The following is a 288,358-nucleotide window of genomic DNA, read 5'->3' as shown; positions in this document are numbered from 1 at the left end:
TTTTTTTTGCAGTATGCCGGCCTCTCACTGTTGTGGCCTCTCCTGTTGTGGAGCACAGGCTCTGGACTCGCAGGCTCAGCGGCCATGGCTCACGGGCCTAGCTGCTCCATGGCACGCGGGATCTTCCCGGACCGGGGCACGAACCCGTGTCCCCTGCATCAGCAGGTGGACTCTCAACCACTGCGCCACCAGGGAAGCCCTAAAACATTTCTTAAATAAACCTTTTCAGAATGCAGTTACATTGTTTATAGCTCTGCTTTCTGTGTTTGTACTCGTATACTTTCTGCTAGAAAACCACAGTGCTTTTATATTCACCACTCTTCTACATACTAAGAAACCAGGATTGTACCCTATCCTTTGGGAATAGTTGTCTTGTTCTCAACCCAGGTGAGATTTTATTGCTTTTGGTCAAAGATCACTATGAGAGTCACATCATTTATGTTATCATTTTTTAAAACCTCAGCACATTGTCCCAGTTGTGTAAATGTGGATACATATTTGATGAATTCCTACATTATTCAGAGCAAAGAAGAAAAGTCTAGGCATGATTTAATAATAGCCTCTAAGACATCCAGTCTTCGTGCTGGACCTAAGGGCTGGGCATAATCTGAATATGGGACATGGCAGGGATTGGGGGAGGAGTTTAAATTGTATCAGGGAGAATTTAAACCAGTCAAAACTAAACTCCTCTGCTTCACCACAACTCTCAACTTCCTTTTCTTTCCCAACTCCACAGCTGTACTTCACACTTCCACTCACAGGCCTATGTTAATAGGTAAGGTACAATAATGTCTTGGATTTTTTCCCCTGAGAGTCCATATTTCAGCATTCCATTTTATTGTCTAAACTATCAGAGTGTAAGTCTCAAAATATTAAAAATATAATGTTCATACAAATAGTCAATGACCATTAATGTGGATACCAAAAGAATGACAAAGTTGATTCAAAGAGAATTTGAAAAACTAAAATGTAGGAGAAAAAAAAGGAATGCTGAAATTAGAATGCTGTGTAAAATACAAAACTGATTAACAACCTTCAGGGCAATAAAACCAGGACCTTTTGTTATCTTCTCTACAGAAAAGGAAAAAAATCAAAATTATCTTGTCTTAAGTTTATAGAATTATTTAATAAATTATACAAAGTTTATTCCACTGAAGAGTCAAAAGATCTTTTAAGACCCATTAACAGTGCTCTTTGCATGATATTAAAACTTCACATAATAATCTTTTGCCTCAATTCTATCAAAGCCCTTCAGCCAAAGTCCATCAAGAATACACCTATAGTTGAACAAGTTGGGCTTCTTACTCCTTGCAGCAAGAAAGAATGCTCACTACAGGGAACTGTGAGGGTGTATCAGTAAAAGGATATGAGAAAGAACCTACTACAGGATTTAAGTTTTGATTGAGTACTTGGGATAGGGGTTCTAAGAAAGCCAGAGTTTGCCATAGATCGGGTGCTATCGGAAAGCAGTGATTGGATATCTCATTAAGTCTCACCTTCAGGGAGGGAAACTAGAACAAGAATAAAGTTATGATTTGTAAAGAAGCAGCAGACATTCATATTAGCTGGAGAGAGTATTTGGTGTTTTGTGAATGGCTCAGTGACCTTGTTTTTTTCTGTGTTTTTTAAAAAGTGGCCTTGTTTTGCCTCATTTTATCAGAGTAAAATTGATCTCATTTATCTCTGAGTAATCTTGTCTGAAGTTGAAACTCTATGAGATGAACATGGTCAAGCTGTGAATGACAAGCTACCTTATGAATGTCAGGAGCTGATTTTTTTCTTTCTCATTTCCAAATTTTGGGTAACTTTTCTCAGTACCATAAATGTATGAAGAAATTAATGGCTTGCAGGAATAAATTTAATTTAGGAAAATAAAGTAACATTCATCATACTCAGGAATTATGAAGCAAAATTCAAATCTGCTCACACTATCATCATCATCAAGAACAGTTGTATTCTCAACATCCCACCACCTCAGGGAACACCCTGTCTGGCAGCAGCAAGGAATGGTGAATGGTGATGATCAGGCTGCTAAAACTTGCTAAAATCTCCAGCCAATTGATACAACATCTAGAGCAGGCAGGACAACATGGGTCAGTGAAACACTAAATATATTTACAATGGCTCAGCCCCAGCCAGCACAATGGGAATGCCCAATGCTCAGTCTCAACACTTTTCTTTTATTGACCGTTCATGGTGGCACACTGGTGACGGTGTTAACTATTCAAACACTTCCTAAGCTCCTCCCTCCTCCTTTCCCCTAGAAGGAGCTTCCTGCACCACCTTTTGCTTTCCCAGATTATGGTATACTTTGTTTACATTTGGCTTTCTCATGATGATGTCATTAACATGAGGAGGGCAATTGGGAATAGCTTACGCACACCATAATTTTTGGCATCTTCTTTGAGACTTCCACGACATTCAGCTGGCTTTCAGTTATGTGCTCCATTTATGGCACAATTCTTATTTCATTTCTATTAGTCAGCTATTTCATGTTCTTTATCTTGTGGAGAGTTTTAAAAACTTACCCAAGATCATGCGGATAATATATAAAGAGTTAGGATTCAAGCCCATGTCTGTCTAACTGACAACTCTACCTTTTCTCTACCTTTATAGAAAATCCCACTTGATTAAAAAAATGAATGTCACTAATTTTCTCCTTTTCAAACAAGAGTTTAATAACAAACTTAAAAAAATGTTTCCATGCATGGGTGGTTAGAAAGTGTGAGACACTTTCTGAATGTGCACTGCTAACAGAAAGTAAAAATGAAGCAGAGTATCAGCTCTATCACACATTTGGCTTCCATGTAAGTGAGTTCTTTGACTCATTCCTATCTTCTCAGATATGCCAAATTTAGAGCCTCTCTTAGGCTGTGATCCTCTTGGGTATCACTTGTGTCCCTTAAATAGTAGGAGATCAAGTAAAAAACAAAGTATTGTGGGGGATCTAGGGAGGCATCTTCTAAGTCTGCATTGTGTTTAAAAATAAATAGCTTCCTTGGCCACTGAAGTGCTCTCTCCTTTGTGCAAGGAAGTGGCACACTATCTTTCCTTGAGTTGCACACTATCTTTCATACATTCCTATTGTTGCTAAATCTCAGCGTTTGAGGGACACAGTGGCTTCCATCACTTTAGTGACAATGGTGGGACCACAGGACCCCGAGGCTGAGCAGCAGTTCTGAGTACCTTGGCTCCTGTCCTTGGATCACCACTTGTCCCTGATTTTTGTTTTACCAGTGCATGGAGACAACTTCTTAGCCATTCAGCCCCAGTGTTCCAGGACAGATCCTGAAATCAAATGAGGCATGAGTGTACTTTTGTGGGACCTAGCAAAAATGCTTACTTCAAACTTGGGGTGGGAGATTATATTTTCTAAAGAAAACTACACACACACACACACACACACACACACACACACACACACACCATTCCAGATATTCTTCTTACATTGTGACATTGATACCCCTCCATTAAGAGGTAGAGTCTATACCACCCCCAATCCCATGGTGAATCTAGGCCAATCTTTGCAATTGCCTTGACTAATCAAACATGACAGAAGTGATGCTGCTTGACTTCTAAGGTTAGGTTATAAAAAGCAAGATGACTTCCACCTCTCTCTCTCTCTCTCTCTCTCTCTCTCTCTCTCTGATGCTTGCTTGCCCTTGGAGTGCAGCCACCATGTTTTGAGGAAACAGAAGCCACATAGAAAGGTCACATGTGAGTATTCCTGCTGACACAAATCACAGCTCTAGTTAGGACCCCAGTCTAGCATCTACTGCCAGACCTGTGAATGCTTGAAACTCCAGATGATTCTAGTCTTTTGCCTTCAAGTATTCCAGCCAAGTCCTCAGACATGTGAAGCAGCAGCAGGTCATCCACTTTGTGCTCTACCTGAATTACTGACATACAGAAGCCATGAGAGGAAATGAATGATTGTTATTTTAAGTTATTAGGGTATGGGGTGATTATACAGCATAGATAATAGAGATGAATTTAGCAATCAAGTCCTCTGAAAAATGTGGCAATCTTGAAACATGACCCTAGATAGATATACTTCTCCCAGCTCCTCTTTTCACTGCTTGTTCACATATGAGAGCATCTGCAGGGATTCCCATCACAGAGTTTTCTTCAGGTTAATTATAGAAGCACTAAGTGTAAAGCTGAAAAACACCACCACCCTTGTTACAACCAGACTCTCAGAAAATACACTAAATTCTATATGATTAGTGTATAAGTGTTGATTTAAATTATGCAATAATCATACCAGGTTCTTGATTCATCCTTTGTACAGTGGGAAATATGACAAAAATTAAAATTTCAATCTCTGAGGTACAAAAGTTTGATTTAAGATTTAGTAAAGTAAATTGATCTCTTTAGTCCTTTTAGAAATTTGTTTTGGTATCACCAATCTATTTTGTCCCCACAGGAGCCTAGTAAGTGGTGGGGCAGCCAGGCAGGTCTTGAGAGCATCCAAGGAATCCTCTACTCTGAATTAGGCAATTTAATACCACATAAACCCTGTGCAGTTAATTTAATTCCCATATTATATGAGGAAATCAAAGCACAGAAAAGTAGGATGGAGGCTTTTTCTAAACACATTTAAATTAAATGATCAAATACATACATATTTAGTCAAATGTAAAACAAAATACTTATTTTTAACAGTGCCCATGGCTCCAGACATCTCACTCGATGTTCATCTGCTTCAGATGTTAATAGTATCTCAAAGAGAAAAGATGTAAATTTAGAGTATAAACTTAAAACACTTGAGCTTGTGCTGAAAGAATGGGAAAAACTTTCAGAGGTAACTTCGACTATAATGCACTGACTTTTTTTTTTTTTTACATCTTTATTGGAGTATAATTGCTTTACAATGATGTATTAGTTTCTGCTTTATAACAAAGTGAATCAGTTATACATATACATATGTTCCCATATCTCTTCCCTCTTGCGTCTCCCTCCCTCCCACCCTCCCTATCCCACCCCTCTAGGTAGTCACAAAGCACCAAGCTGATCTCCCTGTGTTATGCAGCTGCTTCCCACTAGTTATCTACCTTATGTTTGGTAGTGTATATATGTCCATGCCACTCTCTCGCTTTGTCACAGCTTACCCTTCCCCCTCCCCATATTCTCAAGTCCATTCTCTAGTAGGTCTATGTCTTTATTCCTGTCTTACCCCTAGGCTCTTCATGACATTTTCCCCCTTAAATTCCATATATATGTGTTAGCATACGGTATTTGTCTTTCTCTTTCTGACTTACTTCACTCTGTATGACAGACTCTAGGTCCATCCACCTCATTACAAATAGCTCAATTTCATTTCTTTTTATGGCTGAGTAATATTCCATTGTATATATGTGCCACATCTTCTTTATCTATTCATCCGATGATGGACACTTAGGTTGTTTCCATCTCTGGGCTATTGTAAATAGAGCTGCAATGAACATTTTGGTACATGACTCTTTTTGAATTTCGGTTTTCTCAGGGTATATGCCCAGTAGTGGGATTGCTGGGTCATATGGTAGTTCTATTTGTAGTTTTTTAAGGAACCTCCATACTGTTCTCCATAGTGGCTGTACCAATTCACATTCCCACCAGCAGTGCAAGAGTGTTCCCTTTTCTCCACACCCTCTCCAGCATTTATTGTTTCTAGATGTTTTGATGATGGCCATTCTTACTGGTGTGAGACGATATCTCATTGTAGTTTTGATTTGCATTTCTCTAATGATTAATGATGTTGAGCATTCTTTCATGTGTTTGTTGGCAGTCTGTATATCTTCTTTGGAGAAATGTCTATTTAGGTCTTCTGCCTATTTTTGGATTGGGTTGTTTGTTTTTTTGTTATTGAGCTGCATGAGCTGCTTATAAATTTTGGAGATTAATCCTTTGTCAGTTGCTTCATTTGCAAATATTTTCTCCCATTCTGAGGGTTGTCTTTTGGTCTTGTTTATGGTTTCCTTTGCTGTGCAAAAGCTTTGAAGTTTTGAGAACTTGACCTTCACTACTATTGGTCCCCACCTGGTGGTAACTTGTCCAAGGTCACAAAACTAAAGCTGAGGTTCAAACCTAGGTCCACCTAACTCAAAATCCAATGCATAATCCACTCCACAGTGTGTGTGTGTGTGTGTGTGTGTGTGTATATATATATATATATATATATATATATATACTGTACAAATCCACTATGTTTCTTGGGAACAACACATCTGTAAGCATCATCACCAGGACCCTAACAACAAAAAGCATTTCAAGGTCAGTGTAGAATACTGGTGGAGAACAAGGAGTCTAAAAACAAGCTGCCTGGTTTTCAATCCCAGCTTTTCCATTTGCCTGCTGTGTGAATGTTCTGGTTATCTACTGTTGTTTAATAAACTACCCTAAAACTTTGTGATTTAAAGTAATAATTTATTATTAACTTTCATGGTTCTGTGGGTTGACTGCATTTAGCTGGGTGGTTTTTAGGGTCTCTCATGCCGTTGCAGTCAGATGTTGACTGGGGCCACATTCATCTGAAAGTTCAATTGGATTAAACATCCAAAGGGGATACTATGGCTGGTAGGTCAGCTGGGGCTGTTAACCAGAGCACATTCATTTAGGCCTCCCATTGAATCCTTTTGTTCCAAGACAGAGATTCCAACAGCAAGTGTTCCAAGAAAACTGGGTAGAATCTATAAAGCTACTTATTAACTAGCCCTGGAACTCATGTGACTTCACTTGTGCTATATGTTGTTGGTCTAAAGTGAGTCATAGTGGCCAAGAGAGATTTGAGACAACACAAGTTATGGGTCATTAGCAGATTCACCTTTGGAGGTAAGCTACCACACTAACCTTGTTCAATTCAGTTCAATTCTCTGTGCTTCATTTTCTCCATCCATAAAATGGAGGTGATAACAGTGCCTACTTGATAAGATTGTTGTGAGAATTAAATGAAGTAATACATGTAAAATGGTTAGATGATCCCCTGGCACATAACAGGTACTCAATGAAGGTTACATTGCTATTACTATTCTCTTAGGAACACCATGCTAGATACTGGGACTGTATCACTTTACACCCACGGAGCACCTTATATATCGCTTATTATACTGTTTCTAGAGACCATCACCAGGCCATGATAATTCTTGGACAGAGAATTTCACATGGGCTTCCTGGCGACTCTTCGTTGTGCTCCACATATTCATTCCCATGGACAAATGGGAATTTGTCTATGCTGACACTTGTCTTTCTGTCATTTCTATGCTGTCACTTGTTGTTAACATAGACTTTCGATGAGGATATTTCAAAGCCAACCACACTCAGGCTTTCAGGCAGGAAGATCAAGGAGCATACTCACCAATGCTCTTCGCAATTTTAAACATAGCTCCAAGGAGATCCATTAGCAATAAACTGTCTCCCACCCACTCAAGGACCCAAACTGAGAACTTCTGATCTTCTAGAGGTCAGCTTCAAAGACTCAGGGGCAAAAAGTGGCTTTGTGGTTCTCAGGAAACTTGGTCCCAAGCTTGAGAACTTTCTGTACAACAGACCAGCTGAGGTTCCTCTTGCAAAAAGAAGAAAATTTAACCCAGGCATTGCTCAGCTGAAAAGCTGCATGGTTTTGAGGAAATACCTGGCATAGCTGGCCCACAGTCATATCACCATGACAGTACAAACATTTTCCCCAGGCTCCTGCCACATGGAGTTGCAGCATGAAAGCCTAAACATAGTTTTAGGGAGATCAGACCCACAGGGCAACTTACTGCAGTCTTTTCTTCTCTCCTTCTAGTTTCTAGGTCGTCTCAGGAAGCAGCCGGACATTGCTGTTCATTCTAAATAGAGTCACCAGTTTATCCACCTCTAAGTGCTTAAAAGATCCTTAGCAAAGGTAGCCAATTTTGGTGAGTGGCACAGGCTAGCACCAGTGTGGTGAAAGTTGAGAGGTATCAGAGTGGACCCTCTGCTTCAAACTGCTTTCTCTCCATTTTCCATACTGCCTGAAATGTTACCGAATGTGCTTTATTAATTTTAGTGATTATGTCCTCTTGAAAAATAAAAATTTCCTAGATTGAATTAATTCATTATAGAATGATACTAGTCAGAACTATGATTAATATTTAGGAAAAAAACTGAGGAGGAAAAGAGCAGAGGAGAGAAGTAGGTATTTCTTCACTAATATGAGTAAAGTGCAGGAAAAGCAAGGGTAGAGCTAGGCCCAGGAGAAAACTGGAAGCAGAGACTTGACATCTATAGGACCTTCTCTAACTCTAAAATGTGTCAGCTTCTTATCTTAAACAAAATCTCTACAATTGGAGACCTGGACACTAGCAATTATAGGCTTCCATTGTTTTACCCTCAAAAATCAGAGAGGAAAGATACTGTTACCTCCCTGATACTTAAAAAAAAATATCCTAGGGAAGGATCCTGACTGTCCAGTTTAGACTAGGTTTTTATCCCTCAACCAATCACTGTGGTCAGGAAGGGGGAGTCATTAAAAAACAAAAAGTCTCATTTATCTCATGTGAGTTGTGGGTGGAGGATGAGGTAGAAAAAATGATTCAACTAAAAGGAAGAAAGTGAAATTCTCAAAAGAAGAAAGAGGTCCTGGACACACACAAAAAAATCACTAATATACACAATGGGTATTATCAGCCACCAACACTTTAAAGCAGAGGTCCCCAACCCCCAGGCCGTGGACCAGTACCAGTCCACTGCCTGTTAGGAATTCGGGCCGCACAGCAGAAGGTGAGCAGCAGCGAGCCAGCAAAGCTTCATCTGCCGCTACCCCATCGCTCCCCATCACTCGCATTACCACCTGAACCATCCCCCCACACCCTGTCTGTGGAAAAATTGTCTTCCCCGAAACTGGTCCCTGGTGCCAAAAAGGTTGGGGGCCACTGCTTTAAAGTATATTATTTTATCAAATCAATTTTAGGTGAGACTAGTGGACTGAAGGACAGGAGAGGTGGGGGGAGGATAAGGAAGAGATATAATTTTGAATCAGAATTTATATCTATTTACAACTGCATTTATAATTAACTATAATATATATGACTTTCATATAAATACTTTTGCAAATCTCTGGTCAAACTATGTGATATAACTTTTATCAAAAGTATATAATTATTGCAGTCATGGTCTCTAAGAAGACAAAAATTAGATGAGGGAGCAGCAATTGTCAGTATAAAAATGCTAGAGGTAAAGTAAGGATGGGGTGGAATGGGGTGGGATCAGCAAGGAAAAAGAGAACAAAAAAGTCAAAGTGAGAGACTTTCCAAAATAAACCTCAATGCCATCAGAGTTTTGCCTTTGACAAGCAGTTTAGATTTTTGGATCTATCAGCTTTTGCAGTTCTCATTCAGTAGCTTCAGCTTTTCTCCAGGAAAAAATCTAGACACATATTTTCATGCCTCAGATGAAATCACAACATCTATTATGTGGCTGGATTTGTAAATCTAGTGCTACCTACTTCCATTTCCAGCCTGAAAACAGTGGGCAGCTCCAAGAGTTCTCCAGTGCAAACCCATGTGCATATAAACACTGCATGCCTGACAAGCTATGTAATGAAGCATATGTATTTTCTTATTCAGCTTCTGCAGAGACGTTTCATTGAATAAGAAGAATTAGGATTGAAAAGAGTCACATTTGACTGGCCACACTTTGCCAAATGAGATTTCAAACTCTCTTTAAAATTTCTTAAAACTCTTTAATTCCCCACATGAAGTAAAATCATGTAAACTTCAATGCTTACCTCTAGAAAAAAGAGCTAAAATAATTTTACTTGCTTGATGTTACCTGTACAATAATTATGTCAAAGCAGAAGCTCCAAGTTCCATTCTGCTTTTCTTTAAATGGCAGTAATAACAGTTGTGTAGTAATAGCAGCAGGTACAGTGATCCTGAGCCCACCACAGAGGCTCTCACTCAAAGGTAGGTGGTAATACTCAGCATCCTGTCAAGAAATGAGTTTCAATATTCGAGAATTTCTCAAAATGTCTTCCAAGTTTGTAAATATCACTATGTCTAACTGGCCATTTCAAAATGTCCAGATCAACATCTACACTTTTAACTGGTTATCTCATCTCAGAAGGAAAATTTGCCCCTTCTCCTATTTACCTGTGCTTTAGACACGAGTTCTTCCATTCCGTCATCATTCCTCTCCCTGTTCCCTCATCTCCTTGAAGTCTTTTTCCCACCAATACCCTCCTTTCTTCTCCAGTGTCTCCCTTCTTCAGGCTCTTTCCTCTTACTTCCAATACACACTTATGTCTCCAACTAAACTCTCTTTGAAGAGGAAGTTGTGTTCCCTGTGCAGATTCAAGTGCTTTCTGCTCAGTAAAGCCAATGTTTGGGGTAGAGGGACAGTGGGAGAGGGAAAAGAAACAGCGAGTAAGCATAGCAGCTGTCATGTTTTGTTTAGGGCAGAATGACATTTTAATGAGTTCTCAGAACTCTATCACAAGTTACATCTTGCTCAGGACAGTGCTGGCACAGAGAAAACAATGTAAGGCATGGGATGAGAACCACAGACGTGAAGACAAAAGTAAAACCTAAGACATTGACAAGCTCCAGGTTGTAGAAATATTACTAAAATTCAATGAAATAAAAGCCTTGGTTATAAAAAAGATGATCACTGTATAACGACATACTTTCCATATTAATACCAACAGAGGTATAGGTACAAAGCAATAGTTATATGGCAAGTTAGGGAAACAGTACCACATTCCTGAGCTATCATAGCAGCGAGATTGCCCTTCACTTTTGGATGAAATTTCAAAACAAGAAATGTGTGATATTACTAAGATGTCACCTTCTTTCCATTTTCCAACAGATAAATTGAAATGGATAAATTTGTAAACTGAATTATATTTTCTCAATGAAGAGAAAGGAAAGAGTCTCTCTCTCGTTTATTATTGAACTTTTTTTTATATTATATAACAAATAACAAATATAACAAATATAAAAATATAACAAATATATATTATATAACAAATTAGTTATTTGTATTTAGTGCTTTTTAAAAAAATATTTATTTATTTATTTTCAGCTGAGTTGGGTCTTTTTTGCTGTACATGGGCTATCTCTAGCTGCAGTGAGGGGGGGCTACTCTTCATTGCGGTGTGTGGGCTCCTCATGGTGGTGGCTTCTCTTGTTGTGGAGCATGGGCTGTAGGCGTATGGGCTTCAGTAGTTGTGGCTTGTGGGCTCCTAGAGTGCAGGCTCAGTAGTTGTGGCGGCGCCTGGGTTTAGTTGCTCTGCAGCATGTGGGATCTTCCCAGGTCAGGGCTTGAACCCATGTCCCCTTCATTGGCAGCAGATTCTTAACCATTGAGCCACCAGGGCAGCTCTGTATTTAGTGCTTTAGTTTTAGTTTATCTTCTCCTAATCTCTCTTGTCAAGTGACTAATGAAACATAAACAAGAAATTAAGGAAAGAAAAGAACGACTTTCTAATTAAAATTATTTTAGAATTCAAACAATGAACGCTGTTCCTATTTTTTGTTCCTGTTATCATCCAATTTTGTCTTGTTTTTAGTGTAATAGGTTTTCTTGAAGACAGGCAAATAAAACTGATATCTGGGGGAAAAATTTTTCCTACATCATGTTTCCTAAATTCCATAAAAGTGTTTTCTCTATTTCATTCCAAAGCCTCAGGATAAAGAAAAGTCAAATTCTGCCTTAATCTTGGCATTCACTTGTGAACAAGCAGCCTGACCTAGTTCTCTCATTTAATGTCATACAGTCCTCTGAGCACCTGCAGAAAAAGGAAAACCAAACCCATTTACTAGATACCCAACATCAGACATGTGTGCAGATACATTTTAAAAAATAATCATGGACACTGATTTGCAAGAATATAACTTACTTTTCTTATATTTGGACTTTGTTTAGTTTTCAAGATCACAATTTCACTAATAGCAGAAAAACAAATCTTGTATGTTGGAAGATTTTTTAATCATATTACTTATGATTGGTCTGTTCATATTTTCTATTTCTTCCTGGTTCAGCCTTGGAAGGTTATGACTTTCTAAGAATTTGTCCGTTTCTTCCAGGTTGTCCATTTTTTGGCATAAGTTGCTTGTAGTAGTCTCTTATGATCCTTTGTATTTCTGCAGTGTCAGTTGTAACTTCTTTTTCATTTATAATTTTATTGATTTGAGTCCTCTCCCTTTTTTCTTGACAAGTCTGGCTAAAAGTATATCAGTTTTATCTTCTCAAAGAACAAGCTTTTCATTTCATTGATCTTTGCTATTGTTTTCTTCATTTCTTTCTGCTCTGATATTTATGATTTCTTTCCTTCTACTACCTTTGGGTTTTGTTTGCTCTTCTTTCTCTAGTTGCTTTAGGTGTAAGGTTAGGTTGTTTATTTGAGATTTTTCTTATTTCTTGAGGTAGGATTGTATTGCTATAAACTTCCCTGTTGGAAATGCTTTTGCTGCATCCCATAGCTTTTGGGTCATTTTGCTTTCATTGTCATTTGTTTCTAGGTATTTTTTGATTTCCTCTTTGATTTCTTCAGTGATCTCTTCGTTGTTCAGTAACATATTGTTTAGCTGCCATGTGTTTGTGTTTTTTACAGTTTTATTCCTGTAATTGATTTCTAATCTCATAGCGTTGTGGTTGGAAAAGATGCTTGATATGATTTCAATTTTCTTAAGTTTACTGAGGCATGATTTGTGACCCAAGATGTGATCTATCCTGGAGAATGTTCCATGAGCAATTGAGAAGAAAGTATTATGCTGCTTTCAGATGGAATGTCCTATAAATATCAATTAAGTCCATCTGGTCTAATGTGTCATTTAAGACTTGGGTTTCTTTATTAATTTTCTGTCTGGATGATCTGCCCTTTAGTGTAAGTGGGGTGTTAAAGTCCACACTATTGTGTTACTGTTGATTTCCCCTTTAATGGCTGTTAGAATTTGCCCTGTTTATTGAGATGTTCCTAGGTTGACTGCATGTCTATTTACAGTTGTTATGTCTTCTTCTTGGATTGATCCCTTGATCACTATGTACTGTCCTTTTTGTCTCTTGTAACAGTCTTTATTTTAAAGTCTATTTTGTCTGATATGACTATTACTACTCCAGCTTTCTTTTGATTTCCATTTGCATGGAATATCTTTTTCCATCCCCTCAATTTTAGTCTGTATGTGTCCCTAGGTCTGAAGTGGGTCTCTTGTAGACAGCATATATACAGGTCTTGTTTTTGTATTCATTCAGCCAGTCTATGCCTTTTGGTTGGAGCACTTAATCCATTTACACTTAAGATAATTATCGATATGCCTGTTCCTATTACCATTTTCTTAATTGTTAGGGTGGTTTTATTTTTGTTTTTTTTTTGGCGGTACATGGACCTCTCACTGTTGTGGCGACTCCCATTGTGGAGCACAGGCTCCGGACACGCAGGCTCTGGACACGCAGGCTCAGCAGCCATGGCTCATGGGCCCAGCCGCTCCGCAGCATGTGGGATCTTCCCAGACCGGGGCACGAACCCGTGTCCCCTGCATCGGCAGGTGGACTCTCAACCACTGCGCCACCAGGGAAGCCCCAAGGGGTTTGTTTTTGTAGGTCTTTTTCTTCTCTTGTATTTCTCGCCTAGAGAAGTTCCTTTAGCATTTGTTGTAGAGCTGGTTTGGTGGTGCTGAATTCTCTTAGATTTTTCTTGTCTGTAAAGCTTTTGATTTCTCTGTTGAATCTGAAAGAAATTCTTGTTGTGTAGAGTAATCTTGGTTGTAGGTTTTTCCCTTTCATCACTTTAAATATATCCTGCCACTCCCTTATGAACTGCAGAGTTTCTGCTGAAAAATCAGCTGTTAACCTTATGGGGATTCCCTTCTATGTTATTTGTTGCTTTTCCCTTGTTGCTTTTAACATTTTTTCTTTGTGTTTAATTTCTGTTACTGTGATTAATATGCATCTTGGTGTGTTTCTCCTTGAGTTTATCCTGTATGGACTCTTTTGTGCTTCCTGGAATTAGCTATTTCCTTTCCCTTCTTAGGGAAGTTTTTGACTATAATCTCTTCATTCTTTTTTCAGACACTTTCTCTTTCTCTTCCTCTGGGACCCCTATAATTTGGATGTTGGTGTGGTTAATGTTGTCCCAGAGGTCTCTGAGACTGTCCTCATTTCTTTTAATTCTTTTTTCTTTATTCTGCTCCATGGCAGTGATTTCTACCATTCCCTCTTCCAGCTTACGTATCCCTTCTTCTGCCTCAGTTATTCTACTATTGATTCCTTCTAGTGTATTTTTAATTTCATTTATTGTGTCGTTCACCACTGTTTGTTTGTTCTTTAGTTCTTCTAGGTCCTTGTTAATCATTTCTTGTACCTTCTTGATCTGTGCCTCCATTCTATTTCTGAGATCTTGTATCATCCCTACTATCATTACTCTGAATTCTTTTTCAGGTAGATTGGCTATTTCCTCTTCATTTATTTGGTCTTGTGGGTTTTTACCTTGCTCCTTCATCTGCAACATATTTCTCTGTCATCTCATTTTGTATATTGTGCTTGTGGTGTCCTTTTCACAGACTGCAGGGTCAGAGTTCCTCTTGTTTCTGGTGTCTTCCCCCTGGTGTATGATATTGGTCCAGGCGCTTGTGTATACTTCCTAGAGGGAAGGACTGGTGCCTGTCCACTGGTGGGTGGAGCTGAGTCTTGTCCCTCTAATGGGTAGTGCCTCATCAGGGAGTGTTTTGGGGTGTCTGTAAGCTTAGAAAGAATTTAGGCAGACTGTCTGCTGATAGGTGGGGCTGTGTTCCTGTGTTGCTGATTGTTTGGAATGAGGCGTCCAGCACTGGAACCTGCAAGCAGTTGGGTGAAGCCAGGTCTTGTTGTTGAGAGGGAGCCCTCCAGGAGAGCTCAAGCTGATTAATATTCCCTGAGGCCAGGTCAGGATTCCCACCCTGGAGATGCAGGCCCAATCCCCGGCCTAGGAACCAAGACCTCCCAAGCTGCACAGAGTGGTCAATAAAAAAAAAAAAGGAAAAGAAAGCAATCAAACAAAACCCAAGACAAGTAACAAAAATGCAAACAAACAGCAGCAACAACAACAACAAAATGGAAAAGAAAACAAGCAAACAGACAAACAAAACCCAAGATAAATGATAAAAGCAAAACCAAACAAAAAAACCCACAAAAAATATAAAGAAAACAAGAGAACCAAAGAACTCAAAAACAAACAATAAAAATGAAACTAACAAAATAAAAAAAAAACAAAACAGAAAGCAAACAAAAAAGAAAAGAAAACATAAAACAAACAAACACAATCTACAAAATAAAAAGATAAAAACAAAGAACAAAAACAAAAGAAAAAACACCATACAGCAAAAAAAAAAAAAGTAAAAATAGTAAAATAAAAAACATTAAAAATTTTTTAAAAAGAAAAGAACAGGGCTTCCCTGCTGGTGCAGTGGTTGAGAGTTCACCTGCCAATGCAGGGGACATGGTTTCGTGCCCCAGTCCAGGAGGATCCCACATGCCACGGAGCAGCTGGGCCCGTGAACCATGGGCACTGATCCTGCGCGTCCAGAGCCTGTGCTCCCAAAGGGAGAGGCCACAACTGTGAGAGGCCCACGTGCAGCAAAAAAAAAAAAAAAAAAGAAAAGAAAGAAAAAAAGAAAAGAACAAATAGAACAACAACAGAACAAAATGAAACAAACAAAAATAATAATAATATTTTCCTGGGGCCTCCACTGTCAGTGTCCTTGCCCCCACAGTGAGCCACAGCCAACCCTGTCTCCCCCGGAGGCCCTCCTATACCTCTAGGTAGGTCTCTGAACCTGCTGTGGGCACTGTAGGGGCAGCTCAGACTCTCACCTCACCCAACTCTCACATGTACTTGCCCCCAAAGTCCACAGCTGCTAAAGTTAGACTGGTCTCAGTTGTGGGAGCACTTGCTGTCTGTTCATATATTCCACAGACCCAGAGTTTGCCAAACCAATCACGGGGATTTTATCTGTGGTTTGTGCAGCTGCCCAGAGAGATTTTCTTTTCTCCTCCTTAGTCACACAGCCTCTGGGGGTCAGCTTTTTTTCTGGCCCCACCTCTGCATGTGGGTCACCCTCAGACATCTATTCCCCACCCAAGCAAGAGGGGGGCGAAAGCAGTAGCTGATTGGGTCACACTTACTTGCTCAGGCCACAGCTGGGGCAGGTGCCAAGTGCCTGCAGTGACAGAGACCAGCAGGAAGTTGCAACAGACTGGGGAGTGCTCAATCTGGTGGGAGTCCCTCCCAGTGCCTGTGGAGGCAGGGGCTGGCATGTAAGGAGAGAGTCCAGGATGGCAGCGCCACCTCTTATGCACCACTCAACAATGGTGCCTCATTTGCAAGGCAGACCACACTTCCTCTAGGAGCATTCATGGCCATGGAGCCCCTCACTCCCATCCCCTCAAGTTGTCTCTATACAGCCAACAGTGGTCTTCTCCCTGGATTTGCTCTCCTAACCTCACACTTTAGCACTCAGCCCCTACCAGCATTGGTGGCTTCGTTTCTCAGGCTGGGGTGCCCAGGGCTTATTTTGGAGGAGGCTTTGGCGTGGGCGATGCATGTGGTTCCTGCATGCTGTCAAAGGAGGCTTTGGCAGTGGCAGCACTCAGGACCCTGGAGCCTGCATAGCACTCAGGACTCCAGAGCCTGCATGGGTGGAGGTGTTGACTTGAGGGGTGGGTGAGCCTGCTCAGAAGGCTGCCCCTCTCAGTGAGCAAGGAGGCAGGAAGCCAGTGGGTGGTGAAGGGGGTTGCGATGGCGGCCCCACCCCTTGCACACCAATCACTGTGTGCCTTGCTTCTATAGTGCCCCAGGCTTCTTCTGAAAACTTTCCAGGTTGTGGAGTTCCTTCCTCCTGTCCCCTCAGGCTGTCTCTTCACAGCCAGCAGCTGTCCCCTCCCTGGGTCTGCTCTCCAAAGCCCACTTCCCAGCACCCAGCCCCCCTCTGCACCAGGAGACACACAACTCAGGCTGGGGTGCACAGGGCAGCTGCACAGACCATGCACACAGTTCTTACTTGTCCTGCCTTCCACAGACCACTTGCTCCATTTCCCTCTGATCCCATAAATGTCCCTTCCTACCCAAGCTGATTTCCCTGTTGTGAATGGGCTTTTCTGAGTGCAGGAACCTCTCCTCACCTTCAATTCCCTGCCAGCAGTGCTGGTCCCTTACCATTTTCTTGTTTCTTTTTTTTTTTCTTTCTTTTGTCCTACCCAGTTGTGTGGGGATTTTTCTTGTCCTTTTAGGTGTCTTCTACTAGTGTTCAGCAGGTGCTCTGTGAGGATAGTTCCATTTGTAGATGTATTCTTGATGTACTTGTGAGGAGAGGCAAATTCTACTTCCTCCTATTCCATTATCTTCTCTTGTAGTTCAGCATAAATGTAATTATTTCTGCTTTAAAATTCAAAATAAGCTTCTGGGTGAAATACTCAGTTAAATTTAAGATTTTCAAACTCCTCCTTAACCTTACCTTCTCTTTCCCAGGAATTGAACTAAGGACAAAGGACTTTGTATCATCCTGTCATCATGGGAGAGGTGCCTGAGGAATGACAAATTGTTTATGCTAGCTTCTGCTCAAATGGCCTTGGTTTTCAGCATCTGTTCCCACTGTACCTTCCACCCATTGTCCTCCCCTACAAACATCCCACAGGTTCCTCTGTGGCCACCTCATCCCCATTGTGCAAGTGCTCTCTCTCTGTCTCTCTTTCTCCTGGTTTACCAGACCTCTCTCAATCTTCCTCTTCACTCACACCACATGGGACCATGAGACATCATTGAGGCTCAAGGTGAAGTGAATAGTGATGATAGCTTTCTCTCTGCTAGGTCTAATTGGTCATTATTTCTACTTAACTACAGACACCTCACTTTGGGTATGGTCTACTGTGAGTCTATCTCCTCTCAGAGTTTTAGGCAGGAAATGGGACATCAGCCCTGTAATGCCCTCTAACCCCCAAGCTTATCAGGGTCTTTCTAAGGGACCCATGTCCATTACTCAGACTCTGACCCCCCTCTCAGCCTTTCTTTCTCCTCCCCTCAGTTTGTCTCTCAATTGGTCAAGGAGAAAAAGACTAGATTTTCCTCTGTCATGCATCATTTTGAATCTATTTTTTTAGCATAATCTCTACACTTTGTTTTCCTCAAGGATCTGGCTCTTGATATACAAAACCAAGTTTGGGGGATTCAAAACCATTTTCTTTCTTCATCCTCTTGTCTTTAAAATACTTTTTCACTACCAAGAATTGTGAAGCAACAATTCAGTGTTCAAATGACTTATTCTATCTTGGCTTCCACCTGCCTCACCCCTTATCCCCACATCTAGAGCAGTGGATATAGAAAACTACCAGTAGCAGCTACCAGTAGTAGCTATGGAAATGGAGGATGGAAACCTAAGATTATGTTTCTACTATGGCCAATATTTTTATATTGAAGCCCAATATTAACTTCATCAACAGAGATTTTTGAGACATGCACTCTTCCAGGCTCTGAGAGTTCCCTATACTCATGGAACTTGCACTTTCATTGAGTGAAGTAGATAACAAACAAGAAATGAATAAACAAGATAATTTCCAATTATTATAAGTTCGATGAAATAAAGAAAGAGGGTAATATGATAAAGAGTAACTGGAGGAAATGAGGAAGGTCAAGGAAGCTCACTCTAAGTAGGTGACATTTGAGCTGAGACCTGAAGGATAAAGGGAGCCCGGCATGTGAAGAGCTAGGAGAAGACCTTTCTAGGAAGAGAAAGCAGCAAGTATAAAGGCTCAGAGGTGGAAAATAGCTTGGCATGTTCAAGGAACAGAGGGGAGACCAGTGTAACTAGAACATCATGGACACAAGGGAGAGATCAGAAAAGGAAGCAGAACCAAGTCATGTGGTTTCCAGAAAGCCAGAGTTAACAGCTTGATTTTTTTCCAGATAAAATGAGAAATTATTAATCAGTTTGATCAGAGAAATTACATTTGTTTTGTTTTTTAAAAGATTCCTCTGTTTGTAAGAATGGCTTACAAGGGGAGTAAGACTGAATATGGTAGATACATTCAACATATATTTAAGAAATATCCTCAAGAAGAACTCTTCAGCTCTCTGTGAAAAAGGGTTGAAATGTCAAATTCCCAAATTATATAACTGTGTTTATGATTCCACTATTAATACCAACATTGCAAGAACTAACTCATAAGCACTCTGAACATCACACTTGGTTGATCATTAAAGGCCTTGACCAGCTGCCTAAATAAAAATCAGGACCATTGATGTTAAGATAAGCCAAGAATCTCACTGGCAAGCTCTTTATCTCTAACACTTTGTGAAACAAAGAATGCTTATTAGTTCTCATATCCAAGTTGCATGAGAATACTTGGAGCATAAGTATTGTGCAAAAATAATTTAATGGTTATGTTCCAGCTTAAATACAAATATTAAGATTTGGAGGGTAAAATTCAGATTTATTTCCCCCTTTAGAATTTGGTCACCAGATTAATCACCCATCTAGAGTTTCAGACTAAATACATGTGTTTTTTTTTCCTTTTTTTCATCACCTCTCTCCCTTTCCCCTGGTAAAAATACTATCAAATGAATATCCTCCAAACTCTGCCCAAGTCTGTTAGCTACTCTTCCCATCTCCATGAGGTATATGTGAGTAATTAACTAGGAAAGTGTTCACTTCAATATAATCCTCTCATACAAAGGGGAGTAAAAGTGTCCTGTCTGTTGAATAATAAAGATGGGAAGCTGCAGATTTCCCCTTATAATCTGTTCAAGAGTTCAAGTCAATTATAAGGATTCTAGTGCAGTAATAACTTGAATAAGAATTTTACTTAATCTTTGATCTTACATATAAGCAATTCATTAGAGCTTGGTGCAGAAAAGAGAAGAGAGATCTTTGAGAAGTTTAGTGTTTGCCATTCCTTTGCTTCTCTTCTGCAACAAAACTCAGGGTCTGTTCTTGACATTACTGTCCTCTCTTCCATACATCCTATGTAAAACATTTCATACTCTACATTACTGTTTTTATGCTGATGACTCCCAAATCTCTATCTCCAGCACTAATCACTCCATGAACTTCAGAATCATTCATCCAACTGCCTGCTAGACATAAATGGGAAGTCCCATAAACATTTCAATATCAATATAATCCAAATTGAATCTGAATTTCCCTACATATTCCCATCTCAAACTGTTACTCCTCCTATATTTCCAATTACTGTGGTACCAGTACCACAGTACTGGTACTTCTACCCTATACCTAGTCACAAATCCAGCAAACTGAGAGTGATTCTAGGACACTCCCCCCTTACACTATCCATCAATTGCAAAGTTCTGTTGATTTAACATACTACACATTCTTGAATCTGAACTCCTAACACTTACTCTGGTTGGGGTCCTCCTCAATTCTTACATGAACCAAAAAAGCAATCTTCCAGCAAGTCTCCCTACCCCTAATGTTGTTCCCTTATATCCATCCTCAACAATGTTATCTATCTAAAGTGCACACCTGACCTCTCCTGCTTTAAACCCTTCAGCAACTTCTGATTGTCTATAGGGTAAATATAGAAGCTCCTTAGCATGACACAAACCTTCCAATATCAGTTGCTCACCTACCTTTTAAATCTTATCTTTCTACCTCACCTTTTAAGTTTTAGTCTTCAAACCACTTGTTCCCTCCACAATCTATGATCCTTCAAATCTCTGTGATTTTATAAATGTCCCTTTGCTTGGAATAATTTTTCCACCTTCTTTCTCCTAACTTTTTCCACATATGATTCATCACAAGTGTCATTTCTTTCTAGGAGCTTCTCTTTAACCTCCAGTTTCTGCCAAGTGTCCCTTTCCACTCTGTAATTCTATGATACCTGCATTTACCTCTCTTACTAAATATTATACTAAAATGATCTATGTACATTCTGGGGCTTTAAGAGAGTCAATCAGTAACAACCCACTTTCTTGCACCCAAGTTAGTACCCAATTGAAAAATAAAAGAGCCATGTGGATGAAAATAAAAATATTACCTTTATTATTGAGAATGTGGCAGAGCTCTTTGAGCCAAATGAGCTGAGTTAGACTTACCCTGAATAGTCCCCAGTGGTTCTGTGCAACCACAACCTCCCCCAACCCTCATCTACATGAGGGTGTGCCTGCTCCTGAAAATTCACATGGAGGAGTCAAGAAGAATGCATACTTTCTTCAGGTAAACATTAGAATATTGCCCCAATAAAAAGGATAGAAAGGCTGAACCATCAGACTCTGCTCTTTTTCAAAGAGAAACCAGCTAGGAGTGAGAGGAGGGGGTAGGCAGGAAGCTGTGAGTGTCACTCTAGTGAGGTTTCCTCTTCACAAAACATGGAGCCAAGGAAGCAAGGTTTAATTCCAAAGATCTCATTACTTCATTAAATGGTAAGCTCCTTGAAGGCAAAGCACATCGTATTCCTCTTTGCATCACCAAAGCTGGCCTACATGAATGTTTATTGAATTTAAGTGATCCCTCAGCTGTAATCATTAAAATCAATTTTGGATAACAGTAACTGACAGAAGCACAGGAAGAGTCAAAGTAAAGACAAAAATTAGAGCAGTATCTAGGCTGGTGACAATTTTTTAAATGTCTATGATGTAATAACAGAGAGGAAAAGGCAAAATGCAATGGGAAATTAAAATTATTATTGTAGAATTATGGGCAATATTTTTAATAATATTTCTTGAACATAATAATTTTGGGGGAAAAATGTTTTAATACATAAGGCAGTTTAGAGGGAGGAATCAAGATGGTGGAGGAGTAGGATGTGGAGCTCACCTCTTCCCACAAATAGATCAAAGACACATCTATAAGTGGAGTGATTAACACAGAACATCTACTGAATGCTGGCAGAAGACCTCAGACTTCCAAAAAGGCAAGAAAACCTCCATATAACAGGGTAGGACAAAAGAAAAAAAAGAGAGAGAGAAAGAAATCAGGATGGGAGCTGCACCTCAGGGAGGGAGCTGTGACGGAAGAAAAGTTCCCTGACCCTGGGAAGTCCCCTCACTTGTGGGGAGTTCAGCCTGGATGGAGGAGGAGATTTAGGCCCTTGGAGAAGAGCACAGCAACAGGTTTGCAGAAGGAAAAATGGAGAGTGACCTGAACAGATGGTTGGTACTGCCTCCCTGCACTCCTCAGCCTGAGACACTCATCCACCAGTGCAGGAGGGGTCTGGGTGCTGAAGCTCAGGTTTAAGAAGTCAGACCCAGGGAGAGGACTGGGGTGGGCTGCATACAGACAGCCTAAAGAGGCTGGAGTGTGGCAACTAAGGGTAAACTCAGAAGAAGCCTGAGCTCATCAGAGAGGCAAGATGCCATTGCTGGGGGTGCCCAAGGAGAGGGGCGAGACCACCATAGGAGCTGCTTTTCTTGTATCCATGTTCTCAGGCAACAGGACATCAGCAACACAAGTTCAGGGGCCGGGTGCAAGCCAAGGCCATTGTGAGGTCCAGTGGTGGACATGGGCCACTGCCGTGGCTAGGGGACCCACGAGAGGGCACCAAGCACTGTCCCTGCTCTCCCAGGGGTAGTGGGCTGCCACCACCATGGGGAGACACAGGAGCATGCACCAATCACTGTCCCCACCATACCAGGAGCAGGCATGGTCTGCGAGCAAGTTGCTGCCCCAGCCCTACCATAAGCATGCACAGGCCTCCACACCTACACAACCCATATAAAGGGAATAAAGGCCAGAACATGCTGAGGAAAGAGACACCAAGCATTCAAGCTAAAAGCAGCCCCTCGATTATGGACAAGATCATGGAAAAAAGGACTTGAACTTACCTCCTCTCATGAAAATCACACAAAAATCACAACTAATTGCTGAACAACCATCAAGAAAAAGATAGGAACCTACAAAAAAAAGAGATACTTTACACCCAAAGACAAAGAAGAAGCCACAATGAGACAATAAGAGGGCCACTTTCACAATATAATCAAATCCCATACCAGCTGGGTGGGTGACCCACAAAGGGGTAAATAATTATATCGCAGAGGTTTTCCCACAGGAGTGAGAGTTCTGGGCCCCACATCAGGCTCCCCACCCTGAGGGTCTGGCATGGTGAGGAGAAACTCCCAGAGCATTTCGCTTTGAAGACCAGAGGGGCATGAATGCAGGAGCTCCACACAACTGGGGGAAACAGAGATCCACTCTTGGAGGGTGCACAAAAGATTTCATGTGCACTGGGAGCCAGCACAAAGCAGTGACTCCATAGAAGCCTGGGCTAGACCTACCTGTGGGTTTTGGAGGGTCTCCTGAGGAAGCAGAGGATAGCTGTAGCTCACTGAGGGGGCAAAGTCACTGGTGGCAGAGGCCACAGGAAATATTGATTAATGTGAATTCTTGCAGAGGCCACCATTTTGGTGCCAAGACCCAGTCCTACCCAACAGCTTACAGAATCCAGTCCTAGAACATCTCAGACCAAACAACCAGAAGGATAGAAAAAAAGCTGCACCCATCAGCAGACAGGTTGCCTAAAGTGAAACTAAGCTCACAGCCACCTCTAAACACACCCCTTGACATGGCTCAGCCTACCACAGGGACAAGACCTAGATATACCCTCCAATGGGCAGACACCAGTCCCTCCCACCAGGAAGACTACAGAATCCTCAAAACCAACTTCACCCAGCAATGGGAAGACACTGGAAGCAAGAAGAGATATGATCCAGAAGCCTGTGGAAAAGACACAATAAATACAGAAATTAGACAAAATGAGACCACAGAGAAATATGTTCCAGTTGAAGAAATACGATAAAAACCCACAAGAAAAACTAAGTGAAGTGGAAATAGGCAATTTACTGGAAAAGAATTTAGACTAATGATACTAAAAATGATCCAAGATCTTCTAAAACAAATGGAGGCACAGGCCAAGAAAAGAGAAAAAAGGTATAACAAAGAACTAGAAATACTAGAGAACAAACAAACAGAGATGCACAATACAATGATTAAAATGAAAAAATACACTAGAAGGAATCAGTAGCAGAATAAATGAAGCAGAAAAACGAATAAGTGACCTAGAAGGCAGAGTAGTGGAACTACTGCATAACAGAATAAAGCAAAACAATGAAAAGAAATGTGGACGGTACAAGGGACATCTGGGACAACATTAAACACATCAACACTTGCATTATAGGGGTCCCAGAAGGAGAAGAGAGGGAGGAAGGTCCTGAGAAAATATTTAAGACATTAGAGATAAAAAAATCTCTAACATGAGAAAGGAATCACTCACTCAAGCCCAGGAAGGGCAGAGAGGCCCATACAAGATAAACTCAAGGAGGAACATGACAAGACAAATAGTGATCAAACTGACAAAAATTAAATACAAAGAAAACAATATTAAAAGCAACAAGGGATAGGCAACAAACAAAATAAAAGGGAATTCCCATAAGGTTATCAGTGGATTTTCTGCAGAAACTCTGCAGGCAAAAAGGGAGTGGCACAATATATTTAAACTGATGAAAGAGAAAAACCTACAACCAAGAATGCTCTCTCTATACAGCAAGGCTGTTGTTCAGATTCAGTGGAGAAATCAAAAGCTTCACAGACAAGCAAACACTAAGAGAATTCAGCACCACCAGCTTTGCAACAAATGCTAGAGGAAGTTATCTAGGAGGAAAAGAAAAGGACACAACTAGAAAGAAGAAAATTATGAATGGAAAAGCTCACCAGTTAAGGCAAACACACAGTAAAGTTAGGAAATCATTTGCGCACAAACGTGATATCAAAACCAACAATCATGAGAAGAGGAGAGTACAAATGCAGGATATTGGAAATGCATTGGAAACTAAGAGACTAGCAAATATAAACAATCTTGTTTATATACACATTGCCATATCAAAACCTATGGTAACTGTAAAAGGAAAATCTACAATAGATACACACACACACACACACACACAAAAGAAAAAGAAATCCAAACACAACACTAAAATAGTCATCAAATCACAAGAGAAGAGAACAAAAGAGAAAGGGAAGAAAAAAGACTTACAAAACACAAATCCAAAACAATTAACAAAATGGCAATAAGAACATACATATCGATAATTATGTTAAATGTAAATGGATTACATGCTCCAACGAAAAGACATAGACTGGTTGAATGGATACAAAAAGAAGACCTGTATATATGCTGTCTACAAGAGCTCCAATTCAGATCTAGGGACACATACAGACTGAAAGTGAGGGGATGGAAAAAGGTATTCCATGCAAGTGGAAATCAAAAGAAACCTGGAGTTGCAGTACTCATATCAGACAAAATAGACTTTAAAATAAAGACCGTTACAAGAGACAAGGAAGGACACTACATAGTGATCAAGGGATCAATGCAAGAAGAAGATATAATAATTGAAAATATATATGCACGCAACATAGGAGCACCCCAATATATAAGGCAAACACTAACAACCATAAAAGGAAAAATCGACAGCAACACAGTAATAGTAGGGGGACTTTAATACACCTCTTCCATCAATGAACAGAAAGAAAATCCAGACAGAAAATCATCCAGACAGAAAATCAGTAACGAAACACAGGTCTTAATGACACATTAGACCAGATGAACTTAATTGATATTTATAGAGCATTCCATCCAAAAGCAGCAGAATATGCATTCTTCTCAAGTTCACATGGAACATTCTCCAGGATTGATCACATGCTGGACCACAAAACGAGCCTCAGTGAATTAGGAAAATTGAAATCATATCAAGCATCTTTTCCAACCACAGTGCTTTGAGATTTTAAATCAACTACAACAATGAAAAAAACTGTAAAAAACACAAAGACGTGGAGGTTAAAAAATATGATACTAAACAACCAATGGATGACTGAAGATATCAAAGAGGAAATCAAAAAATACCTAGAGACAAATGAAACTGAAAGCACAATGATCCAAGACCAATGGGATGCAGCAAAACATTTCTAAGAGGGAAATTTATAGCAAAATAATCTCACCTCAGGAAACAAGAAAAACTTCAAATAGACAGCCTAGTGTTACATCTAATGCAAAAAGAGAAAGAAGAACAAACAAAACTGAAAGTGAGTAGAAGGAAAGAAATCGTAAAGATCAGAGCAGAAATAATGTAGTAGAGATGAAGAAAACAATAGCAAAAATAAATGAAACTAAAACCTGGTTCTTTGAGAAGATAAACAAAATTGATAACCCTTTAGTCAGACCCATTAAGAAAAAAATGGAGAGTACTCAAATCAAAAAAATTAAAAATGAAAACAGAGAAGTTAAAAATGACACCACAGAAATACAAAGGATCATAACAGACTACTACTACTACTATGCCAATAAAACGGACAACCTAGAAGACATGGACAAATTCTTAGAAAGGTACATTCTCCAAAACCTGAACCAGGAAGAAATAGAAAATATGAACAGATGTATCACAAATAATGAAACTGAAAAACTGATTAAAAACTTGCAACAAACAAAAGTCCAGGACCAGATGCCTTCACAGGCGAATTCTATCAAACATTTAGGGAAGAGCTAACACCTCTCCTTCTGAAACTCTTCCAAACAATTGCAGAGGAAGGAGCACTCCCAAACTCATTTTATGAGGCCACCAACACCATGATACCAAAACCAGACAAAAATACCACAAAAAAGAAAATTACAGGCCAATATCCCTGATGAGCACTGATGTAGAAACACTCAACAAAATATTAGCAAACTGAATCCAACAGTACATTAAAAGGATCATACACCATGATTAAGTGGGATTTATCCTAGGGATTCAAGGATTTTTCAATATCCACAAATCAATGTGATACACCACATCAACAAACTGAAAAATAAAAACCATAGGATTGTCTCAATAGATAAACTTTTAATAAAAAATATTTTAACAAAATTCAACAGCTGTTTATGAAAAAAAAAAAAACCACTCCCCAGAAACTGGACATAGAGGGAATTCCCTGGTGGTCAAGTGGCTAAGACCCTACACTCCCAATGCAGGGAGCCTGGGTTTGATCCCTGGTCAGGGAACTAGATCCCACTGCATGCTGAAACTTAGAGTTCACATGCCACAACCAACTGTCTTGCATGTGACAATTAAAGATCTCACATGCCTCAATGAAGATCCTGCATGCTGCAACTAAATATCCCACATGCTGCAACAAAGATCCCAAACATGGCAACAAAGATCATAGCATGCCCCAACTAAGACACAGCACAGCCAAAATTAAATAAATATTATTTTAAAAAAAGGAAACGGGCACAGCAGGAACATTCCTCAACATAATAAAGGCTATAAATGACAAACCCCACAGTTAACATCATTCTCAACAGTGAAAAGCAGAAAGAATTTCCTCTAAGATCATTAACAAGACAAGGTTGTCCACTCTCGCCCCTTTTATTCAACATAGTTTTTGCAGTCCTAGCCATGGCATTCAGACAATAAAAAGAAATAGAAGACATCCAAATTGGAAAAGAAGAAGGAAAACTCACTGTTTGTAGATGACATGATACTATACATAGTAGGAAATCCTAAAGAGGCTGCCAGAAACCTACTAGAGTTCATCAATTAATTTGGTAACTTTACAAGATACAAACTAAATACACAGAAATTTATTGCATTCTCATAAACTAACAATGAAAGACCAAAAAGCTAAATTCAGGAAACAATCTCACTTACCATCACATCAAAAAGAATAAAATACCTAGAAGTAAACCTATATAAGGAGGTAAACTGTCTGTACTCTGAAAACTATAAGACACTGATGAAAGAAATGGAAGATGACACAGATGGAAAGTTATACCATTTTCTTGGATTGGAAGAATTAATATTGTCAAAATGTTATACTACCCAAGGCAATACACAGATTCAATGCAACCCCTATCAAACTACCAATGGCCTTTTTCACAGAGCTAGAACAAAATATCTTAAAATATGTATGTAGACACAAAAGACCCCAGATAGCCAATGCAATCCTGAGAAAGTAAAACAAAGCTGGAGGAAGCGGATCAATGACTTGACTATACTACAAAGTTACAGTCATCAAAACAGTATGGTTCTGGGCCAAAAAGGGAAATACAGATCAATGGAACAGGATAGAAAAGCCAGAAGTAAAGCCACACACCTATGGTCAATTAATCTATGACAAAAGAGGCAAGACTATACAATGGAGAAAAGACAGTCTCTTCAATAAATGGTGCCTGGGAAATTGGACAGCTACATTTAAAAAATGAAATTTGAACATTTTTAACACCATACACAAAACTAAACACAAAATGGATCAAAGACCTAATGTAAGACTGGATACTATATAACTCATGGAAGAAAACACAGGCAGAATACACTTTGACATAAATCACAGATCTTTTTTGCTCTACCTCCTAGTGTAATGGAAATAAAAACAAAAATAAACTAATGGGACCTAATTAATTTCAAAGCTTTTGCACAGCAAAAGAAACCATAAACAAAACAAAAGACAGCCCACAGAATGGGAGAAAATATTTCCAAACAAAAAGACCAAGAAGGGATTAATCTCCAAAATTTACAAACAGCTCATGCAGCTCAATATCAAAAAAACAAATAACCCAATCAAAAAATGGGCAGAAGACCTAAATAGACATTTCTCCAAAGAAGACATACAGATGGCCAAAAAGCACATGAAAAGCTGCTCAGCATCTCTAATTATCAGAGAAATGCAAATCAAAACTACAAGGAGACATCACCTCACACCAGTCAGAATGCCCATCATCAAAAAAATCTACAAACAATAAATGCTGGAGAAGGTGTGGAGAAAAGGGAACCCTCCTACACTGTTGGTGGGAATGTAAATTGGTACAACCACTGTGGATAACAGTATGGAGGTTCCTTAAAAAACTAAAAATAGAGCTACCATACGATCCAGCAATCCCACTCCTGGAAATATATCCAGGGAAAACCATAATTTGAAAGGATACATGCACCCCAGTGTTCATTGCAGTGCTGTTTACAATAGCCAAGACATGGAAGTAATCTAAATGTTCATCGACAAAGGAATGGATAAAGAAGATGTGGTACATATATACAATGGAATATTACTCAGCCATTAAAAAGAATGAAATAAGGCTTTGTAGCAATGTAGATGGACCTGGAGATATCATACTAAGTGAAGTAAGTCAGACAGAGAATGACAGATATCTTAGGATATCACTTATATGTGGAACCTAAAAAAAATTATACAAATGAACTTATTTACAAAACAAACAGACTCAAAGACTTAGAGAATGAACTTCTGATTACCAGGTGTGGGGGAGGGTTGAAGGAGGGGTAGATTGGGAATTAAAATTGACATGTACACATTGCTATATTTAAAATAGGTAACCAACATGGATGTACTGTGTAACACAGGGACTCTGCTCTATACTTTGTAATAACCTAAATGGGAAAGAATTTGAAAAAGAATAGATACATGTATATGTATAAGTGAATCAATTTCCTGTACACCTGAAACTAACACAACATTGTTAATCAACTATACTCCAATATAAAATAAAAAATTTAAAAATCCAGCTTTATTCATTTATAATTGATATATAAAACATACATATTTACTATATACAATTTGAGAGCTTGGACATATACATACACCTGTAAAACCATCTCCATAATCAAGGTATTAAACATATTATCAACTCCAAACTAATAGCACTGCAATGAATAATGGGGTGCATGTATTTTTTGAATTATGGTTTTCACTGGATATATGCTCAGGAGTGGGTTTGCTAGATAATATGGTAGTTCTATTTTTAGATTTTTAAGGGACTTCCATACTGTTCTCCACAGTGGCTGTACCAATTTACATTTCCACCAACAGTGTTAGAAGTTTCCCTCTTCTCCACACCCTCTCCAGCTTTTATTGTTTGTAGACTTTTTTGATGATGGCCATTTTCACCCGTGTAAGGTGACACCTCATTGTAGTTCTGATTTGTATTTCTCTGAAAATCTATGTCCTTTTGACCATCTGTACGTCTTCTTTGGAGAAATGTCTGTTTAGATTTTCTGCCATATTTTTATTCAGTTGTTTGTTTTTTGATATAGAGCTGCACTGGCTGTTTGAATATTTTGGAGATTAAGCCCTTGTCAGTCACTTTGTTTGCAAATATTTTCTCCCATTCTATGGTTTGTCCTTTTTGCTTTGTTTATGGCTTCCTTTGCTGTGTGAAAGCTTTTGAGTTTAATTAGGTCCCAGTTGTTTATTTTATTTTTTAAAATTTCTATTACTCTAGGAGGTGGATAAAGAAGATACTGCTGAGATTTATGTCAAAGAGAATTCTTCCTTTGTTTTCCTCTGTGAATTTTATAGTGTCCAGCCTTATATTTAGGTCTTTGACCCATTTTGAGTTTATTTTTGTTCCTGGTGGTAAAAGATGTTCTAATTTCATTTTTTTACATGTAGCTGTCCAGTTTTCCCAGGACCATTTATTGAAGAGTCTGTCTTTTCTCTATTGTATAATCATGCCTCCTTTGTTGTAGGTTAATTGACCATACGTGTGTGGGTTTACTTCTGGATTTCCTATCCTGTTCCATTGATCTATGTTTCTGTCTTTGCCCCAGAGCCATCTATTTTGATGTATGTTGCCTTGTAGTATAGTCTGAAGTCATGGAGCCTGATTCCTTCAACCCTGTTTTACTTTCTCAGGATGCTTTGGCTTTCTGGGGTCTTTCATGTTTACATACAAATTTTAAGATTTTTTGTTCTAGTTCTGTGAAAAAGGCCATTGGTAGTTTGATAGGAGTTGCACTTAATCTGTGTATTGCTTTGGGTAGTATAATATTTTGACAATATTAATTCTTCCAATCCAAGAACATGGCGTATCTTTCCATCTGTTTGTGTCATCTTCCATTTCTTTCATCAGTGTCTTATAGTTTTCAGAGTACACACAGTTTGCCTCCTTATATAGGTTTACTTCTAAGTATTTTATTCTTTTTGATGTGATGGTAAGTGAGATTGTATCCTGAATTCAGCTTTTTGGTCTTTCATTGTTAGTATATGGGAATGCAATAAATTTCTGTGTATTTTGTATCTTGTAAAGTTACCAAATTAATTGAGGAACTCTAGTAGGTTTCTGACAGCCTCTTTAGGATTTTCTACTATGTATAGTATCATGTCATCTACAAACAGTGAGTTTTCCTTCTTCTTTTCCAATTTGGAAGTCTTCTATTTCTTTTTATTGTCTGAATGCCATGGCTAGGACTGCAAAAACTATGTTGAATAAAAGGGGCGAGAGTGGACAACCTTGTCTTGTTAATGATCTTAGAGGAAATTCTTTCAGCTTTTCACTGTTGAGAATGATGTTAACTGTGGGATTTGTCATTAATAGCCTTTATTATGTTGAGGCATGTTCCCACTGTGTTTTCTTTTTTAAAAAATATTTATTTATTTTTGGCTGTGCTGTGTCTTAGTTGGGGCATGCAGGATCTTCATTGCCACCTTTGGAATCTTCTCTTCAGCATGTGGGATCTTTAGTTGTGGCATGCAGGATCTGCACTGAAGCATGCGGGATCTTTAGTTGTGACATGTGAACTCTAAGTTTCAGAATGCAATGGGATCTAGTTCCCTGACCAGAGATCAAACCTGGGCCCCCTGCATTGGGAGTGTAGGGTCTTAGCCACTTGACCACCAGGGAATTCCCACTATGTTCAGTTTCTGGGAATTTTTTTTTTTAATCATAAATGTGTGTTGAATTTTGCTAAAAGCTTTTTTGTTAAAAGTTTATCTATTGAGATATCCTATGGTTTTTATTCTTCAGTTTGTTGATGTGGTGTATCACATTGATTGATTTGTGGATATTGAAAACTCCTTGCATCTCTAGGATAAATCCCACTTGATCATGGTGTGTGATCCTTTTAATGTATTGTTGGATTCAGTTTGCTAATATTTTGTTGAGTATTTCTACATCAGTGCTCATCAGGGATATTGGCCTGTAATTTTCTTTTTTGTGGTATCTTTGTCTGGTTTAGGTATCATGGTGCTGGTGGCCTCATAAAATGAGTTTGGGAGTGTTCATTCCTATGCAATTGTTTGGAAGAGTTTCAGAAGAAGAGGTGTTAGCTCTTCTCTAAATGTTTGATAGAATTCGCCTGTGAAGGCATCTGGTCCTGGACTTTTGTTTGTTGGAAGTTTTATAATCAGTGTTTCAATCTCATTACTTGTAATTCATCTGTTCATATTTTCTATTTCTTCCTGGTTCAGGTTTTGGAGAATGTACCTTTCTAAGAATTTGTCCATGTCTTCTAGGTTGTCCGTTTTATTGGCATAGTAGTAGTAGTAGTCTGTTATGATCCTTCGTATTTCTGTGGTGTCATTTTTAACTTCTCCATTTTCATTTTTAATTTTTTGAGTACTCTCCATTTTTTTCTTAATGGGTCTGACTAACGGGTTATCAATTTTGTTTATCTTCTCAAAGAACCAGGTTTTAGTTTCATTTATTTTTGCTATTGTTTTCTTCATCTCGACTTCATTTATTTCTGCTCTGATCTTTACGATTTCTTTCCTTCTACTCACTTTCGGTTTTGTTTGTTCTTCTTTCTCTATTTACATTAGATATAACGTTAGGTTGTTTATTTGAGGCTTTTCTTGTTTCCTGAGGTGAGATTATTTTGCTATAAAATTCCCTCTTAGAAATGCTTTTGCTGCATCTGATACGTCTTGGATCATTGTGCTTTCAGTTTCATTTGTCTCTAGGTATTTTTTGATTTCCTCTTTGATATCTTCAGTCATCCATTGGTTGTTTAGTAACATATTTTTAGCCTCCACGTCTTTGTGTTTTTTTACAGTTTTTTTCTTGTAGTTGACTTAAAATCTTATAGCAGTGTGATCAGAAAAGGTGTTTGATATGATCTCAGTTTTCTTAATTCATTGAGGCTCATTTTGTGGTCCAGCATGTGATCAATCCTGGAAAATGTTCCACGTGAACTTGAGAAGAATTTGTGTTCTGCTGCTTTTGGATGCAATGCTCTATAAATATAAATTGAGTCCATGCGGTCTAATGTGTCATTTAAGACCTGTGTTTCCGTATTGATTTTCGGTGTGGATGATTTGTTCATTGATGGAAGGGGTGTATTAAAGTCCCCCACTATTACTGTGTTGCTGTCGATATTTCCTTTTATGGTTGTTAGTATTTGCCTTATATATTGGGGTGCTCCTATGTTGGATGCATATATATTTTCAATTATTATATCTTCTTCTTGCATTGATCCCTTGATCACTATGTAGTGTCCTTCCTTGTCTCTTGTAACGGTCTTTATTTTAAAGTCTATTTTGTCTGATATGAGTACTGCAACTCCAGGTTTCTTTTGATTTCCACTTGCATGGAATACCTTTTTCCTTCCCCTCGCTTTCAGTCTGTATGTGTCCCTAGATCTGAATTGGAGCTCTTGTAGACAGCATATATACAGGTCTTGTTTTTGTATCCATTCAGCCAGTCTATGTCTTTTGGTTGGAGCATGTAATCTATTTATATTTAACATAATTATCAATATGTATGTTCTTATTGCCATTTTGTTAATTGTTTTGGATTTGTTTTTTTAAGCCTTTTTTCTTCCCTTTCTCTTTTGTTCTCTTCTCTTGTAACTTGATGACTATTTTAGTGTTGTGTTTGGATTTCTTTTTCTTTTGTGTGTGTGTGTGTGTGTGTTTCTATTGTAGATTTTCCTTTTACAGTTACCATAGGTTTTGATACAGCAGTGTGTATGTAAACAAGATTGTTTATAGTTGCTGGTTTCTTAGTTTCCAATGCATTTCCAATATCCTGCATTTGTACTCTCCTCTTCTCATGATTGTTGGTTTTGATATCACGTTTGTGTGCAAATGATTTCCTAACTTTACTGTATGTTTGCCTTCACTGGTGAGCTTTTCCATTCATAATTTTCTTCTTTCTAGTTGTGTCCTTTTCTTTTCCTCCTAGATAACTTCCTCTAGCATTTGTTGCAAAGCTGGTGGTGCTGAATTCTCTTAGTGTTTGCTTGTCTGTGAAGCTTTTGATTTCTCCACTGAATCTGAACAACAGCCTTGCTGTATAGAGCATTCTTGGTTGTAGGTTTTTCTCTTTCATCAGTTTAAATATATTGTGCCACTCCCTTTTTGCCTGCAGAGTTTCTGCAGAAAATCCACTGATAACCTTATGGGAATTCCCTTTTATTTTGTTTGTTGCCTATCCCTTGTTGCTTTTAATATTGTTTTCTTTGTCTTTAATATTTATCAATTTGTGTCAACATGTTCCCGTTTGGGTTTACCCTGCCTGGACCTCTCTGCATTTACTGGACTTGGGTGACTGTTTCCTTTCCCATGTTAGGGAATTTTTTAGCTGTAATCTCGTTAAATATTTTCTCAAGCCTTTCTCCCTCTCTTCTCCTTCTGGGACCCTATAATGTGAATGTTGGTGTGTTTAATATTGTTCCAGAAGTCTCTTAGATTGTCCTCATTTCTTTTCATTCTGTGCTGTGGCAGTGATTTCCACCATTCCTTCTTCCAGCTCACTTATGTGATCATCTGCCTCAGTTATTCTGCCATTGATTCCTTCTAGTGTATTTTTCATTTCAGTTATTATATTGTTCATCTCGGTTTGTTTGTTCTTTAGTTCTTGTAGGTCTTTCTTAAACATTTCTTATATCTTTTTGATCTGTGCCTCCATTCTTTTTCTGGGATCTTGGGTCATCTTTACTATCAATACTCTGAATTCTTTTTCAGGTAGATTGCCTGTCTCCACTTCACTTAGTTGTTTTTCTGGAGTTTTACCTTGTTCCTTCATCTGGGTCATATTCCTCTGCTGTCTCATTTTGAACTTTCTGCAGTTGTGGTTTCTGTTCTGCAGGTTGTAGTTATTCTTGCTTCTGCTGTCTTCTCCCAGTGGATAACCTGTCTAAGAGACTAGTGTTGTTTTCCTGGTAGGAGGGACTTTTTCCTGCCCATTGGTGGGTGGAGCTGGGTCTTTTCCCTCTGTTGGGCAGGGCCGTGTCAAGGCATGTGTCTATCATATAGCTGTGTGCTCAGTACTGCTTTAGGCAACCTGTCTGCTGATGGGTGGGGTTATATTTCTTCCCTGTTGGTTCTTTGGCCTGAGGCTTCCCAGCACTGGAGCTTACAGACTGTTGGGTAGAGCCAGGTCTTGGTGACAAAATGGTGGCCTCCAGGAAGGCTCACATCAATGAGTACTACCCAGAACTACTGCCACCAGTGTCCTGGACTGTGCAGTGAACCACAGCCACCCCCTGCCTCTGCAGGAGACCCTCCAATACTAGCAGGCAGGTCTGGCCCAGTGTCTTATGAAGTCACTGCTTTTTCCCCTGTGTCCTAGTGCATAGGAGACTCTGTGTGCACCCTCCAAGAGTGGAATTTTTGTTTCCTCCAGTCCTATGGAATTCCTGTGATCAAACTTCACTGGTCCTCAAAGCCAGATTCTCTGGGGGCTCCTCTTGTTGCCATATCCCCAGGCTGAGGAACCTGACATGGGGCTCATAACTTTCACTTCTGTGGGAGAACTTCTGTGGTATAATTATCTTCCAGTTTGTGAGTCAACCACTCAAGCAGGATTTGATTTTATCATGTTTGCACCTTTCCTACCTTCTTTGTCTTTGGATGTAGGGTATCTCTTTTGATACATTCCAGTTTTGTTTTGTTTTTTTTAATCAATGATTGTTCAGTTAGTTGTGATTTCAGTGTTTCTGTAAGAAGAGGTGAGCACACGTCTTTCTCCTTTGCCATCTTAAATCTGGGTCCACTGCAGCACTATTTACAATAGCCAAGACATGGAAGCAACCTAAATATCCTTCAACAGAGGAATGGATAAAGAAGATGTGGTACATATATACAATGGAATATTACTCAGCCATAATAAAGAATGAAATAATATCATTTGCAGCAACATGGGTGGACCTAGAGGTTATCACACTAAGTGAAGTAAGTCAGACAAAGAAAGACAAATATCATATAATATCACTCATATGTGGAATCTTATTTCAAAAACTGATACAAATGAACTTACTTACAACACAGAAACAGACTCACAGATTCTGAAAACAAATATATGGTTACCAAAGGGGAAACATGGGGGGAGGGATAAATTAGGAGCTTGGGATTAATATACATACACTACTCTATATAAAATATATAACCAACAAGGACCTACTGTATAGCCCAGGGAACTCTACTCAATATTCTGTAATATATTTACCTATATGGGTAAAGAATCTGAAAAAGAATGAATATATGTATGTGCATAACTAAATCATTTTGCTGTATACCAGAAACTAACACAACATTGTAAATCAGCTATACTTTGGTAAAATTTTTAAAAATTTATAAGGCAGTTTAGTGGACATTTATTGTATTGCCTACTCATAACAGCAACACCCTCCTTTGAGGAACTGTCCCATCGCCTCTTCAACCATGTGATTTTGGTTGGAGTTGCCAGACACTGTACTTTATTCTCCTGGGCACAGGGATGGGCATTTGACCACAGCCAGACCAGACTCTTAGCTAATATGAGCAGGTGGCAAGAAGAGGACTCCCATTGGAATTTGATGTTATAGAAATGTTTAATGTGCCTTGTAAATGGTAGGAGGGCTACGTATACTTTCTGATTATAATTAAGTATAGTTGAAGACAAATCTTTCTTCAGAAAAGGAGCACCTATCTCGTTTTCCTCTCATTTCTCAATACCGTTTTCTTGCTAGCACTTATGAGAACTGCTCAGGCCCTGCAGCTTTGTGACATCTCCCTGTTTAACAGTCAGCAGGGTTCTCTGATAAACCACTACGACCAGACCCCAGTATCCTCTTTCCAATTATTTCTGGGAGTCCCAGCAGGTGTTCCTCAGTGTTCAATTAAAAGTCTAGTCAGCCAGCAAATGGCCTCTCTCACTTTTTCCCCTCCCTCATGGGTCACCCTATAGCTCAGTCACTGTTCTTAATGGCCCTTCCAAGTGGCATGTAAAAGAATGGGTGCCCCAGCTTAGAAGAATGACTCTATCAATTCTCCCTGAGGAATTGGAATTAGTTGACCATGATCACACACCTCTTGGGCTGAGAAGAGGCCAGCCCTATTCTTGCCTCATAGCTAGAGTTCAGCTCTTCTGTGTCATAGCCAAATGATACTTGTTTATGCCCAATTAGAAATGTGAAAGATTCTTTAGTCGAGTGAAGTGATTATTCCTTACTAAGCAGTGATGCAGAAAGTGAATTAACACAAATTGCTTCCATTTGTGTTTGTTTTCTTTCATTTGTTTCTCCAAAAATGGGGTGGAAATAAAGAGAAAGTTCAAATTTTCTGAATTGTACTATTTAGGAAAACTGACTATTATCATCTTGGCTCCTTTAGTGGATATGCAAACATGGCATGGTATTCTTTGGCAAAGTGAAAGATAATGCTTCTTTTTTTACACAATTCTTAGTGAAAATAACTTTCACTTTTCCCTCTTAATCTCAGTTTTCCTGGGTCTCAGCATTAATATACATATATGAGGCTGGGCCAGGTCATAAGCACCAGAATGAACCCAAGATCACCCACTGTCAAAAAAAGGAAACTCTGTTGCTGTGTGTCAGACTCAGCTTTTTTGAGCCTGTCATAACTAGGTATGTCCACTCCCTGTAGTGGACATAATTAGATCCTCTGAAAACCCTACAAAATAGAGTAGGGTTTAGAGTAAAGCACCTAAACTCATCAGGCTTTCTACCAAGGTGGTAGAGTCCAAAGTGCTCAAATATACTATACATAACTCTTCTTTATCAGTTCTGTTCAAAATAACTTTCTGTGATTTTGGAAATGGTTAACATCTGCATTGTTCGATATGGTAACCACTAGCCACATGATGTAACTGTACATGTGTAATGTGATTAGTGGTACTGAAGAATTGAATTTTCAATTTTATTTGATTTTAATTAATTTTAATTTAAATAGCCACATACAGTGAATAACTACCAGTGAACAGGAGACTTCCATAGGAAAAGAGATTCCTTTAAAGTGAACAAAGATTCCAAAATAGGTAACTAGAAATGAGTGAAAAATTTTAAATTAATGCTGTTCAGCTTTTCCTTCAAAATGCCCCTCATAAGTAAACAGTAATAATATGAATTTATTACTCTGGGACATCCAGGTATATGAGGAAAATGCTTTTCATAACCCAAGCATACGATCTAGTCCCCTTTAGGTACATATATTCCATCTTGGGAAACAGGCGATTAAATGATTGTCCAAAGGTCTTAGCAAGATGGAGCACAAGGAAATAGTTTTTCTGACCCCAACCAGCACTCGTCTCCTTAGCCCAGGCGAAGCTCACTACTTCCCTTTGCATATGAAAGTGAGTAGGGGTAACTTGAGTGCCAAATCCCATTCAAAATTGGGAAAATCCTCAAGGTGCTGCCATGGTGAGTTTTGTGTCCCTGTTATTAACAAAAGAGGTTAAAAGATAAACACACAGGTAAAGACAAAGGAGGGCCATTCCCAGACAGCAGTGTGAATTAGCTTGTTTTCTGTGGGACACAGGAATCCTCTCTGAACACTTTATTTTCTGTTTTTTTTCAGTGACCCTTTTCATCAAGGCACCCTGGGCTGCCATGCTACTGGGTATATCTGGTTAACGTGAATGAACTTACCTTATAATCTTTATTCACAATAAGGTGTAAGTGCAAATTAGCTCTTGCCTAGAGTATATACATTTTAAAAGAGTTTCCTGCTGAGGCGGCTGAGTGTAACTATACAACCAAACAGGAATTTCAGAATGCTCTGGGAGTAAAAAACAGAGGATCCACCTTGTCTGAAGGGCTTGAGACAGCCTCCTTGTGATTGTCACAGTGAAGGTGAAGCCTGAAGATTAGGCAGGATTTGAAAAGGCAAAGATGGGAAAAAAAAACATTCCAGGGCAAAGGAATAATAATAGCATGTAGGAAGAACAAAAGTTAACAGAGAGAGTGTGTGAGTTGTTAAAATTCTGTACAGTAAGATTGTTAAGAGAAAGGAAGTTTGGTGCAAGAGAAGGCCACATATGTAAGTAAAGAAATAATTGATTTGCAGAATGTTCTGGTGTACAACTTCTCAGGCTATTCAGGCTGGTTCTGTACTCAATTCAATATGTTTGGGAGATTATATGTATCTTTGCTCTGGAAAACGTCCCCATTCATTCATTGGAACCGTAATCCCCTTGGCAGATAACAGGTCTCTTCTCCACCTCTTTCATGTAAGTAGTAATTCATCTCCAGAATGCCTCTTCTGTATGTATCTGTACTTGTTCGCTTCTATACTTTAAAAATCTGGAACAACCTCAAAATGAGTTGCCTTTTGAAACCACTAAAGAATTCCATTCAGAGGTAGACAATTCAGGGTTAGGATGTCTGTCCTGGATCAGATTGTTCCAGCAGAATTAAATAGAAGACATTACTCACATTTTGCAGGCATTCCAATAAGCCAAAAAAAAAAAAAAAAGATTCTGCATCCTACAGCCTGAAAACTAATGCAATAAGCCCCTGACTATAATATTTCCCCTGACACCTATGAATGGGTTCTAATTGTAGGAAAGAGATTCTGTTCTCCCTGGACTTATATACATAAAACACTCCAGAAAAACTCTCTCTAGGCCTCTACAGATGTGAGATTGCTAGAGGTCTGCCCTCGATTATTAGGGAGGAAGCTTCCTCTTTTCTCCTGTGGAAGTCAGCATTTCCCAGAAATATGGAGTGACTTGGCAGAGGTCATAAAAATAACCCAGACAAACAACTCCATTTTCTACTTTGTGGACACTGTTTAAACCAGAAGGCCAATCACTGTGGTGGCTGCTTGGTCACAGAGGGATTATGAGTAATTTTTATTTTTTTCAATACTTTTAAGAATTTTTTTAAACAAGCAATTATTATTTTTATAGATCTCCCCCCCCTCCAAAAAAAAGCCACATTTAAAAACAGTGACTCTGTAAGACTAGAAAGACCTCTGCTGGCTAATTTTATACCTGGGGATGGAGCTTATCTTATCTTCACCCTCCTTTGATAACAATAATTAGCTTCATTAAGATTCTGAGAAATAGCTAGTATTTCTAAATCACTTTGCAGGTGATGAAATTCAGAGAGGATAAATAACTTTCCCAAGGTCACATGTTAGTAGCAGAGTAAGGAGTCAAACTCACGCACTTCTGATTTCAAAATCTATACTTTTACTATTAAGATACACCACCAGCATTTGCTGTGTTCAAAAATCAGGACTGAGTCAGCAAGGCTGAAGGCTAACACTAAATTCCATATATAATTTTTGTAATGCTTTCAGCTGTAAATAACTCAACTAGCTCAAGCAATAGAGAATTTTATTGACTCATATGACTGGAAGACCAAAAACAGAATGGGTTTAGACACTTTATTTGGAGCTCTGACTTGATTTCTGGTCCTTCTCTTACTTTGGCCCTTCTCCATATGTCACATTTTTTTCTTATCTGGCTTCCTTCAAGATCATAAATCAGGGAAATCTTTAAAAGCTATCACAGAGGCCTCTGGTTTTCATATGGTGCCTTAAATTGGTAATTAATTGACCTGAGGTTATTGATTTCTCTCCTTGATGTATAATGGTGCTGAGCAACAATCAACCAAATCTACAGATGGTTCTATAAAATAGAAACATGTATATAAAAATGTAGTATATGATAAAGGTGGAACTTCAAATAATGGTGATAATTCTGAATTATGTAGTTAATAGTGTTGGGACATCTATGAAGCAATGCAGTATGAGTCCTACCTCACACCATATCAAAGTAAATTCCAGATGTAATTAAATGTAAGAAAAAAAAAAGCAAACTTCCATAGAAATAAGAATAGATGAATATTTAAATAATTTTAAAGAAGTCCTCCTATTTCATAAAAGGAAAAAACAAAATAAAAAATATCTTAAAATTTTATTGGTCAATTATATATCACTAAAGCTGAAGAAAAGATTGAGAGTTTTAACTAATTTTTAAATTTTTCAATAGTTACTTTAAAAAAACTCCCATATATAAAGTTAAAAACCAAAGGGCAATTTGTAACAGATATGACATGCAAGTATAATACGTGTGTGTCAATGTGTGTGTACATTTGTGTGTGTTTGTGTAATACATAAATCCTTATCAGAACATAAATACCTTTAGAAATCAATTAGAAAAAAATACATCAGTATAAATATGGTAAGTGGGTAAATCACAAAAGGAAAATTTTAAGTGGCCAAAAAAAATATGACAATCTATAAAACCTCATGGTTTTAAATAAATTCAAATAAAAATGTTACTATTTACTTATAAAATTGGAGAAATGTTTTAAAGTAATTATTTCCATTCCTTACATGGAAATTTAAAACAACCTAAATGCTTAATAATAGAATGTTTCCCAGATATAGTTGTACATTCCTAAAAATGGAATACTGTTTCATTCATTAAAATTTTTTATGATTCAAAATAATAGAGAACGTGTTCATGCTGTATCATGTGAAAGAAGAGTTTTCAAAAACATATTGAGAGTATCACTCTATGTTTAAAAAGAATCATGTGTTTGTGCACAGAGAAAAGGCCTAAAGGTCATGTTAACAATGTTTTCAGTGGGAAGTGGATTAATTTGATGACTTAAATTTTTTGCTTTCTGTTTATCTATATCGAATAAATGTCCTATAATGAGCATGAATTACTTCAAAATAAGATTTACAGTTACCATTTATTTTAAAGGTACAATTTTCCAAATTCCCCTTAATTAATCAAGGTATTCAACCCCACTTGTGATAAAGTTTGGGGGAGGAACAGGGAAAACTTCAGATTAGATAGGTGAACTCATAACAGCTCATTGGTGAGACTGGGTATGGACTTCTGAAGTCCTGGGAGGTAGGCCTTGACTTCCTTCACCTCCCTGCCCTAACACTCCATTCTCACTGCACCGCAGGCTAGGCCTCACCTTGTTTGGACAGTGACCTCTATGCTTGCTGGAGCTAACATCAACATGACTCCCACTCACAGCCTCTTTACCAGAACATTAACCCTATATTAAAACATCATACTGTATTTTTTGGTGCAAACTGCGTCCCTGGTGATGACAGGTTTATTCCATTTGAAGGCAAAGGTTCTGTAAACTTCAGTTAGGACTAAACATAATTCTACCAAAAGGCTTTATAATACTTAGGCAGGAATATAAATCATTCAAACTCAATATTATAGAAGTTTTACAGATTTCTTTCTTCTCTGAATGACAAAGCTTATGAAATAAATGACAGTAATCTGCAAAGCTTTATTCCTCTTTGACTAATAGATTGGTCAGTTTATTCCCCATGTGCCTTCAGGCATATATGCCATGCACTCTGCCTTTCAAGTGTTAATGATGCCTTATATTTTCCTTTAGAATTATGATGTGATTAGTCAAGACATTTTTCAGCAAGGCATCACATAGGGCCAGTTAAGGGAGACTGCTTTCTGGAAAGGCAAAGAGAAGTCCCTTGTCATTCCAGAGGCACAGGATTCCATGGAGGAAAGCAAGCTACAGAGAATACAGGACACCATGGCAGAGCCCTAAGCCTACTTCCTGAACATTAGGTCACCAGGAATTCACACAGTGGTCAGACTATTCCTCATGATGCTGATGATATGGTGTTTGTGTATATTGGGCTTTCTGCCAACAGACAAGCTCAAGAAGTGGGTAGTCTGGCCCTATCTAGTCTAGCTCCTTGGTTTATAGCCAAGTGACCAAGAATGAAATCACTGAATCATTTAAGAGATTGGTATAAGACTATTAAATGTAGCGTTGGAAAGTAATACCTTTTTTTTCTCTTTCTTTCTCTTGTACTTATTTGACAAACCATTAGCCATGCATTCACTTAAATGCTGAAGAGCTAGAATAAGGAAAGCAATGTGAGGAAGCCAATCAGAGCATGAAGTTGGTTCATCAACATGTATGACCAACCAACATCCCAAAGATCCTCAAAAGCAATTGTCAAACTTCATAATAGCTTACCTTTATATATTTATATATATACATATCTAAATTTATATTTATCTATATTACCTTATATTTTCCAAGTTTTAAAAGAAGAAAAAAACCCTGAGAAATTAAATGACTTGTCTGGTCAGCAGCAGAGGCAAGCCGGGAAGTTAAGCAGGGTTTTTTCTAGTCCACATTCATCAGTGATTAAGGGAGATACCGTTAAGTGTACTGTCTTTTGAGAAACACATCTATGGAAAATAACAAAATGTAAGTCTTCAGACTCATGGTTTATAATTTTGAATGAGTACCAACTATATGCAAGGTGTTGTACTAAGTGCTTTAAGGTTTACAAATATAAGTAGGATGTAATCCCATCTCTCTAGGAGAGAATTACCTGACAGGAGAGATATATACATTAATAATTCTAATAAAAGGTAGATGGTAGCATCACAACAAAAGTACAGAGTTTAAAAGATATATTTGAGGGCTTCCCTGGCGGCACAGTGATTAAGAATCTGCCTGCCAATGCCGGGGACATGGGTTCAAGCCCTGGTCCGGGAAGATCCCACATGCCACGGAGCAACTAAACCCGTGCACCACAACTACTGAGTCTGTGCTGTAGAGCCCACAAGCCAAAAATACTGAGCGTGCATGCCACAACTACTGCAGCCTGTGTGCTTAGAGCCCATGCTCCACAACAATAGAAGCCACCGCAATGAGAAACCCATGCACCACAATGAAGAGTAGCCCCCACTCGCCACAACTAGAGAAAGCCCGTGTGCAACAATTAAGACCCAACGCAGCCAAAAATTTTTTAAAAATTAAAAGAAAAAAGATATATTTGAAGTGACCTCTGAAAACTGAGTAAGATTTGGACAGACAGAGAAAGAGGGGAAAGTCTTTCCAGGTGGAACAAAAAGGAGCCAAGAGGCAGGAGTAGAAAAGTTCAGGACATGTTTGGGAGAATATCCAGTTTGACTGGAGGTCAGTGTACTCTTCTAAACACCTTAGACCCAAAGCATAAATTCTCTTTAGGAGGTCCCCCAGGTTGTAGATAAGAGCCTTGGAGTTGCAGTTGGGTTCTAATACTGGCCAGGTCACTTTCTAGAGGCAAGCCCTGATGACATTGGGCCAGTAGCTTCACCATTTTCAGTCTTTGTTTACTCGTTGGTATACAGGTACAATAACACTAACCTTGTGGGGTATTTTGAATATTCATTTAGTTAATCCACAAATATATATTGTGTTTACTGGGCCAGCACTGGTCTGTGTACTACAGATAATGCAGTGAGCCAATTAGAGTGGTCCTTGCTTTGATAGAGTTCCGTCTAATAGGAGAACCAGATATTAAACAAATGAGAGTTATTCATTCTTCATTTATCAGCTTAGAAGGCCTTTCTCCCCAATCTAAATTAGATCTCCTCCCCACTTATTTTCTCTCATAGCTCTATATACTTTTCCTTCAGGATACTTGTCCTCATTTTAAACTGTTAGTTTATTTCACTTATAGCTAGATGAAAAGTGGGTGAAGAAAGTCTCAAGCAGAGCATGTTCCAGCAGCATGTGTGATGCCCTTCAGGTAGGAAAGAGTTTAGACCTTTTGAGGAATTAAAAACTCAGTGTGGATAGAGCACACAAGGAGGAGAAGGGAGAGAGATTCAAGACATGGTCAGGAAAAAAGGCATGGGTCAGATCATGCAGGATCTCCCGGGCCAAGATTAAGAACTTACTACTTTACTTTCATTGCTATGGGAAGCCATTCATGGTTTTAGGCATGTTAAAAATCTGCAGTGAATGAGTGGAGAGGACACTGCAGTTTCCTCCTTAGCAGTTATTCTGTTTCCCCAAAAGTAAAGGTGAGACTGGCTCATACCCAGTCACACTTATTTGTTCATGACCCAAGTTGGTAAGTCAGAGTGAATTCTAGGAATTTGTTTTAGCAATTACAGGAAAGAGAAATTCCCTCTTGCCTGAAGAAGCAGGTAGCCCTAGGGATTGCTGCCAGACATTTTGCCATCAAAAGAGAAGGCTGTGTGAGGATGAAAGCAGCCTACGCAGGAGGTCCAAGGTGAAGGGTTGGCATGGCAGAGAGATGGAGCGGCAGTCCTGTTCCCACTGAAGCCTACACTGCTTATGGACTCACTGGGTGCCCGAGCCAATAAATTCAATTCATGATTTAAAATAAACAAATAAAAAGAACTTCAGGGCCAAAATGATGACCTTAAATGCAGAGCTGTTTAACACAGAACTAGGAAAATAGACATCTAACCAGGTGACCAAGAAAAGTGATTAAACCTCAGGCATAATCCATAGTGGAGTCACAGGGCCTCTTGAAGCCTAAAAATGGAAGATAATCTGGAATCAAAGCCCATGTTATTAACTTCAGATCCTCATGAATCTTCATGCTAATGTTCCAAGCCTAACATAATTCAGCTCTTCTTCAAAAATTGCTTTTCTCACTTCCAACTGGCTTTCTTGTCCTCAATCCTGTATAGATATTTTATATATATATAACTTTTACTTATTTGCAACTTTGGCTTACTTACTCATGGGCCATCATGACTATCAGATCAGCCTCTATCTTGTTTCTCATCAGCTTCAGATTCCACTATTATTTGCCTGATTATCCCCATATGTTCCCATTTGACTTACAGAGAGTGAGAATCCAACCAGCCCAGCTCCTTCCTCTTTGAGCACAGCTCGCCACACCAGACCACCTCACAGACCTGTGGGTTGACAGCCCTTGGGTCATATGTGATCAGAGAGAAGTATCCCTTGGTTGACCTGTTTTCCTGAGAGGCATATGACTGATCTCTCTATACACTAGGGCTGGTAGGGAGAAAAAGGTAAATACCTTGGAATCTTAGCAAAATGTTACTTTTACTACTATAAGAAAAGTTATTCATTTTTAATAGATGAGAATGCTATTGGACTCTGGTGTCCTTGAAAAGACTTTCTCTGAATCAAGAAATAATCATTTATTTCAGTGGGAAACAAAGTGAACCATGCAAATGAAAATCGTGAATTACTCATTTGGAAACTAATTGGAGAAAACAAAGTCTGCAACTAAATGTGCATCTGCTTAAAAGTGGAGTGACTGTGATAGAGCCAAATGTGTTTTCTTTCTTTTAACATTTCTCTTCAGGCTTTTTAAGTAGATGAAACATAACTATAAATCCAAGAACAGATTCCTTATTGCTACTAGGGCCCAATGGAAATAAGGCATCTAAGCTTCTTAAAGAAAATTTAAGAGATCCCTGGAATTGTGCTGCTATAGATGCTTATTTGTGAGTCTGGCATCTGTGTTGTATTATTCTCTCTAAATTGATTTATATAAAATGATCTCCATGCCTTTAAAGGAAAAATGTATCATCATTCAAGCAACATAAGAAACCTTATCTCCAAGCATCATTCTATATAAAACATTGTGTCTACCTTATCCAATAGCCTTCTATTCTCTTCCTCCTTTGACCCCTCCTTTCCTCAGCAGTGAAGTAAACTGTCAAGACACTGTCTATGGAGAGGGCAGACAGCAGAAGCAGGAAGAACAACAATCCTGCGGCCTGTGGAACAAAAACCACATTCAGGGAAAGATAGAAAAAATGAAAATGCAGAGGACTAGGTACAAGATGAAGGAACAAAATCCCAGAAAAACAACTAAATGAGGTGGAGATTGGCAACCTTCCAGAAAAAGAATTCAGAATAATGATAGTGAAGATGATCCAGGACCTAAGAAGAAGAATGGAAGTAAAAATCAAGAAGATGCAAGAAATGTTTTAAAAAGACCTAGAAGAATTAAAGAACAAACAAAGATGAACAATAAAATAACTGAAATGAAAACTACACTAGAAGGAAGCAATAGCAGAATAGCTGAGGCAGAAGAATGGATAACTGACCTTGAAGACAGAATAGTGGAAATAACTGCTACAGGACAGAATAAAGAAAAAAAAGAAATGAAGACAGCCTAAGAGACCTCTGGGACAACATTAAACACACCAACATTTGCATTTTAGGGGTCCCAGAAGGAGAAGAGAGAGAAAGGTCCTGAGAAAATATTTAAAGAGATTATAGTTGAAAACTTTTTAACATGGGAAAGGAAATAGCCACCCAAGTCCAGGAAACACAGAGAGTCCCAGGCAGACTGAACCCCAGGAGAAACACGCCAAGACACATAGTAATCAAATTGACAAAAATTAAAGACAAAGAAAAATTATCAAAAACAAGAAGGGGAAAATGACAAATAACATACAAGGGAACTCCCATAAGGATAACAGCTGATTTCTCAGCAGAAAATCTACAAGCCAGAAGGGAATGGCAGGATATATTTAAAGTGATGAAAGGGAAGAACCTACAACCAAGATTACTCTACCTGGCAAGTATCCCATTCAGATTCGATGGAGAAATCAAAAGCTTTACAAACAAGTAAGAGCTAAGAGAATTCAGCACCAGCAAACCAGCTCTACAACAAATGCTAAAGGAACTTCTCTGAGTGGGAAACACAAGAGAAGAAAAGGAAAAAAAAACCCCAAACAATTAAGAAAATGGTCATAGGAACATACATACCAATAATTATCTTAAATGTGAATGGATTAAAGGCTCCAACCAAAAGACACAGGCTGGCTGAATGAATACAAAAACAAGACCTGTATATATGCTGTCTACAACAGACTCACTTCAGACCTAGAAACGCATACAGACTGAAAGTGAGGGCATGGAAAAAGATATTCCATGCAAATGGAAATCAAAAGAAACCTGGAGTAGCAATACTCATATCAGATAAAATAGACTTTAACATAAAGAATGTTACAAGAGGCAAGGAAGGACATTACATAATGATCAAGGGATCAATCCAAGAAGAATATATAACAATTATAAATATATATGCGCACAACATAGGAGCACATCAATACATAAGGCAAATGTTAACGGTTATAAAAGAGGAAATCAACAGTAACACAATAATAGTGGGGGATTTTAACACCTCACTTACACCAATGGACTGATCATCCAGACAGAAAATTAATAAGGAAACAAAAGCTTTAAAGCACCCAGTAGACCAGATAGATTTAATTGATATTTATAGGACATTCCATCCGAAAACAGCAGCTTACACTTTCTTCTCAAGTGCTCACAGAACATTCTCCAGGATAGGTCACATCTTGGGTCACAAGTCAAGCCACAGTAAATTTAAGAAAATTGAAATCATATCAAGCATATTTTCTGACCACAACACTATGCAATTAGACATAAATTACAGGGGAAAAAACATACTAACAAATGGAGACTAAATGATATGCTACTAAATAACCAAGAGTTTACTGATGAAATCAAAGAGGAAAACAAAAAATACCTAGAGACAAATGACACTGAAAACACGATGATCCAAAACCTATGGGATGCAGATAAAGCAGTTCTAAGAGGGAAGTTTATAGCAGTACAACCCTACCTCAACAAACAAGAAAAAGCTCAAATAAACAATCTACCCTTACACCTAAAGGAACTAGAGAAAGAAGAACAAACAAAACCCAAAGTTAGTAGAAGGAAAGAAATCATAAAGATCAGAGCAGAAATAAATGAAATAGAAACAAAGAAAACAGTAACAAAGAACTAAAACTAAAAATTGGTTCTTTGAGAAGATAAACAAAATTGATAAAACTTCAGCCAGACTCACCATGAAAAAGAGGGAGAGGACTCAAATCAATAAAATTACAAATGAAAAAGGAGAAGTAACAATTGACACTGTGGAAATACAAAGGATCATGAAAGATTACCACAAGCAACTCTATGTGAATAAAATGGACAACCTGGAAGAAATGGACAAATTCTTAGAAAAGCACAACCTTCTAAGACTGAACCAGAAAGGAATAGAAAATCTGAACAGACCAATCACAAGTACTGAAATTGAAAGAGTGATTAAAAATTTTCCAACAAAAAAAGTCCAGGACCATATGCCTTCACAGGTGAATTCTATCAAATATTTAGAGAAGAGCTAACAGCCATCCTTCTCAAACTCTTCTTAAAAATTGCAGAGGAAGGGACACTCCCAAACTCATTCTACAAGGCCACCATCACCCTAATACCAATATCACACAAAGATACTACAGAAAAAGAAAATTACAGACGAATATCACTGATGAATATAGATGCAAAAATCCTCAACAAAATACTGGCAAACAGAATCCAGCAACACTTTAAAAGGATCATATACCATGATCAAGTGGGGTTTATCCCAGGGGTGCAAGTATTCTTGAATATACGCAAATCAATCAATGTGATACACCATATTAACACATTGAAGAATAAAAACCATATGATCATCTCAATGGATGCAGAAAAAAACTTTTGACAAAATTCAACACCATTTATGATAAAAAGTCTTCAGAAAGTGGGTATAGAGGGAACCTACCTCAACATAATAAAGGCCATATATGACAAACCGACAGCCAACATCATTCTCAATGGTGAAAACTTGAAAGCATTTCCTCTAAGATAAGGACCAAGACAAGGATGTCCATTCTCACCACTATTATTCAACATAGTTTTAGAAGTCCTAGCCATGGCAATCAGAGAAGAAAAAGAAAGAAAATGAATACAAATTGGAAAAGAAGAAGTAAAACTGTCACTGTTTGCAAATGACATGATACTGTACATAGAGAATCCTAAAGATGCCACTAGAAAACTAGTAGAGCTAATCAATGAATTTAGTAAAGTTTTAGGAGACAAAATTAATGCACAGAAATCACTTGCATTCCTGTACACTAACAACAAAAGATCAGAAAGAGAAATTAAGGAAACAATCCCATTCACCATTGCAACAAAAGGAATAAAATACCTAGGAATAAACCTACCTAAGGAGATAAAAACCTGTACTCAGAAAACTATAAGACACTGATGAAAGAAATCAAAGATGACACAAACAGATGGAGAGATATACCATATTCTTGGATTGGAAGAATCAATATTGTGAAAATGACTACACTACCCAAAGCAATCCACAAATTCTATGCAATCCCTATCAAATTACCAATGGCATTTTTTACAGAGTTAGAACAAAATATTTTAAAATTTGTATGGAGGAAAAAAAGACCCTGAATAACCAAAGCAATCTTGAGGGAAAAAACGGAGCTGGAGGAATCAGACTCCCTGACTTCAGACTATACTACAAAGCTACAGTGATCAATACAATATGATACTGGCACAAAAACAGAAACATATATCAAAGGAACAGGATAGAAAGCCCAGAGATAAACCCACACACATATGGTCAACTAATGTATGACTAAGGAGGCAAAAATATACAATGGAGAAAAGACAGCCCCTTCAATAAATGGTGCTGGGAAAACTGGACAGCTACATGTAAAAGAATGAAATTAGAACACTCCCTAACACTATACACAAAAATAAACTCCAAGTGGATTAAAGACCTAAATGTAAGACTGGATACTATAAAATTCATAGAGGAAAATATAGGAAGAACATTCTTTGACATAAATCACAGAAAGACCTTTTTTGACCACCTCCTAGATTAATGGAAATAAAAAAAAAATAAACAAATGAGACCTAATGAAACTTCAAAGCTTTTGCAAAGCAAACTATAAACAAGACAAAAAGACAGCCCTCAGAATGGGAGAAAATACTTGCAAACGAATCAACAGAAAAAGGATCAATTTCCAAAATATATAAACAGCTAATGCAGCTCAATATTAAAAAAATCAAACAACCCAGTCAATAAAAGGCAGAAGACCTAAATAGACATTTCTCCAAGAAGACATACAAATGGTCATGAAGCATGTGAAAAGCTGCTCAACATCACTAATTATTAGAGAAATGCAAATCAAAACTACAATGAGGTATCACCTCACACCAGTGAGAATGGGCATTATCAGAAAATCTACAAACAACAAATGCTGGAGAGGGAGTGGAGAAAAGGGAACCCTCTTACACTGTTGTGGGAGTGTAAATTTATACAGCCACTATGGAGAACAGTATGGAGGTGCCTTACAAACCTAAAAATAGAATTACCATATTGCCGAGCAATCCCACTACTGGACATATGCCCAGAGAAAATCATAATTCAAAAAGACATATGCACCCCAATGTTCATTGCAGCACTATTTACAATCGCCAGGTCATGGAAGCAACCTAAATGCCCTTCGACAGACAAATGATAAAGAAGATGTGGTACATATATACAATGGAATATTACTCAGCCATAAAAAGGAACGAATTTGGGTCATTTGTAGAGAGGTGGATGGACCTAGAGACTGTCATACAGAGTGAAGTAAGTCAGAAAGAGAAAAACAAATGTCCTATATTAACGCATATAAGTGGAATCTAGAAAAATGGTACAGACGAACCGGTTTGCAAGGCAGAAATAGAGACACAGATGTAGAAAACAAATGTATGGACACCAAGGAGGAAAGTGGGGGAGTGGTGAGTGGTGGTGGGATGAATTGGGAGATTGAGACTGACATATATACACTAATATGTATAAAATATATAACTAATAAGAACCTGCTGCATAAAAAAAAAAGACCCTATCTATGGGCTGCTACTTGCTCCTCTTGACTTGCTACCCAATCACACTTCTAAATAGCAAACTTTAGGGGTAGATATGACAGATTTGGGACGCCTGAGCCTGGGTCTCCTCAGAGAGACAACCAAGAGATTAGGATCTAGTCCCACGTATGGCACATTCATTTTATTTTTTTGCCTGAGGATCAGTCACATTCTAGGAACTGATTCATGCCATCCAATTTCACAAGACACTGCCACGAGGGTCAATATAATTTGACAGAAAGCAAACTTTATTGGTGACAGACATACCCATGTCTACTGTGCAGGACATAGTCCTCCCTCCACCGTGTCACCTCACATCCAGTTGTCAAATTACCTGGGAAACTGACTTGTCAGTAGGAGATTCGTGGCAAGCATACTATCCCAAACAAAGGAACCTGGGTGATGTTCTGAGTCTTTAAATATTTATTTATTTATTTGGTTGCACTGGGTCTTAGTTGCAGTAAGCAGGCTCCTTAGTTGTGGCTCTCTGGCTTCTCAGTTGTGACACATGGGCTCCTTAGTTGTGGCATGCAAACTCTTACTTGTGGCATGCATGTGGGATCTAGTTCCCTGGCCAAGGATCAAACCCAGGTCCCCTGCATTGGAAGTGCAGAGTCTTAACCACTGCACCACCAGGGAAGTCCCAATGTTCTGAGTCTTAGCCCTAATCCACTAGGTGGTGCAGCTTTAATGTGACTATAAATTCACATCTGCCAGATACAGTGTCTCTGTGCCTCTGACAATGACAGATTAGTAATCACAAATTTTTCTCTAACATTTACCTTTTCAATGTTCCTTAACAGTTGCCAAAGACTTATTACAACATACCCTCAAGATACACATGTCACTATTTCCAAAATGACAGCCTGTTTTTCATTAATTACATTCTAGATTGAAGACTTTTTTTTTTTTTATGTCCCTTATGTCCCTGGCTGGGAGAAAAGAAGCTCCCTAATCTTATCAGGAACACTCATCCAAATCGTTTTCTCCTGAAAAGATTTCCACAGATGGGCAATCTCACTCATTTGTGATGCTTTATTAATTCTAGTTTCAAAAATTGCCATTTCTTTTGTCCCCAAATAGTTGGAATGGACATGATTCTGAATCTGCAACTCAGTTCAAGTGTCTCAAGTGCACATATTCTTCTGAACACTGAAGGTGGATGCAAAAATAGCAAGTTCTTGCCTTCAATAAATGTATACTCTGGAGGTACAAAACAGCCCCAAAACCAAAGATAATTATCCAAATACCATGTAACATGGCACGTTAAAGGAGTGATACAGAGAGGGACTACTTTGAGAGTTCAGGGGAGACTTAAAGGGTTTGGCATTGTTAGTCCCTATAGTGGGTTGAATAGTGCCACCCCCCCAACCCCCTCCCAAGATATACCCATGCCCTGACCTCTAGAACTTGTGAAAATGACCTTATTTGGGAAAAGAGTCTTTGCAGATATAATTAAGTTTAGGATCTTGAGATGAGATCATCCTGGATTACCCAGGTGGTCCCTAAATCAAATGACAAGAGTCCTTATAAGAGACAAAGAATTGAGAAGAGAAGAAGGCAAGTTGAAGACAGAGGCAGAGATTGGATTGATGTAGCCACAAGCCAAGGACCACCTGGAGCTACCAGAAGCTGAAAAAGAAAAAGAAAGATTCTCTCCTAGAACTTTTAGAGTGAGTGTGGCCCTTCCTACAACTTGATTTCGGACTTCTGGCCTCCAGAACCATGGGAGAATAAATGTCTAGTATTTAAGCCACCAAGTTTGCAGTAATTTGTTACAGCAGCTAAGGAAACTAAAACTAATACAGTCTATTTGTCTGGAACACTCCATTCCCCTAGCTCTTTAGGTTTCAGCTTTAATATAACTTCCTCAGAGAAGCATTCTCTAATGCCTAGCCTCGCCTCAAAGCTAATTTTGGTCCCTTTTTTATATTTTTATAGCCAGCTCCTGTACTTTTCCTTCCTAATACTTATTATAACACATAGTTACTCAATTTATTGAGATATTTATGTTGGTTTCTGTCTAAAAATTCGCTATAATATTCCTCAGAAAAAACTGGGCCTTGTTCTGCTTTGTTTCCTTAAAGCCTGAACCATTGAGGAGATTATATGGAGACACAGAGCAAGAAGGGAAGCAGCAGCTAGGAGAGGAGTGACTCCTCAGTAATGGGGAGAGAGATGTGGCACACACTCTACTATCTGTCAGCACCCAAGGAGGCAGTGAAACCTCTGAGGGAACTACTGGACCTCAGGCCCTGGGGTTTCCATCTTCACAAAGATTCTCAGCCCTAAGCACAGAGTGTCATACCTTAAGGGACCATGTGGGACAGTGGTTCATCAGCAAGATCCAGTGCAATCAGTTGGCCAACTACTACGATGACCCTTCTTAATGTTCGATGCCCCAAGAGTAAATGTAACTTCTGGCGGAGTACAGAGGGAAGTATGAGGAGGGCAGGCAAGAATTTCTGTTGCTTCTGGCCAATGTATTCTAGTGCAAAATTATGTTAAAACGGAATTTTCCTGTTTTAAATCAGTTATGGCCGATGTTACAAAGTTATGAACAAAAGATATTAAATACCCACACATTCCAGAGAGAAGCACAAATGTTTGCAAAACTTATTAAGATGACCCCTAAATCCAGTCCAGCAAAACTTACCCCACCACCCAGGAGGGGCTTTTAATAGAACTAGAGATTAATATGAAGATATCTTTAGAAGGGAAGTAGTCTGAGTGCTATGGTACAACACCACGTCCTTGTGAAGGGATTGAGGGCTTCAGGGAATCAATAAGATGCTGACATGTTTCTTCTGGAGTTTGGAGGAAGTAGGGACATAAGCTATTCTAAATGTGAGAAGCTGGCTGGAGCAACCTATGGTGACAAAGCAAAGAACAAGGGCGGCTTCAGGAACAGCCTGTGCTTCCAGAATTCAGCAGTACCTCCCCAGATGTAGATCTTCCAGAAAATAGGTGGGTCTTGGTCATTTTGAAAAAAATCCTAGCCCAGAAGACCATCTTGGTGGGCTGAGAGACTCCCAAAAAGATTCTGCATGGGGTAGACTGCAGAAATTCAAAGGGGGCAGTACCTGTATTGGAGAGCTATGGAAAAAAGAGCTCCTAGTAATGGGGTTCTCTGAAGATCCCCCAGACCTATCTTATCAGAAAAAGATCAGCTTTGGAACACCTGACACCCCCAGAGGGACCAATACCAGGTCACAAATAAGGGTTTTGTTTTGTTTTCTTTGCTATTTTTCTCTCTGTTCTCTCCTGCTCCAACTGTGGTGGAGCCAGAGGCAACTTAGCAAATCAAGCAGGGGGAGGACATAATTAAAGCATCATCACTATCTCCTTTCCACTGAGGGTTTACCAGTCTGGGCAGGCTTAGCTTACAGTGGGGAGTGGGAAGAAACTATGATTTAGATGAGAGGCTGAAGGTTATAGATTACACTGGCCTGAACTTTTAATATCTGAAAAATGGAATCATTCATTAACACCTGAAAACAACTTCATAAAGCTATGGGGTTTACTCAAGACTTCATCCATAAGTAAAGAAAGCTGCAATAAATCTTGGTTAAAGGCAGTAGTGTGAAAGAATAAAGCTGCTTTCTTCATATAAGTTTCTCAGTTCAACTCAAACAAAAACCAGTATAGTTCCATGGGCTTCTCCCCCACAGTGATGTCAGGTTTGAGCCTTGCACAGCTGTAGTGGGACTCATGCTTGGGTTCATAGGTGACCCTCACTGCCATAGCCCAAGGACAAGCTAGGCCCAGTAACAATGAACACTGTGACAGGGTCAGAGTGACCCTAATTGCAGTACCAATAATTGGAGTCATTGTCTTTCATCCTCAGAACTAACGCATTTTCTTCAGCCACTCCAAATTCTATAAGACCCTTCTTACAGCCACCTCCTAAGACAAGATGACCAACTCCTTCTAAGCATACAGAACTGAAGGACACTCTCAATGTGGTCTAGTTGGCTTAAATTTGCATAAGTAAGTTGAGGCAGCCAACTGACACTTCCTTTTTCAAGTGACTTGTAGTCGCCACCCTGGGCATTTGAAGGACCTTTTTCAATAAGCACCCTGTATGATTTCTGCCTTAATAGGCTACCTATTATGGTTCCTTTAAGCAAAAGAAAATAATATTGTTTTTAATTGAAGGATGACAGATTGAATAAATAAGAAGAGACAGCCTAATAAAGAAAAGAGATGGGATCTAGACAGGTTAGGGGAGGAGAGGGAGAAGGAAAGGTATCACATCATAGTTTTCAACCCCAGCTCCATCTGCCTAACTTTAGTTCCCCCAAATTCATAATTTTTGAAACTGTTAACTTTTTCCTATACTGAAATTAGATGGGCAGACAAACTTTACTGGCTGTAACCCAACTGCAGCCATGTTTTCCCCCATGTCTTTGCTGAATGTGCTTAAGTGTCCTGGCTCTATACTATTTCTACACTAGAGGAAATATAATAGTTCTGTGCTACAGGAATGTGTTGCTTCATTACAGCTTTCCCAGGTTCATTAAATAAAATTAGCTTTGAATGAAGTTACATTAAAAAGCACTCACATTAAATATCAACTGCTAATGAGTATCCTTTTAAGACTGTCCCCTGAAAAACAGAGCTTGTCACCCATTAGCAATTGTTTTAAAAATGAGCTAGGGAAGAGTGGCTTTCCACTGAGAAACAGAGTGCCTTCCTATGGAGATGGATGCCAAATGGCGCAACAAGTTTATTGAGGAGTCTCAATTGTTGGAATAAAAAAAACCTTTTTTCGTAACACGTAGCACCCAATGAAACTATGTCAAACCCATTTTTCCTCTTCACTAGGTTCCATAACATTTTAGTCACTTTTGGTTTTCAAAAATGTCTTAGTTGAGACATTTCAAAAATATCTAGGAATCATCCCTATTCATTTTTTCCTTTTAATCTTTTTACTGTGTAAATATGTAATATGTACACATCTTTTAATGTGGGAGAGATTAGCTTATTCTGCATATGTATTTTGTGTACTTTTAAAACTGTAATATTAATACTAATATTATTATATTATTTCCAATGTCTTTAAAGACTACTTATAACTATTTTATGAATCATAATTTATTTACTCCCCTATTGCAGAATGAAGATTTTTGTGTTGTTATATTCATTCATTTTATTTTTTAGGTTCCACATATAAATGATAACATACAGTATTTGTATTTGTCTTTCTCCATCTGACTTGTTTCACTAAGTATAATACCCTCCAGGTCCATTCATGTTGTTGCAAATGGCAAAATTTCATTCTTCTTAATGGCTGAGTGGCATTCCATTGTGTATGTTTATACCACATCTTCTTTATCCATTCATCTGTTGATGGACACTTAGGTTGCTTCCATATCTTGGCTACTGTAAATAATGCTGCTATGAACATTGGGGTGCATATATCTTTTCGAATTAGTGTTTTCTTCGGACGTATACCCAAGAATGGAATGGCTGAATCATGTGTAGTTCAATTTTTAGTTTTTTGAGGAAACTCCATACCGTTTTCCATAGTGGCTGCATCAATTTACATTCCTACCAACAGTGTACAAGGGTTCCCTTTTCTCCACGTCATCACCAACATTTGTTATTTGTGGTCTTTTTGCTCATAGCCATTCTGAAGGTGTGAGGTGATATCCTATGGTGGTTTTAGTTTTGATTTACATTTCCCTGATGACTGGTGATGTTGAGCATCTTTTCATATGCCTGTTGGCCATCTTCATTTCCTCTTTGGAAATATGTCTATTCAGTTGTTCTCTCCATTTTAAAATTGGCTTTTTTTGATATTGAGTTGTTTATATTTTTTGGATATTACCCAAATATCATTTGCAAATATTTTCTCCCATTCTGTAGGTTGTCGTTTTGCCAGTGGTTTCCATTGTTGTGCCAAGGCTTTTAATTAGGTTCCATTTGTTTATTTTTGCTTTTGTTTCCTTTCCCTTAGGAGACAGATTAAAAAAAAATATTGCTACAATTTATGTTAAAGAGTGTTCTGCCTATGTCTTCTAGTTATTTTATGGTTTCTGGTCTTTAATCCATTTTGAATTTATGGTGCAAGAAAATGTTCTAATTTCATTGCTCCTTTTCATATCTTGAATAGACTATATTGCAAATGCCTATAAATTAATCTCCCTTTTCTTATGTCAGGTCCTTCTAAGGCATATTCTACATGAGTGCCAAAGTGGTCTTTCTAAATAACGAATGTGCTAATATCTGTACCCTACCTTAAAATCTTTAATGATCCCCATTACCCACAGACAAAGTCCTAAATTGTGAGTATAGATGTCCCTTTATGCCCTGACTCCTTCCCACCTCACCGGTATCAGTTCTTGGATCTCCTCCATTCTCACCCTGCATTACAGCCATTCTAAAATCTTTGTCTTCTCCATTTGCTATATGACAACTTGGCGAATTTGCACTAGGTTTTCTCTGTTTGGAGTGTTCTCCCTTATTTTAATCCCATTTACTCTTCTAGGCTCAGTTCCCACTCTTCTTCCCTGTTACAGGGTTGCTGATCTTCCTCCTGCCCCCACCTACTGATTTTGGATGCACACAGCAGTGAGCAGTAGCTTGCAGTGAGCAGCAGCTGGAAGCGAGATCTTAGTTCCCTGAACAGGAATTGAACCCTGGTCACCTGGGTAAAACCAGGAGTCCTAACTGCTAGACCATGAAGGCCAGCAGCTAGAGCCTAAATCCCCAGTCATTGCCTGCCTTGACAAGAAAATTCTGATGAGGAGGTGGAAGGTAAAGAGAAAAGTAAAGCATTTATTGGAAAAGCAGAGTACATGGGAAAGACAAACAGGCAAACTCAGCAAGAGTCATGAGAGTCATGCCTTTGGGAAGTTTAAATCATTTATAAGGGGGCAGTTTTCTGGGCCTTTGTCTTCCCTCTCGCCAATTGTCTTGCTTTGCCCCCCTGGCTAATTTGTCTCAGGGCCTTCCCTTAGGTGCGAATGCACCCCTCAGCCAAGATGGATTTCAGTGCACAGGTGTCTGGGGTAGGTGGGGAATGGCAAGACTCATTATGGCCTGGTGTCCCCTGCCTTTTGACCCCTGAAGAGAATTTCTGCGCATGTGTAGTGTCTCCGTTGCCCTAAGGAGGGGAAATATGTAACTTCTTGATCCTTTACTCAAACAGGGTTTAGCCCCTCTCTGTCCCTGCCAGGACTGTTATTTTAAAGTGTCTTCAGGAGACAAAGCCTGGCTATCTACCCTGTGTCTGTTGTTATTTCTATTTTAAAGAGCAAACAGGAGGCTGATTGGAAATGCCTAACCTGGAGCCCACCGATCTCCTGTCTCAGGAAATGCAAACAGGAGGCTAGTTTTAAGTGTCCGGCCTGAAGCCCACCTTTTTCCTGCCCCAAGAAATGTAAACAGGAGGCCAGTTGTGAATGCCTAACCTGGAGCCCACCTATCTCCTGCCTCACTACCTCAAGTAGTTTAATTTCCTTTACAGTACCTGTGCAAACTTCTGTTCTAACACATCACTCTATATTGTAGTTGTTATCTGAGCTCTTCTGAGGATAGGAATCACGTCTTGCCTGTCATTGTAGTATAACCCTATCACAGCAAGGTTTCAGTAATTCCTGGATCTGGCCCACACATTTGCTTCAAATTCTCTAGCATTTACCTCGTTTCTTTGTTATTTCAACGTACTGTTTCCCACCTAGATTCTCCCTCTCTGCTTAGACTTCTTGGATCAACAACCCAATTGGATGGTCTACCCAGATTTGACAGAGGTTGACCAAGGTGGCAGCCTGTGAATTTCTCTATTCAGCTCCATTCTCTGAGAGACAGTAGTGTCACCTGGCCCCAAGTTCATGGGTACCCCAAGTTCCTCAGGGTACTGGGAAGCCCAGACCCAGTACCCTGAGCACCCAGCTGTCAGAGATAGGAGACAAAGAAGGGAGAGGGAGAGGCTGGGAAAACTGTATTGTTATTATCTCATTATCTCATCTTCTAATAGCAATGTTTTAGAAAATAACTATGTATTAAGATAGCAGGTACTCTGTTGACAGGCATCATTGTACTGCTGAAAGGATAGAAAGCCATTGAGTGAACTGGAATAGCTGTAGAGAAAGAATAGCAAGGTAGAGTTTAAGGAAAAATAAAAAGTGAACAACATTGTTCTCATCCTGCGTTCCTGTGTTGTCTATTGTGATGCAATTAGACAGATGGGGATGTCTGAAGTCACATCAATCTGTCATCTATAATTCAGTTTTGCTAGGTTGTTGCTGAAAGAGAAGCAGCTAATTAAAATGCCAGAGTGTTGTTTATTCTTAGCTTTGAAAGACAAAGAATGCTGTTATAGCAATGTGTAGACTATTTTGTTTAATGTGAAAGTCAAAAGACCAAAGATTTAGACAGCTAATCAGGAAATGTAATGGAATAAATTATAAGAACACACTCATTGCATGCTTCCAGTCAACTTAAGGTTCAATAGAAACATACTAAAAATGCTGAAATAAAGTATGTAAATTAACAATCTCAATGTGTGTCATTGTTAAGAAAACAACATGGGAGATTCTCTAGACTTTTCCCTTAATAATACTATAGAATTAAGCATAAGTCATGTTTGTCATGAACTCAGAATTTATTAAAGGAACTTATTATAACATTTATACCTAGATTACAGTCCTTGTCTGGATTACAACTTTGAAGGCTGTTATAAAATTTCTGAATACCTTACTAGCTGCCTGCATCAGAGAAATGGTGGTGATTATTTTCACTCTCAGATCAGAAGATCCTGAGATAATACATGTTCCCTTCAGATTCCAGTTTGAGACCTGTTAACAGGAGTCACTTTTCTGTCTTCCAGTATTAAACACTATACTTGTTCCTTCCAGCTGGGCCCACAGCTCCAATTCTATTTAGCAGTCTCTAGAGTCAGAAATATATGGATGTCCGCAGTGTTAGTCTTGCATGTTATCAGCATGTGATAACTGTGCAAAGTGTGAACTGCTCAGCTCTGAGGGATGCGGTCTCTGTCTCTTAGGCTAGGAGGTGTGTCCCCTGGAGATGGGCAATGTGCTAGCCTTGGCATGCTTTGAGTTGCATATCCTCTCCATGCCTCAGTTCTTTCATGTGCAGAATAGGGACATTAAACAGAGGCATTTAGAATATCTACCTTAGTATTGTGAAATGTTTAGTATAGGACATGGACACATACAGAGTGCTCACTAAATGTTAACAACTATGATGATGACAAAGGCTCATTTTTCAGTAGGATTAGTCTCAAACCTGGCTTTCTAAGAAAAAACACCATTGCAGCTTTTGTATGTCTGCCAGCCATCTTAGTATTTATGTACCTAGAGTACAGATATTTAAACCAGTTGTGTTGGAAACTTCCTTTGTCATATAGTCATGTTAATAAACCTTAATAGCAATGAGGAGCAATGAAATTAGAACATTTTCTCACACCGTATACAAAAATAAACTCCTCATTGCTCCTGAGGCTCCTGGGAGAAATTTCCCTTTCTTTTCTTTGTTCGCACAGCTCCTGGGGTTCAGCTTTGGATTTGGCCCCGCCCCTGCATGTAGGTCGCCTGAGGGCATCTGTTCTTTGCTCAGACAGGACGGGGTTAAAGGAGCAGCTGATTAGGGGGCTCTGGCTCACTCAGGCCAGGGGGAGGGAGGGGTACGGAATGCGGGCGAGCCTGTGGCTGCAGAGGCCGGCGTGACGTTGCACCAGCCGGAGGCGCGCCGTGTGTTCTCCCGGGGAAGTTGTTCCTGGATCACGGGACCCTAGCAGTGGCGGGCTGCACAGGCTCCTGGGACGGGAGGTATGGATAGTGACCTGTGCTTACACACAGGCTTCTTGGTGGCTGCAACAGCAGCCTTTGCGTTTCATGCCCGTCTCTGCTGTCTGCGCTGATAGCCGTGGCTCGTGCCCATCTCTGGAGCTCGTTTAGCGGTGCTCTGAATCCCCTCTCCTCGCACACCCCAAAACAATGGTCTCTTGCCTCTTTGGCAGGTCCAGACTTTTTCCCGCACTCCCTCCCGGCTAGCTGTGGCGCACTAGCCCCCTTCAGGCTGTGTTCACGCAGCCAACCCCAGTCCTATCCCTGGGATCTGACCTCCGAAGCTGGAGCCTCAGCTCACAGCCCCCATTCGCCCAAGCCTCTCAGGCTGGTGAGTGCTGGTCGGCACCGATCCTCTGTGCGGGAATCTCTCCGCTTTGCCCTCCACACCCCTGTGGCTGCACTCTCCTCCGTGGCTCTGAAGCTTCCCCCTCCGCCCCCCTCAGTCTCCGCCAGCGAAGGGGCTTCCTAGTATGTGGAAAACTTTCCTCCTTCACAGCTCCGTTTCTTGCCTTTTGGCATTCAGTAGGTGTTCTGTAGGAGTTGTTCCACATGTAGATGTATTTCTGATGTATTTGTGGAGAGTAAGGTGATCTCCGCGTCTTACTCCTCCACCATCTTGAAGTCTCTCCTGCGTATCTTTTCTGATATATTTAGTTTATTTTTTAGATTATACATATAAGTGACATCATACAGTATTTGTCTTTCTCTGACTTATTTCACTAAGCACAATACCCTCTAAATACATTCATGTTGTTGCAAATGGCAAAATTTCATTCTTTTTTTAAGGCTGAGTAGTATTCCATTGCATATATATACATCTTCTTTACCCATTCATCTGTTGATGGACACTTAGGTTGCTTCCATATCTTGGCTACTGTAAATAATGCTGCTACGAATATTGGGGTGCATGTATCTTTTTAAATTAATGTTTTCATTTTCATCAGATATATACCCAGGAGTGGAAATGCTGGGTCATATGGTAGTTCTATTTTTAGTTTCTTGAGGATCCTCCATACTGTTTTCCATAGTGGCTGCACCAATTTACATTCCTACCAACAGTGTATAAAAGTACTCTTTTCTCCACATCCTTGCCAAAATTTGTTATGTTCTTTTTGGTGATAGCCATTCTGACAGGTGTTAGGTGATGTCATTGTGCTTTTGGTGTTGATTTGCATTTCTCTGATGATCAGGGATGCTGAGCATCTTTTCACATGTCTGTTGGCCATCTATGTGTCTTTTTTGAGAAAATGTCTATTCAGGTCTTCTGCCCATTTTTAAACTGGATTGTTTGTTTTTCTAAATATTGAGTTATATGAGTTGTTTATATATTTTGGATATTAATCCCTTACCAGTCATATCATTTCCAGCAAAATTTCTTAAAGATCATGTTAATAGTCCTTGGACTATTTACGTGCCCTCTAGCACCTAATGACATTGTCTGAATTTTATCAAATGTTTCTTGATGTAAGTGCTTCTTTCGAATTTCCTGTTAGTTCTGATATTTCCTCTTCAACTATTTGTATCTAGACACGGAATTATTTTGCAGGGGAAAGTGATGTGTAACTTGCAAAAACTTCTAGAACACTTTAACCAGTAATACTATCTGAAGTTCTTTCTGTTGATGCCAGTTGTAGAGTCCTAGATCAGGAGGAGGCAAAGCAAGCCTTAGAAAACTATCATCTTATCTTTTAAATAAGTGCCAGTAAAGTGAGCCTACTGTATTTCAGGTACTCGTCCTAGGAACTTACAAAAGGAAGAAATGTAAATAAATAAATCAAATAATATCTTATAGGTGCTACATCAGAATGTTGTGCCTTTTACAACTGGGACAGAAAGAGAAAGCGATCAATTCAACACATGTGTCAGTAAAAATCTCCATTAAGAAGGTTAATATCTGGGCTGAACAATGTCCTCAAAATTAGTAGATATCCCCCAAGTGTGTATGTTGTAGAAAGGGGGTGGGAAGTAGTCCAAGTGAAACATCATGAACAAAGGTAAAGAGGTTAAACCAGCATGATATGTTAGGGGAATTAAAGTTTGTTCACTATGATTTTCATTGACTAGGAGAAGAAGTGAGATGATCATGAGAAGGAAGAAGTGACAACAGAAAGGTAGGATGAACTCATATTATGAAAGGAATTTCTCCCATGCTGTGGTGTTTGGATTTTATCCTTTAGGCGAAAAAGAACCACTGAAGAGACATGACATGATTTTTTAAAGAAATAATTCTGATATTGAAAGAAAAAAGCAAAACTGAAAGGGAAACAATAGGCTAATACAATAATTCAGAAGAGACATAACAGAAGTCTGAAGCAATGCCATACCAAAGGGAATAAGGAGGATATTTGAGAGATGTTAAAAAAGTATATTGTTCAGGACACAATTGGTCATTGAATGTGGAAGGCACAAAAGATGACTCAAATTTGGGGTGTGGCTTACTTGGTTATGGTTAGATTCATTCACCGAAACTGGATCTACTGGAGGAAGAAAAAATTTGGAAATGAGTAAAATATGTTTTATTTTGGATATGTTGATTCTGAAGTATCTTATGGGGTATTTAGATAAAGAACTCATTTCAGGGGTGTACAAAGAAAAAGGAACCAGAAACTATATTAATAAAAAACAAAGAGGAGGGCTTCCCTGGTGGCGCAGTGGCTGAGAGTCTGCCTGCCGATGCAGGGGACATGGGTTCATGCCCCAGTCCGGGAAGATCCCACATGCTGCGGAGCGGCTGGGCCCACGGGCCATGGCCGCTGAGCCTGTGCTCCACAACGGGAGAGGCCACAACAGTGAGAGGCCTGCGTACCGCAAACAAACAAAAAAAACAAAGAGGAATAAGAAAACAGAGACAGGGCCACCAATAAAGTAAAAAGAGTTTCATGTAATGTTCAACAATGTTTAGTCCTATAGAGAACGTAATTAAGATAAAGACTGAAATAATCTTTTTGGTTAATTTGCTTTGAATTGGGCAACTGGATCAACATTACTATTGTAGCTTCCAAAAATAAACAGCTTTGGAGGCCTCACTGAGGTGGATTTAAGAGTGAACAAGAGACAGCCTCTAGGTAATAAAGAAGAATGGCAGCTACCTACATCTTTGTCTCCCCATATCCACCAGAAACAATAAAGAACAACAAGAACAAATAAATTTATATAAAAATCATACCTTCAACCTGAGGAAAAGATAGGATATATCCAAACCTCAAATTACAGTTGACCCTTGAGCAACATGGAGGTTAGGGGTATGCCAACCCTCCATACAGTTGAAAATGTAAGAATATAATTTAGAGTCAACCCTCCATATCTGTGGTTCCTCCATATCTGTGGTTCCACATCTGCAGATTCAATCAACCAAGGATTCAACCAAACTCTACCAAAACAACAATCATAGAAAACTGTAACAAAACAGAGCAAACTGAATTAAAACACTCAAATAGCATTTGGGTATATAAAAAGCAACCTGACTTGAAAACTCAAAAAAATTAAAAAAAAAAAAAAAAACAGAAATAGGCAAAAATAACTGGCATAATTGAGAGATGATTAAATTCAAGAAAGAAATGGAAGATAAGGCAAAATCATATCATAAATGAAGATTAAATTACAAGGTGCCCATAGAGAACAGACTAAATGAAAATTTAAGAGGCAAAGAAGAAATGCTAAATAACAAGCAATATGAGAAAGGAAACAGGGTTAGAAAGAGTGAAATGGTGGACAAAGGAGAAATAACACATGTATAATTGGAGTCTCTGAAGAAGAAAATAAAAACAATGTAACAGAATTAATACTTAAAACTATAATTATAAAAACTTAATTACAAATGAAAAAGATCTGAATTTACATTTTGAAAGGGATCTCAAGGTAACTGGAAAAGTAAACCTAGAATGTCAACTCTGAGACATATCCTGTTAAAACTATTTAGACTTGAAATAAAAAAAAAAATCCTCAAGGATTACAGGCTACATGACCAAATAAACTGTAAAGGCAAAAGAATTAGACTGGCATAAGTCTTCTCAAAATTACATACACACACACACACACACACATATGTATATGGCAAGGCAACAATGGAACAGAATTTTCAGAAAACTGAACAAGTGTGAATCAAGGGTTTTATATTCAGCTAAGCTATCCTTCAAGTATCAGTACTATAGAAAAACATCTTTAAATATAAGAAATTAGATAATTGTGTACCCATGAGCCACTAATGAGGAATCTAGTAATGAATGAGCTTCATTCAAGCAAGAGATGACTTGAGAAAACTTCAGCCAATAAACAAATTAAAATGATGCTGAGCATTTATCATATTTATTAAATACGAAGAAGCTTTATGAGAAATGAGTAATAGGGATGACAATGCAAAACCAATATATAAACATTTTATGTTGTGACCAGGTAGAAATAAGATAACTAAAAAATGGAACATAAAGAAGAAAGTAGAATAAGCTCATTCATTGCTGTATGCTATATAGGCAATAGGTGTGAATTAAGGGTTTTAAAAACCTGATAAATCAGAAAGTAAACATTTAATTACAATGAGGATAAAGTATAAGTAAAATGGTAACCACTAGAACAAAAATTCAAACCTTCCTAAATATCAACAAAGTTTTTAATGAAATAGCAAATAATGTACATTACATGGAGAAATAAACAGAGCAAATGTAATAATTATAAAATTTTGTGAAAGACTTGAGACCAAACATTCAGTCATATTAATAAATATAAATGGGTTTGACACATCTATTAAAGGAAAAGTGCTTCCAATCTGGCTCTCAAAGCAAGAACCAACAGTATGACACATATAAGAAAGTTATTTAAGAAGGCTAAAAATAATGGGATGGACAATGGAATGCTAGGTAAATGAAAACAGTAAGAAAGTAAGGGTACCAGGCAAAGTATAATCCAGGCCAAAAAAGGAAAATTGTGACAAAGAAAGCTCTCTTTTAATGCTAAGAGCCACAATTCAAAATAAAGATAATAGTTAACTTGTGCCAAATAACACTGTAACCAGAAGATGCAGGAAGACAAAGATAGAATTGCACTAATAGTAGAAGACGTTAACAAAACAAAGTACAAGACAAAATAAGTGTACAAAAAATGACTATGTATATAGAAGACCTAAACAACATAACATAGACTCTATGGCTATAAATCAAACTTGACATGCTGATAGTAGACTGTATACCATCTAAAGTACATATAAACTATTCATAAAAAGTAATCATATATGAGGCCACAAAGTTCCGTAAGGTAGAAATATTAACAAAAAATATCTGATCACAATGTAGTACTAGAAATTACTAACAAATTCAAAAAGCAAAAATGATCTTCTACTGAAATTAATAAACCTTATTTTAAATAATCCTTGGGCCAAATGAGAAATACGAACTGAAAGTAAAATTTTCTAATAATGAAAACACTTTATATAAGAATCTGTGATATGTAGTTAAAAGAGTAAGCAGAAAAATATTGATCAATAAAAGAATTAAGAATAAATTCATAAATTAAGGAAAACTTCAATGAGTTTACTAAGTTTTCAGAATTGTCACTAATACCCCAAATTATGAAAAGAAACAAACTCAGTCATTACCCATATCTTTTCTCTCTTATTTGCCTCCCTCTTTTCATTGAGAAAATATTGGAAAAGGCTGGAGAGAAATGGGCTAACTTACGAAAACGTGGACAATGGAGATGACTTTTTGAAATGAATGCTCCAGTATTAAACACTGAGTTGGGAAATAATTTAAAACCCACATATCTTTCCCAATGGGAATGGAAAGATTTCTACTAGGCAATATGAACTATGATACACAATATTTACTATCTCACAGAGAGACTTACAGAGCTCAGCAATTCTAACAAAACATCTCAATCACACCTCCACTCTCCACCCTTCCCCACAATCCCCTCAGGCTACGAAAAAGTAGATAGAATAGGAACCATCCAGGTCTCAAACTACAGTGCTGACTGGAAAACAAATTGGTTCAAGTTAAAAAAGTATGAAGAAAGCCAAGCAATTTTATTGCTGATAGAATGTACAACACAGATCTCCAAGCATGAACAAGATGAAAAGAAACATTCTGGCAACTCTGTAAACACACCATAGCAAAAAAAAAAAGAAAAAAGGAGTAAAGAATAAATGTATAAATGAATTGAAACAATGCATGCAAACTACAAAAAGCATGATTAGAAGAAAACTCACACAAAAGAAATTTCCGTAAAGTGCTTCTTGAGCAACTTGATGAAAATCTAAATGCAATAGACAAAAGCTTAAAAACAAGATGATTTAAAAAATAGAATTAGGAAGACTGCTTAGCTATAAAAAATGAGAAACCAAAAAAAAAAAAAACATTGCTACAGAATCAATAAATAAATTAGGAACAACAGGTACACAGGACAGACAAGGCTAAAAAAATCAAACTGACTTTATTTCCATTTACTAAGGTGACACCAAATATGAATTTGGATCAACTAAAAGGAATGCAGAGTACTGGAAATTGCAATACTTGTGTATATATAAGAGAATTTTTTTCCTCATTAAAAAGTTGCTTTAAAATAGAGTCAGGTGTTTAAAGCAAAAATAACAATGTATTCTGTAGATTCTAATAGACACAGAAATAAAATGTAGAAAAACAAAGGGCAAGGTGGGAAAAATGAAAGAAGAAAGTTTTAAGGTTCTTAAAAAGTGAAATGGCATATTTTTGGTGGACAAACTCTTAGGGTGGCCTCCATTATGTTCCAATCCTGGTGTTCACAACCTTGTGATTGCATCCCCTTGAGTGTGGGGATCCAGGACCTGTGATACGCCTCTACCAATAGTATATGGCAACAGATGTGATTTTGTGTATTATGTAAGAGTTCAGCTGCCATCTTTCTGGAATCTCCCTCTCTGTTGCTGGTTGTGAGGAAGCAATAGGCCATGTTAGAGAACCACATGTGGTAAGAAATTGCTGATGCCTAGAGGAGCAGAGAGCACCTTCTGGCCAACAGCCATTAAACAACTGAAGTTTTCAGTTCTAGCTGCAAGGAACTGAATGCTGCAAAGAACCACGTGAGTATGGAAGTGAATCTTTTCTGAGTTCAGTCTCCAGGTGCAAACTCTGTCCTAGCTGACACCTTGGCCTGGTGAGATCCTAAGCAGAGAGGACCCAGTCAAGCTGTGCCTGAACTCCTGACCCACAGAAGCTGAGATATTAAAGATTTGTTGCTTTAAGCTGCTAAAGTTGTGGTAATTTGCTATATGGCAAAAAAAAATGGATATTATCGATATAATGTTTAGGTTTAAATCTATCATCTTGTTATTTGCTTTCTCTTTATCCCATCTATACTTTGTTTCCCTGTTCTTCTTTTTCTGCCTTCATTTAGATTATTTTATGTTTCATTTTACCCTCTTTGTTGGGTTTTTGCTATAAATCTTTATTTGCTTTTTTTTTTTTTTTTTTTTGTGGTATGTGGGCCTCTCACTGTTGCGGCCTCTCCCGTTGTGGAGCACAGGCTCCGGACGCGCAGACTCTGTGGCCATGGCTCACGGGCCCAGCCGCTCCGTGGCACGTGGGACCTTTCCAGACGAGGGCATGAACCCGTGTCCCCTGCATTGGCAGGCGGACTCTCAACCACTGCGACACCAGGGAAGCCCTATTTGCTCGTTTGTCTTAGGATCTGCTTTAGAGTTAATTACATATCTTTATCACAGCCTACATTCAAGTTATGTTATACTGCTTCAAATATAGTACAATATCCTGTACTTTCACTTCTCCCCTTCCCACCCTTGTGCTATTATTGTCATTTATTTTGCTTTTACATATGTTATAAACCTCATACGGGTTTTGTTTATAGAAGTAAAATATCTTTTAATGAAATCTAGAGAATAAGAAAAAAATCTTATATATTTATCCATGTAGCTGCTTTCTTTGCATGCCTTGTAATTTTTGACTGGATGCCAGACACTTTGAATTTTTTATTGTGACTACTGGATATATTTTTATTCCTATACATACTTTTAAGCTCTGTTCCGAGATGCAGTTACTTGGAAACAGTTTGAGCCTTTTGCCTCTTGCTTTTAAGATGTCTGTTAAGACTAGATCAGTGCTAAGTGTTGGAATAATTATTCTACACTGCAATTACCATCTGTGTACTCTACCCAATTCCTAGTCAATCTTGAAATTTTCCATTCTAGCTATCAAGAAAAGTTCCCTCTAATCATCTCGGGTAGATCAATCTTTTCCTGGCCTTGGGTAGTTTCCTCACATGCATACAACTAGTCACTGTACAGATACTAGAAGGGGACCCTCTGAAGATCTCTAGAATTCTCTGTGTAGCAATCTCTTCTCTAGTAACCAGTCCTGTTGTCTTAGTCTCCCCAGGCTCATAGCTCTACTTCCTCAACTCAGTTCAACTGGCTCTGCCTGGATTCTCCCAACTTGTACCACAAGGTAGAAACTCTCACAGCAATAAGATAGGGTAATACAGGGTTTATCTCACTTTCCCCCCATCTCTTAGGGCTCATTATCATTATACCTTCTTGCCTGATATCCCATGTCTTAAAAACCATCCTTTCATATATGTTGTCTATTTTTCAGTTGTTTTGGACAGGAAGATAATGTGGTTACTTTGTCTTAGCTGGAAGTGTAAGTCTTGAGTTATTTCTTATGAAAAACAAAGGCTGACTGAGGGTTGAACCAAGAGTACAAAGGGCAGAGCAAAGAGCCCAATGGAGTCATTCTCAAGAAGCAGGACTGGGGGAAAAAAAAAAAAAAAAAGCAGGACTGGGGCCCTAATCAAGCAACTGGCAACATATGCTTGTTTTAATTTTAGAATTACTAATGAACAGTGACTAAAATGTGCATCGTTTTCCATCTTTTTCAATGAATGTTTCTACTGCAGTAACTATATACTTCTCTTACTACTGTATGTTTGATAGTGTGTATGTGTATGTGTGTGTGTGTGTGTGTGTGTGTGTGTGTGTGTGTAAGGGGTACAGATAATTTGTCTAAGTTCACAGGTCTTCAGATTGAAGCACCTGAGTAACCTCATCTCCATCTGGGCCTGATTTAGATGGGATCCTGAATTTTGAGCCTAAGCCTAATGCCCTACTGGAATGGGACTTTCCTGGGTGGATTTGAATATGCTTTTCACATAGGAGGAGTATAAGTTTGTGGCCAGAGGGTGGACTGTGGTAGATTAAAGATGACCACAAATTATTTGACACTACTCCCACTGAGAGATAGGGTTATGACCCCTCTTCTTGAATGTAGGTGGGCTCTGTGACAACTTTATCATAAAAAGAACACAGCAAAAGTTAAACTGTACCAGACTCTAGAAGATTGGCACCTTCCACCTCTTATCTCTTGGAACTGTCTTTTGGAATGCTTGCTCTGGAGGAATCCAGAAGCCATATAGCAGGTCCAACTACCCTGAAATTGCCATAGGAGAAAAGAGTATTATAAGCCCGTCCCCAGCTGTTCCATTCATTCCACTATAGGCACCACACATGTGAGTAAAGGAACCATTTCCACTATTCCAGCTTCAACATACACTGTATGAAGAACAGAGTATCCAGACATATGACCCCAGTCATCTCCAGACATTTGAGCCATCCCAGCTGAGGCCCCAGACATCTTGAAGCAGAGGCAAATCATCCAGCTGAGCCCTGGCCAAACGTCTCACCTATAAAACCATGAGATATAATGAAATGGTTATTATAAATAACTAGAACAGGAGGAAAATCAGGAGTTCAGTTTATATATGCTTACTACCGATACAGTTACAGAACAAATGTCAAGTTGGTATTTGGATATGTGATGCTGGAATTCAGTGAAGATGTCCAAAGTGAATAAAAATTTGGAAAACAACCTCCTTGTTCTGTTCTATTTTCCTTTTTCCATAGTACTTATCACCTCTGACATTTCCTAGACAATTTATTTATTGTCTAATGTGTACTATCTGTCTTCTCTGATACAATGTAAACTCCTCAAATACAGGGATTTTTGTTTTCTTCACTAATGTAACCCCTGCACACAGACCAGTGACCGGCAATATAGAAGACACTCAAATATTTGCTGAGTAAATGAACCAACTTAAAAATAGTATTTAAGACCATTTTATTGAGAAAATTACCTTGGGAGAGAGTGAATACAGTAGTTATGGTTTGAGAATAGGCATTTCAACACTTAGAAGTTGACAAGAGGAGAAACCAGCAAAGGAGATTGAGAGGATGCAGCCAGTAAGGAAAGAGGATAAATAAGAGACAGTGTTCTAGAAGCAAAGTAAAAATAGTGTTTCAAGAAGGGGAAGTGATCAAGTATGCCAATGAAGCTGATAGAGTAAGATGAGCACTGAGAATAAATTATTTGATTTGGTAATGTGGAAGGAACTGAGGACCTTACCATAAACAAAACTAAAACTAGTAGAATAGTGAGGATGAAGTCTAACTACTGAGAACAGGAAGAAGATGGAAGGAAAGGAAACAGATTTTTTTTTAATGAATTTTGCTCAACTGGAGAAGACATATGGCTAGGGGTGGCAGTATGATGCCAGGGCTTGTTGTTGATATATTATAAAAGGTTTTGTATGCTAATTGAAATAATCTTATAGAGAGGAAAAAATCTAATAATTCAGAGGGTAGAGGCATTTGAGTAGGTGAAAAAGGATGAAATCTAGTAGTACATAAATGAGTTGACTAGCTCTAGGTAAGGACAACAAAATAATTTACCTACAGTTATCAAGAGGAGAAGCAGAGTACCTGGGTACAGATGCAGGTATATTAATTAGATGTGATAGAAACTCCCTTCTATTTAGTTCTATTTTCTCAGTAAAACAGGAAGCAAGATTCATCAGCTAAGAATGAAGACAGAGGAGGTGTAAATAGTCCTTTAGCACTGGACTTGAACATACTTGGCACATATCTTGCATTAGAACTTATATTGTGCTGTAATTATTTTTGAACATATCTCTTGCACCACTAAACTATGAAATAATTTAAGGTATAGGAAGTATTTTTTATTTTTGTACTACCAGTATGCAACAAAATGCCCTGCAAACAAATGTTTGTTAACTCACTGACTGAATAAATGAATGTTAAAGATTCCTCTGAGACTTTGCAGCAAGGCCAAAAGAGTCTGAAAACAGCAAAAAATAAAATACTATCAAGTATCAATGTGATAATAACTTAAATCCAATTTGCAAATATTGAGAATCTGAAACCATTAAACTTCCAACTTTTATTAAAATTTTAAAACTTCAGATAGAACATAAACATTTCTCTTTTTTCAAGATACTAAAGAAATGAGATGTCAATATTAAAAATAACTACGTCGAGTTAGGAGTTACTCTAGAGTACATGTCACATTGATTCTAAATATTCAACATTTCATGACAAAACGTCAAGGTTCCGCTCCAAAAAAATCAACATCTTTGAAAAAGGGTTACTACAAAAATATCTTCCATATAAAAAATAAAGTAGGAACACTCTTAGAGACCATGGCCATATTTTATACGTATAGGGTTTTTCTCTTCACACCAAGTGTAAGAATAAAGGAAAATGAAGAACCTTAGATCAAATGGGACAACAGAATGTGTTCCTGACACTAAAAATACTCACATTACTTAAAATTTTGTAATAATCAATACAACCCCAAAATGATGATTTGGCTAAAATTTTTAACTTTCATACAAACCCCAAACAACTGTAAACTGTAATTTTTGGAACAATTACTTTTAAAATCACCAAAATTCAAAGACACTATTTAAAAATACAGAAATAAAAACAAATCATGAACATGTTATATACCTTATTTAATTCTTAATTACTTTTGGGACATTCTTTATTCCTTTAATAAAAAGAATAGTAGTAATATATATGCTATTGGTAGAAAATTAAGAGCTTCTATAAAATGCTGTGAAAAGAAATTTCAATTATTACTAAATATGCCAATTCTTAGTTTAAAAAATGCAAAAGAAGCTAGTCAGCAGACTCAAACTTGAAGCAGACCCGCTTCCCTCTGAAGCAATGATTTGCTATACTTCCTAGATAATCCTTCAGAAAAGTCTTTCTATATGTTAATATAAATAGTTCAGAATACCAAGACAGAGGTACAGAACAGGACATGAACAGGTCACATGACATAACTGGTCTTGCTCCACAGTTACTACAATGAAGTCCACAGGAGCAGGTGGGGAAGGAAACCGACACAATCCAATGATGCAGTTGTCATAAACCCAGATCATGATTCTCTTCCTATTACCTGATGATCAGTTGTTTAGTTAGATGCAATGGAAATAAAACCGAAAGAAATATGAAGAGGAAATAAAAAATGAAAGGTATGTCTCAACATTTTTTATTTTTGGTGAAGTCAAATGGTTTCCACCACTGAGCAAACTGCAGTACTTTCTTCCTCTGATCCTCAAAGCTTTCTCGGATCCCTTTCCTCCAAAGTCTTGGTTCTACATCCAGCATCCCACCAATGATTTCCTTTCAAAGAATGAGAAAAATACAAACACGTGCATGTATAAATACTAAAAACAGGAATGAAACTATTTCTATTTATTCTGTTACTAAATATAACATTAAGTAGTTCTCCGTGAGGATGATCAAATTTTACATAGGTATTAGTTTCAAGTTAAAAATAAACATTCTTTTCATTTAGTTCTAACTATGCAAACCTTGTGATTCTGGGGGTCCTAGCTGTGTCTCCTGTCAAACAATTTGTCTATTTTGTTGCTTGTTAACACATCTATCAGACAGCAGCAAAGGGGAGGAAGAGAAAATGGAATTTAACTAATTTGGTCCTTATTAGCTGCTCTGGTAAAAGTTTGAAGAAAAAGTTGATCAACATGTAGCAATTATTAACTTGGTTATTCAACTACAGTTGAATCTCAGGCTAATGTTCTCCCTACTACCCAGTATAGTTAAAAGCCAGTTTCTTCTACTATTAGCTGTATATATTTTTTCAGGAAACAAAATCATATTTTAGTACTAATCTAAGCAAACCAAGAATTAGAAATTATAAATCACCTTCATTTAAAAAGCCACATTCCCAAGCCCTGAAAGGAATGGATTTCTGACTGTCTGCTTATTATTCTAGATCATTTCCTTCATGATCCTCTTCCTGTGCTATCAGCTACAGAAATTAATCAAATTTATGATAGTGAGTATCCATGTACAGAAAGATATGGGGGAGATTTATAATGCTTCGAGGAAGGGAAGTACGGTAATACAGGAAAATCTTGGGCTAAGGGTTGAGTTCTGCATATTCAGTCTAGGTCTGCAGGATTGTGTGGTAAGACCTTGGACATAATCACTCTAAGACATAGGTTCTTCATCTTAACAAATATACTAAAGGGACATACTATGTACAAGCAAGTGCCAAATATTGTAGGGGATACAGAGATAACTAAAATACATTTCTCTGTCTTCAGAAAGCTCATAACAGAATGTGGAGCTGTGGTGGGAGTTATAAAGCAGAATAAGGCAAATGTCAAAGCAGACTACATGGAAACTCAAAAAGAAAGAAGATTCTAATTGTTGGATAAATCAGGAAAAGCTTCATGGAAAAGGAAACCTCTTTTCAGTGGGAAAGGGAAATAAAGGGGTTAACAGAGACATAGTTTAAAAAGAGGGCACATTTAGATTTAATGCAAGTGTTTCTTGGCACCAGCCAATCACTAGCAATGTAGTTTAAGAAAGCCTAGCTTATAAATTGATCTAAAACTGTCTATAAAGCATCAAGTTTTGTCTCATGTGTACCATATAAGGACTGATTCTTTTTCTGTTACTGAAGCAGATGTTAATGGAAAAAGGCCAACCCTTCTTGCTCTCTAAACAACTGCAGGCTGAAGGGAGTTTTGGTCTCATAGGCTGTTTCTTGGAAAGAAGATTTTGGGGAAAACGGATCAATGATGTAATGCTAACTAAAGAAGCTTTCCTTTTAACATTAAAACAGTAACATAAAAATCATAGCACATGCATAATATTGGGGGGGCGATCTCCCAATTAAATTTATGCAAGTTAAAAAATTGATATTTTACTTCATTTTCACTAGAATTAAGTTTTCTTTTTTTGAAAGAAATAAATGCAGAGTCATAAAGCTTTGAGTTATAAAGCTCTATTGAATAACAACAGAATTTTTCAGAGCAATGAAAACAAATTTCTTTCTAATTAACTCTGGGAAAAGATATTCTGAAAAATTCTCAGACAAGTTTCTGTAACATATCTCAACAGTTCATAGATGAATGTGATTTTAGGCCTCTAGTTAACCTTTAAGGATAACAGCATAAACATTTTTGAGTCCAAACCTCTTACATGTCACTATTCTTCGTAGAAAATGATCTTACACAGGAGATGAAAGTGGGGAGGAAGAACAGGGAACCATGGACAGAGTTCATCTAGGCTCCTCTAATTTACAGAGAAAGGCCTGAGTTATACTAGATTGAAAGGTCACTTCTAGAGCTGTTATTGCCCAGACTTCTTTTGATTGCTTCAATAGCTACACTAATTTCATTCTAGTCCCTGATACTAACTTACATACTTCCCAGATACTCAGTAGACCTTAAATTTAAGGACTATAACCCTAGAAGGCAATCTGTAGTAACAGAAAAAATCCACTAGCAAAAAATGAAAGATCTACACTCTAGTATCTGTCCAGAAACTATCTGTGTGAAATGAGCGACACATTCTTGGACTATATCGTTCTTAATTATAAATGAAGATGTGAGATCATTTGTTCTCTAGTTCAACTATGAGCTTATGCACCCCTTGTTTCTGTCACTTATTAGCACATGACCATGGGGAAGTTATATAGCCTCTCTGTAGCTCAGTTTCATCATCTATAAAATGAAAGTATAAAAATATTTATATAATAGAGTTATTGTGAGCATTAAATGAGTGCTCAGAACAGTAACAGGCTCATTGTAAACCCTCAATGAATGGGTTATCATCATTATCAATTATCATCAATCACTCTCAGCACAAGCCTGGCTGACTCCACAGGAAAAACATTATAGTCACCATTGACACTGTCAACAAATGTTTGGTTACAAAGTAATATTCCTGTTATAATAAATATTCTGGGATATATTTATTAACAGTTTCTGGGTACTCCCTCTAAAACTTGGGTGGAACAGTAATAACCAACTTCACTATATATTGTGCCCAAAGTTTTGATTTCCCTTCAAAAGAAAAGTGTTACAAAATTGCTAAACTCTGGTACTTTACTAAATTCGTGAGCATACCTTTCCAAAGTAATGAGGGAATTTGTGTTGATCTTCAATGACATGGGCAAACCCTCCCTGGAGGCCAAAATTCACAGAGAAGTAAGGTAAGCCTCTGGGTACCTAAATAAATAGATAAATCACACATGAATACAGCATGAAATCAGAAAGTTATGCTTAATCCCTCTTCCTAATTAAGCATCCCTCAAGACAAACGTATACACTGAATTTCCAGTTCTATAGGTATTTAAACAATAACCTAACTTCTTAAATAAAACATTTCATTTGGTAGCCTTTCAGCTAGATAGTGCTTTATAATATCCAGCAATTATAATCAGAACCAATTATTTTTCTGTCTTATGGGGAAACAGGAAAGAAAAGAAATTTTTAAAATATATAACAGCCGAGTAATTTTCCTTAGACTATGCAAATAGAGATTAAGGATATGCTTTCTTATATTTTCCTCACAATGCAGAGGTATAACATTCCTGATATTATACTACTATTTATTGATCAAAGATAAATTAAACATGAACAATCATAGTTTTTTATTAACTGGTGAGGTGGGTACAGAAATTTTTAGTTTACCAACCTTGTTTCAAAATATTTCCACAATTAACTATTATCTTTCCCTCTCTTTTATCCCTCCCTCTTTCTATACACACTCACACACAGACACACAAACACACACACACGTGTGCATGCATGAAGTATTTTAAACACTATCTTGATTGGAAAAGGCCATAATTTCTAGCTTTAAAAGTTAAGTAGATCTTGTGTCCTTGCAAGTTTTTCCTTCAAGCCCTTATTCTGTCACTAGAAAGTATTCAAACTGGTCAATTTAAAGTAATATCTCTCTCCTCTAATACCCTTATACAGTCAGCATTTACTAATTTTGGCAGTGAATTACATATTTCTACTTAATTATATATATTTTGTATTGTGTCCTCAGGAAGGCATGACTTGGAAAGAGACAGTATGGTATGGTGGAAGAAGAGTGGTCATCTTGAAATAGTATAAAGCAATTAAAATTGGGGATTATAAAGAGTTGTTCAGGTTATAGGAAAAGCATAATTAAAAAATAATCAGTTTACAAAATAGTACAATATGTAAAATGCAGAGAAATGGGTTACTACTTTGTGCTTTTTAAAAATATTTTCACATTTTAAAATAAAATGTGAAAACATGTATGACACAGACAATTAGGAAAAAAATAAAGAGAAAGACAAGGCTCTAATCACAGCTCTGATACTTATAACTACGTAACTTCAGGCAAGTTATTTAACATCTGTGAGTCTCATGAGAAATATGAAGAGCTCAGAAGTTTGCTGTGAAGGTCAAATAGAAAAATGTATATAAATGCTTGGCACAGAGAATATTATTCAAATATGACTTTCATTTCCATCTATTAATAGCACTTTGTGCAAATCTGATAGTCAAAGAAAAAGAAATGGAAGGCTCCGTTAAAATACATATATATATATATGTATATATTTTTAACATCTTTATTGGAGTATAATTGCTTTACAATAGCGTGTTAGTTTCTGCTTTATAACAAAATGAATCAGCTATACATATACATATAACCCCATATCTCTTCCCTCTTGCGTCTCCCTCCCTCCCACCCTCCCTACCACACCCCTCTAGGTAGTCACAAAGCACCGAGCTGATCTCCCTGTGCTATGCAGCTGCTTCCCACGAGCTATCAGTTTTACATTTGGTAGTGTATATGTGTTCATGCCACTCTCTCACTTTGTCCCAGTTTACCCTTCCCTCTCCCTGTGTCCTCAAGTCCATTCTCTAGTAGGTCTGTGTCTTTATTCCCAATGCTGCACCTAGGTTCTTCATGATCAATTTTTTTTTATATTCCATACATGTGTGTTAGCATACGGTATTTGTCTTTCTTTTTCTGACTTTCTTCACTCTGTATGACAGACTCAAGGTCCATCCACCTTACTACAAATAACTCAATTTCGTTTCTTTTTATGGCTGAGTAATATTCCATTGTATATATGTGCCAATTCTTCTTCTTTACCCATTCATCTGTTGATGGACACTTAGGTTGCTTCCATGTCCTGGTTACTGTAAACAGAGTTGCAATGAACATTGTGGTACATGAATCTTTTTGAATTATGGTTTTCTCAGGGTATATACCAAGAAGTGGGATTGCTGGGTGGTATGGTATTTCTATTTTTAGTTTTTTAAGGAACCACCATACTGTTCTCCATAGTGGCTGTATCAATTTACATTCCCACCAACAGTGCAAGAGGGTTCCCCTTTCTCCACACCCTCTCCAGCATTTACTGTTTGTAGATTTTTTGATGATGGCCATTCTGACAGGTGTGAGGTGATAGCTCATTTTAGTTTTGATTTGCATTTCTCTAATGATTAATGATGTTGAACATTCTTTCATGTGTTTGTTGGCAATCTGTATATCTTCTTTGGAGAAATGTCTATTTAGGTCTTCCGCCCATTTTTGGACTGGGTTGCTTGTTTTTTTGATACTGAGATGCATGATCTGCTTGTAAATTTTGGAGATTAATCCTTTGTCAGTTGCTTCATTTGCAAACATTTTCTCCCATTCTGAGAGCTGTCTTTTGGTCTTGTTTATGGTTTCCTTTGCTGTGCAAAAGTTTTGAGTTTCATTAGGTCCCATTTGTTTATTTTTGTTTTTATTTGCATTTCTTTAGGAGATGGGTCAAAAAGGATCTTGCTGTGACTTATGTCATAGAGTGTTCTGCCTATGTTTTCCTCTAAGAGTTTTATAGTGTCTGGCCTTACATTTAGACCTTTAATCCATTTTGAGTTTATTTTTGTGTATGGTGTTAGGGAGTGTTCTAATTTCATTCTTTTACATGTAGCTGTCCAGTTTTCCCCACCACTTATTGAAGAGGCTGTCTTTTCTCCATTGTATAGTCTTGCCTCCTTTATCAAAAATAAGGTGACCATAGGTGCATGGGTTTATCTCGGCTTTCTATCCTGTTCCATTGATCTATATTTCTGTTTTTGTTCCAGTACCATATTGTCTTGATTACTGTAGCTTTGTAGTATAGTCTGAAGTCAGGGAGTCTGATTCCTCCAGCTCCGTTTTTCTTTCTCAAGGTTGCTTTGGCTATTTGGGGTCTTTTGTATTTCCATACAAATTGTGAAATTTTTTGTTCTAGTTCTGTGAAAAATGCCTTTGGTAGTTTGATAGGGATTGCACTGAATCTGCAGACTGCTTTGGGTACTAGAGTCATTTTCATAATGTTGATTTTCCAATCCAAGAACATGGTATATCTCTCCATCTGTTTGTATCACCTTTAATTTCTTTCATCAGTTTCATAGTTTTTTGCATACAGGTCTTTTGTCTCCTTAGGTAGGTTTATTCCTAGGTATTTTATTCTTTTTGTTGCAGTGGTAAATGGGAGTGTTTCCTTAATTTCTGTTTCAGATTTTTCATCATTAGTGTATAGGAATGCAAGGGATTTCTGTGCATTAATTTTGTATCCTGCTACTTTGCCAAATTCATTGATTGGCTCTAGTAGTTCTCTGGTAGCATCTTTAGGATTCTCTATGTATAGTATCATGTCATCTGCAAACAGTGACAGCTTTACTTCTTCTTTTCTGATTTGGATTTCTTTTTTTTCTCTGATTGCTGTGGCTAAAACTTCCAAAACAATGTTATATAATAGTGGTGAGAGTGGGCAACCTTGTCTTGTTCCTGATCTTAGTGGAAATGGTTTCAGTTTTTCACCATTGAGGACGATGTTGGCTGTGGGTTTGTCATATATGGCCTTTATTATCATTAAAATATTTTTGCTATCTGAAGTAGATCAACGTGTGAGACATGAATTTGAATGGCTAAAATCATGTTGTAGACTACATCAATTAAAGAGCAGTACTTCGAGGAAGAGATAACTTCAGAAAGCAATTTATGATGACAGTGCCCATGCTTTTTGTTTGTATTACACTGTGTTTGGCAGAAAAAATGGCTTCCTAAATACGTCAATGCTCCTATCCCATATTTGCCATGAATATGTTACGTTATATGGCAAAAAGGACTTTGCAGATACAATTAAGTTAGGGATCTTGAAATGGGGAGATTATCCTGGGTTATATAGCATATGATAGGAGGATCAGAGTCAGAGAAAGACTGGAAAATGCTATACTGGTTGACTTTGAACACAAAGGAAAGAACCACAAGCCATGGAATGCAGGTGGTTTCTAGAAACTGAAAAAGGCAAGGGAATGGATTCTCCCTGAGAGCCTCCAAAAAAAAAGTAGGCCTGCTAACACCTTGACTTAGCCCAGTAAAACCGAGTTCATATTTGTGACTTCCAGAACTATGAGATAACAAATGTGCTGTTTTTAAAGCACTAAGTTTGTGGTAATTTGTATATATCAATACATACCAAAGCTCAACAACATATGGCATAATTGCCAAGATGGCAAAATGAACGCATTATTTCTAAACAAAGAACAGTTGCGTGCCACAAGAACTCTTCTCTCACTGCAGGAAGAAAAGGTACAACCTAATGTCTTGCCTGAAGAGTTGTGAGTCAGTAGGCATTGCAAAGGATCCAGTATAAAAGTATATGTACATTTAGCACTTCCTTTTCCTGCCTTGACCAGCCAGAGGGATAGAAGTTGGAACGTTGGCACCACCCATGAAGAGTACTGACAGAATTACAGCAAAAAATTTTACTGATGATAGGAAAACAGTAGTATTTGAGCTTTCCCCTTTTAATATTCCAGATTTTAATCCTGACTTCGTATAATTGTCCTCATATTTGATGGTCTTAGGGTAAACCCAAATTTTCCTTGAGGTGGACTTTGCTTAGCTTTGAAAGTCAAACCCAAGACGTCTTAGATGTTTTTCAATTGCTATAGTTAACACAAAATTACAGTTAAAAATCATATTAAAAAGTAGAGGGGGAGAATTGGGAAGATGGCGGGGGGAATCGGGAAGATGGCGGAAGAGTAAGACACGGAGATCACCTTCCTCCCCACAGATACACCAGAAATACATCTACACGTGGAACAACTCCTACAGAACACCTACTGAACGCTGGCAGAATACCTCAGACTTCCCAAAAGGCAAGAAACTCCCCACGCACCTGGGTAGGGCAAAAGAAAAAAGAATAAACAGAGACAAAAGAATAGGGACGGGACCTGCACCAGTGGGAGGGAGCTGTGAAGGAAGAACAGTTTCCACACACTTGGAAGCCCCTTCGCGGGCGGAGACTGCGGGTGGCGGAGGGGGAAGCTTCGGAGCGGAAACTCCGGAAGAGAGCACAGCAACAGGGGTGCGGAGGGCAAAGCGGAGAGATTCCCGCACAAAGGATCGATGCCGACTGGCACTTACCAGCCCGAGAGGCTTGTCTGCTCACCCGCTGGGGCGGGCACGGCTGGCAGCTGACGCTCGGGCTTCGGTAGGAGCGCAGGGAGAGGACTGGGGTTGGCGGCATGAACACAGCCTGCAGGGCATTACTGCACCACGGCTAGCCGGGAGAGAGTCCGGGGAAAACTCTGGACCTGCCGAAGAGGCAAGAGACTTTTTCTTGCATCTTTGTTTCCTGGTGCACGAGGAGAGGGGATTAAGAGTGCTGCTTAAAGGAGCTCTAGAGACGGGCGCGAGCCGCGGCTAACAGGGCAGACTGCAGAGATGGGTATGAGACGCTAAGGTGGCTGCTGCCACCAACAAGAAGCCTGTGTGCGAGCACAGGTCACTATCCACACCTCCCTTCATGGGAGCCTGTGCAGCCCGCCACTGCCAGGGTCCCAGGATCCAGGGAAAACTTCCCGAGGAGAACGCACGGCGCGCCTCAGGCTGGTGCAACGTCCTGCTGGCCTTTGCGCCGCAGGCTCGCCCCTCATTTGCACCCCTCCCTCCCCCGGCCTGAGAGAACCTGAGTCCCTGAAGCAGCTGCTCCTTTAACCCCGTCCTGTCTGAGCGAAGAACAGACGCCCTCCAGCGACCTACACACAGAGGCAGGGCCAAATCCAAAGCTGAGCCCTGGGAGCTGTGCGAACAAAGAAGAGAAAGGGAAGTCTCTCCCAGCAGCCTCAGAAGCAGCGGATTAAAGCTCCACAATCAACTTGATGTACACTGCATCTGTGGAATACCTGAATAGACAACTAATCATCCCAAATTGAGGAGGTGGACTTTGATAGCAAGATTTATTATTTTTTCCCCTTTTCCTCTTTTTGTGTGTATGTTTCTGTGTGAGATTTTGTCTGTATAGCTTTGCTTTCACCATTTGTCCTAGGTTTCTATCCATCCGTTTTTTTATTCAGAGCCGTGTGGATGAAAGGCTCTTGGTGCTGCAGCCAGGAGTCAGTGCTGCGCCTCTGAGGAGGGAGAGCCAACTTCAGGACACTGGTCCACAAGAGACCTCCCAGCTCCAAATAATATCAAAGGGCGAAAATCTCCCAGAGATCTCCATCTCAACACCAGCATCCAGCTTCACTCAACGACCAGCAAGCTACAGTGCTGGATACCCTATGCCAAACAACTAGCAAGACAGGAACACAACCCCACCCATTAGCAGAGAGGCTGCCTAAAATCATAATAAGTCCACAGACACCCCGAAACACACCACCAGACGTGGACCTGCCCACCAGAAAGACAAGATACAGCCTCATCCACCAGAACACAGACACTAGGCCCCTCCACCAGGAAGCCTACACAACCCACTGAACCAACTTTAGTCACTGGGGACAGACACCAAAAACAACGGGAACTATAAACCTGCAGCCTGCAAAAAGGAGACCCCAAACACAGTAAGATACGCAAAATGAGAAGACAGAAAAACACACAGCAGATGAAGGAGCAAGATAAAAACCCACCAGACCTAACAAATGAAGAGGAAATAGGCAGTCTACCTGAAAAAGAATTCAGAATAATGATAGCAAAGATGATGCAAAATCTTGGAAATAGAATGGAGAAAAAGCAAGAAACATTTAACAAGGAACTAGAAGAAATAATTGAAACAAGCAATGATGAACAACTCAATAAATGAAATTAAAAATACTCTAGAAGGGATCAAGAGCAGAATGACTGAGGCAGAAGAACGGATAAGTGACCTGGAAGGTAAAATAGTGGAAATAACTACTGCAGAGCAGAATAAAGAAAAAAGAATGAAAAGAACTGAGGACTATTTCAGAGACCTCTGGGACAACATTAAATGCACCAACATTCGAATTATAGGGGTTCCAGAAGAAGAAGAGAAAAAGAAACGGACAGAGAAAATATTTGAAGAGATTATAGTTGAAAACTTCCCTAATATGGGAAAGGAAATAGTTAGTCAAGACCAGGAAGCACAGAGTCCCATACAGGATAAATCTAAGGAAAAACACGCCAAGACACATATTAATCAAACTGTCAAATATTAGATACAAAGAAAACATATTAAAAGCAGCAAGGGAAAAACAACAAATAACACACAAGGGAATCCACATAAGGTTAACAGCTGATCTTTCAGCAGAAACTCTGCAAGCCAGAAGGGACTGACAGGACATATTTAAAGTGATGAAGGAGAAAAACCTACAACCAAGATTACGCTACCCAGCAAGGATCTCATTCAGATATGATGGAGAAATTAAAACCTTTACAGACAAGCAAAAGCTGAGAGAGTTCAGCACCATCAAACCAGCTTTACAACAAATGTTAAAGGATCTTCTCTAGGGAAGAAACACAAGAGAAGAAAAGACTTACAATAACAAACCCAAAACAATTAAGAAAATGGGAATAGGAACATACATATCCCTAATTACCTTAAGTGTAAATAGATTAAATGCTCCCACCAAAAAACACAGATTGGCTGAATGGATACTAAAACAAGACCCATATATATGCTGTCTACAAGAGACCCACTTCAGACTTAGAGACACATACAGACTGAAAGTGAGGGGATGGAAAAAGATATTCCAAGCAAATGGAAACCAAAAGAAACCTGGAGTAGCAATTCTCATATCAGACAAAATAGACGTTAAAATAAAGACTATTACAAGAGACAAAAAAGGTCACTACAAAATGATAAAGGGATCGATCCAAGAAGAAGATATAAGAATTGTAAATATTTATGCACCCAACATAAGAGCACCTCAATACATAAGGCAAATACTAACAGCCATAAATGGGGAAATTGACAGTAACACATTCATAGTAGGGGACTTTAACACCCCACTTTCGCCAATGGACAGATCATCCAAAATGAAAATGAATAAGGAAACACAAGCTTTAAATGATACATTAAACAAGATGGACCTAATTAATATTTATAGGACATTCCATCCAAAAACAACAGAATACACATTTTTCTCAAGTGGAACATTCTCCACGATAGATCATATATTGGGTCACAAGTCAAGCCTTGGTAAATTTAAGAAAATTGAAATTGTTTCAAGTATCTTTTCCGACTGCAATGCTATGAGGCTAGATATCAATTACAGGAAATATTTGTAAAAGATCCAAACACATGGAGGCTAAACAATACACTACTTAATAACCAAGTGATCACTGAAGAAATCAAAGAGGAAATCAAAACATACCTAGAAATAAATGACAATGGAGACACGACGACCCAAAACCTACAGGATGCAGCAAAAGCAGTTCTAAGAGGGAAGTTTATAGCAATACAATCCTACCTCAAGAAACAGGAAACATCTTGAATAAACAACCTAACCTTGCACGTAAAGCAGTTAGAGAAAGAAGAACAAAAAAACCCCAAAATTAGCAGAAGGAAAGAAATCATAAAGATCAGATCAGAAATAAATGAAAAAGAAATGAAGGAAATGACAGCAAAGATCAATAAAACTAAAAGCTGGATCTTTGAGAAGATAAACAAAATTGATAAACTATTAACCAAACTCATCAAGAAAAAAAGGGAGAAGACTCAAATCAATAGAATTAGAAAAGAAAAAGGAGAACTGACACTACAGAAATACAAAAGATCATGAGAGATTACTACAAGCAACTCTATGCCAATAAAATGGACAACCTGGAAGAAATGGATGAATTCTTAGAAATGCACAATGTGCCAAGACTGAATCAGGAAGAAATAGAAAATATGAACAGACTAATCACAAGCACTGAAATTGAAACTGTGATTAAAAACCTTCCAACAAACAAAATCCCAGGACCAGATGGCTTCACAGGCGAATTCTATCAAACATTTAGAGAAGAGCTAACACCTATCATTCTCAAACTCTTCCAAAATATAGCAGAGGGAGGAACACTCCCAAACTCATTCTACAAGGCCACCACCACCCTGATACCAAAACCAGACAAGGATGTCACAAAGAGAGAAAACTCTAGGCCAATATCACTGATGAACACAGATGCAAAAATCCTCAACAAAATACTAGCAAACAGAATCCAACAGCACATTAAAAGGCTCATACACCATGATCAAGTGGGGTTTATTCCAGGAATGCAAGGATTCTTCAATATACGCAAATCAATCAACGTGATACACCATATTAACAAATTGAAGGAGAAAAACCATATGATCATCTCAATAGATGCAGAGAAAGCTTTTGACAAAATTCAACACCCATTTATGATAAAAACCCTGCAGAAAGTAGGCATAGAGGGAACTTTCCTCAACATAATAAAGGCCATAAATGACAAACCCACAGCCAACATGATCCTCAATGATGAAAAACTGAAAGCATTTCCACTAAGATCAGGAACAAGACAAGGTTGTCCACTCTCACCCCTCTTATTCAACATAGCTTTGGAAGTTTTAGGCACAGGAATCAGAGAAGAAAAGGAAATAAAAGGAATCCAAATCAGAAAAGAAGAAGTAAAGCTGTCACTGTTTGCAGATGACATGATACTATACATAGAGAATCCTAAAGATGCTAACAGAAAACTACTAGAGCTAATCAATGAATTTGGTAAAGTAGCAGGATACAAAATTAATGCACAGAAATCTCTGGCATTCCTATACACTAATGATGAAAAATCTGAAAGTGAAATCAAGAAAACATTCCCATTTACCACTGCAACAAAAAGAATAAAATATCTAGGAATAAACCTACCTAAGGAGACAAAAGACCTGTATGCAGAAAATTATAAGACACTGATGAAAGAAATTAAAGATGATACAAATAGATGAAGAGATATATCATGTTCTTGGATTGGAAGAATCAACATTGTGAAAGTGACTCTACTACCCAAAGCAATCTACAGATTCGATGCAACCCCTATCAAACTGCCACTGGCATTTTTCACAGAACTAGAACAAAAAATTTCACAATTTGTATTGAAACACAAAAGACCCTGAATAGCCAAGGCAATGTTGAGAACAAAAAATGGAGCTGGAGGAATAAGGCTCCCTGACTTCAGACTATACTACAAAGCTACAGTAATTAAGACAGTATGGTACTGGAACAAAAACAAAAATATAGATCAATGGAACCAGATAGAAAGCCCAGAGATAAACCCACACACATATGTTCACCTCATCTTTGATAAAGGAGGCAGGAATGTACAGTGGAGAAAGGACAGCCTCTTCAGTAAGTGGTGATGGGAAAACTAGACTGGGACATGTAAAAGTATGAGATTAGACCACTCCGTAACAGCATACACAAAAATAAGCTCAAAATGGATTAAAGACCTAAATGTAAGGCCAGAAACTATCAAACTATTAGAGGAAAACATAGGCAGTGCACTCTATGACATAAATCACAGCAAGATCCTTTTTGACCCACCTCCTAGAGAAATGGAAATAAAAACAAAAATAAACAAACAGGACCTAATGAAATTTCAAGGCTTTTGCACAGCAAAGGAAACCATAAACAAGACCAAAAGACAACCCTCAGAATGCGAGAAAATATTTTCAAATGAAGCAACTGACACAGGATTAATCTCCAAAATTTACAAGCAGCTCATGCAGCTCAAGAACAAAAAAACAAACAACCCAATCCAAAAATGGGCAGACGACCTAAGTAGACATTTCTCCAAAGAAGATATACAGACTGCCAACAAACAGATGAAAGAATGCTCATCATCGTTAATCATTAGAGAAGTGCAAATCAAAACTACAATGAGATATCATCTCACACCAGTCAAAATGGCCATCATCTAGAAACAATAACAAATCTAGAAAGAATAAATGCTGGAGAGGGTGTGGAGAAAAGGGAACACTCTTGCACTGCTGGTGGGAATGTGAATTGGTACAGCCAGTACAGATAACAGTATGGAGGTTCCTTAAAAAACTACAAATAGAACTACCATACGATCCAGCGATCCCACTACTGGGCATATACCCTGAGAAAACCATAATTCAAAAAGAGTCATGTACCAAAATGTTCACTGCAGCTCTATTTACAATAGCCAGGAGATGGAAACAACCTAAGTGTCCATCATCGGATGAATGGATAAAGAAGATGTGGCACATATATACAATGGAATATTACTCAGCCATAAAAAGAAATGAAATTGAGCTATTTGTAATGAGGTGGATGGACCTAGAGTCTGTCATACAGAGTGAAGTAAGTCAGAAAGAGAAAGACAAATACTGTATGCTAACACATATATATGGAATTTAAGAAAAAAAATGTCATGAAGAACCTAGGGGTAAGACAGGAATAAAGACACAGACCTACTAGTGAATGGACTTGAGGACATGGGGTGGGGGAAGGGTAAGCTGGGACAAAGTGAGAGAGTGGCATGGACATATATACACTACCAAACGTAAGGTAGATAGCTAGTGGGAAGCAGCTGCATAGCACAGGGAGATCAGCCCGGTGCTTTGTGACCACCTGGATGGGTGAACTAGGGAGGGTGGGAGGGAGGGAGACACAAGAGGGAGGAGATATGGGAACATATGTATATGTATAACTGATTCACTTCATTATAAAGCAGAAACTAACACATCATTGTAAAGCAATTATACTCCAATAAAGTTGTAAAAAAAAAGAAAAAGAAAAAGTTGAGGAAGAATTCATGTGAAATCTCAATAAAATTGTCTTGTGAAAAAAGACCACTTTCTTGACAAGTTACTGAATATTATGCAACTCCTCTGCAATGAACATTCAGATCTGTTTTTCTTGTATATATCCATGAACTTCACACTACACTGCAAGGAAATCAAAAGACCCAGAGAAAGTAAACAAAATAGACATAAAAAGAGAAGCTTATACTCACACAAATAAAAACATAAATCATCAGAGAATCAGAATGAATTACAAATATGTCAATCTCTACTAACAACCAAGAATCCACTATGGAAGAAAAAATCAGCACATCCGCAACACACACATAAAATAATTTATGTACCTACTAAGGACATAGAGTTTTTTAAAAGAAGGATAATGAGGTTTCTTCAGAATAAAAATAATGTTAAAATAAATCAAGATTGTTCACTTCATGCTCAGAAACATAATTATCATTTAAAAAAGATACTGGAAAGTTTGTTAACCTTGTAAAAAGTGACCTGCTTTGAAATTATTCTTATACTCAAGTTCTCTTCACAACTCCATCCCCATAATTATCAAATCCTAAGCTAAGAGTGACCTCAAGAGGTCATCTGGTTCATTCCCCAGCTACTCTCAAATAGTCTCAGATAAAACGCTATGTGGTGACTTGGAAAAGAAAACACTTCAAAGTTGAATATATAACAACCATTCCAAGAATTTGTATGTTTCTTACTGTCTCTATTGGTTATTTTAAAATATTAAAATCCTCCAGGTACTTATTTTAGGTATATATCCAGGTTTTAAAAAACAACCTTACAATAGGTACTAGATGGCTTACCAGCAAAAATACTGCATATATAGTGGTTATCATGGAGTTCACATATGTTGATGTATATCTATATCTATCGTTTTAAACTGATAGTCATTTAAGTTCAAACACATTCTAAAAGATCTATATTTTTTAATTTCCCCTTCATGCTTTCTATTTTTGATGTCATATTTTACATCTTTATGCCTATCCTTTACCTGTTCATTGTAGTTATATTTAATTTTAAAATCTTTGTCTTTTAACCTTTCTAATTGTTCATTTAAGTGGTTGATCCACTGCCTTTACTTGCCTTTAACAGTGAGGTTTTTCCCTTCCTGTATTTTCTTATTTCTTGTTTTGGTCCTTTCTTTTTCACCTGAAGAAGACCCCTTAACATTTTTTGTAAGGTCACTTTAGTACTGATGAACTCTTTAGTTTTTTCCTTTTAGCACTTTAAATATATCATGCCACTCCCTTTTGGCCTGCAAAGTTTCTGCTGAAAAACCAGCAGATAGCCTTATGGAAATTCCCTTGTCGTAACTGTTTTTTGTTGTTGACTTTAAAATTCTCTCTTTACCTTTATTTTTTCCCATTTTAGTTATTATATGTCTTGGTGTGGTTCTCTTTGGGTTCATCTTCTTTGGGACTCTCTGTGCTTCCTATACCTGGATATCTATTTCCTTCTTCAGGTTCAGGAAGTTTTCAGCCAAAATTTCATCAAATACATTTTCTATCCCTTTCTCTCTCTCTTCTCTTTCTGTGATCCCTACAATGCAAATTTAGAATGCCTGATGTTGTCCCAGAGGTCCCTTAAGCTAGGCTCATTAAAAAAATTTTTTTATTTTCCCTGTTCTGATTGGGTGATTTTCACTATATTCCAGGTTGCTTATGCATTCTTCTATATCACCTAATCTGTGGCTAATTCCTTCTAGTGTATTTTTCATTTCAGTTATTACATTCTTCAGCTCTGATTGGTACTTTTTAATATTTTCTAGTTCTTTGTTCAAATTCCCACTCTGTTCATTTATTTTTTTCCCCAACTTGAGTTAGCATTCTTATTACTATTGCTCTGAACTCCTTATCAGGTAAATTATTTATCTCTGTTTCAGTAGGGTTTTATTCATTTTTCTTTTCTTGTTTTTTCATTTGAAACATATTCCTTTGTCTGCATGACAGTAGGTGAAAGAGTTACCTATCCTGGTCTTGAAGACATGTCCTTGTGTGGGAGCATCCCAATGCAGTCTGTGTGTGCACAGTGGTTCCAGTGGGAGCTCAATCTGAAGTAAGCCCAGGGTGCCCTGACAGCCACTGCCTTGGTGGGAGGTAGAGCCAGAGCCATGTTTGAGCTGGGGCTTCTCCTATGCTCAGTGGCAGTCACTGCCCTACTGGGGGTGGGATCCAGGCCCAAGAGCTGAAGCAGGAGCCCTGAGGGACCTGCACTTCTCCCAGGTGTGATGGCAGTCTCTACCTTAATTGTGAGCATGGTCAGGGACTGAGGGCTTGGGGCTGCACTTTGAAGTGGTTCCACTTTTTTCTTGATGTGTGTACTTTGGTAAGAGGCTAGGTCAGGGCTGGAGGAGTTGGAGCCACACAACTGAGCTGGTTCCACTCCTTCCCAAGTGTGTGCACCGACATGCACACAAGAAATGGCAGTCTCCACCCTGGGGCTGATTCCTCTCCCTCCCAAGTATGTTGCTCCCATCCTAATCAGAGGCAGGGCCAGGGTTCAACCAAGCCCTGTTCCCTCCAAGTGTGTGCACTCTTGTTGGCAATTGCAGCCTTGACCTTAGCAGGGAGCAACAGCAGAGCAGTAGGGGCTAGAGTAGGAGTCCAGTGCAAACTTGGGGGCACACTGGGGTGGTCTTGGCAAGCCAGCCAGAGCATCATGAAGATTTCAATCTGCTGCCTCCACCCTGGGACTGTGAGCAAGTCTGTGTGCAAGCTCCTCAAGAGCAGAGTTTCCATTTATTACAGCACTCAGGTAAGCCCCACTGGTTTTCTAACCCAGACAGGCTCATCTTCCTCTTGCTGGACCACAGGGATGGAATGCCTAATGTGTGGATTGAATGCTCCGCTCCCCAAGGAAGATCCTGAACATGTGATATTTCTCTCCTCTCTAGGTCACTCTCTAGGGGTGTCAGTCCCAATTAGATCGCTTCTCCTCCCCTCCTATCAAACTCTGTGTGGTTCTTTCTTTACAGTCTAGGTTGCAGAAGAGCTGTTCTGCTAGTCTTTAGGTCACCTTTAGTGAGACTTGCTTTATATGTAGTTGTAGTCTTGATGTGTTTGTGAGGGGAGGTGGGTTCAGCAACGTGCTACTCCACCATTTTGATTCCACCCCTCCCCTAAAATATTTTCAACTGCCATTAAAATCATGTTCTAAAAGAATATTCAATGGCATTGGAAATTATGATATGAGAAGTGAAAAACTTAGGCACAAAAGATGTATGTACATTAGATACCTTTTTCTATAAGATCATGAATTAGACATTTGTGGGGCCGTTGTTTTGTTTTTTAATATATTGTCTGTCCCAATTCACCAGCAAGGGAAAAGAAAAAGACCACAGGCAAATTGTAAAATTATTTGTCTAGTTCTGTGAAAAATGCCATTGGTATTTTGATAGGGATTGTACTGAATCTATAGATTGCCTTGGGTGCTAGGGTCATTTTAACAAAACTGATTCTCCCAGTCCAAGAACACGGTATATCTTTCCATCTTTTTGTTTTATCTTCAATTTCTTGCATCAGTGCCTTATAGCTTTCAGAGTACAGCTCTTTTGCCATCTTAGTTAGATCTATTCCTAGGTATTTTATTCTTTTTGATGTGATGGTAAATGGGATTGTTTCCATAATTTCTCTTTCTGATAGTTCGTTTCTCTTTTCTGATAGTTCATTGTTAGTTTATAGAGATGCAACAGATTTCTGTACATTAATTTTGTATTCTGCAACTTTACTGAGTTCATTGATGAGATCTAGTAGTTTTCTGGTGGTGTGTTTAGGATTTTTCTATGTATAGTGACAGTTTTACTTCTTCCTTTCCAATTTGGATTCTTTTAATTTCTTTTTCTTCTCTGACTGTTATGGCTTGGATTTCCAAAACTATGTTGAATAAAAGTGGTGACTCTGGACATTCTTGTCTTATTCCTGATCTTAGAGGAAACGCTTTCAGCTTTTCCCCATTGAGTATGATGTCAGCTGTGAGTTTGCCATATACGGCCATTATTATGTTGAGGTATGTTCCCTGTATGCCAGCTTTCTGGAGAGTTTTTATCATAAATGGATGTTGGATTTTATCAAAAGCTTTTTCTGCATCATATGGTTTTTATTCTTCAATTTGTTAATGTGGTATGTCACAGTGATTTGTGAATACTGAAAAATCCTTGCATCCCTGGGCTAAATCTCACGTGATCATGGTGAATGATCTTTTTAATGTATTGTTGGATTCATTTTGATAGTATTTGTTGAGGATTTTTGCATCTATGTTCATCAGTGATAATGACCTGTAAGTTTCTTTTTTGTGATATCTTTGGTTTTGGTATCAGGGTGACGTTGGATTCATAGAATCAGTTTGGAAGCATTCCTTCCTCTGTAATTTTTTGGAATAGTGTCAGAAGGATAAATGGTAGAATTCACCTGTGAAGCCATCTGGTTCTAGACTTTTGTTTGTTGGGAATTTTAAAATTACTGACTCAATTTCATTACTGGTAATTGGTCTGTTCATATTTTCTATTTTTTCTTAGTTCAGTCTTGGGAGATTGTACCTTTGAAACACTCTGAATAGCCAAAACAATCTTGAGAAAGAAAAACAAACCTGGAGGAATCATGCTCTCTGACTTCAGATTATATTACAAAGCTATAGTCATTAAAACAGTATGATACTGGCATAAAAACAGACATATAGATCAATGGAACAGAATAGACAGCCCAGAAATAAACCCACATACTTAATGGTAAATTAATCTACGACAAAGGGGGCAAGAATATACAATGAAGAAAAGACAGTCTTTTCAATAAGTAGTGCTGGAAAAACTGGATAGCTACATGTAAAAGAATGAAATTAGAACATTCTCTAATACCATACAAAAATAAAACTCAAAATGGATTAAAACCTAAATTTAAGACTGGATACTATAAAACTCCTAGAGGAAAATACATGCAGAACACTGACTGACATGAATCACAGGAATATTTTTTTGGATCAGTCTCCTAGAGTAAATGAAATAAAAGCAAAAATAAACAAATAGGACCTAAGTAAATTTAACAGCTTTTGAACAGCAAAGAAAATCATCAACAAAATGAAAAGACAAACTCCTAAATGAGAGAAAATTTTTGCAAATGATATGACCAATAAGGGATTAATATCCAACATATATAAACAGCTCATACAACTCAGTATCAAGAAACCAAAAAACCCAATTAAAAAAAAGAAGAACTGAATAGATATTTTTCCAAAGAGGAAATGAAGATGGCCAACAGGCATATGAAAAGATGCTCAACATCGCTAATCATCAGGGAAATGCAAATCAAAACCAAAACCACAATGAAATGTCACCTCACACCTTCAGAACAGCTATCGTTAAAAAGAAAACAAATAACAAATGCTGGCAAGGATGTGAAGAAAAGGGAACCCTCCTACACTGTTGGTGGGAATGTAAAATGGTGCAGCCACTGAGGAAAACAGTATGGAGGTTTCTCAGAAAACTACAAATAGAACTACCATATGACCCAGCAATTCCTCTCTTGAGTATATATATCAGAAAAAAACCCAAAACACTCATTTGAAAAGATATATGCACCCCAATGTTCATAGCAGCATTATTTACAATAGCCAAGATATGGAAGCAACCTAAGTGTCCATTAACAGATGAATGGATAAAGAAGATGTGGTGTATATGGAATACTACTCAGTCATAAAAAAGAACAAATTTTTGCCATTTGCAGCAACATAGATGTACTTGGAAGGCATTATGCTAAGTGAAATAAGTCAGACAGAGAAAGAGAAAGACTGTATGATATCACTTATATGTGGAATCTAAAGAATACAACAAACTAGTGAATAGAAGAAAAAAGAAGCAGACACACAGATACAGAGAACAAACTAGTGGTTACCAGTACCAATGGTGGGGGGCAATACAGGGGCGGGGAAGTTGGAGGTACAAACTACTGAGTGTAAGATAGGCTGAAGGATGTTTTGTACAACACAGGGAATATAGCCAATATTTTGTAATAACTGTAAATGGAAAGTAACCTTTAAAAATTGTATTACTTTTTTTTTAATTTTTAAAAAAGACAATAGACAATGGTTTTACTTTTGAATTAAAACTACCTCCAATAATACAATGAGATTTCAACCTTTGGCCTGGGATATAATAAATAAAATAGTGAATTCTATCAGTCACATGTATCAGGTCTCGCTTTCCAAAACAAAAAATGGGAGAGAAATATTCTAGTGACATCTGCTAGAGGAGGGGTCAGCAAAATTTTAAAAACTTAAAAAACAATTTTAAAACCTATAATAAAATTGTAATTTAAATAAAATAATTTGGGCTTTGCAGTCATAAAATTTCTATTGCAACTCTCAACTCTGTCCTTGTAGCATGAAAGCAGCCAAAAACAGTACCTCTGAAACTTAAAACCTTTGGCACAGCAAAGGAAACCATAAACAAGATGAAAAGACGACTCTCAGAATGCAAGAAAATATTTGCAAATGAAGCAATTCACAAAGGATTAATCCCAAAATTTACAAGCAACTCATGCAGCTCAATCTCAAAAAAACAAACAACCCAATCCAAAAATGGGCATAAGACCTAGACATTTCTCCAAAGAAGATATACAGATTGCCAACAAACACATGAAAGAATGCTCAACATCACTAATCATTAGAGAAATGCAAATCAAAACTAAAATGAGGTATCATCTCACACCAGTCAGAAAGGCTATCATCAAAAAATCTACAAACAATAAACGCTGGAGAGGGTGTGGAGAAAAGGGAACTCTCTTGCACTGTTGGTGGGAATGTAAATTGATACAGCCACTATGGAGAACAGTATGGTGCTTCCTTAAAAAACTAAAAATAGAACTACCATTCGACACAGCAATCCCACTACTGAGCATATACCCTGAGAGAGCCACAATTCAAAAAGAGTCATGTACCACAATGTTCACTGCAGCTCTATTTACAATAGTCAGGACATGGAAGCAACCTAAGTGTCCATTGACCGATGAATGGAAAAAGAAGATGTGGCACATATATACAATGGAATATTACTCAGCCACAAAAAGAAACGAAATTGAGTTATTTGTAGTGAGGTGGATGGACCTAGAGTCTGTCCTACAGAGTGAAATAAGTCAGAAAGAGAAAAACAAATACCATATGCTAACACATATGTATGGAATCTAAAAAAAAAAAAAAGGTTATGAAGAACCTAGCAGCAGGACAGGAATATAGACATAGAGAATGGACTTGAGGACACGGGGGCAGCGGGGGCGGGGGAGGGTAAGCTGGGAAGAAGTGAGAGAGTGGCATGGACTTATATATACTACCAAATGTAAAACAGATAGCTAGTGGGAAGCAGCCACATAGCACAGGGAGATCAGCTCAGTGGTTTGTGACCACCTAGGCGGGTGGGATAGGGAGGTTGGGAGGGAGACACAGAGGGAGGAGATATGGGGATATATGCATATGTATAGCTGATTCACTTTGTTATAAAGCAGAAACTAACACACTATTGTAAAGCAATTATACTCCAGTAAAGATGTTAAGAAAAAAAAAAAGGGATTTAGCTGTATTACTATAAAACTTCATTTACACAAACAGGCAGCAGGCTGGATTTAGCACACAGAGTGCAGTTCCCAACTCCTGCACTAGAATATTAGCTACATAAAGCCTTTGTTTTGTTTCATTATGTATAAAAAGCATCTAGAACAGTGCCTGGTAAATAGCAGGCACTCAATAAACATTCATATAATACTCTTTGAAAAGAAAAAGGAATCCACAGTTCTATTATATATCTATTCCATTTAATGTGTATTTCTAGAAAAGAGGGAGGTCATTACAGAAGTACTCAACCTAAGGGTAACTTGTATCTAAAATCTGATCTGCAAATCAAGATTAAACTATGAAGCATGGTTAGTAAAGTCTCTAAAAGAATAATGTACCCATCATCTAACTCAACTACTGTTTTAAAGGACCATAACAGTAAACCTTTGTATAAGTAAAAAAAAAAAAAAAAAAGAGAGAGAGTTCCATGTTCAAAATAGAGCCTTTAGGAAAATGTTTTTCTCATTATAATTTCAGTAACAAGAAGGCATCTCTCCTCACTTGTCCCAGAGGCTGAGAATCCCATTAAGAGGAACTTTCATGGCAGAGTCTTATGGTTATCATAAACAATCATAGGGACTACAGTGGCAGAGCACCAAAAGATCAGGAATAAACATTCAAATAAGCAAATAAAGAAATAAGGATTTGCTAGACCAGGTAGGATGAAAATAATTTCTTCTTTATTTATGGAATTATATTTCCTTCACCTTTGATCACTCAGCCAAATGGTCTCTTTCTCAAATAAGATATGGAAATTACAAAGGTCCTAAATAGTAGGGTTATTTCTTATATTAAAAAAAATAATACTTACAGACTTTCTGATATCTTTTGAAGAGAGATCAATTAATTTCTTGTTCATAGACCATTCTTCATCAGTTTCCATTAAGGCTTTCTAAGAAACAGCCATTTGTCAATTAAAAAATAATACACAAGTAAATACAAAGAGTTTAAAAGTAAAGTAATATGGTGAATTAATTATAAGGTTTAATATACATGTTAGGTTATTAGTTTGAATGAATTAAGCCTTTAATTTCTGTTATTTAAAATTGAAATTTCTTGATTTCATACAAGTCTTATCTTTAGCCAAAATAATACTATTTTACTCATTCTTAACTCTTGTACTAACTTTAGCTCACCTTTACATGACAAAAACAATCCTTAGTAAGACCAAGCAATTTAATATTGAATGGAATTTGTGAACATAAAGTTCACAAATTCCTTACTCCATTCATAGACATCTACTCAAATAAATTCATTTTGTTTTATTGTTCTTCTTCTGTATATAAGAACAGTAATTTATGTGCTTTCTGGCAGCCAAATACTCGAGCTATTTCTGGCCATAGAAAAAAGGAGTAAAAATGCATGGGAAAAAATACATAGACATGGAATTATAAGACTTTCTAAGCTAATCAATATGACTAGTATTTATGGTAAAGAAATATTTAATAGAAAGAAAAGCCATGGTGATAATTATAAAATAATCTCATTTTTATACATCATTACTAATGAAATAAATTTTAAAGGTGAAATTAACATTCAAATAAGCATAGTTTAAATACATCAGGTATACTGCTGCTCCCTATTTAAAAGACATGGATTGCTTGTGTTGACATTATAATGTAGCACATTCAATATAAAATTGAAGCTAAATCAAATGAGTATATTTTTAACGATCATATAAAAGATACAATATAAAAGAAAAGTAGCATACCATTCTGCTAAGAGATGACATTTCTGTCACCCACCATAAGCAACAGTAGCTGCTCTATGTTGTGCCCTATGTACTTCAATACCTATAGTCACAATCTCCTAGGGCTCACTGAGGAAGTACAAGAGAAAAAAAAAATTGAAGAAAAGCATAATAATCTCTTTCTCAATTGATTCTGTTTAATACAGGACTGACATGGGTTTGGGAATTATCTGGCTTGTTTTCCTATACTTTACTAGCATGACTTCAAAGCAAATAATCAGATGGTTTTTAAAAATTTCTATAGGAAAAGTTGATTTTCACCACCTCATCAACCTTAACAGGCTTAATAACCCTTTTTTAAAATAATTCTTTTTATTGGGATTTACAGTCCATATTAATTAAAATTTACCATCCTATATTGTCTAAATGTTGCATTTGCAAGTTTCTATACCACCTCATAAAACATTATCTTCTTCTTTAATTGTACACGTTACTATTTCATATATGGTTCTACATTTACAAATTTATATTAGTCTATAAATTACACTGCACTCAGGCCAGTATCAAACAAACGCTATTTAGTTAAACCTGCTTGAACATTATAATGACACAATTGCTTAAGAACTCTAATCATTTATTACAATGTCCAAAGATGTATGTCAAGGTTAGATTTTAATTTCTTTTTCAAAGAGCATGATGAGGTATTAAATACTAAAACTTGCAGCAATAACTTGTCTCTGCAATTGTAATTTTTTTTTTTAGCAATTGTAATTTGTACTGTTTGCATGTAACTATGTTTGGCCCTAAGGAATTTACATTATAAATTATAAATTATAAATTTCTAGAGTCATGACTACAATTTTGACTTGAAAGTATTTCAAGGTAGAACTTGATTTTTCATTTGAGAAATGAAAAATTAAAATTATAAATTACCATTTGATAGTATATTCATACTTATAAGTAAGCATGCTTTTTAAAGGTCAAAATCTCAAATTTCTTCTACAGAAATTTATATAGCAGAATTTTTGTGCTTTACTTCATTTCTTTATATGATATAAAATTTCATAAGTACATAGGAGAAAAAATATCAGAATAAAGATAACTATTCATAAAACCATAATACAGCAAAAAATAAGTATGCCTGTAAAGACTATCCATAAATACCTTAAAATAGATGGGAGCCATATCACCCACTTCCTTTGGGAGAGGAATGCATTCATAAACCATATGATACTGTTTCTTCATGCTCATATTCGTTTCTAAAAAGATACAGTCCAATCCTTTATCTTCAAACATCTTTACCAATGATTTTCTAAACATCTGAAGAGAGGAAATGGCTAGGTAAATAACACACTGAGAGGAGATTCAAAATATGAGAACAATAAAAAGTATAATAAATTCTTTTAAAATTAAAAAAATAGTAAACAATGTTTGAACTCTACAATGTTACCTTATAGTTACTTTACTTTCTAAATCTACCACATAATTTCACATAGTTAAGCAATGTGTTTTTTATAACTGAAATGCACTCTGCTCAGTATTATGTATATATTGGAAACAGTGCCAGTAAACTAAAATAAGAAAAGGAAGAGATAAAAATCAAATTTAGGTGGTAAAATATATAGAACTGACAGTAAAATCATAGGAAAACATCCAAAAACCAAAAAAGGTACTCTGAGCAGGTAGGCATCCTTAAATTCAGTAACAGACATGCAGAATTCACTTCCAATTGTTTTTCTATCCTCAAAGTAACTTCATTTGCTGGTTCCCTTCATATGTCTTCTGATCCTTCACTTGCAAATTTTCACTCAGCATAATTCCCTAGAGATTCAACCAGTTTGTTGTTGAGACCCTGCCTAGTTACTGCCATGTGGAGATAGAAGTTCAGGTTTTCCATTCAAGCCTCTGTTGACACCCAAAAATAAGAAAGCCTACAAATTACTGCTGGGTAGGGGTTGGGAGTTCTGGGTTCCAACCAGGTCTCCTCTGATCACTTATTATTGATCACTCATCACTATTCTATTTTCCACTCATTTTATAAAATAAGAACAAGTAGGAAAAAGAATCGAATAATTATAATTTGAGGTAAAGTAAAAAGGTACCTAGTAAGCAACAGATACAGGATTCGCTCTACATTTCTAACCACAGCTATATATATAAGCTCAGCATTTTTTTAAATAAAAAAAATAGTAAACAATGTTTAAACTCTACAATGTTACCTTATAGTTACTTTACTTTCTAAATCTACCACATAATTTCACATAGTTAAGCAACATATTTTTTTTAACTGAAACTCACTCTGCTCAGTATTATGTATATATTGGAAACAGTTCCAGTAAACTAAAATAAGAAAAGGAAGAGATAAAATCACATTTAGGTTTAACTGTTGGATGACTGTTCTAGAGTCTATCTGGATAATAGCGAAGAAGACAGACTTAAGATATCATGGATTATAAATGAAAACTCAAAAGTACTAAATTAGTAGTGATACAAGAATAGTTCAATATTATAAAATATATAAACATCATACTTATAGCCTCAAGGAGGACACATACACACTTTTAAGTACTTCATATATATATATATATATATATATATAATACTTTGATTTAAAAATATGAGTTTAATGGTATAATTTGAGGTTATCAGCTCCATTAAAGCAGGATTTCCCCAAGTTCAATACAACAAATACACTATACATAGTTAAATAATATGCATTCTTTAAAATTTATACGAAAACTAAACAATGAAGAAAGTGTTTTAGTTCATTATCATAAGATACCAAAACTATTTTATGCTTCACAGAGATGTAGAGATCTCATGTTACAGGGGCAAAATAAAATTCCCGTGTTACTAGTAGAAAACACTTCATCCTTCAGGTAATCACTATTTTCCACGTTTCTAAACTATGATTACTCACCTAATTGCAATTCCTCATTTAGTTAACACATCTGGACTTATATTCCTTACAATATATTTAAGTAATCTATACTAGAGTGTTACGATTCTTACACATTACAAACCACATTACAAAAAACTCAGATAAACGCACGTAAAGGAATTTAAAATAAATATTAAAGTATTTTCATTAAAGATACCAAAGCTATTTAGGGCTGATGATATAATATTAATACTATAATTTATTCAAATTTTCTAAATAGAACATGTCTAAAGATAGGATTATCCAAAGATAAATGTTATGCGATAGTACAGAACATACACATTTAATTCTACAACCTTCATGAAGTGACCCCTCAAAAATGACATTAAGATAATTTTCAAAACAGCATAAAGCTATTAGAACAAAGAAAATATGGTAAAAATCAGATCACCCCATATTATCTGACTTAAACACTAGAAAGCTGGTTCACAGTTGAGTGATATAGGAGGAGGCAGTTTAGCAGGGATGGTAAAGAAGAAACCCATGCTACACTGCAGAATCCTCAAAGGGCTCAGGAATTGGCAGCACCAAGGAATTATGGAATTAGAGGTGAAGTTGTAATAAAAAACAGATGGCACAGATGAAAGTCTTTTGAAAAAAAATAACTAACACACCAGATCCCCTCCTCCACACCAGCAGAACACTATAGGATAAACTTCTGGAGAAGGCAAACAACAAAGTTGCTGGGCTAGGAAAACCAGACACAGTTGAGAGTATACAGTCTGAAAACAGGGGCATCATAAAAAATGTTACTTAGTGTTCTTAAATGTTTGACATTCTGCCACACCAGCGTTCTTTCCCAACTCAGCTCCCAGAACACTGGAAAGCAGACATAGATGCTCTAGGCAAGAGACTGAAAGAGTGTTTTCTGGAGAGTCTGACTAGCCCCAAGAAAAAGACCCAATGGTACTAACACTGCAAGTTTTCCACCGAAATGGCCCCACAGTGAAGCCCACTGTAGATAAGCATCAACGACCCCACCACCATACCGCTAATTTGAGATATTTAAAAAATGGACCTACAGTATCTGACTATAACGTATGTTCAAGTTCATTTGTCAAACTGATAAGAATAAACTTAAAGGGGAACAAATTTCACTATATATTTAGTAAAACTAAAAATTTAGATATTATCATTAGAAATCTGTGATTATTCCCACATGCTCTGCTGACTATCTTTGTATATTCTACTAAATACAAGGTCTAAAATTAAATTTAAATGTTACTAGAGGATGGTGATAAAAATTACTTGAAGGAAGTGGTCCCTGAATTTGCAAACATAATTTTTTGCTAAGTCAAGTCATTTTTAACATATATTCTCTAAAAGAGGTGAATGACCATAAGGGTATTAACCAGGGCATAATTAATTTGAGTTTTTGTACATATTTGAAAGTAAAAACAAAAATCAAAAAAAGTACATTTCTTTAAATAAGCTAGAATTCAGATATTTTCTTCATTCACTATCATAGAGTAATTTACACCTTCTAACAACTTCTTTCTATCACAAAAGAGAGCTATAATGCCATTATTTACATAAAACATTTTGGCTTTTCCTCTCTCACTCAATTTTCTATAATGCATCTGGCTTACAAAATCTGCTAAACCATAATGTAACCTATACTAGTATATACCACACCTTTGGGCAGAATTAATGAGTGATTTTATCTCTGCATTTCTCACAACACCTGCATTATCATACACTCAGGCACTCAGTATCTACTGAACTGAATAAATTTCTTCTTTATCCAACTCGGTGTTTTTCATCAAGTAACTTAATTTCTTCTTTTTTTTTGGCGGTACGCGGGCCTCTTCCGCCGCGGAGCACAGGCTCCGGACGCGCAGGCCCAGCGGCCATGGCTCACGGGCCCAGCCGCTGCACGGCACGTGGGATCCTCCCGGACCGGGGCACAAACCCGCGCCCCCGCATCAGCAGGCGGACTCCCAACCACTGCGCCACCAGGGAAGCCCAAGTAACTTAATTTCTTACAAAAACATATAACATACATACTAGATTCCTGTATAACTTAAAATCTTTTTGGCACTTTATTTTTGCTCTAAGTTAAATCAGTTTTGCATGTATACATTTTTAGAAAGCATTCCAGAAAAGTCCCCAAATAATTCTCAAAACCAAATCTGCCACACTTTCCACTTTAAATTATTTACTGCACTGGAATCCACTATTAGAAAAGGAAAAATTTTTTTCACATCAAATACACTTATCCACACTTTTACCCTTGCTGGGCCATAGATGCATTAAAACAGTCTGCCCTTTAACTTTCACAGAATAAACTAAAAGATTTCAGGGAGTTAAAAGACGGAATTTCATGAAATACAGTCAAAATATCTCCTCTCTTGGTATCTTTATCAGCATGATACAAACACTAGTATTAGTCTCTTTAGAAGTCTTAAAATTTTCGTGTTTTCTAACTAGGGGTTCCTATAACCCCTATTCACCCTATTCACTTGTCAGTCATCAGAAAAACAGGACCTGCCTCCCTTCCTTCCTTCCTCTCTCTCTCTCTCTTTTTCTCCCTTCCTTCCTTCCTTCCTTCCTCCCTCCCTCCCTCCCTCCCTCCCTTTCTCTCTCTCTCTCTCTATTTTGGTCATTATAAGGTCTTGCAATTCAGCAGTAATTTCACCCACGTTGTGCCTTTCAATTTCTTGAAGAATCAGACACAGACACAGACATTCATTCACACACACACACACACAATCCCTGAATCCAAAAGGCTATAAGGGAAAAGTATGGAAATTAAAGCTGGTAACAAAATCACGACAAAACATAGCAGCAGAAAAGGTCAATGCCATTATAGGAAAATATGACAATTGCTAAATGTAAACCACTAAGTTCCAAAAATTATTTTTTATTATCTGAAAACATCTTTCCTTTGGCTGTAATTTATTAGCTTACTGTGGTAAGAATGATTATTTCATGTTCCACGAAAGCAAATATTAGAAATCTTACATTGATTTCTTTTAAAGTAAAAATAATTATTATTTGATCATAGTTTATTTAGTAGACAAAAGCTTTCAGTTGTATACCTGGAACTAATATATTATATGACAATTATACCTCAATAAAAATTTTTATTTAAAGCTTTCAATAAAGTAAAAAGGTAGTGAGTGGTGAAAACATCATGACCCACAGTTATACAGAACTATGGAAATGTATACTTGTTTAAATTCAGAAAGTAAAATCATTGAATGAAGGCATAAAACTTGTTAGAATTTATCACAATAGTGTGTAAAAACTGCTCTTGATCATTACAATGGTCGTGAGCATTATCATGCTGACCTGAATTTCCTCCCAGATGTCTTCATCCAATAAGGTAGCTGCTCTATAGTGCTGCAAAGGGACTATCAAGCAGTGCCCTTCAGTAAGAGATCGTAAGTTGGGTAAACATAAATAAACCTATGGGAAAAAAGATGCAAAGGTGAAATGTTATTGCTATTCTCAGTTCTGAAAGATGAGCCCCTCATAGGTTAACATGGCTAACAGTTAATAAAATAAACCTGCTCATAAGTAATATATTATAGTTTAATATTTTAAAGACATTCACTATTTAAAAATTTAAAATCCATGAAGATATCTTTCAATAACCAGAAACTTATTGCATAAGTCTCAATTTTGACTGCTATACCTCAAAGATTAAGCTTACCAAAGGGTAGAATGAATGACACTTTATCCTTCACCTGAGAAAGCTATATGCCTTCAAAGCCCTTGAAACAGCACAAATTTTGCAAGAATAAAAGAAATACATGACCTGGTAATGATACGAAAGTTAAACTGATGCCTATTAATCAGGTCTTCCTTCCCTCATTGGCTGGGAAAAGAGAAATAACCTCTGTATGGCTTTACAGCACTGGTTAAGTTCTATTTATTTACATACATGTATTACCTACAAGCTGGTACTATTTTTTCATTTTACACAAACTGTCTAAAAACAAAAAAGGTCAATTAGTATATATGTAGAGAGGAAAAGGTGTTTATAAGAACCATAAATATTCTTCGACGAGCCTTGATCCTATTTTCTATAATTTTTTGCTAGGTTTTAGCTAGAAAAATTTTATGTAAGAGAATTAATGAATTAATAAATTTATTTATTAATTGCTTTACAAAATTATGCAAATTTTTAAAACTTCACTGTAAGAGGAGAAACTAGGAGTGTGTGTGGATATGGCTATCTACTTAAATTTACAGTTAAATCCCCAAAATATTCACAATTAAAAACAGTATCAGGAATAAGCACTGAAGAGGTGGCCAAGACGTTGGACTAGGAAGACCCTGAGCTCACCTCCTCCCACAGGCACAACAAAATTTCAACTAATTACAGAGCAACTATCTGTAAGAACAACCTGAAGACCAGCAGAAAAGATACTCCACAACTAAAGACATAAAGAAGGAACCACAATGAGACAGGCAACAGCGCTGGAGATGCACTTTAGTCAGGACCTACACCCCCAGGTCAGCAACCCACAAACCAGAGGAATATTACAATTATAGAGGTCCTCCACAAGAAGCAAGGAGTGTGAACCCCACACTGGGCTCCCAGGCAGGGGACCTGCACCATGAAGATGAGCTCCCAGAATGTCTGGCTTTGAAGGCCTGCAAGGTTTGCATATGGGAGAGATCCCAAGGGCAATAGGAAATAGGGACTCCATTCTTAAAGGTTGTCTGCAAAATCTCACATGCTCTGAGTCCTAGCACAGAGGCACTAGTTTGAAAGGAGCCTGTTTCAGACCCACTTGCTGCTCTTGGAGAGCCTCCGAGACAGGCAGGAAGCAACTGGGACTCCCCCTGGGGACAGAAAAGCTGGCAGCAGCCATTTTTGGCAGCTCATTCTACCTCAATAACACCAGCACTGGCAAGCACCATTTCAGAATCCTCCCTCTAGCTTATTAGTGCCAAGGACCAGGCCCGTCCTCCAGCAAGCTGGCATCAGCCCTGAGCCCTGCTAGGCATGCAATGAACCACTTGAGAAGCCTACCCCACCGACCAGCAGCCCCACATCCCATAGGTTGAAACAGACAACCACGAGAAAAGCCTACCCTGCACTCCAGCAGGCCTGCAAGTTGTGCCAAGAGGCACCACAGCCAACTAAGCTGGGGTTCAGCCCCACATACCAGCTCCCCAATGGAAGTTGACCCTACTGCAACAGAAGGGTACATGCAGCCCATATAGGGGGCACCCCCAGGAATAGGGCTCTGGTGACCAAAGGGGTGCATGCTGCCAGGCCCCAAAGGATGTCTCTTATATAAGGCTACTTCTGAAGATGGGGAGAAGTAACTGACATACTTAACACCGAGTGAAAAAACACAGAATTGGGTAAAATGAGGAGATGAAGGAAATGTTCCAAGTGAAGGAACAAGACATAACCTCAGGAAAAAAAAAGAAAAGCAACTAAACAAAGATAAGCAATTGACCCAATAAAGAATTCAAGATAATGATCATAAATATGTTAACTGAACTTGGGAGAAAAAGGAATGAACACATTGACAATTTCAAAAAAGAGTTAGAAAATACAAAGAAGAACCAAAGAGAACTAAAGAATACAAGAACTAAAAGAAAAATATATACTAGAACAAATCAACAGTAGATTGATTCAGAGGAACTGATACAGAGGAACTGATCAGAGATCTGGAAGATCTGGAAGACAGAGTAGTGGAAATCACTCAAGCTGAACAACAACAAAAAAAAGGGTTTTAAAAATGAGGACAGATTGAGAAATACCTCTGAGACAACATCAAGCATACTAATATTCACATTATAGGGGTCCCAGAAGGAGCAGAGAAAGAAAAAGGGGTAGAAAATGTATTCAATGAAATTATGGCTGAAAATTTCCCTAACCTTAAGAAGGAAACAGATATAGGTATAGGAAGCTACGGAGACTTCCAAACAAGATGAACCCAATGTGTCTACACCATGACACATTATAATTAAAATTGCAAAAATTAAAGACGAAGAAAGAATCTTAAGAGCAGCAAGAGAAAAGCAACTAGTTACATATAAGGTAACTCCCATAAGGCTATCAGCTGACTTTTCAGCAGAAATTGCAGGCCAGAAGGGAATGGCATGATATCTTTAAAGTGATGAAAAGAAAAACCTACAACCAACAATACTCTACTTGGCGATGTCATCATTCAGGTCTGAAGGAGAGTTAAAGCATTTTAAAGATAAGCAAAAGCTGAAAGAGTTCAGCACTAAACTGGCTTTACAAGAAATGATAAAAAGATTTCTCTAAGGAGAAAAGAAAAGGCCATAACTAGAAGTAAGAAAATTATGGAAAGAAAAGTCTCACTGGGAAAGGCAAACATACATTAAAGGTAGTAGATCAACCACTTACAAAGCTAATAGGAAGGTTAAGAGATAAAAGTAAAAAAATTATCCATGCCTGCAATAAGTAGTTAAGGGATACACAAAACAGAAAGATGTAAAATATGACAACAAAAACATTAAATGTTGGGGGAAGGGCAGTAAAATGTAGTGTGGTTAGAATGAGTATAAACTTAACAGATCATTAATTTAAAATAAAGATTATATATATATATATGCAAATATGTATGTTGCTACATATGAACATCATGGTAACTAAAAAAATCAAAAACCAGTAATAGATACACAAAAAAGAAAAAGAAATCCAAATGTAACACTAAAGACAGTCATCAAATCACAAGGAAAGAGAGCAAAAGGAGAAGAAAGGAATGAAGAAGAACTATAAAAACAACAGGAATACAATTAACAAAATAGCAACAAAGACACAGAGCAACTAATTTGGTAAAAAAAAAACAAGAATGATACATATGCTGCTTCCAAGAGATTCACTTCAGATCTAAAGACATATACACTGAAAGTGAGGAAACAAAAAATTGTATTTGATGCAACACGATACACCACATAAAAAAACTGAAGAGTATAAATCATATGATCATCTCCATAAATGAAGAAAAAGCTTTAGACAAAATTCAAGACCCATTTATAACAAAAACTCAACAAAATGGGTATACAGAGAACATACACCAATATAATACAGCCATACATGAAAAACTCACAGCCAACATTATACTCAACAGTGAAAAGCTGAAAGCATTTCCTCTAAGATCAGGAATAAAAAGGATGCCCACTCTCACCATCTGTGTTTAGCGACAGCAGAGAAGAAAAAGACAAAAAAAGACTGCAAATTAAAAAGAAGTAAAACTGTCACTGTTTGCAGATGACATGATACTATACATATCAAATCCTAAAGATGCTACAAAAAACTACTATAACAAATAAATGAATTCAGTAAAGTTGCAGGATAAAAGATTAATATACAGAAATCTATTGTTTTTCTATACATTAATAATAAATTATCAGAAAAGGCAAGAAATCAAATCCCATATAAAATTGCATCAAAAAGAAGAAAACACCTAGAAATAAACTTAACTAATCATGTGAAAGACCTATACTCTGAAAACTATAAGACACTAATGAAGGGAACTGATGATACAAAGAAATGGAGAGATATCCTGTGTTCATGGATTGGAAGAAATAACACGGTTAAAATGTCCATATTACTCAAATCAATCTACAAGTTTAATGCAACCCATATTAAAATAACCATGATATTTTTCACAGAATAAAAGACCCTGAATAGCTAAAGCAATCTTAAGAAAAAAAGAACAAACTGCAGGTATCACACTCCCTGAGTTCAGCTGATACTACAAAGCTACAGTAAAATCACAACAGTATGGTACTGGCACAAAAACAGACACAGAGATCAGTTAAGTAGAACAGAAAGCCCAGGAATAAACTCATGAACCTATGGTCAATTAATCTATGGCAAAGGAGGCAAGAATATACAAAGGAAAAGACAGTCTCCTCAATAAGGGGTGCTGGGAAAACTGACCAGCTACATGTAAAAGAATAAAATTAGAACAGTTTCTCACACCATATGCAAAAATTAACTCATAAAACTCCTAGAAGAACACTATAGGCAGAACACTCTGTGACAAAAATCATGGTGTTATGTTTTCACATCAGTCTCCTAAGGCAAAAGAAACAAAATAAAAAATAAACAAATGGGACCTAATTAAACTTAAAAGCTTTTGCACAGCAAAAGACACCATCCACAAAATGAAAAGACAACCTACTGAATGGGAGAAAATATTTGCAAATCATATGACCAATAAGGGGTTAACATCCAAAATATATAAACAGCTCATAAAATTCAATATCAAAAAACCAAATAACCCAATTGAAAAATGGGCAGAAACTAGAATAGATATTTTTCCAAGGAAGATATACAGATGGCTAATAGGCACATGAAAAGTTGCTCAACATTTCTAACCATCAGAGAAATGCAAATCAAAGCCAAAGATATTACCTCACATCTGTGAGAATGGCTATCATCAAAAAGTCTATAAATAACAAATGTTGACAAGGATGTGGAGAAAAGGAAACCCTGTACACTGTTGTTGGGAATGTAAATTGGAAGTCACTACAGAAGACAGTATGGAGGTTCCTCAAAAAACTAAATATAGAACTATCATACGATCCAGCAGTTCCCCTCCCAGGTATACATCTGAAGAAAATGAAAACAATAATTGAAAAGACACATCACCCCAATGTTCACAGCAGTATTATTTACAATAGCCATGATATGGAAGCAACCTAAGTGTCCATCAACAGATGAATAGATAAAGAAGATGTAATACACACACACACACACACAATGGAATATTACTCAGCCATAGTAAAAGAATGAATTCTGCCAATTGTAACAATGTGGATGGATCTAAGAGGTATAATGCTTAGTGAAATAAGTCAGACAAAGAAATACAAACACTGTATGTTATCACTTATATGTGGAATCAAAAAAAAAATAAAATAAGCAAATGAATAAAACAAATACAGAGAACAAGCTAGTGGTTACCAGTGGAGAGAGGGGTGGGGGAGGGGAAAATAAGGACAGGGGTTTAAGAGATACAAACTTCTATGTATAAAATAAATAAGCAACAAGGCTATATTGTACAGCACACGGACATATAGCTATTATTTTGTAATAACTTTAAATGGAGTATAATCTATATAAATACTGAATCACTATGTTATAAACCTGGAACTAACATAATATTGTAAATCAACTATATTTCAATTAAAAAATAACAAATAAATAAAAGAAAAAGAAAAGGAAGCCAACTCTTGCCACTTGTATTTAGCCACAGCAATCAGACAAGTAAAAGAAATAAAAGGAATCTAAACTGGAAAGGAAGAAGTAAAACTCACTGCAGATGACATGATACTATATATAGAAAGTCCTCAAGATGCTACCAAAAATACTATTAGAACTAATAAGTGAATTCAGAAAAGTTGCAGGATACAAAATTAATACACAGAAGTCTGTGGCATTTTTATACACTAATAACAAACAATCAGAAAGAAAAAATTAAGAAAACAGTCTCATTTACAGTTGCATCAAAAAGAACAAAATACCTACAAATAAATCTTACCAAGAAGGTAAACAAGTTGTACTCTGAAAAGTGTAAGATATCGATGAAAGAAAATGAAGATGACAAAAATAAATGGAAAGAAATTCTGTGTTCATAGACTGGAAGAAGTAATATCGTTTAAAATGACCACACTACCCAAGGCAATCTGGAGATTCAATGTAATCCCTATCAAAATACCATTGGCATATTTCACAGAACTAGAACAAATAATTCTAAAATTTGTATAAAAATACAAAAGACCCTGAACAGCCAAAACAATCTTGAGAAAGATGAACAAAGTTGGAGGTATCACACTTCCTGATTTCAAATTATACTACAAAGCTATAGTAATCAAAACAGAATGGTACTGGCATTAAAAACAGACACATAGATCAATGAAACAGAATAGAGAGCCCAGAAATAAACCCATGCTTACATGTTCAATTAATCTACAACAAAAGAAGCAAGAATATACAAAAGGGAAAAGATAGCCTCTTCAATAAATGGTGTTGGGAAAACTGGATAGGTACATGCAAAAGAATCAATCTAGACTACTTTCTCACACCATATTAAAAAAAATTCAAAATGGATTAAAGATTTAAATGTAAGACCTGAAACCAGAAAACTTCTAGAGAAAACTATAGGTAGTACACTCTTTGAAACTGATCTTAGCAACATTTTTTTGCATATGTCTCCTTGAGTAAGGGAAACAGAAGCAAAAATAAATAAATGGGATTACGTCGAACTAAAAAGCTTTTACATAGTGAAAGAAATCATCAACAAAATGAAAAGGCAGCCTACTGAATCGGAGAAAATACTTGCAAATGATAGATAAGGGGTTAATATCCAAATATACAAAAGAAGTCATATAACTCAAGACCAAAAAAACAACCAATTAAAAAATGGGCAGAGGACCAAACAGAAATTTTTCCAAAGAAGATATACAGATGGCCAACAGACACATGAAAAGATCTTCAATATCACTAACAATGAGGGAAGTGCAAATCAAAACCACAATGAGATGCCACCTCATACCTGGCAGAATGGCTATCATCAAAAAAACAAATAACAAGTGTTGGTGAGGATGTGGACAAGAGGTGACCCTGCTACACTGTTGGTGGGAATATAAATTGGTGCAGGCACTATGGAACACAGTGTGGAGCTTCCTCAAAAAATTAAAAATAAAACTGCCATATGATCCAGCAATTTCACTTCTGAGTATTTACCTAAAAAAAACAGAACACTAATTCAAAAAGATATATGCATATCAACGTTCATTGCAGCATTATTTACAATAGCCAAGATATAGAAGAAACCTAAGTGTTCTTCAATAGACGAATGGATAAAGGAGATATGGTATATATCTGTGTGTGTATATATGTGTGTGTGTGTGTGTATATATATATGTACCATATATACAATGAAGTATAACTCAGCCATAATGAAAATGAAATCTTGGCATTTGCAACACTACAGATTGAAATGCTAAGTGAAATAAGTTAGACAGAGAAAGATAAACACCATATCATCTCACATATACGTGAAATCAGAAAAACAAAACAAATGAACAAACATAATGAAACAAAAACAGACTCATAGATACAGAGAACAAATGGGTGGCTGGCAGAGGGAAGTGTTTGGGGATGGAGGTGTGAAATAGGTGAAGGGGATGAAAAAGTATTAAAACTCCAGTTACAAAATAAGTAGTCATGGGGGTGTAATATACAGCATAAGGAATATGGTCAGTAATATTGTAATAATTTTGTATGGGGACTGATGGTTACTAGACTTTTCATGGTGATCATTTCATAATGTATGCAAATGTCAAATCATTACGTAGTACACCTGAAATTAACATAATATTGTATATCAACTATATTAAGTAAAACAAACAAAAAACAGTACTGATTCATTAGATGTAACAATTTTACTATACTAATGTTAAGATAGAAATAATAGATGAAACTGGGCACAGGGTATATGGAACTCTATACTGCCTTACAATTTTTCTGTAAATCTGAAACTGCTCTAAAAATCAAAGTACTTTTTTTTTTCTTTTAAGTAAAGGATAGTGTTAAGACAAGAAGGGGAGAGATAACTTTTATTTTTAAAAAAGAGGGAGAAGGCTGGGACAATTTATGATCAGAAACTTACATAACTGTCTGACTCTAATGAGTACTCACATAGCTTCATAAATACATTTGGATTTACGACATTAACTTTAAGTATTAGAAATTCAAGCTGAGTGAGAATTGCTGAACTGCTTTAGAATACTGTTAATTATTACTACCTAATGCAAAGTAATTCCTTAGAAACTCATAATCATATATAATTAACTGAGGTAACAACTAAAAGGAATAATTTCTTACTGTTTATTCAGATTAATAAAATAACCTATTAGCTACAATAGATGGGATAAGCAGTCAGATATTGTAACAAATAGATGAAATTCCTTCGAACCAATATTTCAAACATTTCTATATTAAAATATTCGTGGATGAAAGGCTGAAGCTAGATAGCAGTTATTAAAGCTAAGATAGCATAATAAAGCATAGACCAAGAAAAGAGATTCAAATGGTATTAAAATGAAATCAGAATGAAACGACTAGTCTGAGAGGGAAGAAACATCAGCCAATGCTCAGTAAGTTAAAGGCAAAAGAAGATTTAATACCTTTACAAATCTCTAATTGGAAAATGTGGATTACCTCACAGCAGAAGAGGAAAACTGAGAAGAATAGGAAAAGGAATGTATGAAATAATATATGAGTTGAAGAAATAGAAAATGTCTCTTTACTGGCCAACAGTTTCCTTTCACTAGTTAATTGAGAAATGCCTACTTTGGGACACCGACTATAAAGCAGGAGGCTAAAAAAAGGTTTGTACACTTCACAGCTCTGGGCCTCCCCTGGACCTGGCCTGTCTTCAGTGCATTAGAGAAAATGAAGTCATTGAAAAAAACCCAAACTTCTTGTAAAGAATTACTGAAAACTTTGTGTTACTTTATGCTTAATTTATTCATACATTTTTTAAAGGTAGGGACTAGATGAAAGGGGAATGAAATATTTATATATAATGTCATAATTATGAAAATGTGAATGTTTATGTAACAATCTAGAAAAGAACATAGAAAAAGTAATACAAGTAAGTGATTAAGGTGGGGTTTTTGATTGATTAAATTCTGAATGGAATTTTTTACTTTTACTTTTTGATAAAGTCTAGAGGAAAAGAAAGAAAAAGAAAAGGAAGGGTAAGGAAATAAAGAAACCAAAATCCAAATTGATAAATTGACTGTCTTAATGACCTAAAGATATTAAAGTCTAGAATTGGAATGGAAAAGTCAATGCCAGTTCTTTGGCTACACAGGTGCTTGTGTGTGTGTGTAAGTATGTATATACAACAAACAAATTAATTAATATGTATATGTATATTCCCCAAACTATTAGTCCTTGAAACTAGCATTAATTGAACTTCCTCTCCTACCACTTTTTCTCACTCACTCCACTCCAGCTACACCGATCTTTTCTCTGTCCCATAAATGCCTGCCTTACTTCCTCCTCAAGGCTTTTCACTCACTGATATCTTTCTGAAACATTATTCATTCATATCTTCATGTTGCTTGCTTCTTCTCATCTTTCATATCTTTACTAAAATACCTCCTCAGAGAAGCCTTCTACACCACCTTCTCAAAAAATACTCTCCCATTATTTTATCACATTTGCTTTCTATATCTGCTTCATAACAACTCTTTTAAATCAAGGCAATCATTACATTTTTTATTCTCTGCTCTATTTCACTAGAATACAAGCTCCACAAGTATATCTGATTTTCTACTTTTCCCCAGTGACTACTTAGGTTCTGACATACATCAAGTACACAATAATTATTTACTTAATATAAGAATTAGGGATTGCATTGAAACTGTAGATTGCTTTGGGTAGTAGAGTCATTTTCACAATGTTGATTCTTCCAATCCAAGAACATGGTATATCTCTCCATGTATTTGTATCATCTTTAATTTCTTTCATCAGTCTTACAATTTTCTGCATACAGGTCTTTTGTCTCCTTAGGTAGGTTTATTCCTAGATATTTTTTTATTTTTGTTGCAGTGGTAAATGGGAGTGTTTTCTTGATTTCAATTTCAGATTTTTCATCATTAGTGTACAGGAATGCAAGGGATTTCTGTGCATAAATTTTGTATCCTGCTACTTTACTAAATACATTGATTAGCTCTAGGAGTTTTCTGATAGCATCTTTAGGATTCTCTATGTAGAGTATCATGTTATCTGCAAACAGTGACAGCTTTACTTCTTTTCTGATTTGGATTCCTTTTATTTCTTTTTCTTCTCTGATTGCTGTGGCTAGAACTTCCAAAACTATGTTGAATAAGAGTGGCACAATTTGTATGGAAACACAAAAGACCCCGAATAGCCAAAGCAATCTTGAGAATGAAAAATGGAGCTGGAGGAATCAGGCTCCCTGACTTCAGACTATACTACAAAGCTACAGTAATCAAGACAGTATGGTACTGGCACAAAAACAGAAATATAGATCAATGGAACAGGAGAGAAAGCCAGAGATAAACCCACGCAAATATGGTCACCTTATTTTTGATAAAGGAGGCAAGAATATACAGTGGAGAAAAGACAGCCTCTTCAATAAGTGGTGCTGGGAAAACTGGACAGGTACATGTAAAAGTATGAAATTAGAACACTCCCTAACACCATACACAAAAATAAACTCAAAATGGATTAAAGACCTAAATGTAAGGCCAGAGACTACCAGATAAACTCTTAGAGGAAAACATAGGCAGAACACTCTATGACATAAATCACAGCAAGGTCCTTTTTGACCCACCTCCTAGAGAAATGGAAATAAAAACAAAAATAAACAAATGGAACAAATGAAACTTAAAAGCTCTTGCACAGCAAAGGAAACCATAAACAAGACCAAAAGACAACCCTCAGAATGGGAGAACATATTTGCAAATGAAGCAACTGACACAGGATTAATTTCCAAAATTTACAAGCAGCTCATGCAGCTCAATAACAAAAAAACAAACAACCCAATCCAAAAATGGGCAGAAGACCTAAATAGACATTTCTCCAAAGAAGATATACAGATTGACAACAAACACATGGAAGAATGCTCAACATCATTAATAATTAGAGAAATGCAAATCAAAACTACAGTGAGATATCATCTCACAACAGTCAGAATGGCCATCATCAAAAAATTTAGAAACAATAAATGCTGCAGAGGGTGTGGAGAAAAGGGAACACTCTTGCACTGCTGGTGGGAATATAAATTGAGACAGCCACTATGGAGAACAGTATAATTGCTTTATAATTCCTTAAAAAATAATTCCTTAAAAACTACAAACAGAACTACCATACGACCCAGCAATCCCACTACTGGGCATATACCCTGAGAAAACCATAATTCAAAAAGAGTCATGTACCAAAATGTTCATTGCAGCTCTATTTACCATAGCCAGGACATGGAAGCAACCTAAGTGTCCATCAACAGATGAATGGTAAAGAAGATGTGGCACATATATACAATGGAATATTACTCAGCCATAAAAAGAAACAAAATTGAGTTATTTGTAGTGAGGGGGATGGACCTAGAGTCTGTCATACAGAGTGAAGTAAGTCAGAAAGAGAAAGACAAATACTGTATGCTAACACATATATGTGGAATCTAAGAGAAAAAAAAAATGTCATGAAGAACCTAAGGGTAAGGCAGGAATAAAGACACAGACCTACTAGAGCATGGAGTTGAGGATAGTTGGAGGGGGATGGGTAAACTGTGACAAAGTGAGAGAGTGGCATTGACATATATACACTACCAAACGTAAAATAGATAGCTAGTGGGAAGCAGCCACATAGCACAGGGAGATCAGCTAGGTGGTTTTTGACCACCTAGAGGGGTGGGATAGGGAGGGTGGGAGGGAGGGAGACGCAAGAGGGAAGAGATATGGGAACATATGTATATGTATAACTGATTCACTTTGTTATAAAGCAGAAGCTAACACACCACTGTAAAGCAATTATACTCCAATAAAGATGTTAAAAAAAAAGAATTAAACTGCCAAATACTGAAATAAGTGACTATTATTAGTGACTATTAAATAAGTGAGTATTAACATTTATCAAAAGAAGTGACTATAAACATACATGCTTGGTATATAATGGGATACGTGTGTGGTATACAATGATGAGTGAAAGTTATCTATGCCATCAGAGCACTTACAGACTACTGGGGGAGACACTCAACAAGTAAAACAAAACTACAGTTGACCCTTGAACAACATGGGTTTGAACTCCGTGGGTCCAATTCTACATGTACCTTTTTCAATAAATACTGTGGTACTATATGATCCAGGGTTGGCTGAATCCACAGATGTGGAATTGCAGATAGATGGGTGACTATGGGACTTGAGCATCTGTGGATTTTGGTATAGAGAGACTGCTGGAACCAATCTCCCGTGGATACCAAGCAACAACTGTACAATAAACTTCTTCAAATTATGAGATATTCTATAAAGATACAAAAAGGTTCTATGAGAAAGTAAAGGAAGAAGCAGAAGTTAGACTAAGTAGCTCTGAAGTGATTTTAATACTGAGAATCAAGTGCCAATCATGAAAATAAGATCACATAGATGGTAAATGGCAGAGCAAGAATTTGAATCCAGGTGGTCTGGTTCCAAAGTCTAGGGCCTGAGCACTACTCAATGCTGCCTCTCTACAGAGAAGAATTACACAAAATGGGAGCTTCATATCATTTAGATATTTATACTCGCTCTAAAAAGATTCTGAGAATCATGGGAACTTAGAAAAGAAAATATTTGAAACAGAATGAGACAAGACAGATTTCTTAGAATCTTATGAAGAAATAGGCAAATTTACATATACCACTGAATCGTTTCCTTAGGGCAATAAACGTTATATTTCTTACCTTAACACCTATTGCAACAATAAGGTGCTTGGGAAATTGAGAGCTGTCAAAACAATACAGACAGTTTTCCATTAGTGCAGCAAGTCTCCGGTGCTCAGCAATAGCTTTTTTCCTCTGATTCTCTTCCTCTTCACCAAAACATTCTCTCTCAGCTGCTCTGGAGACAAACATGTCATCCAGAGTGTAATAGTCTCCATCTGTTTTTCCCATACACTGAAAAAACAAAATAATAGTAGTGGGGAGAAGGTAGTAGTTAATTCAGTTTATTGTACTGTGGCATACTGAAGTCATATTTGTAAGTCCTGTGATAAAACTCTTACATTAAAAGAAAAAAGAAAACATGATTAAAATTTAAGCTTGACCTGCAAGGATCAAGTTATTATCATCATCATAGCTAAAGTTTACTGAGTATTTACTATGTGCAGTTCTATGCAATTTGATTGTTTTATACTCCTATGATGAGGGAACCATTATCATTTCTATTTAATAGATGAGGAGCTTGAATGACAGAGAGGTTAAGAACAACCTTCACTTTAAAATTAGCATACACTCTATTAAACTTACAAGCCAATTTGCTAATATGTATATTGAGAGCATTGAGAGCCATGTTCCCCTTTCTCTTTTAAAAATAATTTTCTTTTTCATTTGTTTTTATTGAGGTAACGATTTAAAAAACTATATAAGTTTCATGTGTACAAAACCAAATTCTTTAATAAGTCTTTTCTAACACCCTTTTACTGAAATACTGAGCAATTCAACATGGTGTGCATTCTGCCTTGCTGCAATAAGTAATAAACCCAACTTGTTTAACTCTGTGTGCCCCTGGTGGTCTTTGGCTAACAGCCACTGACAGTATCAAGAAATACTGTTAATTTGTGTGTGTGTGATAATGGTGTTGTGATAATGCTAAAAACTTCTGTTAAAAGTTTATTTATTTATTTATCTTATTGAGGTGTGGTTGGTTTGCAATGTTGTGTTGGTTTTGGGTGTGCAGCAGGGTGATTCAGTTATATATATGTGTAAATAAATATGTATATGTATGTGTATGTATATGTGTGTGTGTGTTTTTTCAGATTCTTTTCCATTATAGGTTATTGCAGGATGCTGAGTGTAGTTCCCTGTGCTTATCAGTAGGTCCTTGTTTGTCTGTTTTGTATATAGTAGTGTGTATCTGTTAAACCCAAACTCCTAATTTATTTAAATTAGGAATTAAAAGTTTATTTTTATTAAAAAAATAAATCCCAGAACCTCATCTATGAAAAAAAATTAAAAAAATAAAATTAGCATACACTCCACATAGAACATAAAACATTTTTCAATTGTATCTCAAGGCACCTTCTCTATACCTCCCCCAACATAAACTGTAGCCAGGGTGATGTTTTTAAAACAAAAATTTTATTTACTTATTTTATTTATGTCCCTACTTAAAATCCTCAAAGAGCTCTACATTGTGAACAGGATCAAGTTCAAACTGTTGTTTGGCCTACTAAGTCATAGACACAGAGCGGTATAATGGTTAAGAGCTTGGGCTCTATAGTCAGAATGACCATGGTAAATTTCTATCTCCTGTCTGTATAATCTTGGGCAGTTATTTAATCTCTCTGCGCTTTATGTTTTATTTCCTCATTTTACAATGGCTATAACAATATTATCCATCTAATAGGGTTATCTTTCTTCATCCTTACAACACATGCCTGGCACACAATAAGGACTCATAAATGTGAGTCACCTCGGTCACATGTGATCACATCCCTACTCAAACTCTACACTTTGCCACCCTACTTTAGTCCCCAAAAGTACTGTTACCTTCAGGCTTTGCACATATTGCTCTCTGAGCAGTTCTGCCCTCAATTTTGCCATTCCTACCCCTACTCATTTTTTAATCTGAGGTTTAGATTTAGTTGTCACCTGCATGAAAGAACTTTTCTAGATCGTCCAAGCTCCTTCAGTACTATACTCACATCAGTTTCATGAGGACCACACTGTATCAAAACAGCTCATTAACTTATGTTTTTCTTCCATTAGACTAAGTTCTACTTAGTCTACTAAATACCAAAAAGAAAATGACTGTTTTGATCTTACCAGATACTTAAATAGATATGAAGAAAGCCAGAGTGCCTGTACTCCTGTCAGAGAAAGTAGATTTCAAAGCAAAGAATATTATGAAGGATAAAGAAGGTCATTTCATAATAATAAAAGACTTACAGCATCAGGAGGACAAAACAATCCTAAAGTTTATGCACCTAATAAGTTTCAAAATATATGAAGCAAAAACTTGACAGAACTGTAGGAGAAATAGACAAACCCACAACTGTAGTCAGAAATTTAAATGCCACTCTCTCTACAATTGATAAAACAAATAGAAAATCAATAGGCAATAGAAGACTTGAACAAACTATCAACCAATCTGACATAACCAACACTGACAGAAACTGTATCCAACAGAAATTGTATCAGCAGAATAAACATTCTTCTCAAGTGCACAGAGAACATTTACCAAGACAGATGGCATTCTCAGACTTAAAACAAACTCTCAATAAATTTAAAAGGATTCAAGTAACATAGAGTATGTGCACTGAAAACAATGGAATTAGACTAGAAATCCCAACAGAAAGATATATGGAAAATAGTCAAGTATGCGAAAATTAAATAGTGTACTTCCAAATAACCCACGGATCATCAAAAAAATAAAAAATAAAATTAGAAAGTTTTTTGAACTATAATAAAACAAAAACAGGACATGTGAGAATTTGTGGTGTACTGTGAACGCAGTACCTAGAAGGACAATTACAGAACTAACCACTTATATTAGAAAACAAGAGAGGCCTTAAATCAATGATGTCATCTTCCAACTTAAAAAACTAGAAAAAGAGGAGAAGTAAAACTAAATGCAAACAGAAGAAAATTTCTAAAATGTCATTATTGATAGAATCAGGTAAAAAGATTATTATCAGTAAGGTATTTCTCAGAGCACATTAGCTTCAGGAATTAATTTTTATCTTCTACTTTTTCTCTTTATTAATCCTTGATTATCTCTCTATTCTTCAGGTTTGTCTATTTATATGTAGTCTCCTGACTTACAAATTATTATTTTAACTTCAGACCTTTATCTCAACCATAATATATCAAATTTTGAAAAATGTCCAAACTGGTCACTAAAATTTTCATGAAAATAGTGACTAACTATATGCTAGATATTAACAGAAACTTTAAGTATCCTCTCAGCCAAATACCTCTACAACATAGGAATTGTCATTCTCACTTGATATTAAAAAACTGAGGCTAAGAGAGACTAAATAACTTAATCAAAATCACATAATTATTAAGAGACAGAGCCAGGAATCAAGTTTGATTGTAAAACTGAGAGTGCCCGGCATATAGTGAGCCTCTCTCACTTAAGAAACCCATCTTTAAAACATAGAAAGGGAATACTGTGAATATAGTCTATGAAGCAGAATAAAGAATTAGAAGAAACCTTAAATTTCATCCAGAATAAACATACCCAATCAAGTTAAGGTACATATTAAAAGAGAATACAGATATCTGATGGGTATTTATCTTTTCTAAAATACATTAGTGAGCAGAATATGTACTTCTACATGTAACTTTACTTTCATATGATATATTGTTAAAAATATTGTTATTAAAAAACAGTTCATAACTTGTCAGGGAATATATTCAATTCAAATAAAATCAGTTGAAAACAGAAGACAGTATTTCTATTTTTTAAATCTATGTTCCATGAATGCTGCTGAACTTCTCTGATCTATTCATAGTTTTTGACTTAAATAGGGGACAGTCTTCCAAATTAAGTCTGAATGATTCTTCAACACAACTGAAATATGATACTCATCTATCCCAGAACAATAATTCCCTCCTCCTACATCCTCTAATTATTTGCATTTTCCCATTATCTTCTCTTTGGGGTTTGACACAAAATGTTTTTACCTTTATCAGTCACGTACACATCTATGACCTTACCCCCAACCAAAAATTTTTAATGAACAGAGATAGTGGAGAATATAAGACCAAGAAGGGGAAAAGTGAAAGTATTTGCTGGAGGAAAGGAGGTGAAGAAAACAAGAGGGGCATGAAAATATGCCTCTTTTTCATTTAGATAGAGTCCTAAAGAAAACTGATGAGATGGTACAAGATCAAGATAGTATATCATAAATTTTAGAACTTTGAGAATCTCTTTTCTAAATAAATAAGAAAATGTGATAAAATAGTTATAACATTAAAATGAATAAGATAAAAGAAAGGGGAGTAGATGTCAATACTACCCAAAGTGATCTACAATGCATGCCACATCTATCAAAATCTCAATGATGTTTTTTGCAGAAATAGAAAAATCCATCTTAAAATTCATATGGAATCTCAAGGGACTACAAATAAACAATCTTTAAAAAGAACAAAGTTGGAGGTCTCACACGTCCTGATTTTAAAACGTACTACAAAGCTACAATAATCAAAATAATGTGATACTGGCATAAAGAAAGATATATAGACCAATGGAATAGAATGGAGATCCCAGAAATAAACAAACTCATATATGGTCAAATGATTTTCAGTAAGGGTGCCAAGACCACTGAATAGGGAAATGACAGTCTTTTAAACAAACAGTGTGGAAAACTGGATATTCACATGCAAAAAAAGATGAAGTTGGACCCTCACCTCACACCATATAAAAAAATTAACTCAAAATGCATCACAGACCTAACTTAAAAGCTAAAACTTTAAAACTCTGAGAAGAAATCATAGGGGAAAAGCTTCATGACATTGAATTTGGCAATGATTGCTTGGCTATGACAACAAAAGCACAAGCAATAAAGAAAAAATAGGTAAGTTGGATTTCATCAAACTTAAAACGTTTGTGCATCAAAGGACACTCTCAACAGAGTGATAAGGCAGCCCACAGAATGGGAGAAAATATTTGTAAATCACTTATTTGATAAGGGACTTACAACCAGAATACATAAAGAACTCCTACAATTCAACAACAACAAAAACCAAGCAACCTGATTTTATAATGGGCAAAGGATCTAAACAGACATTCCTCCAAGGAAGATATACAAATGGCCAATAAACACAGGGAAATGTAAATGAAACTTACAATGAAGTTATGACCTCATGCTCACGAGAATCAAATAGTCAGATAATAACAAGTGTTGGTCAAGGATATGGAGAAATTGATACCCTCAAACACCGCTGGTGGGAGTGCAAAGTCATGGTGCTGCTTTGGAAAACAGTCTAGTAGTTCCTCAAACAATTCAATATAGATTAATTAATAAATAATTAAACATATGGGCTACCATATGACCTAACAATTCCACTTCCAGGTATATACCCAGGAGAAATGAAAACATATGCCTAACAAAAACTTGTATATGAATCTTTACAGCAGCATTATTCATAAAAGTCAAAACTTGTACACAATCTAAATGCCCATCAATTGATGAACAGATCAACAAAACATATAAAATATGTACAACAGAGTGAGTATATTTGGCTATAAAAAACAAATGAAGTACTGATACCCCCTACAACACTCTGAAAACATGCTAAGTGAAAGAAGTCAGTCACAAAAAATCACTATCATATACATGAAATGTCCAGATCAGCAAAATCTATACAGACAGAAAACAAACTCAAGGCTGCTTAAGGCTGGAGATGGAGGAGGACTAAGAGGGTTAGGGGGTGACAGCTAAAGGTTACAGGGTTTATTCTTGAGGTGATAAAAATGTTGTAAAATTGACTGTAGTGATAGTTACATATATTCATGAAGATACTAAAAACCATTGAATTTTACACTTTAAAAGGGTGAATTTGTATGGCACGTGAATCATATCTCAATAAACCTGTGTTTTAAAAAATTAACTGTACCCAAATAGAGGTCTGGCCTTTGCCTTCTGTCCCTGGAAGGTAATCTTTAAGGACTTGCAATGTCCTGCGTAAAAGAGTGGTTTTGTTTATCTGAGGGTCTTGGGCCACACGAGCCATCTATGTTAACAATGTGGTTTATGCTGGGAAATTTGGGCCACACAGTATCAGCTCCACCTCAGGAGAGGCTGGAAACTGTCATCTTCACAGGCAATCAACCATGTCTATGTGACCAAATCCTAACAAAAACTGCACACCAATGCTTGGGGGAGCTTCCCTAGTTGGCAATACCCTGTGTATTTCACACATTATTGCTGGGAGAAGTTAGTGCTGTCCATGACTCACTGGGAAAGGGGACAAATGGAAGATTCATGCTTGAAATTCTGCTGGATTCAGCTCCATGAGCTGCTTCCCTTGACTAATTTTCCATCTGTATTCTTTCACTGTAATAAACCTTAACTGTATATTTAACAGCTTTTAGGGAATTCTGTGAGTCCTTGTAGTAAAGTATCAAAGCTGAAGGTGGGCTTGGGGATCCCTGAACTTGAAGCTGGTGTCAGAAGTGAGGATGGTCTTAGGGACTCTCACATTGGGGCGATATAATAAACACAATGCACAAACACTGATCAGATCCTGAATCTCAAAAAAAAAAAGCTATAAAAATTTAAATATAGGTTCATCTATATCAACATTTAAGAAAATAAATACATGGTTCTGCATGATACACAGGCACCACCCAAAGTGGACAGCTACAGCACTACAGTCCCACTCTGGAACGGCCATAAAGGGAAATTATCTCAGTAAGAAGAACTTTGCGCAGTGAGTTCACTTTGTCTGGAAAGAAAGATGGCCATAGATACAGGTCTACACTGATTCATGTACTATGGCAAATGGTTTGGCTGGATGGCCAGGAACCTGGATAGAACACAAGTAGAGATTACCAACAAGGAAGTCTGGGGAAGAGGTATATGGACAGACCTCTCCAAATAGATACAGATATTTATGTCACTAGTGATATTTATGTCACTAGCCACTCCTACCATTGTTCCAATGAGCTTGTGAACAAAGTGGCCATGCAGGTATGGAAACTATTCAAGGGCTCAGCAACATCAAAGCTGATCTGGCTATAGCCACTGCTGAATACCCAATCTGCCAACAGAGATCAACGCTGAGCCTCTGATACGAGCACCACTCCTTTGGGAGATCAACACTGAGCGTCTGATACGAGTACCACTCCTTTGGGGGATCAGGCAGCTAACTGGTGGCAAGTTGGGTACATTGGACTGCTTCCATCATGGAAGGAGCAGCACTTTGTTCTTACTGGAATAGACACTTACTCTGGATATTGACTTGCCTTCAATGCATACAGTGATTCTGCCAAAACTACCATCTCTGGACTTGTATCATTGTGGTATCACATGTATGCTTCTGACCAAGGAAATAATTTCACAGCAGATGAAATGTGTCTATGCCCATTGCAGTCACCATGCAACAATGATGACTACCAAGCAGCACTGCTCACTAATTCACCATGTTCCCCACCATCTGAAGTAGCTGGCTGGATAGAACAGTGAACTGGCCTTTTTAAGATTTAATTACAAGCGCTGGATAGGTGATGTCTTGTAAACTAAGGGTATGTCTCCCAGAATGAAGTAAGTGCTCTAAATCAGCACCCAAACGATGTTGCTATCTTTCCCACAGCCAGAATTCATAGGTATGGGAATCTAGGGGGGAAAAAACAGGAGTGACCTATCTCACTACTGCCCCTTTTGATACACTAGCAAAATTTCTGCTTCCCAACTCGGTGATCTTAGGCTCTACTAGTCTAGAGGTCTTAGTTCTAAAGAGAGGAATACATCTATCAAGGGACACAATGATTAATTGAACTTGAAGTTCTGACAGCCACCTGGCCACTCTGGCTCCTCATTCCACTGAATCAAAAGGCAAAGAGGGGAGTTACTGTACTTTCTAGAGTGATTGATTCTGACTATAAAGGGAAAATTGGGCTGGTACTACATAATGGAGGTAAGAGGAAGTATATCTTGAATATAGGTTACCTTTTAGGGCACCTCTCGGTATTCTCATGGCCTATGATTAAAGTCAATGATAAAATACAACTCAGTTAAGGCAGGACAGCTAATAAATGGCCCAGACCTTCTGAATGAAGGACTGGATCACCCCACAAGGCAAGGGGCCATGACCAGCTAAGATGTTGCTGAGGACAAAAGGAATACAGAATGGGTAGTAGAGGAAAGCAGGTATAAATACTAGATGAAACTCCATAACCAGTTTCAGAAATTAATATTGTAATATTATGGTATCCTTTCAATATTTTGATATGAATTTATATGTGTGAATATACACCTAAATATTAACAAAACTTCTTTCTTTTCTTCCCCTTTCTCATCCCCTTACCATCTAACATAATAGTAGCTTTGTACTCTATTCTGGGGACACAGCCTGTTTTTGGTTGTATGTAGGACAGTTCTATCATGTTGGACAGAAGCACGATTTTGTTTTCTTTATTTGGAGATTAAATATAGTTTAAAGAGAGGAGCCAAGGTAACATGGTTGTGGTCACTGGGTCAATTTGACTAGTCTGACATACACTTACCAGAATTCCCTTTTCAGTGTCTGGTTATGATGGGTAACAAGAGATTTTTATAGAAGACCTGAAGAGTAGAAATAAAGCAGCAGCCATTTTATAGCTTGCATACATTGTCACTTAACTACTGGTTCACCTCCTTATATAAGGCAGCATCTGAGTCTGCAGCTGCCCCACCTTTCCCACCATCCTCCTTCAGCTTCTATGACTTCTAGACCAGATGTGTGTATTTAGCTCCTAGCCTAATCTACAGAATACCCACACCACCAAGGTCAGAGGCAACATAAACTGACATGTATATTTGTCCATCCTCGAGAATTCCAGCTCATCCCTGTGGGTTCTAGCTTGTTCTTGTTCTTAGTCTCCCCCGCTTTATATTCATTTTTCCTTCCCAAGAGCCTGCCCTCTGGACTTAAAGCTCCAAATTCAGATGCAACCACAACAGCCTTAAAAAGATTGCTTAACCAGCTTCTACAATGGCATAAGGTCAAATCCCTGTAAAGAAACCTATGTCTATATGTCTTTTAATAGTTCTGTTTCTCTGATCGATAAGTGACTGATAAAGATATAACCCTCTATAAACAGCAATAACAAACTGCTTCTGTTCAGAGGCTCTGCTTGTATAACATTTTTTCAAGATTATTCCAAGAATAATATTATTCTAAATATCATTAATCATAATGTAAGTGAAATTCAGACAGTTCAAATGCCAACTGTATAATATAATGGAAGAAAATTAATATAATAATAAAATAAAACCACTCCTTTTCTGCTTCAGTCCACTTTCCTTAAAAACCAAATCCAGGGCTTCCCTGGTGGCGCAGTGGTTGAGAGTCCACCTGCCGATGTAGGGGACGCGGGTTCGTGCGCCGGCCCGGGAGGATCCCACGTGCCGTGGATTGGCTGGGCCCGTGAGCCATGGCCGCTGGGCCTGCGCGTCTGGAGCCTGTGCTCTGCGACGGGAGAGGCCACGACGGTGAGAGGCCCGCGTACCGCAAACAAACAAACAAATCCAATTATACTATTTGAGCATAGTCTAATCTGAATGTAGTCAATCATCTCCCTTTTCTGGCCCTCTGCAATGCTTGCATGTTACTATAGAAAAGTTATTATATTTTATAAATGGTTCCATTATAAGCTCATAAGCTAACTGCCACTTCAACATAATAAGAAAACCTCCCATTTTCCACAGTGGCAATTTTAGATGATCACCATCAAACCCTGGACACTCCATCAACTCCTCTCTCACTTTCAGTAGATGACCTCAAAGAAAAATTAAAATCAGACAAGAATTTCCTGATCCTCCTACCACCAAACCTAAAACCATCCACAAACACACAGCTTATACTTCTTTTCTCCTGAGATAATGGAAGGGTATATGTGCTCCTGTTTAAATTCTGTCATCCATGCAGTAGACCCTACCTAACCCCTCTTCATATACTCTGGATAGGACTGACTCTCTGCAGTCTGCTCAGTTGTGCCACTCATAACTACTTCTCCTTTATCATGGGCCTTTTTTCCCTTGCCAACAACTCTTCCTAACTAGAATTTAAGTATTTAAGCATGCCAAACATTCTTCTATTTTAAACAGTTCCTTTGGAATACACACCACCTTTTATCACAGTAAAAGTTAAACCTCTTGAATGAATTGCCAAGGGAAGAGAAGAAAGAAGTCAGGATTTTATTAAACAGTGATAACTGGGGGAGATGTCAAAATATGACTGATGTTTAGAATACAACCATTAATGTAAACCAGTTGAATAAGTCTTCCTGAACAGCCAAATTTCCAAAAAGTTAAGGGTTTACCATTTAAGCAAAGAAACATTACTTATTATAGTCATTTTGAATACAAATGTTCCCAAACAGAGTTATAAACTGTCCTACCTTTTAAAACATAATTACCGGAATTTAGTCTTATCCTGGTAATAGGGTAATTAATGGAACAATTATTAAAATGTGCCATAATTCACGAATGGCCTCTCAAGGGCTAGTGGCTTCTATGCTAGCTATGTCAACCAAGATGTTTATGATTTTTCAATTCTTTACCTGAATTTTTCCATCTCATTCTTTGCTCTAAATATATTAAGTCAGCTGTTGGTTCTCATTGTTATAAGCACTTCTTCTTGTGGTACTCGTGTCCCCACTTCTAATTTGCTACTTTTATTATATTTCTGGTCTAAAATTGAATAGCCAAGTATATTAGAATTATATATAAAAGTACGGCTTAGAGGCCACCTTCTCCAGGTAATCAGTAAACAGTTGATAAATTTAGAGGAAAGACAAAAAAGCTACCCTATAGTCTATAAATACTAGATTGGCATCAAGAGAAAAGACTTAAAAAGAATCTTTTTAAAATGATGACAATAGAAGGACCTTCAAGATGGCAGAGGAGTAACACATAGAGATCACCTTCCTCCCCACAAATACATCAGAAATACATCTACATGTGGAACAACTCCTACAGAACACCTACTGAATGCTGGCAGAAGACCTCAGACTTCCCAAAAGGCAAGGAAATCCCCATGTACCTGAATAGGGCAAAAGAAAAACGAAAAAACAGAGACAAAAGAGTAGGGATGGGACCTGCACCAGTGGGAAGGAGCTGGGAAGGAGGAAAAGTTTCCTCACACTAGGAAGCCCCTTCACTGGCAGAGACTGGGGTGGCCAGTGGGAAGCCAGGGGGAAGCTTCAGAGCCACGGAGGAGAGTGAAGCAACAAGGGTGCAGAGGGCAAAGTGGAAAGATTCCCGCACAGAGAGGATCAGTGATGACCAGCACTCACCAGCCTGAGAGGCTTGTCTCCTCACCCAGTGGGGTGGGTGGGTGCTGGGAGCTGAGGCTGGGGCTTCAGGGGTCAGATCCCAAGGAGAGGACTGGGGTTGGCTGCGTGAACACACAGCCTGAAGGGGTCTAGTGTGCCACAGCTAACTGGGAGAGAGTCCAGGAAAAAGTCTGGAACTGCCTAAGACTAAAGAGACCATTGTTTTGGGGTGTGCAAGGGGAGGAGATTCAAAGCACCACCAAAACGAGCTTCAGAGACAGGCACGAGCTCTGCCTATCAGCACAGACACCAGAGACAGGCATGAAACTCTAACATTGCTGCTGCAGCCACCAAGAATCCTGTGTGTAAGCACAGGTCACTATCCACACCTCCCCTCCCGGGAGCCTGTGCAGTCCACCACTGCCAGGGTTCTGTGATCCAGAGACAACTGCCCCAGGAGAACACATGGCACGCCTCAGGCTGTTGCAACGTCACACCAGCCTCTGCCGCCACAGGCTCACCCTGCGTTCCGTAACCCACCCAACCCCCAGCCTGAGTGAACCAGAGTCCCATAATCAGCCACTCTTTAACCCCCTCTTGTCTGGGTGGAAAAAAGATACCAAAGGGCGACCTACATGCAGAGGTGGGGCCAAAACCAAAGCTGAACCCCAGGAGCTTTGAGAACAAAGAAAAGAAAGGGAAATTTCTCCATGCAGCCTCAGGAGCAGCAGATTAAATCTCCACAGTCAACCTGATGTACCCTGCATCTGTGAAATACCAGAACAGACAATGAATCATCCAAAAATTGAGGCGGTGGAGGTTGAAAACAACTGTAGACTTGGGGTTTGTTGTATGCAGCTGACTAGTTGCTGATTTTGATGTTTATCTTAGTTTAGTTTTTAGTGCTTACTATCATTGGTGGATTTGTTTATTGGCTTGGTTGTTCTCTTCTTTATTACTTTTTAAAAAGTTTTTACTTTAATAATATTCTTTAGATTCTTTATTTTAATAACTTTATTTTATTTTATATTTCTTTCTTTTTTTTCTCTCTCTTCTTCTGAGCCAAATGGCTGACAGAGTCTTGGTTCTCAGGCCGGGTATCAGGCCTGAGCCTCTGAGGTGGGAGAACCGAGTTCAGGACATTGGTCCACCAGACACCGCCAGGCCCCATGCAATATTAAACAGCAAGAGTTCTCCCAGAGATCTCCATCTCAATGCTAAGACGCAGCTCGACTCAAAGACCAGCAAGCTCTAGTGCTGGACACCCCATGCCAAACAACTAGCAAGACAGGAACACAACTCCATCCATTAGCAGAGAGGCTGCCTAAAATCATAACTTCATAGACACTCCAAAACACACCACCAGAAAGACAAGACCCAGCCTCATCAACCAGACAACAGGCACCAGTCCCCACCACCAGGAGGTTTATACAAGCCACTGAACCAACCTTACCCACTGGGGGCAGACACCGAAAACAACAGGAACTACTAACCTGCAGCCTGTGAAAAGGAGACCCCAAACACAGTAAGTTAAGCAAAATGAGAAGACACAGTAAGTTAAGCAAAATGAGAAGACACAGAAATGTGCGGCAGATGAAGGAGCAAGGTAAAAACCCATCAGACCTAACAAATGAAGAGGAAATAGGCAGTCTACCTGGAAAAGAATTCAGAATAATGATAGTAAAGATGATCCAAACTCTTGGAAATAGAATGAAGAAAATACAAGAAACGTTTAGCAAGGACCTAGAAGAACTAAAGGGCAAACAAACAATGATGAACAACACAATAAATGAAATTAAAAATTCTCTAGAAGGAATCAAGAGCAGAATACCTGAGACAGAAGAACGGATAAGTGACCTGGAATATAAAAGAGTGGAAATAACTACCACAGAGCAGAATAAAGAAAACAGAATGAAAAAAATTCAGAACAGTCTCAGAGACCGCTGGGTCAACAATGAACGTACCCACATTCAAATTACAGGGGTCCCAGAAGAAGAAGAGAAACAGAAACGGATTGAGAAAATATGTGAAGAGATTATAGTTGAAAACTTCCCTATTATGGGAAAGGAAATAGCCACCCAAGTCCAGGAAGCACAGTGTCCAATACATGATAGATCCAAGGAGAAACATGCCAAGACACATATCAATCAAACTCTCAAAAATTAAATACAAAGAAAAAATATTAAAAGCATCAAGGGAAAAGCAACAAATAACATATAAGGGAATCCCCATAAGGTTAGCAGCTGATCTTTCAGCAGAAACTCTGCAAGCCAGAAGGGAGTGGCAGGACATAATTCAAGTGATGAAAGGTAAAAACCTACAATCAAGATTACTCTACCAAGCAAGGGTCTGATTGAAATTTGATGGAGAAATTAAAACCTTTACAGACAAGCAAAGGCTAAGAGAATTCAGCACCACCAAACCAGCTTTACAACAAATGCTAAAGAAACTTCTCTACATAGGAAACACAAGAGAAGGAAAAGACCTACAATAACAAACCCAAAACAGTTAAGAAAATGGCAACAGGAACATACATACCAATAATACCTTAAATGTAAACAGATTAAATTGTCCAACCAAAAGACACAGACTGGCTGAATGGAGACAAAAACAAGACCCGTATATATGATGTCTACAGAAGACCCACTTCAGACCTAGGGACACATACATACTGAACCTGAGGGGATGGAAAAAGATATTCCATGCAAATGGAAATCAAAAGATAGTTGGGGTAGCAATTTTCATATTAGACAAAATAGACTTTAAAATAAAGAGTATTACAAGAGATAAAGAAAGACACTACATAATCATCAAGGGACCAATCCAAGAAGAAGATATAACAATTCTAAATATTTATGCATCCAATATACAAGCACCTCAGTACATAAGGCAAATGCTAGCAGCCATAAAAGGGGAAATAGACAGTAACACAATCATAGTAGGGGACTTTAACACCCCACTTTCACCATGGACAGAGCAAGCAAAATGAAAACTAATAAGGAAACACAAGCTTTAAAAGACACTTTAAACAACATTGACTTAATTGATATATAGAGGAAATTCCATCCAAAAACAACAGAACACACTTAATTCTCAAGTGCTCATGGCACATATTCCAGGATATACCTTGGGTCACAAATAAAGCCTTGTCAATTTAAGAAAATTGAAATCGTATCAAGTATCTTTTCTGACCACAATGCTATGAGAAGAGATATCAATTACAGGCAAAAAACAGCAAAAAATACAAACACATGGAGGCTAAACAATACGTTGCTAAATAACCAAGATAACACTGAAGAAATCAAAGAAAAAAATCAAAAAATAGCTAGAAACAAATGACAATGAAAACACGACAACTCAAAACCTACGGGATGCAGCAATAAGAAATCTAAGAGGGAAGTTTATAGCAATGCAATCCTACCTCAAGAAACAAGAAAAATCTCAAATAAACAACCTAAACATACACCTAAAGCAATTAAAGAAAGAAGAACAAAAAAACCCTCAAAGTTTGCAGAAAGAAAGAAATCAAGAAGATCAGATCAGAAATAAATGAAAAAGAAATGAAGGTAATGATAGCAGAGATCAATAGAAATAAGAGCTGATTCTTTGAGAAGATAAACAAAATTGACAAACCATTATCCAGACTCATCAAGAAAAAAAGGGAGAAGACTCAAATCAATACAATTGGAAATGAAAAAGGAGAAGCAACAATTGACACTGCAGAAATACAAAGGATCATGAGAGATTACTACAAGCAACTATATGCCAATGAAATGGACAACCTGGAAGAAATGGACAAATTCTTAGAAAAGCACAACCTTCTGAGACTGAACTAGAAAGAAATAGAAAACATACACAAACCAATCACAAGCACTAAAATTGAAACTGTAATTAAAAATCTTCCAACAAACAAAAGCCCAGGGTCAGACAACTTCACAGGTGAATTCTATTAAACATTTACAGAAAAGCTAAGACCTATCCTTCTCAAAATCTCCCAAAATATAGCAGAGGGAGGAATAGTCCCAACTCATTCTATGAGGCCACTAACACCCTGATAGCAAAACCAGACAAAGATGTCACTAAGAAAGAAAACTACAGGCCAATATCACTGATGAACATAGATGCAAAAATCCTCAACAAAATACTAGCAAACAGAATCCAACAGCACATTAAAAGGATCACACACCATGATCAAGTGGGGTTTATCCCAGGAATGCAAGGATTCTTCAATATAGGCAAATCAATTAGTGTAATAAACCATATTAACAAACTGAAGGAGAAAAACCATATAATCATCTCAATAGATGCAGAAAAACCTTTCGACAATATTCAACACCCATTTATGATAAAAACACTCCAGAAAGTAGGTATAGAGGGAACTTACCTCAACATAATAAAGCCCATATATAACAAACCCACAGCCAACATCGTTCTCAATGATGAAAAAGTGAAAGCATTTCCACTAAGATAAGTAACAAGACAAGGTTGCCCACTCTCACCACTATAATTTAACATAGTTTTGGACATTTTAGCCATGGCAATCAGAGGAGAGAAAGAAATAAAAGGAATCCAAATCAGAAAAGAAGAAGTAAAACAGTCACTGTTTGCAGATGACATGATACTATACGTAGAGAATCCTGAAGATGCTACCAGAAGACTATGAGAGCTAATCAAAGAATTTGGTAAAGTAGCAGGATACAAAGTTAATGCACAGCAATCTCTTGCATTCCTATACACTAATGATGAAAAGTCTGAAAGAGAAATTAAGGAAACATTCCCATTTACCACTGCAACAAAAAGAATAAAACACTCAGGAATAAACCTACCTAAGGAGACAAAAGACCTGTATGAAGAAAACTATACGATACTGAGGAAAGAAATTAAAGATGATACAAACAGATGGAGAGATATACCATGTTCTTGCATTGCAAGAATCAATACTGTGAAAATGACTATACCACCCAAAGCAATCTACAGATTCAATGGAATCCCTATCACACTACCAATGGCATTTTTCCAGAGCTAGAACAAAAAATTTCACAATTTGTATGGAAACACAAAAGACCCCGAATAGCCAAAGCAATCTTGAGAATGAAAAACAGAGCTGGAGGAATCAGGTTCCCTGACTTCAGACTATACTACAAAGCTACAGTAATCAAGACAGCATGGTACTGGCTCAAAAACAGAAATATACATCAATGAAACAGGATAGAAAGCCCAGACATAAACCCACACACATATGGTCACCTTATCTTTGATAAAGAAGGCAAGAATATACAATGGAGAAAAGACAGCATCTTCAATAAGTGGTGGTGGGAAAATTGGACAGCTACATGTAAAAGAATGAAATTAGAGCACTTCCTAACACCATATACAAAAATAAACTCAAAATGGATTAAAGACCTAAATGTAAGGCCAGACACTATAAAACTCTTAGAGGAAAACATAAGCAGAACACTCTATGACATGAATCACAGAAAGATCCTTTTTCACGCCCCTCCTAGGGAAATGGAAATAAAAACAAACAAATGGGACCTAATGAAACTTAAAAGCTTTTGCACAGCAAAGGAAACCATAAACAAGACGAAAAGACAGCTCTCAGAATGGGTGAAAATATTTGCAAATGAAGCAACTGACACAGGATTAATCTCCAAAATTTACAAGCAGCTCATGCAGCGCAATAACAAAAAAGCAAACAACCCAATCCAAAAATGGGCAGAAGACCTTAACGGACAGTTCTCCAAAGAAGATATACAGATTGCCAACAAACACATGAAAGAATGCTCAACATCATTAATCATTAGAGAAATGCAAATCAAAACTTCAATAAGGTATCACCTCACACTGGTCATAATGGCCACCATCAAAAAATCTACAAACAATAAATGCTGGAGATGGTATGGAGAAAAGGGAACCTTCTTGCACTGTTGGTGGGAATGTAAGTTGATTCAGCCACTATGGAGAACAGTATGGAGGTTCCTTAAAATACTAAAAATAGAACTACCATATGACCCAGCAATCCCACTACTGGGCATATACCCTGAGAAAGCCATAATTCAAAAAGAGTCATGTACCACAATGTTCACTGCAGCACTCTTTACAATAGCCAGGACATGGAAGCAACCTAAGTGTCCATCAACAGATGAATGGATAAAGAAGATGTGGCACATATATACAGTGGAATATTAGCCATAAAGAGAAAGAAAATTGAGTCATTTGTAGTGAGGTGGATGGACCCAGAGGCTGTCATATAGAGTGAAGTAAGTCAGAAAGAGATAAATACCGTATGCTAACACATATATATGGAATCTAAAAAAAAAAAAAAGATTCTGAAAAACCTACAGGCAGGACAGGAATAAAGATGCAGACATACAGAATGGACTTGAGGACATGGGGATGGAGAAGTGTAGCTGGGATGAAGTGAGAGAATGGCGTTGACATATATACACTACCAAATGTAAAATAGATAGCTAGTGGGAAGCAGCTGTGTAGCACAGGGAGGTCAGCTCTGTGCTTTGTGACCTCCTAGAGGGGTGGGATAGGGAGGGTGGGAGGGAGAAACAAGAGGGAGGGGATATGGAGATATACGTATTCATGTAGCCAATTCACTTTGTTATGCAGCAGAAAGTAACACAACAATGTAAAGCAATTATACTCCAATAAAAATTAAAAAATAATATGATGAGAGTAAAACAACTATACACCAGTATAAATAAATAAATAAACATCTGTTGTATAAAACAAAAAAATAAGTAAAATAAAATGATGACAAATCATGGAGAAAGGATTTATATGCTTATCTTTTCTCTGGTCTACAATGACTTCATAGGTAGAAGCAACTTTTTGAATTCTGTTTCTTCTACTACTATCATTTGTATGTTGCATTATTATGATGCTAAAGTATTCACAATAATTTGTTACAGGAGAAAATAAGAAAACTGATTCTATACTTTTTCAAAATGAGTTTAAGATTATTTAAAGCCAAAAGACTAACAAGGAACTATTTTTCAAAGTGAAACTAAAATCAACTGGCAAAGACAAAGAAGAGCAAATAATGTATTATGACAACATAACTAAACTGTGGTTTTGGTCTTCACCTTATACATTCATACTTTGTGAAGTACCATTACCTGGCTCTTTTACAGATAATTAGAACCCTGGTAGTTCATAAAGAACCAGTACCATTATCACCTAATTAAATGAAAAAACACTAATTTTCAAGTATTAACTTTATGAAATGACTAGAAATGTAACTCATGTTTCACTTATTCATATAACTATGAAATAAGTATACGACAAAGTCAACAGTCTTTTGATGCACTACCTAACGATGATTAAATAAACATCAAATTTAAATTTCAGTTGAGAGAAAAATCTCAAATAAAATCCATCCTACTGTAACAACTCAGCTGACAAACTCTACTTGCAAAAACTGCTCTCCTGTTAAATCATGTACTACCGCAATGTTAGAGAGTCAGTAGCTAAACAGATATGCTGAATGTATAATTTTACTTAATAACATAGTCAATAAAAAAGAACCGTAGAGTGTGGCCAAGATGGCAACGCAGGAAAACCTTGAGCTCACCTCCTCTCACGGCACACCAAAATTACAATTATTTACACAGCAACTACTGATGAGAAAGATCTGAAGACTAGCAGAAAAGATCTTCTAAAACTTAAGATATAAAGAAGGAACACCAACAAAATGGATAGGAGGGTCAGAGACTTGGTACAGATCCACACCATGAGATGGGTGACCTAAAAATGGAATGATAATTACACCTTCAGTGGTTCTTCCAAAGGAGCAAGGAGTCTGAACCCCACATCAGGCTTCCCAAACTGGGGGTACTGCACTGGTAAGATAAGCCCCCAGGACATTTCAGTTTGAAGGCAGGTGGGGCTTACTTGTGGGAGAGCCATAGAGCTGTAGGAAATGAGAGACTATACTCTTAAAGGGTCCACAGAAAAACTCATGCTCAGAGACCCAGGGCAGAAGCAGTAATTTGAAAGAAGCCTGGATCAGATGCGCCTGTTCATATTGGAGAGCTTCCTGGAGAGGCAGGAGGAAACTGGAGCTCAACCTAGGGACACAGACTCTGGTGGCAGCCATTTTGGGAAGCTCGTTCTACCACATGGACACTGGTGCTAGCAGGTGCCGTTCTGGAATCCTCCCTCAAGCTAATTAGTACCAGAACTTGGCCCTGCCAAAGCCCCACCCACAAGCAGGGTGGCTGACTTAAGGCTCCCAAAGCCCACAGCTGCCCCAAGACATAGCCCTGTCCAATACAGGCTCAGGACCAACCCCACAAATCAATGCATAGGCACTAGCTCCAGGACACTCAGGGCCCTGCATCAAGAGACCACAGGACCATTAGCACCTATCAGAGAGCCAGTACTAGCCCTGGGATGCCCTGAACCTCAACCCTTCCTACCAGTGTGCCAACACAGCAGCTCCAGGACCACCAGGTTTGCAGCCAGAGATCCCAAGACGCAGAATCCACGCAAGCGTGGACCAGCATTACCCCCAGAACCACCCTCACACACCAGTGGGCAGGCAGCACTGCCAGGACACCTTGTCCCCAGCCCTATCACCAGAGGGCCAACACCAGCTCTGGGAATTCCAGGCTCTGCAGCAAGAAACACCAGGACAAAACTCCAACCACAAGTGGACCGGCACTAGCCCTAGGACCCAGTCTCACCCACCAGTGGGCATACACTAGCCCCAAGACCACCACAGCAATATAGCCTACTGTGCCAGGACCCAGCTCAATATACAGTAGGCCAGCACCAACCCACAGACCCCCTAAGCTATAGCCTCCCCCAAAGCAGGCTGACATGAACACCAAGACACCTTGGACCTCTCAGCTAGCCACTTTGGAATCCAGCCACAGTCACAAGTGAGCAAACAGCAGCTTTAGGACACCTTGAACCAGCCATGCTCACCAGCAGGCCGACACTAGATGTGGGACCACCAGCACCGCAACCAGCCACCACAGACCAGGTTCTGCCCACCAGTTGGTCAGCACTAGCCCTGGTAGGTCCCTGGGTTGTGTGGCCAGCCACCTCATGACCTGGCCCGACTCAACTGGCAACCAACTGGACTGGGGGCCAGCCACAGCTACCAAACTGCACACACAGTAGTCAGCCCACCACAACAGAAGGACCAACACAGCCCACATAGGGGGCACTCCTAGAGCATATAGCTCTGGTAACCAGAGGCGAGTGTGCTGCTCAGACATATAGGACATCTACAAAAGACCACTTCTCCAAGATTGGGAAACGTAACCAACTTATCAAATGCATATAAAAGTAAAAACAACAAATTAGGCAAAACAAGGCAACAGAGAATAATGTTCCAAAACAGAGGAGCAGATAAAAATCCCAGAAGAACTAGGTGAAGTGGAGATAAGTAATATACATGATAAAGAAGATTATAACAAAGTTAGAAAATTTTAACAAAGAGTTAGAAAATATAAAGAAAAACCAAAAAGAGATTACAAATACAATAACTGAAATTTTAAAATATTCTAGAAGGAATTAAGAGTAGATTAGATGATACAGAGAAACAAATAAGTGAGCTGGAAGACAGAGTAGTAGAAATCACATACTTGAACAGAGAAAAGAATTTTTTAAAAAGTGAAGGACAGTCTAAGACACATTGAGACAACATCAAGCATACTAACATTTGCATTACAGGGATACCAGAGAAAGAAGACAGAGAGAAAGGGGCAGAGAACATATGTGAAAAGATAAGAGCTGGGGGGACCTTGAAGATGGCGGAAGAGTAAGACGCAGAGATGGCCTTCCTCCCCACGGATACACCAGAAATACATCTACACGTGGAACAACTCCTATAGAACACCTACTGAAGGCTGGCAGAAGACCTCAGACCTCCCAAAAGGCAAGAAACTCCCCACGTACCTGGGTAGGGCAAAAGAAAAAAAGAAAAAACAGAGACAAAAGAATAAGGACGGCACCTGCACCAGTGGGAGGAAGCTGTGAAGGAGGAAAAGTTTCCACCCACTAGGAAGCCCCTTCGCGGGCGGAGACTGCGGGAGGCGGAGTGGGGAGCTTCGGGACCGCGGAGGAGTGCACGGCGATGGGTGCGGTGGGCAAAGCGGGGAGATTCCCGCACAGAGGATCGGTGCCGACCGGCACTCACCAGCCCGAGAGGCTTGTCTGCTCACCCGCCGGGGTGGGCGGGGCTGCGAGCTGAGGCTCGGGTTTCGGTTTCGGACGGAGCGCAGGGAGAGGACTGGGGTTGGCGGCTTGAACATAGCCTGAAGGGGTTAGTGCACCACGGCTAGCCGGGAGGAGTCCGGGAAAAAGTCTGCACCTGCCAAAGAGGCAAGAGACTTTTTCTTTACTGTTTCCTGGTGCGCGAGGAAAGGGGTTTAAGAGCGCTGCTTAAAGGAACTCCAGAGACGGGCGCGAGCCGCGGCTAAAAGCACGAACCCCAGAGACGGGCGCGAGCCGTGGCTAAAAGCGCGAACCCCAGAGACGGGCGCGAGCCGCGGCTAAAAGCGCGGACCCCAGAGACGGGCGGGAGACGCTAAGGCTGCTGCTGCCGCCACCAAGGGGCCTGTGTGCGAGCACAGGTCACTCTCCACACCCCTCTTCCGCGGAGCCTGTGCAGCCCGCCACTGCCAGGTTCCCGGGATCCAGGGACAACTTTCCCGGGAGAACGCACGGCGGGCCTCAGGCTGGAGCAACGTCACGCTGGCCTCTGCCGCCGCAGTCCCGCCCCGCACGCAGTGCCCCTCTCCCCCCCGCCCCCCCCGCCCCCCCACCCCCGGCCTGAGTGAGCCGGAGCCCCCGAATCAGCGGCTCCTTTAACCCCGTCCTGTCTGAGCAAAAAACAGACGCCCTCCAGCGACCTACACGCAGAGGCAGGGCCAAATCCAAAGCTGAGCTCCTGTGAGCTGTGAAAACAAAGAAGAGAAAGGGAAATCTCTCCCAGCAGCCTCAGAAGCAGCGGATTAAAGCTCCACAATCAACTTGATATACCCTGCATCTGTGGAATACCTGAATAGACATGGAATGATCCCAAATTGAAGAGGTGGACTTTAGGAGCGAGATCTATGATTTTTTTCCCTTTTCCTCTTTTTGTGAATCTGTACGTGTATGCTTCTGTGTGAGATCTTGTCTGTATAGTCTTGCTTCCACCATTTGTCCTAGGGCTCCATCCGTCCATGGTTTTTTTTTTTTTTAATTTTTATTCTTAATAATTTTAATTGTAATAACTTTATTATACTTAACCTTCGTTCTTTCTTTCTTTCTTTCCTTCCTTCCTTCCCTCCTTTAGACAACGAATCACCCCAAATTGAGGAGGTGGTCTCTGAGAGCAAGATTTATGATTTTTCCCCCTTTACCTCTTATTGTGAGGGTGTATGTGTATGCTTCTGTGTAAGATTTTCTCTGTATACCTTTGCTTCCAACATTTGTCCTAAGGTTCTATCCGTCCCTTTTTTTTTTTCTAAATATTTTTTAATTCAATAAATATATTATACTTTATTTTTACTGTATCGTCTTTCTTTCTGTCTTTTTTCCTTCTTTCCCTCCCTCCTTCCTTCCTTCCTCCCTCCCTCCTTTCTTTCCTTCTTTGCTTCTGTCTTCCTTCCTTCCTTTCCTCCTTTCCTTCTTTCTTTCCTCATACTTCTACTAATTCTCTCTACTTTTTCTCCCTTTTATTCTGAGCCGTGTGGATGAAAGGCTCTTGATGCTCCAGCCAGGAGTCACGGCTCTGCCTCTGAGGTAGGAGAGCCAACTTCAGGACACTGGTCAACAAGAGACCTCCCAGCTCCACATAATATTAAACGGCGGAAATCTCCCAGAGCCCTCCATCTTAACACCAGCACCCAGGTTCACTCAACGACCAGCAAGCCACAGTGCTGGACAACCTATGCCAAACAACTAGCAAAACAGGAACACAACCCCACCCATTAGCAGAGAGGCTGCCTAAAATCATAGTAAGGCCACAGACACCCCAAAACACACCACCAGACGTGAACCTGCCCACTAGAGAGACAAGATCCAGCCTCATCCACCACAACACAGGCACTAGTCCCCTCCACCAGGAAGCCTACACGACCCACTGAAACAACCTTAGCCACTGGAGACAGACATCAAAAACAACGGGCACTACGAACCTGCAGCCGGCAAAAAGGAGACCCCAAACACAGTAAGATAAGCAAAATGAGAAGACAGAAAAACACACAGCAGATGAAGGAGCAAGATAAAAATGCACCAGACCTAACAAATGAAGAGGAAATAGGCAGTCTACCTGAAAAAGAATTCAGAATAATGATAGTAAGGATGATCCAAAATCTTGGAAATAGAATGGACAAAATGCAAGAAACAGTTAACAAGGACCTAGAAGAAATAAAGATGAAACAAGCAACGATGAACAACACAATAAATGAAATTAAAAGTACTCTAGATGGGATCAATAGCAGAATAACTGAGGCAGAAGAACGGATAAGTGACCTGGAAGATAAAATAGTGCAAATAACTACTGCAGAGCAGAATAAAGAAAAAAGAATGAAAAGAACTGAGGACAGTCTCAGAGACCTCTGGGACAACATTAAACGCACCAACATTCGAATTACAGGGGTTCCAGAAGAAGAAGAGAAAAAGAAAGGGACTGAGAAAATATCTGAAGAGATTGTAGTTGAAAATTTCCCTAATATGGGAAAGGAAATAGTTAATCAAGTCCAGGAAGCACAGAGAGTCCCATACAGGATAAATCCAAGGAGAAATACGCCAAGACACATATTAATCAAACTGTCAAAAATTAAATACAAAGAAAGCATATTAAAAGCAGCAAGGGAAAAACAACAAATAACACATAAGGGAATCCCCATAAGGTTAACAGCTGATCTCTCAGCAGAAACCCTGCAAGCCAGAAGGGAGTGGCAGGACATACTGAAAGTGATGAAGGAGAAAAACCTGCAACCAAGGCTACTCTGCCCAGCAAGGATCTCATTCAGATTTGATGGAGAAATTAAAACCTTTACAGACAAGCAAAAGCTGAGGGAGTTCAGCAACACCAAACCAGCTTTACAACAATTGCTAAAGGGACTTCTCTAGGCAAGAAACACAAGAGAAGGAAAAGACCTATAATAACGAACCCAAAACAATTTAGAAAATGGGAATAGGAACATACATATCGATAATTACCTTAAATGTAAATGGACTAAATGCTCCCATCAAAAGACACAGATTGGCTGAATGGATACAAAAACAAGACCCTTATATATGCTGTCTACAAGAGACCCACTTCAGACCTAGAGACACATACAGACTGAAAGTAAGGGGATGGAAAAAGATATTCCATGCAAATGGAAAGCAAAAGAAAGCTGGAGTAGCAATTCTCATATCAGACAAAATAGACTTTAAAATAAGGACTATTAAAAGAGACAAAAAAGGACACTACATAATGATCAAGGGATCGATCCAAGAAGAAGATATAACAATTGTAAATATTTATGCACCCAATGTAGGAGCACCTCAATACACAAGGCAAATACTAACAGTCATAAAAGGGGAGATCGACAGTAACACATTCATAGTAGGGGACTTTAACACCCCACTTTCACCCATGGACAGATCATCCAAAATGAAAATAAATAAGGAAACACAAGCTTTAAATGATACATTCAACAAGATGAACTTAATTGATATTTATAGGACACTCCATCCAAAAATAACAGAATACACATTTTTCTCAAGTGCTCATGGAACATTCTCCAGGATAGATCATATCTTGGGTCACAAATCAAGCCTTGGTAAATTTAAGAAAATTGAAATTGTATCAAGTATCTTTTCTGACCACAATGCCATGAGACTAGATATCAATTACAGGAAAAGATCTGTAAAAAATACAAACACATGGAGGCTAAACAATACACTACTGAATAATGAAGTGATCACTGAAGAAATTAAAGAGGAAATTAAAAAATACCTAGAAACAAATGACAATGGGGACACAATGACCCAAAACCTATGGGATGCAGCAAAAGCAGTTCTAAGGGGGAAGTTTATAGCAATACAAGCCCACCTTAAGAAGCAGGAAACATCTCGAATAAACAACCTAACCTTGCACCTCAAGTAATTAGAGAAAGAAGAACAAAAAAACCCCCAAAGCTAGCAGAAGGAAAGAAATCATAAAAATCAGATCAGAAATAAATGAAAAAGAAATGAAGGAAACGATAGCAAAGATCAATAAAACTAAAAGCTGGTTCTTTGAGAAGATAAACAAAATAGATAAACCACTAGCCAGACTCATCAAGAAAAAAAAGGGAGAAGACTCAAATCAATAGAATTAGAAATGAAAAAGGAGAAGTAACAACTGACACTGCAGAAATAAAAAAAATCATGAGAGATTACTACAAGCGACTCTATGCCAATAATATGGACAATCTGGAAGAAATGAACAAATTCTTAGAAATGCACAACTGCCAAGACTGAATCAGGAAGAAATAGAAAATAGGAACAGACCAATCACAAGCACTGAAATTGAAACTGTGATTAAAAATCTTCCAACAAACAAAAGCCCAGGACCAGATGGCTTCACAGGTGAATTCTATCAAACGTATAGAGAAGAGCTAACACCTATCCTTCTCAAACTCTTCCAAAATATAGCAGAGGGACGAACACTCCCAAATTCCTTCTACGAGGCCACCATCACCTTGATACCAAAACCAGACAAGGATGTCACAAAGAATGAAAACTACAGGCCAATATCACTGATGAACATAGATGCAAAAATCCTCAACAAAATACTAGCAAACAGAATCCAACAGCACATTAAAAGGATCATACACCATGATCAAGTGGGGTTTATTCCAGGAATGCAAGGATTCTTCAATATACGCAAATCTATCAATGTGATAAACCATATTAACAAATTGAAGGAGAAAAACCATATGATCATCTCAATAGATGCAGAGAAAGCTTTCGACAAAATTCAACACCCATTTATGATAAAAACCCTGCAGAAAGTAGGCATAGAGGGAACTTTCCTCAACATAATAAAGGCCATATATGACAAGCCCACAGCAAACATCATCCTCAATGGTGAAAAACTGAAAGCATTTCCACTAAGATCAGGAACAAGACAAGGTTGCCCACTCTCACCACTCTTATTCAACATAGTTTTGGAAGTTTTAGCCACAGCAATCAGAGAAGAAAAGGAAATAAAAGGAATCCAAATCGGAAAAAAAGAAGTAAAGCTGTCACTGTTTGCAGATGACATGATACTATACATAGAGAATCCCAAAGATGCTACCAGAAAACTACTACAGCTAATCAATGAATTTGGTAAAGTAGCAGGGTACAAAATTAGTGCACAGAAATCTCTGGCATTCCTATATACTAATGATGAAAAATCTGAAAGTGAAATCAAGAAAACACTCCCATTTACCATTGCAACAAAAAGAATAAAATATCTAGGAATAAACCTACCTAAGGAGACAAAAGACCTGTATGCAGAAAATTATAAGACACTGATGAAAGAAATTAAAGATGATACAAATAGATGGAGAGATATACCATGTTCTTGGATGGGAAGAATCAACATTGTGAAAATGAGTCTACTACCCAAAGCAATCTACAGATTCAATGCAATCCCTATCAAACTACCACTGGCATTTTTCACAGAACTAGAACAAAAAATTTCGCAATTTGTATGGAAACACAAAAGACCCCGAATAGCCAAAGCAATCTTGAGAACGAAAAAAGGAGCTGGAGGAATCAGGCTCCCTGACTTCAGACTATACTACAAAGCTACAGTAATCAAGACAGTATGGCACTGGCACAAAAACAGAAAGATAGATCAATGGAACAGGATAGAAAGCCCAGAGATAAACCCACGCACATATGGACACCTTATCTTTGATAAAGGTGGCAGGAAAGTACAGTGGAGAAAGGACAGCCTCTTCAATAAATGGTGCTGGGAAAACTGGACAGGTACATGTAAAAGTATGAGATTAGATCACTCCCTAACACCATACACAAAAATAAGCTCAAAATGGATTAAAGACCTAAATGTAAGGCCAGAAACTATCAAACTCTTAGAGGAAAACATAGGCAGAACACTCTATGACATAAATCACAGCAAGATCCTCTTTGACCCACCTCGTAGAGAAATGGAAATAAAAATAAACAAATGGGACCTAATGAAACTTCAAAGCTTTTGCACAGCAAAGGAAACCATAAACAAGACCAAAAGACAACCCTCAGAATGGGAGAAAATATTTGCAAATGAAGCAACTGACAAAGGATTAATCTCCAAAATTTACAAGCAGCTCATGCAGCTCAATAACAAAAAAACAAACAACCCAATCCAAAAATGGGCAGAAGACCTAAATAGACATTTCTCCAAAGAAGATATACAGAATGCCAACAAACACATGAAAGAATGCTCAACATCATTAATCATTAGAGAAATGCAGATCAAAACTACAATGAGATATCATCTCACAGTAGTCAGAATAGCTATCATCAAGAAATCTAGAAACAGTAAATGCTGGAGAGGGTGTGGAGAAAAGGGAACACTCTTGCACTGCTGGTGGGAATGTGAACTGGTTCAGCTACTATGGAGAACAGTATAGAGGTTCCTTAAAAAACTACAAATAGAATTACCATATGATCCAGCAATCCCACTACTGGGCATATACCCTGAGAAAACCGAAATTCAAAAAGAGTCATGTACCAAAATGTTCATTGCAGCTCTATTTACAATAGCCCGGAGATGGAAACAACCTAAGTGCCCATCATCGGATGAATGGATAAAGATGATGTGGCACATACATACAATGGAATATTACTCAGCCTTAAAAAGAAACGAAATTGAGCTATTTGTAATGAGATGGATAGACCTAGAGTCTGTCATACAGAGTGAAGTAAGTCAGAAAGAAAAAGACAAATACCGTATGCTAACATATATATGGAATTTAAGAAAAAAATGTCATGAAGAACCTAGGGGTAAGACAGGAATAAAGACACAGACCTACTGGAGAACGGACTTGAGGATATGGGGAGGGGGAAGGGTGAGCTTTGACAGGGCGAGAGAGAGTCATGGACATATACACACTAACAAACGTAGTAAGGTAGATAGCTAGTGGAAAGCAGCCACATGGCACAGCGATATTAGCTCGGTGCTTTGTGACAGCCTGGAGGGGTGGGATAGGGAGAGTGGGATGGAGGGAGACGCAAGAGGGAAGACATATGGGAACATATGTATATGTATAACTGATTCACTTTGTTATAAAGCAGAAACTAACACACCATTGTAAAGCAATTATACCCCAATAAAGATGTAAAAAAAAAAAAAAAAAAGATAAGAGCTGAAAACTTCCCTAACCTGGGAAAGGAAACAGAACTCAAGGTCCAAGAAGCACAGAGAATCCCAAAGAGGATGAAATTAAGACAAATTAGAATTAAAATGGCAAAAATTAAAGATAACAAGAAAATATTAAAAGCAGCAAAGGAACAGGAACAAGTTACTTACAAGGGAACTCGCATAAGGGTATGAGCTGACTTTTCAGCAGAAACTCTGCAGGCCAGAAGGGAGTGGCACAATACATTTAAAGACATGAAAGGGAAAATGTACAACCAAGAATACTCTACCTAGCAAGGCTACCATTCAGATTTGAAGGAAAGATCAAAAGTATTAGAGACAAGGAAAAGCTAAAGAGTACAGCACAACAAAGCCAGCTTTATAAGAAACGTTAAAGAGAATTCTCTAAGCGGAAAAGAAAAGGTCACACTAGAAACATGAAAATTACATTTCGAAAAGGCTCATTGGTAAAGGCAATGTACAGTAAAGATAGTAAATTAACAATGTATAAAACTAGTAGGAAGTTTAAAAGACAAAGAAGTACAATCATGAATATCCACAATGAATAGTTAAGGAATACACACAAAAAAGATGTAAAATATGATGTCAAAAACAGTAAATGAGGGGGAGGGAGTAAAATGCAAGAGTGTTAAAATGCCTTCAAACATAAGAGATCAGCAACTTAAAATAATCATGAATATATATAGATTGCTCTATATAAACTTCATAGTAACCAAAAACCAAAAATCTATCACAGATACACAAAAAAGAAAAGGGAATCCAATCAAAACACTAAAGATAGTCATCAAATCACAAGGAAAGAGAGCAAAAGAAGAAGAAAAAAACCAAAAACATGTGAAAAACAACCCCAAAAGAATTACCAAAATGGCTATAAGTATACACCTATCACTAAATGGATAAATGATCCAATCAAAAAACACAGAGTGGATGAACGGATACAAAAACAAGACCCACATATATGCTGCCTACAAAACACTCATTTCAGATGTGAAGACACACAGACTGAAAGTGAGTGTATGGAAAAAGGTATTCTATGCAAATGGAAATATAAAGAAAAACAGGGTAGCAATACCTGTATCAGACAAAATACATTTTAAAATAAGGTCGCTACAAGAGACAAAGAACATTACATAATGATAAAGGGATCAATCCAGGTAGAAGATATATAATTATAAATATAGGTGCACCTAACATAGAGCGAACCTAAATACATAAAACAAATATTAACAGACATAAAAGTAGAAACTGACTATAATTCAATAATAGCAGGGGATTTTAACCCCCACTTACACCAATGGACAGATCATCCAGACAGAGAATAAATGAGGAAACACTGGCTTTAAACAACATATTAGACTTGATGAACTCCACAGATATATACAGAACATTCCATTCAAAAGCAGCAAAATACACATTCTTTTCAAGTGCACATGGAACATTCTCCAGGATAGATCCCATGCTAGGCCAGAAAACAAGTCTCAGTAAATTTAAGACGACTGAAATCATATCAAGTATCTTTTCTGACCACAATGCTATGACACTAGATATCAAATACATGGAAAAAACCTGCAAAACACAAACACATGAAAGCTAAACAATATGCTATTAAACTACAAATGGGTCACTGAGGAAATCAAAGTGAATTCAAAAAATACCTGGAGACAAATGAAAATGAAAATACAACAATCCAAAATCTATGGGACACAACGAAAGCAATTCTAAGAGGGAAGTTTATAGCAATACAAGCTTACTTCAGGAAACAAGAAAACTCTTAAGTAAACAACCTAACCTTATGACTAAAAGAACTAGAAAAACAAGAGCAAACAAAACAGATTTAGGAGGAAAGAAAAATCATACAGATCAGAGCAGAAATTAATGAAATAGACACTAAAAAACAACAGAAAAGATCAATGAAACTAAGAACTGGTTCTTTGAAAAGGTAAACAAAATTGATAAACCTTCAGCCAGACTCACCAGGAAAAAAATAGAGAGGGCCCAAATTAATAAAACCAGAAATGAAAATGGAGAAGCTACAATTGACACAACAAAAATAAAAAAAGATCATGAGACTACTATGAACAACTACATGCCAATAAAATAGAAAATTAGAAGAAATGGACAAATTCCTAGAAATGTACAATCTCTTAGGACTGAACCAGAAAGAACAGAAAATATGAACAGACCAATTACCAGTACTGAAACTGAATCAGTAATTTAAAAATAAAAAACAAAAGCTCCCAACAAACAAAAGCTACACTATATGGATTCACAGGTGAATTCTACCAAAACATTTACAGAAGATTTAGTATCTGTTTTTCTCAAAACTATTCCCAAAAATCACAGAGGAAGGAACATTTCCAAACTCATCCTAAAAGGCCAGAATCATCCTGATACCAAAACTAGACAAAGATATCACAAAAAAAGTAAGTTACAGAACAATATCACTGATGATAATAGATGCAAAAGTCCTCAACAAAACATTAGAAAACCAAATCCAACAGTATATCAAAAGGATCATACACCATGATCAAGTGAGATTTAACCCAGGGATGCAAGGATTTTTCAATATCTGCAAATCAATCAATGTGATACACCACATTAACAAACTGAAGAATAAAAACCATATGATCATCTCAATAGATGCAGAAAAAGCTTTTGACAATATTCAACACTGATTTATGATAAAAACTCTCTAGAAAGTGGGTATAGAGGGAACATATCTCAACGTAATAAAGGTCATATATGACAAGCCCACAGCTAACATCATACTCAATGGTGAAAGCTGAAAGCATTTCCTCTAAAATCAGAAACAAGACAAGGATGCCCACTGTTGCCACTTTTTTCAATATAGTATTGGAAGTCCTAGCCACAGCAATCAGACAAGAAAAATAAATAAAAGGAATTCTAATTGGAAAAGAAGTAAAATTGTCACTGTTTGCAGATGACATGATACTATACATAGGAAATCTTAAAGATGCTACCAGAAAACTATGAGAGCTCATCAATGAATTCAGTAAAGTTGCAGGATACAAAATTAATATACAAAAATCAGTGGCATTGAAATACACTAAATACAAACTATCAGAAAGTGAAATTAAGAAAACAATCCCATTTACATTCACATCAAAATTAATATAATACCTAGGAATAAATCTAACTAAGGAGGTAAAAACCTGTACTCAGAAAACTGTAAAACAATGACAAACGAAACTGAAGACAACACAAACAGATGGAGAGATATATACCATGCTCATGGACTGGAAGAAGTAGTATTGTTAAAATGACTGTACTACCCAAGGCAATTTGCAGATTTAGTGCAATCCCCAGAAAGATACCAATGGCATTTTTCATAAAACTAGAACAAAGAATTCTAAAATCTGTAGGGAAACACTAAAGATCCTATATGGCAAAACAATCTTGACAAAGAAGAACAAAGTTGAAGGTATCATGCTCCTTGGTTTCAAACTATACTACAAAGCTACAGTCACCAAAACAGTGTAGGACTGGCACAAAAACATAAAGATAGATCAAAGGAACAGAACAGAGAACCCAGAAATGAACCCACACTCATATGGGGAATTAACCTATGACAAGGTAGGTAAGAATATAAATGGGGAAAAGACATACTCTTCAATAATTGGCATTAGAAAAGCTGGACAGCTAAATGCAAAAGAATCAAACTGGACTACTTTCTCACAGCACACACAAAAATTAATTCTTAATAGTCAAAAGGTGAAAACAATCCAAATTTCCATCAACAGATGAAGGAATTTTTTAAAGTGATATATACATAGAATGGAATGCTATTTGGCTTTAACAAGGAATGAAATTCTGATGCATGCTACAACATGGACAAACCCTGAAAACATTATGCTAAGTGAAATAATTCAGACACAAAAAGACAAACCTTGTACGATTCCACTTATATGAGGTACCTAGAAAAGGCAAATTCGTGGAGATAAAAATAGAATAGAATAAATAGAATAGATAGATAGAATAGAATAGATAAAAATAGAATACAAGATACAGAAGTGGAAAGGGGAGTTACTGTTTTATAGTTACAGTGCTTCTGTTTGGAATGATGAAAAAGTTCCGAAAATGAATAGTGGTGATGGTTGCACAATACTGTGAATGTACTTAATATCACTGAATCATACATTTAAAAATGGTTACACTATTAAATTTAATGTCATGTATATTTTACCATATAAAAAATAAATGGGATCTGAACTAAAGAATGTCAAATAAATTACTTTCCTGGTGTTTCCACCCAGAAGTGATGTTTAGATAAACAAAAACTGTTATGTTAAGCATCTTAGACTGGATTCAAGCCTACATCTTTTAGAAAATGACCAAACTAAACCAAAATTCATTTTATTCAGTTCCATGTAAAAGCAAAATATCATTTCTATCATTTTATGACACCCAAATTTCAAATCTTCTTTAGAGAAAGTCACAGAAAAATATACATGATTTCACACTCTTGGATTAGCCTTTCAATCCAACGCCAATTTCACCTCATATCAATGAAGAGTCTATGAAATGGAAATGGCTACCATGAGAACTGAAACAACCAAAGAAAGCTGCAATGAGTTACAATTTCAATATTCCTTACCTACTTCTAGTTATGCCTTTAAAAAATATATGACATTTAATCTCTCAACATTATTAATATTACAGTTTACTGAAAATAAAATGGATTTAGGTTCTAGTGTGTATTAAGGAACTATGTGTTTTGTATTTTAAAAATTACTTCCAACAGGAAACATAGCAAGTCTTAAATGTCATAAATTCAGAAAAGATAAAACTATCAATAGAAACACAGGCATATTTTATTAGACAATAAAATCATCTTGTTTTCTTACAATTTAAGGTAAGACCCTAATTACTCTGAGTCTTTCTCACTCTTCCTATTCTTCTCTAGTACCTTCCATTTTCTCCCCTCCAGTCCATTTTTGATGCACTATCAGTACAAAAAGGAAAAAATTACTGCCCATGGTTCCAATAAAATTGAGGAAAGATGTACACAGATCTCATGAAGATGTGCCTAACTTTACATTGCCAAGGAAACACTGACGTCTTGGAGTTTAAATGTAAGAGTTTATATTTAAAGAATGCTGGAGTTAACAGAATGCATTTTAAGAAAAAGTAAAGAACACACCACTTACCCCCAAATACCAATAAGTGATACATGCAAATTGTATGAAGACAATTAAATTTAGGCAATAATCAAGAACTATCCATTAACTTGAGTCATTTGAAGGGCAGTGCTGTTTAATGAAAAAAGCTGGACTAGGAGTTAAAAGTTGAGGTTACTAGTTGGTTTTTGTACCATGATTTGATTAATATGGAAACTCAGAAAAGATGCTTAGCGTTGTATAAGCCATTTAGTTCTCTTAGAGTCTTAGTTTCCTCATCAGTAAAATGTGGACGGTTAAGCAAGATTAATAAAATCCCTTCCTATAGTTGAATATTCTTTAGTTCTATGATTTCAAAAGAAGAAATTTCCAGAAAGAAGTTAACTGTATACTTACTAGTTTCTAAGAAAGCATAATACACCATCATCTATACTCTAAGATATATATATGTATGTGTGTGTGTGTGTATATATATATATATATACACACACACACACATACATATATACAGTATGATAATAGATGTACAAACTTTTCTTTGTCAGGATATATTTTATTGTTTCCTTTTATCAATAATTATGTAGTAAATATTCAGAAAAAAATTTTAAATACAGAAAGGATTAAAACCAACAGCCATAATTCCCCTATCCAAATACAAAAATATAATCAAGGTTATACTTGGCATACCTTTCTTCACCTAGTTATAAGAAAGAGATGCTATTAAAGATTTAATGGTAAAATACAACTGGAAAGAAAATGAGCATACCTGAATTTCAGAATTACAAAAAAGGATGGACATAATAAATAATACAACAATAAAAATAATACAGCAGGGTAGAACTGAGTACTGACAGTATCAGAGTTGCTGTCCAACCTAAAATAATTTCTGACTTCCTAGTTTAGGTTAGGACACCTGGTGCTGATCTCAAAAGACTTTCCGCTTGTCTTTCACAGTAATTTGCACATCCGTAATTACTAAATTTATTTTTCATAATTATTTATTGAATGCATTCTCCTCACTAGCCTACAAACTCCTTAAAGGCAAGGATCATGTCTTCTTTATGTGCCAATGTACCCCAAGAACACCTCACACATTGAATGTGGTTATTTAATATGTGTTGACTGAATAAACAAATAAACAGGATCTTGATCTATATCAACTATTCCTGACTGTTTACCTCTACCAGGGCCTTATAAGATCCACTTTCCTAATTATGGAAAGCACCCAAATTCAAAGACAACTGCCATGAAAATATATATCATTTAGATATCCTAGACCACAGATTGACAAACCATGAGCCACAGGCCAAATCAGGACAGCCACCTATTTTTGTAAATAAAGTGCTGTTGGAATATAGCCATACCCATTCATTTACATATTGCCTACAACTGCTCTTTTGGCACAATAGCAGAGCTGGTAGTTGCAAGAGAAAACTGAAAATATTTACTATCTCGCCCTTTACAGAAAAAGTTTGCCAACCTCTATCCTAGACTAATGCCTTTCAACTAATGAAAGAAACACAGGGTAATGAGCTTTTGTGATCTCTTCATGAAAATATTTAACACTTTTGAACTCTACACCAATGATACTACTATCTCTAAAAATGCAATAACAGGTATGTTAATTCACAAACTTTTAAGAATGAAGGGATTAAGCACAATATTAAGAGAAATGGTCAATACTCCCAATACTTTGCTTTTATAAGCTTTTAGTATTACTTCAAATTTTTGTTGAGATGATTTACAAAACAAATTGCTACTATGCTATGGTTAATTATTAGCCATGAAGAACAAAAGCTCACAATGTCAAATCAGCATTTCTATAGTAACTTGTGAGTCCATTAGCTCTACTGCATATAGGTAGGGACTGGCATTACTCTACATATTTTAAAAAAAGTTTATCTTTTTCTGTGAGAAATTACCTAATATGATTCAAGTCAACTTTCTTCCTTCTGCTATCATATACAAATCAATCTTCAGCCAAAAAAAAAAAAAAAAAGACATGAAAAACTTAAAACAATTGATAAAACAAATGGGATGGTACTTATTGTACTTCCTTAGCTGCTACAACCAAATTAACAGCTTCATTAAATAATAAAAGGAAAACAATTTGTTTGAATAAAAACTACACCCTTGTAAAAATTTTAACTACTGCAAATTCAACAGTACATAAATTAGGTCAATGTTCTTTTTCAAAATCTGGATTTTATGTGTGTGTATCAGTTGCACACTCAAAAGTGTGCCCAGTTTGTAGATTTACTTACTGCTATGAGATCTGGTTGATTTCTGCTAAAAATTATTAGGTAATATCTAAATCATATTTTTAAAACAGTAAGCATTTATTTATAAATAGTGTGAAAAATGTACAGAAGGTAGGGAAAAAGAACATTTATTGAGTGCCTACTGTCTATGCTAGGAATACTTCTTATGAATCCATTTAATAATGATTTCGTGTGACTATTTAATCCAAAACATGTCATTTTATAAAACTGGGATATTATTTTGTATGTCAAAATTTTCTGTTGTAAATAATATAAACTTGGAACAGAACTTTTAAGGGTCAAATATCACTAATAAGTGTTCTCTAGCTTTATTGAGATGATAATTGACATCTAACACTGTGTAAATTTAAGGTGTACAATGTGGTGATTTGATACTTACAAATTGCAAAATGTATTTACCACAATAAAGTGAGTTAACACATCCGTCACCTTAACATAATTCCTGTTTTGTTATTGTTGTTGTTAAAGTGAGAACATTAAAGCTCTACTCTCATAGCAACTTTCAAGAATACAATACAGGGTTTCCCTGGTGGCGCAGTGGTTGGGAATCCTCCTGCCAATGCAGGGGACATGGGTTCGAGCCCTGGTCTGGAAGGATCCCACATGCCGCGGAGCAACTGGGCCTGTGAGCCACAACTGCTGGGCCTGCGCTCTGGAGCCCATGAGCCACAACTACCAAAGCCCACAAGCCACAACTACTGAAGCCTGTGTGCCTGGAGCCCGTGCTGCACAACAAGAGAAGCCCCCGCACTGCAAGGAAGAGTGGCCCCAGCTCGCTGGAACTGGAGAAGGCCCACGCGCAGCAACGAAGACCCAATGCAGCCAAAAATAATAAATAAATAAAATAAATTTATTTAAAAAAAAGAATACAATACAGTATTGTTAACCAAAGATACCATGCTGTACATTAGATTCCCGGACCTTATTCATCTTATAACTGAAAGATTTTACCTTTGGCCAACATTTTCCTCCACCCCTCATCACTTGGCAACCACCATTCTACTTTTTATTTCTAGGAGTTTGATGTTTTTAGGTTCCACACGCATGTGAGATCATACAAATTGTCTTTCTCTGTCTGACTTATTTCAGTTAGCATAATGCCTTCAAGGTTCACCCACACTGGTGCAAATGGCAGGATCTTCTCTTCTTTTTTTCTTTTTTAAATGTCTAATATTCTTGTGTGTGTGTGTGTGTGTGTGTGTGTGTGTGTGTGTGTATCTCACATTTTCTTTATCCATTCATCCATCAATGGACACTTAGCATGTTTCCAAGTCACGGTTTTGGTGAATAATGCTGCAATGAACATCGGGGTGCAAGTGTCTTTAAGATAGTGACTTCATCTTCTTTGGCTATATACCCAGAAGTGGAATTGCTGAATCATATGGTAGTTCTATTTTTAATTTTTTGAGGACCATCCATACTATTTTCCACAATGGCTGTACCAATTTACATTCACACTAACAATGCACCAGGGTTCCTTCTTTTCTCCACATCCTCATCAGCATTTGTTGTTTCTTCACTTTTTGATAACATGATTCAAACAAGTGTAAGATATCTCACTGTGGTTTTTGATTTGCATTTCACTGAAGATTAGTGACATTGAGCATCTTTACATGTATTTGTAGGACATCTGCATGTCCTCTTTAGAAAACTTTGCCTATTAAAGTCTTCTGTCCATTTGAAATCAGTTTTTTTTTTTGCTATTTAGTTATATATGAGTTATATTGAGGGGTTTTTTTGCTATTATTTTGGACATTAACCCCTTATCAGAGAAATGGTTTGCAAATATTTTATCCCATTCTGTAGGTTGCCTTTTCATACACTTTTTAGTTTGATGTAGTCCCACTTGTCAATTTTTGGTTTTGTTCCTTGTGGTTTTGGTGTCATATCCAAAAAAAAATCATTGCCCAGACCAATGTCATGGCATTTTCCGCCCTACGTTTTCTCCTAAGAATTTTAGTTTTAGGTCTTACATTTAAGTCTTTAATCTATTTTAAGTTAATTTTTGTGAGAAGTGTTAAGAAAGATGTTCAATTTCATTATTTTGCATGTGAATATCCAGTTTTCCAAACACCCTTTATTGAAAAGATTATCCTTTCCCCATTAAGTATTCTTGGCTCCATTGTCAAATACTAGTTGACCATACATACATGCAGAGGTTTATTTCTAGGTGCTCAATTCTGTTCTAATGGTCTATGTGTCTGTTTTTATGCCAGTACCATACTGTCTTGATTACTACAGCTTTGTAATATAGTTTGAAATCAGGAAGTGTAATGCCTCTAAGCTTTCTTCTCTCTCAAGATTTCTTTGGCTATTTGGAATCTTTTGCAGTTCCATACAAACTTTAGAATTTTTACTTTTTCTGTAAAAAATGACAATGGAATTTTGATAGAGACTGAACTGAATGTATAGATGGTTTTGGTTAGTATGGAAATTTTTATAGTATTAACTCTTCTGTCCATGTACACAGGATATCTTTTCATTTATTTCTGTCTTCAATTTCTTTCCCCAATGTATTATAGCTTTCAGTATACAGATTTTTCACCTCCTTGATTAAATTTATTCCTAAGTATTTTATTGTTCTTCATGCTACTGTAATGGGATTGTTTTATTTCTTTTTCAGATAGGTCATTCCTAGTGTATACAAATGTAATTGACTTTGGTGTGTTGATTTTGTATCCTGAGATTTTACTGAATCATTTATTAGTTCTAACAGTTTTTGGTAGATTCTTTAAGATTTTCTATATAGAAAATCATATCAGCAAAGAAAATTTTACTTCTTCCTTCTCAATGTGGATTCCTTTTATTTCTTTTTCTTGCCTAACTGTTCTGGCTAGCACATCCACTACTATCCTGAATAGGAGTGGTGAAAGCGGATACCCTTGTCTCAGTTCTAATCTTAGAGTGAATGCTTCCAACTTTTCACTGTTAAGTATTATGTTAGCTGTGGATTTCACATATATGATCTTTATTGTGTTGAGGTATGTTCCATCTATATTCAATTTCTTGAAAGTTTTTATCATGAAAGGATGTTGAATTTTTAAAACTTTTTTTCTGATAGCTTGTTATTAGTGTACAGAAATGCAACTAATTTTTGTATATTGATTTTGTATACTGAAACTTTACTGAATTCGTTGATTAGTTCTAACAGTTTTTTGATGGAATAAAAAAAAATCAGTTTTCTATATATAATATCATGTCACTTGCAAATAGAGACAGTCTTACCTCCCTTTCCTTTTTGGTCCTTGGCTTTTCTTTGGTGGGAAGTTTCTGATTATTGAAAACAAATTTCCTTACTTATTACTGATCTGTTCAGATTTTCTTTTTCTTCATGATTCAGACATGGTAGGTTGTATCTTTCTAGGAATTCATCCATAACACCTAAGTTGTCCAATTTGTTAGCATATAATTGTTCATAGTAGTCTCTTATGATCTTTGCATTTCTGTGGTATCAGTTGTAATATCTCCTCTTTCATTTATTTTATTTCAGTCCTCTCTTTTTTTCTTTGTAAGTCTAGCTAAAGGTTTGTCAATTTTATCTTTTCAAAAACCCAACTCTTAGTTTTGTTGATCTTTTCTGTTGTGCTTATATTTCCTAGTTCATTTATTTCTGTTCTAATCTTTGTTTATCTTCTTCCTTCTGTTAACTTTAGGCTTAGCTGCTGCTTCTTTTTTTTTTTTAGCTCCTTAAGATATAAAGTTAGGTTGTTTATTTGTTACCTTCTTTTCTTCTAAATGTAGGTGTTTATCATTATAAACTTAGCGTCTTAGCACTGCTTTGTTGCATTCCATAAGTTTTGGTATGTTGTATTTCGATTTTCATTTTTTAATATATTTTTTATTTCCCTTTTGATTTCATCTTTGGCCTATTGTTTGTTCAGGAGTGTGTTATTTAATTAAGGCTTATTTTGTGACCTAACATATAATCTATCCTGGAGAATGTTCCATGTGAACTTGAGAAGAAATGTCCTTATATAATAATAAAGGACTCAACTCATCAAGAGGAAATGCTAATTGTTAACATATATGCACCCAACTTCCTAGCACCTAAATATTGGGTTGGCCAAAAAGTTTGTTTGGGTTTTCTGTACAAGCTTACAGAAAAACCCGAACAAACTTTTTGGCCAACCCAATATATTAACCAAATACAGATCTGGAGAGAGTGATAGATAATAACACAGTAATACTAGAAGACTTCAATATCCTGCTTTCATCAATCATCTAAATAGAAAGGCAATAAAGAAACACTGGGCTAGAACTAAACTTTAGGCCAGATGGACCTTACAGATATGTACAGAACATTTCACCCAACAGCAACACAGAAGAATTCTTTTTCTTTGACTTTAGAGTTTTATTATATTGTTATCTTGGAGAAGACTGTTTCAGGTTGAAACTTTGGGGTAACCTATTAGCTTCATGAACTTGGATGTTTAACTCTCTCCCTAAGTTAGGGAAGTTCTCAGCCATTATTTCTTTAATTAAGCTTTCTACCTCTTTCTCTCTCTTCTCCTTTGGGACTCCAATGATGCATAGATTGTTTTTGTTAGTGGTGTACCGTAAGACCCACCGGCTTTCTTCATTCCTTTTCATTCTTTTCCTTTTTGCTTCTCTGACTGGATAATTTCAAATGATCTGTCTTCAAGCTCTTCTGCTTGGTCTAGTCGGTTGTTGAAGATCTCTACTGAATTATTTGGTTTAGTCACTGTATTCTTTAGCTCCAAAATTTGCTGGGTTCTTTTTTGTTTTCTATTTCTTAGTTGAACTTCCTATTTTGTTCTTATATTGTTTTCCTGATATTGTTAAATTGCTTATCCAGTTCTCTTACAGCTCTCTGAGCATCTTTAGAGAAATTATTTTGAATTCTTTGCCAGATATTTCCTGTATCTCCTTTTTGGCGAAGCCACTTACTGGAGATTTACTATATTCCTTTGGTGGAGTCTCTTTCACTGATTCTTCATGATCACTGTAGCCCTGCACAGATATCTGAGCAACTGAAGAAGCAGGTACCTCTTCCAGACTTTATGGAATGACTTTACTAGGGAAAATGTTCACCTGTGGGTGGGGCAAGGGCATGTGGTGGCACTGGGTTCAGGGGAGTACAGTGCCTTGTCAGCTCAAGTCACTGGGGTCTGCAGCATCAAAAACTGTGTGGTCCTTGGTAGGTACTGCAGGGGTTCCACAAATGCTGTAAGGGCTGTTGGGGTCTTCAGCAGCTAGGGACCAGGGCAAGTAGCAGTAGTGGCTGGAGCCAGAGGTGTAAAGACACTCAGATGCAGGAGCCAGCTGCAGGTGCTTGTATAGTGAATGGCAGAGGCTGGTTGCAATCACACATATAGTGGTGGGGGCCAGGGTAGGCAGCAAAGGCCAGAGTATACTATGGGTGCACTGACAGCTGTGGGAGTCCCAACCATCAGCATTCACTATCATGGCTATTGGGTCTTGCCACAGGCACATGGAAGTGGAGGTGTGCCTGTGCACAGCTAGTGGGGCTAGCTGCAGGTGAGCACAGTGATATAGGCCAGTGACAGAAAAGAGAGACTGATCCAGGCCCAGAAGTACCTGCAGGGACCCTAGGTGTTGGCATGCTCTTCTGTAGCTACACAGTCTCCCCCAGGGCATGCACATGGCAGTGGAGGCTGGGGAAAGGTGTCAGGTTGGCAGTGTGCAAGTACACATCTGGAAGGGCTAGCCCTGAGCACACACATGGTGGTGGGGGTCAGCCATAGCGGTCTAGGCTGGCATGTTGTACTCCTGCAGCTGCAGAGGCCTAGGCTGGCTGCAAGGGCAGTTCTCAGGCTCCAGGAGGTGGGTAGGGAACAGGAAGGGACTCGGTCAGCTGGCATCAGCAAATGAAAATACCTATGTGGTGAAAGCTGGTGAAATCTGCAAGTGTTTCACAGCAGCTGTGTTGGCCATTAGTTTCTTCAGTGGCAAATGTTTTGACTGTCTACAGAGTAAATCACTGGGAAACATGATCACTCCTGCCTAGTATGCTCTGATTTTCTTCCTTGTTCCTAGCTTCTCTATATACCTCAGCTTTTCTGATCTCTAGGCAGGGTGAAACTGAGTGGTACCTTCATGTGGTGCCACAAAACACTGGGGAAAGCTGGTCACTCACCCACTCTTCTTTTCCCTGCAAGGGGAACTCTTTTCACCTGGGGAAATCTCTCTTGGCATTGAGCAATACCAGCTTGGACGACAGGATGATCCGCAAAGAGAAGCGGTCTTCCTTCCCTTTTTGTGCAGTCACTCTTAAGTTTTTGTTCCACTACGTTGCTGAAGTTTCTTAAGTAGACTCTAGAGCTCTCCCAGATCTGTTTTCACTCACGGATAGCTACCTAACCATTGATCTTTCAGGAGCTCTCCCAGATCTGTTTTCACTCACGGATAGCTACCTAACCACTGATCTTTCGGGGTGACAGAGGGTGGGGTCTCTTACTCAGCCATTTTGGTGACATCCCACTGTATCTTTTATAATGTTCTAGCTTAGTAAACTTAAATTTTAAAAAGTTAAAGACTCAAAATGTTCCCAGAAACCGATCAAATATCTTCAATCACAATTACTGCCAAATCAATTAATAAGTAAAAACAATCATTTACAATACAAATACTAAAAGACCTCTAATATACAAATGAAACAAAAGAAAAAATATGATAAATTTGTATTCTTAAAGCAATAACCAATGGTGAAATATGCAAAACACAGAACAAGTCATGATTATTGTCTCATAATTCAATAAAACTAAGCCTCTTGAAACATGTTATAAGGAAAATACACAAACGCCCTGACATGTTTTATTTTAAATTTATAACCATAAACCTTAGATGGACCTTCGGCACTGCCTGAGATTCCTACTTTATTTCATTCACTGGTTTTCTCAAAAACCATTTCACACTTTCTTCTCAAACCTCTAATACCCCTTCTTCATCATCAATCTCAGCTGATACCTGAGTCCTTTCACTAAACTAACAGAGGCAATAAGAGGAAAACTAGGTCATTTTTCTACTACCACATTTACAGACCTACCTGTATCTGTGCCTCTCCTACTGATGGACAGTAACCAGCTCCTTTCTAAAGATATCTCTCCACTAACTATTCTCACATTCACTCTTGAACACATTATAATCAGGCTTTTCTCCTTAGAAGACCAAGGAAACCACACTTATGAAAGTCACCAGGGGAATTCCCTTGGCGGTCCAGTGGTTAGGACTTGGGGCTTTCACTGCTGGGGACCAGGTTCAATCCCTGGTTGGGGAACAGATCCCACAAGCTGCATGGCACGGCCAAAAAAAAAAAAAGTCACCAGAAACCTCCCCAATGCCAAATCAATGGTCACTTTTCCATCTTTGAAGATCTTACTCTATCTCTCAGAAACAGTTGACACAGTTATTCACAACCTCCTTCTTGTCTTCTCCGGTTTCTGAAACACTACACCCTAAGTTTTCCTTCTGGCTTTTCCTCGCTGGCTGTACTTTCTCAATCTCATTTGTTGAATCTATTTTGTCTTCTTTCAGACAGTGCTCAGCTCAGTCTTCAGACTCTCCTCATTAATCACTTCTTAACTCCCATGGCTTTAAGTACATTTAAATGTTAACAGCATCTAAGTCTATATGGGAGAGCCAACATATACCCAGAGATCCATGGGCAGTCACTCCACACTACCACGTGAATGGCTAATGGGCATACTTCACATGTCCATAAACAGTATTCTTCATCTCCCACCTCCTGAAAAATTGTCCCACTGCAAAGTTTTTCTACTTCAATAAATGGCACCAGCATTGCCCCAAATCTTAATATTTCTCACCAGTTTACCCCCCTAACCCAAGGCACTATCTGAATTAATTAAATACCCTCCTAAATATTCTCCCTGCTTCCACTCTTGCCTATCTACATTACCTTCTCAAAAGAGCCACCAGAAAAGTCTTTTAAAACATAAACCAGCAGTTTCCAGACTGGCATTTCAGGGGCTGAGAAGTCACCACCCTATCACACCAACAAGTACAAAGCTGAACAAACTGAAAAATCGACAGCTCTTTTTAGATCCATCATGAAAGTGACTTCCCCCAAAACTGGAGAGACAGTCGGGTGGATACAAAGAATCATAATTTTTTTTTTTTTTTTTGCGGTATGTGGGCCTCTCACTGCTGTGGCCTCTCCCGCTGCGGAGCACAGGCTCCGGACGCGCAGGCTCAGCGACCATGGCTCACGGGCCTAGCCGCTCCGCGGCATGTGGGATCTTCCCGGACCGGGGCACGAACCCGTGTCCCCTGCATCGGCAGGCGGACTCTCAACAACTGCGCCACCAGGGAGCCCAAGAATCATAATTTATATGTGCAGAAACCAGTGGTTCTGTGAGAACCAGTGCCAGGGTAGGAAAACCTAAACTGTAATTGATAAGTTGCAGGAGGCTCAGTGTGGACAAATTTAAGAGTTAAAAATCCTAGGGGAATCCAGTCATGGGGGGGGGCCCTCAAACTTTTGTGAATTTTACCTCTTGGAGCTCTACCAGGTACTCAGACTAAAGATCAGGAAAAAAATCCCCTATGACTTTCAACAGGGCGAAGGTAAAAGGAAACATTTTGAAACATACCAGGGCATTCTGTTTTACTTAACAAGGCCTGCCCCTTAGTAGAAACTATTGTGCCAGAGTTTTACCTGCTGGGGTTTTGTCAGAGCCTAACCTACCTGAAGGAAGGGAAACATCCAACTCCATCCCCTTCTAGCCATTCTATCCCAACTAAGTGGAAAAAAAACTGAGAAGTACTGGTGAAATTCACAGTCCAGGGGCATAGGGTCACAAAGAACAGATGGATAATGTAAGCAGAGAGATGAAAATTCTAAGAAATAACCAAAACGAAATGCTAGAGATAAAAATCACTATAACAGAAATGACAAATGCCTTTGATAGATTCATTAGTGACTGGACAAGGCTGAGGAAAAAATCTCTGAGCTTGAGGATATGACAACAGAAACTTCCACAACTGAAAAGCAAAGAGAACAAAGACCAAAAAACAAACAAATAAAGAAACAACAAACAGAAGAGAATATACAAGAGCTATGAGACAACTACCAAACACAAATGAGGTCATGACACTGTCCTACTAAAAACTTTCAAATGGTTTCTCATCATTTAAAACAAAAATAAAAGCTCTACACCATGGCGTGAAAGATCCAACATGATCTGACCATTTCATCTTCTACATGTCTTTCCATTTCTCCCTCTATTCACAGTCACGTGTGATCTTGCTGTCTTTTAATGCTTGTCAGGTTTGTCTCTTCTTCAGATCCTCTGCATTTGTTGTTTCTTCTGCATGAATAGTCTTCTCCCAGATATTCACAGACCACTCCCTCACTTTGTTCAGAAGTTTGCTGAAACATCATCTCCAGAGAGAGGCCCTCCTTCAGCATTCTATTGAAAATAACATCTTATCTTCTTCTATTTTGTTTTATTCCCTACAAAAATATTTTCTATTTTGTGATATATTAGTGTTATGTAATTTTTATATCATGTATTTGTTCACTTTCTGTCTCATCCACTAGAAATATAAGCTCCTCAAGAGGGCGAACTTTACTACTTTGCTACACCCAGCACCTAAAATGGTATCCAGCATAAATTAGGTGCCCAATAAACAACTTTTTAATTGATAAATTATTTATTTTTATATTAATTTAAAAAATAAGTTTTTAATGAAGTTTTTAAATCTTATGGATAAACATGAATGGATTGTGAAAAAATTATTACAACTATATTTAATTCAGACTTCCAAATAAAATGATCTTCCCCGTTTCATTTTTTTTTCAATATCTTTATTGGAGTGTAATTGCTTTACATGGTGTGTTAGTTTCTGCTGTATAACAAAGTGAGTCAGCTATACGTATACATATATCCCCATATCCCCTCCCTCTTGTGGCTCCCTCCCACCCTCCCTATCCCACCCCTCTAGGTGGTCACAAACCACCGAGCTGATCTCCCTGTTCTATGCGGCTGCTTCCCATTAGCTATCTATTTTACGTTTGGTAGTGTATATATGTCCATGCCACTCTCTCACTTTGTCACAGCTTACACTTCCTCCTCCACGTGTCCTCAAGTCCATTCTCTACATCTGCGTCTTTATTCCTATCCTGCCCCTGTTTTTCTTCAGAAATATATATTTTTTTAGATTCCATATATATGTATTAGCATACGGTATTTGTTTTTCTCTTTCTGACTTACTTCACTCTGTAAGACAGTCTCTAGATCCATCCACCTCACTACAAATAACTCAATTTCATTTCTTTTTATGGCTGAGTAACATTCCATTGTATGTATGTGCCACATCTTCTTTATCCATTCATCTGTTGATGGACACTTAGGTTGCTTCCATGTCCTGCCTATTGTAAATAGAGCTGCAGTGAACATTGTGGTACGTGACTCTTTTTGAATTATGCTTTTCTCAGGGTATATGCCCAGTAGTGGGATTGCTGGGTTATACAGTAGGTCTATTTTTAGTTTTTTAAGGAACCTCCATACTGTTCTCCATAGTGGCTGTATCAATTTAGATTCCCACCAACAGTGCAAGAGGGTTTCCTTTTCTCCACACCTTCTCCTGCATTTATTGTTTGTAGATCTTTTGATGATGGCCATTCTGACCGGTGTGACGTGATACCTCATTGTAGTTTTGATTTGCATTTCTCTAATGATTAGTGATGTTGAGCATCCTTTTGTGTGTTTGTTGGCAATCTGTATGTATTCTTTGGAGAAATGTCTATTTAGGTATTCTGCCCAGTTTTGCATTGGGTTGTTTGTTTTTTTGATATTGAGCTGCGTGAGCTGCTTGTAAATTTTGGAGATTAATCCTTTGTCAGTTGCTTCATTTGCAAATATTTTCTCCCATTCTGAGGGTTGTCTTTTCGTCTTGTTTATGGTTTCCCTTGCTGTGCAAAAGCTTTTAAGTTTCATTAGGTCCCACTGCCCCATTTCTGAGAAGGAAATTTTCATAAAAATATGTTCTTCTTTCTGCAGTGAATTTCCAGACCCTAGAATATTTCTAGTATTCCCCCCAAATAAAAAGAAGTAAAATTATCCTAATAGGCTAAAGTTAAGATCCCATACAATTTTTTAATCATTTCTGTTTAACCCAAGTTTGTTTTACTCTCTGTGATATACACATACACACACTTGATACCTTGGTTACCTGTATTCTAGTTTTCATTAAGTTAATTTTTTTCACCAGGTAATATATTCACATAGTTAAAAGAAAAAGTCTAATAAGGTATACAGTAAAAAGGCTCCCTCCTGTCCTTCAGATCCCTAGGTTCAAATTCCCATCGTAAGCAAGGAAGGGTAATTTGTTCTGTCAAGTGCCAGACAGTAAATATTTTCAGTTCTGTGGGATGTACAGTCTCTGTCTCAGCTATTCAGCTCAGTTGTTATAAAGCGAAAACAGCCTTAGACTACAGGTAAACAAAGGTGCATAGCTGTATTCCAATAAAACTTTATTTGTAAATATAGGCAGTGAGCTGAATCTTTCCAGTGGGGTCAAACCCTAACTTTACATATGTCTCTTTCATAAAAAGTGTTAATGGTAATGTTTGAAGGGACTGCAATGGAAGGGTTTGCAACAAAGAATGCTATTTTGAAATAAAAAAATTCATCCTACTACCCATGAAACATTGATATACATTTAAAAACATACAAAATTTTCATATAAACAGACTTAAGATTTTTCCAAGATGCCTTCTTTATGATATATATTACTCCAAATATATATACCTTGTGGCATAATTATGAAGAACTAGTGTAACATCAAGATAAAACAGACTGGTCACCTAACTAGCAGCACATTGTCGATATTAAAGTCTGGCCCCAAACATTCCCTTAAATGGTAGATCAAATATATAGTTAACATTTTCATGGAATACATTAAAAAGTTAACCCAGAATTCTTATTTAAAAAAAACCTGAATACCAAAAGTATACTCCCCAATCAAATCAATTCTAAAATGCCCATTTCCAATGTCTTACAAAGGATTTAATTTAATAAAACAAATCATGATTATAAAGAACTAGCTGTGTCTGAAAAGTAGATCATTGTAGACTGAGTAACCAGCTTATCAAAATTCAAAGGTATCCTAGGAATATATCTTACCTTAGATGTCATTTTCATAAAATGTTTGTTTTGATTTTCTGCTGTTCCCATCTTTTCGTTCTTGACTAAGTCATTTAGGCTTAGAATATCATCATCATGAAAGTATCTGACCCTTTCTTTTTCCTCATAGGTTGAAACCTATAACAAAATGAACATTATTAGTTTAGTGAAAACATAAGTCTCTGAAGTATTTTAATGAATTATCTATAAATCTGATACTAAAAATCCCACTTTGTATCATAATCTTTCTTTCCAGTATATCCCTATTCTGTCTGACTCCATGTGGAAAAACTTCCATTAGAATAACACTCTCTACCTCTTCTGTGCCTTACTTTTTCCTCTTCCCCAAGGATGGAAGCATGACAGTATCTGATTTCTGAGTTTTAAGGAAAGGACAGAATTGTTTTATGCCTTCTTCTCTCCTCTATGCTCTTCCCCTCCTTGTAGTAAAAATTCCCCACCACTGTGAAGGGAAGTCATTAGTTACCCAGAGATCAAGTAAGCATATCAAGAACAAAAGTGAAGTATTAGCAAACCTACTTTAAACAGCTCTATCAGAAAAAAAGCTGATATTCTGATTCTCATCTAAATCAATTCTGGGTTTTCCTGTCAGTTGATTCCATACCTACACGTGGAAAAGAAAAGTGCTATATGTACTGTCTACCAACCAAATCTCTTCAACACTGTTCTCACATTCCCTTATCCAAATAAAACCTGGTCCTCAACTTCTTTAGAACCATGTTCCCAATATTTTTTCCCCACATTACTACTCCTGTCTTCACAAGCTTAAATCTCACATTCCAAGACTTCAATCACTCTCTGGATCCAAACCCCTTTCTGTTCCTCTTATCCTTTCACTATACTCAGAAAACAAACCTCAATCCTGAATGAATGTGTCTATCCTCTTTACTCCTATACCTAGACTACTCAGTAGTAAGCAATTCAAAAGAGTATTCAATGCCATCTGGCAATGCATCTATGAATCCCTAGCCAGTTCTGTCATTTCATACAATTCAAACCTTTACTATTCTTCTCCCACATCTCCCTTTCAAACCCCTAATACGTCCCATTTCTTTAGGAGAGGTATCCATCCCATTTCTATTTGCTGAACAAATCAATTACTAGCTCTAGCAGCACAGGCACTCAACAGGCAGATAATAAACATTTGATAGAAGAATTCTAAATGAACAAATCTTCTGTGGACCCAATTACCACTTATAAGATCTTTCAAATTTAAAACAAAAAATCTAACTTGGGAAAACTGAATATGTTTTTTCCATTTTAAGACCCTCAAGGTAGTGCTAAAAATTAACTGCTGCAGCTAGAAGATGGAAAAGAAAATTAAGGTTTACAAAGGATCTAACACAGGTCTATAGCACCAAGGTTTTCCCTAAGAGTTATGATAAGTATGTAAAAAGAAGCTAGAAACAATGTCAAAGAAATATACAATAAAATTAAAACTGCCTTAAAAATTCAATGTTCACAATTATTTGAAAACTGTTGTTGAATTAGAATTCATTTTGTAAAAGGCAGAGTATCATAACTAAAATAAAAGTAAGAACGTGATTTACTACCTTCTAATGTTTGCATCATTAAGCAACATTTCAGAAAATATTTTGAAATAAAGTTGACCCTTGAACAATGCGAAGGTTAGGGGCAGTGACCCCCATGGAGTTGAAAATCTGACTATAACTTTACAGTCAGCCCTCGATATCTATAGTTCCATATTCAGAGATTCAAACCACCACAGACTGTGCAGTACTATAGTATGTAATTTATTGAAAACATTCTGTGTATAAGTAGACCTTTGCAGTTCAAACCCATGTTGTTAAAGGGTCAACTGTAGTCTGATACAAAGGGAAAAAGTGAATTAGGAATTAATAAATAAAAGACATATGTTAAACATACAATCAGTCTCTTCCTTCTTCCTTTAGATTCCAGATGTTTTCGTGGTGTGTTCACAGGCCAGACTCTTCCAGAATGATCTGTTCTGACAAGGATCACTTCTTCCTGATCTTCATTCTGTGGAAAGATTTAGAGATAACAATTGTAATTATTGAGAAGAGTCTTGAAACCTTATGTTTAATAGCCAAAAGAGCATAAAAATGATTCTAGTTTTCACATAATATTACGGATTATCTTAAGCCTCACGGACTTTCATTATCCACTATAATGTAAAGTGACCATAATCTTTTCATGGAAAAGTTGAAGAAAAATATCTAAAGCTTATTTACTTTTTTAAAACAATTACAAAAGGAAACTTCAAATATAGTTTTCCTCTAGACAATATTAAAAGATGACAAAGCACCAATATTCAAACAGGCATTGTATAAGAATGCCCATCACGTATGGAGCAGATGTCATATTTAATGAATGTTTCTTCAGTTTAAATATCCTGGCTTGCCTGCAAGATGGCAGAGTAGAAGGACGTAGGCTCAACCCTTGTTACAGAAACACCAAAATCACAAGTAACTGAACAACCATCGACAAAAACACTGCTGAAACCTACCAAAAAAGACAAAAAAGATGCCACAAAGAGATGGTAGGAGGTGTGTAATTGTGATAAAATCAAATCCCATAACTGCCAGGTGGGCAACCCACAACCTGGAAAATAATTATACCACCAAAGTTCTCCCACAGGAGTGAAAGTCCTTAGCCGCATGTCAGGCTTCCCAGCCTGCAGATCTGGCAACAGGAGGAGGAGCCCCCAGAGAATCTGGCTTTGAAGGCCAGAGGGGTTTGATCAGAGGAATTCCACAGTACTGGGGAAAACAGAAACTCCACTCTTAAAGGGCACAGACAGGGTCTCATGTGCAATGGGAACCAGGTAACAAAACAGCGAGCTCATAGAGACTGGGTCAGACTTACCTGTTAGTATTGAAGGGTCTCCTGCGAAGGCAGGGGATGGCTGTGGCACACTGAGGGGACAGAGACGCCGGCAGGGGCAGCTCTGGCCAGTACTCATTAGTGTGAGCCCCCATGGAGGCTGCCATGTCATCCCCCCCACCCCCGCAGACATAACCCCATCCAAATGCCTGTATGATCCAGTGCTGGGACACCTCAGGCCAAACAACCAGCTGGGCGGAAACACAGCCCCACCCATCAGAAGACAGGCTGCTTAAAGTCTTCCTGAGCATGACCCAGCATAGCAGATGGACAAGACCCAGCTCTACCCACCATCAGGTAGGAAAAAGTCACTCCTAGTAGGAGGTGTATACAAGCCTCTAAGACAAACTCATCCAGCAGAGGTCAGACAGCAGAAGCAAGAAGAATTACAGTGCTACAGCCTGTAGAATGGGAACCACGAACACAGAAAGTTAGGCAAGATGAGACAACAGAAGAATATGTCACAGATGAAGGAATAAGATAAAACCCCAGAAGAAAAACTAAGTGAAGGGAGACAGGCAATCTACTAGAAAAAGAATTCAGAGAAATGATACTGAAGATGCTCCAAGATCTCAGAAAACCAATGAAGGCACAGAGTGAGAAAATACAAGAAATTTTTTTTAAAGACCTGGAAAAACTAAAAAGCAAACAGAGGTGAACAATATAATAACTGAAATGAAAAATATACTAGAAGGAATCAACAGCAGAATAAATGAGGCAGAAAAACAAGTGAACTGGAAGACAGAATGGTGGAAATCACTGCCAGGGAACAGAATAAAAAAAAAATTAAACGAAATGATGACAGTCTGAGAGACCTCTAGGGTAACATTAGATGCAGCAACATTCTTATTATAGGGGTCCCAGAAGGAGAAGACAGGGAGATAGGACCTGAGAAAATATTTGAAGATATGATACATGAAAACTTCCCTAACATGAGAAAGGAAACAGTAACCCAAGTCCAGGAGATGGAGAGAGTCCCAGACAAGATAAAGCCAAGTAGGAGCATGCTAAGACACACAATAATCACACTAACAAAAATTAAATACAAAGAACAAAATGTTAAAAGAAACAAGGGAAAAGCAATAATTAACATACAAAGAATGCCCAAAAGGTTATCAGCTGGTTTCTCAGCAGAAACTCTGCAGGCCAGAGGGGACTGGCACTATATATTTAAAGTGATGAAAGAGAAGAACCTACAAACAAAAATACGCTACCCAGCAAGGCTCTCTTTCAGCTTCAGCAAAAAAATCAAAAGCATTACAGACAAGCAAAAGCTAAGAGAATTCAGCAACACCAGAATACCTTTGAACAAATGCTAAAGGAAATTCTCTAAGCAGAAAAGGCCACTAATAGAAACAAGAAAATTATGAATGAAAAAGCTCACCAGTAAAGGCAAACATAAAGTAAAGGTAGGAAATCACCTGCACACAAATATGATATCAAAACCAGCAATTGTGAGAAGAGGACAGCACAAATGCCAGATACTGGAAATGCATTTGAAATTAAAAGACCAGCAACATAAAACAATCTTGTTATATACAGACTGCTATATCAGATCCTCAAGGTAACTGCAAAATGAAAATCTACAATAGATATACTCACGAAAAAGAAAAAGGAATCCAAAACAACAATAAAGTTACTCAGTAAATGACAAGAGAAGAAAACAAAAGAGGAATGGTTAAAAAAAAAAAAAAAAGACCTACAAAAACAAATCCAAATCAATTAAGAAAATGGCAATGGGAACACACATATCAATGATTACCTTAAATGTTAATGGATTAAATGCTCCAGCCAAAAAACACAGACTGGCTGAATGGATACAAAAACAAGACCCATGTGTATGCTGCCTACAAGAGACCCACTTCAGATCTAGGGACATATACAGATTGAAACTAAGAGGATGGAAAAAGGTATTCCATGCAAATGGAAATCAAAATAAAGTTGGAGTAGCAATACTCATATCAGACAAAATAGACTAAAATAAAGATTGTTAAAGGAGACAAAAAACACTACATAATGATCAAGGGATCATTCCAGGAAGATATAACAACTGTAAGTATATATGCACCTAACACAGGAGCACCCCAATATATAAGGCAAATACTTGCAACCATAAAAGGAAAAACTGACATTAACTCAACAACAGTGGGAGACTTTATCACCCCACTTACATCAATGAACAAATCATCCAGACAGCAGATCAATAAAGAAACACAAGCCTTACATGACACATTAGACCAGATACACTTAATTGATATTTAAAAAGCATTCCATCCAAAGGCAGCAGAATACACTCTTTTCTCAAGAACACATGAAGCATTCTCCAGGATTGACAATATGCTAGATCACAAAGTGAGCCTTGGTAAATTTATGAAACCTGAAATCATATCAAGCATCTTTTCTGACTACAATGCTATGAGATTAGAAATCAATTACAAGAAAAAAACTGTAAAAAGCACAAACACATGGAGGCTAAACAATATGCTATTAAACAATCAATGGATCACTGAAGAAGTCAAAGAGGAAACCAAAAAATACCTAGAGATAAATGAAAATGAAAGCACAACAATCTAAAATCTATGGGATTCAGCAAAACCAGTTCTAACAGGGAGGTTTATAGCAATACAATGTTACCTCAGGAAACAAGAAAACTCACAAATAAACAACCTAACCTTATACCTAAAGCAACTAGAGAAAGAAGAACAAACAAAACACAAAGTTAGTAGAAAAAAAGAAATTGTAAAGATCAGAGCAGAAATAAATGAAATACAAATGAAGAAAACAATAGAAAATATCAATGAAGCTAAAAGCTGGTTCTTTGAAAGGATAAACAAAATTGATAAACCTTTAGTCAGACTCATCAAGAAAAAAAGGAAGAGGGCTCAAATCAATAAAATTAGAAATGAAAAAGGAGAAGTTACAACAGAACACAGAAATACAAAGTATCAAAAGAGATCAAATGATCTTTTACAAATGATCTCTTTTACAAATGATCATAATTGATTATACAAGCAACTATCTGCCAATAAAATGGACAACCTAGAAGAAATAGACAAATTCTTAGAAAGTTACAATCTCCCAAGTCTGAACCAGGAAGAAACAGGAAATACGAACAGACCAATCACAAGTACTGAAATTTAAATTATGATGAAAAAATCTTCCAAAAAAGTCCAGGACCACTTCACAGGAGAATTCTATCAAATATTTAGAGAAGAGTTAACATCTATCCTTCTCAAACTATTCCAAAAAACTGCACAAGAAATAGTCCCAAACTAATTCTATGAGGCCACCATAACCCTGATACCAAAACGGGACTAAGATACCACAAATAAGAAAATTTCAGGCCAATATCGCTGATGAACAAAGGCACAAAAATCCTCAAACAAAATACTAGCAAACCGAATCCAATAATGCAGTAAAAGGATCATATACCATGATCAGTGTTGTAAGAATTTTTCAATATTTGCAAATCAAACAGTGTGATGCCTCACATTGGCAAATTAAAGAATAAAAAATGTATGATCATCTCAATAGATGCAGGAAAAGGTTTTGGCAAAATTCAACACCTATTTATGATAACAATTCTCCAGAAAGTGGTTACAGAGGTAACATACCTCAACATAATAAAAGCAATTTATGACAAACCTACAGCCAACATCATACTGAAGAGTGAAAAGCTGAAAGCATTTCCTCTAAGATCAGGAACAAGACAAGGATGTCCACTTTCACCTCTTTTATTCAACATAGCTTTGGAAATCCTAGCTATGGCATTCTAAGAAGCAAAAGAAATAAAGGGAATATAAATTGGAAAAGATGAAGTAAAACTGTCACTGTTTGCAGATGACATGATACTATAGATAGAAAATCCAACAGATAATAACAGAAAACTACTGGAGCTCATCAGTGAATTCAGTAAAGTTGCTGGATAAAAAAAGAATACACAGAAATTTTTGTACCTCTATACACTAACAATGAAAGATCAGAAAAACAAAGTAAAGAATCAATGCCTTTTACCATCATATCAAAAAGAATAAAATATCTAAAAATAAACCTACCTAATGAGAAAAAAGACCAGTACTTTGAAAACTATAAGACAATGATAAAAGAAAATCAAAGATGACACAAACAGATGGAAAGATATACCATATTCCTGGATTGTAAGAATCAATATTGTCAAAATGACAATACTACCCAAGGCCATCTACAGATTCAATGCAATTCCTATCAAATTACCAATGGCTTTTTTTTAGAACTAAAACAAAAAACTCTTCAATTTGGATAGAGACAAAAATGACCCTGAATAGCCAAAGCAATCTTAAGAAGGAAAAACAGAGCTGGCAGAATCAAGCTCCCTGACTTCAGACTACACTACAAAGCTATAGTCATCAAATATGGTATTGCCATAAAAAACAGAAATATAGATCAATGGAAGAGGATAGAAAGCCCGGAATAAACCCACATACCTATGGTCAATTAATCTGACAAAGGAGGCACTACTATACAATGGAGGAAAGACAATCTCTTCAATAAATGTTGCTGAAAAAACTGGACAGCTACTATTGAAAAAAAAATCAAAATGCTTTAAAGACATACATATAAAACCAGATAATATAAAACTCTTAGAGGAAAACACAGGCAGAACATTCTTTGACATAAATCAAGGTACTATCTTTCCGAGGCTGTTTCCTAGAGTAATGGAAATACAAACAAAAATAAACAAATGAGATCAAATTAAACTTAAAAGCTTTCAAACAGCAGCAAAGGAAACCATGAACAAAATGAAAAGACAACCCACAGAATGGGAGAAAATATTTGCAATCAGTGAGACCAACAAGGGAATAGTCTCCAAAACTGACAAACAGCCATGCAGTTCAATATCAAAAAAACAAACAACCCAATCAAAAAATGGACAGGACACCTAAATAGACATTCCTCAAAAAAAGACATACAGAGGGCTGAGAGACACATGAAAAGATGATCAACATCACTAATTATTAGAGAAATGCAAATCAAAACAGAAATAGCCTCATACCAGTCAGAATGGCCATCATCAAAAAATCTACAAATAAGAAATGCTGGAGAGGATGTGAAGAAAAGGGAACCCTCCTACACTGTTGGTGGGAATGTAAATTGGTGCAGCCACTATGGAAAACAGTATGCAGGTTCCTTAAATAACTAAAATTAGAACTACCATATGACCCAGCAATCCCACTCCTGGACATATACCCAATGAAAACCATAATTCAAAAAAATACATGCACCCCAATGTTCACTGAAGCAATATTTATGGTAGCCAACACATAGAAGCAACCTAAATGTCCATCGACAGAGGAATGGATAAAGAAGATGTGGTACATATATATATATTGGAATATTACTCAACCATTAAAAAGAATGAAATAATGCCATTTGCAGCAACATGGATGGACCTGGAGACTATGATACTTAAGTGAAGTAACTGAGACAGAGAAAGACAAATATCATATGATATCATTTATATGTGGAATCTACAATAAAAAATGATACAAATGAACTTACTTACAAAACATCAACAGACTCACAGACTTCGAGAACAAACTTATGCTTACCAGAGGGGATGGGTGGGGATAGATTGGGAGTTTGTGATTGACATGTACACACTACTATATTAACATGTACACACTACTATATTTAAAACAAATAACTACCAAGAACCTACTATATAGCATATGGAACTCTTCTAAATATAATGTAATAACCTAATAGGGAAATGAATTTGAAAAAGAAGAGATACATGTATATGTATAACTGAATCACTTTGCTGTACACATGAAACTAACACAACATTTTAAATTAACTATGCTGCAATAAAAATTAAAAATAAAAAAAAATTAAGAATGCAAATTCTGACTTAGCAGGAAGGGGCTGAGATTCCACATTCTGTCCCCTTCATACCTTTGGTGATATATACTGATATATAAAATTATATATGGTTAAAGTATAAAAAAAAAATCCTACTAAACTTGAAAGCAATTTGATGACAAAATGAACTTGCTAAGTTAGCTACTACAATGATATTCCACACAACTTCTATTTGTTCCATTAAGAGCCCTCAAATACTTTTCACTTCTCTGACTCTTAAGAAGAAGTCATATCCCACTTACTTTCAATACATAATCTTCTTCCTATGAACCTTTAGTCAAATAGACAACTGGTACCATATAGAAAAAAGAAAACTGTATTCTATAATGAAAACAGAATTTTATTGAAAGTATTTTAATAAAGAATCGCATAAAGAATATTAGATAACTACTTCATTAAAAACTGATCTGAAACAAGACCAAGCAAATTATTCACATTTCAGGTTACTTCTCCAATCAGAATTAATTATTTAAAATGCATTTCAATTCCATTTAATAGAGGTTTAGTTCCTCTGTTGAAATGAAATAAAAAAGTACATACAAATTACTGATCTTACATTCACACACAATACGAAGTGATTATTATCAGTACTTTTCTTTTTCAATTAATCAATTAGCATTAATTAATAAAGTCATATTTTAAAGGGTATCTACTTACTTTCTTATATTGCAGATGAAGGAGCAAGATAAAAACCTACAAGAACAACTAAATTAAAAGGAGGTAAGCAATCTACCTGAAACAGATTTCTGAGTAATGATACTAAAGATGACCCAAAATCTCAGAAAAAGAATAGAGACATGGGTTGAGAAGATACAAGTCTAACAAAAACCCACAAAAAATAAAGAACAAACAGATGAAAAAGACAATAACTGAAATGAAAAATACATTTGAAGGAATCAAAAGCCAAATAACTGAGGCAAAAGAAAGGATAAGGGACCTAGAAGACAAAATGGTGGAAATCACTGCCTTAGAAGAGAATGAAAAAAAACAAATGAAATGAGATCAGTCTCAGAGACTTCTGCGACAACATTAAATGAAACAACATTCGAATTATAAGGATTCCAAAAGAAGAAGAAAAACAGAAAGGGCCTGAGAAAATATTTGAAGAGATCATAGTCAAAAACTTCCCTCCATGGGAAAGGAAATACTCATCCAAGTCCAGGAAATGCAGAATCCCATACAGGATAAACCAAAGGAGGAACAGGCTGAGACACATACTAACCAAACTAACAAAAATTAAACACAAAGAAAAAATATTAAAAGCTGCAATGAAGAAGCAACAAATAACACACAGGGGAATTGCCCATAAGATTATCAGCTGATTTTTCAGCAGAAACTCTGCAGGACACAAGGGAGCAGCAGGATATATTGAAAATGATGAAAGGGAACAACAAAGACTACTCTACACAGCAAGGCTCTCATTCAGATTTGATGGAGAAATCAAAAGCTTTACAGACAAGCAAAAACTAAGAGAATTCAGCACCACCAAACCAGCTTTACAACACATGTTAAAGGAACAACAAATGCTATTCTAGGCAAGAAACAAAAGGGAAGAGAACAAAAGAGGAAGGGAAAAAAAGATCTACAAAAACAAACCCAAAACAATTAACAAAATGGTAATAATAACATAAATATTGATAATTATCTTAAATGTAAACATATTAAATGCTCCAACTAAAAGACACAGACTGGCTGAATGGATACAAAAACATGACCCTTATATATATGCTGTCTACAAGAGACCCACTCCAGCCCTAGAGACACATTCAGAGTGAAAGTGAGGGGATGAAAGAAGATATTCCATGCAAATGGAAATCAAAAGAAAGCTGGAGTAGCAATACTCATATCAGACAAAACAGACTACAAAATAAAGACTGTTACAAGAGACAAGGAAGGAAACTACATAATGGTTAAGGGATAAATCCAAGAATATATAACAATTGTAAACTTTTATGAACCCAACATAGGAGCACCTCAATACATAAGCAAAATGTTAATGGCCATAAAAGGGAAAATCAACACTAACAATAATAGTGGGGGTCCTCTAATGCTCCACTGACACCAATGGACAGATCATCCAGACAGAAAACTAATAAGGAAACACAACCCTTAAATAACACATTAGACCAGATAAACTTAATTGATACTTATAGGACATTCCATTCGAAAGCAGCAGAATACACTTTCTTCTCAAGTGCACATGGAACATAATCCAGGATAAATCACATCTTGGGTCACAAATCAAGCCATGGTAAATTTAAGAAAAGGAATCATATCATGCACGTTTTCCTCCCATAACACTATGAGATAAGAAATCAGTTACATGAAAAAACTGTAAAAAGCACAAACACATGGAGGCTAAACAGTATGCTACTAAATAACCAATGAATCACTGAAGAATTCAAAGAGGAAATCAAAAAATACCTAGAAACATATGACAATGAAAACAATGCCCTAAAACCTACGGGATACAGCAAAAGCAGTGTTAACAGGGAAGCTTATAGCAATACAATCTTACCTCAAGAAACAAGGAAAATCTCAAATATACAACTGAACCTTATATCTAAAGCAACTAGAGAAAGAAAAACAAAACACGAAGTTAGTAGAAGGAAAGAAGCTATAAAATCAGAACAGAAATAAATGAAATAGAAACGAAGAAAACAACACCAAAGATCAATAAAACTAAAAGCTGGTTCTTTGAGAAGATAAAAAAATTGATAAACCTTTAAGCAGTCTCTTCAATAAAGAACAGGACAGGACTCAAATCAATAAAATTAGAAATGAAAAAGGAGAAGTAACACTGACACCACAGAAATACAAAGTATGGTAAGACACTACAACAAGCAACTACTAAAATGCCAATAAAATAAAATGGACAACCTGGAATAAATAGACAAATTCTTAGAAAGCACAACCTTACAGACTAAACCAGGAAAAAATAGAAAATATAAACAGACCAATGACAAGTGATGGAATTGAAACTGTGATTAAAAATCTTCCAACAGAAGTCCAGGACCAAATGGCTTCACAGGCAAATTCTACCAAATATTTGGAGAAGAGCTGACACCTATCCTTCTCAAACTCTTCCAAAAAACTGCAGAGGAAGGAACACTCCAAAACTCATTCTAAGAGGCTACCATCACCCTGATACCAAAATCAAACAAAGATATCACAAAATAAGCAAATTAAAGACCAATATCACTGATGAATATAGACACAAAAATACTCAACAAAATACTACCAAACAGAATCCAACAACACATTAAAAGGATCATACACAAATCGAGTAGGATTTGTCCCAAGGATGCAAGGATTCTTCAGTATATGCAAGTCAATTAATGTGATACACCATATTAACAAATTGAAGAATAAAAGCCATGTTATTATCTCAATAGATGCAGGTATAGCTTTTGACAAAATTCAACATCCATTTATAAAAACTATCCAGAAAGTGGGCATAGAAGGAACCTCCCTCAAAATAATAAAGGCCATATACAACAAACCCACAGCAAACATCATTCTCAATGATGAAAAACTAAAAGCATTTCCTCTAAGATTAGGAAAAAGACAAGGATGTCAACTCTTGCCACTTTTATTCAACATAGTTTTGGAAGTACTAGCCATGGCAATCAGAGAAATTAAAGAAATAAAAGGAATCCAAATCGGAAAAAAAGAAGTAAAACTGTCACTGTTTGCAGATGACATGGTACTCTATATACAAAATCCTAAAGATGCTACCAGAAAACTACTGGAGCTCATCAATGAATCTGGTAAAGTTGCAGAATACAAAATAATACACAGAAATCTCTTGCATTCCTATACACTAACAACGAAAGATCAGAAAGAGAAATTAAAGAAACAATTCCATATCCCACTGCATTAAAATGAATAAAATACCTAGAAATAAATCTACCTAAGAAGGCAAAAGACCTGTACTCATAAAACTATAAGACACTGATGAAAGAAATCAAAGATGACACAAACAGATGGAGAGATATACCATGTTCTTGGATTGGAAGAATCAATATTGTCAAAATGACTGTACGGCCCAAAGTAATCTACACATTCAATGCAATCCCTATCAAATTACCAACAGCATTTTTCACAGAATTAGAACAAAAAATTTTACAAATTGTATGGAAACACAAAAGGCCCTAAGTAGCCAAAGCAATCTTGGCAAAGAAAAATGGAGCTGGAGGAATCAGGTTCCCTGACTTCAGACTATCATACAAAGGCACATTAATCAAGACAGTATAGCACTGGCACAAAAAGAGAAATACAGTTCAGTGGAACAGGATAGAAAGCCCAGAGATAAACCCACACCTATGGACACCTAAACTATGACAAAGGAGGCAACAATACATAACGGAAAAAAGACAGTCTCTTCAATAAGTGGTGCTAGGAAAACTGGACAACTACATGTAAAAGAATGAAATTATAACACTCTCTACCATCATACACAAGAATAAACTCAAAATGGATTAAAGACATAAATGTAAGGTCAGACACTATATAACTCTTTGAGGAAAACATAGGGAAAACACTCTTTGACATAAATCACAGTAATATTTTTTTGACCCACCTCCTAGACTAATGCAATAAAAACTAAATTAAACAAATGGGATCTAATTAAACTTGAAAGCCTTTGAAAAGCAGAAGAAACCATAAACAAGACGAAAAGATAAACCTCAGAATGGGACAAAATATTTGCAAACAACAATTAATCTCCAAAATATACAAATAGCTCATGCAGCTCAATATCAGAAAAACAAATAACCCAATCAAAAAATGGGCAGAATATCTAAATAGACATTTCCCCAAAGGAGACATACAGATGGCCAAAAAGCACATAAAAAGATGCTCAGCATCACTATTACTCGAGAAATGAAAATCAAAACTCCAATGAGTTATCACCTCACACTGGTCAGATGGCCATCATCAAAAAACCTACAAACAATAAATGCTGCAGAGGCTGTGGAGAAAAGGGAATCCTCCTACACTGTTGGTGAGAATGTAAACTGGTGCAGCCACTATGGAAAACAGTATGGAGGTTCCTTATAAAACTAAAAATAGAACTACCATATGACCCAGCAATCCCACTCCTGGGCATATACCCAATGAAAACCATAATTCAAAAAGATACATGCACCCCAATGTCCACTGAAGCAGTATTTACAGTTGCCAAGACATGGAAGCAACCTAAATGTCCATCAACAGAGGAATGGATAAAGAACATGTGGTACTTATATACAATGGAGTACTACTCAGCAATAAAAAAGAACAAAATAATGCCATTTGCAGCAAAATGGATGGACCTAGAGATTGTCACACTGAGTGAAGTCAGACAGAACCATACGATATCACTTATTTGTGAAATCTAAAAAAAAAAAAAAGTTACAAATGAACTTATTTACAAAACATAAGCAGAGTCACGTATGTAGAAAACAAACCTATGATTACTGAAGGGGAAAGGTGGGGAGGGAGGAATAAATTAGCAGGTTGGAATTAACATATACACAGTATTATATATAAGATAGATAACTCATAAGAACCTGCTGTATAGCACAGGGAAGTATATTCGATACTGTGTAATGGCCAACAGAGGAAAGGAATCTAAAAAAAAAAAGTGGATATGTGTATGTATAACTGAATCACTTTGCTGTACACCTGAAACTAACACAACATTGTAAATCAACTATACTCCAATAAAAATTAAAAGAAAAAAAAACAGTCTGGCATACACATAGTCTGACAATTACCGCATTATGTAATAGTGAACTCACAATAAGAATCAGATTGACAGTGTTAAAAGTCAATAATCAATAACAGTGAAAATGCTATCTGAAATACTTTAAATCACCAGTCAAGTACCTAGCTTTATGTACAAAATGCCATTAACTAATTAACTATTAGTTAATGTTTCTCTACGGCCTTTTAAGGCCCTCAGTTAATTCCTCAATTTCTTTCCAGAGAATGACTATGCAACCCTCCCCACTCAAGTGCCCAGGGAGTATAATAATGTACTTCCCTTCTTTGCCAGCAATGCAAACAAAACTTAAAAGATACTGCATCATTATAGAGCGGCTATTTAATTGTTTACTGCAAATGAGCTGAATTTCCTGCACTATTAAAAAGAAAAAAAGTATAGGGCTGAATTCCATTAGGTTTAATGACCCATGATGTAACTCCATTGAAGGATTATTAACAAGGTAGAAATTATAGAAGGGCAGATCAGGATCTAATACATTAAAGAATTAGGGCTAGATTTGTCCCGATATAGAACTGCAATCTTCCAAAACTCAATGGCTCTCGTCACTCATAGTCCATGCACAAGTTAGATGGAAATACTATATAGCTGAGTTGTTTAAATAAGGAATCTACAGTACTGGAAAGGCCAGTCTAGAGGATTTCAAAGTTCATGTGCCATTTTTAAGATTTACAATAGAAAACTATGGGGAGGGTTCCGATCAAGATGGGGGAATAAAGGACATGGAGCTCATCTACTCCCACTAATACATCAAAACTACATCCACATGTGGAACAATTCATGCAGTGTACCTGCTGAAAGCTGGCAGAAGATCCCAGACATCCAAAATTGCAAAAAAGATTATCACATAATTGAGTAGGATGAAAGAAATAAGAAAAGGAATCTGGACGGGACCTGTGCCCCAGGAGGGAGCTATGAAACAGGAAAGGTTTCTGCACCCTGGAAAGCCCCTTCACAGGTAGGGTGATCAGCCAGGACAGAAAGGGAGCTACAGAGGCTCAGAGGAGAGTGAAGCAGCTGGTCTGTGGAAGGCAGACAGAGAGAGATGAACCAGCACAGATGGTCCATGCCACCTCACTGCATTGCCCAGCCTGAGACATGCCTTTGCTAGTGCACATAAGGGCAGGGTGCTAAAACTCAGGCTTCAGAGGACACACCAGGGGAGAGGACTAGGGGTAGCTGAGCAAAGACAGCCTAAAGGGACTGAAGAGTTGTATGGGCTTCAACTGGGGGGTTATATGTGTAAGAAGCCTGGGCCCACTATAGAAGTGAAGTGCCACTGTTAATGGATTTGTGAAGAGAGGGGCAGGGCCCACCATAGAAGCCTCTTTCTTGGCATACTCAAAGCAGGCCTGGCACCTCCTCTAGAAGCTCTGAGAATGCACAAGCTCCAGCAAGTTGCCTACATGCAGAGGCAGGGCTGAAATCAGAGCCCATACCCAGGGGCCACGTGATTTAGGAAACAGGGCTGAAATCTGAGCCCTCTCCTCACTGCTGTGTGATCTGCAGATTTACAATGTAGCCACCAGGCCCTCTGCGAACTCAGTGCCTGCCAGACATCCGAGTGGACTATGGGTGTGCATGTCTGGTGTTAGCAGCCGTGGGTTTTGCAAGTGAATGCACAAGGAGGCAGGACTGGGGTCTGGGCTGCTTCCATAGCTCCCACAGCAGGTCCAGGTGCACCGCTACTGCAGTTCTAGTACCTGACTTCAGTAGATCTGTGCCTATGGATCTGCACTGTTGGCTTTGTGAACACAGCACCTGAGGGACACCAGGGCTGATTGCATGCATTCCTACAGCTGAGGCAGGGACAAGGGCAGTGCCAACAACAGTGTGCTTTGTGAGCCTGCACAATGGGTGACAGGTGACACGACAGAGCCCACTCCTGAGTGGACAGCTCTGACGAAGGAATACTCAGTGGCTACTTTCCCAGAAGGAATGCTCCAGTCCCCCCTACCTCACAGTGCAGTTGAGAAATGGACCTGGGGGCTTCTACTCCAACATTTGGAGAGCAAAGACCCTGCTCCTGACAGGGCTGTGACAACCACAGAGAAAAGAGGAGGCCCCAAAAATATCTACTGCAGGCTCTCTCTGATCACCACAACAGCAGCCACACCCCCTAACAAGGGGCTAATGGCCAGCACACACTGAGGAAATAAGTGACAAGCATCCATACTAAAGACAGACCTTGCACCAAAAATATTAAACTCACACAGCCTACAGAGGAATGCTACCACATAAAAATAGTCCTCGAAGACCACACTACATAACTGTTTTTCCTAAACTCATAGAGTAAGAGAAATATAAGTAAAATGAAGAAGGAGGAGAACCAATCCCAATTAAAAGATAAGAGAATTCCCCTGAAAGGACAAACAATGAAACATACCACTTAAATATAATAGACTCTGAGTTCAAAAAGGAGGTAATAAAAATACTGAAGGAATTAAGAAAAGCTGTCAATAGAAATGCAGGTTACTGTAAAAAGAAACCAACTTTGGGGCAAAGGACACACATAGACTGAATGTGATGGGATGGAGACATATTTCATGCAAACATAATGGCAGGAAAGTGGAGGTAGCAATACTCTTATCAGACAAAATCAACTTTAAAACAATGGCCATAAAGAGACATAAAGAAGGACACTACATAATGATAAAAGGATCAGTACAAGAAGAGGACATTACACTCGTTAATATATATGCACCCAATACAAGAGCACCCAAAGACATAAATACTAACAGACATAAAGGGAGAAACAGACAGGAATACAAAAATAGCATTAGAATTTAATACACAACTCAAATCACTGGACAGATCTTCCACATAGAAATTCAATAAGGCAACAGAGATCCTAAATGATACAACAGAACAGCTAAACCTAATTTATATTTTCAGGACGTTATATCCAAAAAACCAAAAAAATTCAAGTGTGCATGGACCATTCTCTAGAATTGACCATCAACTAGGTCAGAAAATAAGTCTCTACAAATTTAAGAGGACAGAAATTATTTCAAGCACCTTTTCTGACCACAATGGCATGAAACTAGAATCAAACACAGAATGAGAAATGGGCAAAAAAGAATTACATGGAGACTAAACAACATACTACTTAAAAACCAATGGGTCAATGACAAAATCAAGAGGAAATTAAAAAACACCTTGAGATAAATGACAATAAAAACACAACCATAGAAAATCAATGGGATGCAGCAAAAGCATTTCTTAGAGAGACGTTCACAGCAATAAAGACCTTCCTCAAAAAACAAGAAAAATCTCAAATAAACAGCCTAACTTATCACATAGAAGAATTAGACAACAAACAATACCTAAAGTCAGCAGAAAGAAGGAAATAATAAAGGTCAGAGAGGAAATTAAAAAAATAGAGATTTTTTAAAAAGTAGGAAAAAAATCAATAAAACCAACAGCTGGTTCTTTGAAAGGATACACAAAATCAACAAATCTCTGGCCATGATCTTTAAGAAAAGAGAGAGGACACAACAAAGCAAAAAAATAAATAAATAAAAGAGGAGAAATAACAACTGATATTGCAGAAATACAAAAAAATAAGGAAATACTATGAACACTTATATGCCAACAAATTGGACAACCTAGAAGAAATGGACAAGTTTCTAGAAACAAGGGGCCCAACAAAACTGAATCAAGAAGAAATAGATAATTTGAACAGACTGATGGAATTCTACCAGGTATACAAATAAGAATTTATATACTGATTTTTCTCAAATTCTTCCAAAAGACTGAAGGGAAGAAACACTCCCAAAGTCATTCTATGAAGCCACGATCACCCTAATAACCAAAACCAGACAAAGATACTACCAAAAAAGAAAATTACAGGCCGATATCTCTGATGAATACAGATGCAAAAATTCTCAACAAAATACTAGCAAACCAAATCCAACAACACATAAAAAAGATCATACACTACAACCAAGCTGGATTCACCCCAGGGTAACAAGAATGGTTCAACATACACAAATCAATCAATGTGACACACCACCACAAAAAAAAAAGACAAAAACCACATCTTAATAGATGCAAAAGAAGCATCTGATAAAATTCAACATCCATTCATGACAAAAACTCTTACCAAAGTGGGTATAGAGGGAACATAACTCAACATAATAAAAGCTATTTATGAAAAACTCACCACCGATAACACTCAAAGGTGAAAAGCTGAAAGCGCTGCCACTAAAATCTGGAACAAGACAAGGATGCCAACTCTCACCACTTCTATACAACACAGTATTGGAAGTCCTAGCCACAGCTATCAGACAAGAAAAAGAAATGAAAGGCATCCAAACTGGAAGGGAAGAGATAAAACTGTCATTATATGAAGACGGTACTGTACACAGAAAACTCAAAAGACTTCACACAAAAACTGCTAGAACTGATAAATGAATTCAACTAGGTAGCAGGATACAAAATTAATATGCAGAAATCTGTTGTATTTCATTACACTAACAATAAAATAAAGGGAAAGTAAAAAAAAAAATTCCTCTTAAAATCACATCAATACAAAACAAAAAAAAAAAGACTTAGGAATAAACCTGATCAAGGATATGAAAAGATTTATATGCTAAGAACTTTAAAAAATTACTAAAGGAAATTGAAGTTGATTCAAAGAAGTGGAAAGATATCCCATACTCTTGGATTGGAAGAATTAATACTAGTAAAATGGCCACACTACCCAAAGCAATCTACATATTTAATGTGATCCCTATCAAATTACCCATGAAAGTTTTCAGAGAACGAGAACAAATAATACTAAAATTAATATGGAACCATAAAAGCCCCAGAACTGTCAAAAGTATTCTTGAGGAGAAAGAACAAAACAAGACGCATAACCCTCCCAGACTTCAGAAAATACTACAAACCTACAGTAAATCAAAACAGCATTGTTTTGGGAACAAAAACAGACATATGGATCAATGGACCAGAATAGACAGCCCATAAATAAACCCATACACCTACGGCCAATTAATATTCAACAATGGAGGCAAGAATATACAGTGGAGAAAAGACAGTCTCTTCAGCAAGTGGCATTGGGAAAGCTGGACAGCTGCATGTAAATCAACAACCTTCACACCATATACAAAAATAAACTCAAAATGGCTCAAAGACTTAAATATATGACATGACAGCATAAAACTCCTAGAAGAAAACATAGGCAAAACATTCTCTGACATATATCATACCAATGTTTTCTTAGGTCAGTCACCCAAGGCAATAGAAATAAAACCAAAAATAAACAAATGGGACCTAATCATACTTACAAGCTTTTGCGCAGCAAAGGAAACCATAAACAAAATGAAAAGATAACCTACGGAATGGGAGAAAATATTTGCAAACGATGCAACAGATGAGGGCTTAATTTCCAAAATACACAAATAGCTCATACAACTCAATAACAAAAAAACCCAAACAACCCAATCAAAAAGTGGACAGAAGACCTAAATAGACATTTCTCCAAAGAAAACATACACCCCATCAAGCCTCGTAGATAGCCTCATCCACCAGAGGGCAGACAGCAGAAGCAAGAAGAACTACAATCCTGCAGCCTGTGGAACAAAAACCACATTCACAGAAAGATAGACAAGATGAAAAGGCAAAGGGCTATATACCACATGAAGGAACAAGATAAAACCCCAGAAAAACAACTAAATGAAGTGGAGATAGGCAACGTTCCAGAAAAAGATTTCAGAATAATGATAGTGAAGATAATCCAGGACCTCGGAAAAACAATGGAGGCAAAGATCGAGAAGATGCAAGAAATGTTTAACAAAGACCTAGAAAAAATTAAAGAACAAACAGAGATGAACAATACAATAACTGAAATGAAAACTACACTAGAAGGAATCAATAGCAGAATAACTGACGCAGAAGAACGGATAAGTGACCTGGAAGACAGAATGGTGGAATTCACTGCTATGGAACAGACTAAAGAAAAAAGAATGAAAAGAAATGAAGACAGCCTAAGAGACCTCTGGGACAACATTAAACACACCAACATTCACATTATAGGGGTCCCAGAAGGAGAAGAGAGAAAGGACCAGAGAAAATATCTGAAGCGATTATAGTTGAAAACTTCCCTAACATGGGAAAGGAAATAGCCACCCAAGTCCAGGAAGCACTGTGAGTCCCATACAGGATAAACCCAAGGAGAAACATGCCAAGACACACAATAATCAAACTGGCAAAAATTAAAGACAAAGAAAAATTACTGAAAGCGTCAAGGGAAAAATGACAACATACAAGGGAACTCCCATAAGGTTAACAGCTCATTTCTCAGCAGAAACTCCACAAGCCAGAAGGGAGTGGCATGATATACTTAAAGTGATGAAAGGGAAGAACCTACAACCAAGATTACTCTACCTGGCAAGGATCTCATTCAGATTCCATGGAGAAATCAAAAGCTTTACAGATAAGCAAAAGCTAAGAGAATTCTGCACCACCAAACCAGCTCTACAACAAATGCTAAAGGAACTTCTCTAAGTGGGAAACACAACAGAAGAAAAGGACCTACAAAAAAAACCCAAAACAATTAAGAAAATGGTCATAGGAACATACATATCGATAACTACCTTAAACGTGAATGGATTAAATGCTCCAACCAAAAGACACAGGCTTGCTGAATGGATACAAAAACAACACCCATATATATGCTGTCTAGAAGAGACCCATTTCAGACCTAGGGACACATACAGACTGAAAGTAAGGGGATGGAAAAAGATATTCCATGTAAATGGAAATCAAAAGAAAGCTGGAGTAGCTATACTCCTATCAAAAAAAATAGACTTTAAAATAAAGAATGTTACAAGAGACAAGGAAGGACACTACATAATGATCAAGGGATCAATCCAAGAAGAAGATATAACAATTATAAATACATATGTACCCAACACAGGAGCACCTCAACACATAAGGCAACTGCTAACAGCTATAAAAGAGGAAATCAACAGTAACACAATAATAGTCGGGGACTTTAACACCTCACTTACAGCAAAGGACAGATCATCCAAAATGAAAATAAATAAGGAAACAGAAGTTTTAAAAGACACAATAGACCAGACAGATTTAATTGATATTTATAGGACATTCCATCCAAAAACAGCAGATTACACTTTCTTCTCAAGTGCGCATGGAACATTCTCCAGGATAGATCACATCTTGGGTCACAAATCAAGCCTCAGTAAATTTAAGAAAATTGAAATCATATCATTTCTTACCACAATGCTATGAGATTAGAAATGAATTACAGGGAAGAAAACATAAAAAACACAAACACATGGGGGCTAAACAATACATTACTAAAATAACCAAGAGATCACTGAAGAAAGCAAAGAGGAAATCAAAAAACACCTAGAGAAAACTGACAAAGAAAACATGACGATCCAAAATCTATGGGATGCAGCAAAAGCAGTTCTAAGAGGGAAGTTTATAGCTATACAAGCCTACCTCAAGAAACAAGAAAAATCTCAAGTAAACAATCTAACCTTACACCTAAAGGAACTAGAGAATGAAGAACAAACAAAAAACCCAAGGATATCAGAAGGAAAGAAATCATAAAGATCAGAGTAAAAATAAATGAAATAGAAACAAAGAAAACAATAGCAAAGATCAATAAAACTAAAAGCTGGTTCCTTGAGAAGATAAACAAAATTGATAAACCTTTAGCCAGACTCATCAAGAGGGAGAGGACTCAAATCAATAAAATCAGAAATGAAAAAGGAGAAGTTACAACAGGCACCACCGAAATAGAAAGCATCATAAGAGACTACTACAAGCAACTCTCTGCCAAAAAAATGGACAACCTGGAAGAAATGGACACATTCTTAGAAAGGTATAACCTTCCAAGACTGAACCAGGAAGAAACAGAAAATATGAACAGACCTATCACAAGTAATGAAATTGAAACTGTGATTAAAAGTCTTCCAACAAACAAAAGTCCAGGACCAGATGGCTTCACAGGTGAATTCTACCAAACAGTTAGAGAAGAGCTAATACCTATCCTTCTTAAACTCTTCCAAAAATTGCAGAGGAAGGAACACTCCCAATCTCATTCTACGAGGCCACCATCACCCTGATACCAAAACCAGACAAAGATACTACAAAAAAAAAGAAAATTACAGACCAATATCACTGATGAATATAGATGCAAAAATGCTCAACAAAATACTAGCAATCAGAATCCAACAACACATTAAAAGGATCATACACCATGATCAAGTGGGATTTATCCCAGGAATGCAAGGATTCTTCCACATGTGCAAATCAATCAATGTGATGCACCATACTACCAAACTGAAGAATAAAAAACATATGATCATCTCAATAGATGCAGAAAAAGCTCTTGACAAAATTCAGCACCGATTTATGACAAACACTCTCCAGAAAGTGGGCATAGAGGGAACCTACCTCAACATAATAAAGGCCATATACGACAAACCCACAGCAAACATCATTCTCAATGGTGAAAAACTGAAAGCATTTCCTCTAAGATCAGGAATGAGACAAGGGTGTCCACTCTCACCACTATTATTCAACATAGTCTTGGAAGTCCTAGGCAGGGCAATCAGACAAGAAAAAGAAATAAAAGGAATACAAATTGGAAAAGAAGAAGTAAAACTGTCACTGTCTGCAGGTGACATGATACTATACATAGAGAATCCTAAAAATGCCACCAGAAAACTACTAGAGCTAATCAATGAATTCGGTAAAGTTGCAGGATACAAAATTAATGCACAGAAATCTCTTGCATTCCTATACACTAATGATGAAAAATCTGAAAGAGAAATTATGGAAACACTGCCATTTACCACTGCAAGAAAAAGAATAAAATACCTAGGAATAAACCTACCTAGGGAGATAAAAGCCCTGTATGCAGAAAACTATAAGACACTGATGAAAGAAATTAAAGATGATACCAACAGATGGAGAGCTATACCATGTTCTTGGATTGGAAGAATCAATATTGTGAAAATGACTCTACTATCCAAAGCAATCTACAGATTCAATGCAATCCTATCAAATTACCAATGGCATTTTTTACGGAACTAGAACAAATCATCTTAAAATTTGTATGGAGACACAAGAGACACCGAATAGCCAATACAGTCTTAAGGGAAAAAAACGGAGCTGGAGGAATCAGACTCCCTGACTTCAGATTATACTACAAAGCTACAGTAATCAAGACAATATGGTACTGGCACAAAAACAGAAACATAGCTCAATGGAACAAGATAGAAAGCCCAGAGAAAAACCCACACACCTATGGTCAACTAATCTACAACAAAGGAGGCAAGGATATACAATGGAGAAAAGACAGTCTCTTCAATAAGTGGTGTTGGGAAAACTAGACAGCTACATGTAAAAGAATGAAATTTGAACATTCCCTAACACCATACACAAAAATAAACTCAAAATGGATTCGAGACCTAAATGTAAGACCAGACACTATAAAACTCTTAGAGGAAAACATAGGAAGAATACTCTTTGACATAAATCACAGCAAGATCTTTTTTGATCCAACTCCTAGAGCAATGGAAATAAAAACAAAAATAAACAAATGGGACCTAATGAAACTTCAAAGCTTTTGCATAGCAAAGGAAACCATAAACAATACGAAAATACAACCCTCAGAAGGGGGGAAAATATTTGCAAATGAAGCAACGGACAAAGGATTAATCTCCAAAATGTATAAACAGCTCATGCAACTCAATATTAAAGAAACAAACAACCCAATTCAAAAATGGGCAGAAGACCTAAATAGACATTTCTCCAAAGGAGATACAGATGGCCAAGAAGCACATGAAAAGCTGCTCAACATCACTAATTATTAGAGAAATGCCAATCAAAACTACAATGAGGTATCACCTCACACCAGTTAGAATGGGCATCATCAGAAAATCTACAAACAACAGATGCTGGAGAGGGTGTGGAGAAAAGGGAACCCTCTTGCACTGTTGGTGGGAGTGTAAATGGATACAGCCACTATGGAGAACAGTATGGAGGTTCCTTAAAAAACTATAAATAGAATTACCATATGATCTAGCAATCCCACTACTGGACATATACCCAGATAAAAGCATAATTCAAAAAGACACATGCACCCCAATGTTCACTGCATCACTACTTACAATAGCCAGGTCATGGAAGCAACCTAAATGCCCAACGACAGACAAATGGATAAAGAAGTTGTGGTACATATATACTATGGAATATTACTCAGCCATAAAAAGGAACAAAACTGAGTCATTTGTTGAGACGTGGATGGATCTAGAGACTGTTAAACGGAGTGAAGTAAGTCAGAAAGAGAAAAACAAATATCATATATTAACACATGTATGTGGAACCTAGAAAAATGGTACAGAGGAACCGGTTTGCAGGGCAGAAGTTGAGACACAGATGTAGAGAACAAACGTATGGGCACCAAGGGGGGAAAACCGCAGTGGGGTGGGGATGGTGTTGTGCTGAATTGGGGGATTGGGATTGACATGTATACACTGATGTGTATAAAACTGATCACTAATAAGAAACTGCAGTATAAAAAAACAAACAAAAAAAACAACTAATACTAAACTTTCTTTGGGTTATTTGTATGGAAATATGTTAACATAAATGTTCCAGACATTACATGAAATTTCTAAAAATCTTATATGCTCTGGTGTAATGTTATAAGTCATAATTCTAGTTATTACTTTAAAATGTGTATCTCAGAAATAAGAAAAAAAAAAAAAGACATACAGATGGCCAATAGGCACAGGAAAAGATACTCAATGTTGCTAATTATTACAGAAATGCAAATCAAGAGTACAATGAAGTACCACCTCACACCACTCAGAATGGCCAACATTGAAAAATCTACAAATAAAAAATGCTGGACAGGGTGTGGAGAAATGGGAACCCTCCTACACTGTTAATGAGAATGTAAATTGGTGCAGCCACTACAGAAAACAGTATGGAGGTTCCTCACAAAACTGAAAATAGAGTTGCCATATGATCCAGCAATCCCAGTCCTCAGCATGTATCTGGACAAAACTGTAATTTGAAATGATACATGCACCCCTATGTTCACAGCAGCACTATTTACAATAGCGAAGACACGGAAGCAACCTAACTGTCCATTGACAGATGAATGGATAAAGAAGATGTAGTATATTTAAACAGTAGAATACTACTTAGCCATAAAAGAATGAAATAAAGCCATCTGCAGCAACATGGATGCACCCAGAAATTATCATACTAAGTGAAGCAAGTCAAAATGAGAATGACAAACACCATATGATATCACTTATATGTGGAATCTAAAATATGACACAAATGAACTTATTTATGAAACAGAAAGAGACTCATAGACATGGAGAACAGATTTGTCATTGCCAAGGGAGAGGGGGTATTGGGGAGGGATAGATGGGGAATTTGGGATCAGCAGATCCAAACTATTATATATAGAATGGATAAACAACAAGGTCCTACTGTACAGCACAGGGACCTAGATTCAATATCCTATAATAAACCATAATGGAAAATAATATGAAAAAGAAAAAGAAAGAAAACTATGGGGAACAAAATAAATCAAGGACATTCATAAAACAAATATTTCAATTATTTTCTGATTGCTTACAATGTGCCAAGCATTACCCTAGACACTATATATATAAACTGAAATAGCCCTTGTCCTAATCACTAAAAAGTTCAACTTCTAAAGGGTAAGAGAAATAAGCAAACCAACAATTAAAAGTGCTGATGGATTTTCACTAAAGCCAAAAAGATGTTCATAGATCACTGATTCAGGAGATTTACCCTATTCGTACAATCTAACATTTCTAACAAATAAGCTAAGTAATGAAAGAACAATGTTCAATGCTCTACGAGTGGGATTTTCTTTTATCTGAAAAGGCAAAATTTCTATCAGAAGTATTTCAGGATTTTCCTCTAAAATATCAGCACATTTCTTTGTTGTAGTAAACAACTTTGTACTTTCATTTTTTAACAAACTACTTTGAAAGGTAGATAAACCAAGGTGCTGACCCTGATAGAATAAATGACTTTAATGGCATTCTTTGAATTCTCTGAAAGAGAATTCTTTCAGAATTGTTGGCAAAGGTTTGTTTTACATATATGCCTAGTAAAGCTTTAACTAAATGTGCAAGTGCCCTATCTCTGCAGAGAAGAATGAAATTTTCTTTTCTGGTCAAAGAATCCTTAGGAAATAAGAACCTGCTGTATAGCACAGGGAACTCTGCTCAGTATTCTGTAATGGCCTATATGGGAAAAGAATCTAAAAAAAAAGAGTGGTTATATGTATATGTATAACTGATTCACACTGCTGTATACCTGAAACTAACACAACACTAAATCAACTATACTCCAAATAAATAAATAAATAATACTTGTAACCAAATAAATAAATAAAAAGTGACAACCTACAGGTACAGTTTCAGAAATTGCAGAAAGATCCCCTTCCCTGGCCACCCTGTATAGCTGTCTCTCCCACGTTACATCCACACACCACCATCCCCAAAAGAAAAACACTGCTGATACCTGAAATTCCTATAATTATCACTCCATTCATTTGTATGAATTTAATAGGTGCTTTTTCACAGTTAAACTGTGCACATCCTAGGGGTGGGGGAATTGGAGGAGGTGGTCAAAATGTACAAACTTCCAGTTACAAGACAAATAAGTAGTAGACATGTAATGCACAACATGATGCTATAGTTAACACGCTGTATGATATATGGGAAAACTGTTAAGAAAGTAGATCCTAAGAGTTCTCATCACAATGATTTTTTCTTTTCTTTTTATTATATCTATATGAGATGATGGATTTTAACTAAACCTGTTGTGATAATCATTTCACAACATATGTAAATCAAATCACCATGCTCTATACTGTAAGCAGTGATGTATGTCAATTATTTCTCAATAAAACTAGGAAAAAATGTTAAAAAAAAAAGAATCCATAGAATAAAAACCTTTCTATTTGAAGCTTCAAAGGGCTATACAGTTTCCAAAAGAGACTCACAAATAGAAATTCTACTTTGAATACAACTTTGAGTTCTACTTCCCTGAGTTATGAGATACAATGCTCAAAAGCTAGGAGGAGCTGAAAAACATAAAGAAATCAGTAATGGTATAGAGATATATGCTCAAGGGATGAGATATAGTCTGTCAGTACTCTACAATATCCTTAGAACAGCAGAAGAAATGTTATTTAATAGAAGATCTGCTTCAATTTTTTCAGATGAACTGCTTTCAATTTCAAGAATCCCCTGAAATTCAGCCACAGTTTTAGAACCCTCTCATACAAAGTGACAAGTATCAAAAAAGAGATAGGTATAACAAGAATACAAATATACATAATTTGAAAAGACAAATTCCGTAGAGAATATTTTAAAAGGCTTTAAGTTTCAAAAGAGGAAAAGGTTACAACTGTTCAAAAGGACGAGAAAAAAGGCTTCATAATGGACTAAAGACAAAATGAAAAGTGGATAGCCTCAAGAGGGTGATATCCGGCACAGATAATTAATAGCATATGTAAATGTCAAAGAAACATGTAGGTTATGTATAAAAAGGCTTTGGAGGTAAGGCTGGAAAATGGGGTTATACTTTGGAAGGATATACTGCAGGAAGATCTAGTACTTTATATAGTTAGCACTAAGAAACCACATAAAAGTTTCAGAGTACAAAAGTATTATGACCACAAAGACACTTGAAAAAATAAATCTGGCAAAAGTGTACACAGTATAAGTAGTTTTAGCTATACTCTTTTAGTCCCTACTTTTTAATCCTACTTATAGTTTCCCATTCTCAATTCCTTAATCTGTACAAGAAACTCCAAATTATCCACTTTTTAAAAACATGACTAGCACAACTTAGTAAAAACAGCCTATTTCATAAACATATTCTCTGTACTATTATCTAAGTCATTAATAACTGAAGCTTGAAAAAATTCTATGAAACCTGATTTCATAGATTCTCACCTCTTCTCACACTACCATTAAATTATATAAATTAATCTTTGAGAATAGTCCTTTAAAATCAGTTATAAACCACTCTATAAACCTCTCAACACTGTAATGCAACCAAACCAATCCTTTGCCTTTTTCTATCTACATTTACTCCTGTGGTAATTTCATGCAGTATTGTGAATTTAAACACCATTTATATGTTAATAATGCCCCAATTTCTATTTCCAGTTCAGGTTTCTCTCAACTCCCAACTATATCCATCTGCCTACTTGATAGCTCTACTTGTTTCACATCTAAAAGACATCCAAGCTCAGTATACCAAAAGCAGAACTTCCAATCTTTGCTCCAAACCTACTCTTTCTCCCACATCTCAAATAATGGCCATTCTAGTCTTCCAGCTGCTCAGGCAAAAATCTCTGGAGTCTACTTTTCCTCTTCTCTTTAATTCATATTCCCCTCCCATCTAAACCATCATAAAAATCCTGTCCGCTCTCCTTCAAAACACACACATAAAACATGTATGCATATAAAAACTTTAATCACTTCTAATCATCTCTTCAGCTACTATCTTGGTCAAGTCCACTATCGTTTCTTGTATGTATCATGGCAAAAGCTTAACTAGACCCTATGTCTGACCTTATTCTCCCCCAATCTACTCTTAACAAAGAAGCCAGGATGGTCCTGTCAAAATACATTTTCTGCTCAAAAATCTTAAATAGCTTTACCTCTCACCCAGAATAAAAACCTATTGGGTTTGTCAAAAAGTTCATTCGGATTTTTCCATAAGATGGTACGAAAACCCAAACAAACTTCTTGGCCAACTCAATACTTCCTTACTATGACTTTTAAGCATAACATGATCTGGCCTCCCACAATCTCTCTAATCTGGATCTTCTACTTTCCTCTCTTTCATTCATTCCACTCCAACAACACTGGTTTCCTTGCCGTTCTTCCTACACATTGGACACATGTCCAGTCTTTGGAACTTTAAATTCTCTGTTCCTTATGTCCACAGTGCTCTTCACTCAGATCCACAAAGATCACTGTTTAACTTCCTTCAAGTCCTTGTATCAATGTCACTTTTTCAATGAGAATTAGCCTGTGCATCCCAAGACATACACATACACATAAACATACAGCATACCTGGCACTCAAGATCCCTACCACCCTGCCTAAGATATATAACTTTTTTTTTATTTTTACAATTTACTACCTCTCTCTTAGTACCCAAATAAAACTCCATGCAGAAAGGTGTTTTTATCTGTTTTACTGATAGGTGAATGAATCCTAGAACAAAATATTTTACATGAAATGGATACCAAATTCAAGTCTCTCATTCTGGAAGAGGAGATAATGACCTTGACTTGTGCAAGGTCAGTCAGTAAATGGCAGAGCCCAGAAAAAAACCAGGTCTCCTTGGCCCTAGGCCTAACTGTAGGCCTAGGCTTTTTTCCACCAGGACACAATGGTGGAACATGAGAGAATACATACGCAAATAAATTTTAAAAACAAGCAAACAAGCATAAATACATACAAGCACACCGACACAGATATAGACACATTTAACATCAAAATATTACCACTGCCAAGTAGAAGTATTATATAAGGTAACTGGCTACCTATAAACAAACTTTTATTACTTACCTCTACCCCAGATTTTTTTGATGATATCTGCGTTATGCTGTCTTCGAATTTATTTGCCTTGTCAAGTTGGGCTTTAAGTTGCTCAGCTAATTCCTTCAAATAGAAAGACAAGAAAAACAGGTGTGATAACATAGTTTCTTCATTTGTAGAATATTTCAAATTCACTTAACAATAGGGAAAACAGCATAGCAAACATCCAAGTAGCTCTCATCTAAATCTAGTTACCAACTCACAGCCTAGTATATTACTTTTTAATGAACTCTTCTGGGTAACAAAATTCTCAAATACCTGTAGAAATTGTTTATGCTTTGAAGGTAAATAATTACAAGGACATATATTTTAGGGAAGATAGGGAAATGAAAGAAATACATAACCTTAAGAATGGCATTTTTATAATTCCTTAGATATTATAAACTTCCAATACTCAGAATTTCAGTTATTTGTAAAAAGAAAGCCATCGCAAGATTTAAAATATTACCTTCTTTATTGTTAAGGAATTTAGATTAAAATTCTGAATGTATTTCATTTTAACTCTAGGAAATCTATAAAAATTTATATTACAAAACTGACATATAAAGCAATAAATCACAATGAAATAAATAAACAGAATTATATGACAAGCAAAGACAGCATTCTCCACTGCAGTGGTTCCATGAACACACAACACTTCTTTTAACATATGTTAACCTCTTAACTTGGTGATCTCTCTTTCACTATTTTAACTAATTTCATTGTGCTTTCAAAACTCATATGTTATTTTCTTGCTGTTGGTGGTGGTGGTCTGTCTTGCTTACTAATTTCTGGGTTAAGCTTAAGTTCAGTGTTACCAGATTGCAGCAAATATGACTTTTATTACAGATATAAACTAATAAAAACAGAAATTATCATGTTTGGCTACTTTTTGTTCTACTAAAGAGTGTCATACGGATGGTACACCAAAACAGAACACTACTTAAGATCACTTATATTTGGATTTGAGATGCGTACATACATATGACTATGAGGGAATCAATTCTGTCAAGACATGGAAAGCTGCCTGACTTTGTTATTCTGCCATGTCCAATGTAACAGTATTTGTGTAATATAAATGTGACAATATAATAAATAGATAGGTGCCACTCTTACCAAATAATTCTGATTTCTATTCAATTGTGAGTTAAGTAAGTTTCAAATCACAACATTATTATGGGAATAAAGTGAGCTAAACTACACAGAGCATTTAACACATTGTCAGGCACAAATATGTTACCTTAAGATTTGAAAAAATGAGTTAACCATCCTTCTTATTAGCTCATTTTTGAAGTTCCTAAGTAAGGGAATTTAAGAAAGTAATACACACTCTTAACAAAATATGACTAAAAAAGGGAAAGAAGACAGTGACATCTTTATCTCCCTCAAATATGCTCAATAAGTTATAAATACAATAATAAAGCAAATATCCAAGTTAAAAAGAAAATTAAAAAGCATTTAGTTCCCTAGAATCTTAAATTTCAGAAATTTGGCAAATTACATAACTTACTTAGAAGTAGACAGTGCTGTTCTTAGAAGTGTTCAAGAATTTCTTCAAGGAATCAATAAGCAGCAGTTATTTTCAAAGAGTGCTACATCCACATAGCTAAGGAACTTCCAAAATTACTTGTAAGAAGTTAAATATTTAGCAATTATTCTCCAAAAGAACAACATATAAGTCTTACCATATTTCCCATCATCTCTGCCTTGATAATCTTGGCTCCCAACTTGTTCTTCTCATCAACACTCAAGATGTGGATAGAGTCATCCACTGGACTACTCCTGTTTGAACAGGACAGATTAAGAGCATATGAAATACAGGTACATATTAACAAGTAAGTTGTTGCAAGTAACATCACCAATATTCAAATGTTACTTTAATTGACCTTAACAAAGCATTCAGCACAAATAGATCATGATTCTAGTACATTAAATAAATAAATAAATAACCCTCAGTGCTCCACCATAAATCAGTACTTAAAGATTCTATGCTACAATGTCATGATGGCCTATGGCAGTTATAATATCTGACCAAAGATCCAGTAGCAATGAGAAAAATAATATGTCAGCTATTCTTCATTACTTAATATTCCCATACTCATTCTAAAAAAGAAACAAACAAAAAATTAAAACTCTAGAATCAGGCCATAACTCTACACAGCTAGGGAAACTCTTCTCATTCAATGTGATAAATTACTGATAATCTAAGAAACTATAATCAGGAAATTACATTTAACTGCACTTAAAGAATAAAAACAGTGACCATGTGCTCTTGCAAAGTCAACCCAGAATTAGACAACATAAACTAATTTACAACTAATATCACGTGTGAAACCTATACTATGGAAGCCTCACAGAAGAAAAGAGAAATTTCCAGCCAAGGTCAGATTCCTGGCATACACAAAGTTGTCCCAACTTACTGCCTTAAGAAAGATTTGAGACTACAGTGCAGGGAGGGTGAACCCAGGGAGAGCATGAAGGACTCCTTAATGGGAGAGACATAGCTAAGAGTCCAAGGCAGCTAGAGAGGGGAGAGCTACACAGTGAAAGGATCCCAGAGAAGTGCAGAGAGTTCCCGTTGAGTATTCAGCAAGACACTACCTGGAGTCAGGGAAAGAACTATCCCAAAGGGTTAAAGGAAGAGATATTCAGCATTCCTGGTAATAGTGCCTGGTCCTACAAGTCAGACTAGGAAAATTCGTAATTCTGAAAGCACTGGGTAGAATATTAAGGGTTTTGCTTCATTAGTGGGAAATAAGTCCTAGACTAAATGCTGCTCTCAGCCCACCTAACAAATATTAAAAGCAGGAGTCAAAAGGACCAAACAGTCCCCAATTAAGTTAACTGGGTCCCAAAATAAAGCTCAAGAATACTTACAGCAATGCAAAAATATCCAGCACTCACAAAGTAAAATTCATAATATCTAGTATCCAATTAAAGATTATCAGACACGCAAAGATACAGAAAAGTAAAACACATAATTAGGAGAAAAAGCTATCAATCAAACCAAGAACTGACACAGATGTAAGAAACAGCAGACAAGGGCATTAAAAGTTATTATTATAAATTTATTCCATATGTTCAAAAAGTTAGAGACAACTAAGATATAAAATAGGTAAGAATTTAGTTTCTACAAGTGAAAATTACAACATCTGAGATTAAAAAATACACTGAAAAGGATTAATGTAAGATTAGACTGCAAAAGAAAAAATCAGTTAACTTGAAGCATTAGAAACTATGCAAAATGAAACACACAGAGAAAAAGAATTTTAAAACTGGAAAAGAACAACCGAGAGCTATGGGACAACCTTCAATACCCTACTATTCATGCTATTGGAGTCCCTGAAAGAAATGAGAGACAGAAGAAACAAAGGCCAAAATTTACCAAATATGTTGAAAACTAAAGAACTTTCATATCCAAGAAGCTCACAGAATCCCAAGTACAAAAACAAGACAGGGCTTCCCTGGTGGCGCAGTGGTTGAGAGTCCGCCTGCCGATGCAGGGGACACGGGTTCGTGCCCCGGTCCGGGAAGATCCCACATACCGCGGAGTGGCTGGGCCTGTGAGCCATGGCCACTGAGCCTGTGCATCTGGAGCCTGTGCTCCGCAATGGGAGAGGCCACAACAGTGAGAGGCCCGCATACCGCAAAAACAAACAAACAAACCAAAAAAAAAAAAACAAGACAAACAAAAAAAACTACCTGAAAAGAAACCACAGCAAGGCACTTCATAATCAAATTGCTCAAAACTAGTGATAAAGAGAACATTTCAGAGCAGCCATAGGAGGAAAAAAAAGTCAGTTATGCACATAGAAACAAAGGAAAGTATGACAGCAGATTTCTCATCAGAAAAAATGTAAGCAAGAAAAGAGTAGCAATATCTTTAAAGTATTTTAAAATGCCAACCTAGAATTCTATATCAAGTGAAAATATCTTTTAAAAAAAAATGAAATGAGTTTTTCAGACATACAAAGCTGAAAGAATATTAAAGAAAAGCCTTCAGGCAGAAAAAAAATTATACCAGACTGAAACATGGATAAACCCAAAGGAAGGCAGAGCAACAGAAATGATGACTACAAGGGTAAATATTTAATACTTGTTTCTTATTATTTAAATTGCTTTAAGATAACTATTTAAACAAAAATAACAACAGTGGTTTATAACAAGTATAAGTAAACTATATGACAACACTAACAAAAAGGACAGGATTGGGAGAAATGTAAATAAACTATTGTAAAGTTCTTATACAGGAGTGGCATAATATCACTTGAAGGTAGATAAATTAAAGATGTATGCTGTCAAAGATAAAGAAATCATTAAAATAACTAAAAGTATACAACTAAAGAAATGAAATGGAATCATAAAAATACTCAATCCAAAAGAAGTCAGATAAAGAAGAAAAAGAGAATGGGACTTCCCTGGTGGTTCAGTGGTTAAGACTTCACGCTCCCAATGAAGGGGGCCAGGGATCGATCCCTAGTCAGGGAACTAGATATACATAAATGGTCTAAACACCTGAATTAAAAGGCAGAAATCATCAGATGGATACAAAAGCAAAACTACAAGAAATGCACTATAAAGACATAAATGTTAAACATAAAATGATGGAAGAAGATGTAACATGTTTTAACACTAGTCAAAAGAAAGCTGAAGAGGTTTACTAAATATCAAATTAGATTACAGACCAAAAAGTATTGCCAGGGACAAAGAAAGTCATTTCATATGAAAAAGAAGTCAATCCATCAAGAGTACAGAAGAATCCGTAAATATTTATGCACCTAATAACAGAGCAACAAAATACATAAAGCAAAAACTGACAGAATTCCAGAGAAATAGACAAATCTACAATTATAGTTGCTGATTTCAAGACCCCACTCTCGATACTAGACAGAATAAGTAAAGAGAAAATCAGCAAGGATATGGAAGACCTGAATAACACTAGCAACTAATATGACCTAATCAACATTCACAGAATACTCCACCCAACAACAGAATACACATTCTTTCCAAGTGCATATAAAACATTTACCAAATAGACGATATCCTGAGCCATAAAACAAGTTTCAATAAATATAAAGGGATTCAAACCATACAAAGTAAGTTCTCTGACCACAGTGAAATTAAATTAGAAATTACCAAAGACATCTGCAAAAATCCTCAACTGTTTGGAAACTAATTAAACTAAAACTAATTTAGCACACATGTAAATAACCCATGTGTCAAGAACAAAATCAAAGAGAAATTTAAAAGTATTTTCAGCTGAATAAAAATATAGACACAACATATCAGAATTTGTGGGATGATGCTAAAGCATTACTTACAAGGAAATTTATAACACTAAATACTTATATTAGAAAAAAAGATCTCAAATCAATGATAACAGCTTACAACTGAAGAAAGCAGAAAAAGAACAAATTAAATCCAAAGTAAGCAGAATATAAGTAATAAAAATCAAAGTGGGGGCTTCCCTGGTGGCGCAGCGGTTGAGAGTCCGCCTGCTGACGCAGGGGACGCGGGTTAATGCCCTGGTCCGGGAAGATCCCACATGCCGTGGAGCGGCTGGGCCCATGAGCCATGGCCGCTGAGCCTGCGCATCTGGAGCCTGTGCTCCACAACGGGAGAGGCCACAACAGTGAGAGGCCCGCATACCGCAAAAAAAAAAAAAAAATCAAAGTGGAAATAAATAAAAAACAGAAACAGTAAAGAAATTCAATGAAGCTAAAAACTGGTTAAGACAATCAGTAAAATTGATAACTTCTAGCCTGACTGATCAGGAAAAAGAAAGATACAAATTACCAATAAAGAAATTACAGAAGCAAAATGAACACACATTCTAAGCACTTTATGAAAAGCTATCTGGAAGGCAAATAAGCACCTGAAGAGATGTTCAACATTAACAGTCATTAGGGGAACACAAAACCATGAGATACTGCTACACATCCTCTAGAATAGTGAAAATTAAAGACTGACTATTCCAAGTTCCTGCAAGAAGGTAGAGGAACTGGAAGTCTAATACACTGCTGGTCGTAGTGTAAAATGATACAACCACTTGATAAAACAGTTTGGCAGTTTCTTAAAATTTAAATATATAGTTATCATATGATCTAGCCATTCTTCTAGGTATTTACTCAAGGGAAAAGAAAGTGTATGGTCATACTAAGACTTGTACATGAACGTTTAAAGAAGCTTTATTTATAGCAGCCAAAAACTGAAAACATTCTAAATGTCCACCAGCAGGTGAATGGAAAAACAAATTGTGGTACAATATATCTGCTAATGGCATGCTATCCATCAACAAAAAGGAACGAACTATTGTTACATGCAACAACATGGATGAAATTCAAAATAATCATGCTGAATGAAAGAAGCCAGCCACAGCAATAAAAAAAAAAGTGTATAAGGTATGAGGTATGATCCCATTTATATAAAACTCTAGAAAATACAAACCAGTCTATAATTTAAAAAAAAAAAAAAGATGAGTAGTTGTCTAGGGGGGTTGCTAGGGTGTGTGGAGAGGCAGGAGGGATGATTATGAAAGGGCACCAGGAAATTTTTGGCATGGTTTTATTAGAATATACACATTTCAAAAACGTACCAAACTGTACACTTTATATACATATGCAGTTTGTACATATGCAGTTTTATGTAGATTATACTTCAATAAATTGTTGTTTTTAAAAACCCTCAAAGGGAGTGATAAAAAAAATTTAAAGCAGAAAAAAATCAGTCATAATCACAAATATTAAGAATATATCTATGATATTACTAGTTTTCCTCCATATCTAGATTTTATCATACTTTATTGAAATTAACCTGAGTTTTCAACATATATTCTGAGCAAGTTAATAGCAAAACATACAAAGAGCTCAAAATCAAAACTTTAACAACCATATGTGGAAATTATATTTAAATACTGAATTCCTTTTGGGCAAAAAAAAAAGAAATCTGTTAATAGACAGCATTTGAGTTTGTTTTTATTTTAAAGACATTAATCTCTGTAGGAAATCCAAAAAAAACCATTTCTACTCATATTGGTGAAAGGAAAGGCAATACTATGGTGCTTAGATTAAGAAATGTAAAATATTTCAGGTAAAGCACCATTAGAAAAAACATATTTTTGTTCCCTCTCAAGTTCCTGCAGTCTACATTTTTAAAACCAATGCAGTGGGGACCCTGCAGTCGTGTAAGCAGGAGAACGTTATTCGTTTTTTATATGCTTTAATAAAAGATATTGCTTGTATCATTAGTTGTACGTTTTTTGTATAGAAAATATTTTTCAGTAACTTTTTTCAGATTAAATTCTGAGGTATACATCATTTTTACTGTATTGTAAATGTAATTTATTTGAATTTCAGGCAACCCAATAATATTTCTACAAAAATGTCAATAAACATGAGATGAATAGCAGAAGGAATTTGTCAAAGTCATATGATTTAAGTTCCAAGGAATATCTCTGATACAAAAACAACCTCCCTTGTTACTTCATTCTTTGTCACACAAGACCAGATAATTTTTTTCAAATTTGAATGAGTAAAAGAAACAGGCTATTTCTCTCACTTTCAGTTTCTAAGGATGACTTAAAGGAAACGTGCACATGGAATAATTTTAAGGCAATTTTATTCCAAAGGTTAATTAATTTTTTTTGTAAAACTAAAATATGCTTATAGCAGTACGTCATAACAATGAGAGACATTTCAATTTTATGAGCTGTGTGTAAACCAAATTGTCACATCACTCTTTGTGTGTATGTGGTCCATATACAGGTGAAAAGGAACACCAGTATTCTGGGAACCATATGTTAAAAAATAACTGACTTAAGTCATCAAGAAAGAATTCCTAAAATTTTTTCGCATCACCCACACCCCTAGCCACACTCTCCTCTTCTTTAATGTTTCCACTCAAGGCTAATCCTTCTCTACTTGTGTGAGTACACTGGATCATACATACATCCACACTAACCTTGAAATCCTGCTGAATTACCTCATCCATCATCATTCTATATGTTTAGCTTCTTCTAAAACTGATACCAACTCTTTTCCACTAATATATAAACATATTCAAGTATCTGCACCTTAAAAAAAATGGGAGTGAGGGAAGCACTTCATTTCACCCATGTCTCCCACATACACTTTCTATCTCTACCATATCATAACCCATCGTCATAATTTACACTATGAAATCTGGCTTATAAATCCTCTTTTACAATGATAATATTCTTGATTAAATTGCTGAAGACCTGTATTATTGTCTGTCCAAAGACACATCTTTGTCATTTTATCAGACTCTTCCCTGTTTTTGAGAAACTTTACTTTTCTCTTCACTTTTCAGTATGCAAGCTTAAAGAATCAATCAAGAGAGGGAAATAAAGAAGGTATGCTGATGTCCAACCAAAGCTTACAAATTTCAGGAAGATAACTGGAATCTCAAGAGACCTTTAAAGAGGCAACTTTCATGGTCATGAAATTCATACTCCACACATCTTTTTTGGTTTTGTTTTGACCGAGCTGGGGGGAGTTTATTTTCTAACAGGAATTATTTATTAGTATATGGAACGTAGATCAGGATAAATGAGATGATACAGAAGAATTCTGAACATCTCTGATATTTTCAGTATTAACAGATACTTAAACACACTTAGTATTGATAGAACAGTAATAGGTATCAAATAAAGACATTAAAATTAAAGTTCTTGGGCATCAATGACTGAAGAACACATTATTGTTAATACCATAGCAAAGACACTGCTCTGCAACAAACAGCATAGACTCTTCCATTTATAATGGAAGACTCTAAGCATTTATAATGACGAGCAGATGCTCTGAAAGAAACATCACCATGACATCTGCAATTATCCTATAAAAGTAAAAATGTACAAGCGCTTCTCATTTTCCCAGATTACTGCTATATTTCAAAAGCCCTCTTCACAATTATTTTCTAAAAAGCAAATCCAATTTTCCCACTAAAACGGACTCTCTTTACAACACACACACAACACAAACTCTGGCTGAAAACTTCTGAGGAAAAAATAATTTAAAAAGCTCCAGCCCAATGACATTTCAGAAACCTTGAGTATATTGCAATTATTCTTTGCCTGCTGACAGTATTCAAAGATCTTGCCCCTTTAATTCTTCTTTTCTTACCACTTGTTCTCAAAACTTTCTCCCCTAAGGATCTCATGACTAAACTCAAACCCTTCAGAACCTGGTATCCTTCTCTTGTCCTCCTAGGCTATCATAGCAAACTCTGCCAAGGTTTCTAACCTTTTTAACCTTATAATATTTTATATAAAATGAGTTAGTTTCTATTTTATATAAAATGAGTTAGTTTCTGATATCAACTTAGATAAAATCTAAATTAAGGACATCACATTAGTTTTTGTTCATATTACATACTATCCTAGGTTTCAAACTCTTGAATATATATAGCTAATATATTTTCCAATAAAGCAAAATTATACACAAACACATTTTGTTTCTAAGAATAAAAAGCTTAAGATTCTTAATCACATGGGCCACTATTAGAGGATGTCTTCCAGCTACTTAAGGGCCTAAAAAGCACAAAGGAAAAGAATGATAAATCAGATCACAATAAGAATGAATGAAAAAATAGATGAAAAAAGAAAAGTAAAAACACAAAAGGAAGAAATCTAAAGATGATGAAAAATTATATATATCACATGACAACTATAGAAGTGCTCACACACAAAAAAAAAAACCTCAAGAACTAGGTAAAATATATGACTGGTTAATAAAATAAAATTAAAATTAACAACATTTATAAAAATATGCCAAACTTCACCCATACTTACATAAATGCAAACCAAAGAAAGCCTCTGTTCCTCAACTATGTATCTATGGCAAAGATTAAAAACCTCAATAATACTATCAGCAAGGAAGAGAAAAATCATTCTCATACATGACTGGTAAGAGTGTAAATTGGTTAGTACAACAAAATATATAAATATAATTCCACTCCTTGGAATTTATTTTACAGCTATATTTAAGTAGTATGCAAAAATACACATACAAAACTATTCACTGTAGTATTATTTAGAGCAACAAACTAGAAATTACCTTAAAGTCCATCAATAGGAAACTGATGAGAAATACTAGTTTATCTCTAAGCTTTACAACAGAATATCAGAGACTTCAAAATGAAAAAAAATGCATACATATGGGCTGGTGTGAAAAGGTCTTTAAGATAATACTGATTGGAAAAAATATGATTCAGAATAGTACAGTTATCTGTTGGTATATTCCAGGACCCAATGCAGATACCAAAATCTGCAGATGCTCAAGTCCCTTATATAAAATGGCAGTCAGCCCTTCAGTATCCATGGGATCCCCATCCTTAGATTCAACCAATCAGGAATTGAAAATATTTAGAAAAAAACTTTAAGAAAGTTCCAAAAAACAAAACTTAAATTTGCCAAGAGTTGGCAACTATTTACATAGCATTTACACTGTATATACAACTATTTACATTGTACTGGGTATTATAAGTAATCTATAGATGATTTAAAGTATATGGGAGAGGGGACTTCCCTGGCAGTCCAGTGGTTAGGACCTCGCCTTCCAATGCAGGGGTGTGGGTTCAATCCCTGGTCAGGGAGCTAAGATCCCACAGGCCTCGCAGCCAAAAAACCAAAAACATAAAACAGAAGCAATATTGTAACAAATTCAATAAAGACTTTAAAAATGGTCCACATCAAAAAAATAGAAAGAAAGAAGGGAGGGAGGGAGGGAGGAAGGAAGGAAAGAAGGAAAAGAAGGAAGGAAGGAAGGAAGGAAGGAAGGAAGGAAGGAAGGAAGGAATTAAGAATGAATATGGGAGAATGTGCGTAGATTATACATAAAAATACTACTACACCTTTTTATATAACGTACTTGAGCATCCCCAGATTTGGGTATCTGCTGGGGTCCTGGAACCAATCCCCTGGTGGATACCCAGAGATGATTATAATTATGTTATCTCTTGTAAAAAGGTCACAGACCCAAGAAATGGCCAAGTGCTACGTACAGTTGCCCAATAAAACACATGACACCCAGTTAAATTTGAATTTCAGGTAAAAAAATATATATATTTTTTTAGTTTAAGTATGTCCAAACATTTTTATTTGCTACATCTGGCAACCCCAGTTACATAGCACTGTGCAAGTCACAATCTCAGTTGCCTCAGTCTCTGCATCTGGAAAATGCCCAGGTCAGTCTATAATTTCTTCTAGTTATAAAATCAGTTCTATGATTTTTTCCTAGTTCTAAAATTCATTGGTTCTAAAGCTCCCTAAAATTCTGGCATTTTATAAAGAATTCAACATATACCCAGGATAATGTTCAGACAAATTAACAGCTTCTAACAATCCTTCACTGAATCTTTCCACTCCCTGAAAACAGGCATTCTTCAAGGTCCCACACTTAGTTTCTCACTTTATGCCACTCTACATGCTCAGGAATTCTTTTTTGTTTACATATATGTGGAATATTCCTAGACTGTCCTTTCCCTCTCCAGCCAATCATGGAATTCATGGAAAGCCTCAAAACATCTGTAACATCAAAATTAACACAGCTAACAAAGAATACTGTCTTCAGACCACAACATAAAGCTTTCAATGAGTTCCTATATTACAGTGTATCTCTCAGAAGCTTACAACATATAAACATGAAGCAATTATAGAACCAGAAGGAATATTAACAATGTAAGATTGCTTACATATTCTGCTTAGCTGCAGTCACAGAAGTAAAAACCTACAGATCACCCAAATGTTAAGCCAACCCTAATGATATCAGGAAATAAGAGCCTCATCCCACTAGCAACTGGTGACTGGAAACAGTCTACCTTCCAGACTACCTGGAGTGAAGCCTGGACAATTATATATGTATACAGCCTTAGACATTCTCTAATCCCTGCCATGTTTATCCAGTCAACACAACTGGATTTCTCCTTTCGCTTCCTGGGAACAAAGCCCTGACATGAACCAGAGCCCATGTGACTGGGCCTCCCATCATTCAGTCCAGATTTTGCCAGCTTCCCTGCCTCCCTCCTACTGAAAGCTACACACTGTGCTCTATAATCCACAGCTTCAGATGGAGTCACTAACAAAAGTGATTTACCAGACTCATGACCCCAAACCACAATGCTTATACCTACTACTGCCACCAATGAATTTTATTATTTCCTAAAACCTCTTCCTTCAGTGTCCCATTCATTTGGTGGTATTTTAAAACATATTTTAATGATCATTCAAGTATAAGTTAGTTATTATCCTTTGGATACTCATTTTCTATTTATGGCTATTTCAAATAGTGCCAGCCCTATGGCTAAAGCAAGTTTTCCTAGGTTTGATCCCATTCAACCTGGGTTTCCTGATCGACTGACTCAGCCCTATATATAAGTGCTACAGGTACAAGAATAATAAAACCAATAAGTGCTGCCTATTTTCCTAATCATTATGGGTACAACCACTATCCTATCTATATTTTGCTTTCAGAACTCTAACATTAGGGGACTTCCCTGGTGGTCCAGTGGGTAAGACCCTGTGCCCCCACTGCAGGGGGTCTGGGTTCGATCCCTGGTCAGGGAACTAGATCCTACATGCATGCCTCAACTAAGGAGTCCTTATGCCGCAACTAAAGATCCCACGTGTCACAACTAAGACCCAGCGCAGCCTAAATAAATCATTTTTTAAAAGATATGTGTATTAAAAAAAAACAAAACTCTAACATTAGCTTTAAAACCTGTCAACTATCAAAGTGGATTTCTTTCTCTGCAAAACCACCACCAAAATTCATGCTTCCCTCTGCAGGATATTTCACATATCTTTTCCACTTTATATTTGGGCTATGGCAGCATATTTTCCTTCAGTCTCCCAGACCTCCAGTAGGCATGCAATATTTACAATTATGATTATACTTTAAAATGCAGCAATTTCCTTTGGAAGTAATATGGCAGTACTAACAAAATCTACCAAAATATTTCTTGTGGCATATCCATTTAAAAGAATTACTAAACTCATTTAGTTTTTTAGATTGCAAAAAAGCAATAAATTTTGAGGAAATATATAGCTACTGAATGCATCTTCCAGCTCTTTTTGTTAAATATACTGTGAAATGAAATACAATTCACAAAACGGAACTACTGAATTGTTAAAAGTGCATATCCTATCTCTTCCATCGAATTTAAGAAATATAAAATCATAACTCATATCTAATTAGTAACTGATGCTCTAAAAATACAGTTCAGTTCCCTGAATCCTCTGGACCTTAATATTCATTTATCAGTTTAAAAAATAAATGAAAAAATACCCAGCAAGCGAAGACTTTGTATCCTGTAGGTGTTCTTTTATCAGAGAGTCCTCTCTCAAGCTTTCACCCTGTGATTTTTCTCTCACGTCTTCTGAAACTTGTCCACGGTCAACACTGTGACTGGTTTCTAATGGTTTTCGATTTGAATGTTTCCTGTCTCCTTCTCTCTCATCAGATCGACTCCACCATGATAAACTTTCCTCACTATTCTCTGTGGATTTTTGAAAACCACAATGTACAGAATCCTGAGAGACCAGTGCTGAAGATGAACTAGATGGTTCAAAATTTCTGTCCTTGCTATGAAATGACAGTTCTGCATCAGAGGGTCTTAAGAATTTAGGTCTCAAATTTATATGAGAAGAAAACTCTTGATTTTGTTTTGGACTCAATTCTCTTCTACATGCTTCTAAAGACCCAGATGTACTATCTTTTTCATCACCACTAAACTTATCTTTATTGATATTCTTTGCAATATCTGTTGTATTATATCTATCTCTTGAACTTTTATTATATTTTACCAAGTCTGATTTTCTACTTTCCTGACTACTTTGTACTCTATCTGAGTATGCTGGTTTCCTCCACCGTTCTCGTCTACAGTCTTCTTTCATAAACGCAGTTTTCTCAGCTTCTTTTAATTTCAACTGGAAGATTTCCATTGACTAGAAAGGAGGAAAAATTAAACAAGATATTTAAAATTAAAAATGGCTCAATGACTTGTACCCCACATGCCACTATGTCACGATACACAAGAAAAACTCAACAATGGGTAATAAAAGACCCATACAGTCATCCTACCTGACATGGCCTGAACTATGTCCCCCCCAAATTTATATGTTGAACCCCTAATCCCTAGTACCTCAGAATATGACCACATTTGTAGACAGGATCTTTAAAGAGGTGATTAAGTTAAAATGAGGTCATTGGGTTAGGCCCTAATCCAGTATGACTGATGTCCTTGTAAGAAGAAGAAATTTGGACACACAAAGAGACATGAGGAATGTGCACACACAGAGAAAAGATCATGTGAGGACAGAGCAAGAAGGCAGTCATTTATGAATCAAGAAGAGAAGCCTCAGATGAAACCAAACCCTCTAACATCTTGATCTTGGACTTCCATTCTCCTGAGCTGTAAGAAAAATTTCTGTTGTTTAAGCCACCCAGCCTGTGGAGCTGTGTTTTGGCAGCCCTAGCAAGGAAACACACTACCATAAAATGAATACTTAAAAAATATGAATAACCAATGAAAAATTACCAAATAATGAAAAAATCCTGGGAGCTCAAAAGGATCCCTTTGACCAAATGACCAGCGCTAAAACAAAATGTAATTCAGAAAACAATAAAAACATAATTAAAAAATAATAATAATTCCTACAGAGCTTCCCTGGTGGCGCAGTGGTTGAGAGTCCGCCTGCCGATGCAGGGGACACGGGTTCGTGCCCCGGTCCAGGAAGATCCCACATGCCGTGGAGTGGCTGGGCCCGTGAGCCATGGCCGCTGAGCCTGCGCATCTGGAGCCTATGCTCCGCAACGGGAGAGACCACAACAGTGAGAGGCCCATGTACCGCAAAAAATAATAATAATAATAATTCCTACAGTCAGTGAGAGTCAAGATGTTACTAAAATGCTAAAACAAAATAGATTCTCATAAAAAAGAGCAGTTCAAGAATAATAAAGACTTATAATTAAACTATGTTCAAAACTATGCATGTAGTGAGTAGAAGAATAGAAAGTGTTGAATCCAAATTTGTGAATTCAACACTAGCCTGGGAATTTGCTATACTTAGGAAAAAATGGTAAAATGATTTAAGTTACAGGGAGAAGACACATGAACAATTAATTCTACAGAATCTAATATGCATATGCTAGTACTTTCAGAAAGAAAAAAGCAAAGATAATAGGAGCATTAACAAAAAAAAGAGAGAAAATTTCCTCAGCTAACTTTCTAGATCCAAAGGGCTCACCCAACAGCCTTAGGGGAGGAGAGAAAGTGAAGCATACAAAGACTCATACATAAAAAATCCTAATTCCTGAGTCTCAAAATTCATTCAGAAAAAAAATTCTTCACAAAGATTGGATCAGGGGAGAAGGGAGTGTGAGCATGTAAACAAATGCAAGTTAGGTAAATAACACATTGCCTACAAAGGAAAGAAAGTCAGACTGCTATCAACTATTCGCTTACAATACTAAATGCTAGAAGATAATGGAATAAAGATCAAATTTTGATAAAAAATTATAAGGCAATAGTAATTCTATATACAGAATTCAATTCAGTCAAATTATCCTTCCTTGACATGGACAAAAGAAAGTCATTTTCCAAAATGAAAGGAATCAAAAAGTAAATCACTTACTAATTCTGGGGGGAAAATTACTCAGGATCATTAAGCCAAACCATAAATGAATTAGGGCAAAGATCTCTGAAAAAAGGAATGCATGCTATAAACCAAATAGCAAATGTAATGGTTAAGTCTAAATAATTGTTCTTGTAGTTGTGAAGAATATAACTGCCAAGAATCACACGCATATTTTTTAAATTTATAGTAAACTGTAATTAAAATTTCAAATTATTTCAATAAAATATGTGAGTTGAGATGGAAAGTTGTCATCTTAGTCTAGGCAGGGATAATCCATTATATTTCATTTTTTCAAATTATTTTAAAAATTCAGGTTTAACATGTTTCTTAAATTTAATGACAACATCAACAGAGTGAAACTGATGGCAGTGGGGGGGAATATTTTCATAATTTAAGCATTGCCTCCTAGGCAACTTCTTTTTTTCTTGGTGATACATAAATTAATGATGTACTACAATTAGTGGCTTCTTAGATTAAATAAAATATGGTAATAATAAAAACCAAAACAGCAGTTACCACAATTTATCCAATGCTTATTTTACTATATCTTTTGTATCATTTAAGCGGGCTCTACAGACAATGCCTAGGTTCAAATTTACTCATGAGCTACGTAATCTTGGTTATTTAAACTCTGTCTGCTTCAGTTTCCTCATTTACCAAACAAGAAAATAGTACAATTATGGGTATTAAATAAGTTTAATTATACATGAAGTATTTTAACAGTACCTGGCAGACAAAAAGCATTCAAATTATTATTAATGTTCACAACAATTCTATGATATTGATACTAATAGCTGTGTTTTTAAAATGAAAAATAAAAATGAAGCTAAGGTCACATAGCAAGAGTAACAAACACTGTATTGAAATTCAGGACTATTTGACTACAAAGCCAATGTTTTTAACTACTATGTCAAAATGCCTCACTCTGTGATTCTTAACTGTTCTAGAGCATTAAGAAATTACATAAGGGACTTCCCTGGTGGTCCAGTGGTTAAGACTTCACCTTCCAATGCAAGGGGTGAGGGTTCAATCCCTGGTTGGGGAGCTAGGATCCCACATGCCTCACGGCCAAAAAACCAAAACATAAAACAGAAGCAATACTGTAACAAATTCAATAAAGACTTTAAAAATGGTCCACATCAAAAAAACAATCTAAAAAACGAAGGTTTTAAAAAAAAAAGAACTTATATAAAAGTTCACAATTCAAAACATAAACTCATAATAACCCCTAAAAAAACATAAGAAGGAAACTAAAGGCCATGTTATGTATAAATAAAGATATAAATTCAAAATAAAATATTAACAAATTTAATGTAGTGGTATATTAAAGGAAATGCCATAATCAAATAGGATTCAAAGAATGCAAGAATGGTCCAATGTTAGGAAATGTATTCAGGCAATTCATCTCATTAACAAAAGAAAAAAAAAATCACAGTTATATCAAAGGATACCAAAAAAGTTATTTCATAAAATTTAGATACCCATTCCTAATTTAAAAGCAAAAGCAAATTAACAAAAAAACACTTTTGAATAAACTTTGAATGCAAAGATACTTTCTAAAGATGACAATCTTCATCTTAAATGCAAGAAGTTATCACTTAAACACAGAAAGAAAAGTGTTATTAATCAAAGTTCTGAAATTCTACTTCAAGAATACAAGAAAGTTGAAATATTGTAATACCGAGTAGCAAAAGCAAAAGTAATCACCATTTGCATATAACTATATTCCCATATAACCCAATTAAAAAAAAACACTATAGATTTAATGACAAGAGTTAAAAAAAAATGGGCAGACTAGCACCAGGCAAGTCAGAAAACATAAGAGAACAAAGATTCAGCATACAATTGAAAAAAATAAAAATATCTTAGGATACATGCATTAACAACTGAATGCAGAAATGTACTGAAGAGCATAAATAAAAATCTGAATTGACTGTGGTGACCTAAATGGGAAAGAAATCCGAAAAAGAGGGGATATATGTATAGGTATAGTTGATACACTTTGCTGTACAGTAGAAACTAATGCAACACTGTAAAACAACCCTACTCCAATAAAAATTTTAAAAAATTTTGAATTGAGAAATAACCAGTATTTTAGGATGAGATTACTCAACATTACAAAGGTATTAATTGTCTTTGATTTATCTATACATTTAATTAAATTTAAATCAAAATTCCAAAATGAGTTGTAAATTTATAATGTATTTTGGAAAACTGTTTCTTTTGAACTTGACAAAATTGATTCTAAATTTAACAACAAAAAAAAGCACACATAAGAATGTAAAGTTACTTTTTAGTGACTAATAAAAGAAGACTTACCCTGTCACATAGTAGGTGTTCACTAATTATTTGCTATCTGCATGAGTTACTGAAAACTACAGTAATTAAAATAGTATGATACTAATTCCAGGAAACAACAAAAAAATCAATAAAATAGATTTGAGAGTAAAGAAATAGACTGATTTTATAAAAAATGATGTAATATATAATAAATGTGTCATTTCTAATTAGTGGGAAAAAATAATTCATTCAATATATTATAAATGACTATCTAAAGACTTAAGGAAAGTTAAATGCTTACTTTAAACTATACACAAATATGTATTTCAAAAATATTAAAGCTATCCATAAAAATAAAACTGAACAAGTTCTCAAAGGACATATAGGTGTGCATTTTTATGATCTTGGGGGTGGAGAAGGCCTGTCAATGAATTATACCAATAACATTAAGTCATAAAAGAAAAACCTGATAGGTTTTGTTCGTAAAAATATTTAAAATATATTCATAGCAAATATAAACAAAGTAAAAAATGAACATGAAACTAACAGGAAGAAATTTGAACAGACTTATTAAAAGGTCTTAAATTAATATCCCAAAATGGGTAAATACCATCAATAATCAAATGGCCAAAAAAATATGAAAAAATATCCCACTCTGCTAGTAAACAAATGTATAAAAATAAAAGCAAAGAAAAAGTCTGCTTACCAATCACAGTAGCACAGACTATAAAGAATGATAGTACTACTATTGAAAACCATGTAACAAAAGTCATTTTACTGACAGTATCATTTCTTCAATATTTCTGTACAGAAATTTTGCAATACATATCTCACTTTAAGTGTCTATATCCTCTAAATTGACAATTTCCCTTTTAGCAATTCATGTAAGAAAATAACCAGGTCAGTATGCAAAATGCATTGGAAAAGATGATCAGCACAGTGTTGTTTAATAGGGGAGAAAATAAAAATATATAAATGTCCCTCCACTGACAATTAAATAAATAATGGTAAAATCATATAAATATATATATGTAAATATTAAGAGGTCATTAAAATATATACATTTACTGGCATCCAACTATGTCTGTTTGTGTAAGTGAAAGAATCGGGATGTATTCTATGAGCCTACTTTTTTTTTTTTTTTTTTTTTGCGGTACGCGGGCCTCTCACTGTTGTAGCCTCTCCCATTGCGGAGCACAGGCTCCGGACGCACAGGCCCAGCGGCCATGGCTCACGAGCCCAGCCGCTCCGCGGCATGTGGGATCCTCCCAGACCGGGGCACGAACCCATGTCCCCTGTATCGGCAGGTGGACTCTCAACCACTGCACCACCAGGGAAGCCCGAGCCTACTTTTATAAAACTGTTTATTTTAAAAGTATATAATAACCAGAAAAAAAATCTAAAAAAAAAAAATCAAAATATTAACAAAGATTCTCTTAAAACAAAGGATAATTTTTCTCTCTCACTTTTTTTGTTTGCCTACTCCTTCCTAAGCCTTCTTTCTTCTGAAATTAAAAAAGAAAAACAGGATATCAATAGCTACTGAAACAGAAAGATTATTCACCCGTGGTAAATGGGGGAGCTGGTTCTAAAATATACTGCTGCATGATTCCATTGTTTTGTACATACACATACACACACACACACAAACACACACACACACACTTGGTAATCATGTCATGATGTATGTAAGTGAAATCATTATGCTGCATATCTTAAGCTTATATAGTGCTGTTATGTCAAGTATATGTCAAGTATGTCAAGTATATTTCATAAAACTGGAAGAAAAAATAAATATCACTTTTTAAAAGCACACTCTCTAAACAACAAAAAAAAAACTTACAATCTGAAACTCCGGAATACAACAAAAACTCTGAAATAAAATAAAATCTCTGATATATACAAAATTTTTAACAGTGGTTATGTCCAGAGGTATACTATGGAGGCTTTCCTATATTATTTAAATTTCCTCACAAGAAGAAAACGTTGCTTTTACATTAAACACATGCATACTTAAATTTTACATACTTAAGTTTTATATTCATTGAGTTTTATATTCAAATATGCTACATAGGTTTACATAAAAATGAAAAGGAAAAAATGGCTATAGCAATATACACATTTGAAATTTAGTATCAAGTCAATTCAAAAGTATTTCCTGGCACAAAACACTGACAAAGTTAATTTCTCATATAACTCTGAAAATAATATGTAACTCCTTAATACTTACCCCATATCTTTCAGCTACAATGTCTTCTAAATTTCTATTTTGTTTCTCAGCTTGTTCCTTCATTCTTTGGTAAGACTTCCTTAGCCAGCTTAAACCACCATCTTCTACTACTGAAATTAAATTCCAATATTAAATGTCAGTTATACTTTTCACATAGTTATGACAGAATACTTATTGCTACTACAATGATTTCTAACTATAAAATTACATATTACTCCTTGAATATATAAAAATCATAAATACATTTAAAATTCAACATATACTTGAGTGCCTATATATGCAAGGTACAGTTCTACAATTATGAGAAAGGAAAAAATAAAACTACCCTCAAAAACACTGCCATCTAAGAGAATGAGGATAAAGAGACATAAATAATTATAACAAAGATAATATTTGATAAATATTATAAAGAGCTATAAAGTTATATAAAAATGAAAAAAAAGGAACGATTGCCTCTAAATGTGAGGTCAGGGAAAATTTCACAAACCAGGCTGAAAAAATGAGTTGGATTTCTATAATAAAAGATAAGAGTAGGAAGGGCATTCCTAGAAATAAATAAGGAATAAAGGTACACACATGGGGTGGAAAAGCTGTTTCAGGTACAACACAAAGAACAAATAAGGAGCTGAGAGCAGTCAAGAGGGTGGAATAGGAGGACCTGGGGTTCACTCCTCCCCACAAGTACATCAAGAATATATCTACAAGTGGAACAATTTGCATAGAGCACCTGCTGAACACTAGCAGAGGATCCTGGACACCTAAAAGGACAAGAGAAGATCCCTGTGTAACCAGGTAGGATGAAGGAGAGAAAGGGAAGAAAAGGAAAAGAGGAAACGGGATGGAATCCACACTCCTGGGGAGGAGCTGAAGGAGAGGAGAGATTACCAAACCCAGGGAGGCCCCCTTACCAGTGGCAAAATATGCTGAAATAGAGGGGTGGATTCAGGGGCTATTATAAGAAAGGGCAGTGGCTGATCTGTGGCAGTCAGAAGAGAACAAGACTTCCATGGACAGTCTGTACCACAGCCCTGCGCACCTCAGCCTGAGATGGGTGTCTGCCAACGTGGGCAGGGGCTGGGTGCTGACGCGAGATGTTAGGAGAGCAGACCCAGGGAGAGGACTGCTGTTGGCTGTGTGGATACGGCCTGAAGGGACGGGAGTGAGGAGCTCTGCAGCTGGGAATGCTCCTGGAAGAAGTAGGACTGCCTTAGAAGCAAGGCGCCATTGTTGAGTGGCACACAAGGGGCAGGGCCCCCATCGCAGCCTCTCTCCCCACACGCCAGCCCTGGCCTCCATGGCCACTGGGAGGGATTCCCAACAGAGTGCCCACGCCCCAGTCATTGCAACCTTGTCCCCCTCACACCTGAGCAAGTGCACATGCCCCAGTCATAGGCACCTTATTCCCTCCTGCCTGAGCAAGCATGCGTGCCCCAATCGATCACCACCTGTGGCCAATCCCACCTAAGCGAGTAAGAGTCTCCCACTCAGTTGCTGCCTTTGCCCCCACTCGCCTGGGTGGAGAGCAGATGCTTGAGGTTAGCCCACACACCGAGATGGGACCAAAACCAAAACTGAGCCCCCACGGCTGTACGACTAAGGAAGAGGAATTAAAATCTCTCCGTGCAGCTGCACAAGCCAGATTTAACCCCCATGATCAGCCTGGTATATCCAACACCTACAGAACAACTGAAGAGATGAGTGCTCCCATAACTGAGATGGGTCTAGCTTTGGCAGCTGTGGACTTTGGGGACATGTGCACATGGGAGTTGGGGCAGGTCAGAATCTGTGTTGCAACCACACTGCCCACAGCAGGTCCAGAAACTTACCTGAAAGGTCTTTGAGGGCCTCCTGGGGAGGTGGAGGTTGGAAATGGCTCACCATGGGGGCAAAGACACTGATAGCAGAGCCCCCAGGGAATTATTTTGTTCTGTTTTGCTGTTTTAATTAATTCATTTAAAATTTTAAATGTATTTTTTATTGGTCTATTGGGTTTTTTGTTTGTTTTGTCATTTTTGTTTCTTTTTGTCTTCTTTTTTTTCTTTTTTGTTTTGGAGCTTTCTTTCTCTTTTTCTGTTTGTTTCACTTTGTTTTCTTGTCATTTTTGTGTGTTTATTTTTTGTAGTCTTTGCTTTTTGTGTTGTTTTTCTTTTGTTTTTGTTCTGTTTCTATTGTTTGTTTTCATTTTGAGGTATTTTTGTTTGGTTGGTGGTTGTCTACTTTATTATTTGTGGGGTTTTTTTGGATCTTTTTGGTTTTGTTTGCTTCTTTTTGGTTTTCTGTTTCTCTTGGTTTTTGTCTCTTTTCTGTTTTTTTTGTTGTTTTTTGTTTGTTTGTTTTTGGCCACACCACGTGGCTTGCACGTTCTTCCTTGGTTCCCCAGCCAGGGGTTGAAACTGAGCCCTGTGGTGGAAGCATGAAGTCCTGGCCACTGGACCTCCAGAGAATTCCTGGCCCCAGAGAATATTAATCAGTGTGAGCTCTCCCAGAGGTCCTCATCTCAGCAACAAGACCTGGCTCCCCACAACAGCCTGCAAGCTTCAGTGCTGGATGTCTGAGGCCAAACAACCAGCAAGACAGGAACACAACCCCAACCATCAGCAGACAGGCTGCCAAAAGTCATCCTATGCTCGAGACACCCAAAATACAGCTCTTGCCACAGCCCTGCCCACCCAGCTCCAACCACCAGAGCACAGGCATCAGTCCCTCCAACCAGGAAGCCTACACAAGCCCCTGGACCAACATCACTCACAAGGGGGCAGACACCAGAAGCAAGAGGAACTACGACCCTGCAGCCTGCGGAAAGGTGACAACGAACATAGTAAGTTACACAAAATGAAAGAACAGAGGAATATGCGGCAGACAAAGGCGCAAGATAGAAACATACAAGATCAAATAAATGAAAAGGAACTAGGCAATCTACCCAAAAATAATTCAGAGTAATAATAGTAAAGATGATGCAAGATATCAGAAACAGAATAGAGGCACGGATCGAAAATATACAAGAAATGATTAACAAAAAACTAGAGGAACCTAAGAACAAACAGTGATGAACAATAATGAAATGAAACTACCCTAGAAGGAATCAGTAGCAGAATAATTGAAGTAGAAGAACGGGTAAGTGAGCTGTAAGACAGAATGGGGGAAATCACTGCAGTGGAACAGAATAAAAAAAGAAATTAGGACAGTCTCAGAGACCTCTGGGACAACATTAAAGGAACCAATGTTCGAATTATAGGGGTCCCAGAAAAAGAAGAGAAAGAGAAAGAGTCTGAGAAAATATTTGAAGGGATTATAGTTGAAAAGTTCCCTAACACGGGAAAGGAAATAGTTGCCCAAGTCTAGGAAACACAGAGAGTCCCATACAGGATAAACCCAAGGAGAAACATGTTGAGACACATATGAATCAAACTAACAAAAATTAAATACAAAGAAAAAATATTAAAAGCAACAAGGGAAAAGCAACAAATAACATACAAGGGAATTCCCATAAGGTTATCAGCTGATATCTCAGCAGAAACTCTGCAAGCCAGAACGGAGTGGCAGGATAAATTTAAAGTAATAAAAGGGAAAAACCTACAACCAAGATTAATCTACCCAGCAAGGCTCCCATTCAGAATCAACTGAGAAATCAAAAGCATTACAGACAAACAAAAGCTAAGAGGAAATTCAGCACCACCAAAATAGCTTTACAACAAATGCTAAATGAACTTCTCTAGGCAAGAAACACAGAGAAGAAAAAGACTTACAAAAACAAACTGAAAACAATTAAGAAAATAACAATAGCAACATACATATCAATAATTACCTTAAATGCAAATACATCAAATCCTCCAGCCAAAGGTATAGACTGGCTGAATGGATACAAAAACAAGACATGTATATATACTGTCTACAAGAGACCCACTTCAGCTCTAGGGACACATACAGACTGAAAGTGAGGGAATGGAAAAAATAATTCCATGCAAATGGAAATGAAGAGAAGGCGAGAGTAGCAGTTCTCATCTCACACAAAATAAACTTTAAAATACAGACTGTTACAAGAGACAAGGAAGAACACTGTATAACGATCAAAGGATGAGTCCATGAAGAAGACGTAACAATTGTAAATATATGCACCCTATATAGGAGCACCTCAACATAAGGCAAATGCTAACAGCCATAAAAGGGGAAATTGACAGTAACACAATAATAGTGGAGGATATCAAGATCCCACTGAAACCAATGGATCGATCATCCAGACAGAAAGTTAAGGAAAACACAAGCCTTAAATGACACATTAGACCAGATACACTTAATTGATATTTATAGGACATTATATCCAAAAGCAGCAGAAAACATTTTCTTCTCAAGTGCACATGGAACATTCTTCACAATAGGTCACATCTTGGGTCACAAATCAAGCCTTGAAAATTTTAAGAAAACTGAAATCATATCAAGCGTCTTTTCTGACCACAACGCTATGAGATTAGAAATCAATTACAGGAAAAAAAAAAAACTGTAAAAAACACAAACACATGGAAGCTAAACAATATGTTATTAAATAATCAATGGATCACTGATGAAATCAAAGAGGAAATCAAAAAATACCTAGAGACAAAGGACACCAAATACACGACACTGCAAAATGTATGGGACACGGCAAAAGCAGTTCTAAAAGGGAAGTTTATAGCAATACAAGCTTACCTCGAAAAACAAGAAAAATCTCAAGTAAACAACCTATCCTTACATCTAAAGCAACTACAGAAAGAAAGACAAAACACAAAGTTAGTAGAAGGAAAGAAATCATAAAGATCAGAGAAGAATAAATGAAATAGACACAAAGAAAACAATAGCAAAGATCAAGAAAACTAAAAGCTGGTTCTTTAAGAAGATAAACAAAATTGATAAACCTTCAGCCAGGCTCATCAGGAAAAAAAGGGAGAGGATTCAAATCAATAAAATTATAAATAAAAAAAACAGAAGTTACAATGGACACCACAGAAATAGAAAGGATCATAAGAAATTAGTACAGGCAACTCTACACCAATAAAATGGACAACGCAGAAGAAATGGACAAATTTGTAGAAAGACAGAATCTTACAAGACTGAACCATGAAGAAATAGAAAATATGAACAAACCAATCACAAACACTGAAATTGAAACTGTGATTACAAATCTTCCAACAAAAGTCCAGGACCAGATGGTTCACAGGCAAATTCTATCCAACATTTAGAGAAGAGATAACACCTACCATTCTGAAACTCTTCCCAAAAATTGCAGAGAAAGGAGCACTCCCAAACTCATTCTATGAGGCTACCATCACCCTGATACCAAAACCAGACAAAGATACCACAAAAAAAGAAAATTTATAGGTCAATATCACTAATGAACATAGACACAAAAATCCTCAACAAAATACTAGCAAATCGAATCCAACAGCACATTAAAAGGATAATACACTCTGATCAAGTGGGATTTATCCCAGGGTTGCAAGGATTCTTCAATATACACAAATCAAACAACGTGATACACCACATTAACAAACTAAAGAATAAAATCCATATGATCAACTCAATAGATGCAGAAAAAACTATAACGAAGTTCAACACCCATTTACGACAAAAAAAAAAAAAAACTCCAGAAAGTGGGCTTAGAGGGAACTTACCTCAACATAAAAGAGACCATACACAACAAAAGCTACAGCTAACAATTAGTCAATGGTGAAAAGCTGAAAGCATTTCCTCTAAGATCAGGAACAAAGCAAGGATGACCACTCCTGCTAATACAACTCAACATAGTTTTGGAAGTCCTAGACACAGCAATCAGAGAAGAAAAATAAATAAAAGGACTCCAAATTGGAAAAGAAGAAGTAAAACTGTCACTGTTTGCAGATGACATGACACTATGCATAGAAAATCCTAAAGATGCTATGAGAAAACTACTAGCACTCATAAATGAATTTGGTACAGTTGCTGTATACAAAATTAATACATAGAAATCTCTTGCATTCTTACACACTAACAACAAAAAATCAGAAACAGAACTTAAGGAAACAACCCCATTTACCACTGCATCAAACTGAATAAAAAACCTAGGAATACACCTACCTAAGGAAACAAAAGACTGCTACGCATACAACTATAAAATACTGATGAAAAAAGTAAAAGATGACACAAACAGATGGAGAGATATGTTCTTGGACCGGAAGAATCAACACTGTGAAAATGACTATACTACTCAAAGCAATCTACACATTCAATGCAATCACTATCAAACAACCACTGGCATTTTTCACAGAAATAGAACAAAAAATTTCACAATTTGTATGGAAACACAAAAGACCCTGAATAGCCAAAGCAATCTTGAGAAAGAAAAACGGAGTTGGTAGAATTCCTGGACTTCAGACTATACTACAAAGCTACAGTAATCAAGACAGTATGGTACTGGCACAAAAACAGAAATATAGATCAATGGAACAGGAGAGAAAGCCAGAGATAAACCCACGCAAATATGGTCACCTTATTTTTGATAAAGGAGGCAAGAATATACAGTGGAGAAAAGACAGCCTCTTCAATAAGTGGTGCTGGGAAAACTGGACAGGTACATGTAAAAGTATGAAATTAGAACACTCCCTAACACCATACACAAAAATAAACTCAAACTGGATTAAAGACCTAAATGTAAGGCCAGATACTATAAAACTGTTAGAGGAAAACATAGGGAGAACACTCTGTGACAAACTGCAGCAAGATCTTTTTCCATCCACCTCCTAGAATAATGAAAATAAAAACAAAAATAAACAAATGGGACCCAGTTAATTTATTAATTAAACTTCAAAGCTTTTGCACAGCAAAGGAAACCATAAAGAAGACGAAAAGACAACCCTCAGAATGGAAGAAAATATTTGCAAATGAAGCAACTGACAAGGGATTAATCTCCAAAGTTCACCTGCAGCTCAATATCAAAAAAGCAAACCAATCAAAAAGTGGGCAGAAGATCTAAATAGACATTTCTCCAAAAAAGACATACAGATGGCCAAAAAGCACATGATAAGATGCTCAACACCACTAATTATTAGAGAAATGCAAATCAAAACTACAATAAGGTATCACCTCACGCAAGTCAGAATGGCCATCATCAATAAGGTCTACAAACAATAAGTGCTGGAGAGGGTGTGGAGAAAAGGGAACCCTCCTACACTGTTGGTGGGAATGCAAACTGGTACAGCCACTATGGAGAACAGTATGGAGGTTCCTCAAAAAAGTAAAAATAGAGCTACCATATAATCCAGCAGTCTCACTCCTGGGCATATATATGGAGAAAACCAGAATTCAAAAGGATGCATGCACCCCGATGATCACTGCAGCACTATTTACAATAGCCAGGACATGGAAGCACCTTAAATGTGCATCAACAGAGGAATGCATAAAGAAGATGTGGTACATATATATACAACTAAATAGTACACACCCATAAAAAAGAACAAAATAATGCCATTTGCAGCAACATGGATGGACCTCAAGATTCTCATACTTAGTGACTTAAGTCAGACAAAGAAAGACAAATATCATATGATATCATTTACATGTCAAATCTAAGAAAAGGCTACAAATGAACTTATCTACAAAACCAAAACAGAGATACAGAGGTAGAAAATAAACTTATGGTTACCGGTGGGTGAGGGTGGGGGAGGGATAAATTGGAAGATTGGGATTGACACATACACACTACTATATATAAAATAGGTAACTAATAAGGACCTCCTCTACTCAATACTCTGTAATAGCCTCTATGGGAAAACAATCTTAAAAAGAGCAGATATATGTATTTGTGTAACAGATTCACTGTGCTGTACACCTGAAACTAACACAACATTGTAAATCAATTATACCCCAATAAAATTTTTTTCAAAATAAATAAATGAAATAAAATATATTAATAGTTTTTAAAAAAGAACAAATAAGGAAATTACAGATAATACAGAACTATCTGTATTATCATAGATAATAATGCAGATATTAATGCAGAACTATAATAACAATGAAACAAATTATTCTAGCTGTGATTACCAACTACGGAAATCTGAATGCCTCCAACAAACTTTATTAGGCTGCTTATATTTCCTTCTATATACATCACACTTTTCATTTGCATATAGGAAATCTAATAAATAAATCAAAACTGTTCCTGATTTTCCTTGTTCAAAAACAGAACTAGTTTAGATCACCCCAGCTCTATAACCCACAAAATACAGAGACCCCAAAAGACATGTACAAGAATCTTCATAGCAAGAAACCTGTAGTAATCCCAGCCTAGAATCAAATGAATATACATTATAGACTACGATATATATATTCCTAAAATAGACTACTACATAGCAATGAGAATAAATGACTATGTACCCAACAACACAAGTGAATCTGAAAATGGGCACAAACGTAGCAGGAAACAAAAGAGGGCACAGTATATGATTCCAGGCAAAGCAGAATTTTGGTGCCAGAACACTCTGGCAAGAGCACAGTGACTCGAAGAGCCACAAAGCGAATCTTTGGGATGGTAATAATGTTCAGTTTCTTAAACTGTACACTGATTGCACAGATGTTTTCACTTTGTAAAAATACAGTTGACCCTTGAACAGCAACATGTTTGAACTATGTGGGTTTACTTACACTTGGATTTTTTTCAATAGCAAATACTACAATATACACAACCTGCAGTTGGCTGGATCCATGGTTGGTTGAATCCACAAATACAGAGGGCCAACTAAAAGTCATATGCAGATTTTCAACTGCACAGAGGGTAGGTGCCCCTAACCCCCATGTTGTTCAACGGTCAACTGTAATCAGTCTGTATACTAAAGATTTGTGTACTTTTCTATGTACGTGTTGAACGTAAATAAAAAGTTTACTTTAAAAAAAACAGATTTTTCAATTCTGAAATTAATTCTGTCCCTCACACAAATCTCAAAAGTTTATCTTCACTAAGCTATCTCTTCTAAGATAACGGGTCTTACTTTACATGCCTAAAATACCGTGTACTTCAAATCCAGGTCTCTAGTTAACTCAATGATTCGCTTTTCATTTAAGTTTATTTTGCTCTTGCTCTTTTTTTTAATGTATACATTCTATGAGTTCAAAATTAACAATGCAGCTACTCAAGGAAGTTAGTCTAAATCTGCAATTTACACAGTGATAAGAGACAACCACTGTAAATAACACCCATGTTAATGTTCTAGCTATATAATTAAAATTTTTATTCCGAGGAGTTATCTACTGACAAACTGATGGACACAGTGAAAATTTTAATTCATGCTCATGGAGTTCTCATAGAAATGGGACCTAAGAAGGGACCAAAGAAGCCAGTTTTTATACTTTTTAGACAGAGAAACACTAAATTTATAAGAAATTTATAGGACAAAAATAACTTAGGCTTTGGGTGCTTAATTAGTGAAGAATCTAAACTGAGTTTGGGCTTGGGGTAATAAATTAAAGAAGTAACAGGGTCTGTTTGTATAGGCTTTTTGACCTCAAATTCCCTATCTCTGTTATAAGAATTTCCTTCTACCTTCATTTTTCATATGCAATTTATTCCCTACTTTCAGGAAGACAGAGAGGAGGTTCAAAGTGTCCCTCTTGCATCAGCTCTTTCTTAAGTAACTTTAATTCAAAATAATCAATATGCCATTGAGGCACACTTTGGGGCAACGTACCCTGGGCCCCAACAATAGCAATAATAAAATATTTATAACAAGAGAATTCACCAAATTGAATATTTAAAAAGCAAACAAAAAATACCAACTACAGAACCATCTATCAAGAAATTCAATCCAACAAATATTTTGTGAACACTTACTATGAATATGAAAATCTATTAAACACAGAAGGAAATCAAAACATAATAAGGGGGGGGCTTCCCTGGTGGCGCAGTGGTTGAGAGTCCGCCTGCCGATGCAGGGGACACGGGTTCGTGCCCCGGTCCGGGAAGATCCCACATGCCGCGGAGCGGCTGGGCCTGTGAGCCATGGCCGCTGAGCCTGCACGTCCGGAGCCTGTGCTCCGCAACGGGAGAGGCCACAACAGTGAGGCCCGTGTACCGCAAAAAAAAAAATAATAAATAATAATAAGGGGGTAAAACATTGGTGAATGGGGTAACTACTCACTAAAAAGTAACTTTTTAAAAAAACAAACAAAAACAATCATGAATAAGGCATGGTCCCTGTCCTATCTGAGATAAAGATATATCAAATAATTACAGTAAATTCATTGGTATGGAGCACTTAATATATACCTGTACGTGAAGTCTGTTGTTTATAAGTCAAAAATTCAGAGACTGAGTATATGCTTCCATAATTAAAAGTTATATTATTATAGACAAAATACAACCAAGTGAATCTGGGCTACATCCTCATTTTTCTCAGAAGACAGGATAATATAAAAATAGCAATAAACTGAATATCAGGAGACCTAGATTTTAGTCTTGCTGTTGTTATTAAATAGTTGTAAGACCTCAAGCAAGTCATTAACTCCTTTAAATTTTGCTTCTTTGTGTGCAAAATAAGGCAGTTGATTTAAATCAACTTTGAAACAACTTCTCAAAAGATTCTGTAAGAGAAAGCCAAAAAATAAAGAGGGAAAATAATCTACATGGATGAACAAAAATACAGAGTTTTTAAGCAAGAATATCTACTAACTACATGGTAACAGAGTCTTCTAATGAAAACCTAGAGTAACTAACCCTAGACTAAAATCAGAAGACCTGGGTTCTAGTACTACTCATATGACTATAGGCAAATAACTTGACCAATTTCAGCCTTAGTTTCCTGAACATTAGGTATTAGCTTCCTATACAATTGGGACATCTACTTTGCTACCCTCACATGGCTGCTATTGAAAATAAACTGATACAAAAACGTGTTATTCTGTAAACTTAAAAATTGTACAAATATTCCCATTACTAAAATATGATTTAAGATAATTTTGTATGGACAGTGAAAATTTATTTATTTTTCTACTTAATTTTCTCTAAGGAAAAAAATATCAAGAGTAACAAATTAGTTATTGTGTATATGGCACCTCAATCATTACCAAAAAACCTGTTGATAAAATCTTCCCAAAACATTTCATCATAAGGACAAATATTTGACAACATCATTATTAAGTATTTACTATATTCCAGATTCTGTGATAAATCCTCATAATAACCATATAAGACAGGTAATACCATTATTCCCTACTACAGTGTTTAAACTGGGCTCAGAGAAGTCAGGAAACATTCCCCAAATCACAGAACTAATGAGTGGAAACGCCAAAATTCTAATCCCAAGAAGTCAAACTCCAAAGTCTAAGTCCTTAAATATAAACACTATAGCACCTCTACATACCTCTTAATACTACTTTTATAACACTTTTAGGTGCCTCACAGTTTCAACTCTACCACTAGTCTAAAGAGAACGACCACACTATCTGCATACGCAGAAAAACCTACAAATCATTTTTTAAAGCTTAATTTCAACTCTGGGATCTGAACCTCTGACAGACATTCAGAGCTTTCTGTCATTCTTTCTCCTTCTAATTAAATATGAGAAAGGGAAATGGTGAAAGCATTATATGAAAGGGAAGCGAGAAAGGCTCTCTAAAACCTTTATGTATGGTCATTTTTCTCCTAGTGTCTTTGATTCTACTGGTTCAGCAAGCTGAAAGATACTACCTAAGGTAGAACTTTGGGTCTTCTCCAATCAGTGAAGTTAAGAACCTGCTGACTACATATACTCAGACAGGATTTGCCAATTCTAAGTCTTCCCCATAGATGAACTTACTGACTGTCCTCTGACAACAAGGATGGTAAAAGCTTGTATCAGCCCTACATAATAATAGTTCACTGAGAAAACTTATGATTCCCAAACTCTTAAATTTCTAAACATCAGTATTTCAAAGAGAATCTTATATGACTACAGTTATTATTATATAGCCCAGCAGAGACATTTCTTTATTGCCCAAGCTGAAAGGCAATAAAGAAAAGGTTATAATTACTAATAACTTCAGTAAAACTAATAAATATAAATTAAAAAGGAACCTATAACGTGGCTCCAGGGACATCTCTCATAAAACACAAAAGAATATAACAAATGGCCAAAATAAAAATAAACTATGTATAAAAAGCAGGAAAACATTCTGCTGAGAAATGACTAAGATGAAAAGATAATTTATAATACTACTATGTGTATACTGGGTTAATTGTAATTAATCAAACTTTTCATTGAGTTGTCAATGTAACACTTAACTGGCATATAAGTATTTTTTAAAATTATGGTGAAAGGTATGAATATGTGACACAAGTATTGTGTCTCCATCTGCTGGAAAGTAACAGCACTATCCTAACATCAATAAAATTTGTAAATGCTGGCAAAGTAAGAATTTCTGAAAATATAAAATCACATCTTTAATATTTATACATCATTTTCATGAAACTTCAGAGCTTAATACTTTTTACATTTTGTTATAGAATGTAACAAACCAAAGGATTACATCCTCACAGAACCATACTTTTCATTAATCCATTCAAAATATAAACTCAAATATAAAAACATTATCAAGTATAAAAATATTTAATAAATTTGCTAACATATTATAGTTAAAATAATCTTCCCAAGTACTAGTAATTTAAATGAGGCCTTAAAAGACTGCATGTTTTATCATTGCTTTCCTATATGTAAACTGAACCTTTAGTAATAATCCATAGACACTCATAATATAAAACCATACAAATTTCACATCAGATAATCAATATACATCATTGTTTTGCAAATACATAAACAGACACAGGTATCTGCAGACTAGATCAAAATTACAGCATCAGACAGAAATATTTAAATAATAACTAGTGATAAAATTTAGATTTAATACATCTCAAAATCTGATTTAGATTATTATTCATTTTTGGAATTCATAATACATCTTACCAATCTACTAGCAGACTCAGTTGATTCCCTTAGGAATACCAAGTTATAAGAAATGCCTGTGTGGCTACAATCAGAATATGAAGATACCTTTAGTAACTGATGACACATTACAGTCTTCTGGTGGAAGACCTGTCCCACCATCCTTCCAGTATGGATTCAATTCTCTTTCCAGCAGTCTGAACTGGAACAAAACATTTTCAGAGGTCACAATTTTAAAATAACCCCACCATAAAATATATTAATAAATTAAAAACCTGAGACTCAGTTAACAATTGTAACCTTAGGGAAATACTTTAAAAACTCTTAAGACACACTCTTTTCCAACTTGCAGGAAATAATGTCTAAATTAACATTCATTCAATGCTTTTCTTGAATACCTACCATGAATCAGAATTGTGCTAGATGCAGAAAATGTAATAGTCAATATGCCTAACACAGCCTTTGCTAGCTTATGAGATAGTGAGGAATACAGACAATATACAAGTAACTGTCAAGTGCTTTGAAGACAGAAGTACAGAGTGTTAAAGCCATACACAATTCAAACTCCTCTCATGCTGACAAATCAAAGACTTCCTAAAGGAAGTAATATGAGTACTATTAGACCTAAGGATGAGCAAGAATTAGCCAGTTTCTTCTGTGGGAAAAGAGAATTAAGAGGTTCCAAGTGTAGGAATAAAAGTATGTTCATAAAGCCCAAGAGGAAAGCAAAAGCACTGCACCTTTAGGGAACAAAGTAATTCAGACTGGCTAAAACTTGAGAAGCATGAATGAACATCAATAAGAGATTAGGTTATAGAATAATCAGGGACTAGGCCACAGGAACCACTTTAAACTGCTATTGGAGCTTTCTGCTGGGGCAATGGTAAGGCATAAACATGATCAGCTTTGTGTTACACAAAGAGCAAACTGGTTTCAGAGTGGAGAAAAGACTGGAGAAAAGCAACATTATAGGTAGGAAACCAGTAAGAAGACTGTGGTAGTAATCAGGAAAAAGATGACAGTAGCCTAGTCACAGTGCAAGTGTCTACTGTGTTCCAAGCACTATGCCAGGTACTAGGGCTATAATTAATAAGCCAGGCATAGTCCTTACCATCAAAGAAATTATGGCCTTGAGAAAGGAGAAAGACAAGCAATATTAATATAGAAGAGTGCTATGAAAGTAAAGACTGCTATAGAAACATATACTAGGGGTATCCAATTTGACTTAAGGGGTCAGAAAATGCTTCTTAGAACTAATAATGGCAATTATTAGAAATAATAATGGCAATTAGATAGAGAAGAATGGAAAGAGTTAAATGTTAGCTTCCAGAACCAACCTTTGAAAACAAAAATGTTGGATAAAAAATTTTTAAAAAGCATTTAAAATGTTTTCATGAGCTGACAAAAAAGTACAGAATCTCCAAAGAACAAAATTTAAGTTAGGAATCTCCTGGCGGTCCAGTGGTTAAGATGCCGTGCTTCCACTGCAGGGGGCGCGGGTCCTATCCCTGGTCTGGGAACTAAGGTCCCACATCACATAGTGCGGCAAAAAAATAGAAAAAAACAAACAAAAAAATTTTTATGTTAAAGGTTAACTTAGAGGGATAAGCAAAGTAGTAAGGATCTGACTTCTTATAATGTACACACAAAAAGATTCTGCCACCTCCCTTTTTAGCCTACTGTAAAATCTCACAGTATCTACAATTTCTTCCAGTGGTCTTATTTGGACACTCAGAGAGATACATATCAGATATTCAACAGGATAACAAAGACTAAAATTACAAACTGAGGAGGACAATTGACAACTGGTAAGACGAATTATGAGATACTATCTGAAAGTACACAAAAGACACAAGACTGAATATATAAAGAACTACCATCAGTAAGAAAAAGATAAAAAACATAAACAAGCAGTTCATACTATAAGAAATCTAAATGACAAAAAAAAGATCTCTCCTAGTAATCAGAGGAATGCATATTAATACATGAAATACCATTTCTCACACATTATTCAGCATGACATAATTTTAAAGTTTGACAATACAGATACTAAGTATGGTTAAGAAACATACATTGTTGGGGCACAATAAATTGATATAATCTCTTTGCAAGTGTTTGTGAAAGAAAATAGGTGCGTACTTAATAACTTAGCAATTCCACTTCTAAATATGCACTATGGAGAAATTTAGCACTGCTTGTAATAGTTTGTAAGAGTGAAAAACAAAATATCCATTCCAAGAGGAATGGATATTTACAGAATGGCAGAGTTAGATTATGAAAGACTATACAGTGATTGAAAGGAATGAAATAGAAATAAAATATATCAACATGAATCAATCTCTAAAACATGCTCAGACCTTCTAATCAAGAGATTTATTAAAGTTCAGTTCATGTTGCCATGTTTGTCTCTGCTCAGGACAAACCGAAAAGATATACAAAATATAAAACACTGCTAAGTTCAAAACAAGATAAACCCATCTCTGTGGACCAAAAACAGAAGAGAAATGCAAAGCAGTAAGCATAACTGAAGCCATATGACTACTGGGCTCTATGTGCAAGCAGAAAACGTTAGCCCTTAGTTCAATTTCTAAAACATAATAAATACTAAAGGTGCTCCAGCATATACAGGGGAATGGAAACAAAGCCAAGGACTGGAGTGGGGAGATGTCCTGCTTATGAAAAAAGGTTGAAAAATTGGTATGCATCTCTATGTGCTATAGACTGGTTTTATAGATATGTGCCATAGATCTGAAGCTTACAGCACAAGGTGAGAAAGAAGCCAAGAAGACACAAAGACTTGAGCATTGGCTTTCAAGCTTTTCTGTAACCTTGACCCATAGAGAGATTTTCTCTGTGTATGTGTATCCAAAACAAAGGTTTTAGGAAACAAAACGTATATTTGTTACATGTAATAAATACATGCTGATATTTTATATTTTTAAATGATGACAGCAATAAACTTCTGACTCACAATATGAAAAACATTAGCATAAAGCACAAAAGAAATGATATCCTCAATATAAAGAAGACAAATGAAATCAACATGCTTCACACTGAAGCTTCAGTTAAGGACCATCATTTTAGTCTTCTTCCTACGATCTTCATTTATTTTCACTCCCATTATAGGAATTATCATTTGATTCTAAGGCAAGGGCCGTATTTTCCTCAAAATAAACCAAACATTTATCATGTGTTAAGAATACGATGACGTAGGAAGGAGAGATCAAGATGGTGGAGTAGGAGGATGTGGAGCTCACTTCCTTCCAAGAACACAGCAAAAATACATCTACATGTGGAACAATTCTCACTGAAAACCAACAGGAGACTGGTAGAAAGACTCTTATACAACAAAGGCTGTAAGAAAAATCCACACAGATTCAAGTAGAAAGAGAAGAGAAGCAATCAAGTCAGGAATTGTGACCCTGGGAGGGGACACAGAAAAGGAAGGAGATTACATGGACTCAGAGATCCTCCCTGGGGGGTGAGCAATTCAAGCCACATATTGGGTTCCCTAGTCCTAGGGTCCAATGCCAAGAAGACAAGTCCCCTTAGCTGATTTGAAAACCAGTGGGACTAACAGGGGGACTGTAAGAAACCTAGACTCTGCTCATGAAGAGCACATACAAATTTGATTACTCTCAAAACAAGGCAGCAGAAGTAGACTTAAACTGCCCCAGGACTCTGGCCAGTTTCCTACAACACCCCCAGCCCATGCTCCAGCCTAAGCCGAGTGCCCACTACAGCACCACTTGCTCCATGGCACAGTTCCACACTGGGGCAAGGGATGCTGCACCCAAGAAGAGTACACAGTTGTGAGAAATGAACCCTGCTCAGATCTGGAACAGCATCTGAATGGAGTGACGGCAACCCCTGAAGGTGCTTGGCGAGGCAGCACATCAGGAGCAGTCTGTAACTCTGACTGGTCTGGGACCACCACAGCCCACTCCCTGACCGAAGCCAAGTGCCCATTCCAGCCTCTCTTGCTATGCCATGCAGCTCCAAACTGGGGCAAGGGCTACAGGACTGAGGGGAGTATGCTGTTTTGAGAGACAGAGCTAACCTGACCCAGAAGCATCTGACGGGGGTGGGGGAAGGTGGCAGTCGCTGCAGCTGATTAGGGAAGCAGCTCATTGGGTGAGGTCCGAAACTCAGACTGGGGTCCAGAACACCACAGCCCACACCTGACCTTTGCCGAGCACCCACTCTGGCCCCTCTTGCTCCAATACTGGTCCCCTCTGGGGCAAAGTACTGGTGCTAGGAACGAGAAGAGTACACACTTAAAGGGAATGGAGCCAGCTCACTCCCAAATAACAGGGCTTCTGCTCCAGGAACTTGGGGCCCTACACCACCTCCAATAAGGTGGTGTTGGTCACTGAGCAGAGAAGAACCCCATGCTCACACCTGGCTCTGACTCTAGTCCCTCCATCTTCCAGTCTCACCTCCTACAAAGGTGACAGCTGCCAGCACACCCTGTGGGAAGATGTGACTCATGCTCAGGTCAGATCCAGTTCTCCCATCAAAGCCACTGGGCACATGGAGAGTGCATAGAAATGCTCCCACACAAGGACACTCCTTCAAGATCAGAGTAGGTAAATGTTTCACCTAATATCACAGACACAGAGAAAGTTAAGCAAAACGAGAAGACAGAAAACTGTTTCAACTGAAAGAACAAGAGAAAAACCCTAAAGAAAACAACTAATGAAACAGCAGTGAACAACTTAATATACAAAGAGTTCAAAGCATTAATAACAGGAATACTGACTAAATTAGAGGAAAGAATAGATGAACAGAGAATTTTAAAAAGGAACTAAAAAACATTTTTAAAAGACAGAACTGAAGAACATGCTAACTGAAATGCAAAACACATTAGAAGGAACCAACAGAAGACAAAGTGATACGGAAGAAGATGAAATAAAAATTAACTCAATCTGAACAGAAAAGAGAAACAAGGTTTAAAAAAAATGAGAACAGTTAAGGGATCTCTAAGATAACATCCAGCATACCAACATTCACACTCTAGGGGTCCTAGTAGGAGAAGAAAGAGAGAGGCAGGGCAAAAACGTGTTTGATGAAATTATGGACTGCCAGAACCTGAAGAAGGAAACAGAAATCCAAGTACAGGAAGCACAGAGGGTACTAACCCAACCCTAAAAAAATGTTAAAGCATTTTCTCTAAGTGGAAAAGTAAAAGCTACAACAAGTAAGAATCTATAGGAAAGGGAAAATCCCACTAGTAAAGGCAAATATATAGTAAAGCCTATGACTCAATCACTTAAATAGGCTCTTACCAAGATTAAGACAAATAACTGTGAAATCAACTATATCTACAACGAACAGTTAAGGGAAAACATGAATATGTAAAATACATCATTAAAAACACAAAATGTGGTGAAGGGGTTTAGAAAAATGTAAATCGTTTAGAATGTGTTTGAACTTAAATGACTCCCAGTTTAAAACATGTAAATATAGTTATAGGTCAACATATATGAACCATATGGTAACTGCAAACCAAAAACCTGTACTACATACAAAAAATCTAAAGAAAAAGGAACACAGGCATACCACTAAAGAAAATCATCAAACTCCAAGGGAAGGAACTAAAAGAAGAAAAGAACAAAGAAGAACTGAAAAACCAACCAGTAAACAAGTAACAAAATGGGAATAAGGACACACCTATCAATAATCACTTCAAATGTAAATGGACTAAATGATCCAATCAAAAGACACAGAGCAGCTGATTGGATAAAAAAAAAACAAGACCCATCTAAATGCTTCTTGTAAGAGACTCACTTCAAACATAAAGACAAACACATAAACTGGAAGTGACAGGATAGAAAAAAATAATTCATGCAAATGGAAATGACAAGAAAGCAGGGGTAGAAGTACTCATTTCAGACAAATTTTAAAATAAAGTCAATAAAAAAAGATAAAGAAGGGCATTATTAACAAAAAGGATTTCAATACAAGAGGAGACAACACTCATTAACATATATGTACCTAATATAGGAGCACCTAAATATATATATATAGCAAATATTAACAGACATAAAGGGAGAAATTGACAATAACAAATAATAGAAGAGGATTTTAACACCACACTTACATCAATGAACAAATCATCCAGACAAGAAAACAATAAGAAAACAGTAATCTTTTTTTTTTTTTTTTTTTGCGGTACGTGGGCCTCTCACTGTTGTGGCCTCTCCCGTTGTGGAGCACAGGCTCCGGACACGCAAGCTCAGCAGCCATGGCTCATGGGCCCAGCCGCTCTGCGAAATGTGGGATCTTCCCGGACCGGGACACAAACCCATGTCCCCTGCATCGGCAGGCAGACTCTCAACCACTGCGCCACCAGGGAAGCCCAAACAGTAATCTTAAATGATACTTTGGACCAGATGGGCTTAGTAGATATCTACAGGACATTCCATCCAAAAACAGTAGAATAAACATTCTTTTCAAGTGCATATGGAACATTTTCCAGAATAGATCACATAGGAGGCCAAACAACAAGTCTCAACTAATTTAAGAAGATAGAAATTATATCAAGCAGTTTTTCCAACCACAAGGCATGAAACTAGAAAAAACACAAAATGTGGAGACTCAACAATATGCTACTAAAAGAAAAACCAATGGGTCAATGAAGAAATCAAAGAGGAAATCAAACAAAACCTCCAGACAAATGAAAATAACACAACTTTCCAAAATCTGTGCTACACAGCAAAAGCAGTTCTAAAGGTAAGTTTATAGCAGTAAAAGGCCAACCTCAAGAAACAAGAAAAATCTCATAAACTACCTAACCTACCATCTAATGGAATTAGAAAAAGAAGAACAAACAAAAGCAGAAAGAAAGCAATTCATATCAGAGAGGAAATAAATAAAACAAAGAACAAAAAAGAAAAAAAAATAGAAATGACCAATGAAACCAAGAGTTGATGTTTTGAAAAGATAAACAAAACTGATAAGCCTTTAGGCAGATTCATCAAGAAAAAAAGAGAGAGGACCCAAATAAAATAAGAAATGAAAGAGGAAAAATAACAACTGCTATCACAGAGATACAAAAATATCAAAACAGAATACTATGAACAATTAATATGCCAACAAATTGGACAACCTAGAAGTAACCAACAAACTTCTATAAACATAAAAACTTACAAGACTGAATCAGGACAAAATAGACCATATGAACAGAAAGATCACTAGTAGTAAAATTGAATTTGTACTTTAAAAAACTCTCAGCAAACAAAAGTTCAGGAACAAATCCATTCCTGGGAGAAGTCTACCAAACATATATAAAAGAACTAATATCTATACCTTCTCAAACTCCTCCAAAAAATTGAAGAAGAGGGAACATTCCCAAATTAATTCTATGAGGCCATCACTAATTACCCTGATACTAAAATAAAACAAAGACACTACCAAAGAAAAAAATTACAGGTGAGTATCTCCGATGAATGAAGATCCAAATATCCTCAAGAAAATATCAGCAAACCAAATTCAACAGTATATAAAATGGATCATACATAATGGTCAAGTGAGATTCATTCCAGGGATGGTTCAATATTTGCAAACTAATCAATATGATACACCACATTAACAAAAGGAGGAAAAAAAATCACATGATCATCTCAACAGACACACAAAAAGCATTTGACAAAATTCAACATCCTTTGGTGACAAAAACTCTCATCAAAGTTGGTATAGAGGGAAAATATCTCAACATAATAAAGACCATTTGTGACAAATCCACAGCTAACCTCATACCTGATGATGAAAAGCTGAAAACTTTTCCTCTAAAATCAGGAACAAAGGGGTTCCAAGACAGCGGAGGAGTAGGAGGATGTGGAGTTCCTCTCTCTCCATGGATGCATCAGGAATACATTTATAGATGCAACAATTCTCACAGAACACCAGCTATACACTAGCAGAAGACCTTAGACACCAGAAAGGACTATAAAGATCCCTGCATAACTGGGTAGGAAGAAAGAAAGAAGGGAGAAGGAGGAGGAGAGGAAGCGGGACAGGACCTGCATGCCAGTGGTGGGAGCTGAAGCAGGAGAGAAATTCCCTCATCCGGGGAAGCCCCCTCACCAATGAGGAAATCAGTTGGGAGAGAAGGGAAGCATTTGAGGCTGTTGATGGAGGGTGAAGCGACCGACCTGTGGCAGATGGGACAGAGTGAAAACTACACAGACAGTCTGTACTATGGCCCTAAGTGCCCCAGACTGGGATGTGTGTCCAACAGTGCACATGGGGGCTGGGAACTGGAGCATGGGGAATGGAGAGTAAACCCGGGGCAAGAACTGCTGTTGGCTGTGGGGAGATGGTGTGAGGGAACAGGAGGGAGGAAATGTCAACAGAGAATGCCTATGGAGGAAAACCGGAATGCCATGGAAGCAGGGCACTACTGCTGAGTCACATGCAAGGGGTGGAGCCACCATTGTAGCCAGTCTCTCCCCACATGCCAGTGCCTAGCACCAGACAATACAAAAGGCCCTGCCAGGGCTGGCCCTCATGAGCCTGTCGCTGGGCACTACAAAAAAACCAGACAGGGCTAGCCCTTGCACACCTGCTGCCAGGCACTAAAAACAGACTGACCAGGGCTGGCCCTCGCACGCATGCCACTGGGCACTAGAAAAGGTTCCCACTAGGGCCATATCTCTTGCGCCCATGGCCGCCAGCTCCCCCACGCACCTGGCGCTGCCAGGGCTCCCACTATCCAAGTAGCCATGCCACCTCCATGCCCTGTCCTCACCAGGACAGACCCAACTGCTCCAGGGAAGCCTCGGGAGCAGACTCCTGTGGGTGGCCCACACACATAGATGGGGATAAAACCACAGCTGAGCCCCAGGGGTGGGGCAACTAAAAAAGAGAAACAAAAATCTTTCCATCAGTTGCATAACTGGCAAATTAAATCCCCGTAATCAGCTAAATAGATACTGTGCCTATGGAATATCTGAAAAGACAATGAGTACTCCCACAAATGAAAATGGTCTAGCACTGACAGCTGTGGACTTTGGGGGCAAGCACACACATGAGTGGGGCCAGATCAGAGCCTCAGCTGTCCCCACAGGGCCCACAGAAGGTCCAGAGACCAGCACAGAGGCATTGGAGGGTCTCCTGAGGAGGCAGGGGTGGGCTGTAGCTCACGGCAAGGACAATAACAGGTGAGACCCCAGGAAAACATTATTATTACTATTAATTTTACTCAGTTTTGATTCATTCTGTTGTTAAGTCTGTTGTTTTGTTTTTTTCTTTTTCTTTGTTGTTGTTGCTATTGGTTTGGGGTTTTTTTTTTTTACTTTTATTTAGTCTCAAGGTTTTTTTTAACATACTTTTGATCTTCTTATATTTCTACTTTTACTTTGCTTTTCTGTTGTTCTGTGCTTTTTCATCATTTTTTAATATATTTAAAAAATTTTTTTGTATTTCCATTTTCCCTTTGCTCTTCTGTTCTGTGGGCTTTGTACCCATTTCTATTTTTGTTTTCTTTTTTTTTGCGGTACGCGGGCCTCTCACTGCTATGCCCTCTCCCATTGCGGAGCACAGGCTCCATACGCGCAGGCCCAGCGGCCATGGCTCACGGGCCTAGCCGCTCCGCGGCATGTGGGATTTTCCCAGACCGGGGCACGAACCCGTGTCCCCTGGATCGGCAGGCAGACTCCCAACAACTGAGCCACCAGGGAAGCCCCCCCATTTCTTTTTTTTTGAATCATTTTTGTCTGTTTTGTTTTCTTTGCTTTATTCTTCAGTTGGCATTCTGCTTTGATTTTGGTATTTTGTTTTTGTTAGTTTTGTTTTTAATTGTTTAATTTTGCCTTGGGATTCTTTGGCTGTTCTCTTGTTTTCTGTTTTCTTTGGTTCTGTTTTTGTTTCTTCTGTGTGTGTGTGTGTGTGTGTGTGTGTGTGTGTGTGTGTTTGTTTCTTTGTTTTTGCTCATTTGATTTTGCTTTTACCAAGCCTACAAAAGCCACTGGCCAAACCTCACCCACTGGGGGCAGAGACCAGAAGAAAGAGGAACTCTGACCCTGCAGCCTGTGGAAAGGAGACCTCAAACACAGTAAGTTAAGCAAAATAAGAAAACAGAGAAATATCTTGCAGATGAAGGAGCAAGGTAAAAAGGCACAAGACCAAATACAAGAAGAGAAATAGGCAATCTATCTGAAAAGAATTCAGAGTAAAGATAGTAAAGATGATCCAAAATCTTGGAAATAGAAAGGATCGAGAAGATGAAAGAAATGTTTAACAAGGACCTAGAAAAACTAAAAAACAAACCATCAGTGATGAACAACACAATAACTGAAATTAAAAATACACTAGAAGGAATCAACAGCAGAATAACTGAGACAGAAGAATGGATAAGTGAGCTGAAAGACAGAATGGTGAAAATATAGCAAAAACTAACACACCATTGCAAAGCAATTATACTCCACTAAACATGCTAAAAACAAAAAAAAGAATGGTGGAAGTAACTGCCACAAAGCAGAATAAAGAAAGAACAATGAAAAGAATTGAGGACAGTTGCAGAGACCACTGGGACAACATTTAGCACACCAGCATTTGAATTATAGGGGTCCCAGAATTAGAAGAGAAAGTGAAATGGTCTGAGAAAGTATTTGAAGAGATTATAGACAAAAACCTAACATGGAAAGGAAACAGTCAATCAAGTCCAGGAAACGCAGAGTCCCATACAAGATAAACCCAAGGAGAAACACACCAAGTCACATATTAATCAAACTAACAAAACTTAACACAACGAAAAAATATTAAAAGCAGCAAGGGAAAAGGAACAAAAAATATAAAAGGGAATTCCCATAAGGTTAACAGCTGATCTTTCAGCATAAACTCTGCAGGCCAGAAGGGAGAGGCAAGATATATTTCAATTGATGAAAGGGAAAAACATACAACCAATATTACTCTATCCAGCAAGGATCTCATTCAGATGCAACAGAGAAATCAAAAGCCTAACAGACAAGCAAAAGTTAAGAGAATTCAGCACCACCAAACAAGCTTTATGACAAATGCTAAAGGAACTGTTATAGGCAGGAAAAACAAGAGAAGGAAAATACCTACAAAAACAAAGCCAAAACAATAAAAAATATGGTAATAAGAACATACATGTTACTTTAAATGTAAACGGATTAAATCCTCCAACCAAAAGACACTGACTTTCTGAATGGATACAAAAACAAGACCCTTATACATGTTGTCTACAAGAGACCGATTTCAGACATAAGGACACATGCAGACTGAAAGTCAGGGGATAGAAAAAGATATTCCATGCAAATGGAAATCAAAAGAAAGCTGGAGTACCAATACTCATATCAAATAAAATAGGCTTTAAAATAAAACTATTACAAGAGGCAAAGAAGGACACTACATAGTGATTCAGTGATCAATCCAAGAGGAAGACATAACAATTCTAACTATTTGTGCACCCAACATAGAAGCAACTCAATACATAAGGCAAATGCTAACAGCCATAAAAGGGGAAATCAACAGTAACACAATAATAGTGGGAGACTTTACACTTACACCAATGGACAAATCATCCAGAAAAAAAAATTAACAAGGACACACAAGCCTTAAATGGCACATTAGACCAGATGGACTTAATTGATATCTGCAGGACATTCGATCCAAAAGCAGAATAACTTTATTCTTAAGTGCACACAGAACATTCTCCAGGATATATCACATCTTGGGTCACAAATCAAGCCTCAATAAATTTTAGAAAATAGAAATCATATCAAGCATCTTTTTGGACAACAATGTGAGATTAGCTATCAATTACAGGGAAAAAAACTGTAAATAACACAAACACACAAATGTGCTACTAAATAACCAAGAGATCACTGAAAAAAATCAAAGAGGAAATCAAAAAATACCTAGAATCAAATGACATTGAAAGCACAAGGACATAAAATCTATGGGAGGCAGCAAAAGCAGTTCTAAGAGGGAAGTTTATACCAATACAATCCTACCTCAAGAAACAAGAAAAATCTCAAATAAACAAACTAATCTTACACATAAATCAACTAGAAAAAGAAGAACAAACAAAGCCCTAGGTTAATAGAAGGAAAGAAATCATAAAAATCAAAGCAGAAATAAATGAAATAGAACAATGAAAACAATAGCAAAAATCAATGAAACTAAAAGCTGGTTCTCTGAGAAGATAAACAAAATTGATAAACCATTAGCCAAACTTATCAAGAAAAAAAGAGAGAGGACTCAAATCAGTAAAATTAGAAATAAAAAAGAAGTTACAACTATCACCACAGAAATACAAAATATTGTTAAGAGACTACTACAAGCAACCATATGCCAAAAAATGGACAACCTAGAAATAACAGACAAATTCTTAGAAAGGTACACCCTTCCAAAACTGAACCAGGAAGAAACAGAAAATATAAACAGACCAATCACAAGTACTGAAATTGAAACTGTGATTTAAAAACTCCCAACAAACAAAAGATCAGGGCCAAATGGCTTCACAGGCGAATTCTAACAAAGATTTAGAAAAGAGCTAACACCTATCATTTTGAAACTCTTCCAAAAAATTGCAGAGGGAGGAACACTCCCAAACTCATTCTACAAGGCCACCATCACCCTGATACCAAAACCTGACAAAGATATCACACAAAAAAGAAGATTACAGGTCAATACCACCGATGAACATAGATATAAAAATCCTCAACGAACTACTAGCAAACAGAATCCAGCAAAACATTAAAAGGATGATACACCATGATCAAGTGAGATTTATCCCAAGGATGCAAGGATTCTTCAATATACGCAAATCACACAATGTGATACACCATGCTAACAAACTGAAGGATAAAAACCATATGATAATCTCAACAGATGCAGAAAAAGCTTTAGACAAAATTCAACACCCATTTATGATAAAAAAACTCTCCAGAAAGTGGGCTTAGAGAGAACCTACCTCAACATAATGAAGGCCATATATGACAAACCCACAGCAAACATTATTCTCAATGGTGAAAAACTGAAAGCATTTCCTCTAACATCAGTAACAAGCATGCCCACTCTCACCACTATTATTCAACATACCTTTGGAATTCCTAGCCACAGCAATCAGAGAAGAAAAAGAAATAAAGGAATAAAAACTGGAATACAAACTGGAAATGAAGAAGTGCAACTGTCATTGTTTGCAGATGACATGATACTATACTTGGAAAATCCTAAAGATGCCACCAGAAAACTACTAGAGCTAATCAATGAATTTAGTAAAGGCAAAGAACACAAAATTAATACAGAAATCTCTTGCATTACTTTATACTAACACTGAAAAATCAGAAAGAGAAATTAAGGAAAAACTCCACTGCAACAAAAAGAATAAAATACCTAGGAATAAACCTACCTGAGGCGGCAAAAGACCTGTATGCAGAAAACTATAGGACACTGATGAAAGAAATAAGAAATGACACAAACAAATGGAGAGATCCATGTTCTTGGACTGGAAGAATCAACACTGTGAAAATGACTAGACTACCCAAAGCAATCTACAGATTCAATGCAATCCCTATCAAATTACCAATGGCATTTTGAACAGAATTAGAGGAAAAAATTTTCAAATTGTATGGAAACACAAAAGACCCCAAATAGCCAAAACAATCTTCAGAAAGAAAATGGAGCTGGAGGAATCAGGATCCCTCACTTCAGACTATACTACAAAGCTACAGTAATCAAGACAGTATGGTACTGACACAAAAACAGAAATAGAGATCAATGGAACAGAAAAGAAAGCTCAGAGATAAACCCACACACTTACGGCCACCTGATCTTTGACAAAGGAGACAAGAATATACAATGGAGAAAAGACAGTCTCTTCAATAAATGGTGCAGGGGAAACTGGACAGCAACATGTAAAAGAATGAAATTAGAACACTCCCTAACACCATACACAAAAATAAACTCAAAATGGATTAAAGACCTAAATTTATGGCTAGACACTATAAAACTCTTAGAAGAAAACATAGGAAGAACACTCTTTGACATAAATCACAAGATCCTTTTTGACTCACCTCCTAATGAAACTAAAAACAAAAATAAATAAGTGGGACCTAATGAAACTTAAAAGCTTTTGCACAGCAAGTGAAGCCATAAACAAGACAAAAAGACAACCCTCAGAATGGAGAAAATATTTGCAAACGAAGCAAGTGACAAAGGACTAATCTCCAAAATATACACACAGCTCATACAGCTAAATATCAAAACAACCCAATCCAAAAATGGGTCAAAGACCTAAATAGACATTTCTCCAAAGAAGACATACAGTTGGCCAACAAATACATGCAAAGATGCTCAACATCACTAATTATTAGAAAGATGCAAATCAAAACTAATATGAGGTATCACCTCACACCAGTCAGAATGGCCATTATCAAGAAATCTACAAACAATAAATGCTGGAGAGGGTGTGGAGAAAAGGGAACCCTCTTGCACTGTTGGTGAGAACATAAATTGATACAGCCACTTTGGAGAACAGAATGGAGGTTCCTTAAAAAACTAAAAATAAAACTACCATATGGCCCGGCAATCCAACTACTAGACATATACCCTGAGAAAACCATAATTCAAAAGATACATGTAGCACAATGTTCACTGCAGCACTATTTACAATAGCCAGGACATGGAAGCAACCTATATGTCCATCGACAGATGAATGGATAAAGAAGATGTGGTGCATATATACAATGGAATATTACTCAGCCATAAAAAGGAAGAAAATTGGGTCATTTTTATTGATGAGGATGATCCTAGAGTCTGTCATACAGAGTGAAGTAAGTCAGAAAGAGAAAAACAAATACTGTACATTAAGGCATATATATGGAATCTAGAAAAATGGTACTGAAGAACCTATTTCCAGGGCAGGAAAAGAAATGTAGATGTAGAGAAAGGACTTCTGGACATGTGGGGGAAGGGGAGAGTGGGACGAATTGAGAGAGTGGCACTGACCTATATACACTACCATGTGTAAAATAAATAGCTAGTGGGAAGCTGCTGTATGGCACAGGGAGATCAGCTCGGTGCTCTGTAATGACCTAGATGGGTGGGATGGGGCAGGGGTTGGAGGGAGGCTCAAGAGGGAGGAAATATATGTATACATATAGCTGATTCACTTTGTTCTGCAGCAGAAACTAACACAACATTGTAAAGCAATTATACTGCAATAAAAATTTTTTTCATTAAATCAAGTATAAAAAAATAAAATCAAATCAGGAACAAGACAATGTCGCCCAGTGTCTCCACTTTCATTCAACACAGTATTGGAAGATGTAACGACATCAATCAGACAAGAGAAAGAAATAAAAGGCATCAAAATTGGAAAGGAAGAAGTAAAACTGACACTATTTGCCCATGACATGATACTATATATAGAAAACCCTAAAGTCTTCACCAGAAAACTATTAAAACTAAGAAATAAATTTTATAAAAGTTCAAAATACAGATTAGCATACTGAAATCTGTTGCTTTTCTAAATACTAGTGATGAATTATTAGAAAGAGAATTCAAGAAAAAAAATCCCATTTACAATTGAATCAAAAAAGAATAAAATACCTGGGAATAAACTTAACCAAGGAGGTAAAGGACCTATACTCTGAAAACTATAGGACAACAATGAAGGAAATTAAAGATGATAAAAGAAACAGAAAGATATACCATGTTCACAAATTGTTAGAATGCTATTATAATGTCCATACTACCCAAAGCAATCCCTATCAAAATACCCAAGACATTTTTCAAAGATTTAGAATTAATAATCTTAAAATTTACATGGAACAACAAAAGACCCCAAATAGCCAAGACAATCTTGAGAAAAAAGAACAAAGCTGGAGGTATCATGCTTGCTCACTTTAGACATTACTACAAAGCTACAGTAATCCAAACAGTACGGTACTGGCACAAAAACACACACATAGATCAACAGAACAGAATAGGCAGCTAAGAAATGAACGCACACACCGGTGGTTCAATTGATCTATGACAAAGGAGACAAGAATATACAATGGAGAAAAACAGTCTCTGCAGTCAGTGGTGCTAGGACAATGGACAACTATATGTAAAAGAATGAAATTAGAACATTCTCTAACACCATATACAAAGAATAAACTCAAAATGGATTGAAGACCTAAATGTAAGAACAGAAACCAGAAATCTCGAAGAAAACATAGGCTAAACACTCTTTCCAATAAATTGTAGCAGTATTTTTCTGGATCTGTCACCTCAGGTAAAGGAAAAAAACCCAGAATAAACAAATGGAACCTAATTAAACTTAAAAGCTTTGACACTGCAAAGGAAACCATCAACAAAAGGAAAGACAACCTACTGAATGGGAGAAAATATTTGCAAATGATATTTCTGATAAGGGGTTAATATTCAAAATATATCAACAACTCATACAACTCACTATCAAAAAAACAACCCAATTAAAAAAATGGGCAGAGACCTGAATTGACATTTTTCCAAAGAAAACATACATATGGCCAACAGGCACATGAAAAGATTCTCAACATCACTAATCATCAAGGAATTGCAAATCAAAACCACAATGAGGTACCACCTCACACCTGTCAGAAAGGCCATCATCAAAAAGACCACAAATAACATGTTGGTGACGTGGAGAAAAGAGAATCCTAGTACATTTCTAGTAGGAATGTAAATTGGTACAGCCACTATGGAAAACAATAAGAACTTTCCTCAAAAAACTAAAAAAAGAACTACCATATGATCCAAAAATTCCACTCCTGAGGTACATATTCAAAGAAAATGAAAAGACTAATTCAAAAAGATATATGCACACAATGTTCATAGCAGAATTATTCACAACAGCCAAGATATGGAAGCAACCTAAGTATCCATCAATAGATGAATGAATAAAGAAGTTGTGATACATACACACACACACACACACACACACACACACGAGAGGAATGTTTCTCAACCATAAAAATAAATGAAATTCTGCCATTTGCAACAATATGGATGGACCTACAGGATTTTATGCTTAGTGAAATAAGCCAAGTACTGTAGCTATTACTTATATGTGCAATAAAATGAATATATAACAAAACAGACTCACAGATAGAACTAGTGGTCACCAGCGAGGAAAGGTAAGGTCAAGAGGCTCAACAGAGGTAGGGGATTAAGATGTACAAACTACTATGTATAAAGTAAATAAACTACAAGGATATATTGTACAGCACAGGGAATTATAGCCATTGTTTTATAATAACTTTAAATGGAATATAATCTATAAAAATATTGAATCACTAAGGTGTACACCTGAAACTAATACTGTATATCAACCATACTTCAATTAAAAAATTAGATTAAATTAAAAATACAATAAAACTTTTAAAGACGTATTATAAAAACTGTAACCATCATTTGAAGAAAGAAAATATATGGATGTTTGAAAACTGGCTTGTCTCACTCATTAGTCTAGATGATTTACTTCTGTACACAATAATCTGAATTCTTACCTAAGCAAAAGTCAAAAATTACTACAGGTTATCATACATCAGGACTAAATCCAGGCATTTACAGAGCAGCAAAATAAATTCATGGGTAAAAGGATAATACTGTACAATTTCAAATACATTAAAAAAAAAAAAAGAAGCACCTACAGTTTCCCAAAAAGTTTATAATCTCATAAGGGAAACAGGATAAGACTATTAAACTACAGTGCTTTATAGAAAAATACAAGTACTATATACTACAGGAACAAATAAAGTGCTATGGGAACATAAAGGAAGCAGAGATATATTTCAATCAAGCAAAATAATAAAAACTTCATCATATATATCAAGTTAGGCCTTGAAGGATAAACAGGATGCAGTCATACAGGGATAGAGGGCATGTACTTAGAAAAATCCAGATGAACAAAAATTCAGAGACAGGAATTTGCAGAGAAATACAACAGAAATTAATTAAACTATTTTGGTTGAGATGCAGATCACCCAAAGGAAAGAGTCCAATCTAATGTGTTTGGACTCTATTTGCAGGTAGCATTTTGTGGTCTTTAAAAGAGAATAATAAATATAGCACCTTTCTTTCCAACCTAGGCTCTGAGCAAGTTAAGAAACATTAAAAAAAGCATAAGAAATAAAAGACAAAAATTACCTTTATTGCTAATGAAGGCTAAATTGGAATTTTTCTTTCAGTGAACAACAAATGCATCTGTTAACTGAACCCCACAATGAGGCAGATTTTCCCAGGTGTAGAATGCACTGAACCAACCCCCCACTTCATATCATTCCCCACACAATCTCTTCAAGCAGTCTGTTCCATAAGCAGGAAAGGCAGGGCTAAGCCAAGTACGCCCAGTTTATTCTTTGCAAATTTTCTAATAGAAAATGTACTTCATATCCTCAAAGACAGAATGAGAAAGGAGGGTGGCATGAAACACCACTAGCAGAGCTTCATCCACAGAAAAGGAAATACTACAAACAGCAAAGACACATTCCCCTTAACTTCAATCACTGAATATTTCTAAACAGAATAATACCATGACAAAAGCTGTAGTTTGAAAAAGTTAGTCTGACATCAGTTGTAGGATGCTGAAAAACAAAAACGTTATTGTAACTGCCCAGACAAGAATAAATTAGGGCCTGAACCATAATAATATTTTAACGTTAACCGGTTCTTAGTTCCAGGGGCTGTCTTCAGTTCACTTCATATATTAACTCAGCTCCAGTAAAGATGATATAAATGAGACAAAGAGGTGAAGACATACAACTAACAAATGGCATTTAAACTAGGAGTAGCAGCAGGAATGGAAAAGATGATTTAGATGCAAAAAAAAAGACAAAAATTACATAAGCAAATGAGCAAGTCAACAGACACTGACTTACTTGAATCAGAGAAGTTTATATAAGAATTTGTAAGAAAAGATTATATTAATTAGAAAAGCTGTAATTCAATGCTGGAAAGTTGGTAAGATAAGCATGACAAAGTACTACAGCTTCTTAGGAAAGGAAAGGTAGTTTTCTGTAACAGTATTTCTAAGAAAAACTAATCACTATTTCAATGTATTAAAGATGCTCAAGAGTTTACTACATTCCGTTGTTTGATATAGAGAACAGACGAATATGTGCAAAACCAAAGATCATAAGCCAGGACTACCTGAACATACCAGACCATTCATGCCCACAAACAGCAGACCATGATTTCAGAAGAAAGCATGTAATCACAATGGGTAAAATCAACTTCCTGACTTCATGCAGCTCCTCCTTCTTGCTCTACTACCCACTGGTTACACCCCTTTGGTACTTTCCCCCTAACTTCTTCAGGTCTAACTCAGAGACAAAACAGAACTTAGTAAAGATATTCCAAAAACCTCTGGCCCCAAAGTTCCAAATGGGCAGCTACTTAATTATAAAGTCAATACAGTTTACCACACCAACATTTTCAGAATTAAAATCAAACTGGGGAAGAAACAAAAACACAAAACATTGATCACAGGACTTCATAATCACTCTTTCATATTTTTCATTTATTTGTGCCTCTATGTTGCATTCAAATTCTTGAATTTGATAGACTAAATTCTTAAAGACTATCTTCTTGTTCACTAATTCTGTCTTCAGCTGTATTCAGTTTGTTGCTTCACCATTTTACAAGTTTCTAATTTCAACTCTAATATTTTTCATTTCTAATATTGGCTCTTTCTCAAATCCACCTTCTTATTAAACTTTTAACCCTTATTCATATTTTCTATACCTACTATTACTATATAAAGCTATTAAATATTCCAAAAGATAAAGGTTTTATGAGTCTGTTTCGGTTGTTTATTGTTTATTGTTTCGGTTGTTTATTGTTTATTGTTTCGGATGACTCTCATTCATGGACTATCGTTACATTTTCATGTATAGTATGATTTTAGATTATGACCTTAAATGCCACAGAACTTGCTTCTGGGAGACCTGGGAGACCTAAATTGACAGTGTCATCCTTTAGAAAGGACTGGTAGTTATTTCTGCCAATCATTTCAAGGCACTACCAACTCAAGAATGCTTTAAATTCTCACCTTGAAGATTTTCAGCTGTAAACCAAATTCTGTACTCAACCATATATGCCCTAGATTTATAAATATAATATACATTTAAACTCATTTCCTACAAAAAAAATTTAAAAGAACATATCACATTTCATAGTTGTTCCCACTGATTTATTAAATACCACAAAAAATAATATCTTACAAGGAAAACTGCATTTACATAAATGTGTATCAGTTAAAGGCAAATCAGAAAGGTTTTAACATTTTAAATGTTCTCTTACCTGTTCAAGTGCTTGGGTTTTCTCTTGCTCTATTTTCCTTATAGTTTCCTTTTCAGCTTTGAGTGATAATGATGACACAGTTTTAACAGACATAAAATCAACAGTCATCCATTCATCCCTCTGTTAAGAAAAAGAAGTCACTTCAATCTAAATTGATTAGAACAACACTAAACACTTAATAAATTAGAGATTCTGGAGGCACTGAAACCTGGATTAAATCCCACATGGCTGTATAACTTAAAGCAAGTTTCTTAGTCTCTCTAAGCCTTCTTCTCTCCCCTGTAAAAACGGGTTAAAATACCTACCTTTCAGGAATGTTTTAAGGAGTTAACAAGAAAACTGACTTAAGGCATCTAGCCCAATGCCGGATATACAACAGGCACTCAAACACAGTTCTTTTCACCTTTCTTTCTTCATTGTTGCTAACAGTGTAAATATAGCATTCTTCCTCAGGCGTATGAACTATAACCCCAAATTTGTGAACTATTCAACTATAAGCGTTGCTAAGAAAATTATGGCATGAAGTGAAGGGAAAGAAAAACTGTGACTGAACTCTACTCGCTGTAGAAAAGTCAGATAGATGTAACAATACAAGACTTCAAGTACATAAGGGGAAAAGTGCCACTTCCTTATCAACAACCAGAGGTAGGAAACCCTCTGAGGGACTAGAATAGGGACAAATGCTAACCTCTACTCGCTGTAGAAAAGTCAGATCGATGTAACAATACAAGACTTCAAGTACATAAGGGGAAAAGTGCCACTTCCTTATCAACAACCAGAGGTAGGAAACCCTCTGAGGGACTAGAATAGGGACAAATGCTAACTTTCCCACAGGAGAAGAAGGGGAGTGAAAAGGATCAGCAAACAGCATTATTGCTAAAATTACTCATTAAAGTCTTTACAAAGTCTAGTTTTTCTTCTGACTAAATTACAATCATCTTTCATTTTAACATTCATCTACTCTTGTAAGTTGACGCTTTCCTTGTTTAAAATCAGGCGGCTTACCTGAATAACTTCGTTGTCTTCTTTTTCTGACTTTTCATCTTTCACCTTCCAGGCCTTTTCCTTGCCAGAAGTGTGGGAGGGAACAGCCTCAACCCACTCATCTTCAGAGCTCTAAGAATATTTAACATATAAGTAGAATTCTCAAATTTACATACTTCCGCATAAAAACTGTGTGGTTCCACTCTTCCTCCTTTTCTCAACCCTTAAATATCAACTTTGTCTGTGTTTCCAGTCTTTGCCAATTATACTTTTTAATCTCTAGACATTCCCCTTGGGACATTAAATCCACTCTCATGACTTAAACTACCACAACTATACTGATATCTTTCTAATTTATCCACCCAAAGTTTCCGTGATTTAAACAACTGCCTACAATATTTAAATGCCATGCTGAACGCAGTAAGAACAAAAAGTGAACCCAGCATCTACTTCCACAATACTTGATCCTTCTTCTATATATCTGAATTAAGCTACCTGGCATCACCAACCACCCACTTACCCGAGTCAGAAATCTCAGGATCATCTTACTCCTCCCATCTAAACCTATGACTGTCATTTCCAAAAGATTTCTCAACTACAGTGAACACCAAATGATTATCATGGGAGTTCACCTTCCATCCCTGGCCACAACTGACTGTTTCAGAGGTAGGGATCTGAACCAATTAATTTCAATCATAGTCACTCTCCAGGAATTTGAAACCAAGGCTAAATGGTTTACTCTATAACAAAGGAGAACTCAAAAGGCATTGGCAGAGACCATTTCTGTCATGAGGCACAGAATTCAGGAAAAATTTATCTATATCAAGAAAAGCAAAAATAGAACTTAGAGGGGAAAAAAGGAAGATGGTAAGAAGATTCATAAAAGCATTCATGACTCTAGTTTGAGCTATTCCTAAAACCCAGGTGCATTCCTATATGTCCTATGAGACGTTTGTGTTCTAATAATAAATCCCTCCCTTTTTTTGGGGGGGGTGGTTAAACCAATTTAAGTTTGGTCTCTGCTACCTACAACCAAGAGTCCCAACTAATATATACTCCTTCCTCCCCATTCTTAAAGCAGCAGCCCTAGATCAGGTCTGCTTATCTCTCACTTAGACAACTGGAAAAACCAAATTAGTCTCCAAAATCCCAGTCTTTCCTGCTCCCTTTCATTCTCCAACCCCCACCCTAAATACCTTTAGAGTATCATAAAAGGCGTATCTGACCACAGTACTCCTCTTCTTTGACTCCCTGTCATAAAGACGACTGTTACGCCTTTCCTTTCCTACCAACAGAACCCAATTTTATTTGGAGATGTAATGTGCCTCCCTTGCTGGAGAGTGAAACCTTAATCAAGCCTCCAATAAGGTGGAAATGAAAGTACTATTTAGGACTTTCTGGAAGTTACAAAAAAGAGGGCATCCTCGTTCCTGTTACCTACACTAAGAGGTACATTTTAAAGACAATGGAGGAACAAAACTAGAAGACTTGGTCCCAGAAGACCACGCTAAATTGCCTACTTGATTTCTTCTATATGAAAGAAGTTAGAGATTGGTTCAAGATGGCAGAGTAGAAGGACGTGCGCTCACTCCCTCTTGCGAGAGCACTGGAATCACAACTAACAGCTTAACAATCATTGACAGGAGAACACTGGAACTCACCAAAAAAGATACCCCACATCCAAAGACAAAGAAGAAGGTGCAATGAGATGGTAGGAGGGGCACAATCACAATAAAATCAAACCCCATAACCGCTAGGTGGGTGACTCAAAACTGGAGAACAATTATACCACAGAAGTCCACCGACTGGAGTGAAGGTCCTGAGCCCCATGTCAGGCTTCCCAACCCGGGGGTATGGCAACAGGAGGAATTCCCAGAGAATCAGACTTTGAAGGCTAGTGGGATTTGATTTCAGGACTTCAACAGGACTGGGGGAAATAGAGACTCCACTCTTGGAGGGCACACACAAAGTACTGTGTGCACCATGACCCATGGGGAAGGAGCATGGGTCTAGACTGAACTAGACCTACCTGCTAGTGTTGGAGGGTCTCCTGCAGAGGCGGAGGGCAGCTGTGGCTCACTGCGGGAACAAGGACACTGGCAGCAGAAGTTCCGGGAAGTACTCCTTGGTGTAAGCCCTCCCAGATTCCACCATTAGCCCCACCAAAGAGCCTTTACACTCCAGTGTTGGGTCACTTCAGGCCAAACAACCAACAGGGAAGGAACTCACCCATTAGCAGAAAAGAGGATTAAAGTTTTACTGAGCTTTGCCTACCAGAGCAACACCCAGATCTACCCACCACCAGTCCCTCCCATTAGGAAATGCACAAGCTTCGTAGATGGACTCACTCACCAGAGGGCAGACCACAGAAGGACCACAATCCTGCATCCTGTGGAACAAAAACCACATTCACAGAAAGATGGACAAGATAAAAAGGCAGAGGATTATGTACCAAATGAAGGAACAAGATAAAACCCCAGAAGAACAACTAAAGAAGTGGAGATAGGCAACCTTCCAGAAAAAGAATTCAGAATAACGATAGTGAAGATGATCCAGGACGCAGGAAAAAGAATGGAGGCAAATACCGAGAAGATGCAAAAAATGTTTAACAAAGACCTAGAAGAATTAAAGAACAAACACCTAGAAGAATGAAAAAACAAACAAACAGAGACGAACAATACAATGACTAAAATGAAAACTACACTAGAAGGAATCAACAGCAGAATAACTGAGGCAGAAAAACAAATAAGTGACTGGGAAGACAGAATGGTGGAACTCACTGCCACAGAACAGAATAAAGAAAAAAGAATTAAAAGAAATGAAGACAGCTTAAAAGACCTCTGGGACAACATTAAACAAACCCACATTCGCATTATAGGGGTCCCAGAAGGAAACGAGAGAGAGAAAGGACCTGAGAAAATATCTGAAGAGATTATAGTACAAAACTTCCCTAACACGGGAAAGAAAATAGCCACCCAAGTCCAGGAAGCGCAGAGAGTCCTAGGCAGGAGAAACCCAAGGAGAAACTTGCCGAGACACATAGTAGTCAAACTGACAAAAATTAAATACAAAGAAAACTTATTAAAAGCAAGAAGAGAAAAATGACAATCCACATACAAGGGAACTCCCATAAGGTTAACAGCTGATTTCTCAACAGAAACTCTACAAGACAGAGGGGAGTGGCACGATAAATTTAAAGTGATGAAAGGGAAGAACCTACAAGCAATATTCCCCGGGAACAATCTCATTCATATTCGACAGAGAAATCAAAAGCTTTACAGACAAGCAAAAGCTAAGAAAATTCAGCAACACCAAACTAGCTCTACAAGAAATGCTAAAGGAATTTCTCTAAGGGGGAAACAAAATAGAAGAGGACCTACAGAAACAAACAAAAAACAATTAAGCAAATGGTAATAGGAACACACATTTCGATAATTACCTTAAACGTGAATGGATTAAATGCTCCAACCAAAAGACACAGATTCACTGAATGGATACAAAAACAAGACCCATATATATGCTCTCTACAAGAAACCCATTTCAGAACTAGGGACACATACAGACTGAAAGTGAGGGGATGGAAAAAGATATTCCATGCAAATGAAAATCAAAAGAAAACTGGAGTAGCAATACTCCAATCAGATAAACTAGACTTTAAAATAAAGAATGTTACAAGAGACAAGAAAGGACACTACAAAATGATCAAGGGACCAATCCAAGAAGAAGATATAACAATTATAAATATATATGCACCCACCATAGGAGTACCTCAATACATAACGCAAATGCTAACAGCTATAAAAGAGGAAATTGACAGTAACACAATAATAGTGGGGGATTTTAACATCTCACTTACACCAATGGACAGATCACTCAGATAGAATATTAATAAGGAAATAAAAGCTTTAAACAACAAAATAGACCAGTTCAATTTAATTGATATTTATAGGACATTCCATCCGAAAAAAAGATTACACTTTCTTCTCAAGTACACACGGAACATTCTCCAGGATAGATCACATCTCAGGTCACAAATCAAGCCTCAGTAAATTTAAGAAAATAGAAATCATATCAAGCATCTTTTCCAACCACAATGCTGAGATTAGAAATAGATTACAGGGAAAAAAACGTAAAAAACACAAACACATGGAGGCTAAGCAATACATTACTAAATAACAAAGAGATCACTGAAGAAATCAAAGAGGAAATCAAAAAATACCTAGACACAAACACAATGAAAACATGATGATCCTAAACCTATGGGATGCAGCAAAAGCAGTTCTAAGAGGGAAGTTTATAGCTATACAAGCCTAACTCAAGAAACAAGAAAAATCTCAAATAAACATCTAAAGGAACTAGAGAAAGAAGAACAAACAAAATCCAAAGTTAGTAGAACAAATCATAAAGATCAGAGTGGAAATAAATGAAACAGAAACAAGAAAACAATAGCAAAGATCAATAAAACTAAAAGCTGGTTCTTTGAGAAGATAAACAAAATATATAAACCTTTAGCCAGATTCATCAAGAAAAAGAGGGAGAGAACTCTAATCAATAAAATTAGAAATGAAAAAGGAGAAGTTACAACGGACACTGCAGAAATATAAAGCATCCTAAGACACTACTAAAGCAACTCTATGCCAATAAAATGGACAACCTAGAAGAAATGGACGAATTCTTAGAAAGGTATAACCTTCCAAAACTGAACCAGGAAGAAACAGAAAATATAAACAGACCAGTCACAAGTAATGAAACTGAAACTGTGATTAAAAATCTCCCAGCAAACAAAAGTCCAGGACCAGAGGGCTTCACAGGTGAATTCTATCAAACATTTAGAGAAGAGCTAACACCCATCCTTCTCAAAGTCTTCCAAAAACTTGCAGAAAAAGGAACACTCCCAAACTCATTCTACGAGACCACCATCGTCCTGATACCAAAACTAAAGATACTATAAAAAAAGAAAATTACAGACCGATATCACTGATGCAAATGCAAAAACTCCTAAAAAAATGCTAGCAAATAGAATCCAACAACACATTAAAAGGATCATACACCATCATTAAGTGGGATTTATCCCAGGGATGCAAGGATTCTTCAATATATGCAAATCAATCAATGTGATACACCATACTAACAAACTGAAGAATAAAAACCCTATGATCATCTCAATAGATGCAGAAAAGGCTTCTGACAAAACTCAACACCCATTTATGATAAAAACTCTCCAAAAAGTGGGCATAGAGGAAAACTACGTCAACATAATAAAGGCCATATATGACAAACCCACAGCAAACATCATTCTCAACAGTGAAAAAGTGAAAGCATTTCCTCTAGATCAGGACCAAGACAAGGATGTCCACTCTCGCCACACTTATTCAACATAGTTTAGGAAGTCCTGGCCACGGCATTCAGAGAAGAAAAAGAAATAAAAGGAATACAAATTGGGAAAGAAGAAGTAAAACTGTCACCGTTTACAGATGACATGATACTATACATATAAAATCCTAAAGATGCCACCAGTAAACAATTAGAACTCATTGATGAATTTGGTAAAGTTGCAGGATACAAAATTAATGCACAGAAATCTCTTGCATTCCTATACACTAACAATGAAAGATCAGAAAGAGAAACTGAGGAAACAATCCCATTCACCACAGCAACAAAAAGAATAAAATACCTAGGAATAAACCTACCTAAGGAGGTCAAAGACCTGTACTCAGGAAACTATAAGACAATGATGAAAGAAATCAAAGATGACAGAGAGATATACCATGTTCTTGGATTGGAAGAATCAATACTGTGAAAATGACTATACTACCCAAAGCAATCTACAGATTTCATGTAATCCCTATCAAATTACCAATGGCATTTTTTACAGAACTAGAACAAAAAAATCTTAAAATTTGTATAAAGACACAAAAGACCCCAAATAGCAAAAGCAATCTTGAGGTAAAAAAATGGAGCTGGAGCAATCAGACTTCCTGACTTCACACTACACTACAAAGCTACAGTAATCAAGACAATATGGTACTGGCACAAAAACAGAAATTTACATCAATGGAACAGGATAGAAAGCCCACAGATGAACCCATATACCTATGGTCAACTAACCTATGACAAAGGAGGCAAGGATATACAATGGAGAAAAGACAGTCTCTTCAATAAGTGTTGCTGGGAAAACTGGACAGCTACATGTAAAAGAATGAAATTAGAACACTCCCTAACACCATACACAAAAATAAACTCAAAATGGATTAAAGACCTAAATGTAAGACTGGATACTGTAAAACTCTTAGAGGAAAACATAAGAACACTCTTTGACATAAATCACAGCAAGATCTTTTCTAACCCACCTCCTAGAATAATGAAAATAAAAATAAACAAATGGGACATAATTAAACTTAAAATCTTTTGCACAGCTAAGGAAACCATAAACCAGAGGAAAAGGCAACAGTCAGAATGGGAGAAAATATTTGCAAATGAAGCAACTGACAAAGGATTAATCTCCAAAATATGAAAAGAGCTCATGCAGCTCAATATTAAAAAAACAAGCCAATCAAAAAATGGGCAGAAGACCTAAATAGACATTTTTCCAAAGAAAATGGCCAAGAGGCACATGAAAATCTGCTCAACATCACTAATTATTAGAGAAATGCAAATTAAAACTATGAGGTATCATCTCACACCAGTTAGAATAGGCATCATCAGAAAATCTACAAACAACCAATGCTGGAGAGGGTGTGGAGAAAAGGGAATGCTCTTGCACTGTTGATGGGAAGGTAAAATGATACAGCCACTATGAAGAACAGTATGGAGGTTCCTTAAAAAACTAAAAATAGAATTACCATATGACCCAGCAATCCCACTACTGGGCATATACCCAGAGAAAACCAAAATTCAAAAAGACACATGCACCCCAACGTTCACTGCAGCACTATTTACAATAGCCAGGTCATGGAAGCAACCTAATGCCCATCAACAGACGAACAGATAGATAAGATGTGGTACATATCTACAATGGAATGGAGTATCACTCAGCCACAAAAAGGAATGAAACTGGGTCAGCTGTAGAGACGTGGATGGAACTAGAGACTGTCATACAGAGTGAAGTAAGTCAGAAAGAGAAAAACAAATATCCTATATTTACGCATATATTTAGAACCTAGAGAAATGGTACAGATGAACAGGTTTCCAAGGCAGAAATAAAGACACAGATGTAGAGAACAAACGTATGGACACCAAATGGGGCGGGGGGGGGTGCGGGGGATAAATTCGGAGATTGGGATTGACATATATACACTAATATGTATAAAATAGATAACTAATAAGAACCTGCTGTATAAAAAAATAAAAATAAAACTCAAAAAGAAAAAAGAAAAGTTAACTATTTTTAGATTCTATGTATTTTATATTAACCAATGGCTATTCTGGGGTTCTCTAATAACACAAATGAACCTAATTTGATGATATACTCCCTACTGAAGAATTCAAACTTCTTGGTTTACAAAGTCCTATCAACTCTTACAATTTCATCTCCATTCACTCTCCTCATTTTATAATCCAATATTGTTAAGTTACTTATAGTTGTATTTACCTATGTACATACATAAACAAACACATGCACACACAGACACTTTTATATCATGTTATCTCCTACTTCCACGCCTTGCTCTCACAATTCCTTGTGCACACACACCTCTATATGCCAGGGTGATTCTTACTCATCCTTTAAGTCTGAACTCAAGCATCATTTCCTCAAAACCCGCATATGAAATCCTCCTTCCCTTAATACCTTGACATGCCTTGGCATCATGAGATTACATACTGGAAGTATGTGTCTGTTTAATTATAAAATGAGTTCCCCAAAAGTTTGAACTCTATATATTTGTATTCCCCATGTATATAAAAATGTCTGGCAAAGAGCTGGCATTCAATAAATGTGCATTAAAATTAACTCAATCCACCCTTGCAAAAGCCCAAGTCAGAAACTTTAAGCAGCAGCCTGCATTAAATACTAGGTACTGAATGAAAGAAGCATATGTGATACAGCTAGTACTCATTTTTCATTTACACAACGACAACTGGACCATTCTGTACAACTCTCCTGCCTCCATTCCCTATTAATTTTGTTGCTAATTTTCACTATTATTCACTCACCTCACCACTTCAGCATGACTTATGTTCCCCTCTCCCCATGCTATGACCTAAGTTCTCCTGCTGTTTCAATCCTCCACCCTACCTTGAAGAACTCATAAACCATCAACGTGCCTCTTGACCTAAGACAGCTCCCAGGACTCTTCTTCTCATGTGTAGCCATCATAATTAACCACACTCCTAATCCCATCTAACAGTCAAAACCTAAATACAGGACCAAGACAGAAAAGTGTCACCAATAAAAACATATGTAAATGTACATATTTCATATATATATATATGAAATATTACATATGTATATAAAATACATTTACTTATATTTGCATAATACACATAAAATGCATACATTTTATATTTAAAATATAAAGTACCTACATAAATACATATATTTCTCAAAGATACTTGAAGACTTCTGCACTGGCCATGAAAAAATAAATGCTACATCAGACTAGAAAAATATATAGAAATGGAAATAAAATTAAAAATATAAGAAACAACTGTTTTTAGACATTGAATCTCAGTTGTGCAGGACTATGATCCCTGAGAAAAGGCAAACAAATGAGGTGAGTGCTACAATTACACTCTACTGCTTTTTGCCTAGTGGCACTTTCTAGACCATAGCACAAGGCAGGGTAACTCAAGCCCAATATGACAATCTCACTGAGATAAGAAAACAGAATTTTTACTTTGTGATGGCTGAGATAGAGCATCCATGAAAAGGGAGCTACACAGAGAAAGAACTCCAGAAACCTATATAAGAGACCCCTGTAGTCTTTAACTGAATACCAAGCTGAACATCCTTAGGATGCAAGTCCACAAGGACAAAGAATAATTACCATGGTAGGAACAATTATTAGAGTGCTATAAGCAGAGAAATCCCCAGAGCTCACAAAGGGCTAGAACACATTCTAGTTCCCACCAACCAGAATAGAGAAATCTCCTTGAATACCGAGGGCAATCAGCAGAGAAACCACAAAGGGCACGCCTTAGCATGTCTTAGAAGTAATGGCTACTCTAGATGCACACAAACATAACTTAAACACCAGCCTTTGAAAAGTATTAAGCTAATACACAAGTAACCTACTCCCCACCAAAAGAAAACTCAAGACCCTTTAAAGGAAGACAACAAACAAATCCAGTAGTCACAATATAACTTTCACAAGGTTCAGCATCTAATTAGAAATTACTAGACATTCAAAGCACGAAAATGTGACCCAAAGACAAGAAAAGAAATCAGTTAATCAAAACAGAACAAGAAATAAAGAGATAATGACATAGCAAACTAGGATTTTGACACCGCTATTATAAATATGCCCAAGGAAAGGAAAGCATGAACAAACAGGAGTCAAAATGAAGATATAAAAAAGACCCAAATGAAATGTCTAATGATGAAAAATACAATAACTGAAATGAAAACTTTAATGACTGGGGATAACAGCCAACTAGATGCTACAAAAGAAAAGCCTAGTGAACTTGAACCTAAAATGCAACAGTAAAATCTATCCAAACTGAAGAACAGAAAAGGCTAGAATGAAAATAAATAAAGGTTCAGTGACTTATGGGACAGAATTAAGGAGACTAGCAGAATAAGAGGGGACACAAAAAACATTTCACGAAAATAATAGCCAGAAAGTTTCAAATTTGATGGAAACTATGAACTCATAAATCAAAAAAGCACAATGAACCCAAGGCAGGATAAAGACAAAGAAAACAATATCAAACGTATCATAATTGATTTGCTAAAAAAAATGATAAAGAAAAAATTTTAAAAGCATTCAGAGCAGAAAGAAATATATACAGAGAGAAAGGGATAAACATGACTGCAAATGTCTCTCATTAGGAACAATGTAGGCAAAAGACAATGAAATGACATCTTAAAGTACAGGAAAAGAACTATAAACTTAAAATTATCTGTCTAGGAAAAAAACTTTAAAAATGAAGACTAAACAAAACAAATTTTCAGACAAACAGTAACTTAGAGAAATGTCACAAGATAAGCCCCAGTAAAATTAAGAAAACTGCAGCCATATCAAGAATCTTTGCCAATGCTGTGAGACTAGAAACCAAGTACAAGAAAAAAACTGCAAAAAAACACAAACATGTGGAGGCTAAAGAATTTGCTACTTGCTACTAAAAACCCAATGGATCACTGAAGAAATCAAAGAGGAAATAATACCTAGAGACAAATAACACTGAAAACATGACGATCCAAAACATATGGGACGAGAAAAAGCAGTTCTAAGAGGGAACTTTACAGTGATACAAGCTTGTCAGGAAGCAAGAAAAAACTCAAATAAAGAACCTAACTTACCCCTGAAGAAACAAGCAAAAGAAGAAACAAAACTCAAAGTTAGTAGAAGGAAAGAAACCATAAAGATCAGAGCAGAAATAAATGAAACAGAGACTAAAAAAAAACAGAAAACATCAATGAAACTAAAAGCTTGCTCTCTGAAAAGATAAACAAAACCAATAAACCTTTAGCCAGATTCATCAGAGAAAAAGAGAAATGGTCCAATCAGAAATGAAAAAGTATAAGTTACAACACCACAGAAATACAAAAGGTCAAAAGAGACTACTAAGAACAACTATATGCCAATAAAATGAAAAACCTAGAAGAAACAGACAAATTCTTGGAAAGGTACAATCTCCCAAGACTGAACCAAGAATAAATAGAAAAGTATGAATACATTAATTATCAGTAATGAAACTGAATCAGTAATTTTAAAAAAAAAAACAAACTCCAAACAGACAAAAGTCCAGGACCAGATGGCTTCACAAGTGAATTCTACCAAACATTTAGAGAAGAGTTAACAGCTATCCTTCTCAAACTATTCCAAAAAAATTGCAGAGGAAGGAACATTTCCAAACTCATTCTCTGAGGCCAGAATCACCCTAATACCAAAACCAGGCAAACATATTGAGAAAAAAAAATTACCAGCCAATATCACTGCTGAAGATAGATGCAAAACTCCTCAACAGGAGATAAGCAAATTCAATCCAACAATACATTAAAAGGATCATTCAGCTTTGTCAAGTAGGATTTACCCCAGGGATGCAAGGATTTTTCAATACTTACAAATCTATCAATGTGATACACCACATTAACAAATTGAAGAATTAAAACCATATGACCATCTCAATAGATGCAGAAAAACCTTACGTTAAAGTTCAACATTTATGATAAAAACTCTCCAGAAAGTGGGCATAATAAAGGCCATATATGACAAATCCACAGCTAACGTCATGCTCAATTTCCTCTAAGATCAGGAACAAAACAAGGATACCCACTCTTGCCACTTTTATTCAACATAGTTTTAGAAGTCCTAGCCACAATCGGACAAGAAAAAGAAATAAAAGGAGTCCAAATTGGAACAGAAGAAGTAAAACTGTCATTATCTAGAAGTGACATGACACTATACATAGAAAATCCTAAAAGCACTACCAGAAAACTACTAGAGCTTATCTATGAATTTAGTAAAGTTGCAGGATACAATACTAATATACAGAAATCTGTTGCATCTCTATACACCAACAGTGAACTATCAGAAAGAGAATGTAAGAAACAACCCCATTTACCACCACATCAAAAAGAATAAAATACCTAGGAATAAGCCTACCTAGCAAGGTAAAAGACCTATACTCGGAAAAATATAAGACACTGATGAAAGAAACTGAAGAAGACACAAATAGAAAGATATACCTGTGTTCTTGGATTGAAAGAATTAACATTGTTAAAATGACCATACTACCCAAGGCAATCTACAGATTCACTGCAATCCCTATCAAATTACCAATGGCGTTTTTCACAGAACTAGAACAAATAATTTTAAAACTTGTATGGAAACACAAAAGGCACTGAATAGCTAAAGCTATCTTGAGAAAGAAGAACAGAGATGGAGGAATCATGCTTCCAGACTTCAGATTATACTACAAAGCTACAGTAATCAAAACAGTACGGCACTGGCACCAAAAAAAAAAAAAGACACATAGATCAATGCAACAGGATGGAGAGCCCAGAAATAAACCCACACACCTATGGTCAATTAATCTATGACAAAGGAGGCAAAAATATACAATGGAGAAAAGACAGTCCCTTCAATAAGTGGTGCTGGGAAAACTGGACAGCTACATGTAAAAGAATGAAATTAGAACATCCTCTAACACCGTATACAAATATAAACTCAAAATGTATTAAAGACCTAAATATAAGACCTATACTATAAAACTCCTAAAAGAAAACAGGCAGAACACTCTTTGACATATATCACAGCAACATATTTTTGGATCCGTCTCTTAAAGCAAAGGAAACAGAATCAAAAGTAAATAAATGGGACCTAATTAAACTTAAAATCTTTGGCACAGCAAAGGAAACAACTGACAAAACGAAAAGACAACCTACTGAATGGGAGAAAATATTTGCAAATGATATGACTGAAAGGGGTTAATACCCCACATATATAAACAACTCATACAACTCATAATCAAAAAAACAAATAACCCATTTAAAAAATGGGCAGAAGAACTGAACAGACATTTTTCCAAAGAGGAAATGAAGATGGCTGATGGGCGAAAAGATACTCAACATCGTTAATTATCAGGGAAATGCAAATCAAAACCACAATGAGATATCACCTCACACCTGTCAGAATGGCTATCATCAAAAAGAACGCAAATGACAAATGACAAGGATGTGAAGAAAAGGGAACCATGCTACACTGTTGGTGAAATGTAAACTGGTGCAGCCACTGTGGAAAACAGTATGGAGGTTTCTCAAAAAACTAAAAATACAACTACCATATGATCTAGCAATTCCACTCCCAAGTATATACTCCCAAAAAACAAAAACACTAATTCAAAAAGATACATGAACCCTAATGTTCAGAGCAGCATTATTTACAATCACCAAGGTATGGAAGCAACTGAAATGTCCACCAACAGATGAATGGATAAATATATGGCATATATATATATAATAGAACAGAATACTACTCAGCCATAAAAAAGAATGAAGTTTTGCCATTTGCACCAACATGGACAGACCTGGAGGGCATTATGCTAAGTGAAGTAGTAAGTGAGACAAAGAAAAACAAATACTACAAAATATCACTTATATGTGGTATCTAAAAATAAAACAAACTAGTGACTAAAACAAAAAGAAAGCAGACTCACAGATATAGAGGGTAAACTAGTAGCTAACAGTGGGGAGAGAGAAGGGGAAAGGGGCAATATAGGCACAGGGGATTAAAATTAAGGGTTATTATGGGATTATATTAAATCATGTCTGTGAAACTTTTGAAAAGTATAAGGCACTACAAAATTTTAAAAATCTTTCATTCAACTAAAAAAAAATAGAATGAATCAATGAATGAATAAACAAATAAGAACACTAAAATAAAACCAACTAACCCAAATGAAGCTAGGAAGAGAAAAAATAAATGGGACAAATAGAAAAGGGAAAGCAAGATGGCAGACAAACTCAAACATACCTGTAATTACATTAAACATTAATAATCTAAACCAGCACTATCTAATAGGATCTTCTATACCTACACCGCCCAATATGGTAGCCACTAACCTAGCCATATGTGTCTACAAACACTTAAAAAATCTGGCTAGAGACCCTGAAGAAATGAACTTTCAACCTGATATAACTTCAGTAAATTTTTACCAAAAATGTTAAAGTCAATATGGCTGTCATATTATATAGTGGAGAAAATCCTCTAATTTACAAGGAAGAAACTGTAAGTTAGATAAAAAAGCAAGCCCCAGACTGTCCACAAGAAATACTTTCAATATAAAATAAGCAGATACATTAAAACTAAAAGAATAAAAATAAATACACCATGAAAACAAAAAGTCAGAAAACTGAAAAGGCTTTATTACTATGAGACAAAAGTAGACCTTAAAGAAGAATATTACCAGAAATAAAGAGGAACATTTCATGATATAATCGTCAATTCATCAAGGAGATACAACAATCCTAAATGTGTATGTATCTAACAAGACTTCAAAATACATGAGGCAAAAACTGACAAAACTGAAAGAAGAAAAAGACAAATCCACAACACAGATTTTACTGCTGCTCTCTCAGTAACTGACAGAAGAGGAAAACAGAAAATCAGTTAAGAATACAGATGACTTAACACTATGAATAAACTTTCCCATGTTGACATTCACAGAACACTACAACTAACAACAGCTGAATATACATTCATTTCAATTACATAAGGAATTTTCACCAAGATAGAGTATAGGCTAGGCCATAAAATTAGTCTCTATGATTTTTTTTAAAACTAAATTATACAGAGTATGTTTTGTGACAACAATAGAATTAAATTTGAAGTCAAAAACAAAACTGGTTAAATCCACAAATACCTGGAAAATTTTAAACTCATATATAGTCTGTAAGTTTAAAAAAAGTAACAAAATCAATTAGAAAATATTTTGAAAAGATGACAATGAAAACATAACACATCAAAATTAGTTAGATGGAGATACAACAGTGTTAGGAGAAAAAATTGTAGATTAAATACTCATTCGAAAATAAGAAAGATTTAGAATCAAAGACCTACACACCCACTTCAGGAAGCTAGAAAAAGAAGAGCAAATTAAATACAAAATAGGTAATAGGAAAGAAACAGTAAAAAGAGAGTGGAAATCAATAAAATAGAAAATACACAACTAGAAAATTAATGAAACTAAAAGGCAATTCTTTGAAAAGATTAATAAAATTGATAAACCTAAAACTATTCTAACCAAGGAAACAATGAGAAAATAGAAATAGCCAAAATCAGGAATGAAAGAGGGGACATAACTACAGACTCAACAGACATTAAAAGGACAATAAAGGAATATTACAATATTATGACAATAAATTCAAAAATTTAGATGAAATAAACAAATTCCTTGCAAACCTTAATTCCAAAACTAACTCAAGAATAAAGAGAGGGCTTCCCTGGTGGCGCAGTGGTTGGGGGTCCGCCTGCTGATGCAGGGGACACGGGTTCGTGCCCCGGTCCGGGAGGATCCCACGTGCCGCACAGCGGCTGGGCCCGTGGGCCATGGCCGCTGAGCCTGCGCGTCCGGAGCCTGTGCTCCGCAGCGGGAGAGGCCACAGCAGTGAGAGGCCCGCGGACCGCAAAAAATAAAAAATAAAAAAAAATAAAGAGAAACATTTAATACAGATATTAAAGAAATTAAATGTGTGCTTTAAGCATCCCAGAAAGAAAACTCCAGGCCCAAACAGTTTGACTAGTGAGTTTTAACAATCCTTTAAGGAAGAAATCACACCAATCCTGCACAAACTCTTCTACAAATGGAAGAACAGGGAATATTTCCTAATTCATAAGTGAGGCCAGCATTGCCCTTACAACAAAACCCAATACCCCTCATAAACACAGATGCAAATATTCTCAACTAATTGTGAGCAAATCATATCAGAAAAAATATATATAAAATAAAATGTGCTTGTAAGTATATATAAATAAAATATTTTATAATTAAATAAACAAAAATAACCAAATAGAGTGTATCCCAGAAATTCAGGTTGCTGTAACATTCAAAAATCAATCACTGTAATTCTCCATATTAACAGGATAAAGGAGAAAAATCATATGATTACATAAATAGATGCCGAAAAAGTATTTGACAAAATCCAATGCTATTCAAGACACCAACTCTTAGAAAAAAATAAAAATAGAGGAGAATTTACTCAGTCTAAAAGAGCATACATGAAAAGCCCACAGCTAACATCATGCTTAAAGGTGAAAGATAAATGCTTTCCACTTAAGATAAAGAACAGGTAAGGATGTCCACTCTCACCACTTCTATTCAACACTATACTGAAGGCCTAGCGAGTGAAATAAAATAACAAAAAATTAACAAATGGGATAAAACGCCTAGAGATCGGAAAGAAAAAAAAGTGTCTTTATTCACACATAAGATAATCATGTACTAAGAATCAACCAAAAAAACCTAACACTAGTACTTGTGAATTTAGCAAGGTGACAAGATACAAGGTAAATATACAAAAATCCACTGTAAACGTATATGCTAGCTGCAAATACACAAAAAATAAAATTTATTTTTTTAATTCCATTTCCAACAGCACCCCAAGAAAATAAAATATAAAAAATTTAACAAAAGATGATAGTAAGGCCTCTACACGGAAAATTCCAGAACACTGTGAGAGAAATTAAAGAAGATTTAAAGAGATGGAGAGATATACCACATGCATGATGGGTTTGGAAGACTCTCTATTTTAAAATATTAATTCTCCCAAAATTGATCTACTGATGCAAAACAATTCCAATCAAAATATCAGTACATACTTTTGTTGAAAGTGATAGGCTGATTCTAAAATTTATTTTAAAAATGCAAAGAACTTAGAGTAGCAAACAATTTTCAAAAAGAACAAAATCATAGAACTTACACTACCTTATTCCAAGACTTACCCTAAACTTGCAGTAATTACAACAGTTTATTTACTGGCCAAGGAGAGACATACAAGCCAAGGGAACAGAACAGAGTCTAGAAATTAACCCACAAATATATATGCTCAATTGTATTTAAAACAAAGGAGCCTAAGTAATTCAACAAAGAAAGGTTAGCCTTCTCAACAAATGATGCTGGAACAAGTGGAAATCCACGTGGAAAAACTGAAATTTGACACTTACTACATACCGTAAGCAAAAATTAACTCAAAATGAATCGCTGATAAACAAAAAAGCCAAAGCTACAAAACTTCTTGAAAAAAACACAGGAGAAAATCTTCACAACCTTGAGATGTGCAAAAATTAGGACACCAAAAGCAGTAACTACGAAAAATTAACGATAAAAGAAAATAATTAATAAATTGGACTTCATAAAAGAAAACAGAATGGCCAATAAAGACTTAAAGTAATGCTCTACATCACTGGTGTTCAGGGAAATATCACATGAAATATTACTACACATAGTAGGATGGTCAAAAAAGTACAAAGGCTGAAAATTCCAAGTGCTTGCAAAGATGCAGAATAACTGGAATTCTCATATATTGCTGGTAGGAGTGTAAAATGGTCCAAACACTTTGGAAAACTATGACATTCTTCCAAGAGAAAAACATGTCCACCAAATGACTTGTACACAAACATTCACAGTAGCTTTATTCATACTAGCGCAAACTAAAAAACCACCCAAATGACTTTGAACAGATAAGACAGATAAGCAAATTATGGTATATTCATACACTGGAATATAGCAATAAAGAGAAAGGAAATACTGATACATGCAATTACATCAGTTGCAAAAACATTATGTAAAGCCAAAGAAGCCCGACACAAAAAGGATCATATTACAGTTGACCCTTGAACAATGTGGGGGTTAGGGGTGCTGATCCTCCGTGCAGTGGAAAATCCACGTGTAACTTTACAGTTGGCCATCCATATCTATGGTTCCACATCCGCAGATTCAACTAACCAACTGTAGATCGTGCAGTACTATAGTACATATTCCTCGAAAAGGATCCACGTACAAATGGACCTGTGCAGTCCAAACCCGTGTTGTTCAAGAGTCAACCATATATGAATATTCATATGAAATTCTAGAACAGCAAAAACTAATCTATAGTGTGCTAAAGCAGATCTATGCCTGCCCAATCCCAGAGTGGAGGAGGAGAGAGGGTGAGGAGGAACTGATTGCAAAGAGCCATGAAGAACTTTATGGGAAATGGAAATGCTATCTTAACTGACAGTTAAAAAGGTATATTCATTAAATAGTACAATTAATATAGGATTATTTTATTATATATAAATTATACCTCAGTAAAGCTCATTTTAAAAGTTAAAAGAAAAAAAAATAGAAAGCCTGACAGTCAAGATACGCTTTCCAGCCTCACATGGATCCTCAATGGTTCCCAGCAATTCATTTGCTTCTTTTATTACCTAAGCAAAGTTGTTTCAAATCTATACTATTTCCTCAGTCCCTCCATCCTACTTCTACTCCCAAGTTGTCATCTCAGATGATGATTTTACCTTCTACTTCACAAAGGAAACAGAGAACATCAAGCAGAAACACCATCAATAATCTGCTCCCCTTCTTATTTATCTGCTACCTCCTCCTTATTTATCTGTATTTGTATACATCTTTACTACTTCCCTCTAGCTCAGAAGAGAAGGTGATCCTACTTCCCATCTAAGCTTACCCCTTCCCCTGGAAGCTTGCTCACCCAAACTTAGCATTCTCCTCAGCAATATTTATCCCTCTCTTCCTAAAAACATTTTCTCAAAAAGACCTCCCAACCAACCTGATTCCCCTAGCTATCACTGTCTTTCCTACCCTTCACTGTCAGTATAAGTTTCTCTGTTCTTCTTCAGTCAACCTCAATGTGATGTGGGCACTGAGCATTCATTCAAACTACTCTCTCTAAGGTATATATTATACAACTTAATAGGTATGTATAAATGTACATGCTATATATTGCAACAAAAAGACTTATGTATGTTGCAGAGAAGAACAGCAATAGCAACAAGAACAACAAAGAACAGGACAGTGTGTCTCTAATAAAGGGAAGCAAGTGCCCTTAATCAATTGACATAAATGTTTAGTTGCCCTGGCAGATATATCCCCATGGAATGAGGATTCTTAACCTGTGATCCTTGTGTAAACTCCTGGGAGTTTTACAAACTCCCCTGAAATAAACAACTTTGTATATAAATTTCTTTTTGAAGAAAAGATCACTTTTATCAGATTCTCAATGGGGTCAGCAACTCAATCCCACAATTGTGGAAAAAGTACCTCTATCTTCTTTTCTCATTAAGATTTTCTAACTCCCTTTGCGCTGAGTTATATTCCAAAAAAAATTTTTTTCTGTATAATATTCCTACCATTACAAAATATGCTGGATAGTCAATAAAACTATCCAGGTGTATTTCTCACTATGAATTAAGATACTGCGTTCTCAAATAAGATAGGCTTTCATGAGCCAATTATCATCTCAGGGTATACTGCCAAAAATTTAATTTCTGAAACTACAAGAAGGCCAGATTGTCAAACATGATGATTCAACTGAGAGTATAATCCTCTGAAGATCGTACCTATGAGTCCAATTATCCCTAAACATCTCTAGCTCATCACTCACTAAGCACAACATATCTTTCTCTTCCTGAAAATAAGCATGAGGGTTTGGCCTGCATTCCTATCCTCTGTGAGTCCTCTCACCCCAGACCTCGCTAGAGACAAAGCAGACCCAGCATTCTCTTCCTTTTTGTCCCAAACATAAATATATAAATACAACCTATTTTAAAGACTTAAATGTTAATTTCTATGAAAAGCAAACAGAAGTAACAGACTCTGAAATATCTCGGCACTCTTTTCCCTTATTTTACAGTACTACTCTTACCTGCTTCTCCTAATTTTCCAACTACTTCTACTTAATATCCTTTATTTTCTGTCTGGCTCCTCAGTATCGGTATTCTTCTTTCTTTTCAATTACCCTAGGCAATTCATCCATTCTAATGGCTTCAATGAGCAATGATTCTCAAAATGTATCTCTGTCCTCTTACCTTTATCTATAACCTAAGATCCATATTTCTACCATTTCCTGGACATCTCCAAGTAGATGTCTCCCAGGCATTTTCATATCCTAACTAATAATATTATCTAAGTTCTCATATATATTTTAGGTTCCCATATGTTGTTCCTCTAAATACAATTTTCTCAAGTAGCTGCTTTGGTTAGTTTTAGTACATACTTACTGATGAACTGTCAGTTGACTCGTTTTTTTCACACTTTTGTTTCTTGCTCTTTTTTTTCTTCTCTTTTTTTACTTTTCTTGAATGCTTGTCTTTTTTCTTCTTTTTCTTCACAGAGTGGTCCTATAAATAATCATGTCGAAGAGGTAAGAATTTAGTTTAGCTTACTTTAAAAGGAAGTATTTTGAGGAAAAGAAAGCTCTATATTCCAAAAAACTTTAAATCTTTCATGAAAGGAGACAAGGAATATGACTAAATAAATAATTTCTTCTAAGAAACTTTACCATACTTCTATAATATATGCCACTACTAATAAATCATATAGCTAAAATTTCTTAGAAAAATATGAGGGAAGTTTTATTTGCAGATACATTGACAGACAGATATAATCAAAAAAACACATATATGCACAGACATACGTGTATGTGTATCTCCTTCAATAGGCCCAAAAGAATTTATAGAAGATTACTAGCCACATAAAATATAACAAGATAGCATAAACTGTGGGATGAGAAAACAAGGATTGAGACAGCCCCCCTAAAAAAAAAAGAAAAAGAAATAAAAGCATGACATTAAGCTTAAAACACATAACTTTTTAGATCCATAAACTTGCCACAAGTGGGCTAGAAATTTGAAGCTAAGCTTTCTACCAGCCAACTCAACTAACAAAATCTTTCCAATGTCATTATGTCCAAAATATTATTTGGCCAGAGAGAGAAAATATTCAGTAATGCCAACTATGTGATATTCATTCTGTAACTTGCAAAAATAGTCTATAAAGTTACTCCTCCAATATTAACTTGAATAAGTACAAAAAGAAAAAAAAAAGACAGATAAGCTTACATCAAGTAAGCCTGTTAGTATTCACCTGTGAGATTTGTTCAACTCGCTTATTCACATCAGGTAGCATCCATGTTTCCTTACCCCAAAGTCGTTTAAGTTCTTTACGCCTTTCTTCCTTTTCAAAATTGGCTTTAGCCTAAAACAGTGAAAAAAGAAAAATTAACAATTGATCCACTTGCCTTTCACAAAAAAGCAAAACAAAAACTTCTCCCTCTTTCATATAAGGCTTACCAGGAATTTGCTTCTACCAAAGTGTAAGAAAGATTTAAACAAAAAAACTCTCCTTCCACATTACCAATTGCATTACCAATTACCAATCTCTAGTGAAATGAGCCACCAATCAAAGACAGAATCCGGGGACCTACTGTACACCTTCCCTCTCCCTAAGCTCCCTACCTCAAATATGACTTGAATCTCTTTTCCCTTCACTATCCCACTGATACTGCCTGGCACTTTTGTAACTGTTTGGGGACTGACCTCCACACCTTCAGTCTGCAGTGCCCAAACCCCTCTACCAACACCCCCAAAATGCTTCAGGAAGAATCACCTTTCTAAAAACAAATGATTATATTGCTAATTTTTATTCATCTTTCAACAACAGTCAAATAAAGTAAGATCTTTCTAGGAAGTTGTTCCTGCCTTTTCATTCTGCCCCCAAATTTCAAAGCTGGGGTTGGTCCTTCTCAAACCTCTGTACGTAGCTCTACTATACAATTTATCACAAACCCTACTCTCTCCAAAAGCTGCCTGAAATATCAGAGACAAGGATGAAGGATATTTATTATACACGTATATTACATATGCTGAAATCAGGGAACAACACCAACCTTTCACCTAAGACTTATTGCCCTCTCTTCCCCTGTAAATCTGGTTGTAGTCGCTACACCTTCTCCTTCCTGTCTCTATACCGGCTCCTTCTCGTCTGCATTTAAACTCGTTTTAAACTGTTCCAGCTTAAAACAAAATCCATCACTTGTTTCACCTTACATTGCTCTCCAACTACAACTTTTCCCCTTCATTGCCACACTTCTTACATATTGTCAGATAATTCAATAGTACAGTTTACTTCCTGCATTCTTTATGTTACCTCTACCGCATCTCAATCTTAATGAGAAATAGAATGCTTCTCAACCTTTTTCGAAGTGCTGAATTCTCTGGGTCTCTTGTCTCAATCCTTGTTTGCATCAGTAAGTATTTACAATAAGCTAATAACTGATATAAATAGTTTAAAAGGAGAATGAAACGGTCTACTCTGACAAGGCTTACATGTGTTCCTGGAAACGGAAAATTTCATTTCAGATATAGCAAGAGCGAGGATTGAGACTATATAAAACGCAGAGAGAGTCGTTTTAAGTGGCGGAGTTCTTCGAAAGTGCGCAGCTCAGGTGATCAGGTGATAGAAATGTCAAGAATGGATGATTTAAAAGATAAGGAAATTCAGAGGAAATAAACAAGTCTTACTGAAAAGAGTATGAGCAACTGGAGCCTGCCAGAGCATCTAGGAGGCAGAAGATACCCAAGAATTTGCGGGCATTCCAAAGGGAGACATCTACCCCAACACAACCAGGTAAGTTGAGATACCAAGGCTGCGGGGAGGCAGGAGAACCAAAGCCCTGGCTCCCAGAAAGCCTCCACTCTCTCAATTCTAAATGGTTCACGAAGCCCCCAAACAGAGGTACCTGTCCCAACACCTCGGTCCTGGAAAGCCGAGTCTGTTCCTTACGCTCGTCGACGACCCTCGCATTTTCAAACTCACCACCGGCAGCCGCCATGGTGGTTGTCGTAAAGTTGGGAAGCCGTCACAAAATATCAGTTTACGACTGTCGTAATTTACTAAACAAACCGGGACTTCCGACTAGGAGGAGGAGGGGCGCTGTCCACCAGCAGAGCATGCGCAGATCTGATTGTCGCTTGCTATTCGGGCGAATTGTCTAACCCGTGGTTTTAGAGGAAGCAGGAATATTTAGCCGGGGAATTGCCCACCTTCGTATATTGAGATTGCGCTGAGCAGGACTGGTGTAGGTGTACATTTGTTACGGGTTTTGCAAGGTTCTGACGGCATTTTCAGCTATCAGCTATCTCCTCTTAAAATCTCCGCAGTAAGTTAGACACTCAGGGAGGTTAAATCCGCACCTTTCAAAGATTTCCACCAAAGCGGCCTTCCCGCCAAAGAGGTTTCCCTGTGCTGGAGGAATGGAACGAAGGAAGGTTGGCCAGAAAGGCAATGCAAGGTAGCAGGAGGGCAAAATTGCTTTGAAGAGTCAATGTTTTGCTTTGGTGGACTTTTGTAAAGTACAGTATATGAAAAAGTCATGTGAATTTTGCATTGCACTTCATAATTTATACGAGCTTATTTAAAGTGTAACATTTTTTCTGACTGACATATTATTTGTTCATACTTATTCACTCAAGCATTTTTCATTACAGTGTGCAATTACCTATTTGTGTGTTCCTGTTTTATGTTTGGGTCTGTGCTACAATAAAAATAGAAGTGAGGGGTTTTCTTCCCTCTCCTGAGAACAAGGAAAATAAAGGGAACAGTGAACAGGCTAGAGAAGAAACATAACCTGGCCTGAAAGAGCTAATCACCCCTTATTTTAACTGTTACTAATCTGTAGTGTCTGTAACTAGATTTGTACTTCACAAAGCTAACCTATCACTCCCTAACTTTGTGTAAATTACATCCTCCTCCTGGTGTTTACATTTACTATGCTCCCTTGTAACAAATCACCCCCTGTAGCTTTTGGCTTCAGAAAGAAGGTCGCTGGCCTATAAACCAGAGACAAAAGGACCCAATTACCAGGCTGCCTAATGCCAGCTATGACTGTTTTGAAAAAATGCAAGGAGAAAAAGAATGCCAGGGGGGCACAGTTCTTGAGGTGCTAACCTGCCATGTCTTCCCTTCTGCCTGGCAGAGAAATAAAGCCATCTCTCTTATCCTCCAAAGTCTCTGTCTCTGTATTCTGTTCAGCATCGGTGCACAGAGAGCCAAGGTTTTTTGGCAACATCTCCCAAACATAGAACTTTAAGTTCCATGAAGAATAAGACATTCTAAAGTATTAATCAAGTGCTTTGAGACTATAAAACACCGAGCTTATATATAATCACAAAGATAAAGAAGAAGGTTGGAGAATAATAACAAACTAGATACTTTAAAAACATTAAAAATAGTTAACATAAACCAGATTGAAGTATGTCGACTAAAAAATTATTCACAGCCTAAAAGCTGAGAGTTATGTTTTATTTGGCGGGAATTTTAGGACTTCAAGCCTGGGAGGCAGCATTTCAAGTAACCCTAAGAGAACTGCTTCGAGGAGGCGAAGCAGGGAGCCAGGATATATAGGAGTTTTGCAACAATGGGCAGGTAGTCTGAAAATCAAAAGATTATTAATTAAAGAAAACCACATATGTCAAGTTAAGTAATTTAATGCTTTTCTATATATGGGGAGATGCAAGAGTCTGGGCTCACTGAAATCGTTGCTTTAATATGCACCTCAGCTATCTGGGGCCCATATCTTGTGTTTTCATATCCTGTTTCCTCAGGGCTCTCCGTGGGGAGTGGCTATAGTCTGATGGCTGCTAGATGGCAGGTATTCTTTTCCTTCCTGAGTTCCCTCAGGATTCAGCAGCTCACCATAGGCTGTGGCTGTAATCACTGATGACTGTGACATCCTTTTTTTACTGATATGGCAGGCAATATTCCATTTATCAGGTAAATATGCTTCATTTTAAGTTTTCATAAAACTGAATTTGTGTTTCCAAGAAGCTTTCCCAGGAGTTTCTATTTCACCTATCTGAAAATCTTAACTTCAAACATGTAGTGTTTACTTGTTTGGTATTCAAAATAGATGTATTCATTGCATTTTTGTTACAGAAAAGTGAATTTTAATTTATGAATTAACCTTGAAATATTTAACCCAGTGTGACTTTGAGACAGGCTGGGACCTGGGACACTTTGCTGCAGTGTTTGCACCTGGACAAACGTCTCCTCCAGCAACAAAATACAAAGAAACTACATGGGACTAAAAATAACTGTGTGCATGCACAGTTGGGGCAAATTATGGACAACAAGATACAAAAAGACTAAAACCCAACTGCCACTTCTGAAGAGCCAGGAACAAAAACAGGAGGCAAAAGTAGGGTACCAGTAGCAAAAGCAGGGTAATGAGCATGACCCCTGTACACAATACCCGCAAAGGGGTGGGCAAACCACCTAAACCACCCTTCTGGCCCGACCCCTGGACCCACCCCTACCCTCACCCCATAGATGGAAACAGCTCGCCCCAGACTCAGCAAGCAAACATGGGAATCTGTTACTTCTTTTTGCCCCCTCCTGCTGCAGGAGCCCCAATAAAGCCTTGCCTGAATTTGTCTGGCCTTTTATCAATTTCTATTAATTAAAGAAGGCTAAGAACCCTGGTCAATATCAGACTTTGTGGCACCCAGTGTGGGGCATTTGTCCCCTTCCTGGGAGAGAATCTGGGCATCTCTGGGACCACTGAATGCAGCTTTCCCATGGGTGTCAAGCGGCCACCTGAACCTCTTGTTTGGGTGTCACCAAGTTTGGTAAGTCTGCCTTCCTGGCCCCTGAGGACTTCAGTACCCTCATTCAGGCAATGCTTTCCCTCTCCCTTTTGTCTCTTTCCCTCTCCTGATATCTCTCTACTTCTCCTTTCTCTGTCCTCTTCTACTTCTCTGTCCTATCCATCCAAGAGAGTGAACGTCAGGCAGCTACAGCATCACTCCTCTTGGAAATGAGACAGGCTGGGACCTGGGACCTGGGACACTTTGCTGCAGTGCTTGCACCTGGACAAATACCTCCTTGAGCAACCGAATAAACAAAAGGGTGGGCAAAGCACCCAAGCCACCTCTCCGGCCCAGCCCCTGGACCCACCGCTACCCTCACCCCACATAAGGAACCAGCTTGCCTCCCTCCTCAGCGAGCAAGCAAGAGAAACTGTTACTTGTTTTTGCCCCCACATGCTGCAGCAGGAGCCCCCAAAAATCCTTGTCTGAATTTCTTGTCTAGCCTCATCAATATCTATTGATTAAGGAAGGCCAAGAACCCTCGTTGGTAAGAACTTGACAGATTTTTGTCATAATTAACCCAAATGTCACTCCACTCTTTCAGATTTTCTTGGGATTCAGAAAAGCATCTGTTTACCCCTTGCATCAATTGTGGGGTCAAAAAATTGGTGATAATAGCAGAAAAATGCAAAATTATATAACAGAAACTTTTAAATCCTATTTAAGGCACAGAAGAGACTAGAACAAATGAAGAGGCATACCATGTGCTTGAAGAAGGCTCAACATCATAAAGAATTCAATTGTCTATAAATTACTTTGTGAATACAATAACCAATAAAATTACCAACAAAAAATGCTGGCATCAGGGAGGGGAACTAGACCGGTTGATATAGAAAAATAAGGTAAAGCAAGTTGTTTTTACTAGTTTGCATTTGGCCACATCAATAGAAATCTATGGTTTAATCAAACAAAGCGTAATGTGATAAGGAGCCTAAAGGAGCCTAAAGGTAGCTGATCCAGGAACCATGTTGTTTCTCCTTTTCTGCTTTGTGACACTTAGTATGTAACTTAAGTCTTTATAGTCACAAGGAATGTGTTCCATTCTTTCACATCTGTACCTTGCATCTATTAAAAATAGGAATAAGGGGGAAGAATAAAGGGCAAGAAGTGTATGACACCTAAGCCTACCCCATTTTTATTAGAAAAATTATGACTTTCCTAAAGCCTAGTCCATTTTCTGTTTAAATCTTAATGAACCAGAAGTAGGTTACATGACCACAACTAACCGCGGAGTCATGAAGATTCCAGAACAGTTTTGTTATAGAATGACACTCAGCTTAGATTTGTCTGAGGTTTCTTTGTGGTTAGACTTAGGTTAAGTATCTTGGACAGAACTATCACAGAAGTATGACTGTGTTCTCATTGTATCCTATCAGGTAACACACAATTTCCATTTGTTCTATTACTAGTGATGTTAACCCTGATCATTTAAATAAAGTGGCTTCTGCCAAACTTCTCTACTATAAAGTTACTCCTTTCCCCTTTGTAATTAATAAGTATTTTTCAGACAGTTCTTTGAAACTACATGATCAGGTCACCCCAAATGGCTGTTCTCTTGATCTCTGTACATCCCCAGTTCAACCAGTCCCTGCCTCACCTACACCCTACTCGCCCTACTTCCCAATTAATCTTAGATCCTAATCATTAAATGCCTACATACTTACCCCCACCCTAGCTAGTGATTATTCTAATCTTTAGATCAGAACTATTTCCACTATGATAGTTTATCAAAGGGGTGGTGAGAGGTGTGCTCCTCTGCTGGTTTCCCTGGTAATCATGAGCCAAGCTGAGGTCAATTCCACCTATAACTGATAACACCTTCTTCCCCAGGTAGCAAAGTTTGCTGCCATATACTGTCTGCCATCTGCCTTCCATGGTGGGGTGTCCCTCCAAGACACTTTTGCTTTTGTAAGATCCTCTATCCATTAAACCATTGATGTCTTTGTCACTGACTTTGGGCTCTTTCCTTGGTCTTGAGGCTGGGCAATTACAGGGCTTGCAGGCCTGCAGGGGGCAGCCCAATAGAAACTATGCTAATTTATTATCAAACTTCCAAATTATGCATTTTTATTAGTATAGACTCATGATTTCTATCTCTATTCAGTAGATTCATAATTTTATTCAGTGAGATAATAATACATTGTTATCAGAATTTATTTTGATGCCCCAGTTTGGCCAGTGAGAGCCCCAAGCTGGTTTTTGTGACCTTTCCACATACCTCCATTTTCTTTGAGTGCTTCCTTACTTTCTAGTATAAGAAGATGACCTAGGCTCATCATGTCATTTCTCTGCCTACGCCTTGAAATCAGCCCATTCTCCAAGAATCCCTTGTATATTTTAGTTTAATAAGAATCACATTAAATCTGTAGATTGCTTTGGGTAGTATTGCCATTTTAACAATATTAATTCTTCCAATCCAAGAGCATGGGATATCTTTCTATTTCTTTGAGTCCTCTTTTATTTCCTTTACTAATGTTTTATAATTCTCAGTGTATAATTCTTTCACCTCCTTGGTCAGGTTTATTCCTAGGTTTTCTTTTTTTTTTTTTTTTTGGTGCAATCTTAAAAGGTATTGTTTTTTTACATTCCTGTTCTGATATTTTATTGTTAGTGTAAATGAATGCAACCAATTTCTGAATGTTAATCTTGTATCCTGCTACTTTGCTGAATTCATTTATTAGATCTAGTAGTTTTTGTGTGGAGTCCTTAGGGTTTTCTATATATAGTATCATGTCACCTGCATATAGTGATAATTTTACCTCTTCCCTTCCAATTTGGATAACTTTTATTTCTTTTTCTTGTCTGACTGATGTAGGTAGGACTTCCAATACTATGTTGAAGAGAAGGGATGAGAGTGGGCATTCTTGTTTTGTTCCAAATTTTAGCGGAAAGGCTTTCAGATTTTCACCATTGAGTATTACACTGGCTGTGAGTTTGTCATAAATGGCTTCTTTTATGTTGAGATATGTTCCCTCCATTCCCACTTTGGTAAGAGTTTTACTGTGACTGGATGTTGAATTTTGTCAAATGTTTTTTCTGCATTTATTGAGATGATTGTGTTGTTTTTGTCTTTTCTTTTGTTAATGTGGTATATTACATTGATTGAGTTTTGTATGTTGAACCATCCTTGTGAAACTGGGTTGAATCCTACTTGGTCATGGTGTATGATCTTTGTTATGTGTCGTTGGATTCGGTTTGCTAGTATTTTGTTGAGAATTTTTGCATCTATATTCATCAAATATATTGGCCTGTAATTTTCTTTTTTGTTAGTGTCTTTGTCTGGTTTTGGTATCAGGGTGAAGGTGGCTTCATAGAATGACTTTGGGAATGTTCCCTCCTCTTCAATCTTTTGGAGGAGTTTGAGAAGAATCGCTATAAGTTCTTCTTTGTATGTTTGGTAGAATTCTCCTGTGAAGCCATGTGGTCATGGACTTTTGTTTGGAGGAAATTTGTTTGTTTGTTTGTTTGTTTGTTTAATAGATTCTATTTCACTTCTAGTGATCAGTCTGTTCAAATTACCTATTTCTTCTTGATTCAATTTTGGTGGGCTGTATGTTTCTAGAAAGTTGTCCATCTCTTCTAGGTTGTGAAATTTTTGGCATATAATTGTTCATAGTATTCTCCTATGTTTTTTTGTATTTCTGCAATATCAGTTGAGATTTCTCCTTTTTCATTTCTTATTTTGTTTATTTGGATTCTCTCTTTTTTCTTCTTGGTGAGCCTGGACAGAGGCTGATTTCTTATTTTGTTTCATTTCTTGTTTTGTTTATTTGGATTCTCTCTTTTTTCTTCTTGGTGAGCCTGGACAGAGGTTTATCAATTTTGTTTACCCTTTCAAAGAACCAGCTCTTGGCTTTGTTGATTTTTTTCTATTGCTTTTTAAATTTCTATTTTATTTATTTCCTCTCTGATCTGTATTATGTCCTTCCTTCTGCTGACTTAAGGTTTTGTTTGTTATTTTTCTAATTGTTTAGGTGGTAGGTTAGGTTGTTTACTTGACATTTTTCTTGTTTTTTGATGAAGGCCTGTATTGCTATGAACTTCACTCTAAGAACTGCTTTTGTCGTGTCCCATAGATTTTGTATGGTTGTGTTTTCATTGTCATTTGTCTCAAGGTATTTTTAAATTTCCATTTTGATTTCCACATTGACCCATTTGTTTTTCTGTAGCATGTTATTTAGTCTCCATGTAATAGTTTTTTTCTCATTTCTTTTCCTGTGGTTGATTTCTAGTTTCATGCCATTGTGGTCAGAGAAGATGCCTGAAATAATTTCTATACTCTTAAATTTGTTGAGGTTAGTTTTGTGCCCTAGGATGTGGTCAGTCCTAGAGAATGTTCCATGTACATTTGAAAAGAATGTATATTATGGGGGGATTTTTTGGATGTAGTGTCCTGAAAGTATCAATTAAATCTAACCATTCTATTGTATCATTTAGAACCTCTGTTGCCTTATTGATTCTCTGTCTGGAAGATCTGTCCATTCATGTGACTGGGGTGTTAAAGTCTCCTACTATTCTTGTATTCCTATCGACTTCTCCCTTTTGTCTGTTAGTATTTGTTTCTGTGTATTTGGGTGCTCCTATATTAGGTGCATATATGTTGATGAGTGTAAAATCCTCTTCTTGTATTGATCCTTTTATCATTATATAGTGTCCTTCTTTATCTTTCTTTATAGCCTTTGCTTTAAAGTCTATTTTGTCTGATGTGAGTATTACAACTCCCACTTTCTTGTCATTTCTGTTTGCATGAAATATCTTTTTCCATCCCCTCACTTTCAATCTATGTGTGTCCTTTGCCTTAAGGTGGGTCTCTTGTAGGCAGCATATTGTAGGCTCTTGTTTTTTTTATCCAGTCTGCCACTCTATGTCTTTTGATTGGAGCATTCAGTCCATTGACATTTAAGGTAATTATTGACACATATGTATTTATTTCCATTTCAAACTGTGTTTCCCAGTTGATTCTTTTTTTCTTCTTTGTTCCTTTCTTTTTCTTTCTGTTTTTCTTTTTGTGGTTTAATGATTTCCTTTTAAAAAGAAGAATGTTCTCTTCTTTTAGGTTTTTGTAAATCTATTGTATGCTTTTGATTTGTGGTTGCCCTGTTTTTCGAGTATGTTAACCTCTTCCTATATCTGCTTGCTTTAGACTGATAGTCATATAGTCTCAAATATATTCTAAAAAAAAAGAGAAAGAATATGCATTTTCTTACTCTCCTCCCCCACATTTTATGATTTTGATGTCCCTTTTTACATCTTCATATTTATCCTTTTGCTATTGCTTGTGTTTATCATTGCTTTCACAAATAGATTTTTTTTTCATTTTTGATCTGTATACTGGCTAATTTAAGTGATTTGCTTTCCAATTGTGATTTCCTCCTTCCTATTTTTTCTTGCTTCTTTTCTATTTAGAAATGACATTTCAATATTTCTTTTAGGATAGATGTAATATTGCTGTATTCTTTTAGTTTTTCTTGTCTGAGAAATTCTTTATTTCTCCTCCTATTGTAAATGATAATCTTGCTGGGTAGAGTATTCTAGGTTGCAGATTTTTCTCTTTCAAGACTTTGAATACATTTTGCCACTCCCTTCTGGCCTGCGGTGTTTTGGTAGAGAAATTAGCTGATAGCCTTATGGGGGTTCCCTTGTAAAGAACTCTTTGTTTTTCTCTTGCTGCCTTTAGAACCCTCTCTTTATCAACTTTGCCACTTTTATTATAATATGTCTTGGTGTATATTCTGTTTGGGTTCATCTTGTTTGGGACTCTCTGTGCTTCCTGTATCTGAATATCTGTTTCCTTCCTTAGTTTTAGGGAAATTTAATTTAGGGAAATTTTCAGCCATAATTTCTTCAAATACATTTTCAATCCCCTTTTCTCTTTCTTCTCCTTCAGCAAACCCTATTATGAGTAGACTGGCTCATTTTATATTATCCCATAGCTCTCTTATATTGCTTTCATTTTTTAATTTTGCTTTCTGTTTGCTGTTCTGATTGGGTAATTTCCATTATTCTGCCTTCCAGATTACTTATTCTTTCTCCTTCATTTTTCATTCTGCTATTCATCGCCTTTAACTCAGCTTTTGTCTTGACAAATGAATTTTCTAATTTTTCTTGGCTCCTCCTTATAGTTTCTAGTTCCTTTTTACAGTAATCTGCATTTCTGTTGACAGATTTTCTTAATTCCTTCAGTATTTTCATTACCTCCTTTTTGAACTCAATGTCTATTAGACTGAAGAGGTCTGTTTCATTTTTTTGTTTCTTCAGGGGAATTTTCTTGATCTTTGAACTGAGTGTGGTTCCTCTGCTTCTTTGTTTTGCTTATATTTCCCTTAGTCTGGTGTTTAGGAGAAACAGTTATCTACTATAGTCTTGGAAAGCCATTTATAAGTGGGAGCATCCCTGTGTAGCTTGTGTGGGTTTAATTTTTTTTGGTGTAAGGGCTGTTTTTGGTTTGTATGTTTGCTGTCTCTTTCCCCAGTGTGTGCTGGCTCTTGTCCCCTTGATAGGGGCTGTGCAGGTGCACAGGTGCATGACTTATGCAGGGTCCTAGGCAGCCAGGGACAGAGGTTAGCTCCAGGTCACAGGTCCCTCCACAGCAGGAGCAGCAGGTCACGTCCGCCCGGGGAAGTTGGCCCCAGATCATAGAACCCTAGGTGGCAGCAGCAATGGTAGCCAGTTTTGCGCCCCAGAGGAGATGGGGCAGTGGTTGGCACTGGGTTGTAGGGCCCTTGGTAGCAGCAGTGGTTCATGCACGTTCCTGGGGATGTTAGCCCCTGATCATGGGACCCTAAGCAGTGGTGGGCTGCACAGGATCCCGGGAAGGTGGGGGCAGTGACATGCACCCACAGGATCCTCAGTGGTGACAGCAGCTGCAGAGGTCCACACCCACCTCTGGAGTCCAAGATGGCAGCCGTGGCTTTTGCCTGCCCCTGGAGCTCATGTAGATGGTGCCCTGTTACCTGTGAGCACAGGGAGAAACAAGATCCTATGACATGGGCCCATTTTATTTTAAAATACCCCACATTCTGTGTTTAGCTTATTGCATATTATTTTAAAATTTATTTTAACATGATTCCTTATCTTTTATTTTTAATAAACTAGCGGTTAGATTTAGAGATTTGATTAGATTCAAGATCAAGTTTGTTTTTTTACAAAAATACTTGTCTCTACTTCCTATAGTATCACATCTTGAAGCACATTATAGTTGTTTCACTTTTCATAGAGGTAAGATTGATAAGTGGACTCAAGTGTTGTCACCATGAATTCATCCATTACCAGGGTCCCCATCTATTTACTAGTTTTAGTATCTGCTGATGATCATTGTCAAGACTTATTATTTTACTAGTGCTCATAAAATGGTGATGTCAAATATTATTATTCCTGTACAATCAGTAGATGAAGTTCTTTTATAAAGAAATTTCCCTCATGGCCAAGATGGCAGAGTAGGAAGACCTTGAGCTTATGTCCTCCCACAGGCAAAATGGAGTTACAATTATTTACAGAGCAACTATTTATGAGAAAGACCAAATCTAGCAAAAACTATCTTCTACTACTTAAGATACAAAGAAGGAACAACAACGAGATGGGTAGGAGGGCTGAAGTGCAGTATAGTCAAGACTCATATCCATGGATGGCTGGCATATTAATGGAAGGATAAATACAACTGCAGAGATTTTCCCCAAAGAATGAGGGCTCTGAGTCCCACACTGGACTACCCAGCTGTGGGTACTGTACCAGGAAGATGAGCTCCCAGAACATTTGAAGGCCAGTGGGGCTTCCTTTCCAGAGAAGTTGAGGGGTGGGGGAAATAGAGACTCTACTCTTAAAAGGTGCACACAAAATCTCACATGCTCCAGGATCCAGGACAGAAGGAGTAATTTGAAAGGAGCCTAGGACAGAGCCACCTGCTGATCTCAGAGAGCCTTCTAGAGAGACAGTAGGCAACTGGAGTTTACCCTGGGGACAAAGACACTGGTGGCAACCATTTTGGAAAGCTCGTTCTACCATGTGGACACTGGTGCTTGCAGGTGCCATTTTGGAAACTTTCTTCTAGTTTATTAGTGTCAGTACCCAGCCCTTCCCACCAGCCTGTTGGCACCAGTACTGGGATGCCTCAAGTCAAGCCAAGCAGCTAGCTGGGCAGGGAAATAACCCCACCCATCACCAGGCCAACTGTCTTAAAACACACACACATCATAGCTGCCCTGGGACATATCTCTGTCCACCAGAGTGCCCAGGATCCAACCCTGCTCACCAATGCCCAGACAATAAACCTGGGACCCTCAGAGCACTGCATCCAGAGACCACCAGACCAGCTTGGCCCACCAGAAGGTCAACACCAGCTCCAGGAACCCCCAAGATCCACAGCCAGAGACTGTGATACTTGATTCCACCCAACAGTGGGCCAGCACTAACCCCAGGACCAGCATAACACACCAGTAAGCAGGCATCATCACCAGGACCCCACAGGCTCTAACCCCACCTACAAACAAGACGACACCAGCTCCAGGACTACCAGGCCCTGGAGACAAACACCCCAGGACCCAGCCCCATTCACCATTGGGCAGACACAAACCCAAGTACCACAGTAGCCCCACTACCTGCCATATCAAGACACATCTCACCAACCAGCAGGCCAGCACAAGTGACTGAACACCCAGGGCCATAGTCTCACTCACCAACATACCAATACCAGCTACAGACCACCAGGTCCTGCAGATAGAAACTCTAAGACCCAGTACCACCCACCTGTGGACTGGCACTAGCCTCAGGGCCCAGCCTCACTCACCACTGGGTGACACCAGCCCCAAGACAAACACAACCCTGCAGCCTGCAGTGCCAGGACCCAGCTCACCCAACAAGTAGGCCAGCACTAGCCTCTATGTTCTCTGGGCCCCAGCTACACTCACCAGAAGGTTGAAGCCAGATTTGGGACATCCTAAGACCCCAACCAGCTGTGTAGGGAACCAGTCCAGCCAATCAGCAGGTAGACAATAGATTCAGAACCCAAGCCCATGAACCTCCCACCCAGAACTAGGTTCTGCCCAACAGTGGGCCAGCAGTAGCACCAGGAGCCCCCTGCACTCTGCAGCCATCAACCTCATGACCCAGCCCCACCCATGAGCATCTGGAAGCCTCCACACAAGGCAGGGCCTAACAACCAACTGAATGAGGGCCAGTCACATCTACAAGACCACCCACAGTAGTCATCCCACCACAACTGAAGAACCTATACAGCCCACATAGGAGGCACCCCTAAAGTATATAGCTTTAGTGACCAGAAAGGAGTGTGCTGCTGGGATGTATAGGCTGTCTCCTACAAAAGGTCAATTCTGTAATGTTGGGAAATAAAACTATCATCAAATACATAAAAATGAAAACAACAAATTAGGAAAATAAGGTGACAGAAAATTATGTTCCAAATGAAGAAACAAGATAAAATCCCAGAAGAATAACTAAGTGAAGTGAAGATAAGAAATCTACCCAATAAAGAATTCAAGGGATTGATCATAAAGATGTTCAAAGAACTAAGGAGTAGATTAGGTGAACAGAGTGAAAAGTTGTAAGTTTTTAAAAAAGACTTAGAAAATACAAAGAAAAAGTAAACAGATGAATAATACAATAACTGAAATGAAAAATATACTAGAAAGACTCAACAATAGATTAAGTGATCAGAGGAACAGATCAGCAAGCTAGAAGACAAGAGTAGTGGAAATCAGTGAAGATAAATAGAAAAAGGAAAAAGAATAAAAAGAAATGAGGATGATCTAAGAGACTTCTGAGACAACATCAAGTGTACTAACATTTGCATTACATGGATCCCAGAATGAGAAGAAAGAGAGAAAGTGGCGGAGAACATGTTTGAAGACATAAGAGCTGAAAAATTCCTTAACCTGGGAAAGAAAACAAATATCCAGGTCCAGGAATCACAGAGAATCACAGACATGATCACACCAAGACACATTGTAATTAAATGGGAAAAATTAAAGATAAAAAGAGAATATTAAAAACAACAAAGGAAAAGCAACAAGTTACATAGAAGGGAATTCCCATAAGGCTTTTCAGCAAAAATCATAAAAGCCAGAAGGAAGTTCCACTATATATGTAAAGTGATGAAAGGGAAAAACCTACAGCCAAGATTCTCTACCTGGCAAGGCTTTCACATTTGACTGAAAGATCAAAAGTTTTACAGACAAGCAAAAGCTAAAAGAGTTCAACACCACAAAACAAGCTTTGCAAAAAATGTTAAAGGGACTTCTCTAAGTGAAAAAGAAAGGGCCACAACTAGAAACATGAAAATTATGAAAGGAAAAATCTCATAGATAAAGGCAGACATACAATAAAGGTAGCAAATCAACCACATGTAACCCTAGTAGGAAGGTTAAAAGACAAAAGAAGTAAAACCATCTATATCCACAGTATTTAAGGGATACACAAAACAAACACATATAAAACATAATGTCAAAAACAATAATTGGAAGAGGAAGGGAGTAGAAATGCAGAGGTTTTAAAATGCATGTGAAATTGGACTTCCCTGGTGGCACAGTTGTTAAGAATCCATTGCCAATGCAGGAGACATGGGTTCAAGCCCTGGTCTGGGAAGATCCCACATGCCACAGAGCAACTAAGCCCATGTGCCACAACTACTGAGCCTACACTCTTAGCATGTGAGCCACAACTACTGGGCCTGCGTGCTACAACTACTGAAGCCTGAGCACCTAGAGCCTATGCTCCACAACAAGAGAAGCAATCACAGTGAGAAGCCTATGCACCGCAACAATGAGCAGCTCCTGCTCGCAACTAAGCCCATGCACTACAACTACTGAGTCTGTGCTCTAGAGCCCAGGAGCCACAATTACTGAGTCTGCATGTCACAATTACTGAAACCTGTGCACCTAGAGCCCATGCTGTGCAACTAGAGAAGCCACCACAATGAGATGCTCATGCACCGCAACAAAGAGTAGCCCCTGCTAGCTACAACTAGAGAAAGCCCAAGCACAGCAATGAACACCCAATGCAGCCAAATTTTTTAAAAAGATAAATAAATAAGTAAATAAATAAATAAATAAATAAAATGCATGTGAAATTAAGATAAGTAAATTAAAGTAATCATGTTTAGATATAGATTGCTATATATAAACCTCATGGTAGCCACAAACCAAAAATCTATACTAGATACACACAAAAAAGAGAAAAGAATACAAACATAACACTAAAGATAGTCATCAAATGACATGGGAAGAGAAACAAAAAAAGAAAAAGAAAAAAAAAAACCCACAAAAACAACCCAGATACAATTAACAAAATGGCAATAAATACGTACCTTTCAATAATTACTTCAAATGTAAATGGACTACATGCTCAAATCAAAAGACATAGAGCAGCTGAATAAATACAAAACAAGACCCATATATATAATTCCTACAAGAAACTCACTGAAGATCTAAAGACACACACAGACTGAAAGCAAGGGGATGGAGAAAAGTATTCCATGCAAATGGAAATCAAAAGAAACCCAGGGTAGCAATTCTTATATCAGAAAAAGATACATTTTCTAACAAAGAACTTTGTAAAAAGAAAGAAAGAATGTCATTACATAATGATCAAGGGATCAGTCCAAGAAGAAGGTATAACTATTGTAAATATGTATGCAACCAACATAAGAGCACCTAAATACATAAAGCATATCTTAACAGACATAATGGGAGAAATTGATGATAAGGCAATAATTGTAGGGGATTCTCACTTGCCACTTACATTAATGGACAGATCATCCAGACATAAAATCAATCAATGAGGATACACTGCCTTAAATGACACATTAAACCAAATGGACTTCATATATACATATACATATATATATATATACACACACACATATATATATATATTCTGTCCAAAAGCTGCAGAATAAACATTTTTTCAAGTGGACATGGAACATTCTCCAGGATAGATCACATGCTAGGCCACAAAACAAGCCTTGGTAAATTTAGGAAGACTGGAATCATATAAAGTATCTTTTCTGACAACAACTCTATGAGCCTAGAAATCAACCAAGAGAAAAAAAATGCAAAAAACACAGACATGTGGAGGTTAAACAATATGCTACTAAACAACAAACAGGTCACTGAAGAAATAAAAAAGGAGATATAAAATAACTGAAGATGAATAAAAACACAACAATCCAAAACATATGGGAGAGGGGCGCCTTTAAGATGCTGGAGGAGTAAGACGTGGAGATCACTCTCCTCCCAACAAATACATGAAGGCTACATCTATATATGGAGTAACTCCTACGGAACACCTATTGAACGCTGGCAGAAGACTTCAGACTTCCCAAAATGGTCTTGATGCTCTGGCCGGCTGTCAGGCCTGAGCCTCTGAGGTGGGAGAGCCAAGTTCATGACATTGGTCCACCAGACCTGCCAGCCCCACATAATAGCAAATGGTGAAAGCTCTCCCAGAGACCTCCATCTCAACCCTAAGACCCAGCTCCACTCAACGACCAGCAAGCTACAGTGCTGGACACCCTATGCCAAACAACTAGCAAGACAGGAACACAAACCCACCCATTAACAGAGAGGCTGCCTAAAATCATAAGTTCACAGACACTCCCAAACACACCACCGGATTTGGTCCTGCCTACCAGAAAGACAAAATCCAGTCTCATCCAGCAGAACAGAGGCACCAGTCCCCTCCACCAGGAAACCCACACAACCCACTGAACTAACCTTAACCACTGGGAGCAGACACCCAAAACAACAGGAATTACGAACCTGCAGCTGGCAAAATGGACACACCAAACATAGTAAGTTAAGCAAAACGAGAAGACAGAGAAATACACAGTAGATGAAAGAGCAAGGTAAAACCCCACCAGATCAAACAACTGAAGACAAAACAGGCAGTCTACCTGAAAAAGAATTCAGAGTAATGACAGTAAAGATGATCCAAAATCTTGGAAATAGAATGGAGAAAATACAAGAAACCTTCAACAAGGATCTAGAAGAACTAAAGAGAAAACAAACAATGATGAACAAAACAATAAATGAAATTAAAAATTCTATGGGGGCTTCCCTGGTGGAGCAGTGGTTGAGAGTCCGCCTGCTGATGCAGGGAACACGGGTTCATGCCCCGGTCCGGGAAGATCCCACATGCTGCGGAATGGCTGGGCCCATGAGCCATGGCCACTGAGCCTGTGCATCCAGACCCTGAGCTCCACAATGGGAGAGGCCACAGCAGTGAGAGGCCCACGTACTGCAAAAAAAAAAAAAAATTCTATGGAAGGAATCCATAGC

General features: G+C 37.0%; 1 protein-coding gene across 2 annotated transcripts; it reads right to left on the bottom strand.

Annotated features, from left to right (window-relative positions):
- Nucleotides 1-72,441: 72,441 nt before the first annotated feature.
- On the bottom strand, nucleotides 72,442-272,295 carry CWF19L2 (CWF19 like cell cycle control factor 2). Of its 2 annotated transcripts, none has more exons than XM_022560508.2 (18): nucleotides 272,162-272,294; nucleotides 270,508-270,618; nucleotides 269,643-269,762; nucleotides 249,781-249,891; nucleotides 248,776-248,895; nucleotides 228,583-228,676; nucleotides 215,558-215,667; nucleotides 208,697-209,355; nucleotides 197,081-197,177; nucleotides 195,387-195,479; nucleotides 167,106-167,219; nucleotides 165,198-165,335; nucleotides 117,043-117,255; nucleotides 103,913-104,029; nucleotides 98,842-98,997; nucleotides 96,799-96,879; nucleotides 76,471-76,572; nucleotides 72,442-73,711 (listed from the first exon to the last, which is right to left on the bottom strand). In XM_022560508.2, exons 1-18 carry the CDS (start codon nucleotides 272,252-272,254, stop codon nucleotides 73,568-73,570), a joined length of 2,673 nt encoding a protein of 890 aa, XP_022416216.2. In that variant the 5' UTR covers nucleotides 272,255-272,294; the 3' UTR covers nucleotides 72,442-73,567. The 2 variants fall into 2 exon arrangements, 1 of the variants encoding a protein (XP_022416216.2); XR_016393904.1 differs by lacking the exon at nucleotides 72,442-73,711 and adding an exon at nucleotides 81,797-81,966 and having other exon boundaries at nucleotides 76,480-76,572; nucleotides 272,162-272,295.
- Nucleotides 272,296-288,358: the final 16,063 nt, after the last annotated feature.

The sequence above is a fragment of the Delphinapterus leucas genome, chromosome 7 (assembly GCF_059928025.1).
Source record: "Delphinapterus leucas isolate spDelLeu-1000000601 "Yukka" chromosome 7, BTC_Dleu_Yukka2, whole genome shotgun sequence".
Taxonomy (NCBI): domain Eukaryota; kingdom Metazoa; phylum Chordata; class Mammalia; order Artiodactyla; family Monodontidae; genus Delphinapterus; species Delphinapterus leucas.
This window is presented reverse-complemented; position numbering and strand designations above follow the sequence as displayed.

Excerpts from the sequence above, each read along its gene's own strand:
- CWF19L2 (XM_022560508.2), bottom strand. The coding sequence starts at position 272,254 with ATGGCGGCTGCCGGTGGTGAGTTTGAAAATGCGAGGGTCGTCGACGAG. Across the intron at positions 167,220-195,386 it reads CAAAAAAATCTGGGGTAGAG|AATGAAGATCAGGAAGAAGT; the intron begins GTAAGTAATAAA and ends ATCTTTCCACAG. Across the intron at positions 104,030-117,042 it reads TTGTTGCAATAGGTGTTAAG|GTTTATTTATGTTTACCCAA; the intron begins GTAAGAAATATA and ends TTTTTCCCATAG.